General features: G+C 43.3%; 20 protein-coding genes and 1 long non-coding RNA gene across 25 annotated transcripts; 8 read left to right on the top strand and 13 right to left on the bottom strand.

The window, feature by feature from the left end:
* Positions 1-8,930: 8,930 nt before the first annotated feature.
* Positions 8,931-14,901, bottom strand: LOC118783139 (TRPM8 channel-associated factor homolog). Its single transcript, XM_036536849.1, has 7 exons — positions 14,288-14,901; positions 12,872-13,854; positions 12,338-12,432; positions 12,007-12,220; positions 11,402-11,641; positions 9,780-10,123; positions 8,931-9,193 (listed from the first exon to the last, which is right to left on the bottom strand). The coding sequence occupies exons 1-7, from the start codon at positions 14,896-14,898 to the stop codon at positions 8,945-8,947; spliced, it is 2,736 nt and encodes a 911-aa protein (XP_036392742.1). The 5' UTR covers positions 14,899-14,901; the 3' UTR covers positions 8,931-8,944.
* A 7,225-nt stretch (positions 14,902-22,126) lies between these two features.
* LOC118782972 (TRPM8 channel-associated factor homolog) lies at positions 22,127-27,942 on the bottom strand. Its single transcript, XM_036536611.1, has 7 exons — positions 27,329-27,942; positions 25,926-26,908; positions 25,403-25,497; positions 25,010-25,223; positions 24,372-24,611; positions 22,726-23,069; positions 22,127-22,375 (listed from the first exon to the last, which is right to left on the bottom strand). The coding sequence occupies exons 1-7, from the start codon at positions 27,937-27,939 to the stop codon at positions 22,127-22,129; spliced, it is 2,736 nt and encodes a 911-aa protein (XP_036392504.1). The 5' UTR covers positions 27,940-27,942.
* Positions 27,943-34,079: 6,137 nt separating this feature from the next.
* On the bottom strand, positions 34,080-39,649 carry LOC118783140 (TRPM8 channel-associated factor homolog). The gene is made up of 8 exons (XM_036536850.1): positions 38,996-39,649; positions 37,585-38,576; positions 37,178-37,272; positions 36,785-36,998; positions 36,380-36,619; positions 35,589-35,926; positions 35,091-35,323; positions 34,080-34,818 (listed from the first exon to the last, which is right to left on the bottom strand). Exons 1-8 carry the CDS (start codon positions 39,604-39,606, stop codon positions 34,809-34,811), a joined length of 2,733 nt encoding a protein of 910 aa, XP_036392743.1. The 5' UTR covers positions 39,607-39,649; the 3' UTR covers positions 34,080-34,808.
* Positions 39,650-42,709: 3,060 nt separating this feature from the next.
* Positions 42,710-44,741, bottom strand: LOC118782973 (zinc finger and SCAN domain-containing protein 9-like). Its single transcript, XM_036536612.1, has 2 exons — positions 44,020-44,741; positions 42,710-43,579 (listed from the first exon to the last, which is right to left on the bottom strand). The coding sequence occupies exons 1-2, from the start codon at positions 44,739-44,741 to the stop codon at positions 42,733-42,735; spliced, it is 1,569 nt and encodes a 522-aa protein (XP_036392505.1). The 3' UTR covers positions 42,710-42,732.
* Positions 44,742-48,495: 3,754 nt separating this feature from the next.
* LOC118783162 (polynucleotide kinase 3'-phosphatase) lies at positions 48,496-55,963 on the top strand. Of its 2 annotated transcripts, none has more exons than XM_036536878.1 (18): positions 48,496-48,911; positions 49,049-49,169; positions 49,289-49,335; positions 49,557-49,835; positions 50,095-50,367; positions 50,508-50,587; positions 50,726-50,783; positions 50,940-51,047; positions 51,580-51,651; positions 51,933-51,981; positions 52,446-52,516; positions 52,889-52,981; positions 53,071-53,167; positions 53,267-53,328; positions 53,620-53,729; positions 53,844-53,952; positions 54,054-54,121; positions 54,587-55,963. In XM_036536878.1, exons 1-18 carry the CDS (start codon positions 48,909-48,911, stop codon positions 54,705-54,707), a joined length of 1,821 nt encoding a protein of 606 aa, XP_036392771.1. In that variant the 5' UTR covers positions 48,496-48,908; the 3' UTR covers positions 54,708-55,963. The 2 variants fall into 2 exon arrangements, with proteins under 2 accessions (XP_036392771.1, XP_036392772.1); XM_036536879.1 differs by having other exon boundaries at positions 53,844-53,931; positions 54,587-55,961.
* Positions 55,964-57,516: 1,553 nt separating this feature from the next.
* Positions 57,517-62,299, bottom strand: LOC118782730 (green-sensitive opsin-2-like). The gene is made up of 6 exons (XM_036536246.1): positions 62,113-62,299; positions 60,600-60,896; positions 59,498-59,666; positions 59,017-59,182; positions 58,098-58,337; positions 57,517-57,621 (listed from the first exon to the last, which is right to left on the bottom strand). The coding sequence occupies exons 1-6, from the start codon at positions 62,204-62,206 to the stop codon at positions 57,517-57,519; spliced, it is 1,071 nt and encodes a 356-aa protein (XP_036392139.1). The 5' UTR covers positions 62,207-62,299.
* A 7,953-nt stretch (positions 62,300-70,252) lies between these two features.
* LOC118782974 (homeodomain-interacting protein kinase 4-like) lies at positions 70,253-73,310 on the bottom strand. Its single transcript, XM_036536614.1, has 3 exons — positions 72,766-73,310; positions 70,828-72,098; positions 70,253-70,296 (listed from the first exon to the last, which is right to left on the bottom strand). The coding sequence occupies exons 1-3, from the start codon at positions 73,308-73,310 to the stop codon at positions 70,253-70,255; spliced, it is 1,860 nt and encodes a 619-aa protein (XP_036392507.1).
* Positions 73,311-89,498: 16,188 nt separating this feature from the next.
* Positions 89,499-89,986, bottom strand: LOC118782691. Its single transcript, XR_005005176.1, has 3 exons — positions 89,976-89,986; positions 89,801-89,850; positions 89,499-89,576 (listed from the first exon to the last, which is right to left on the bottom strand). It is a non-coding gene; the product is annotated as an uncharacterized LOC118782691 (long non-coding RNA).
* A 15,537-nt stretch (positions 89,987-105,523) lies between these two features.
* Positions 105,524-115,041, bottom strand: si:ch1073-280e3.1 (complement factor B). Its single transcript, XM_036537318.1, has 18 exons — positions 114,953-115,041; positions 114,283-114,537; positions 113,392-113,577; positions 112,779-112,952; positions 112,353-112,451; positions 112,003-112,133; positions 111,535-111,673; positions 111,256-111,387; positions 110,864-110,965; positions 110,025-110,162; positions 109,684-109,778; positions 109,240-109,360; positions 108,775-108,925; positions 108,180-108,256; positions 107,612-107,703; positions 107,330-107,462; positions 107,155-107,204; positions 105,524-106,928 (listed from the first exon to the last, which is right to left on the bottom strand). The coding sequence occupies exons 1-18, from the start codon at positions 115,011-115,013 to the stop codon at positions 106,749-106,751; spliced, it is 2,316 nt and encodes a 771-aa protein (XP_036393211.1). The 5' UTR covers positions 115,014-115,041; the 3' UTR covers positions 105,524-106,748.
* Positions 115,042-116,184: 1,143 nt separating this feature from the next.
* LOC118783445 (membrane frizzled-related protein) lies at positions 116,185-123,205 on the top strand. The gene is made up of 13 exons (XM_036537319.1): positions 116,185-116,284; positions 116,502-116,604; positions 117,100-117,231; positions 117,546-117,704; positions 118,080-118,299; positions 118,572-118,702; positions 119,586-119,711; positions 119,859-119,935; positions 120,205-120,353; positions 121,016-121,146; positions 121,834-121,968; positions 122,340-122,467; positions 122,733-123,205. The coding sequence occupies exons 1-13, from the start codon at positions 116,231-116,233 to the stop codon at positions 122,955-122,957; spliced, it is 1,770 nt and encodes a 589-aa protein (XP_036393212.1). The 5' UTR covers positions 116,185-116,230; the 3' UTR covers positions 122,958-123,205.
* A 980-nt stretch (positions 123,206-124,185) lies between these two features.
* nudt8 (nudix (nucleoside diphosphate linked moiety X)-type motif 8) lies at positions 124,186-132,842 on the bottom strand. Its single transcript, XM_036537028.1, has 5 exons — positions 132,816-132,842; positions 127,286-128,320; positions 126,774-126,906; positions 126,104-126,181; positions 124,186-125,200 (listed from the first exon to the last, which is right to left on the bottom strand). The coding sequence occupies exons 2-5, from the start codon at positions 128,317-128,319 to the stop codon at positions 125,015-125,017; spliced, it is 1,431 nt and encodes a 476-aa protein (XP_036392921.1). The 5' UTR covers position 128,320; positions 132,816-132,842; the 3' UTR covers positions 124,186-125,014.
* An 862-nt stretch (positions 132,843-133,704) lies between these two features.
* On the top strand, positions 133,705-138,494 carry ftr86 (finTRIM family, member 86). Its single transcript, XM_036537380.1, has 7 exons — positions 133,705-134,313; positions 134,752-134,847; positions 135,262-135,495; positions 135,984-136,146; positions 136,605-136,718; positions 137,108-137,176; positions 137,689-138,494. Exons 1-7 carry the CDS (start codon positions 133,804-133,806, stop codon positions 138,225-138,227), a joined length of 1,725 nt encoding a protein of 574 aa, XP_036393273.1. The 5' UTR covers positions 133,705-133,803; the 3' UTR covers positions 138,228-138,494.
* A 5,518-nt stretch (positions 138,495-144,012) lies between these two features.
* Positions 144,013-145,658, top strand: cbln20 (cerebellin 20). Its single transcript, XM_036536615.1, has 3 exons — positions 144,013-144,019; positions 144,994-145,134; positions 145,231-145,658. The coding sequence occupies exons 1-3, from the start codon at positions 144,013-144,015 to the stop codon at positions 145,656-145,658; spliced, it is 576 nt and encodes a 191-aa protein (XP_036392508.1).
* Positions 145,659-150,726: 5,068 nt separating this feature from the next.
* cbln18 (cerebellin 18) lies at positions 150,727-152,004 on the top strand. Its single transcript, XM_036536616.1, has 4 exons — positions 150,727-150,829; positions 150,957-151,136; positions 151,374-151,502; positions 151,700-152,004. The coding sequence occupies exons 1-4, from the start codon at positions 150,727-150,729 to the stop codon at positions 152,002-152,004; spliced, it is 717 nt and encodes a 238-aa protein (XP_036392509.1).
* A 4,106-nt stretch (positions 152,005-156,110) lies between these two features.
* Positions 156,111-163,977, top strand: LOC118782977 (stimulated by retinoic acid gene 6 protein-like). The gene is made up of 11 exons (XM_036536617.1): positions 156,111-156,190; positions 157,456-157,513; positions 158,073-158,170; positions 158,477-158,613; positions 159,913-160,033; positions 160,133-160,178; positions 160,472-160,594; positions 160,726-160,790; positions 162,492-162,600; positions 163,171-163,276; positions 163,889-163,977. Exons 1-11 carry the CDS (start codon positions 156,114-156,116, stop codon positions 163,975-163,977), a joined length of 1,029 nt encoding a protein of 342 aa, XP_036392510.1. The 5' UTR covers positions 156,111-156,113.
* Positions 163,978-164,551: 574 nt separating this feature from the next.
* Positions 164,552-168,306, top strand: LOC118783613 (stimulated by retinoic acid gene 6 protein-like). The gene is made up of 8 exons (XM_036537556.1): positions 164,552-164,624; positions 164,714-164,762; positions 165,040-165,139; positions 165,498-165,617; positions 165,869-166,029; positions 166,193-166,312; positions 166,693-166,921; positions 167,927-168,306. The coding sequence occupies exons 3-7, from the start codon at positions 165,042-165,044 to the stop codon at positions 166,881-166,883; spliced, it is 690 nt and encodes a 229-aa protein (XP_036393449.1). The 5' UTR covers positions 164,552-164,624; positions 164,714-164,762; positions 165,040-165,041; the 3' UTR covers positions 166,884-166,921; positions 167,927-168,306.
* A 3,679-nt stretch (positions 168,307-171,985) lies between these two features.
* On the top strand, positions 171,986-181,592 carry tagln (transgelin). 2 transcript variants are annotated; one of them, XM_036536366.1, is made up of 5 exons: positions 171,986-172,230; positions 179,260-179,451; positions 179,764-179,935; positions 180,058-180,160; positions 180,672-181,592. In XM_036536366.1, exons 2-5 carry the CDS (start codon positions 179,272-179,274, stop codon positions 180,814-180,816), a joined length of 600 nt encoding a protein of 199 aa, XP_036392259.1. In that variant the 5' UTR covers positions 171,986-172,230; positions 179,260-179,271; the 3' UTR covers positions 180,817-181,592. The 2 variants fall into 2 exon arrangements, with proteins under 2 accessions (XP_036392259.1, XP_036392260.1); XM_036536367.1 differs by lacking the exon at positions 171,986-172,230 and having other exon boundaries at positions 179,254-179,451.
* Positions 181,593-184,539: 2,947 nt separating this feature from the next.
* On the bottom strand, positions 184,540-205,849 carry pcsk7 (proprotein convertase subtilisin/kexin type 7). 3 transcript variants are annotated; one of them, XM_036537222.1, is made up of 17 exons: positions 205,770-205,849; positions 205,071-205,112; positions 202,515-202,977; positions 202,090-202,224; positions 201,009-201,174; positions 200,145-200,235; positions 199,177-199,231; positions 195,209-195,347; positions 194,551-194,651; positions 192,073-192,240; positions 191,046-191,153; positions 190,606-190,708; positions 186,904-187,060; positions 186,680-186,774; positions 185,981-186,074; positions 185,543-185,660; positions 184,540-185,103 (listed from the first exon to the last, which is right to left on the bottom strand). In XM_036537222.1, exons 3-17 carry the CDS (start codon positions 202,932-202,934, stop codon positions 184,897-184,899), a joined length of 2,157 nt encoding a protein of 718 aa, XP_036393115.1. In that variant the 5' UTR covers positions 202,935-202,977; positions 205,071-205,112; positions 205,770-205,849; the 3' UTR covers positions 184,540-184,896. The 3 variants fall into 3 exon arrangements, with proteins under 3 accessions (XP_036393115.1, XP_036393111.1, XP_036393114.1); XM_036537218.1 differs by having other exon boundaries at positions 205,706-205,849; XM_036537221.1 differs by lacking the exon at positions 205,071-205,112 and having other exon boundaries at positions 205,706-205,849.
* A 4,840-nt stretch (positions 205,850-210,689) lies between these two features.
* On the bottom strand, positions 210,690-222,618 carry bace1 (beta-secretase 1). The gene is made up of 9 exons (XM_036536791.1): positions 221,611-222,618; positions 217,417-217,505; positions 216,347-216,563; positions 215,384-215,521; positions 214,653-214,787; positions 213,963-214,064; positions 213,113-213,262; positions 212,383-212,554; positions 210,690-211,945 (listed from the first exon to the last, which is right to left on the bottom strand). Exons 1-9 carry the CDS (start codon positions 221,911-221,913, stop codon positions 211,701-211,703), a joined length of 1,551 nt encoding a protein of 516 aa, XP_036392684.1. The 5' UTR covers positions 221,914-222,618; the 3' UTR covers positions 210,690-211,700.
* A 758-nt stretch (positions 222,619-223,376) lies between these two features.
* Positions 223,377-230,024, bottom strand: LOC118782978 (T-box transcription factor TBX1). The gene is made up of 8 exons (XM_036536618.1): positions 229,937-230,024; positions 226,577-226,739; positions 226,271-226,372; positions 225,684-225,855; positions 225,336-225,491; positions 225,129-225,196; positions 224,266-224,381; positions 223,377-223,498 (listed from the first exon to the last, which is right to left on the bottom strand). Exons 1-8 carry the CDS (start codon positions 230,022-230,024, stop codon positions 223,377-223,379), a joined length of 987 nt encoding a protein of 328 aa, XP_036392511.1.
* Positions 230,025-231,194: 1,170 nt separating this feature from the next.
* LOC118783136 (apolipoprotein A-I-1-like) lies at positions 231,195-234,226 on the bottom strand. The gene is made up of 4 exons (XM_036536845.1): positions 234,180-234,226; positions 232,935-232,986; positions 232,437-232,581; positions 231,195-232,039 (listed from the first exon to the last, which is right to left on the bottom strand). The coding sequence occupies exons 2-4, from the start codon at positions 232,975-232,977 to the stop codon at positions 231,442-231,444; spliced, it is 786 nt and encodes a 261-aa protein (XP_036392738.1). The 5' UTR covers positions 232,978-232,986; positions 234,180-234,226; the 3' UTR covers positions 231,195-231,441.
* Between the last annotated feature and the right edge of the window lie 7,586 nt (positions 234,227-241,812).

Consider the following 241,812-nt stretch of genomic DNA (forward strand, 5'->3'; position numbering starts at 1 on the left):
CTACAGAAATCAATGTAGGCCTACAGTAGCTGCATCTGGTGACATTACTGTGGTGGGTGTCTCATGCTAGGGATCGTGTGGCAGGGAGGTACAAACTGCCTCAGGAGCCAGGGCAGGAGTTTGAGGAGGTCGAGTCAAACTGCCCTTTCATAACAGGGGGCGAATTTTCTGACACAGATGATCGCTTTCTTTTCCACTGCTAATGAGCCATGCTAACTTTTTTTGCAAGTAGATAGTTAGCAGCTAGCCACTGAACAACAACAACAAAGGTAGCCAGTGAGATGCCAGCAAGCGGGAGGTTACGAAGCAAAGTGGTCAACTGTTGCAACATACATACATTCTTTTAGCAGGCGCTCTTATCCAGAGCATCTTCCAGCAGAACAGAAGTGTATCCATTCAAGTTAAATGAGCAACAGTGTCAGACTAGGCTATCGACACTTCCAGACCAGTGAGTGTGAGCATAACACCATTCAAGCCTCACCACAAGTTAATTTGTGGTAATGCCAGACTAGACAGCATAAAAAAACTAAAGTAAGCGAAGTACATACACTACCATACATCACAGTCACTAGAATGATATGTTTTGCAGTCTAGGGAAAATTCTTTATATGACATAATTTAAAATACATAAATTTCACTTTTTATCGGGACACACAGCGTTAGATGAATTACTATTACAGTTTTGGTGCTGTACACACAGGAACACATTATAATAGAATTCATAAAAGTTAGCTTCAGCCCTTTGTTCCTATTGGTCAATATGCCTTTTAGCTGTAACAATATTCCCTGATATACCACAAGTAAATGGAATTTTTGTACATCGTTTTAATATCATTGCACATTAAAAATCATTGATGAATGAACACAAGGCTTATGTTAGATAGCTGTGTAGCTAGCTGGCTAGTTACATAAGGTAAGAGAAAAGATTTCAGATTTCATAAGTTTATTGCCTACATGACACGTTATTTGCGTATTGCATAGAACACCCATAGTTGTGCCAATATTCATGACATTCATAGACTTAACAACCAAAACAACCAGATAGCTAGCGACTGCCAGCTAGATTTGCGTGCCAGGGAAATAATGTAACGATACACTAAGTGGCCAAAAGGCAGAGTGCCTGCTGCAAAGTTACGGGTAGCTATCATTTGACAGCAGGAAACAGTAAAATAACATCTTGTCTGTTTGAAACTTGTTCTTGTAGTAAGCCAGCACTTTAAGCCCGCACTGAACATTAACATGTTCGCTTGCTCGTTCAGCAGCGCCATCAGTATATAATCGCTGGAACATCATTATAGCAACAGTACCATAACAAGTCTGGGAACTGCTTTCATTGGGAGAATAATGTTTCACGTTTTCAATAAAACAGATCCCTGTTTCTGTGCAGCTAACAGCTAACCTAATATGCAGCCCGTTTTATAAAAGCGTTATGGCACTCAAATCTTACACCTCGTGCCTAACAACACTCCCTAGTCCTGCCAGTTTTCCTAAAATACCACGGGGTTTGTTTCATAACACTTCAATCCACAACATGATGAAAAACTACATGTGATCCTAAATGCAGCAGGAACTGGCAATCAAAAGTAACCAGGCCATGGAATGGTACCTCCACTCAGGCAGGTCTTCCAGCCTCTTCTCGATGAGCCTGACCCAGGACTTGAAGAAGGGCAACAGATTTCTGTTAACTGTGTGGGAGAAAGTCATAGCATACAGATTCATTTTACCCCTGCTATGCTCTCCATGTGATGGTAGGTGGAACATAGACAGACCACAGGTTGCAGGTGCACTCTGTGGTGTGCAGTGGAAACTCCCAGACACTCCGCTACTGGTTGTGGCCCAGCTCATGGATGGCCCCCCATATGTTGTTGCAATTTCCAGCCACCAGTGTTGGAATCATCAGGTCTGGAGGTGAAGGTGATTGCATCATGATCAGGTACCCTGCGTGCATGAAACCTGTCAACAGGAGAAACCACCAAGATGAAGTTATTATCACAACAACCAGGAAGGTGGAAGGAAGTTTTGGTATGCGTCTATTGGTCTATTCTCTTTTTGTTTCTTGATATGATGCTACATTATCTATTATCTTATGAGACACCCATCTATGTGATTCCCATTCATATTGCCAGATTATGGTTCACTACTTTACTCAACACCCCCATAACAGTGTGCCCCTAGGGATTTGAACCAATAAGCACCTGGTATGGTGCCCAGCTCACAACACCACATAGCCCCCCTTATCAAATGTTGCATTGATGCTCCCCTACATGTTCAATCTTTCAAAATATTCTTTTTTTTAACCTAGTTGAACCAACCTAGTTGATTGTTGGAAGAAGCCTCAAGATCATCAGTAGACAAGCTCCCAGTCCAACTGGACTGTGTTAGATTATGATCTGACAAACCAGTGGTGAAGTTAAATGATTTGGTTATTCTTTCTGGCTTGTTTTGGAATATTAATTGGAAGAGATCAAATTGGGTTGTTACATCTTTAAGTTTTTTTCCTGCTAGATGTCTCCACCCAATTAATGTTGAGATCACCAAACAGAATTAATTGTTTGTGTAATTCTTTAAGCACTATTCTTATGTGCTCATAAAACATTATTTGACAATGGTGATCCCTATACACTCACAAGAGTTAAAGACATTGGAGGGGATAACAAGACCGAGACTGCGATACACTGCGATGTCCAAGGTACCATTTAAGTGGATTTCTTTGCACGTTATGTCATCTTTCACATTAATAAACAGCCCCCTTCCCCTACCCATTTTTATCAACCAAGATTCGGAAAGGCAAAGAAAATCGAGGTTCGAGTCCATGAACTCTCATGTGATTCATTGATTGAAACAGCTAGACGCTGCAGAAGTTGATGGACTGTAGACACCTGGTTATTTTTCGGATGACCATTACATCGATTACCAAGAGCATCAGATGGAGACAGTGAGCCTCCTTCACTCTAGGAGCTTGGTCCTGGGGTCCGCTGAATATCTTCTGCCAACAGAAAGGTGAGCATCAGGTAGCCGATAAGTGTCCGGTATATTCGAGAGGATTTGCATCTCTTCATGGAGTATAGGCACCCTGTCGGAGCTGTCTGCCTGCCATCGCTCAGGATCATGGAGGATGAGGTCAAGTGTCAAGTAATATTTGTTGGACCATTTGCACGATGGCAAGGTCTGGTAGCTAGCTCGGTAACTAGATAGCTAGTTAGGTAGTTTGCTAGTTGACTAGCTATATACTTGAGCAGTTAGTTGCTACATGATGTTGGCTAACCTCACTATTGGGTTAGGCATAGATACACAGGACATTACTAACAAACGTTAACTTTGAATTAATTCTGAAGTGTTAAATATGGAGTACGACAGTAACTTGTGAATCATAAATCTCTAGTTTAGACCGACATGAGTCAACAATACAGGACCCTGTTTACTGTAGCTGGAATATCAAATGTTGTGCATTCCGTAAACAAGGGCGCAAAATGGGTTTTTGCATGTAAACAATAGGTATTTTCTCCTCTGAGTATGGCTGTATACACCTGCAGTACCTGCCACAGGTGTGCACCGCCTTTTTGCTTGTAGCTGGAGCCTTTTTCCCGCCTGCTGCCCCCTGCGTCATCCTACAAGTCTGCCCCTTCTCTTCCTTCATAATGACAAAATTTTTACCATACAGTGCCGTAACCTGGGCACCCAACATTTTTAGGTTACTGGAAACAAGTAGTGAAATGAAATGTGAAAATGGCACACTTTAAATATTTTAATTAATTAACATTTTAATGTAATCGAGCTATTTATTATTTATCATTCACCGTCATATTCGGCTTTTGTCAATGTCATTCGTGAATGAGGCATATGTTGTTTGTATTAATTTACCGGTAGTTGTTAACGTGTGAGATTAGATGTTATTTAAGAACTCTGGTAATAGGCAATTTTGTAGGATTGCTAATTTCTCAATTTTATAGATTGCTTCTGAACCGCAAGGCGGAGTAAAAGAGCCACAGATTGCAGACCCCTGCGCTATACAGCGTGTATACACAATTGTCAATTGTGTATACACGCAGGAGAATAGAAAACTCGCCGCTGCTTTTACGGTAAACCATGTGGTATTTTAGTCTCCTCTATAGAGGCTAGCAAGTTATTTAACACATTACAATTGGTAATGTCGTTACAAAGACGAGTTAAATTTTACATTGTAATTAGAATTGAATTGAAATAATTGAAAAACGTGCTTAGATTGAAATGTGCTTACCCTTTTCGTAAAATGAACAGCTACACGAGAAGGGACTTCGCTTGGATTCACTCAGTTGAGGTTGTGTTCCGTAATCGAACCTGCATGTTCCAATTTAATTTTTATTTCATTTTAGGCTATCAACTGAAAATAGGTAAACGCCTGATCCCATTTTTAAGCAGGCTTATTAAATATATTTGTCTGTATGCAGTCAGTGTTGTTACGTCCAACAGCGCAGTCATCCGTATATAATAATAAGTAAGGAGTTAATTAATTAAAGTCATGCTAGTTATTATATTTCTGTTAAAATTTAGAATGTCATATTTTCTGCGCACATTGTACTGAGTGCATAGTGTGAATTAATATAAATTAGATGAGATGGAAAATGTAAATCGGTATAATTCACGACATCCCTCCTAAACCTCACAAAGCATTTATCATGTTTGACCATTCGTTCAAGTATAACAATGCCAGCAAATATTAGTATTTATCACTATACAAGTATTGCCTTTATTTTGTGTACGCGATACGGCGTGTATGCGTTCGTCAAGTGTTTATAGTATAGGCTATGCGTAAAGTAATATTTAAGTTGCATTAACACTAAATCAGTTTCGAATGCCCTGCATTGAGGATTAAAACCATGGACACAGGACAATGATTTTCAATTACAGATGGTAGCGAATAACAATATTTATGGATTGGAAGTTTGCCGGTTTTCCTGGGAAGGACATGCTAAGCCACAGATTTCAAACTGGACGTTGACAATTCCATCAGGCGTGGTTGACAATTCAAGAAGGAAATCCCAGCTCTTTAAGGTCTTAACAAGAGTATTTTAGAAATTAAAACGTACAGTGTTAACAGAACACCAAGTCTGCGTAAGACTATGAACACATCAAGTTATCAAAACATTTGAGAAACACGATTTCAGATAACATTCTTCGATACTTATAGTAGTATCACAATTTCATCTAGTCAGTATTATGAGTTATTTTTCCAATGCATGTTGTTGACATGAAATAGCCTTCCAAGTTCTGCACTGTGCACGCAGTCTTTTTTCTTGTATTTCTGATTTATCAAGCGATGCATTCAAACACATATTCTCTACAGATATAGCAGTCTGGTGAGGGGGTGAATTGACTGGCTGTTTATTCTTAACTTATCTAATTAAGTCTCCGAGAGCAGTACCTTACACTGATGATCTTCCTTTCAGTTTGCAAAATACTCACGGGAAGTAATAGCCTAGTAATGTGTTAGCCGAAGGTAGATACTGTTGCCATTACTAATCCCAACACACTGTAAATAGCAAATCCGTAATTTGCTAAGTAAAAAAGAAATATTGTAAGCCGTATACGAGCCTGCTAGTAGATCGCTTGTTTCCTCATGCCCGCACTAAGAACCAGAATTAAGCTTTCAGTCAATCCAGTCGTCGAATACTTAGGTGGTTTTAAGTGTCGCAACGGAAACATATACTGTCAAACTACACTCAGAAAAAAAGTTCCAATCATGTAAAACGATTTCAAGTGCTTGGACGCAATTTAGTATTTTCTTTATTGGCACAGATAATTCAATATAATTGGTTTCTATGACAAATACTTTTATATTAAACATTTCCTCACCACACCGTACAAATTCAGTCTAAGTTACAGATTTTTCTACCCTTACTGCTGCTTATCCAACAAAGTTCAGGTCAGTTCAAGTGAGGAAGTACACTGAAATCCAATGCATGAATTGACCTCCTCCTTTGGAAGGAGTGAGTGTATGTTTTTATGAAATACTTTCAATTCATGAAATGAATTTCAATTCATTCCTTGAACTGACTGAATTGTAATGGAACTGAAACCAGCTTTATTGTTGATGTACTTTATTTTACACACATCAATTGTTTGAAGATATGGCTGTCCAGTGCAGATACTGACGAAAATAACTAGGGTAGTAATGTTTCAAAAGGTAGCAAAGGTTATGATATCTCTAACAGAAAGCCTGCAATGTTTCAGAAGGCAGCAATGATTCAGAACATTGTGTGATATTTCATTTAAAAATGCAAAACTGTAATTGTTTTAAGGTGACACTGGTTTTATGTTACAAAATATTTTCAAGAAAAAACCTGAAAGATACTGTTTGTGTAAATATTCATAATAAAGCATATGTATTTTTCCTTATCATCATGCTGACTGGTCACTTCTATAACTAGCTCTGTAGAAATATCCATATTGTTCTTGTGAAACAACCATGTTTGGTAACTGAAAATCATTTCTGGACTTGGAGTAAGAGCTTGGTCTTTTGAATGAGTGGTGTGACTGTATTGAGCAATTTGTCTCTGTTCATTGGTTATTTTGCCTTCAATATAAACTAGTCTTGCTGCATTTTGTGTTTGATTTACGTTCTTTCACACTGCCGTGTGGTTCAGTCTCACACTCTTTCTTTCTGTCTTTCAACAATTGCTTTTTGCAGTGAGCGTCTCTCATGTAGGGTGATAACGTAACAATATAATTTAATTAATTGAATTTCTCAGTGATACAACAGCATATTAATGCATTGACTTCAAAGGCATTTTAATCTAAATTATAGTAGGCAAGGAAATTCTGGGATGACTGAAATTAACTTAAGGATATTGAAAAGAATAAGATACAGTATTGAATGAATGAAAAGCAGTTGTGCTGTGGCTTTGTCTTGTCTTGGGGTCCAGTCCTCCAGGAAGGCAAGCACACCAGTGCAGCTGTAGAACGGTGCTGAGAGCCCCATCCACCTTTGGGCCATCTGGAGCTCATCCTAGCTGTAGGGCCAGGACAGTGGAACCCTGGATCCACCTGGGAAGAATGTCAAAGCAAATAGAAGACCCCTGAATACTGGCCATAACAGACACCTGCAGGTACACTATAAAAACAAAAAATGTTGATAAAACTCAAATTATCAAGGCAACATGTGGCAAGAGATTTTTGACTTTTCTCAACTTTTGACTACTGTTGGGGGGGTTGCACTTATCTTACAGTCGCAGTAAGACCTTCAAACCGCTTTCATCCCTGAGTGTCCCCAACGTGTAAAACACAATGACAATGGCCATGCTTCTGTGCCATAAAGCACTTCTCCTTAACAGACAATTTCTCCCGGCCATATCTGCTTTGCCACAAACAGCAACTGATGTAGTGACTGATGTATCATAGTATACTTGGCTTCCGTAGCGTAGTCAGATAGCACAAGTTACCCTGTCAATGGTGTTATGCTCACACTCACTGGTCTGGGAGTGTTGTTAGCCTGGTCTGACACTGTTGCTCATTTAACTTGAATGGACACGCTTACATTCTGTTATGCTGGTAAGAGCATCTGCTAAATCCATGTAATGTAAAGTAATGTAAAGCTGCAGTACACTTGCAAAATTTAATCGAATAAGTCACCAGTAAGTCAGAATCGTCAGAAAAAATGTTTTATTTCACATAAACATTTTCATATTTTGTGAGAAACACTCTGACTACATTGGCACCAATATTTATCTAAATTAGTTGCTTACAATATGAGGCATAGCTTTCTGTCCCTACAACTGTGAATAATCCAAAACAGCGATGAGGGCAGAACTTAGTTCCAGGAAGTTCTTCTGCTCTTCTCTTTTGAGCTTTGGAAGTGCAAATGCCCCCTTAATCGCGGCTCCCCTACTTATAACCCTAAGCGTCAAAAGCATAATACTGTCCTACTTTATGATGCCATAAATCAATGTGAATGACATCTTTGGCAGTGACAGAGATGAGGGTAAAATGTTTAGCAAAAGAAAAAGGATACATATGCTGCTAACAACAGTTTAAAAAAAAAGACGAGGAAGCATAATACTGGTTAGAAATATTAAGAAGGGAATTACAGTCTTTGCTTTTTACGTCACAGACAGGAAAAATATGGAAAAATAACTCATCTACCCTTGCATGCAAACATGTGAAAGTTCACAGGTGTATTCTTTGTAGTTTGCTGTTCATTGTTCGGTCTACATGGCTTTGACAGCCTTGTAGACACATCCACTTCTATCCATGTTTGTCCAGAGCTGATAACTCATCCCTAGTCAGGGAGTACACTGAATTAGCACCTTTTGGACCATCTTTGACAATTTTCAGGCACTAGTTGCCATATAAGTATGAATGCACTGGAATTTAGCAAGGCGCTTATCCCATACTATGCAGTAACTGCATAACTGAATTAATGAAAAACACATCTACTTGTATTGAGAAAATAAAATTGCTGCCCTAAGGTGCATTTTACAATTTCTTGATAAACAACATATGTAGAAATATTACGTTTGCTTTGATAATCATAAGTTAGAACAATATAAGTAAGGACAATTTAAGAATATTCCATTGAATTCACTGAGTATGTAAACAGGTTGAGTTAAAGCGCATGCTCAGGTAGCCCAGAATAAGTACATAAGTATGACAATCATCTCAATCTGTAGGCATGAAAGCTTTTCTGCGGTGAGGAAGTAAGACATTATTATTCAGTAAAAGAGTGTTAAAGCATGAACCATTGCTATTAATTTGTTAACCTGCAAGCAAATCAGCTGAATTTGAAAATTAAAGCTAACTGTTCCTAGCTCTCATATGGTCTTATAACTATGAGGGACAGTAGCTATTAGCCCTCTTACTGCCACCTACTCCCCTTTGTCCTCCAACAGATGGTGTACTACCTTTCACCAGTTTGTACTGCAGTTTGCAACTAATCCTCTGTTGTTTTGCGGTGATGCAAAGTTTAGTACTACAGGTCCTTGTACTTGGCTATGGGATGATCACTCCACTCAGGCAGGTCTTCCAGCTTCCACTCCAGCTCAGGCTCAATGGGCCAGCCCCAGGACTTGAAGAAGGGCACCAGATTTCTGTTGACTGAGCGGGAGAAGGTCTCGGCATACAGATTCATCTTGCCCTCATTGTCACTGGGCACGTTCTGCATTTGATGGTAGGCAGCAAAGACCTTCTTGAAGGCCTCCCAGCCAAACTCTTCTTGGAGCTGAGTGAGAGAGAACAAACCAGAACCATGAGAATGAAAAAGTAAAAAAACATTTTTTTTCACAAAATTTTGAAGTAAAAAAAGCCATTTCATTTAGATTTTGTTATTTAGCAGATATAAATTGTACTCTAGAAAAATGTGATATTAAGAATGTGATAATAACTGACTTCATGTGTACTTTCCACATCTTCTTCCAAATCCCCTTAATCTCAGACCCTGAATCTTCATTCATTCACTCTGATTCTCCCATTAAACTTATAACCTCTACCATTAAATGTTACTCACTATAAGGCACCTTCTTTCCTGTTATGCCAGCCAGTTTGCTCTAAATGTTGTCATAGTACCCAACCCACAGTGCATTGTTCTGTGCTAGAAAGGAATGATTGTATTTCTGCTCTTTTTGTACAAAGCTGAACCCTAACTTTGGTATTGGGTCCTTAGTGTTTCCTCAGTTTATTCTCAATTAAAACTTCACATTTTCTTTATTGGGTAGTGATTGCATTAAGACCTCTGATAGCCATTTTTGCACATTTTTGCACTTACAGCCCTCTGGCCGTCTGGTTGTACACCCTGTAAGTTTTCTTGCCTGCATGTAAGTCTCCAGAGCTGTCCATACTTTCCAGTTGTCCAGCTCTCTCCCACTCTGCAGAAACTGCATAATCCTCTTCTGTCGTTTACTGGGCTTCAAATCCCCATGTGCATCGGCCCGCTCCACATCCAGCACAGTTTCGTGCACGTAGACAGACCACAGGTTGCAGGTGCACTCTGTGGTGTGCGGTGGGAACTCCCAGGCACTCTGCTGCTGGTTGTGACCCAGCTCATGGATGGCCCCCCATATGTTACCGCCATTGCCAGCCACCAGCTTTGGAATCATCAGGTCTGGAGCTGAACTTGAGTGCATCATGACTGGGTAGCCTGCATGCATGAAACCTGTCAACAGTGGAAACCACCAAGATGAAGTCATTACCACAACAACCAGGAAGGTGGAAGGAAGTTTTGGTATGCGCCTATTGGTCTATTCTCTTTTTGTTTCTTGATATGATGCTACATTATCTATTATCTTATCAGGCACCCATCCATGTGATTCCCATTCCTGTTGCTAAATTCTGATTCACTACTACCCTTAACAGTGCCCCCTTGGGGATTTGAACCTATAGGCACCTGGACTGGTACCCAGCTCACTACACCATATAGCTCTGCATACCACAAGTTGTGTTGATGCTGCCCGACACTCAATCTTTTCTTTTCTGTAACCAAGGAGCTGACCACTCCTGACTGACTAGGTACTTTGTGCCTTAGCAAAAGCCCATTTACACCTGGTAAAAATGTTTCCCTGATTGGATGTTGGGCAAGATTGGATGCTGATGGGCAGGTGTAAATGTTCAAAGGATCTAAATTTAATTTGCCAAACCAACTCCCGTGCTAGTTGAGGACATGTTGCGGCTGTGTTGAGGGGAAAGTGTGAATGCTGTGAACAGTTGAAACCGTTTTCGACAATTTGCATCACCCTACATGCTCGCCCCTTTGGGAGTCTCCTGCATTAATTAGCTCCACTTGTATCTACACTGCTGTATGTATATAGTTCATCTCCAAAGCTGGTAATGAGGAAAATTTGTATAGATTGTATCTATTGCATAGACTGGTGCAACATGAGCACCCAACATTGTTTCAAGAGCAGAACTAAACTTGTGCAGTCTAGACAACTGGAAACAAAGTGAGGAACTGTACAATTTAATTGTTTAAATTAAATAAAATTTTGATGTTGAGTTGAGTTGATGATTTATCATTAGGAAATAAATCGCCTATGTACTTGATAGTAATAAAAACATCTTTTATGAATTTACTTTAAATAGCATAACCTACTTCTTACACATTGCCAGATTAACAATGTCCACCGTTCCACCAGTCAGTCTATGATTTACATATTGCAAGATAAAATAGAGATAATAGAGAAAAAGAAAAATCTGATCATGTTACAGACAACAGGGAGCATTTGGGATGCATTTTAATACCAGGTCTAAATGCACCCTATGTGTCCCCATATAGCCTGAGAGACATGGTATCAGATGCTCACATATGTATACCATGTGATTAGTTTTAGCTGATGGACAGCATGATAGTGTAGTCATATTCAATACAGAGAAATCACACAATTACTGTTAGCAACAAAAACTGTTAGGTGAATCATTATGATGATGGCCAACTTGCCGTGGGAGATCTGCACATCAGCCACAAAGCGCTCCTTGCGGGGAAACTTAGCAGGGATAGCGGCCAGCTCCGCAATACTCCTCATGATGGTGTCCCAGACCTCTGCCACCTCGTCTGGTTGATCGATGTGGCGCACCACCTCTGAGGGTACCGTCATGATGATGTTCTCAAACTCCATCTCCGCCCAGGGAGCAGGGGCATCACGGATCCCCCCAACCCAGGCCGCCACACTGGTCTCCCCTGGAGGCAAAAGGGAAAGACTGGTTTTATTTCTCTAGATGGAAAGAGGAGGACTCACCGTAGCTGTCTGTCATAATAAATTCTACACTGAACTAAGCGCATGATTCATCTCAGTGTCCTTTGTTGTCCTTTAGTAACTAAGTCAAAAAAAAAATTAAACATAAAATATCAAGTAAAATATGAAATAATGTGAATTTCATCTTCAAACACATAATACAAAATGAAAATCTATATCTGACATTTGTACATATGTATAAGTGATTGGATCACATACTTATCTGACACTCAATATAGGGATGAACACTGCTGATCTTCTTCATTGAGAATAGTATACTAAATCTTTATAAGGCATCCCTCAGACTCACCAGATTTGTAGTATGGTGCACGGATGGCTTCCTCTACAGTGATCTCCAGCTCTCCCTCGTGGCAATTGGATGGAGCCACCAGGTAGATAAGGCCGCCCCACAAATTTGAGACCTGAACGGTGTCCGACTCTATTGGGAATCGCTCATGCACCACTGGTGCCCTGATCAGTTCATCCGCATTGCCGACATAGTCTGTCTGGCAGCCGATCTGCACCTGTGAGGTCATTGGGAACACTGTATCAACATTACCCTGCTGTCAGCTTGAACAGGGCCACACGATTTCAACATGTTGGACCTGCAAAACACAGAAAGCTTTAGAAGAGTGATTTACCTCCCAGCCTTTTCCGACGATTTGGGAGGGGATTGCCATGTGTGTCTTCATGCCAGGAGAGAGGTACAGGCCAGTGCTCTTCCACTCCTCACTGCCTGAAACACAATGGAATGGAGTCTTGCTGCATCAAGTGTTCTGTGGCTTCGAAATGAGGGATGAGCTTGAAAAGATTTTGCGTTGTGGACACATCAGTGGATAGATCATTGTCTCACTTTCTGTCCTGTACATGTGGACAGCAACAAGATTAATATTCTGATGTGATTTGTGGGGTGTCAGAATGGGTTCAGAATGGGTTCATATTTTTTCAACAAATTCCTCACATGCCACTAAATATAGTTTTTTTATAGCTAATACCTTGAAATTAAGTGTCACATTACATTGCGTTGTATTTTTGTTTTGTAACAGATCAGTCATTCAGAACTACCATTAAAAAGTAAAGATCACATTTTTACATACTTGAGTGGACAGCAGTTGTGATGATCTTTGGGTTGCAATGAATGTCAAGAATTTAAAAACAATGAGGAATGGTCCTACCTTCGGTGTTGCCGCTGATCCAGACCCTGGCATCTGGGACTGTGGGCAGGTAGGGCCTGTCCTTGATGATGTAGGGCAGGAGGTCGTCTGGATTGGGGGATGCCTTGTACACCTCAGTGCCCACGTGGAGAAGCAGGTGGTCCTTAGAGTTCTCCACAGGGCAGCTGGCACAGACTTGCGGTACACCGGCCTTCTTTACCATGTTGGTGAGCATGTTGAGGATGGAGTTATAGGAAGGGCAGTCATGGGCTCGCATATGCAGGTAGGTCACACAGTCTGTACCCAGCCGCTTCAGGCAGGCCTGCTCGTGCTCTGTCAGCGTCTGCCCGCAGGTCACATGAGCCATAAAATTCTGCAGCATTCTTCGGAAGTGATAGGCCTCGGAGCAGGACTGCAGGGCCTCATACAGGCCTGCATTCAAGGTGGCCTCCAGGATGCTGAAGCCCATCTTGTTAAGGATGTGGTTGCCAGGGTACTCGGTCACGGCATTGTGGCCACTGTGGGTTTGTGCCCAGTACCAGGCGTGGCCACCAATGAGGAGACCCCCACCCTCAGCCACAAACTCCTGGATGTCGGCGGCATGAGCATCACTGTACGAGGTGCAGACATAAACACTCAGCCCCTGTTTGAACCTTGTCTTCTCACAGGTGAGGCCAGACTGGCTCAGGAGGGCGTGGGCTCCACTGAGCTCAGGCAGGATGCCCACGGTCCCATTGCGGCCCTCATCCAGCCAGCGCACTGCATTGATCAGGAAAGGAGCCAGAGCCTGGTGCCCCAGGTAGCTTTCGTGGGTGGTAACGATGACACGACCTTGCCCATAGTAGGATCCAGCGATGAAGGCCCTGCCATCATTGGTGGTGGCGATGGGGAAAGCTAAGGGACCATGCACTAGGACTTCTGAAGGCAGTGCATCTCCCTGGATGTCAAAGGCAGACACTCCCTCCAACAGGAACTCAAGGTCGTCCTTGAAGTCTTCGTCTTTCCTGGCACAGGGTGGAATCGAGGCTTACCATCATATGCAAAAGGCATACACAGTGATGCATGATGTGAATAAACGTGTAAGTGAGGCCAGTATATAACTAACATTTTTTTACTGCTACCACAATCAATGTGATAACAGAAATGAGACACAGGTCTGGAGCCCCATGTTAACATTCCAAGTAATTTGACATTTAATACATCTTTCATACATCTTGTACGCAAGTGAACTAGACATCATACTGTACATTTCACCCTTATAACTACTTCATCCGTATAAATAGACAACATTGCAACCTTTGTAAGTTGCTTTGGATAAGAGTGTCTGCTAAATGACAATAATGTAAGGTAATGTACCTTCTGCTGTGATTACTGTTCCTGTTACATGTGCTGCTCTAGCCCCTCCCCGTCAGCCCCCTGAAGGACCCCAGCACTTACGACACTGCCAGCCAGCTGGAAGGGATCTGCCTGGGCACGGGGAACACGCCCAGCTGCCCTGGGTGTTCAGAGAAGTAGATCCCAGCCACACTGCACACCTTGTTCCCTGGGAAGCCCAGCAGAATATTCTCCTTAGGGTGATCCATGGCCCAGCTCCAAGCTTGACCAGCAACAAGCAGACCACCCCCTTCCTTCAGAAAGGCCACGAGCTCCTTTGCAGTGGGGCCCACACTGTAGGCATCAGTGACATAAACACCCAGCCCACTGTGGAAACCCCCTACCTCCGCCTGGATGCTGGTGTAGAACAGGTTATGGGCCACAGCACTGTAGGCTGAGTGGATTCCCACCTGGGCGTCAGTGGAGGGCTTCAGCCAGGTCAGGGCGTTCTCCACCACAGCGGGAAAGGTGGTGAGGAAGGCCTCATGACCCAGCACCACAATGCGACCCTGGCCATATCTGGAAGCTGCCATCAGGACCTTACCCCGAGGGTTCATGGCCAGGGGGAAGGCATGGTCACCGATCAGCACCAGGTCACCGGGCACAGCCGGTCCCTGGCAGTCCAGCTCCTCTACACCCTTCATCAGAGCGGAATAAGCATCTTTGTAGGCCATGCTGCTCTGGGTTGTGTCTTCGTAACTTTGTGTTTTATTGATGTTTCAAGTACTAAGCAAATACTGCTGGTTGAGGTGCTGTGGGAAAAAACCCGAAGATTTAGGAGCTCACATATCACCTAATGCTGCATGACCTGAAATCTTGCTGGCACATTATCAAGGTATCACCTCTCAAAAGAAAACATGGAGGGACAAAAATTGAAACAAACTCTACTTAGCACATTGCAGTTCACAGGATTTGCATGATATCAGCCCAGCAATAGCTTCTCCACAGGGAAAAAGGTAGTTTTAGTCTGGATATTGAAAATTGGACGTTCAAGCTCAGCTGACGGAAATGTAAGGGCCTGTAATTTTACAACAATAATGACAAAAAATAAATAAATAAAAATAAATAAATAAATAAATAAATAATAATAATAATAATAATAATAATAATAGGATCCAGTATGCTCACACTCACTGGTCTATGAGTGTTATTAGCCTTGTCTGACACTGTTGCTAGTTTAACTTGAATGGATACACTTATGTTCTCTCGCTCCGGATAAGTGTCTGCCAAATGCATGAAATTTAATGTGTTGTCAATGCAGTTGGCCATTTTAGGCCACATGTTTAGGACTGGACCACAGATCCTTCTAAAAGATGACATTCGTGTGTGTGTGTGAGAGAGAGAGAGAGAGAGAGACTGAGGCAACACTGAGCAAATGTCATATGTCTATGAAGTCGTCAGAGTCGTGTAGGATAAACTAACGTTTTCCTGCCTTTGATGATGGAGTTAAGAAACAGTTTTGAAAGCAGAAGCAGAAGACTGTATGGTGTTTGAACCGGATCAGATCGACATACACAATTATAGAGGTGCGCCATTTGTTGAAGACAATGACCCACAGAATAAAAAGATATGCTCGACTGATGCTGATACAGTATTTTAGTCCCCTCTAGAGGGCAGTGAGGAAAAAAAAAAAAATTTGGACTTCAATGGAAATTCATGAGACCAAAACAAGATGAATTTTGTGTGTAACTACGACACATCAAGCACGACCAATTAAAATAAAATAAACCAATTAAACAGTGGTTTAAGTCTACAACTTTAGACCAACAGACCCACTGAACTGTGTGAGGCTTGAAATGGCAGTTCCTAAATTTTTCGCTTCCGCTTTCAGAGTCGTAAGACAAACTATTAATAATATTCACATAAACACGACATCTGCATGTGCAATGCTCTCATTGATTATTGCGCACCCTGTTCTTTCGATGTATCTACGAATGAAGCAAACAAGGAGAACTAAACTCTGTTCTGAGTAGTCTGTAGTGATATACCGCCCTCTAATGGTCGGATGCCTTGACGTCTGTTAAGGTGTGGTGCATGGCTAGAGGGCAATTGGCGTTCCTGTACACTTTTCGTAGTTTTACTTTTCAAGACCACTGTACCTGAAAGCGTGAGTGCCTGCCGCTGGCAGACTGGTGTGTGGCGTGGCCCCCGTGAAGTGCCCCGTACCCAAGCATACCTGATTTCCTACACCTGACTATTTGAAACCCACCAACAGACATAAAACGGGAATGCCATCTAGTGTACTGATCCAGTGATATCCCAAAATAAAGTATATTTTCACAGCGCATAGAACCCAAACGAATGGCTCCTTCAGTGAAGTCAGTCTACCTACAACGCGTTTATCCTGGACACGCCACATAAGCATCGTGGTACTTTTTGTGTGACTTACCAATTACAATTAGCAGGGCATTACAACTTTACGAAATAATGCCGTAATTGACTACTTTCTAGAGCAGTGGTAGAAATACAGGTTGTTATGTGAAATATATGAAATGCTTGTTGACAGCATTAATGAGCATCATTAAAACCTGCTTAACTTACCTTTATATATATATATATATATATATATATATATATATATATATATATATATAATATCACTGACACATCGGACCAACGGTTACATGATAGGGGACCTCGCTTATAGATTCACTGTTCATTCGTGGCTATTGTGGTTGTGGCACGCCGACAAGTCTGGAAGTGTTAATTTTATTTATCATCTCAGTTTATGTTAAGAAGATAAGAGATAAGATTTTTTGGGAACGAATACTGATATATCAATAGACTTGTTTAATGTATTTGTCTATATCACTGCAGTCAATGTTATTACCTTCAACAGCGCAATCAGTAATACATACGTAATATTAAATCAGGAATTAAATACTAAGATCCATGGTAATTATTTCGTTAAAAGGCAGAATGTCGATTGTTTGCTTGTGAGCAGATAGAGTGATTTAATATACAATAGATTAGACCAGTTGCGTCGTTAGGTCCGATCATTCGGGGCTATAGCCTCGAATATTATAAGCCTAGCCCCGAATATTTTCGCCCTGAAAAAGGAGGTGTATATAGCAAAACAACAGACAGACTGTGTAACAGAGCGAACTTCACTTGCAGCGTCCGAAGGTGTGATAATATTTATTTATTATAAAGGTAGATATAATCTCCCCAACCTACCAATGCGGATGTCCCTTCAAAAAAAAATAAATAAAAAATAAATAAAAATAAAAATAAAAAGACAAGCCCCAGGCAAACTTGATTTAGCCCCTGATCTTTACAATAGCTAGAAACGCCCCTGGATTAGACGGAAATCGTAAATCCGTATAATTCACCATATTCTCAACAGGCCTCAACAATAGTAATGAATGGTGAATAATATACGTGTCGCAAGTAACACAGGCTACTCTAGAGTCGTTGAAAAATTTAAATGTAGAGGAGTAGGTGGGAGTTACCCTATTAGCATATAAATTTATCATACCCCATTTTTAAAGAAACGATCTTGGGTAATGTTTGTATATAAATATAACATTAACACAATTTAATCTTGTCACAATAGCCTACCTCGTGTGTCTGAAAAAGTTCAGGATGATGCACGTAGACTCTTGTATTTGAGTTTGGTCAGGCAGTGATATACATACGGGCGGACTACTTACGGCAATCGAGTGAGGGCAGTAATTTGACTACTGTTCCCTTGTCTCATTTTCTTCCACAGAGCAGTGTCGACATGTGTCCGTTCGCAAAGTTCTCAGAAATACCTTAATAAGGTGTCGCCCTAAGGTTACTGTTGCTATGGTCATTACTTTCCTACACATTATAAATAGCAAATCTTGATCTTGTGTGAGCAACTCCCAAAGAGGTGACGTTTTAAGCTTAGACTACTAAAAGCCTGTTTTGTATGTGGTTTTTATTCCCCATGTTCGCACTAGTAATCAGCGTTCAGTATTTCACTTGATCAATACGTAAATGTTTTTTTTTTTTTTTTGGCAAAGGAAGCATATTGGCTCAAAAACTCAAAAAACTTTAGCTGAAATAACCTAAAATGATTTCTTAATGTGACTGGACGCCGTTTTCGGTTTCCCTTATTGGCATTGACACGAAGTGTCTTTCAAGTGCGTTATTCTAATTTAAATAAATATACAATACTATATAAATATACAATTTACTTGTTGCCCATGTATTTTTTTACACACAACATTCTTTCTGAAGGTATGGTTGTCCAATACACAGTCTGGTTTAAAAAAATCAGCAGTGTTTCAAACGGGATCAAAGGTTTTAATATCGCTAACAGAAAAAGCAGAAATGTTGCAAATTGCAGCAATGATTCAAGCAAAACAGAAAGTCACATTGCGACACAGAAAACTTCCTGATTTTTTTTTTTTTTTTTTTTTTTTTTACCAAATAACAGTATTTGTTATTTGAAATGTTCTTCTTTGAGGAAATATAAACTGCCTTTTCTGTAACAAAAACATTCAACTCTGCTAGGGCTACTTCCATGCCATCTGTGCTAACCCTCTTTCATCGATCTGCTGCTTTAAGACCCTGGATCACCTGCATATGTCAGGCACTGCCCACAAGTGGTTTTCACCCTACCTTTCTACTTTTTCCTACAAGGTAACACAGTGTCACTCTGTCTCAGAGCCTCACAGCCTCATCACAGGAGTTTGTCAGGAATGTATCCTTTATCACCCTCCTCTTCTCCTTATATATAGAATCTTTGGGTTTTAATTCCTCCTCCCACAGCTTTTCCCATTATTGCCAGGTACAAGCATGCAACACCAAATTTTCTGCTTGGATGATCAGGAGACATTTTAAGATCGGTCTTGCCAAAACAAAAGGTGTTTACATCACCTCTAGCATCTGTAGCAGTAGTGGCAAGTTCCTGCTCCTGAAAACTGTAAACTGTGTGTGTGTATGTTTATATATATATATATATACACACACACACACATATATATATAGTGCGTATCAAAAGTGTGACACATGATAAACTGAAATTTAGTTCTGTGCGATATGTTATTTAAAAACACAAAACTCATTAATTATTTCAAGGTGACACTTTTATGTTACAAAACATGCTGTTTGTGTAAGTGTTCCAAAGATAACATGTACTTTTCCTGATCATGATGACTGGTCAGTTCTACAAGAATAACTGTAGAAATAGCCATATATGGGAACTGAAAATCGTTTGATTTCACACTGCCTTGTGAGGTAGTTTCACACTCCATCTTTCAACAATTGCTTTTAGCACTGAGCATCTGTCAAGCAGCGTGATAATGCTTTGAGGAACTTGAAGCCTTGTGGCCGTGTTGCTGTGGGGGTGGAGTGGGTTTAGTTCCCAGCTCCAGTGGTTAAGCCCCAGTGGTTATTTCTTCCCCTGGAAGCCCATTGTTCCTTAGACTGGTGTCAGAAGTGAGATGTGCCATGGATTAGGTGTGCAGGGACATGCTCCATTAAAGGTGAGAGCAGTACAGCTTTCACACCTGTCAGCCAGGGAGACATTGCGAGGGAAACCTTACAGCAGGACATTTCCACCCTGACAGGAGGTCCACTCTTAGGCATGTGGTGCTACTGCACTGTGGAGACAGAGACCAGTTTGTTGCCTCCTCTGGAAACCCCCTCCTTGCTACAATATAATTTCGTGAATTGAATTTTCAGTGTTACTAGAGCATACAAATGTATTTCAATTTAATTTAAATGTTATTTATAGTTGGTAAGGAAATTGTGGGATGACGGAAATTAACTTAAGGATATTGAAAAGAATAAGATACAGTATCGAATGAATGAAAAGCAGTTCTGCTGCGGTCTTTGTCTTGTTTTGGGGTCCAATCCTCCAGGGAGGCAAGCACATCAGTGCAGCCATAGAACAGTGCTGAAATCAGCCGGAACACCATACTGGTAATGCATCCTAACTGCTGAATCAAACCCATTATTCATCCAAAAAATACTGGGACATATTTATGAAGAAAAATATGCCTTTTTATGTTATTAGGTTGCATTCGATATGACTCAACAAAATCATATTTCAGCCTTAAAATTCAGCCTGCAGCAGGTGCTTGCCTTTAACAAAAAACATCTCTAAGAAAAACAGTATCTTTTCTGATTGACAAGATTATTTTGAGTTGCATGCCCGTTGACTGAGAGTATGCAAATGCAAACCAGTAAGAATTTAAAACCAGTTTCATCCTTGAGCATACCCTACATCTAAAACACAGCAACCATGGCCATGCCTTGTGCCATAAAGCTCTTCTCCTTAACAGTTTGTTCGGGACACTTCTGCTTAGCCACAAGCAGCAGTACTCTTGCAAAATCTACTTGAACCAGTCACCAGAAAGTCACATAGCCAGAAAAATGTTTTATTGCAGATAAACATTTTCATATTCTGTGAGAAACACTATGACTACAAAGACACCCACATTTATATAAATAAGTTGCTTACAATATGAGGCATAGCTTTCTGTCCCTACAACTGAGAATAATTCAAAACAGCAATGAGGGCAAAACTCTCAATGTTCCAGAAAGTTCTTCTGTTCTTGTCTTTTGAGCTCTGGAAGTGCAAATGCCCCCCTTAATTGCAGCTCCCCTACTTATAACCCTAAGTGTCAAAAGCATAATACTGTCCTACTTTATGATGCCATAAATCATTGTGATTGCCATTTTCAGCAGAACTAGAGATAAGGGTGAAAAACTTTTAGCATAAGGAAAAGGATGAACATGCTGCTAACAACATTTTTAATTAAGGTGATGAAGCATAATACTGATTAGAAATATTAGAAAGGGAATTACAGTCTTTGCTTTTTATGTCAGAGACAGGAAAAATTGTAGATATGGAAAAATAACTCATCTTCCCTAGCATGCAAAACATATGAAAACGTCCACAGTTAGGCAGCAGGAGTAGCTGTACATACAGTACTCGCCTAAATGTCTCCCTACAGTGAGCAGCTCCAAGGTCATGAATAGACCTCTAAGTTAGCACCTTTTGGACCATCTGAGACTACATTCAGGCACTAGTTGCCATATCAGTATGAATGCACTGGAATTTAGCAAGGTGTTGAGCCTACACTGTGCAGTAACTACATAACTGAATTACTATAACTGTTATATTGTTATAATATATACTGTTCTTGTATTGAGAAAATAAAATCGCTGCCCTGAGGCGCATTTTACAATCTTTTGATAAACAGCATATATAGAAATATTATTTCTGCTTTGATAATTGTAAGTTTGAAGGAACAATATAAGAACAATTTAAGGACATTGCATTGATAGGTAAACAGGTTGAGTTAAAGCGCATGCTCAGGTAGCCCAGAATGAGGGTCAGGCAGGCAGATGTGCTCCTGCATGCAGGGCAGTTGGTAAAAGAGAAAATATAACAATTGGAAGGCACTTCTACAGAGTCCAGAGATTGTCTAAGGCACCAGGTGCAATAATGTGTCAGCTTTTAGTCTGGGCTCCCCTGATGTTGCCATGTATTTAGATCTCTTGTACAAAGTGGAGAGCAAACTTCAGACACTGCGGCACTGCTGCAACGTTACAGTTTGGACATGTAACATTGTGTAGATGCTGATATAGGATTTTGTAGGCATGAAAGCTTTTCTGCGGTGAGGAAGTAAGACATTATTACTCAGTAAAAGAGTGTTCAAGCATGAACCATTGCTATTAATTAGTTAACCTGCAAGCAAATCAGCTGAATTTGAAAATTAAAGCTAACTGTTCCTAGCGCTCATATGGTCTTATAACTATGAGGGACAGTAGCTATTAGCCCTCTTACTGCCACCTACTCCCCTTTATCCTCCAACAGATGGTGTACTACCTTTCACCAGTTTGTACTGCAGTTTGCAACTAATCCTCTGTTGTTGCTGAGATGCAAACTCCCGACCCTCCACAAACATGCAAAGTTTAGTGCTACAGGTCCTTGTACTTGGCCATGGGATGGTCATTCCACTCAGGCAGGTCTTCCAGCTTCCTCTCCAGCTCAGGCTCGATGGGCCAGCCCCAGGACTTGAAGAAGGGCACCAGATTTCTGTTGACTGTGCTGGAGAAGGTCTCTGCATACAGATTCATTTTGTCATTTTTGTCCTTGGGCACTTTCTCCATGTGATGATAGGCAGCAAAGACCTTCTTGAAGGGCTCCCAGCCGAACTCTTCTTGGAGCTGAGTGAGAAAGAATCAGAACCAGGAGAATAAACAAATAAAAAAATAAAAAAATTTTCTTTCACATAATTCCGAAGTAAAGAAGACCATTTCATTTAGATTTTGTCATTCGCCAGATGTAAATTGTACTCTAGAAAAATGTGATACTAAGAAAGGTGATAATAACTGATTCCACGTGTACTTTCAACATCTTCTTCCAAATCCTCTTAATCTCAGATCTTGAATCTTCAATCACTCACTCTGGTTCTCCCATTAAACTCATGAAAACCATTTCTGCTGTTAAATGTTACTTACTGTGTAAGTAATGGCACTTACAGCCCTCTGGTTGTACACCCTGTAAGTTTTCTCACCTGCATGTAAGTCTCCAGAGCCGTCCACACTTTCCAGTTGTCCAGCTCTCTCCCACTCTGCAGAAACTGCATAATCCTCTTCTGTCGTTTTCTGGGCTTCAAATCCCCATGTGCATCGGCCCGCTCCACGCCCAGCACAGTTTCGTGCACGTAGACAGACCACAGGTTGCAGGTGCACTCTGTGGTGTGCGGTGGGAACTCCCAGGCACTCTGCTGCTGGTTGTGACCCAGCTCATGGATGGCCCCCCATATGTCACCGCCATTGCCAGCCACCAGCTTTGGAATCATCAGGTCTGGAGCTGAACTTGAGTGCATCATGACTGGGTAGCCTGCATGCATGAAACCTGTCAACAGTGGAAACCACCAAGATGAAGTCATTGCCACAACAACCAGGAAGGTGGAAGGAAGTTTTGGTATGCGTCTATTGGTCTATTCTCCTTTTGTTTCTTGATATGATGCTACATTATCTATTATCTTATCAGCCACCCATCCATGTGATTCCCATTCCTGTTGCTAGATTCTGATTCACTACTTTCCTCAAGTCAAGTTTCCCATAACAGTGTCCCCCCAAGGAATCTGAATCAATAACCACCTGGTCTAGTACCCAGCTCATTACATTATACAGCTCCCCATATCACATGTTGTGTTGATGCTGCCCGACACACTCAATTTTTCTCGCCCAGTGGAAATCAGACGTGTTTTCTCCAACCATGCCTAATTGACCAGGTACTTTAGCACAAGCCCATTTACACCTGGTAAAAACATGTCCCTGATTGGATTTAGGGCAAGATCGGATGCTGATGGGCAGTTGTAAACATTCAAAAGATACATCTAAACCTAATTTTCCAAACCAACGCCTGTGCTAGTTGAGGACATGTTGCGGCTATGTTGAGGGGAAAGTGTGAATGCTTTGAACAGTTGAAACCGTTTTCGACAATTTGCATCACCCTACATGCTCGCCCCTTTGGGAGTCTCCTGCATTAATTAGCTCCACTTGTATCTACACTGCTGTATGTATATAGTTCATCTCCAAAGCTGGGCTCTTCCTTGGTAATGAGGAAAATTTGTATAGATTGTATCTACTGCACAGACTAATGCAACATGAGCACCCAACATTGTTTCAAGAGCAGAACTAAACTTGTGCAGTCTAGACAACTGGAAACAAAGTGAGGAACTGTACAATTTAATTGCTTTAATTAAATAAAATTGAATTGATGATTTATCATTAGGAAATAAATCACCTATGTAATTGATAGTAATAAAAACATTTTTATGAATTTACTTTAAATAGCATAACCTACTTCTTAAACATTGTCATATTAACAATGTCCACCGTTCCACCAGTCAGTCTATGATTTACATATTGCAAGATAAAATAGAGATAATAGAGAAAAAGAAAAATCTGATCATGTTACAGACAACAGGGAGCATTTGGGATGCATTTTAATACCAGGTCTAAATGCACCCTATGTGTCCCCATATAGCCTTAGAGACATGGTATCAGATGCTCACATATGTATACAATGTGATTAGTTTTAGCTGATGGACAGCATGATAGTGTAGTCATATTCAATACAGAGAAATCACACAATTACTGTTAGCAACAAAAACTGTTAGGTGAATCATTATGATGATGGCCAACTTGCCGTGGGAGATCTGCACATCAGCCACAAAGCGCTCCTTGCGGGGAAACTTAGCGGGGATAGCGGCCAGCTCCGCAATACTCCTCATGATGGTGTCCCAGACCTCTGCCACCTCGTCTGGTCGATCGATGTGGCGCACCACCTCTGAGGGTACCGTCATGATGATGTTCTCAAACTCCATCTCCGCCCAGGGAGCAGGGGCATTACGAATCCCCCCAACCCAGTCTGCCACACTGGTCTCGCCTGGTAGGACAAGGGAAAGACTGGTCTTATTTCTCTAGATGGAAAGAGGACTCACCCTTTCGGTTTATCATAATAAAGTCAAGACTGAACTAAGTGTTGTAGAGAATGATTCATCTCAGTGTCATCTGTTGTAAGTGTCATGTTTCCTTTTGAAAATGATTGCGTGCAAAAGATAATTAAACATAAAATATCAAGTAAAATATGAAATTATGTGAATTTCATCTTCAAACACATAATACAAAATGAAAATCTATATCTGACATTTATACAAATGTATAAGTGATTGGATCACATACTTATCTGACATCCAATACAGGGATGAACACTGCTGATCTTCCCCTCACTGAGAACATTGAGGGTAGTATACTAAATCTTTATAAGACATCCCTCAGACTCACCAGATTTGTAGTATGGTGCACGGATGGCTTCTTCTACAGTGATCTCCAGCTCTCCCTCCTGGCAATTAGATGGAGCCACCAGGTAGATAAGGCCGCCCCACAAATTTGAGACCTGAATGGTGTCCGACTCTATGGGGAATCGCTCATGCACCACTGGTGCCCTGATCAGTTTATTCTTATCGCCGACATAGTCTGTCTGGCAGCCGATCTGCACCTGTGAAGTTGTTGGGAACATTGCATCAACGTTATACTCCGTCAACTCAAAGTAGGGCCACACCAGCACCATAAACCAAAACCAGCCACAAATTCATATAGTCTGGGTGTTTAAATTTGAACTGTGAGATTTTCTCTACATTGGACCTACAACGAAACAATTGTGCTAGAGCGCTTTACTTTCCAGCCTTTTCCGACGATTTGGGAGGGGATTGCCATGTGTGTCTTCATGCCAGGAGAGAGGTACAGGCCAGTGCTCTTCCACTCCTCACTGCCTGAAACACAATGGAATGGAGTGTTGCTGCATCAAGTGTTCTGTGGCTTCGAAATGAGGGATGAGCTTGAAAAGATTTTGCGTTGTGGACACATCAGTGGATAGATCATTGTCTCACTTTCTGTCCTGTACATGTGGACAGCAACAAGATTAATATTCTGATGTGATTTGTGGGGTGTCAGAATGGGTTCAGAATGGGTTCATATTTTTTCAACAAATTCCTCACATGCTACTAAATATAGTTTTTTATAGCTAATACCTTGAAATTAAGTGTCACATTACATTGCGTTGCATTTTTGTTTTGTAACAGATCAGTCATTCAGAACTACCATTTTTAAAGTAAAGATTTGCTTGAGAGGACAGTAGTTGTGATGATTTTTCGGTTGCCCTGAATGTTGAGAATGTAAGGAACATGAGGAATGGCCCTACCTGCAGTGTTGCTGTTGATCCGGACCCTGGCATTGGGGACTGTGGGCAGGTTGGGCTTGTCCTTGATGATGTAGGGCAGGAGGTCATCTGGATTGGGGGATGCCTTGTACACCTCAGTGCCCACGTGGAGAAGGAGGTGGTCCTTAGAGTTCTCCACAGGGCAGCTGGCACAGACTTGCGGTACACCGGCCTTCTTTACTATGTCTGTGAGCACTGAGAGGATGGAGTTATAGGAAGGGCAGTCATAGGCTCGCAAACGCAGGTATTTGGCACAGTCCCCACCCAGTTGCTTCAGGCAGGCCTGCTCGTGCTCTGTCAGCGTCTGCCCGCAGGTCACATGAGCCATAAAATTCTGCAGCATTCTTCGGAAGTGATAGGCCTCGGAGCAGGACTGCAGGGCCTCATACAGGCCTGCTTTCAAGGTGTCCTCCAGGATGCTAAAGCCCATCTTGTTAAGGATGTGGTTGCCGGGGTACTCGGTCATGGCATTTCGGCCACTCTGGGCTTGTGCCCAGTACCAGGCATGGCCACCAATGAGGAGACCCCCACCCTCAGCCACAAACTCCTGGATGTCGGTGGCATGAGCATCACTGTATGAGGTGCAGACATAAACACTCAGCCCCTGTTTGAACCTTGTCTTCTCGCAGGTGAGGCCAGACTGGCTCAGGAGGGCGTGGGCTCCATTGAGCTTAGGTAGGATGCCCACCGTCCCATTGCGGCCCTCATCCAACCAGCGCACTGCATTGATCAGGAAAGGAGCCAGAGCCTGGCGCCTCAGGTAGCTCTCGTGGGTGGTAACGATGACCCGACCTCTCCCGTAGTAGGATCCAGCAATGAAGGCCCTGCCATCATTGGTGGTGGCGATGGGGAAAGCTAAGGGACCATGCACTAGGACTTCTGAGGGCAGTGCATCTCCCTGGATGTCAAAGTCAGACACTCCCTCCAACAGGAACTCAAGGTCATCCTTGAAGTCTTCATCTTTCCTGGCACAGGGTGGAATCGAGGCTTACCATCATATGCAAAAGGCATACACAGTGATGCATGATGTGAATAAACGTGTAAGTGAGGCCAGTATATAACTAACATTTTTTTACTGCTACCACAATCAGTGTGATAACAGAAATGAGACACAGCTCTGGAGCCCCATGTTAACATTCCAAGTAATTTGACATTTAATACATCTTTCATACATCTTGTACGCAAGTGAACTAGACATCATTCTGTACATCTCACCCTTATAACTACTTCATCCGTATAAATAGACAACATTGCAACCTTTGTAAGTTGCTTTGGATAAGTGACAATAATGTAAGGTAATGTACCTTCTGCTGTGATTACTGTTCCTGTTACATGTGCTGCTCTAGCCCCTCCCCGTCAGCCCCCTGAAGGACCCCAGTACTTACGACACTGCCAGCCAGCTGGAAGGGATCTGCCTGGGCACAGGGAACACGCCCAGCTCCCCTGGGTGTTCAGAGAAGTAGATCCCAGCCACACTGCACACCTTGTTCCCTGGGAAGCCCAGCAGGGCGTTCTCCTTAGGGTGGTCCATGGCCCAGCTCCAAGCTTGACCAGCAACAAGCAGACCACCCCCTTCCTTCAGAAAGGCCACAAGCTCCTTTGCAGTGGGGCCCACACTGTAGGCATCAGTGACATAAACACCCAGCCCACTGTGGAAGCTCCCTTCCTCCGCCTGGATGCTGCTGTTGCATAGGTTATGGGCCACAGCACTGTAGGCTGAGTGGATTCCCACCTGGGCGTCAGTGGAGGGCTTCAGCCAGGTCAGGGCGTTCTCCACCACAGCGGGAAAGGTGGTGAGGAAGGCCTCATGACCCAGCACCACAATGCGACCCTGGCCATATCTGGAAGCTGCCATCAGGACCTTACCCCGAGGGTTCATGGCCAGGGGGAAGGCATGGTCACCGATCAGCACCAGGTCACCGGGCACAGCCGGTCCCTGGCAGTCCAGCTCCTCTACACCCTTCATCAGAGCGGAATAAGCATCTTTGTAGGCCATGCTGCTCTGGGTTGTGTCTTCGTAACTTTGTGTTTTATTGATGTTTCAAGTACTAAGCAAATACTGCTGGTTGAGGTGCTGTGGGAAAAAACCCGAAGATTTAGGAGCTCACATATCACCTAATGCTGCATGACCTGAAAACTTGCTGGCACATTATCAAGGTATCACCTCTCAAAAGAAAACATGGAGGGACAAAAATTGAAACAAACTCTACTTAGCACATTGCAGTTCACAGGATTTGCATGATATCAGCCCAGCAATAGCTTCTCCACATCAACTATGAGATTATCTCCTGATGATTCACTGAGCTTGGTTTTCTCAGCCTTTCAATCTTCTTTGAATCGTCTTTGAATTAAAACCATGCTAATGTACCCACTTCAGAGAGTGGGCTATGACCAGTGAAAAAGGTGGTTTTAGTTTGGATATTGAAAATTGGATGTTCAAGCGCAGCTGACAGAAATTTCAGGGACTGTCATATTACAAAACCTTCAGTAGCTTCCTACATTAATGACATACACATAAAAAAGCAAGGCAAAAAGATTATGGTGCACAGTTTGCGCTTAGCCACATAATAATAATAATAATAATAATAATAATAATAATGGAAACATTCATCATAAAAAAATACCAAGGTGTGTTGTATAAGTAGCCAACGGAATAAAAATTTTATACATGTCAAGTCCATTATATGCAATAATGCATAATGCATAATGAATATTGAACAGTACAACACATCTGATGGCAAGCAATCATCAGTGTGTGACTTATCAGAGTGTTCCATGTTGCATTTCATTTCAGATCCAGTATGCTCACACTCACTGGTCTGTGAGTGTTATTAGCCTTGACTGACACTGTTGCTCTTTTACGGATGGATACACTTCTGTTCTCTTGTGCTGTAAGTTGCTCTGGATAAGAGCATCTGCTAAAGAAATGTAATGTAATGTGTTCTCAATGGAGTTGGCCATATCAGGCTACATGTTAAGGACTGGACCACAGATCCTTCCACAATGTAAGGGGGAAGGGGGCAAATTGTGCTTGTACTTTATGTATTAGTCTCTGACAAGTAAGAACAAGGCTTTTCATGTTTTTCAGAACTGCATTAAAGACTTCAATAATATTCAATTCAAATTCAATACCAAAAATAAAGATAACATTGCACTGTGTGTGTGTGTGTGAGAGAGAGAGAGAGAGAGAGAAAACACTGAGTGAAGGTCATATTTCTATGAAGTCCTAAGAGTCATGTAGGAACTCTTAACGTTTTCATACCTCTGATGATGGAGTTAAGAGACAAATTTGAAAGCAGAAACAGAAGACTATGGTGTTTGAACCGGATCAGCTCGACATACACAATTATAGAGGTGCACCATTTGTTGGAGACAATGACCCACAGAATCGAAATATCTGCTCCTAATGTGTTTTTTAATACCTCCTCCTCCAATTTTAATGGAATTCGGAGGCCTCGTGGTTTAAACCCTGCTAAGGTCGCAGGTAATGGCCCTGAATGACTAATTTGGAACAGAACATGTCATACACCCCACAATCCGCAGGCAAAAGGGTCCATACCCCAAATGAAAAGTTTCGTTTTCAATTCCCTGGTGAAAAGTTATTCGCTTTTGCTTTCAGAGTCATAAGACAAACCATTAATAATATTCACATAAACACAATATTTACATGTGTAATGTTCTCACTGGTTATTGAGCACTGTGTTCTCTGGATGTAACCAATAAGGCGAACAAGGACGATAACTAAATTGTCTTTTGAGGAGTTTGTAGTGCTATACCGCCCTCTAATGGTCAGATGCCGTGACATCTGTTAAGGTGTGGTGCATGGCTAGAGGACAATTGGCCTTACGATACTCTTTCCTGTTTTACTTTTCAAGACCACTGTACCTGGAACAAAGACGAAATAAAATGCAGCTGCAAATCAACACGGATAACGTACATTTCCGCGAATGAGACATGCTGAATAACTTGTCTTTATGGGCGGGTTGATGTGAATGTTCGAATCAGCATCGACCCTTTCCCAAATCAGGATTACAAACCCTCGCTCTTTACATTATCCTGTATACATTTTTGCCTTATCTCACCAATAAGGATTTCCCAGTGTCACCTGGATAGCTGTCACCAGTTCTTGAAGGCCTCAACAATAGTATTTTAATGAATGGTGAGGCTACTGTAGATCCACTGAAAAATGTAGGTGTAGACTTACAATATCATTAGAGGAGTAGGTGTAAATTAGTCCTTTAGCATATACAGTTATCAAACCTTATAACTGAAAGAAATTATTTCAGGTAATATTTGTTGATACATACAATATCAACACAATTTTGTCTTGTCACTATCAGTATTTATTGTTTCCAGTGCATTCAGTTTACACAAAATAGTCTACATCACGTCTCTAAATAAGTTCAGGATTATGCACGTAGTCTCTTTCTCTTGTATTTGAGTTTTATGAGGCAATGCATATATATATGTACGGGCAGAATAGCTATGGCAGTCGAATAAGAGCAGTAATTTGACTGGCTGTTTATTCTTCCCTTTGTCTTATTCTCTCGTTCTCAGAGCAATGTCTTACAGTGACAACATGTCTTTCCGTTCGCAAAGTTCTTAGAAATAGCCTAATAATATCTTGCCCTAAGGTTGTTACTATTGCTATGGCTATTACTTCCCTACACATTGTAAATAGCAAATCTTGCTTTTGTGTCAGCAAAATCCTTCAACTATTAAAAGCCATCTTTGTATGTATTTTTCCCCGGCACTAGTACCCAGAGTTCAGCATTTCAGCTGATGAATACATAAATGGTTTTTCACAAAGGAAACATATTGGTTCAAAAAACTAAAAAAAACTTTGCTGAATTTACCTAAAAGGATTTCTTCATGTGATTGGACGCAGTTTTCTGTTTTCTTTACTGGTTTCTTTATAAGTGTCTTTCAAGTATGTTATTCTAATTCAAATAAATGTAGTTGACTAGTTGAACTAACACAGTTGCTAGAAATCACGATATTTAATCATATCAAAATCTGAAGTACTGTACAAATAACTCAATATAATTGGTCTCTGAAATATTTTTGAGTATTTCCTCACCACACTTACAAATTCGCTCTGAGTTACAGATTTTAGTAGCCTTAATGCTTGGTGTCCACCATAATTGGCATCAATTCCATTTCAAACAAGTCAAGAAGTACGCTGAAATCCAATTCATGATACCTTTTCTTTGAAGATTTTTCAGTTCCTGAACTGAATTTCAATTTATTCTCTGAACTAACTGAACTGAAATGGAATTGACCCCAACTATTGACCTCAATACACATTCTCTTAAACATTTCAAGGTCAGCAGTGTTTCAAAAGGATTTTGATATCTCTAACAGAAAAAAGCAGCAATGTTGCAAAGGGCAGCAATGATTCCGGACAAAGTCACATTGCAATAATACAGAAAACCTCAGATTTTGCCAAATAACAGTATTTGTACTTTCAATTGTTCTTCTTTGAGGAAATATAAACTGCTGTACTTTCTGTAACAAAAGGATTCAACTCTGCTAGAGCTACTTCCATGCCATCTGTGCTAATCCTCCTTCATTGATCTGCTGCTTTAAGACCCTGGATCACCTGCGTATGTCAGGCACTGCCCACAAGTGGTTTTCACCCTACCTTTCTGATTCTTCCTACAAGGTAACACAGTGTCACTCTGTCTCAGAGCCTCACAGCCTCATCACAGGAGTTCGTCAGGAATGTATCCTTTATTACCCTCCTCTTCTCCTTATATACAGAATCTTTGGGTTTTAATTCCTCCTCCCACAGCTTTTCCCATTATTGCCAGGCAGTGCTCCAAGCTCTTTCTGGCATTTACACCTCCCGACAAGAACATTGCCTTGAGTATGAAGACATGCTACAGCAAATTTTCTACATGGATGATCAGGAGACATCTCCAGCTCAGTCTTGCCAGAACTAAACCTTTTTACATACCAGCTAAATCATCACTTCTAGCACCTATAATAGTGGTGACATGTAGATTCTTGCTTTACAATATCTGGAAAAATCCACATACATACATACACACACACACACACACACACACATCCCTATTCCAGGCAGAATGAAGTCAGTTTGTTTTGCCACTGTGGGCTCCTGGTCATATTCAGCTGATGGTATGGCTGGGATTGAACCCAAACCATTATACTATACTATACCCAACATTATACTATTCAGAGAACAAGAGAATTTTAAAGAATTTTCTGAACAGGTCTGCAGTCATTCATAGGTGTGCATTTTGAAATTGTCGTCTTACTTGGATATGGCAAATGAGGGGCAATGAAGGCAAACTAATTCCAGATATTTGTGGACATTATGATGGATTATGCAGACATGCTGGTGCTGACACAGTTACACAATAAAACTCTGGCCAACTTTTTAATCTGAATCCAATGCATGTAAATAATTTCATGTGAAAATTCAAGTTCAATTCAAGACGATTTGCTTGGTTTTGATTCAACTTCAGACTTAAAGACAATCGAGAATGCTTAATATTCCCAAAATTTACGGTATGTGAAAGTTGGAAGTAAATTATGAACAACATAGCTGTTATGTTGGTTCTGCAAATGTGTCACCTATCTAAATCACAGGCATCACCATATGCAATGGTTGCCTACATACTGATAAAGAAGCTTGTATGTTTAGAGGCAAGCATGGTCTATTTCAGAGACAATAATTTTGGGCATCTCATGACTGACTTTCCCTTGGCAGGATCCCATAAAGAGGGCTTTTTCTTTTTCATCTCTACTGACATAGCAAGTGTGACAACCCCAAATTATGGGTTGGGTGGACATACCCTATACCTATAGCACACCTAGAGTTAGGCCTTTGTTTAGGTTTCTGACAGAAATAAATACAATGATCCTAAGGTCTGACTCTTTACAAAGATTTATTTCTTTAACCCCATTTAAACATGCAGTTTGTGGATACATTTTTGTATCTCATATGGCCACCAAATAAATACCCAACTCAGATATATGCTTACGACCATTTTTATTCATTATCTTCTGATGCTGTTTCTTAATTTTCCTGCCACTGTATATTATCATCGGAAAAGCATTTCTCAAAAACATTCCCTACTATTGCCTTGTATGCAAACCCATGACAGGTAGTAAGGTTAAAAACTGGACTTTAACATCGCTGATTGAGAATGTGCTGTTCTCTTTTAGCTGCAGCTTATCATCTTGGGTTAGGAATGCAATCTAGCCAGCCACCTAGTCTGCTTGTCACCTGTTTTTTAAGTGCTTATTTTCCAAACCCTGTTTGATGGGTTATTTGGGTCATGTTATACTATATATATGTATTTCTTGCTAATTATAGCATTCGTTATTAATGATACATAAAATCCTCTTACTATTGAGAATTCTTGTCATTAGATATGCTTAGTCTCTCCACTTCATACATGTTTGGAGGTTTGATCGTGCTCTGAAGTCGTACACTAGAGTGTAGTAACCTCACCTAACATGCAGTACACACCAGACTGAATTTACTATTATCAGACATCTCTCTCCACTCTCTCCCTTTCAGTTACATTTCTGGGGTAACAAAATGAAATGAGAGTGATGCTGGTCTCCTCAACAACTAATCACACTGTGTCTGTTCAAACATGTGATGTAACAGGCATACAAAATAGACAGGTCCCAGAATAACTTAGATTGTGGCACCAAATAATGACCCTGGATCAGTTCATGCCTTCTGTGCAAAATTGGCTGGAATGTGCAGTAGGGTTGGTTATCTGATCCTGAACCAGTGCTTGGGGGCACCATCCCATATGAAGTGAGAAACACTGGGAGGAGAGAAAGCAATTATACTGAGGACGAAGCTTGGTTTCTGTGGGTAACAGAGCAGCAGTATGACAATAGAGCTGTTCTGCCCCTGAAATATTTCACTTCAAACATATTTTAGTAAGTCATGTCTCATGATATGGGTTAGTATCCCAAACCACAAATTCAAGTGGTGCTGCAGATTTAGCAGCAATGATACAATTTAGGCAAAACACAAAATTCCACATATTTTAATAGTGCAAGTTTGATAACCATCCACCCTGAAAATAGACATACACACACACACACACACACACACACAGACTTTAAGCAAAGAATTCAGTGGCTTCATATCTTGTTTCTATCTTTCTATGTTGTAGAGGACAGACAGAATTAAAAGTGAATTCTTCATTTGTTGCCTTTTGTTTACAGTAATTAATGGCTAAGTTGTTTTTCCAGGAGAATTGTTGGCTGGCTTTACTCTACTTGTGTGGCTTGCTAAATTAGAACAGATGCACTGGGACTCTGGGAGGCACCCAGATTTTACAATCACTGCATCGGATCTCTAAGTGTAAAACAACAAGGCTTAAACTGAGAAGAACAACAATTGCCCTCATATGCATTATGAAGCAAAGGCACAGGTAACACGGGCCTAAAATGAATACACCTGGATAAATATCACATATAAAAATGTTGTACTGTGTTGATAATCATAAGTTAGATGTATGTAACAAATGATAATAATGTATGTTAGCATGATTTATGATCATAGTAACATAATTATTAATATTATTATTATTACATTATTAAGATCAATAATAGGTAAACAAGTATATTAAGAGACAGTTCAAAGTGCATACACAGGTAGCCCAGAAAAAGTCTATGTGTAAGGAAGTGCCACCAAAGAGGGAGGTTTTTAGGATGTGCAGCACAGTTTGTAACGGAGAAAAGAAAACAAGGGGAAGGTGAATTTAGAGTCCACTGATTGCTGAAGGCAACAGGTGCAATAATGGGTCAGCTTTCCAGGCCACTGCAACGATGGCAGGAGTCTTTGGTTGATGGCTTCTTCAGCAGTGCTCAGGAAAACCTAAAGGAAGAAAAGAACGAGTCTGATGCTTCCCAATTCATCACTCTCAAGTAGCTAGCAACAACAGTCTCTTGCTTTGACTGGAGTTTCTTGGGAAACTTAGTCTAGTCTGTTGGAATATATTTAGACATCTGCTTAAAAAGTGCATATGAGGTCTTGGACCCTGCTGGATGGACAGCTCGAACAGGTAACATTTTGTAAGCACTTGTAACAAACCACCACCACCTCAGCCCCAAACCTCCTGCATAGATAAGCTCTGAAATGCCCCATACTTAGCCATGGGGTGGTCATTCCACTCAGGCAGGTCTGCCAGCTTCTTCTCCAGCTCAGGCTCAATGGGCCAGCTCCAGGACTTGAAGAAGGGCACCAGATTTCTGTTGACTGTGCGGGAGAAGGTCTCAGCATACAGGTTCATCTTGCCCTTGTTGTCATTGGGCACGTTCTTCATGTGATGGTAGGCAGCAAAGACCTTCTTGAACGCCTCCCAGCCAAACTTCTCCTGGAGCTGAGAGACAGGGCATGGAGAAAAATTATACACTTATGATTTCACATCCATCCCTTGGTTAAAAAGAGGGATGTGGCATATGTGGCATGGCAGACAAAGTTCATGTCCTTCACCTGGGTTTTCACTACAGCACATTGGTACTTCCTCACATGCATACAGATCTGCATTGCAAAACATCCTCATCTGCATGTAGGTCCCTTGTACAGCATATCAATGCACCTGTCCTTACCTGCATGTATACTGCAACACATCCACCCTTATTCACCTGCATGTAGGTCTCCAGCGCTGTCCAGACGTTCCAACTGCCCAGCGTCCTCCCACCCTGCAGAAACTGTTCGATCCTCTTCTTCCGGCTGCAAGGGGTGATAGCCTCATGTGCCTGGGCCCGTCCCATGCCCAGCACGGTCTCGTGCACATAGATGGACCACAGGTTGCAGGTGCACTCTGTGGTGTGCGGTGGGAACTCCCAGGCACCCCGCTGCTGGTTGTGGCCCAGCTCGTGGATGGCCCCCCAGAGCCCACTCTTGCGAGCCAGCTTTGGGTCCACCAAGCTGGGGGCTGAGGACGAATGCATCATGACTGGGTATCCTGCATGCATGAAACCTGCAGGTATGGGAAGCCATTGAAATCAAGTTATCAATGCAAAAAGCACCAGTATTGGTATTGTTGTGCTCCTACCACTCTACCCTCCTTCCTGTTCCTTTTTCTCACCAAATCACTCTTCACGTGACTTCCATTCATACAGCAGGATTCTGGTTTGCAACCTTGCTCAAGAACCCAAGAGCAGTGCCCCGAAATTTATCCAAACCGATGATCAACTGACCTGAGGCTGAGTGCACTACACCACACAGCTTCCCTTCTCACACATTTGTGTTTTCACTTCATCACGTTCACGCTTTTCTACCTTGTAGAAGTCAGAGTTCACTTCCCTAACCAATGGAGCTGACTGACACGGACTGCCTTGGTCCTTTGAGTCATACTGGACAGTAATGGACAGTATATAAATATGTATATAAATAACACACTACTATGGGACTGATTATGATGGTCACTTGCCATGGGAGATCTGCACATCTGCAACATAGCGCTCCTTGCGTGGGAACTTAGCGGGGATGGCGGCCAGCTCCGCAATACTCCTCATGATGCTGTCCCAGAGCTTTGCCACCTCATCTGGCTGTTTGACTTTGCGCACCACCTCTGATGGTACTGTCATGATGATGTTTTCAAACTCCATCTCTGCCCAGGGAGCAGGAGCATGACGGATCCCCCCAACCCAGTCCGCCACACTGGTCTCCCCTAGAAGGCCAAGGGAAAGACTGGTCTTATTTCTCTAGATGGAAAGAGGAAGACTCAACCTAGTCGTCCATAAATTTAACACTGCATGGACAGCATATGAAGCAGGCTACAGCATACTCTATTCTATTTTTGATGGTGTGAAATCGTGTGGTCTCTCAGACTCACCAGACTTGTAGTATGGTGCACAGATGGCTCTTTCCACAACGACCTCCAGCTCTCCCACCTGGCAATTGGGCGGAGCCACCAGGTAGATCAGTCCACCCCACAAATTTGAGACCTGAATCATCTCTGACTCTATGGGGAATCGCTCATGTACCACTGGTGCCCTCTTCAGTTGAGCTGCGTTGCCAACATAGTCTGTCTGGCAGCCGATCTGCACCTGTGAAGTTGTTGGGAACATTGCATCAACGTTATACTCCGTCAACTCAAAGTAGGGCCACACCAGCACCATAAACCAAAACCAGCCACAAATTCATATAGTCTGGGTGTTTAAATTTGAACTGTGAGATTTTCTCTACATTGGACCTACAACGAAACAATTGTGCTAGAGTGCTTTACTTTCCAGCCTTTTCCGACGATTTGGGAGGGGATTGCCATGTGTGTCTTCATGCCAGGAGAGAGGTACAGGCCAGTGCTCTTCCACTCCTCACTGCCTGAAACACAATGGAATGGAGTGTTGCTGCATCAAGTGTTCTGTGGCTTTGAAATGAGGGGTCAGCCTGAATAACCGTGATCATCTAAAGATTTCTCAAAGACAAAGGAAAATGTGTGTGAAGGACTAATTATATCAACCGAATGATAGTGTTGTAATAGTGTTCAGTATTGCCCTTTACAGGTGTACATTTTTTCATTTTGTTTATAAGGGGCTTGACAGTTTTCACATTTTTGGGCTTCACTAAGTCTTGGGTTGTAAGGCTCAATGTGGCTCCAACAACAAACCTAAGGAACAGAAAGAGTGGGCCTACCTGCAGTGTTGCCGTGGATTTGGACCCTGGCATTGGGGACTGTGGGCAGGTTGGGCCTGTCCTTGATGATGTAGGGCAGGAGGTCGTCTGGATTGGGGGATGCCTTGTACACCTCAGTGCCCACGTGGAGAAGGAGGTGGTCCTTAGAGTTCTCCACAGGGCAGCTGGCACAGACTTGCGGTACACCGGCCTTCTTTACCATGTTGGTGAGTGTGTTGAGGATGGAGTTATAGGAAGGGCAGTCATGGGCTTGCATACGCAGGTAGGTTGCACAGTCCCCACCCAGCCGCTTCAGGCAGGCCTGCTCGTGCTCTGTCAGCTTCTGCCCACAGGTCACATGACCCGTAAAGTTCTGCAGCATTCTTCGGAAGTGATAGGCCTCAGAGCAGGCCTTCGCGGGCTGTGGGGCTGGATATAGGCCTGCATTTAAGGTGGCCCCCAGGATGCTAAAGCCCATCTTGTTAAGGATGTGGTTGCCAGGGTACTCAGTCATGGCATTGCGGCCACTCTGGGTTTGTGCCCAGTACCAGGCATGGCCTCCAATGAGAAGACCCCCACCCTCAGCCACAAACTCCTGGATGTCAGCGGCATGAGCATCACTGTATGAGGTGCAGACATAAACACTCAGCCCCTGTTTGAACCCTGTCTTCTCACAGGTGAGGCCAGACTGGCTCAGGAGGGCGTGGGCTCCATTGAGCTGAGGAAGGACACCTACCGTCCCATGCCGGCCCTCATCCAGCCAGTGCACTGCATTGATCAGGAAAGGAGCCAGAGCCTGGCGTCCCAGGTAGCCCTCGTGGGTGGTAACGATGACACGACCTTGCCCATAGTAGGATCCAGCGATGAAGGCCCTGCCATCATTGGTGGTGGCGATGGGGAAAGCTAAGGGACCATGCACTAGGACCTCCGAGGGTACTGCCCCACCCTGGATGTCAAACTCAGACACCCCCTGCAGCAGGAACTCCAGGTCGTCCTGGAAGTCCTTGTCAATCCTGGGGCAGGGTGGAATGAAGAGGTCACAGACAGTAAGAATGGTATACAGTGCATATCATCAAGAGAATAAATGTATATGTGGTGACAGTATATGAATATCCTTATCTTCTATCACAATCCATGTGATAGTAGAACTTAAACACAGCCCAGGAATCCTTTCATAAGTAACGTAACAGCTCATTTGCTTCTCACACAGCTCATACAAAGAGCACAGGGTTTCTTCTATAGTCATTACTTGACAAACTAATCAACATTCAGCTACAAAAATCCAAGCCATGGACTGGACAAGACAATCAAGCAAGGCACAATTTTGTTACTTCATTGCTAACAAACATCCCACTGCACTGAATGTTCCTGTTAACATCTGCTGCTGCTCTAGCCCCTCCCCGTCAGCCCCCTGAAGGACCCCAGCACTTACGACACTGCCAGCCAGCTGGAAGGGATCTGCCTGGGCACGGGGAACACGCCCAGCTCCCCTGGGTGTTCAGAGAAGTAGATCCCAGCCACACTGCACACCTTGTTCCCTGGGAAGCCCAGCAGGGCGTTCTCCTTAGGGTGATCCATGGCCCAGCTCCAAGCTTGACCAGCAACAAGCAGACCACCCCCTTCCTTCAGAAAGGCCACGAGCTCCTTTGCAGTGGGGCCCACACTGTAGGCATCAGTGACATAAACACCCAGCCCACTGTGGAAGCCCCCTACCTCTGCCCGGATGCTGGTGTAGCACAGGTTATGGGCCACAGCACTGTAGGCTGAGTGGATTCCCACCTGGGCGTCAGTGGAGGGCTTCAGCCAGGTCAGGGCGTTCTCCACCACGACGGGAAAGGTGGTGAGGAAGGCCTCATGACCCAGCACCACAATGCGACCCTGGCTATATCTGGAAGCTGCCATCAGGACCTGACCCCGAGGGTTCATGGCCAGGGGGAAGGCATGGTCACCGATCAGCACCAGGTCACCGGGCACAGCCGGTCCCCGGCAGTCCAGCTCCTCAACACCCTTCATCAGGGCGGAGTAGGCATCTTTGTGGGCCATACTGCTCTGGGTGGTATCTCCAGAAATTTGTGCTTTGTCAGTGTTTCAGGTATTGATTGGACGTTGTTATTAGAGTTTCTGTGGGGATAAAAAGGAAGACATTGTAGGAAATGTGCAACTGGCACAAACAACATAAGAATGACAATAGCAAAGAATCAACAGCAGAGCTTCCACCACAGATTTCAGCTCATGTTTCCTCCGATGTACAACACACAAACAACCACTGCTGCAACAGGGACTGAAAATCTTCTGGAGTGTTACCAGAGTAAGCTGCTATATAACTAAATACAGTGTGAGAATTTATATCCTGATTATGCCTTATCTCCACAAAATACACTCTCAGCATTCAATAACTACAAGAAACTACAAGTTACTAACATGTACAAGTACAAGTCAGTAGAACCACCTGCAAAAGTAGCTCTGCCCTTAAAAGCATTGATACTAAATTGCACTCAAAAATCTGGACCGCATAAACTAAACAAGCACTATTTCAAAGCAAACCTACACTATGTTTTCTGTGAGGCATTGTGACATCTGCCTGAGGACAATGGCCTTGCACAGGTACACTGTGTTATCTAAGAAATATATAGTATTAAATCTGCATTTGTTGAAGTTTTGACCAATTAGTAGTAACCTGAAGCAGAAACACAGTTAAAATCTCCTATTTTAAATGGTGAGTGTCAAATGCAGGGAGCTATGAAACAATCTTTGTAGAATTGAGGATTATCCCAGATAGACATGTGAAGATTAGATGGAACAGACATGTTACACCTCAGGTAGTGACACAGTCTCCATTTTTGTCAACTACCACCTTTGATGACACAAATTCAGCATCTCTGTGAATTAAAATAGCTGCCATGTGACCCAATGAATAAAATTTATAATGCAAAAATGATCTGACATACATAGGTGAGTTTCTATGTAACATTCTGTAATTGTCAGACAGCACAGAAGGAAATATTTGTGAAGAGTCAGACCTGAGGACCACTGGGATCATTTAGGTAGAAAACTCCAGACAGGGCCTAACTCTTGGTGTTGTGTGGGTATGGGCATGTACCTTTCCAGTCCGTGTCTTGCCGGATCATACATGCCATCCTAACACAAACGGCCTTTAAACAAAGAAACATTTAAAACAAAACGCACTTCCCAACAGATTAAAAGGATACACTTGTATAAATATGCGTAGCTTAACAAAATAGGTTGTCATAAAGAACCTGTCTCGTGAATCACCTTCGGTAAACAAATTGTACACACACTAACCCGGCAAGTCTCTGCTTGGCATTCTGACTACTGTAAACTGCAGAAAAAAGCCAGAGGCATTACGGAACAAGTACTGAAGATAGAGGGAAGAACCAGGGGCACTTCTTTTGTAAGTGAGGGCGGGACACACACAGAATGGAAAATTTTTTAAGAACACCTGTCAGGGAGTGGGTATGTTTAGTGGGAGAGGTTACACTTATTATGACAGTGATGAAAATGAACGCAGGCACACTGAATTTCCTGAGCCAAGAACATAGCTACTTTGCATGTGGGGCTTCTTTCCCCCCTAATTAAATTGTACAGACAGTCATTCCAGGAATGTGATCGTTGTGATCATATGCCCTACACTTCATGCACCCTATGCGTATTGATGCACCTCGCCCAAAGATTATAAATACAGTGTCCCACATGGAATTAGTCTCTAATGGCTCCACGCGTTGGAGAGGGGAAACAAATGCGCATCCCATACATTCATCAACAAAAAGGCAGGACATAGTTTCAAATCACTGCAGAAAACAGTGCTTCAAAAAAAAGCACAGCAAAACACAGCCATTAACTGTACATGGTACATATCACATGTCTATGTACAGATTGTAATATTCTGTAAAATATCAGTAGTCATCATCATTCACATGACTGATATGCGAACATCCTAGTAAAATGTGTACAGAGCTATAACAGGCTTCAAATAAAATAACTTATTGTACAACTGAAGGTAAATCTTCTGTATATTATGACTCAAAACTGACCACAAAGCTACATCAGAATCAATACCTAGGATAGGAATGAAAAGCCAATCCTTCACTTGAGGAATGCAGTACTAAGTCAAACAGTGCTTTCATGATATTGAAGCTTCCAGACTCCATATATTTTGCCTTAGAATAGTTTTGTAAGATGCAGCAGCAATCTGAGTATAGTTGGCCTTACCTTAAACTTAGGCGGTCTACCAGAGTCTTGAAATTAATGGTGGTTTTCTATAGTTTGTGTGGCTGTCTGGCGAGTGAACACCACACAGCTGTTTCCCTATTTAGGGATCCCTTTCTCTGACGAGACAAGCCTGTTGAACCGGTTTGGGAAATTTCTGTCATACGTACAACCCCAACGACAGATGACACTAGGCCAGCATAAGCACCACCGTAGCATTCTTCCGGAAAGAATGTATAATGCAGCCCTTCTCACTAGTGACTTGTTTTTACCACGGCTGTGCTTCTTTGATCCAACCCATACTATTCTGTTCCACAGCCCAGTCTGTCTGTATGTCAATACAGCTCCACCCATTTCAAAAGCCGTACACGCCAATGGAAACAATGGCAAGGTGAAACACGAGAGTGCAACTGGGAATACTGAACTGTCCGTAGCTTCCACATCCTCTGCTTAGAGCTAGAGCAAAAACACTGTACATACCACATCGTATCCTGTAATGTGTCATGCCACACACACTTTGAAACTCAAACTTTTTACCCCCGTGGAAAACCTCGCAGAATTGTTCTTTGTCTTCAAGGATCGCCAAAGTTTCCATTTATTGGGTTTAGGCTTACTTGAGCAGGTCAGCTTTCATGTCATCCCAAGATAACTGGGAACATTTTAAGTATGGCACCAAAGAGAAGGTATAGGACAAAGCAACTCCTGACTGTGTGGAAATGTCCACGCTCTCACTATGAAACATCGCATTCAGAAAGCTACGAACATGCACGCAAATACATGCAAAACAAATCAAAGCTCTAGAAATATATTTAAAAGAAATTGCATTCAAAATTTTCAACACATTTCAAGCATAATACAAACTTTATTTCACAAGTGTATCAAACATGCATTAACAAAACATATCAAGCAATATGTGCACTCCTGTCCATTCCAGAATCAATGTTAACAGCTGCAGCTGTGAGGATGGTTGTCACCGAGCGCTGAGGGCTTGTTTCCCGGATTGGCTGGTTTGTGCAGCCCGGCCGACCTCCTCTCACTGTCCTGGTGGATCTGCTCGTGCTTCTTGAGCACCTTCTTGAGCCGGAAGCTCTTCTGACACACGGGACAGCAGTGGGGTCTGAGGGCAGCATGCACCGTGCGGTGGTGGACCAAACGCTCGGCGTAGGTGAAGCTCTCGCTGCAGTCGGGGCACGGGAGGAGCCTGGTGGCGGCATGCGCCGCGCGGTGTTTCTTCAGGGCCGCGCTCGTGCGGCAGGAGTGGCCGCACTCCCCGCACAAGAAGGGCAGCTGATCGCTGTGGCTGCGCTGATGCCGGTGCAGCTGCTCGAAGAAGACGAAGCTCTTCCCGCACTTGCCGCAGACGTAGCCCCCCTCACCTCCGGGGCCCCGTTCCGGCCTCTGCTGCCCCCACTGTTCTAGTGTGGTATTGCAGCTAGAATCACTTTGGGACAGCTGGTACTCATCTCCGGTGTCCATGGTCTCCGACTCAAAACTGTGGCAGCTCTGTTTGTCCTGTGGCTCCTCTGCCACTGGAGTGGAAGAGGATAATGGAGAGTGCCGGTGGTGGGGTGTCACTGGGGTGGTGCCCACATCTTTTTCAACTGCTGAGGGAGACTGGACATCTAGTTGAATTGTGCCTTGGGTGTTCCATGCCTCTGTCTGCACCTCTGAGGTCTCCTTTGCTTTGAGTAACTGAACCTCTGGCTGTCTATTCAGTGCAGAAGACTCAGCATCACACTTCAGAGAGCATTCTTGGAGATTGGTGGGACTGACTACCTCACCGGTCATCCTGAGGGAGTTAAAACACTCACAAGATAAACTACTTGAAAAGGCACTGAAGGTCAGATATACATGAAAACTTTAAATCTGGCCAAACTGCAAATAAAAAAATACCAAAACCCACTGTGTATAACAGAATTGATGTTAAAATTCAATTTAGGATAAAGCTATGATTGGCACTATGTCAGTATCAGCTATTCAACATCCGCTTATGGGAAAACTGCATGTAAAGTAAGATCAATGAAATTTTCATTAATGGTAGTGGTGTTGTTTCTGATCATATGATAGCCTTCAATATCTTGTGTATTACAAATTCATCAGTTAAATCCTCTTCAGAACAATATACTTGGAAACAGGTCCATGGAGGAGTGTAGGGTCAGAAATATTTCCTTTACAATTTAAACCATGACGTCTAAATCAGTAGTGACACATTATGAGATGGCCACATACCGTTGTGGTAAAGAGGGGCAGTTTCCTTCAGGGGAAGCACGGGCTGTCTCAAAAGTAATGTGTGGCATCTCACTGCTGCCCTTCGCTTTGCAGGGATGTGCAGAGAGGGACAAGTGAGTCTCCGCCAGCTTCACGGCTTCCTCCAGGTTGCTGGGTCTTCTAGCCCGGATCCAGTTGGCAGTGACCTCAGGCAGCAAAGAGGTCAGCTGCTCCATCACCACGCACTGCATCACCTCCCACCCCGAGCGACTGTGGGGCTTCAGCCATCCAGTGGCCTCCTGCTGCAGCTCCCAGGCTGCGGCCCGGGGGCTCAGCCCAGGAACGCGGTGCTGCTGTGAGCGGAACCTGACCCGGCAGTTCTCCTCTGCCACACCGGCCCTGCCCAGCAGTGCCCCCTTCAGGGTCTGGAATGACAGTGGACCATCCGCACCCCCGCTCACATCGTCGTAGGCGAGTTTTGCATCCCCTGCCAGCAGGGAGGCCAGGGTGGATGCCCACTGCGACTTGGGCAGGTGGGCAGAGAGTGCGGCCCGCTCAAAAAGGCGGAGGAAGGCTTCTGGGTCATCCTCACCTGTCAGGCTGGGCAGGGCCAGCTGGGTGGTGGGCGTGGAGACTTCGTCCACTCTGTCAGACAGCCCTATCAGGTAGTTGGTATAGGCAGCAGCTTCCACTGGACCCTTTGCTTTGAGAGTCTTCAGCAGGTGTCTCTGTATTGTCAGCATTGCTGTAAAGAACTGACTGAGGTCTTTTGCTCCACGATCCTCCATATTATTTTTACCTTTTTTATCCCTTGCTCTTTTCAGCCAACTATTTACCTAACTTCTGCAACTAGCTAGCTACATCAGTAGCCAACTAAATTATTTTGATGATACACACTAAAGAATCTAACTTACTAGCTATATAGCTATCATATAAAAATAGGGATGCCTGGTAGGTTTTCTTTTTTAGCAACTAATAATGATGATTTGAATACCAACTGGTAGACAGTGCGAATGTGTCCGCAACCAACAAATGTCGTTAACTTACAACTTCAAATAAAAACATGGCATAATAGGCACCATTCTATTATTATTCTAGATGTATCTTTCTTGATGAAGTTACCTTTCCTGCAGTTAAAAGTTGTTTGCGGATCAGGTAAATAAGCTTGTCTGACTAAATGACAAGCCCTGCAAGGTTAAGTCAGCAGAGTGTCAGCTTCAATTGTCAAAAGCGGACCGATACCTAGTTGCTGCAAGGAAGATTTTTTTCAAACTCAGTCCTTCCAAATTCCATGACGAGTGCGCGCCTTAACTGCAGGCTCGATTAACATCACATTGCTAACGTTAACTAGCTAGCGACATCCGTCAGTTCACCACCTGACGATACGAAAAGTTCATTCACTTTTCACTGTCTTCTCCTTGCCGTCTGAAGAAGTTTAGCCGATGGCTAACATAACGGTTAAATAGGATATGCTAGCTTAGGTCAAGGAAATAACTCGGCTCTCGGATCATACGGGGCTATAGCTAACAATTCATTAACTTACCTTGGATGCTCGTTCTGGAGAAACTGTACACGGCACCGAGTGACACTGATGTCAATATTAGCCGGCTTTCGTTACCTAACTACAGTCTGGGAACCAAACAGCATTAACTAACATCTTTGCTAATACACGAATTAATTTTATAACAACAAATCCACGTCAAATCAGTAAAGTTTAATTTTCTGTTTCAGCGAACGTTTAACAGTCAACCGGCTAACCCTAGGTGACTTTTAACTGCTATCTTCAACTTGATAGCGAAAGCAGACACATTGACAGCGGACTTCCTGCCTGCACAGGACGGTCTCCCGTTAAACATTTCCCCGACAATTCTCTCACTGTTGAGGGGATTACCTTTTCTAACGTCAAGGTTATTATTATTAGCCTATTATTAATGTTCCAGCTGAATTCATTGTTGATTAGGTTCGATTATGCTGTTAAATGAGTATTGATCACTATTTGACTTCCCAGGACTTCCACGAGCTTAACAAAAGATGTTGCCCTGTTTTCATACTAATGCAAACACATCTGTAATAACATAATTTGCTCATAAAGAATTTATATAAGGTTAAACATCAGCAGGAACACCCCCCCCCCCCCCCCCCCCCCCCAGGACCAGGACCGGGAAACACTGTATCAGGCTATAGTGTTATTGATGCAAGGATAGAAGCCCAGGGCTACTGTCATAGCCTATGTATATTTTTATAATTTATTGAACAGTTAAATATTGTTTTAGTGTAAAATGTGGCAAAGTAACTAGCAATCTGCAGTAGCTTGTCTAGAAAGTTAACATGTGTCTCGCAATTAATGACATTGCTGAATAAGAAATCGTTAAAAAAATACTATTTTCTGTTATTAACATCACTAAGAGTGTATATGACACTGGATCCCATTTGTGGAGAGTCAGTAGATTTAGCCACAGTGGTTAGGAAGTTGGACTCATAACCAAAAGGCTGCTGATTCAATTCCTGCTGCTGCTGTACTCTTTTGGCAAGGTACCTCACTCAAATTACCTCAGTATATATCCAGCTGTATAAATGGACATGTTAGATCCAAGCTGTGTAAGTTGCCCTGGTCAAGAGCAACTGCTGAGTAAATCTAATGTGTAATTCAGAAATGTTCCTTGCTTTTCTGAATCATTGTGTTCAGCTATTTCAATATACCTGCTTTATATGGCAAGTGGTGAAAAATGGCTTAATTAGGTATACCCATGCCATAAGTTACATAGATGCAATCTTTACATGTTGTCATTGATTTTAAATATGGCGTAAAATTATACTGACATAACTTACAGTATAAAATTATATTGACTTGTATCTTACAATATGAAATAATGTTGACTTAGCCTTAACATAGCCTATAATAATTGTGAAATTTGCATACAGCTGGTCAAAATGCACTTACACTTACTTCTGCAGCAAACTGATTTTCAAGTTGGTCTCTCACCCAAATAATATCCAAGCCCAAGCCTGTTTAGGCTCAGCCATTTGGTAATACAAGGTACCAGCATGGTATACTTGGTGGGACACATCTGGTTTTAGCTGCCACTTGTGTCCTAGGTATTGCTAGGGCATCCAGGGTAACGAAATATAATGATATCTCAAGTAGTTGAGTTTGTGGCAAGCAGTTTCTTGATACAGGTATCACCTGATACAAGCCAGTACATTTAACTTGGAGAACGGCATCTATACACTGAATATACTATGTTGTATCTTGAGATGTTATTGTGACTTTAGAGAGCAGGAAAACCTGAAAAAAGGAAAACGATACACCATGACTGTGGCAAGTTCAGCAGCAGTTTGTACTCTCTGAATTCCATTATCAGTAACTAGTGCTTAAACATCTGCTACATACTAAGATCTCTGCTCAGCCCCTTCCACCAGTGATATCCACATGTCCACTCACTGCCAGCACAGCCAGATAAACACACGCCTTCCTCATTTTACTGGGCTCCTATTTATAATAGGGTAGCGTTTTGTATATTTTTGTTTTCATGGTGAACGTATTGTACGCTTTCAGGTTACTATTTTTTTTCCACAAAGAGACAATCAGAAGTAGATTTATTAGTCCAGCCAGTTGCCAGTACCTGGTCTTTTTATGGAATAATTATTTTAAATGGTAAAAATACCTTTGTTTGAGGTTTTTCAGAGGCTGAACCAAAGGTTTGCTTGAGTCACTTCTCTACAGCCTTGAACCCACAGAAAGTTGCAGTTCATCAGAATTGATTGTAGGTGAAAAGAAAAAGCTCCCAATAAGTTAAGTGCAATGGTAAGAACATTGACTATATCATAAATGTGAATATGAAGTCAGGATATTGTCACTTTGATTAACTTAAAGTAAATCTCAGGGAAGAAATCTATTACAGATGTGTATTACTGCTGTTATAGCAAGGATAAAAAAAAACTTTAATGTATCTTAGCCAGGCACCTTAACATGGTTCACACTTCCTCATGAATGAATAGAACCACAAAAGAGGTAGCTGCAACCTCTAGCAGTGGCTACAGTGGGGAATGCCCATCTAAAAAGGATAGTGAGTATCTGGGCACAACAATGATGACTAGGGTGAAGATGAGAGATGTCCAGATCTACCAAGAGAGGAAGGAGCAGTGAATGAGAAGCATGGCTAAAGAAGCAGGGCCACATATAAATTTTAAGAAATGAACGAAAGCTAAATTCTCTCTGTATCTCTCTCTATGTGTGTATATATGAATAAATGTAAATGTCTTTTCAGAATGTGTCATCATTCTGTCGAATACACACAGTATTCCTATCCAATAGAAATTATTTTTCATTATTCATTATTTTTATTAGTAGGCTATGCATATCTTCGACTTGACTCTACCTAAACGTAAATGTCCCAAACCCGCAAACGACATGTAGGAACCACAGTTCTGTTTTGGAATGTGAGAGGGAAGTATTTTCCTGGGGACCGAAGGTAAGGAGGTAGTAATATAGCAAACGAAGTTACAGAAAATGGGTACATCGGGAATTTGTTTATACATATCATACATCTCATTCAGAATTTTACTGTGGTGCTGTTAATTTGTCAACCTGGTGCTGACAGCTTTGCTGTTTTGTACGAGATTAACTAGTGGTACCCTTATGAGGTTGTGCACGCTATGTTTGCGAGCTAGCTTGTTAGAGTAGCGAGTTGTCCTGAGAGACAACACAAGGCGCTTGTATTGAGTCCACCGTATGAATAGTAGATAGGTATCGTAGGAAGGATACTGACTTTTTGATGAAAAAAAATAGCTGTACTATCGTTTTTCCCCATTTTATACGCTGTGTATTTGCACCGGTGTTGATGGCAAAGTTTCCAGTCTTTTGTTTGAACGTATAAATCTTATCAAGTAGACGTCTGAACAACAATATAATGGTAAATCTATTTTTAAGTAACTAACTACCTAAATGTAGAAGGCTAGTGTACAGTTTGAAAGGTTTTGTCAGCATTCTTAATGCTGCCTGAATGCAAGGGAAGAAATTTGTTAGGCTATCCCTCCCCTCTCTGTGCAGATGCAGTGTGTGTTGGTCAGTGCGTCAGGAGCCCGAGTGCCTCTTGCTGATGGCAGAGCGGTAATCTTAGGCCGGGGCCCAGAGTCGGGAGTGGCGGACAAGAAGTGCTCCAGACATCAGGGTGAGCCAGTGCCACCACTGTTTGCAAGCTTTGGTGTCTGTAGTCGGAAATGTGGTTTTATAGTTTGTGTGTGGTGTTGTGCATATAATGAATGTCCACTTTACTTTCTCCTGGTGTAGTTAAACTCGTGGCCTGTTACAAAGACCAGGCAGTGCTTGTGACACAGGTAGGACTTCATTTTTCCCATTCATTGTGCATAATGAAACTGTAAACTATATAATTATTTTTGTTGCTTTTTCTTCACATTGCAACTACCACAGACTAATTTTTGACATGCCAATCTACAGATGCATGTTGGGAAAGGTGATTTTTGAGGTATGGATCTGGTCTGGGATACAGTAGATAAAATAGACAATGGTCCACATGGGTCTTCTCTCCACCCCCCAGCTGGGCCCAAACCCTTCCTCAATAGGCACTCAGACTCTGGGCAGGGGCCAGTCCAAGCAGCTGACCCGGGAGGACACTCTGTACCTTGTGAACCAGAGTCACCCCTTCACTGTGCGATTCTCCGGTAGCTCCAATGGGACCTTCTTGCCCTCTCCTGCAAAAGTGAAGGAGACAGAGAGAGGAAGGGAGAAAGACAAGGAGCGGGAGCGGGAGAGGGACACCCAGAAACCTGGCCCCCGTCGCAGCATTCAGGATTTCTTCACTGCTTCTCCCAGAAAGGTGTGGGGAACAGCCTAAGGCCATCTTATTTAAGTGTCATTTATCACCCATTCCAGCTCATTTTCTGATTTTGAAATTGTGTACTGACACTATACAGGGTTTCATTTCCATTTGCTTCTCTACTTCTCTCTCTACTTTTTCAAGTTGCAGGTCTTTTTTTACATTTTACACTTTTACAGAGTATTATTTGACCAAACACTTGACTCCCTGTTCCATACGTTAATACCAGGATTATTTTCAACTTTTTCTTTTCTCTCAGGCAGTGAAGAGGCCGCACAGCAAAGAGGAGGACCCCTCTGTGAAACGTTTACGGAAAGAGAGGTCCTCAGGTGGGGATGATGATGATGATGATGATGCAGAGAGCCTCATAGAGGAGAAGCTAAAACAATTGCAGGATATTGCAGAAAAAGCAAGCATGCAGCAGGCAGTGCCGGGGCCATCCCCAGGGTCCTCCCCCTGTTCCAAAGACCACTGGGAGCAGGTGGGCAACCTGATGCTCTTCACCGCAGCAGGGGTTACTGCCAGCACAAAGGTGAGAATGAATGTCTGAATTATCTTGATGAGGATGTACTATAATTAAACTGGTACAGTGTTATCAATATATTACTGGCAGTCACTGTGTGGAGCTAAATATGAACAAGGACGCTCTTTACATCTCTGCCTTTTTTCCAGATCGCAGGGTTTGATATTGATGGTTGCATCATTACCACAAAGTCAGGCAAAGTGTTTCCAACAAGTCCTGATGACTGGAGGTCAGTCTGAAGATGTTTGTTTGCCCTCTTCTTTTACTTGAGAGCATCTGCAGATCCCCAGAAAGGGTGTCGTAAGTCTTGAACTGAAGTTGACATTGAAGTTAGCGGATACATTGTAGTTTCTTTTCCCTCCTGTAGGATTCTGTATCCAGAGATTCAGCCTAGACTGGGCCGCCTGTTGAAGGAAGGCTACAAGGTAGGGTTGTTCATTTGTTACATGAATTAAGAATCACATGGCACAGTAAAACAGATCACACTGTCTTGGAATCATGTGTTGGCAAGCACCCAGGACAGTATGACTGAGTGGTGTGAAAGGTGTTAATGCATAGTGTCTCATATTAAACACTCTCAGGTGGTGTTCTTCACCAATCAGATGGGCATTGCGCGGGGCAAGCTGAGGCCCGAGGTGTTCAAGTCCAAAGTGGAGGACGTTTTGACCACACTGAAACTTCCTGTGCAGGTCAGTGAGGCAGATTGCATAAGGCATCTCGGGCACTTAAATGACACACACCACAACTGACATCCCACGCGTGCTCAGGCAGTACAACATACACACAGACTGCACCTATATGCACACGCATGCACATGCACTGTACACATATACACACTCACTCAGAGATCTCAGTGTGCATGCACACACACAAAAAATACATAGACTGCCATAATCCAGTTTAGTTTATAGTTTCTAAAAGTGCCTCAAAGTTTTGTATAGGGAAAGGAAATAAAGGTAACTAGAATGGAGCACTGCAGTTTCTTACTTCCTGATTCTCCCTGAACCACCAGAAAACTACACATTCATTTTGATTGGTCCCCAGGCCATTGACATCTGTATCAGGTTTCGTCAACACACTCATTGAGCATGCTGATAAAGTGAAGATTTAATAACAGTGCAAATCGGATCAGTGACATCAGTGTCCCCTTGAGCAGGCCCAAAACATGCCCTCTTGGAACAGGTAGCTTTGCAACTGGATCTGATTTCCTCTGATTTCCAGGTATTTGTGGCGGCCGGGGAGGGGATCTACAGAAAGCCAGTGATGGGAATGTGGGAACACCTGTGTGAAAAGGTGAGGGAAGTTACTAGGTTACAATTACTAGGTTACGCTAAATGGTGGGACAGAGACCCATTGCTGTGAATCATCTCTGTCACATTGAGGTCTAGTTATAAGACCTAACAGAGTTATGGCTAGGCCATGCTTCTGCAGCTGTCAGCATCTGGATTCCCTGATGGTAATAACTCAAAATCCTGCTGAACTTGGTGTTGGGTATTCAGCTAAACCTTTGTGTTGTCTGCCTGTTTGTTTTTGTCTTTTTGTCTTTCATTTGACTTGCCTTCTACCTCTCCCAGGCCAATGATGACGTGACTGTGGACAAGACCCAGAGTTTCTATGTGGGAGGTAAGTTGGACGTGTTGGAGTCTTTGTGTGCCCCATTTTCACAGTCATTGTTTTCTTTTCTCCTTGAATATATTTTTCATGGTCCTGATACACCTCAACAACTGATATTCCTCTTTTTTGATCATTTGTCTTTGCTCAGTTCTGGTGAACTCCTACTGACCCCTGAGACTTTAGTGCAAGCAGTTTGTAGAGTGAGTTTATTGTCATTAAATATTTCTTGGGGGGCAGATTGACAAAGTGGATGGCAGCTTCTTCAAAACTTACCATTGAACCCCTGAGCATGGTATTTAATTGTTTCAGTAAATATATCTAAATGTGCAAATTGATAATACACAAAAATGGGATATTTAATTTGCCCCGGATAAGCCCATCTGCTAAGCATAGTATTAATGTATCTCTCATTTCTCTCGTATCTCTCATATTAGTCTATCTCTCATCTTTCGTCTCTCCCTCAACTTTCTCAGATGCAGCTGGCCGTCCTGCCAACTGGGCCCCAGGCAAGAAGAAGAAAGACTTCTCTTGTAGCGACAGACTGGTAAGATGATAACTCACCCCAGCCAGACTCACTGAATACATTTTAATTTGCAATATGGAGTTTGCAATTCGTTGGACCTCGTTTGGACAGTAGTAGATGGTATTTCCAATCACGGAAGGTATCTTTGAATAACAGTGACTTTCTGAACTGTGGAACAGTACAGATGTAACAAGAAGCATATTTTACCCGACAAGCTAGCTCCGTTTCTCTTCAGTCATCTCGTGCCCATAGTACACCTCAGCAGTGCCAGCATATTATATGCCTATTACGTGCATATAATATACTGATTTTTTCAGTATAGGACTGGTAGACAGTTCTCTCTGTCTCCCTGTTTCTCATTCTCTGACTGCCCCTCTCTGTCATCTCTTCCAGTTTGCCCTGAACATTGGGTTACCATTCCAAACTCCAGAGGAGTTCTTCCTGGGCTGGAAGAGCGCCCCCTTCAGCCTGCCAGAGTTTGACCCTGTGAGTGATACTGTTGAGTGGTTCCTTGCATTGCTGTGCTCTGTTACTGTCTGTGAGCTGATCTTACAGTACCTTTCTCTGCTGTTCAGAGGTCATGTGACCCAACTGCTCGTCTGTATGATCCCCCTGATGCCTCCCTCACCTCCTCTCGACCAGAAGTTGTAGTTGCCGTGGGATACCCTGCTTGTAAGTTTGAATGCACCTGCAGTGATGCTTTTCTGATGTCATCATCTATTTCCTGTCCATTCTTATTAACTCCAGTCTTCTTTTTTTATTCTTCCCCAGCGGGCAAATCTACTTTCTTCCAGATGCACGTGGTCCCAAAGGGCTATGTGTATGTGAACAGGGTGAGTGCTGAGGTCTTCTGGTACTTCTCTGTACTAAATTAGGACATGTAGACAGACAGATATTGTCCTGCCCGCAAACTGTACCTCCCTCCGTTCCCATAAACACACTGACCAGATGCCATTGTTGTTTCTCTCCCTGGCTGCTTAGTCACATCCCAAAATCACAGCCACAATCTTTTCAAGTGCATTCATTTGGCTTTACATTGGACCATATGAGGGTAACAGTTTTGCACATGACACAGTGTTGCTGTAGTAATGGTGTCAGTGTAATAATGACACACTCTCCTTCAGGACACGCTGGGCTCCTGGCAGCAGTGCGTCTCTGCCTGTGAGCGCGCCTTAAAGGAGGGCCGTAGTGTCGCTGTGGACAACACCAATCCCGACATGGAGTCGCGCAAACGGTAGTCCCTCATTCTGTCCTGTTGAACGTGTGTGTATGTGTGTGCGTGCGTGCGTGCGTGCGTGCGCGCCACATCTGCGTCCTCACTGATGGGATGCTGTCTCACCTCTTGCAGGTATTTGGATGTATGCCAGAGCGCAGGGGTACCCTGTCGCTGTTTCCTGTTCACAGCCTCCCTGGAGCAGGCCAAGCATAACAACAGGGTCAGTACCCCTCCTGAGCAGGTCTGGGATCAGTCAAATCCAGAACCCCACCCACCTCGCATGCACCACTCTTACTCTGCCTTGGCCCAGTGTATTTAATCTCTCTCTTTATTCTGTTTCAGTTTCGTGAGATGATGCCCTCTCAGGTCAAACACGCCCGTGTCAACGACATTGTCTTTCACAGCTACAAGTGAGTTATTTTATTTTAATTTTTATTTAAGTGAGTATTTTGTCATGTCATAAGTATTTTTGTTCAGTCACAACACTGAACATGTAACAGACCACAAATATTTAGACTTGTTGGTTAGACTTTAGGTGCTCTGAAAGGCTGTCATGTCAGAGACATTGGCCAATCTGATGTGTGTGAATGATACTGATGGCTGATGTCTCACTTAATTATAGCTAACCAGGTTGTTGTTCAAAGGACATATTGACAAATCATTTGACCAAATTAGAGAGCAGGCTACAGGGATTTATTGAGCTTTTGACTTAATAAATCAGTGATTGCTCTGTCTTTTAATCTGTCTGCCCATCTGTGTGGCCTTGTGAAAGTATTGCACTACAGTGTCCAGTTATTTAGAAACTGGTACTTCATAGCTCTCTCTAAGAGTCAGCACATCCACCACCTCTGAAACGAATGCATTTGTCTCTACAGGAATAAGTTTGTGACACCCAGTCTCTCTGAGGGCTTCTCGGAGATCCTACAGATCCACTTTGTCCCTAGCTTTCCTGACCGCCAATCAGAGGCGCTCTTCAGACAGTTCTCTGAAGGCTGATTGGTGGATCCCTTAACACCCACCCCATCCAGTCGATCATGTGGCCTGCTGTTAGAGCTGTCGGACGTGGCTTTGATGCGTGATTTGCTTTCATAATCCAGTTGTATGAAAGGATAACTTGCAAAAATTGTAAGATATCAAAATTGCTCTGGGTAAGCCCACGTCTTAAGGATATATTTAATATAGTTGTGATAATTAATTATGCTGCTTTTTTCTTGGCCTATAATAACTTTTCAATGGTTGGTCCAAACATTTCACATGGTGTGCCTAAACCATTCAGATGTGTGAGTGTGTGTGTGTGCACATAAACACGCTAGCAGCAAGATCATAATCGCTGGGACAGTGTTTTAATGACACTGTTAATCAGTGAAAGCTTTTATGGGTCTATGAGCGACATTTCATTGGGAAGGCATTTGGATTGGAATGGAATGATAGGACAGAATGGACAGAATTGTATTTTTAAAGGATTGATAGCAGCAAGCCCAGATAAATTCTGGTGTGAGATTAAAACATTTAAATGAAAAAAATATTGGCTAAAATGTTTGTTTTGTTTTAATGTTGCTTTCTTTTTACTCTAGTACCAACCATATTCACATATTTGTGGATCCAGGCAGAGAAGCAGACATAGGAAATGTAGGGAAGCTGGTCCATTTTGTAGCAAAGCCAGACTGAAAGGCAATTGTGTTAGAGTAAAATTTAGTTTAAGGCCTGTATTCCTCTTTGTCCTTATAATGTAAACATAAGTTTATAAATTTGTTGAAATAGTGTGTCATCATTTCTGTATGTTGTGACCCATCCCATGTGCTTCAGTAAGCCCTCTTTTTGAGAGTCTGGTTGTAATATGGTCAATAATATAAAACTAATTCAATGTTTGGCCTGGGTAAATAGTTAATACTTTTGTCATGTTTGCCTTTGGAACACGGAAGAAGATAGCAAATGCTCAAGATAACAATGCTCATTTTGGAGTTTGAATTATGTAAATTTAACCATAGTGTCCAATCAATATAATATGTTGAATCAACTGCTGTGTACTGTATAAGGATTCTGTTCCAGCTCTAGGGTATGACTGAGAGGCAGAATTTCCCAGTTTCAACAAATGCAGTTCCAAACCCACTGCAGACCACCCCCATACTTGTGTGTAGGATTCATCTCAAGCTAATACACAGGGCTTCAGCAGGAGTCTTCTGTTTGGGGGGCATGTTGTAAACTTCCCAACTTTTTCTAAATATAAATAAATTATCACTTGTCTTCATGGGTGATGTTTATTTCCACTTGTTACACAATGTGCAGATGTCTATGATGGGTCCAGATTTGTCAGTCAGAGGAGAGTGCTCATTATGTGACGTGAAAATTATAGCCATTTTTACTGTTGCCTCACCCCATCCCTCTTCACTGAGAGAGATGAGAGAGTCTGATTTGGGACTCACCTGGCCATGGCTGCAGATGGAATGTATTCAATGTGACCAAAGTATTCACTCTAGATGACTGGAAAATTCCCAAAACCTCGTAGCTGTTTCATAACTTTTTAAACAGTGTGTATGTTTTATGAACCATCTTTAAGATTCAAGTAAAAGAAACAAGCAGAGACCATTGTTTGTTTTTAGCTGTTGCTCTTTTTTTATTTTAGTAGAACATTTTTTTTTCTGTAGTAGAACATTTTCAAATTTTTTTGGTCTTTTACATGTGCGCCTGCTTACATTCCAAAAGTAATTACACTCAATTAACTACACTAAATCTGCAATAATATACATTGTCACCCAGTCTTTGTACATGGCAGGAGAAACCAGCTGGCCAGCATCAACATTAAGAAGGCTGTGTGAAAAACAAAGCCTATGAGAACTTGCTGACCGTTATGACAAAGCTTTGGACTGGATATGCTTCTAGTTTTGGCCTTTTGAGTTTACTTCATTACTGTCATTTAAGGAAAGCTGAGAGGAACCAAAACATTGTTTCCCACTGTTGTTGGAGGATCCCTCTGTAAACTGTTTTGTTCCAAGAGCATGATGGTGGTATTTGTACTGAAACGGATACTCCACTGCTAAACGCTGTACCTCAATTTTCATTTCTCCCCTAAATAAAACAGCCTGGATTTTGTTGGTTTGTTTTGGATTTGTTCAGCCCAGCTGGGCTTTGACTGAAACGGGAGCAGACTAGCAGATTAACTAGTCATGTGATGGAACACAAACATACACAATATCTGCATTCATGCATAGGAATACAGAATTCCAGCTGAGCTCTCGACTGAGACAATTTGACTGACCTGTTGAATACCGGTCTGGATTTGACACCTTTTCCCAGTTACCTGCTACTGGTGAAATGTGTTTGAGCAGGTGTGGTCTTGCTGGTAAAGAGCTAAAATCATGGTTTGTAACTTAGCTTTTATTAATATGTGACCTCGTTAAACATTTCTACAAAACCCTGTCACCCTGTCAAAACCCTATGATAACTTTACAGACATAAAATCCAGACCAATACTCAACTAGAAGATGAAAGAACCTACTTCAGAGCACCTGTGCACACCATGCATTGAAAAATACTGACCACAGAGTGGTCAATGATTACATCTCCCTGAGAATATCTATGGCTGCTGTGTGACGTCTGAAGCTGGTGAGTCGTGAGCTCAAAGGGAGCAAAAACCAGGATGCAAAGCGATCCTCCAGGATGCAGAGAGGGACATATATACAAAGGGATGCTGTTCTGGTTTCCCGCACTCCTCTCTCCTTCGTCGTCGTCACTGACCAGGCCGGAGTCTGAGTTCCGAGATGCGATGGCAGTCCGAAAAGGTCGAGGCAGAAAGAGGCAGAAGGGACTACGAGGAGGTGGAGGCCGAGGAGACCTCTGTGGCAGAGGAGGAGGACACCTCAGAGCCATCTTCCACCTTCTTACCCAGCAGCTGATAGATGCAGCTGCGGAACTGGGAGGAGCATGGGGAGCCAGAGCACATGCATGGTGTTACACACACTGTTCTTGGGTAAAGCACGGCACAGAGGCTAAGACACATGACATCGTCTTATTTAAGCATTTGCAATGAAGAACCATCAAAGAACAATTAGGACGTTATTATATATACATATACAAACGTCTTTATTTACTGTTTCTTTGATGGTTACTCCTTCCACATGAATAAACAAGACTATGTGCACAGGTTGTGCTTCCTTGTTTCTGTACAATTCTTTAGTTGCATGTTTAAAACAAATTCATAAGAACTTAACAAAAGCCTGAAAAACTAGGGTTAGCATGTGTTTGCCAATGAGTGAGCAGATGACTAAAATACAGCATGAAAAAAATGGCTCAAAATCTCTATTCCCCCATCCTTCAGCAGATGCACACTACCCTAACGAGTTGCAGGAGCCTGCTGAATGTTTCGCTTTTCTTGACAAAAGTGCTCACCTGCCGGTTCATGAAGACATAGATGATGGGGTTGTAGATGGTGGCGCTCTTGGCAAAGTAAGCAGGGATGGCTGCTGCCAGAGGGTGCCAGGCGTACCCAGGGTTGATGGCAGAGAAGGTGGCGAATGTGGCATAGGGACCCCAGCACAAAATGAAAGCCAGGATCATGACAACCACCATCCTGGACACCTCCTTCTCAGCCTTCTGTGTCGACTCAGAGTCCTTTTGCTGCTGTGCAACCTGTGGAAGACCAGAGGACCTACAGTTAGGGCTGCAGAGGCAAGCTGTGAGGGACTCTCAAAGGAGGCATGCAAGCACACTGTTTGCAATTAAAGCCAATGACGTTTCCATCTATGAGGAAAACATACAACAAAAATCCCAAATTGTCACCAGCTGTAGTTATATAGGAGTTATACATTACATTTACATTTATTCATTTAGCAGACGCTTTTATCCAAAGCAACTTACATAGGTTACAGTTCTTTACAATGTTATCAATTTATACAGCTGGATATTTACTGAGGCAACTGTGGGTTAAGTACCTTGCCCAAGGGTACAGCAGCAGTATCCTAGCGGGGATCGAACCGGCAACCTTTTGGTTACAAGTCCTGCTCCTTAACCACTATGCTACACTGCCGCCCCATAAATAATCCCCATTATAACCTTTAATAATGTATTATGTATTGCATTTGTTGTACTGCAATGTTTACTATCATCTTTATGTTTTTGTAGGTACAGACAATGAATGAAGTATGAAAAATCAGGCTGGTTTTGTTGTCTGTTTTTGTACACTGGCCAGTCTGATGTGACATAAAACTCACATCACATGAAGGGAAGACGACAAAATAAAGCAAAAAGTAAAAGTGAAGTGAAGTAAAGGGGAATCCAGTTGCTTTCTAGTGGACAGCAAATGACTTACAGAGTGGATGGCGCTCCATACGAAGAGGTAGCAGACGACAATGATGAAGAGTGGCAGGGCACAGCAGGTGAGCATGAGGGTGATCATGTAGGACTTGACTCCAGGGTCGTCACTTCCACTGAACACATCAGGGCCGCAGGAGGTCTTCAGGCCATGAGGCCAGTATCTAGGGGGAGGTAGGAAGGGGACAGAGGGTTAACTTTTCTTTCTTTGTCATAGGATTATTTATGCAACCAGTTGGGATGATGTCTGTCACTGGTGGCAGGCTCATAGCAGAATGTAGGTTACATGAAGATCATATATAAGTATGAGTAACTTTTTTATCAATGGAACTCCAAATTAAACATGGTGACAAAACATCTGAACATCAATGAAACTCCAAAAAGATTCCAGTGATCTCAGGCTAAAAGCCAAAACAGACTATCCACTGTACATCTGTCACCTGTGTGTACCCAGGCTATCCCTCGAGGGGCTTACATACCTGCTCCAGCCAAAGATGGGAGGTGCGCACCAGCAAATAGCCCAGATCCATGAGAACAGGATGCCAGCGGTGGCCCACTTGCCATCGAATTTAACATTTCCGAAGGGCTTGCACACCACCACCCATCTCTCCCAGGAGATGACAGTCAAGGACCACAGAGCTGCAATACCTGTTGAGAGGGCAGTTGGAAAGAGATTTCTATTTCACAGTCCACTGTACCAAGTTACAAGTCAAAAGCAATGGAGGCCTTTAGAAGAAGCTCTTACCACTTCAAGTGAAATGTGGCAAGCAAAAGGTATACACTCATGACCTCTGCTGGCAAAGTGAGTGGGTCTTTTAAAATATAAAATATAATGTTTAATAACTCATTGTTTTGTGACTGTTGTAGTGCTGATGCAGTGAAGAAAAAGAGCTTCTCCCCATTTTCATTTACATGCACTCTATGTATTGTCGTTATTAAAATTTCCTCAGGCTACTTGTAAACGGCCCAATTTAGTTTGTGACATTTATGCAACCTGAACAATTACGTTCTGAAGCAATTAAGGTTAAGTACATTATGTAAGGTTATCGCAGCAGTGCACCACGCTGCTTGTCCTTTGCTTTGTATTGAGTTGTATAGCAATGAAAGCAAAAACATTTGACACAATTATGCCAATTTTTATAGCTAGCTATTCGTGGGCTCAATATAGTTATTAATCAACGACTACGATCACGTGTAGTGTAGTAACCGCATATTGGACCTCACCGTGGTTAGGATCATATTCTGAGTAAATTGCTTACATGCACCGCGGCTAACAAATACAACCACTACTAACAAACTAACTAGCCAAAAAGACACGTTACCTTGGATACATGAAAACGCACATTGTAAAAGAGGGGTATATTCGTTTAGTAAGGGCACTTTGTATGCTATCTCTATCTATCCCTATTTTTAAAAAAGCACTCCAGACTAGTTTAGCACTTAACTCAATATCTTACTGACCTCTTGTAATGCTTCGCGATAACTGCTCTTAGCATTGTGATGCACTTATTTGGAAGTCGCTCTGGGTAAGAGCGTCTGCTAAATTATGTAATGTAATGTATGCTGGCAAGTGCTACTTACCACAGACGGAGACGGTGTAACCTTCAAATATGCACATTGGGTGACCCAGGATGAAGTAGCCGAAGATCTGGTTGATTACGCTGATGGTGCTGGCCAGGACGGTCTCTCCGAGGTCAGCTATAGCCAGATTGACCAAGATCCAGTTGAGTGGGTGGCGCAGTTTCTTGAACTTGGCAGTGGCTACAAGCACCAGGCCATTGGTGAAGACAGAGGCGATGACTACGAAGATCATCCACAAGGTGGAGATATTGTACACCCATCGGGGAGCGATGTGGTAGTTGGGGCCTTCGAAGGGACCTGAAAGAGATGCAAGCAAAGGCACAAAACGTCAATAAATTTGCAGTCATCCTGACTGCAAATTTTTATTTTCTTCTCACAATGATTATATTATTTTATTTATTACATTTCTATGTCTACTTGTACCACCATTCTCTATATATATCAACTAAGCCTGTTTAAAACTGGCCATAATGTTTTATGTATTATAATACTAAAACAAATTTTAGCAAATACTACATTTTTTGGTCCATGCCCATCATCAAATGTTTGGCACTGAAATGAACAAGAATATTATGTAAGAACAAAAAGGTGTGATACTTGCTTGGACTTGCTACTCTAAATTAAAGACGGGGTGACTTTGTGGTTAGATATCACTGTTAGATTAATTAAAACATTTAAAATTGCACCATAGTAAGCTTAACCATTTTTAGTTGTTTCGTAATGCTGACCTCTCCATACCAGTAAAACATGGATGGATAAAAGAGATAATTTACCCTTTTTATGAAAACTAAATCAATACATCCATAATATTCATATGTATGTGTACAACAAAATCTGTATCTGTGTATAGGACAAAATCCTAGATCGCAGATCAGTCTTTAAGATATTAGGCACACTAGAATACATTATATTCCATAGAGTTACCTGTGCTTAATACCTGACATATGACCTTGACAATGCGCATAACCTGGATTTAAACATTTAAACATCTGAATCTGTTATTATATTTATGAATATAAACAGCACAGCTTGGTGAGATTTTCTTTCCGGCTGAGGAATCATGGAATTGTGAAAGGTAATAACCTTGAAACAAATACCGTCTGCGCTTTAAAATAGAATTAAAATAAAGTAAAATAAAACTTTGCAAGCCCTGTTTAATAAGAAATATATTCAATTTGTTTTGTAAATACTGCCTCTTATGATACTGTAGATACTGACATATCCAATAATTTCTGTACGCTAACTTAAGTCACCAAATTTCATGATTGCATATGATCTTTTTAGCACATATTGTACTGGCAAGCTAGAGTGATAGAAAGAAAGTTCCAAAAACACACCTCACAGAAACAATGTTTAAATGAATCAATGCTGTTGTGTGTTTTGGCAGTAGTAATTCTTCAATACAGTATTTGTTTTTTTTCTAGTACATTTAAACATATTTGCACTCTTTGAAAGATAAAGGCAGATGATTCAATAATTTTCATTGTCATGTATCATTTTCCAGTAAACTCACCTCTGGTGTTGTTGCTGTTGGTGTAGGTGAAGACTGAGTCCCTCGTAGTGTCGTCATGGTACCGCCTGGCAGCGAAGACTGCGTTGTCTGCCATAATGATAAAGCTATAGACCTTCTTCTAACGTTGCCGGTTCTTGGCCTGGTCTCTCGTCTTTTCTGCCTCTCTCCTCCCCTCAGATCCTGCCACCAAAACCCCTTCTTTTATAGTGTGCGTTGCAGTGGCAGGATTAGGGCAGATGTCTGGGGAATTAGGTGGCTCCCATCAGTGGATAGCCCCCGGGATGGCTCCTGTGTGGGTCATGGGATGCTTTTTTTGGCTTATCCATTTAAAAACTTAAACATAAATTAGGGGAGTGCTCTTTGCACCCAATGAGATAATTAGAGAAGATTACCATTTGCACAAATGGCTAATCCTCCTAAACTGTTTGATTTCCGCCAGGGCGTTGGTCTCCCACACCTCATGTGCAACTTTTCGCGGGGCATTCTTGGAAAAAGCTGGAAGCTGGACCAGCTGTCACTGATTGGCTCCTGTAGAGCCAAGAGTTCAAGGTTGCTGACAGTTTGTCCTCTTTTTTGGGGGTCCCATCACCAATGGAGTGGCTGAAACTCAAAGGGATCCCTGAAGGCTTCTCAGTGGAGACACTCTCCCAGTACTCTTTCCACAGGTATATGAGACAGTATCCAATTTTTTTGCCTTTTGTGGCAATGAGCTATGTTCCCATTAACTCTAATAATATGAATAACATCATATATATATATATATATATATATATATATATATATATATATATATATATATATATATATTATTATTTTTTTTTTTCATTCATTTGGTGCTTTTTAAGGATCTCAGAGTGCATTATTGTGAAAGGAGGGTGACTGACCCCAACCACCAGCATTGTGCAGTGCCCATTTGGTTGTAAATTAGCATGATATTTGCATGGATGTGCTTGAGATGAAATCCAATATATCCTCTGGATCCAAACCACATTTTTCTTTTCTGTGTTACTACGGTTCTATTGCTACAATAAGGGACAGTTATGTTCTAACATCAGGTGCCAGGAGTTCTTGTGGATTATGTCCCCCTGATCCTACGCCTGGAGTATTATAGCCCTTGGCTTTTTTCCCAGCTTTCTTTAAATCCCCAATACCTGGAACTGGGCCTGGTAATTAGAGTGTGTTAATTAAGAGACTGTTAAATTAAATTATGTGAATCCATGGCAGGGATGAAAGACTGTGGTAATCTGCTGAGTTTCCGGGAGGAGTGGTAATTAACATGTGTGCTGTGACTTGTTCATTCTGGCCAATTGAGCATCATAATGAATCCAATCAAGTACTTCACGGATTAGAGAAAACAGCTGAAGACACCCACGGCCCTGAAGGGCTGCCTGACAACACTGCATTTCCTTGTTTTCTTTAAATAATAACAATATTAATAATTATGAATTTGTATTGTAAATACTAAAATACTCTACTCACACTACTCACTTGTGCAAGTTACAGTTTAAAATTTATCATTTTAGAATTGGGATCCTTCAACAAAGACACACATATTTGCATTCACACATAAATATTAACTTGCATCATAACTGCAATTTTTGATGTCTACACAATGACCCCCATATAAATGAAAAATACAAAAATTGCATTTTTTTCATATTTCTATCGTATGCCACGTATTGTTCTCTATTTTAAACAATATTATTCTTAACAAAACAATCTGTATATACAACTTTTGTTTTTGTATAGCCACAAATATATTCACTTTTATATCTATGCTTTGATATATACACCTTTCGAAAGTCAGCAAATTCTGTTCACCAAATACAAATCTTGTAACATCAGTTTTATGGCATCATAGGATGTAGCATAGCTTCATGGGAAAGTGTGTGGGTGTGTGACTCCTGGACTTTATCCTTCTTGTCACGTGGCTGTATGTCATTAAGAGCTGTAGACTGTGATTGCAAAAGGTAATAGGGAATCAGTGAGCACAGTCAAGATAAATGCTTCTCCCCAAGCAAACCTCCTTTGGGCTTCTGCTAGATAAGTGATGTCCTCATGACTTTATTCATACACTTTTGATATCTGCACACTTATCCTACGTTTTATAACAATAACACCCAGCTACATGTCCTACTAGTTAATTAAAAACAATAACTATATTCTCTGTTTGGACCATTTGTTAGACTGCTATTTATAGACATAAGTATCTACACTTTTAATCATGAGCAAATTGCATATTACCAGTGTTAAAATAATTTGTTTAAATTACTAGAATTGTTTTGTGGAATTTTTTGGGAATATTCAAGCATGGATGTATGATAAAGACTACAATAATGGAATATTCATACAATATGTGAGTTTCATATTTCATAGTGAGTTTTGTGGTTGACATTACTGAATCTCTACTGAATGTCCAATAAAAGTTGGTTTTTGCAGTCCACGCTGCCCAAAGTGTACCAGAAGTTCTGGCAGTCAGATGACCTGGTTTCCTGTCTATTTGTCAAATCCTCTCTGATTCCATTAGAGGGGTTGTACAAGTTGTGGACCACTCCCATTATGTTCATCAGCCCTGTATTAAGGCAAAGTCCAGCAATTACTGCACCTGGAAAAACTACTAACTACTACTACTACTACTAACACAACCAAGGGGCCCCTGTTCATACCTGTTCTTTTTCCAGGTTTAAAAAAAAAATCTCTGTGAGACAGCTAAGGATGTAAGGGCAGGTAAGGTTATGTATGTAAGAATAAGGTCAGAATAAGGTCATTTATTACTTCAGTATAACTGTCTGAAACATTTCAACACATTTCACACATCCCCTATGTTATAACTGATACCAAAAAAGTGTATAAAAAGACATTTCAAGGCTTACATACATTCACAGACATTGTAAACCTAGAATCAATTAAAACTTAAAATAAATTAAAATGTGATTTTATATATATACACTAGGCCCCCTCACACTCAGCCAAGTGCGGAAATGGCAAGGAAGGAAGAAACATATGGGGAAACTAGACTCTACTGGGTGACCTTTACTCTGATAGACAGCTGGAGAGACTGGGCTGGACGTATTAACTCAAGTGCATTATGTCCAGGAGAAACAGACTGAAGGAGCTATTATGAAGATCAGCCTTAGGGAATAAGAGACTGGGATGAACCCTAGAGAACACAGGTGGAAGTTCAAGCATTTTTACATTTACATTTTTATTCATTTGGCAGACGCTTTTATCCAAAGCGACTTACATAGGTTACAGTTCTTTACAATGTTATCCATTTATACAGCTGGATATTTACTGAGGCAACTGTGGGTTAAGTACCTTGCCCAAGGGTACAGCAGCAGTGTCCCAGCGGGGATTGAACCGGCAACCTTTCGGTTACGAGTCCTGCTCCTTAACCACTATGCTACACTGCCGCCCCAGGCCTTTGAGGTCTTTAATATGGAGGACTGATCTTCTTCATGGGGGAAAAGGCCAGGCAGCTCTCCAAGCATTTGGGGTGGGGGTGAGGCAGGCAGTTGAATTCTCCAGGTATCTGGGGTGCAGACAGGATAGGCCAGCTGATGCTCCAGGCTTTTGGGATAGGGGAGCAGGCTGGGTGCTGGGATCAGAGAATGAAGCTTTGTTCAGATGTCAGAGGGCAGGCATTCTTCTGTGGGGACATAGCACTACAAGGGAGACAGCAAAAATGAGATGCTACTGGTTGAACAATTTAGGTACCACATTCAAATCAACTAATGGCATGACATATCAGAACTTGATCTATTTAAGTATGTCAGATAAATAAATAAAACATAATAATAATAAATGAATAATTACAGACAACACTAAAATGAATAAATACAATATGATACAATACAGATGAAGACACAAACACAGGGGTCTATCCTTAACATAGTAACATAACCTCGATCACATGTACAGACAGCACAGCATATGTAAAGAAACGGCTGAGAGGCCTACTATCATCGGTTATACATTCTTTTGGTAAGTTTTTACTGATTTCAGAAATAATTCTGCGTCTCCTATGAACTGAAAAAGGAAGTTGAACTGGCACAGGGCCTATTTTGGTTCCAGCTTAGTGAATGTTTAGCTAACTGTGTAAGTAGTAGTTAATGCTAGTATCTGATCCAGTGATGAGCTCTTAGATCTTGGTTTTGCTCTGGCTTAGGTCTTTCCCTAATCCTGCATGTTAACTTGTAGAATCTGTTTGAGAGCCTATCCCTCTTCCAGCCAACCAGGTCCGTGTATTAGGTTGCCCCAGTTTCGCCCTTTTGCTTCTAATGTCATGGATACAGTTAACTCTCAAGCTTTCGAGACCTTTGGAAACCTTTCTGCTTTCTCTCAGAAAACCGCTGTATACCTGCGCCCCTCCAAATACTGCTGTGTTTTGTTTTGGGTTATTTTATTTTTAGAACTTCCACATACACTATATGGACAAAAGTATTTGGCCACACCTGTTTTTCAGGGTTTGGGCTAGGCCCCTTATCTCCAGTGAAAGGCAATCTTAATGCTTCAGCATACCAAGACATTTTGGACAATGCTATGCTTCCAACTTTGTGGCAACAGTTTGGGGAAGGCCCTTTTCTATTCCAACATGACTGTGCCCCAGTGCACAAAGCAAGGACTATAAAGACATGGTTTGATGAGTTCGGTGTGGAAGAACTTGACTGGCCCACACAGAGCCCTGACCCCAACCCCATCGAGCACCTTTGAGATGGACTGGAACGGAGATTGCGAGCCAGGCCTTCTGGTTCAACATCAGTGCCTGACCACATAAATGCTCTACAGAATGAATGAGCACAATTTCCCACAGAAACACTCCAAAATCTTGTGGAAAGCCTTCCAAGAAGAGTGGAAGCTGTTATAGTTGCAAAAGGGGGACCAACTCCATATTAAAGTATATGTATTTGAATACAATGTCATTACAATGTAATGGTCGGGCGTCCGAATACTTTTGTCCATATAGTGTAGTTTGTAATCAGAAGAGCCTAATGCAAGACTGCATGTTACAAGAAACTCTGTGAAAAAGGTCAAATTGCCACGAATAAAAGCACTTCTATGGTGAAAGGAATGAAGTCTCTCAGTGCTGCCATGTGCCTTCGATTTTGCCTGTTGGGGAAACCAGGAACACTTTCTGACAGGAACACTTGTTGAGACCTGAAAGAAATAAAAGTTTAGTGTTCATAAAAGATGACAACACTCACCCATTTCATGTATGCACACTATGTTGTGTACACTTCTGTGATGGGACTGTCCCAGTCACAGTTTTTTTCTGGAGCACGTGTCGTTATGCTGAGATCATCTGCTGTGAGAATCACTGGATAGCCTGAAATTTGGAGGGTGCTGAAATGAACAGACACAACATGTCATGAGTCTGATCAAACAATGAATTGCTACAGACCTAATACATATTTTTATACGTACAGTATATAATAAACCCCAATAGAACACCAGCTGACTGACAGGTGTAACCACTGTGATGTTGTTCCTGGAAATCAAACTATTGATATCACCAACCAGGAGAGAGAATGGGCTAGAGACAGAGTAGGGGAGACAGAATGTACAAAAAAAAATTACTGCGGCAGGACAGCACTCATAAGTGAAACTGCTTACAGAATAACGAAAGCAGTTTCTTACACTTTCACTTTATAAATGTAACAAAAAGGAGCTAGGAGCTTGATCTACTGAATGGTTCCCCTTTCACCCTGTTTTCAACAATCGGTGTGATCTGTCTTTACGCTTTAAAGGTCTGAGGGCACACGTTCACATCCTTTGAGAGGCCAAGCTGTCATTAGCTTCATCACAAAGATATAATTTCAACCTCTCTTGTGAAACATAGTTAACCAGCTAATTTGAGTCTGCTGATCTTAAACCAGATACTTTGAACTAATCCTGTTGAGCTAATCCTGCTTTGCGAAACATCACCCCGGATCACAGCAGAGTGAAAAACAAACAGTGGGCTTGAGACATGGGCTAGAGGGCTAGAAAATATTGATCAGTACATGAATCTGGAGACTGGTACGTGGGCTGGTCATTGGTGGGATATTGTAACATTTGGATGGGGTCACCCCATCCAACACTGACCGGTGGAGGGATATCAAAATCTTCCTATCCAACAGTGGCTGAGGCTTCCTGTCCAGTGATGCAGGGTGATCCTTTGTAGCCGAAGGCTGGGTGGTAGGTGCACATTTTGCTCAGATGAAAAGGGAGAGAGAGGAACGCGTGAGGAGAGGGCCCAACGGGAGGCAAAAGCAACGGAGTATGAATATGTATCTTTTTTGTGAAATTTGTGCATTCTACCCCCTTCCCTAATACAGCTGTCAGCACTGTAAAGGGGATGCAATTTGTAAAGCAGGGCTCTTCTAAGGCAAATTATGAGGTGAATTGTCATACTTGACTTACATTATTCAAGTTATAACCGAAGGATGTATATAATCTTAACGCTTGACTCTGCTGGTAAACGTAAAACCACACCTTTCTTGAAAAAATGTATCATGGTGAATTTAAGACAATAATTCAGATAGTTAAGATAATTGATGAAGAGTTCCGACTGCTATCACCACCCGTGCAGAACTTGAGCACTTTGGCCAAGTATTGACCTAATCTCGCCTGGGGCTGAATGATGGTGATCGTGTACAATGACTTCAGATGTTTACTTGACTGAGTGAGCTGAAGTGGGAGATGCCAAAACACAAGGCTGAATAAATGAAACTCTATTACATGTGAATTACATGTGAAAAAACTGAAGAGAAATCCCTCTATACTCTCTTCCCCAAAAGTATTTTGTTCTTTATATTTCTATTTATGGCCAAATGCCTAATTTTATAGATTCATACTAAGCACTGATTAAATTGGCTTTATCTCATTATCAAAGGCTAAGAATCTGTATTAAGAGTACAAAAAAGCAAAAAAGCACTACCTACAGCAAGTGGAAAATTATCAGGCATTACATTAATGTATATTTAGATTATATTATATAAATATAAAATGTTTGCAGTTTGGCCTGTAATGTAAGTTTGTCCAGTATTCACATCAAATGAGTATAATGAGGAATCTGCCATACGGATGCCTTGTTTTGCACTGAGCCAAAAAAATTATTTTTGATTTTAACAATTGAGCTTATTTATCTTATTAAAGACATTAAAACAATTATCAGTGTTTGGGGCTGTGATTTTGATCACTAAAAATGTGTCCCTGTAATTTAATTCAATGCTAATCAAACATGGAATGATTTTATTTTATATTTAATGTTTTTGGTTATTTACACCACCTAATTTTTTTTACTTAAATCACTGCTGACATATTTGCCATAGCTCATCACAGGTAGCCTGAGTAACTTCCTAACTGGCTGGTGAAACTGAAAAACAGAGACATATCATTAAAGGAAAGGGATTATGATGTGATAAAGGTCACAAGGAAACTCTTAAACATCACAGCACATTGTTACTGTCATGGCGTAGGGTTGATGTAATGGTTTATGAGCCAATATGTATATGAGCCAAAAATGAAGAAAAAAATACAAATGTGAAGTGCATGTAGCCATAGCATGGATCTCTTTTAGTTCACTTTATTTTAACCTGGTCTCACCTCTTTGTCTCATCCCTGATTGCCTGGCCAGCATCTTCCCCGCACTCTGCCACTCCTCCAGGTTTTCCCACCAGGTTGTCACGGGTGTTCTAAAGCCCTGGCATGGCCTTTACTCTCTCAGAGGCCAGACCCTTCAGCTGCACCTCCGCCCCAGGAAACCTTTCTTCTTCTGTGAGTACATGTTGAACTGGAGTTACGATGATAGCATTCACTGTTATTTAAAATGTGAATACATGGAGAAATTATTTTTTCCTTGAGAATAAGTTTGTCCCAGTATGTACCAGTGGGGACTTGTACAACTGAATTACAGACTAATAAAGACGGTCACTAAAAATACAGGGCCCTACATATCAGATACTGTGTGTTCATTCCTTCTATAGAAGTTGCAGCTATGATCTTTGACTTTTGTCGTACCTTTTTGCCTGTCTTGTCACTGACTGCCTTGTCAGTGTCTGCACTACTATTTGAAGGGACTTCAGGCTTTGTAGAACTACTGGAGTCCTTCAGGCTGTCATTGCCCTCCTGAGGCATACAATGTGGCCCCTCCATGGGGTCAGAGAGGGAGCAGGCAGGCGCTGGATTCTTCTTCCTCCAGAACTGGGTGAAGAAGGACCGCAGAGACCTTATCAGGGATCCCTTCTTCCTTTTGGGGGTGGGCTGAGTGGTGACTGGGGAGCTCTCCTGACAGCTGATTTCAGTTTGAAGAGAACACACCACAGCCTGCGTGGAGGAGCTACTGTGTGGATGCTGGAACGTCCACCTGGAATCATCCTGTAGCTGCATGAGAACACAGGAAAATAAATTATGACTATTATTATTATTATTATTATTATTATTATCGTCATCATTTATTTCTGACTCATTGTTCCTATTAACCACTATAAGCGCCACCGGTGACATTATTCAAAGGTCTGTACCTTTTAGCCTGGCTAGGGTTTTCATAAAGAAATTAGTCCCATTTACACTTATAAATAGTCACAATAATTTTTGTAAATAATTTGCATTAATAATAAGGTGGCACTTAAATAAAAGTGGACAACCAATGGATGTTATCACTTATTAGACAACCCTTTCCCATTACTTTTATAGGAATTCCAGACATTTTCTTTGCCTCAACCCTCACCTCACAGACTGCCTTGTTGGTGTCTCTGGTGTTGTTCTCTGAAGGGACTTCAGTGTTTGTCGAGCTGTTGGAGTCCTTCAATCCACCATTAGTTTCTTGTGGCCCCAGCATATCATGTGGCCCCTCCATGGGGTCCGAGTGGGAGCAGGAGGGTGTTGGTTTTTTCTTCTTCCCAATTTTGCCAAAGAATGACTTCATGGACCTTATCAGGGAGCCTTTCTTACTCCGGGGAGCATCGTGGGTGAGATCAAGGGAGCTCTCCTGCAAGCTGATATCGCTCGGTATGGAAGAAACCTCAGGTTTCATGGAGGAGCAGCTGTCTGCAACACTTTCCCCGCTGCTTGAGCTGGTCTCCAGGCCGATCTCACTGGCTACCTTCTGGCTGTCTTCTCCCTCAGCATTCCCCTGGGCTTCGTTGATAAGCGGGGAGGGCAGAGGGGGCTCTCTCACGGAGGCCACGTTTTGAGTGGAGCAATGTGGGCCCTCCATGGCCTCCGTGTTGAAGCAGGGGGGCTCTTCAGACTCGTCACCCTGTTTCACGCAGAAGCAGGTGAAGAACGACTTCTTCAGGGAACCTTTCTTGCTCTTGGGTAGGCGCTGCGTTGAATCAGCGGTCGCCTTTTTAAAGGTTCCCTTCCCAGAGGAGGCGCTACGTTCGGCAGCGTTGTCCTGCCTTTCCGGGCCGGACTGTGGGAGGATTACAGCCTGCCTGAGCGCCTGCACGGACACGGAGCGGTAGCGCTGGCAGGCACCGGAGTTCCGCAGGTGCTCCATGGTGATGAAGGGATGCCGGAGTGCCGAAACAGAGTCAATTCTGCGGCGTGGGTCCACAGTCAGCATCCTCCTGATCAAGTCCACCATGCTCCTGTGGTCAACGGCCACCGCCTCAGGTGGGCCACACTGGAAATCATACTCAGGGATCTTCAGCCTGTTCCAGTGGCTCACCATGAACTCCTTTTTGTCGAAAAGGACTTCCTGGTGGCTGTGGCTCTCGCTTTTGGTTGGCCTCCCCTTGACAGTCTTCAGATGCCATTTGGGGGGCTTCTTGCCTTTCCGAACCCGATCGAAGAAGCTTCTGGTCATCATGCCTGAGCGGAGGAGCTCAACACCGGGCATACCCCGGCTCAAAACTATCCACTCCATTAGCTCAGAGTCAGTCGTGGCAGGGTAGAGGGGATAGCCGAGGCACAGCTCAGCCATCACGCAGCCCAGAGACCAGATGTCCACCCTCGCACAAAATGGAAGGCCCAGAAGAATCTCTGGAGACCTGTAGTATCTGATGGAAAAAGAGATTCACATCATTAAATGAAGGCGTTTGTACAGAAACAGTCTTGCAACATCCATTCAGAGCATTTTGGCACTGGATTCAGGATCCCCTGAATACATCTTTTCAGCATTATCTATATACTGATTCATGACATGATTCAAATAATAAATACAAGCCATTATAGGCACACAAGAAGTGTTAAATACAACCACACACAAAGAGTCAAATATAACAAATAAGTCAAATAATAAATAAGTAAAGTAAATCTAACAAGTCAAATATACCAATAATTTAATTATGCTTCAAAGTTGCCAGCGAATATGAACGCGTATTTTTATTATTTTTTTCCGACCCATTGTTCCTTTCAACCGCTTTAAGCGCCAGCGGTGACATTACTCAATCATAACCGTAACACGCCACGGTCTTTATGATCGGAATTACTGACTCATAAATCAGACTTTACTCAGACAAATTTTTAAGTCTAGCCAGCTATTCTTGAAACGTCTTAAGCATCTCCCTGCGCTAGCGAGCTAATACGATTTGGTTGGCACAAAAGCGCCTTCCTGTGTTAACGTTCATGCTGTATTATTCTACTATTATCCGGCTTAGAACAACTTTGACTTTATGTATAGACGCTAATTCTACGATCAATACTTTATAAAAATGTACTACTTACCTGGTCTGGACACGTCGAGGTTTGTATGTAGCAGCATCCTTGGTGAAATAAGCAGAGCGAAAATTGCCAAGTTTGACCCGATACGGATGCTGTCGCTGATTAACGATCATGATGTTCTCCGGTTTCAGGTCCGCGTGGATGATGCCAAATCGTCTCAGTTTGGTCAGCGCTCTTAGCATCTGGTACGTGATCGTCCTTATTTCACAGATCTCAAACGGTGTGAAATCCATCGCTTCCTGTAGCTCATACAGGCTCATCTCCAACGTCTCAAAGACCAGGTAACGGTGCAGCTTGTCACCGAAAGCTTCGTAAAAGCGCTGGATGTAACTCCATGTATCTTCCTCATTCTTCTGCCAGAGGGCGGTAAGAATTTTGATTTCTTCTTTAACCTTTGGGTATTTGCGAGTGGTCACTTTCTTCACTGCTACCTCTTGTGAATCACTCTCCCTCTGGCACATAAAGAATTCTCCGAATGTCCCTTGGGCGACGAGTCTCACAACTCGATAGTCTTCAGTGTTAGACGAAATAACCGACATGTCTTCCATGTCTCACGGCTAACACCGAAAAAGTAGGCCCAATTCCAATTTGCACACCTTTCGAAAACAGCTTCAAGTCACGTCGTTAGACTGGGAGAGTTCTGTCCGTAATATATACACATACATGTTTGCAGTGGAATCATATGACGTCACAGCGGGTTCATAAAAAATCTATTTTGGATATCAAGTGTAAGGTTATAACCATGGAGATACTTGATGACGTCATAGGCTTAAGTTGCTGACACATATTTCTGAGCTAAATGCACACTGATTTGCACAGGATTTTAATGCTTTATTCAATTCTTCAGACTTTATCTTCAAGTTTTGAGCTATAAAGTGATCAGAATCAAAATGGATTAATTGATTATGGTATTGTGCTTTTTCGAACAATTGCATCTGATACTGTGTGGTCTAAATGCGACATGAACCTTGAGTAGATTTTGGGTGGTTATAAATAATACTGCACTGGCGAGTTCAACTAAAATGTTGTATACGGTTAATTGAAGTGGTTGATTTTAGATTTTACTTGAAAACTACCAGAGGAACAAATTCAGGTTATCTTATCGTAGTATACACCTTTCATACACCACTCCACAAATATGTAAGAGCTTTATTCAGAGTAATGACTTCAGCAGTAGAAGCTTATCATTAACATTCTAAATAGGCCTGTTTCCTCTCCATGTAGCTCGCCTTAAAAGAGGCTTCCTCCTTACAGCCCAGACATGAACGAAACATTCATCTGTGGTATTTTATTTTTTAACACTTTGTAATCTAAACATGCCAGTTACTGGATTTACAGTTGCCTCCTGAACCACTCGATTCTCAGACCGTGGTGGCAAGATATACCTCTTGTTGGCAGTGTTGCCGATGTACCAGTAGCCTCTTATTTCATAATAATGCACTGCGGTGGAAAGTGGTAGCTTCAGCTTTTTGTGAATATCTTTGTCGCCATCTTCCAACTTGTGGAGGTGTGTGACGATTAACCATTTACCCCTGAATGCTCTGTAACCTTTACTATGGTAATGCATGCTATTGAAGAATTTCTTCTGTGTGTTTTACTCCACAGGGAAACGGAACACCTTTGGATACCTCTATTGGTGGAAGAAGATTCCATTAAACTTCAAAAAAGAAGAATATCATTGTAGATTTGTTTTGTTGGATTGTTTTGAACAGATTTAAAAATGTGAATAAATGGTACCCTTGTGTGTATGTGTGTGTTGTGTATGCTCAATTTTAGACATCATCCTCTCCTATTTAATCAGGGGTATGATACATACAGTATGTATGTCATTGTGGGTGGAAATCATTTTATTTGTACACATTTTCAGGCATTACAGTAAAAATAAATAAAATGGCATGGTTTAGTGGTAGCGCAAAATGTGTGCATGCGATATGCAGGGTATATTTCAAAGTTCTGTTAGTCAAACCTGGTAAGGGTTTTTGCCAAATGAATAAATTAGTAATATGGAAACAATTTTTGGCATACACTGCATGTGTACAGAATTGATTTTCTGTCTGTGTTTGTAATCTACAGATGGCAACAAAGCATGTCAAAAGAATTATTTATTGCCAATAGAGTTGTATGAGATATATTTCACAATTTAAAAGGGGTGGAAATGTCACATCAAGTTTCATTCAGGTAAGAAGATATATAACATGTTTTTCAGAATATCTGTGTCATCGATTTGTTGTAGAGCAAACGCAAGAGTTCTGCCTACTGTGTTGGCAAGAGCCTGTATCAAATAGCTTTCATCTCTACAGAGATTAATTACATGGAACCAGCCCATTATTCCAGTCAAAAACCCCTATGTTAAAGTCAACTGAAATGCAATATCAACTTTCCATTTGTTGCAGAAATCAGAATCAAACTTTATACATGTGTGGCACATATGTAATTTTCTTCATAGTTTAGCACAATTTGAATTGAGAATCTATTCAAATATTTAATATTTAAAAGACAATATAACTTTGATTATGAATTAAATATGGGCCTTTTCTGGGTTGACATCAGTAAAGTACTGTTTAATTCTGATGTTCTTACACGTGTGACAACACTATGGAGCCGAGTATGCATGCAAGCCCTACTGGGGGTCTTGCTTCACTCCTAATACTGAATAAGAAATGGGATGGGTTTGGACAGGTGAGACAACTCTACCCATTCAACACTCCAACAGACAGTGTGCTACATACTAAACACAGAACTGGGCTCATGGAATAGCTTCTGATGTCTTAATGCCATTCACAGTTAGCACAGGTAGTACATACTACCAACATGCTACATATGGCTTCACTGCATTGCCCTAAGAAGAATACTTCTTCATATTCACTAGCAGGCCATTGTATGGAACATCACCCCCCCCCCCCCCTGGGTCAAATAGATAAGTTACCTAGCAGGACAATAAACTACTGCTTTGGGGTGCAGAATCTTTGTAAGCATGCAACTAGATAAATTGGCGAATGCTAATGCGTTATTTGAAGTTTCATTCAAAAATGTGATAAATGCCATTTTTCACATTTGTATTTTTTTAAAAAATCTGAACTGAAAGCTTCCAGGAAGCTTTCCATATACGAAAAAATTTTCATCGTCATGGAAGAATGAAAGGGGTATTTACCCGTCAAATAAAAATGAAAAGTACGATCATGCAACTATGAAATTGCTGAATTTAATTTACCCCTTAATTTGTAATGTTTATTCCCTCGTGAAATACTTTAATAAATTTTGAACAAAGAGGTAAAAGAAACCCCTTGATTTATCATTCTGTATCTGTCGTGCTTCATCTGCTGAGCTTCCTGTTAATATTCTGAAATTATAATTTTGATTTAAAGAATAGTTAAATGGATGCCATTTTTAATTGGGGCTTGGGGTTGTGGTTGACTGGCAGTATCCATCCCCCCAAATGTTGTAGAGAAAGCTGACCAGTGGAGCAGTGGGTTTCGCCAATAGGCTAGTTAGGCCATTCAAAGTCTACACAGATCTCTAATTTAGTTCGTCTCCCTCCAAAACGCTTATGTCAATGATACAGATGTCATCAATATTTTTCCGCATACATGTTGTCAGCTGTTATTTGTTAGTTCTAGCCCTTTATGCAGCTCCCTACGCTGTGGGGGGCAGTGAGGGTCCTGTGTACGGTGGGGGAGGCTGTGGGCTGATGGCCACTGTTCTGGGTCTGTTACAGTTTTTTTTTTTTTCACTTTCTCAGCTAAGAGTTTTAAGTCTGGAAATCTTATTCTTGTTCTTACATATACATAAACATATATTCTTATATATGTTTATGTTAAATTTTGGACAGTCAGTCTCATCTTCACTTTAAAGTTGCCTTCCTGTAGATATCCCTCTCATCTTCAGATGACTCGTAAGTGTGTGGAAAGCTGTGTGCCATGCACTGGGGTCCTCAGTGTAAAACAGCACGTTTGTTGTAGTTATTTTGTCTCCGATTTGTCTCTTGCCTTGGCATTGCTTGCATTGTCAGGGTATCAGATTACAGTGCCTGTCAGACCCCTCCCCTCTTGCTCTGTAGAATTTGTATTTTGCTCCATGGGGATCGAATTACAGTTGTCAATTCCCAACTGTCAATTTTCAAATTCCAACTGTTGGAATGTGGGCTGCCTAAAATGTCTTCTGTTTTTAGGTTGTTTCTTTTGCTTTCTTGTTTTTTCTTTTGAATTTCAGGGTTGACTTTTGCTCCTGTCCTTTTCTTTCCTTCCTTGTCTTTGCTTTTTAAATTTACACTTACATTTATTAATTTAGCAGATGCTTTTATCCAAAGCAACGTACAAAAGTGCATATAGTGGGCAAACAGGCACAAGGCCAAGATATTTATTAAGGTATCGTGTTTGCCACAGTTTGTCAGTTAATGTTAGCATGTAGGATAATTTTATTTAAAAGACAGTCAGAGCGAGGGGTCCCAAACAGAGATTGTTTTCATTCAGCCTGCCGATGAAGGGGAGCTGATAGTTTGGTGTATTTTATACATATTTTTTGTACAGTGTATTTTATATATACAGTGGAAACTGCTTATAGTGATCACGTCTGTCCGGGTGAAATTGATCACTATAAGCAGTTTCCACTGTAATTGAATGACTTTTGCTCAAGTATGGTACGATGCCCAAGAGCATGGTGTACCCAAATTACGAGCTTTAGAATTTATTTTTATTTTTTAAAAAAAGAAAGTGAAATTTACAGTGCTAACTGGTTGATGGATCATTTTTTTAAGGCATCAGAACTGTGATGTATTTACACATACCTGTATTTAATGTGAAGTTAATAATTTTCTATTTGTATTTATGGTTTTATCATTTTAAATCCACCAAATCTGCCGTCATTAAGAAAAAGAAACACTGTACAAAAAACTTAATACAGAAATGAAGTTCGCTCCAAAGACCAATAAAATCATACAAAAGTTATATTTTATTTTTATGTTATGTTGTACTCTCAAAAGTTTTGTAGAGAAAATTATTTTTTTCAGGAAATTCTTTAAATTAATTTGCCAAAGGGAAGCTTGTTATATTTTAAAGTAATAACAATGGCATGTGAATAGCACATATATTTATTGATCCATGGTGTTTTTGTATTAAAATCCACTTAACTGTACAGGGAAAATAATATTCAAAAAGCCAGTTACTTCAAATGTTTAAGTGTTTATGAGATCAAGCGGAACTGTTTGCTCTCTTTAAAGGGCGCTGCATGTAGTGTGACTAAATCGATAATGAGGCAGAGACCAGAGGATATTTCCTCCTCTAACTGTGCTGTTCGCAGGTGGAGTTGGACTCGGGACCCATTTTCACAGCTTCACTGAATGACTTTGTACCGGGCAGACAGATGGGCCCACGGGACACTGTGTTTATACCTTAGTGGAGGACTAACAAAGAGGAGACTATGGATGACGATAGCTTCCTTATTTAAAAATAAATACATAAATGGATAAATGTATGTATAAATAAACATTGACAATAAATGCATATACAAAAAAAATCATTTATTTCTGCATTTCTACTTTTATGTATTTCCACATTACATTTATTTCTATATTTATTTACTTCTCTATTTATGTGTCCAAACATGTTAATGAGGTGGGTCATCCTAACCTGATTCTTACAAAGCAACTAACATAGTGATCGACTCTGCTCTTTGCAGCTTCTATGGATGTTACAAATCCGCTGTCTCAGACGCTAGGGGATGTGGCAACCCACATTGATAAATTCTTTCTCAGTTCGGTATAATCACCAGAAGTACTTCTAACATCATGCAGCAGCTTTCATATATGCTGTATATGCTCAATGGTAGTTGTTTGTTTGACAGGCCAGGTTTTTTTTTTTTTTTTTCAGAACGTCACAGTAACAACATTCTGAGAGGTGTTATGTATTTTCACCCTTAAGAAACCCAGTAAAGGAAGTGAGATGTTAGTACTTTTGAAAGCAAAGTTGACTGTATGTTGATTTAAATTTTACATTAATTGATTATTGCCAAATTTTATACTTACGTGATGAGAAGGAGGATTATTTCAGAATACCCATTTTGAAAATTTCAACATCTCCGACCAGCTTCCCATTCCATTCACTGAAATCATGCAAAATCAGCAGGCTGTTAGGAAGTTGAACAAGAAGAAAAGTTGAATGCATGTTTACATCCAAAAGATGATAAGCTGACGCTACTGATGTTTGTGACTATGCAATTCCATTTACTAATTAGTGGTTAAATGGTTGTTGTAGTGTGGGAAAATATTTAAGTCAGCCAAAACTATTAGTTGTTTGATAGTACAGCTCGTTAACTAGTTACCTTGCTTGAAAGTTAGACCTATCATTTTGTAGATGCAAGCCCACTAACATCTCTTACGTTCTTACTGGTCATGAAGGATGTCTGTGCTACTTCTACATTAACGTCCAGACTCACCCACGTAACTCAAAGATACAAATTTTTGTAAACCATAACGGGTAATTACAGTAATAAGATGTTATCAGCAGACTTTAGCAATCTACATAAATTGACTTTAGCAAAATGTACTGGTTAATACTAAACCTGAATTTCACTTGTCTTATCCCGGACAGTCTGGCCAGCGTCTTCCCCGCACTCTGCCACTCCTCCAGGTTGTCACAGGTGTTCTAAAGCCCTGGCATGGCCTTTACTTTCTCAGAGGCCACAGACCCTTCAGCTGCACCTCCGTCCCAGGAAACCTTTCTTTTTCTGTGAGTACATGCTGAACTGGAGTTACGATGATAGCATTCACTGTCATTTAAAATGTGAATACATGGAGAAGTTATTTTTTCCTTGAGAGTAGATTTGTCCCAGTACGTACCAGTGGGGACTTGTACAACTGAATTACAGACTAGTAAGACGGTCACTGAAAATACAGGGCTCTACATATCACATATTCTACATGATCTTTGACTTTTGTCGTACCTTTTTGCCTGTCTTGTCACTGACTGCCTTGTCAGTGTCTGCACTACTATCTGAAGGGACTTCAGGCTTTGTAGAACTACTGGAGTCCTTCAGGCTGTCATTGCCCTCCTGAGGCATACAATGTGGCCCCTCCATGGGGTCAGAGAGGGAGCAGGCAGGCGCTGGATTCTTCTTCCTCCAGAACTGGGTAAAGAAGGACCGCAGAGACCTTATCAGGGATCCCTTCTTCCTGTTGGGGATGGGCTGAGTGGTGTCTGGGGAGCTCTCCTGACAGCTAATTTCATTTTAAATGGAAGACACCTCAGGCTGCGTGGAGGAGCTACTGTGTGGATGCTGGAACGTCCACCTGGCATCATCATGTAGCTGCATGAGAACACAGGAAATTAAATGATGACTACAGACCTTTTAGCCTGGCTAGGGTTGTCATTTTCCCTAAGTGTGTCTAGGACAACACGAAGCCTGGTACTGAACACACTCTGTGTTTGTGTTTCCACTGCAAATCCTGGTAAGCTATTCCATGCATTTATAACTCTTGAGTGAACTATGGACTTTGTGAATAAATTAGTCCCATTTACACTTATAAACATTTGCATTAATAATAAGGTGGCCCTTAAGTAAAAGTGAACAACCAATGGATGTTATCACTTATTAGACAACCCTTTCCCATTACTTTTATAGAAATTCCAGACATTTTCTTTGCCTCAACCCTCACCTCTTTGTCTGTCTTATCACAGACTGCTTTGTTGGTGTCTCTGGTGTTGTTCTCTGAAGGGACTTCAGATTTTATCGAGCTGTCGGAGTCCTTCAAGCTGCCATTGTTTTCCTGTGGCCCCAGCACATCATGTGGCCCCTCCATGGGGTCTGAGTGGGAGCAGGAGGGTGTTGGTTTTTTTCTTCTTCCTGACATTGCTGAAGTAGACACCTCAGGTTTCATGGAGGAGCAACTGTCTGCATCACTTTCCCTGCTACTTGAGCTGGTCTCCAGGCAGATCTCACTGGCTACGTTCTGGCTGTCTTCTCCCTCAGCATTCCCCTGGGCTTCATTGATGAGCGGGGAGGGCAGAGGGGGCTCTCTCATGGAGGCCATGTTTTGAGCAGGGCAGTTTGGGCCCTCCATGGGGTCCATGTTGAAGCAGGGGGGCTCTTCAGACTTCTTACCCTGTTTCACAGCAGAAGCAGGTGAAGAGCAACTGTACTGAGTTTTTCAGGGAACCTTTCTTGCTCTTGAGGAGGCGGTTCAGCAGTTTTAATGGCTCCCCTGCATACATCTTTTCAGCAATATCTATATGCTGATTCATGATAGAAGTAATTGATAAAGAGAAGCCATTCCAGTTACACAATAAGTGCTGCAACTACTACATCCACATACAAAATATATGTGTTTAGATTACCTTCACCACCACAGTGCTGTAATTGTATTAAAAGAAAGTGTGGGAGAACTGATACCAGCCTGAGCCAGATGGAGTGAGAGCTCCCTCCACACTATTCAGTCCTTCTCCAACAGAACAAGCATAATTCGCCGAGTCTGATGTAATTTCTTGTATATATTTCATACAATATACAGTAAACTGGGCTGGTCCACACGGAGTAACTCTCACACTCACTTTCCCACACCTTCTGCATGCACTTCTCTTTTATGCTTTCCCCTAGCACCTCCTGTTGCGGAGCTTAAACTCAGACTCCTCCTATATTTTCATCCCACATTCCCCACCATTATTTCCATTCTGACATACTTTCCCACCACAAAAGCCACAAAAGAAATGGGTACATCACATTAGTTACACTAGCTACCTTAATAGATTAATCTCCTGCAGGTTGTTATATGCAGTTTCAAGTATTCATTAGACCCTGTGTGCATTTTTTTTTAATTTGACAGTTGTAAAAATACAGAGTCAAATACAACAAATGAATCAAATAAGTAAGTAAAGTATAACTAACAAGTCAAATATATCAATATAAGAAGGCTGATTTAACGCTATGCTTCAAATTTTCATGCAAACATAAACATGGGCAGGGAAGTGCCCTCCACAATCTAATGGCCATGCTTGTTGCATTTTGCAGGGCAATATGTGGCTGTATGTGCCAACAGCCAAAATGGTTATTTCCAACTCATTTCTCCGATTAGCCAGTTTAAGTTCCATTGGTTACAATATTCAATTAATGTCAAAGGCCGCGGTCTTTCATTCTGGCCATTATATATACACAATTACTGACTCATAAATTAGACCTTAATCAGACCTTTAAATCTAGCCAGCTATTCTTGGAACATCTACAGCATATCTCTGTGATATGTTATACAATTTGGTCTGCACAACAGAGCCTTCCTGTCATTGATTAACGATCATGATGTTCTCTGATTTCAGGTCAGTGCCACATCGTCTCAGTTTAGCAGTGGAAACTTATCATTAACATCCTCAATAGGCCTATTTCCTCTTCATGTAGCTTGCCTTAAAAGCCTTTTATTTCATAATAATGCACTGCAGTGGAAAGTGGTAGCTTCAGCTTTTTGTGAATATCTTTGTAGCCATCTTCCAAATTTTAGAAGTCAGTGACCATTTACCATTCTCCTCAAAGTCCTCTCTAAAATGTATATTAAATATATTAGATATATGGTTAATTGAAGTTGTTGATTTTATATTTTACTTAGCATGACAATTGAGGTATTTCTCGTTCAGAGTTTATATGAGGTGAAAACTACCAGAAGAACAAATTCAGGTCATCTTATCATAGTGTACACCTTTCATACACCACTACATAAATATCCCTGTGAAGCCTGACAACATCAAATAATAGCCAGAAAATTTTTTGAAATTGAAATGTTTATTGGACCTTTTGACAAAATACAAAAAAACCTAATCATTTACATATATGATATATTATTCTTACCGTAACATTTTCAAAATTGGCAAAGATTTCGCTGCCAAAAACTTGCGAGTCACTTACATGAAGGCAACCGTTTTGGATATGGCAAATGCCCACTACTGCCTGCAGTGTACGGATAATCCACCAGAGGGTAGAAGACATGTGTCAGATTATATACAACAGGTTTTTCAGGAAAGTATTGGTCATGTTGATGACGTAGAGGTCTCAGAAACTCATGTAGCAAATATGGTACAAATGGCGTTAGAGGGATATGCAAGAGCTTTATTCAGAGTACTGACTTAAGCAGTAGAAACTTATCATTAACATTCTCAATAGGCCTGGACAGTCATGGACCATTTTGGTTTGGGCGCATAGTATATTAATATGAGAAAAGTCCTATATCCTGATACTTCTGCAATGGTCATACATACAGGGGGCATTTGCTCATCACAATTTCCAGTTTCCCGTGGGACTCGCCAGGATTGTTCTCTTTCCCCACTTATTTTCCCCCTCCCCCTCTGAGCCACTTGCTCAGAGAATTTGTCAGCACCCCTTAGTACAACCCATTAGCTTTTGTAATACCACACATCCATATCCCTTTATGCAGATGATATGCTATTATATATCAGTAATGCAGCTGATTCAATCCCATATTTGCCCTCTACATCTGATTTTTTAGTTCATTTTCTGGTTACAAGATCAATTGGACAAAATCAGTCTTGATGCATCAAAATCCAGCATCATCTCAAGCATCTCTGCCAGCATACATACCTATACTATCAAATTTTAGATATTTGGGAGTGGATATTTTTCCTTCTTTGCATACCATAGCACTAGCAAATTTTCAGGGCATATATAACCGTATAGATGCAGATTTGACTCGCTGGTCTGCTCTTCCAATATCCTTACAAGCCCGGATTTCAGTAATTAAGATGGATGTACTACCTCACGTTAATTTCTTCACCTCCATGATACCTCTGTTGCCCCCCATTGACTACTGTGACAAACTACAGGCTATGGTCTCCAAAATTATATGGAAAGGAAAGCATCCTCTCATCAAATTCTCAACCATGCAGTGTAGTAAGGAAGTCGGTGGCCTTTGATTGCCAAATTTTAGGCTTTATCATTGGGCATTTGTCTTGCATCCTCTTACAGTATGGTTTCATCCTAGTGCTGCTGTCTCCTGGCGACCAATTGAATAACATCTAGCCCTCCCACACAGACTACAAGATGTGGTGCACTCTTATATACCTTTAAAAAGAGCCAAACTACGCTTGGGCCCAGTCATTTTATGTCTGGTTTCTGTATGGTACTTGGTAAGAAAATATTCCCATGCCTACATAAATGGCATACTCACTCTCCAATATGCCAAAATTATTCACTTCTCACTGATAATAAACCGTTTCTAGCTATTACTTCTAGAATGGAGTAAGAGAGGTATTCACACATTGGCAGATATGTATGGGGACAGTGGCCTTCGAGCCTTCAGCAACTTACGTGCTGAATACAATTTACCAGGGTTGTCTTTCTTCTTTTATTTATGCCTAAGATCTGCCATGCATGCGCCCGGGGCTCAGCTATTACTTCCCACCCATTGCACATAATGTTAAATAAAGCAAGTCACACAGGGGGCATGGTGTCAGCTTTGTATTTATTCTTTTTGGAGGCTTCTTATAAGCCATTACCACTCTTAGATGTATGGTGTAGAGACTTATCCACTGCAGAAAATGAGGAATGTAATGTTTGCTGAGATACAGTATGGATCAATCTTAGGTACACTTCAAAAAACCCTGATTTCGTAGGACTGCTAACTGCTCACTTTGGAGACATACAGCTGCACACAGACGGGGAGCCGCGAATTGCAGACCACCGGCTTCGCCTATTCATTTTCTCTGCAGCAGCAGAGACTGGGAAGTTCCCCTTAACCGTCCCGAAGGATGATGTAGCCGAGAGTCCCGGTGAACGGTTGCTTCTTCAGCAACAGCACAGAACGTGTGATGCAAACACTAAGGGCTTGGAATAACTTATTCAGAACAAGCCATTGCTTGCCTTTTCTGATACCATTCTCCACACAAACTATGTGACACTTTTTCTGCAGTGGTTGCCCCATTCTCTGCCACATCTTCCGGGCTAGCCCTCTAGGTTGTCACAGGCATCCCTGGCATGGCCTTTACCCTCTTAGAGGGGATGGACTCTTCGGTTGCGCCTCAGCCACAGGAAGCCTTTCTTTTTCTGTGGGTACATGTTTAAGTGGGGTTACAATAATAGCGTTCATTGTCGTTTAAAAATGGAATTATATGGTGCAGTCCCAGCACACTCCAGTGGGACCCTGTATGACTGAATTATAGACTACTAAAGACAGCTATGATCTTTGGCTTTTGTCTTACCTTTTTGCCTCTCTGGTCACTGACTGCCTTGTCAGTGTCTTCATGACTCTGTGCAGGGATTCCAGGATTTTTAGAGCTACCAGAGTCCTTACAATGTGGCCCCTCCATGGGGTCAGAGTGGGAGGAGCCAGGTGCTGGCTTCTTCTTCTTCCACAAGTTGGAGAAGAAGGACCGTATGGACTTCATCAGGGAGCCTCCCTTACTCTTGGTGTGGGGCTGGGTGGAGTCAGGGGAGCTCTCCTGACAGCTGATGTCGCTCGGTATAGATGACACCACGGGCCGCATGGAGGCGCTACTGTTTGGACGTTTGAAGGTCCAGCTGGAATCATCTTCCAGGATGCTCACACTGGACCCCAGGCTCACCAAATCGTCATGGAAGTTTACCTGCATAAGAAAACAATAAGTTTAATGATGAGAACAGACTCTTCAGCCTGGCTAGGGTTATCATTCTCCCCGAGTGTGTCTAGGACTGTGTCAGGTGTGGTCTTGAACAGTTTTTACTTCGATTGCAAATCCTGATAAGATCTTCCATGCATTCATAACTTTTAAGTGACTAATGAATATTTGTTTTGTGAGTAAATTGGTCCCATTAACACTTATAACTACTTGCATTAATGGAAAGGTCGTACTGAATTATCAGTAAACAAGTAGCGCATATATTCAGACAATTTTTGCCTCAAGCCTTACCTTTTTGCCTGTCTTATCACAGACTGACTTCTCACGGTCCACACTTCTATCTGAAAGGACTTCAGGAGCTGTAGAGCTGGTGAAGGCTCTCACACTGTCACTAGTTCCCTGTGTGGCCTCCACAGAGTCAGAGTGGCAACAGGGGGGTGTCGAGTGCTTGCCCTCCCAGGAAGGGGTGTAGATCGACTGCACAGTACTGAACTGGCAGCCTTCCTCACTCTCAGGAGTGTGCTGGGTGGGATCAGGGGAAATCTCCTGAATGCTGATGTCGCTGTGCTCAGAAGACACCTCAGGCTGCATGGAGGAGCAGCTGTTTGAAGTCTCGACCGCACACTCAACATCGTCTTCCCCGATGCTCGAACTGGTCTCGGTATGGCTTTCGCTGTCCTCTTCCTCAGTGGTCTGCTGGGCTTTGTTGACGAATGGGGTGGGCGGGCGGACCTCTATTATGGAGGCACTGTTCTTAGCAAAGGAATGTGGCTCCGCCACCCCGGCCTCATTGTCCTGACCTGCGTAGAAGCAGGAGAAGAACGACTGTACAGCCCTTCTGACTGAGCCTTTCCTAGCCTTGGTGGGATGCTGGGCTGAATCAGGGGTGGCCTTCTTCAAGGTTTCCCTCTTAGAGGAGGCGCAGCATTCAGCAGAAAAGTGCTGCCTCTCCAGGTTGGGCTGCTGGAGGGGTACAGCCCACCTGAGCCAACGCTCGGACAAATCACGGTAGCGGCGGCAGCTGCTGGAGGCCCGCAGGTGCGTCATGGTGATGAACGGTTGGCTGAGTGCTGAACTGGCCTTAATCCTGCGGTCAGGGTCCAAGGTCAGCATCCTCTTAATCAGCTTCACCATGCTTTTATGGTCAGCAATCACCACCTCGTACGTGCCCTGGCGACCATACTGCGGGATCTGCAGCATTTTCCAAGGGTACGCCAGACGCCTTTTTCTGTGATAACGCACTGCCTGTTGGGTGTGGCTCTCAATGTTTGATGGGCTCCCCTGGTCAGTCTTCAGCTTCCACGTGGGCATCCCCCAGCCTCTCTCAACACGATCAAAGAAGTGGCTGGTCTTTTCTCCCGCGTTGAGGAGTTTGGCACTGGGCTGACCGTGGCTAGCAATGATGTACTCCACTAGCTCAAACCCAGTCTTGGCTGGGTAGAGGGGGTAGCCGAGGTACAGCTCAGCCATCACGCAGCCCAGAGACCAGATGTCAACCTTCTCGCAGAATGGAAGGCCCAGAAGAATCTCTGGAGCCCTGTAGAATCTGATGGAAAAAGACATCCGTATCAGTAAATGAAGGCACTTTCATGGAAACAGCGTTCTGCAAACATCCATTCAAAGCACTTTGGTATTGTGTTCAGGTTACCCTTAACAAATGTATTCAGGAATATGCATGTCATGATTGATTGAGTTTTTGTTCAAATCAAAGCCATCTTCTGTGTTCCAAGCGTAGTGCTTCACTTTAAATGACCATTTCTTTGTTGTACAGCAACATTAGTGACACGGCCCACCGCGAAAACAAAGTGCATGATTTAGCAGAGTCACTGGTAAAATCAAATGAACATGCTAACTATCTAGGCAAAACTTTGATGTTTATAGTTTTCAGTCACACATTTAAGCTAATTATTCAATGAAGAATCATTTTTGACGGTGTAGCTATGGGTAACCTGGCTGACAATTTTACTAGTTTGAGTGATTTAGTTGATTTAGTAATCTGGCTCTCATGATGTAGTATTAAGCCTAAAACAGTAACAGAAAAAATATATACATAATTAATCCCATTACTCACCTGGTCTGAACGTACGGCGCCTTGTATAACCCAAGGTCTTTGACCATAAAAGATGTGCCAAAATCGATCAGCTTGACTTGGTAGGGATTCTTCCGCTGATTGACGATCATGATGTTTTCCGGTTTGATGTCTGCATGGATGACACCAAGCTCCTTTAGTTTGGCCAGCGCCCGCAGCATCTGGTATGTGATCGTCCGGATATGACACAATTCCAGCGGCATGAAACTTCTCTCTTCCTGTAGCTGAAAGAAGCTCTTCTCCAGCATCTCGAAGACGAGGTAATGATGCAGCCGGTTCCCGAAAGCTTCGTAAAAACGGACGATATGACTTTCTTCCGCATTGTTCCGCGAGAGGGCAGAAAGAATTCTGACTTCATCTCTAACCATCCGTTTCCTGCGGGTATTCAGTTTCTTCATTGCCACTATTTTCGAGTCACTCTGCCTTAGGCACATCGAGATTTGTCCGAATGTCCCTTTGGCCGTGACCTTGACAACGCGATAGACTTCGGTTTTCGAAGAGATAACCAACATTTTTTCTGTTCGGTTAACACACGAAATTGTTTCAGGAATGAACAAATTACCAAAGAGTTGCAGATAGCGTTGTTAGTACGGGGAAACTTTGCGCAATATATAGAATATTAACAGCGGAACGGTTTGACGTAACAATAGATTCACAATCATGGGTTCGTATAAATAACGACTTCATGATGTCTACGAACAAAATGTCTCTTATCGCGTTTTAACGTTTCTCCGGTTCACGCGGGTTTTTAAACGTTGTTCCACGCAGAATTGCTCAGTGGTCTTTTAACCCGAGTTCAAAAATAAACTTTGCGTTGGATTGAGATGGTCAATTAAATGTTATAATGTAGACCATTTTTTGGCTTGAGCTATTAACAGAGGGAAAAACATTTTTTTTCCTAAATGTCCTGGTTCGTGTTGGGATTTACGACCCCCAATATTTATACCTTAAAGACTTGTAAAAAGAAAAAAAAAAAAAAAGAACACACACACACACTTCACACTACATTACAGTCATTTAGCATGTGCTCTTAATGCACTAATATTATAGGTTACAATTTTATCCATTTATGTGCCTGGGTATTTGCGATTTTGTGTTAAGTACATTGCCCAAGAGTATAACAGCAGTGTCCCAGCAGGGAATCAAACCAGCAACATTTTGGTTACAAGCCCTGCACCTTACTACCACACCACACTAGTGCCTTAGTAGCCAAACATAATGCTGACGCATGTATCAGGACAGCTCTATTTTCTATTTATCTGACTGTGAGACATGCTTCCAGGTGTCTTGGCACGTAGTCCCTGGGTGGCTGAGAGTGGCACAAAAACCCCCTGCCCACCTCATCCTCCTGTGGGCTCGTGCTCATTGTTGGCTAATGACATGTCTGGGATCGAGTCCAGCACGTAGCCCTCAAGGCGAACGCCTTAACCACTGAGCTACTTGGGAGCCCGGAATGGTTGTTTTTCTTGTTTGTTTGGAATACCTAATGCTTTTCTCCATTTCCAGTTTGAAAGCTGCTAGTTGTATCATGAAGCTTACCATTGCTGCAACCTGGGAAACCTTGCTCTGGGCTGCTGGCCCCACACAGTGTGTGAGCTGGGTAATTGAGCCTATGACTCCAGCTGCAGTTGCTGGAAGGTACACAAAGTCACCTGCTAAGGACAGCCTGACATGCCTGGCTTGTGCCCTCTCAGTAATGTTGTTGATGCCGCCTCTCCTAAGCTCACTATCTCCCCTATATTTAGAACCCTTTTTCTACATTTTACACAATTTACACATTTTACATGAACAATATTTCATTTTTCACAATCATTAACAACCAATTAAATTATACACAATAAAAAAACATTCTGAGACAAAGGTTATGGCATCAATCAGTTTTCATTTAAAATTTTCACACAACACAGAAAAATCTGTTTTCACCTCTGTATATATGTCTGTCTTAGAGACCATATGTGCTGCCTCAGTTGGTAATTGACAGAAACTTCATGTCTTGTCCCAGGTGCTCTTGCAGCCACGGCAACACAGAGAACAGGCTGACATGGAAGTCACAAGCATCGGGGGGGTGGTTTGTCCTGTGAGTATTCAGGTGTCTTTGATGGTTTGGAGCACACGTCCCTGTTGCCCCAGCTTACTACAGCCACCTGTGTGACAGGAGGTGTAACAGCATAATCATGGCACTTGTTATTCAGAGGAAGTCCCCATTCTATCAAACCCTATATATCACATTTTTCAGGCATTGCATGTTTCATGTAATTTGGCACATAATTTCTGGCCAAAGAGTGGGTAGTATTTTAATGCAGCCAGAGAGTGTTACATATTTGTCAGTGTTGATTTTTTTTCTTAAGAGCAAAATTAACAGGCTTACATGAAAATAGCGCTGTCTCTTGCGAAGGAACAGAGAGCCCCCTGAGTCACCTGCAAAAGAGACAGAAATGTTGGAGTAACTTGAAGCAACAAACTCCTACAACCTGTTGGTGAGCCATGCAATTCCTTGGCTCTCTGTAGGGTGGCACAGGCTGAGACAGGCTTCTTTCACCCACCTTTACAAGTGTAAAGTGCACTTTTGTAAGTCGCTTTGGATAAAAGCGTCTGCTAAATTAATAAATGTAAATGTAAAGGCCATGGCTGCAACAGCACCTGGGAAAGGACCTGGAGTTTCTGCCAATTACCAACTGAGGCAGCACATGTGAACTCTCAGATAGACATATATGCAGAAGGGAAAAACAAATATCTCGGTAATTGTGTGAAGATTAAAATAAGAAAATTTTAAATGAAAACTGATTGATGCCATAACCTTTGTCTCAGAATGTTTTTTTATTGTGTATAATTTAATTGGTTGTTAATGATTGTGAAAAATGAAATATTGTTCATGTAAAATGTATAAATTGTGTAAAATGTAGAAAAAGGGTTCTAAATATAGGGGAGATAGTGAGCTTAGGAGAGGCGGCATCAACAACATTACTGAGAGGGCACAAGCCAGGCATGTCAGGCTGTCCTTAGCAGGTGACTTTGTGTACCTTCCAGCAACTGCAGCTGGAGTCATAGGTTCAAATACCCAATGCACACACTGTGTGGGGCCAGCAGCCCAGAGCAAGGTTTCCAGGGTTGCAGCAATGGTAAGCTTCATGACACAACTAGCAGCTTTCAAACTGGAAATGGAGAAAAGCATTGGGTATTTCAAACGAACAAGAAAAAGAACCTTTCCAGGTTTTTAAGTAGCTCAGTGGTTAAGGCGTTCGCCTTGAGGGCTACGTGCTGGACTCGATCCCAGACATGTCATTAGCCAACAATGAGCACGAGCCCACAGGAGGATGAGGTGGGCAGGGGGTTTTTGTGCCACTCTCAGCCACCCAGGGACTACGTGCCAAGACACCTGGAAGCATGTCTCAGTCAGATAAATAGAAAATAGAGCTTTCCTGATACATGCGTCAGCATTGTTTGGCTACTAAGGCACTAGTGTGGTGTGGTAGTAAGGTGCAGGGCTTGTAACCAAAATGTTGCTGGTTTGATTCCCTGCTGGGACACTGCTGTTATACTCTTGGGCAATGTACTTAACACAAAATCGCAAATACCCAGGCACATAAATGGATAAAATTGTAACCTATAATATTAGTGCATTAAGAGCACATGCTAAATGACTGTAATGTAGTGTGAAGTGTGTGTGTGTGTTTTTTTTTTTTTTTTTTCTTTTTACAAGTCTTTAAGGTATAAATATTGGGGGTCGTAAATCCCAACACGAACCAGGACATTTAGGAAAAAAAATGTTTTTCCCTCTGTTAATAGCTCAAGCCAAAAAATGGTCTACATTATAACATTTAATTGACCATCTCAATCCAACGCAAAGTTTATTTTTGAACTCGGGTTAAAAGACCACTGAGCAATTCTGCGTGGAACAACGTTTAAAAACCCGCGTGAACCGGAGAAACGTTAAAACGCGATAAGAGACATTTTGTTCGTAGACATCATGAAGTCGTTATTTATACGAACCCATGATTGTGAATCTATTGTTACGTCAAACCGTTCCGCTGTTAATATTCTATATATTGCGCAAAGTTTCCCCGTACTAACAACGCTATCTGCAACTCTTTGGTAATTTGTTCATTCCTGAAACAATTTCGTGTGTTAACCGAACAGAAAAAATGTTGGTTATCTCTTCGAAAACCGAAGTCTATCGCGTTGTCAAGGTCACGGCCAAAGGGACATTCGGACAAATCTCGATGTGCCTAAGGCAGAGTGACTCGAAAATAGTGGCAATGAAGAAACTGAATACCCGCAGGAAACGGATGGTTAGAGATGAAGTCAGAATTCTTTCTGCCCTCTCGCGGAACAATGCGGAAGAAAGTCATATCGTCCGTTTTTACGAAGCTTTCGGGAACCGGCTGCATCATTACCTCGTCTTCGAGATGCTGGAGAAGAGCCTCTTTCAGCTACAGGAAGAGAGAAGTTTCATGCCGCTGGAATTGTGTCATATCCGGACGATCACATACCAGATGCTGCGGGCGCTGGCCAAACTAAAGGAGTTGGGTGTCATCCATGCAGACATCAAACCGGAAAACATCATGATCGTCAATCAGCGGAAGAATCCCTACCAAGTCAAGCTGATCGATTTTGGCACATCTTTTATGGTCAAAGACCTTGGGTTATACAAGGCGCCGTACGTTCAGACCAGGTGAGTAATGGGATTAATTATGTATATATTTTTTCTGTTACTGTTTTAGGCTTAATACTACATCATGAGAACCAGATTACTAAATCAACTAAATCACTCAAACTAGTAAAATTGTCAGCCAGGTTACCCATAGCTACACCGTCAAAAATGATTCTTCATTGAATAATTAGCTTAAATGTGTGACTGAAAACTATAAACATCAAAGTTTTGCCTAGATAGTTAGCATGTTCATTTGATTTTACCAGTGACTCTGCTAAATCATGCACTTTGTTTTCGCGGTGGGCCGTGTCACTAATGTTGCTGTACAACAAAGAAATGGTCATTTAAAGTGAAACACTACGCTTAGAAAACAGAAGATGGCTTCGATTTGAACAAAAACTCAATCAATCATGACATGCATATTCCTGAATACATTTGTTAAGGGTAACCTGAACACAATACCAAAGTGCTTTGAATGGATGTTTGCAAAATGCTGTTTCCATGAAAGTGCCTTCATTTACTGATACGGATGTCTTTTTCCATCAGATTCTACAGGGCTCCAGAGATTCTTCTGGGCCTTCCATTCTGCGAGAAGGTTGACATCTGGTCTCTGGGCTGCGTGATGGCTGAGCTGTACCTCGGCTACCCCCTCTACCCAGCCAAGACTGGGTTTGAGCTAGTGGAGTACATCATTGCTAGCCACGGTCAGCCCAGTGCCAAACTCCTCAACGCGGGAGAAAAGACCAGCCACTTCTTTGATCGTGTTGAGAGAGGCTGGGGGATGCCCACGTGGAAGCTGAAGACTGACCAGGGGAGCCCATCAAACATTGAGAGCCACACCCAACAGGCAGTGCGTTATCACAGAAAAAGGCGTCTGGCGTACCCTTGGAAAATGCTGCAGATCCCGCAGTATGGTCGCCAGGGCACGTACGAGGTGGTGACAGCTGACCATAAAAGCATGGTGAAGCTGGTTAAAAGGATGCTGACCTTGGACCCTGACCGCAGGATTAAGGCCAGTTCAGCACTCAGCCAACCGTTCATCACCATGGCGCACCTGCGGGCCTCCAGCAGCTGCCGCCGCTACCGTGATTTGTCCGAGCGTTGGCTCAGGTGGGCTGTACCCCTCCAGCAGCCCAACCTGGAGAGGCAGCACTTTTCTGCTGAATGCTGCGCCTCCTCTAAGAGGGGAACCTTGAAGAAGGCCACCCCTGATTCAGCCCAGCATCCCACCAAGGCTAGGAAAGGCTCAGTCAGAAGGGCTGTACAGTCACTCTTCTCCTGCTTCTACGCAGGTCAGGACAATGAGGCCGGGGTGGCGGAGCCACATTCCTTTGCTAAGAACAGTGCCTCCATAATAGAGGTCCGCCCGCCCACCCCATTTGTCAACAAAGTCCAGCAGACCACTGAGGAAGAGGACAGCGAAAGCCATACTGAGACCAGTTCGAGCATCGGGGAAGACGATGTTGAGTGTGCGGTCGAGACTTCAAACAGCTGCTCCTCCATGCAGCCTGAGGTGTCTTCTGAGCACAGCGACATCAGCATTCAGGAGATTTCCCCTGATCCCACCCAGCACACTCCTGAGAGTGAGGAAGGCTGCCAGTTCAGCACTGTGCAGTCGATCTACACCCCTTCCTGGGAGGGCAAGCACTCGACACCCCCCTGTTGCCACTCTGACTCTGTGGAGGCCACACAGGGAATCAGTGACAGTGTGAGAGCCTTCACCAGCTCTACAGCTCCTGAAGTCCTTTCAGAGAGAAGTGTGGACCGTCAGAAGGCAGTCTGTGATAAGACAGGCAAAGAGGTAAGGCTTGAGGCAAAAATTGTCTGAATATATGCGCTACTTGTTTACTGATAATTCAGTACGACCTTTCCATTAATGCAAGTAGTTATAAGTGTTAATGGGACCAATTTACTCACAAAACAAATATTCATTAGTCACTTAAAAGTTATGAATGCATGGAAGATCTTATCAGGATTTGCAATCAAAGTAAAAACTGTTCAAGACCACACCTGACACAGTCCTAGACACACTCAGGGAGAATGATAACCCTAGCCAGGCTGAAGAGTCTGTTCTCATGATTAAACTTATTGTTTTCTTATGCAGGTAAACTTCCATGACGATTTGGTGAGCCTGGGGTCCAGTGTGAGCATCCTGGAAGATGATTCCAGCTGGACCTTCAAACGTCCAAACAGTAGCGCCTCCATGCGGCCCGTGGTGTCATCTATACCGAGCGACATCAGCTGTCAGGAGAGCTCCCCTGACTCCACCCAGCCCCACACCAAGAGTAAGGGAGGCTCCCTGATGAAGTCCTTACGGTCCTTCTTCTCCAACTTGTGGAAGAAGAAGAAGCCAGCACCTGGCTCTTCCCACTCTGACCCCATGGAGGGACCACATTGTAAGGACTCTGGTAACTCTAAAAATCCTGGAATCCCTGCACAGAGTCATGAAGACACTGACAAGGCAGTCAGTGACCAGAGAGGCAAAAAGGTAAGACAAAAGCCAAAGATCATAGCTGTCTTTAGTAGTCTGTAATTCAGTCATACAGGGTCCCACTGGAGTGTGCTGGGACTGCACCATATAATTCCATTTTTAAACGACAATGAATGCTATCATTGTAACCCCACTTAAACATGTACCCACAGAAAAAGAAAGGCTTCCTGTGGCTGAGGCGCAACCGAAGAGTCCATCCCCTCTAAGAGGGTAAAGGTCATGCCAGGGATGCCTGTGACAACCTAGAGGGCTAGCCCGGAAGATGTGGCAGAGAATGGGGCAACCACTGACCAGACAGTCCGGGACAAGACAAGTCAAGTGCTGAGACTAGAGTAAGGTAAACTAAAAGAGATGAAGTTTGCCACAGCTACATTTGTACACGCTTGTCACGGATGTTCTTTATTTTGACAGGCATTCTAGTTAATTACTGCAGAAAAAGTATCACAGTTTGTGTGGAGAATGGTATCAGAAAGTGAGCAGACAGGGGTGGTAATTTAAGGTATTGCAAGTGCAATAAAGCTGATTCAGGGCTAATGTAAACATAAGGGGTGTGCAGAGAGGCTAATGCAAGTACTCATATTAATACTCAGAAAAGAGAGTCCAAACTAGCCGTATGCATTCACTTATCTGTGTTTAGCTAAAGTGTAAAAACAATGCTGTTAAGAGTGCAGAATCTCATAAATTACTTGTTCACAATCTGTACAAGAGCATGTTAACATGAAAAATGTGTTTTAAAACAAAATGCAAGTCACTATTAATGTACTAACAGAAGCACCCATATCTGTAAACACCATTTTAATGGTTTCTTGAGAGAAGAAGCCTTTACTTTAACCCTATGATATGACAGTGACATTGTGATGTTTTAGGGTTTCCTCATTACCTCTAACACGTCTTAATTACCTTTACTGATGTGTCTCTTTTTGCAGGAACAAGTGTCTCCCGTTGGGCCCTCTCCTCACGAGTTCCCCTCTCTCCCTTGTCATCTCAGCAAAATGTGCACCTACCACCCAGCCTTCGACGGCCACAGACCACCCTGCATTACTGGACAGGAAGCTCCAGCCACTATGTCCCTACACTAGTCAGTTCTGGATGAGGAGACTCTCCTCAGAAAACATTCACTGTGTAACTGACTTCCTACTTCTCTATGTACAAGTTCAATTAAAAAGCCTTCTATCTCAAAAAGTGTTCTACATGTTTTTCCATGAATAACGTGCCAACATTGGTTGTGTGTCTATGCAACAGTAATAGAGCTTGTTGCAAGTTTGTGATTCATGGTGGAAAAAATGTCTGTTACTTCATGTTAAATAGTTGCTTACCAGATGCTCCTATAGAGAGTAACTTAGCTTACATGCCATCCCTATATACAGCTTAATATTCTGTGAAACAATTCAGGTTAAGGACCTTGCTCAACGGTTGTGTCCTGCTTATGATCAACAAGATTCACAGAGAATCTGGTATTCCTTATCAATATGCTATGTATGCTGTCTCCTATGGAGGATGATAGCTGACTTATTTAAAAATAAATGTATTTCAATTATTTCTAAATTTCTATATTTATTCAGTTATGTAATTCTACATTTCCTTGTGTATTTCTACATTTATTTATTCACACCCGCTTTCGATATGATAATGAAGTAAGTGGGTCTTACACGCTCGATTACTTTTGGCTTGCTGTAGAGTGACAAAAACTCCCATTTCAGATATCTACAATCCAATTGTTACTAGTCATAATTTTAATTTCAGATATCCAAAATGAAAAACCATTTCAATATCCAAAAATACATTTTGACTAGTAAAAATGTCATTACGTACAACTGCAATTTTACTAGGAAACATACAATTGTGGATATCCATAACTAATTCTTCTTATCCAGAATGGAGTGTTAGATATCTGAAATTGTAATTGACGTAAAATGAACATAACTGTGACTTTTGACACAGTGTTTTGACGTGTAATAAACAAATTCTTGCCCGCTACTATCACAAGACGTTTTAGCGGGGAAAGGGAAAGGGACAGAACGTGGACTTTTTAATGCAGCTTCTCGTGCAAGACAGGAACTTGTACTATTGTACTTGTACTAATTGGATTGTAGATATCTGGAATGGGAGGTTTTCCTAGTAAGAATTCTACTGCAGATACCCAGAATGTCCATTCTGGGTAGGAAGAATGACGTTGTGGATGTCTGAAATTGAAAGCCGAATACACATGAATGACAGAAGTGACGGCATTTGTCCTCGGAAGAATGACATTGTGGATATGTGAAATGACAATTGTGGATAGGAACAATGTCACTGGATATCTGAAATGTTCATTTTGACTAGGAAGAATTGAATTGTGGATATCTGGAATACATATCCAGTCCAGCTATTAGATGTTAAAATGGCCACTTATACTTTTAAAGGATTTTTAGATATCTATAAATATATTTAGTTTTGGCTAGTACAATCAAAATTGTAGATATTTTGAAATACAATTTCTACTAGTAAGAATGTCATTGTGGATATCTTTAATTACCATTCTGACTAGTGAGAATACAATTTTGACTAGGAGAAATGCTATTATGGGTATCTAAAATGTAATTACAATGTTATTGGTATCTAAAATGACCAACTTACATTTGTCATTTTAATTTATACTTTCAATTTTCACTTCATAGTAAAAATGAAAATATAACTTTTGTATGGTTTTAATGGTCTTCCGAGCCACCTTGATTTCCGTAATAAGTTTTTGGTAAATGCTTCTATTCAGATTCAGATTTCTACATGTAATTTTCACCAGGTGAGCGGCGTTTTCTTTTTCTTCTCCTTCGTCTGAATGATGGCAAATTTGGTAGATTTAAAATGATGAAACACAAATAGAAAATTACAACTCAATTCTAAAAAGCTGTGGAAATGTTAAAACAACAACTATCCATTGACCACTTGAAACAGTGAAGTTCACTTTTTTAAACATTTCTACAGCTCATAATTTGATTACACTGTGCTTTTGAACATCTCTTTTGTATCCACACTACTCCAGGAAAAGTCAGTAAATGGCATGTAAAATACATTATAGAAAAAAATATATACATCTCTCCTTAGGTGGGCAGAATGAAAACAAACTTTTTTGCTTGGGAGCCCTCTCTCTGCCTTGATTTTAAATACATTTATGGCTACTAATTTTATGCCTAAAACAAAAACCCTGATACCGGAAAGAAAAAAAAAAACAAGAAAGAAAAAGAATCAAAAAGCAAAAAAATAGCAGACATTTTAGGCAGCCCGCATTCTGACAGTTGGAATTTGAAAATTGACAGTTGGGAATTGACAGCCGTAATTCGATCCCCATGGAGCAAAATACAAATTCTACAGAGCAAGAGCAAATTTGCCATCATTCAGAAGAAGGAGAAGAAAAAAAAAACACAGCTCACCTGGTGAAAATTACATGTTGTAGAAAGTTACAGCTGTAGAAATCTGAATCTGAATAGAAGCTTTTACAAAAAAACTTAATACAGAAATCAAGGTGGTTCGAAAGACCATTAAAACCATACAAAATTGTACTCTCTAAAGAAAGTATAAATTGTACTCTCTAAAGAAAGTATAAATTAAAATGACAAATGTAAGTTGGTCATTTTTTTAAAGATACCAATAACATGTGAAGAGCACATATATTTATTGAGCTGTGTTTTTCTATAAAAATCCACTTAATTGTACAGGGGAAATAACCTTAAAAGTTGATCTAAAGTCGACAATCTGTCGACAGGGGAAATAACCTTAAAAGTCGATCTAAAGTTGACAATCTGTCCTTTTCCCTTTCCCCGCTAAAACGTCTTGTGATAGTAGCCGGCGAGAATTTGTTTATTACACGTCAAAACACTGCGTCAGAAGTCACAGTTATGTTCATTCTACGTCAATTACAATTTCAGATATCTAACACTCCATTCTGGATAGGAAGAATTACAGTTATGGATATCCACAATTGTATGTTTCCTAGTAAAATTGCAGTTGTACGTAATGACATTTTTACTAGTCAAAATGTATTTTTGGATATTGAAATGGTTTTTCATTTTGGATATCTGAAATTAAAATTATGACTAGTAACAATTGGATTGTAGATATCTGAAATGGGAGTTTTTGTCACTCTACAGCAAGCCAAAAGTAATCGAGCGTGTAAGACCCACTTACTTCATTATCATATCGAAAGCGGGTGTGAATAAATAAATGTAGAAATACACAAGGAAATGTAGAATTACGTAACTGAATAAATATAGAAATTTAAAAATAATTAATTGAATAATAATTTAATAATAAATAATTGAAATACATTTATTTTTAAATAAGTCTGCTATCATCCTCCATAGGAGACAGCATACATAACATATTGATAAGGAATACCAGATTCTCTGTGAATCTTGTTGATCATAAGCAGGACACAACCGTTGAGCAAGGTCCTTAACCTGAATTGTTTCACAGAATATTAAGCTGTATATGGGGACGGCATGTAAGCTAAGTTACTCTGTATAGGAGCATCTGGTAAGCAACTATTTAACATGAAGTAACAGACATTTTTTCCACCATGAATCACAAACTTGCAACAAGCTCTATTACTGTTGCATAGACACACAACCAATGTTGGCACGTTATTCATGGAAAAACATGTAGAACACTTTGTATCTTTTTGAGATAGAAGGCTTTTTAATTGAACTCGTACATAGAGAAGTAGGAAGTCAGTTACACAGTGAATGTTTTCTGAGGAGAGTCTCCTCATCCAGAACTGACTAGTGTAGGGACATAGTGGCTGGAGCTTCCTGTCCAGTAATGCAGGGTGGTCTGTGGCCGTCGAAGGCTGGGTGGTAGGTGCACATTTTGCTGAGATGACAAGGGAGAGAGGGGAACTCGTGAGGAGAGGGCCCAACGGGAGACACTTGTTTCTGCAAAAAGAGACACATCAGTAAAGGTAATTAAGACGTGTTAGAGGTAATGAGGAAACCCTAAAACATCACAATGTCACTGTCATATCATAGGGTTAAAGTAAAGGCTTCTTCTCTCAAGAAACCATTAAAATGGTGTTTACAGATATGGGTGCTTCTGTTAGTACATTAATAGTGACTTGCATTTTGTTTTAAAACACATTTTTCATGTTAACATGCTCTTGTACAGATTGTGAACAAGTAATTTATGAGATTCTGCACTCTTAACAGCATTGTTTTTACACTTTAGCTAAACACAGATAAGTGAATGCATACGGCTAGTTTGGACTCTCTTTTCTGAGTATTAATATGAGTACTTGCATTAGCCTCTCTGTACACCCCTTATGTTTACATTAGCCGTGAATCATCAGCTTTATTGCACTTGCAATACCTTAAATTACCACCCCTGTCTGCTCACTTTCTGATACCATTCTCCACACAAACTGTGATACTTTTCTGCAGTAATTAACAAGAATGCCTGTAAAAATAAAGAACATCCGTGACAAGCGTGTACAAATGTAGCTATGGCAAAATTCATCTCTTTTAGTTTACCTTACTCTAGTCTCAGCACTTGACTTGTCTTGTCCCGGACTGTCTGGTCAGTGGTTGCCCCATTCTCTGCCACATCTTCCGGGCTAGCCCTCTAGGTTGTCACAGGCATCCCTGGCATGGCCTTTACCCTCTTAGAGGGGATGGACTCTTCGGTTGCGCCTCAGCCACAGGAAGCCTTTCTTTTTCTGTGGGTACATATTTAAGTTGGGTTACAATGATAGCATTCATTGTAGTTTAAAAATGGAATTATATGGTGCAGTCCCAGCACACTCCAGTGGGACCCTGTATGACTGAATTACAGACTACTAAAGACAGCTATGATCTTTGGCTTTTGTCTTACCTTTTTGCCTCTCTGGTCACTGACTGCCTTGTCAGTGTCTTCATGACTCTGTGCAGGGATTCCAGGATTTTTAGAGCTACCAGAGTCCTTACAATGTGGTCCCTCCGTGGGGTCAGAGTGGGAGGAGCCAGGTGCTGGCTTCTTCTTCTTCCACAAGTTGGAGAAGAAGGACCGTAAGGACTTCATCAGGGAGCCTCCCTTACTCTTGCTGTGGGGCTGGTTGGAGTCAGGGGAGCTCTCCTGACAGCTGATGTCGCTCGGTATAGATGACACCACGGGCCGCATGGAGATGCTACTGTTTGGACGTTTGAAGGTCCAGCTGGAATCATCTTCCAGGATGCTCACACTGGACCCCAGGCTCACCAAATCGTCATGGAAGTTTACCTGCATAAGAAAACAATAAGTTTAATGATGAGAACAGACTCTTCAGCCTGGCTAGGGTTATCATTCTCCCTGAGTGTGTCTAGGACTGTGTCAGGTGTGGTCTTGAACAGTTTTTACTTCGATTGCAAATCCTGATAAGATCTTCCATGCATTCATAACTTTTAAGTGACTAATGAATATTTGTTTTGTGAGTAAATTGGTCCCATTAACACTTATAACTACTTGCATTAATGGAAAGGTCGTACTGAATTATCAGTAAACAAGTAGCGCATATATTCAGACAATTTTTGGCCGAAGCCTTACCTCTTTGCCTGCCTTATCACAGACTGACTTCTGACGGTCCACACTTCTCTCTGAAAGGACTTCAGGAGCTGTAGAGCTGGTGAAGGCTCTCACACTGTCACTGATTCCCTGTGTGGCCTCCACAGAGTCAGAGTGGCAACAGGGGGGTGTCGAGTGCTTGCCCTCCCAGGAAGGGGTGTAGATCGACTGCACAGTACTGAACTGGCAGCCTTCCTCACTCTCAGGAGTGTGCTGGGTGGGATCAGGGGAAATCTCCTGAATGCTGATGTCGCTGTGCTCAGAAGACACCTCAGGCTGCATGGAGGAGCAGCTGTTTGAAGTCTCGACCGCACACTCAACATCGTCTTCCCCGATGCTCGAACTGGTCTCGGTATGGCTTTCGCTGTCCTCTTCCTCAGTGGTCTGCTGGGCTTTGTTGACGAATGGGGTGGGCGGGCGGACCTCTATTATGGAGGCACTGTTCTTAGCAAAGGAATGTGGCTCCGCCACCCCAGCCTCATTGTCCTGACCTGCGTAGAAGCAGGAGAAGAGCGACTGTACAGCCCTTCTGACTGAGCCTTTCCTAGCCTTGGTGGGATGCTGGGCTGAATCAGGGGTGGCCTTCTTCAAGGTTCCCCTCTTAGAGGAGGCGCAGCATTCAGCAGAAAAGTGCTGCCTCTCCAGGTTGGGCTGCTGGAGGGGTACAGCCCGCCTGAGCCAACGCTGGGACAAATCACGGTAGCGGCGGCAGCTGCTGGAGGCCCGCAGGTGCGCCATGGTGATGAACGGTTGGCTGAGTGCTGAACTGGCCTTAATCCTGCGGTCAGGGTCCAAGGTCAGCATCCTCTTAACCAGCTTCACCATGCTTTTATGGTCAGCAATCACCACCTCGTACGTGCCCTGGCAACCATACTGCGGGATCTGCAGCATTTTCCAAGGGTACGCCAGACGCCTTTTTCTGTAATAACGCACTGCCTGTTGGGTGTGGCTCTCAATGTTTGATGGGCTCCCCTGGTCAGTCTTCAGCTTCCACGTGGGCATCCCCCAGCCTCTCTCAACACGATCAAAGAAGTGGCTGGTCTTTTCTCCCGCGTTGAGGAGTTTGGCACTGGGCTGACCGTGGCTAGCAATGATGTACTCCACTAGCTCAAACCCAGTCTTGGCTGGGTAGAGGGGGTAGCCGAGGTACAGCTCAGCCATCACGCAGCCCAGAGACCAGATGTCAACCTTCTCACAGAATGGAATGCCCAGAAGAATCTCTGGAGCCCTGTAGAATCTGATGGGAAAATACATCTGTATCATTAAATGAAGGCATGTTTATGGAAACGGCATTTTACAAACGTCCATTCAAAGCAGTTTGGTGTTGTGTTAAGGTTCCCCTTAAGATATATATTCAGGAATATGCATGTCATGATTGATTCAGTTTTTGTTCAAATCAAAACCATCTTCTGTGTTCTAAGCGTAGTGTTTCACTTTAAATGACCGTTTCTTTGTTGTACAGCAACATTAGTGACGTGGCCCACCGCGAAAACAAAGCACATGCTTTAGCAGAGTCACTGATAAAATCAAATGAATGTGCTAGTTATTGTCGGCAAAACTTGTTTTGCTGTTTATAGATTGCGGTTCACATATTTAAGATAATTATCGAAATTCTATAGAGAATCATTTTTGACCGTGTAGCTATATGTACCCTGGCTAAAAACTTTACTGTTTTAGTGATTTAGTTAATTTAGTAATTTTGTTTTTATGATGTATATAATTAATCCCATTACTCACCTGGTCTGAACGTAGGGCGCCTTGTATAACCCAAGGTCTTTGACCATAAAAGATGTGCCAAAATCGATCAGCTTGACTTGGTAGGGATTCTTCCGCTGATTGACGATCATGATGTTTTCCGGTTTGATGTCTGCATGGATGACACCAAGCTCCTTTAGTTTGGCCAGCGCCCGCAGCATCTGGTATGTGATCGTCCGGATATGACACAATTCCAGCGGTCTGAAACTCCTCTCTTCCTGTAGCTGAAAGAGGCTCTTCTCCAGCATCTCGAAGACGAGGTAATGATGCAGCCGGTTCCCGAAAGCTTCGTAAAAACGGACGATATGACTTTCTTCCGCATTGTTCCGCGAGAGGGCAGAAAGAATTCTGACTTCATCTCTAACCATCCGTTTCCTGCGGGTATTCAGTTTCTTCATTGCCACTATTTTCGAGTCACTCTGCCTTAGGCACATCGAGATTTGTCCGAATGTCCCTTTGGCCGTGACCTTGACAACGCGATAGACTTCGGTTTTCGAAGAGATAACCAACATTTTTTCTGTTCGGCAAATTGGTTAACACGCGAAAGTATTTCAGTAATGTACAAATTACCAAAGGGTTGCAGATAGCGTTGTTAGTGTGGGGAAACTTTCCGCAATATATAGAATATTAACAGCGGAACGGTCTGACGTAACAATGGATTCACGAAGAAGGGTGTATAAATAACGAGTTCATGACGTCTACGATAAAAATGTGTCTTGTAGTCTGAAATTCCTTATCAGAAAGTGCTACCAACATAAACATACAGGTAGCGTATTTTGATAGTGTCATTAATAAGAAGACATAAAGCCTTGGTTTAAATTCAAATCAATTTTATTCATCAATTTAGCATACAACATTTTGTTATTAGAGAATAAATAATTACAAGGCAATAGCACATTAAAAAAAAAATTAATAAAGGCATGGCTTTCTATAATAGGCTTGAAGGAAGGCTGAATTAACATCAACAGCACACTAATGATGAAAAACAATACTAACCTTCTGAGAAGTAGCCTTCCGCAAAGTAGGATAAATCGATGGGTTTCCCGCTAAACCCGACGAACATGATGTAATTGTGATGTGCGCATGCGTAGTAACTATTGGTAGGACCGACAGAACACCGGTACCGGTTTATTTTTGAACTGGGTTTAAACAGAAAAATCAAAAAGTCTAGAGAACATCGAGAAAATCAGTGGGCAAAACGTAGCAACTTTTTGATTTTTCTGTTTAAACCGAATTCAAAAATAAAGATTGCATTGGATTGAGGTCAGGAGATTGATATGGTCAGTTGAGTACATTTATTGGGTGCACATTTAAGATTAGGGTGAATAGTCCAGATTACTGTCATGTTAGAATGTAGATTACTGATTTTTTTTTTTTGCTTGAACTATTGACCCGGGGAGCAAGATTTTTGTCCTCAATGTCCTAGTTTGTAATGGGGATCATGACCCCCAATATTTACACCTTAAAGACTTGGAAAAAAACACAAACACACAGCAGTACACATTTCACAGTACATTACAGTCATTTAAGTGCTCTGAATGCACAAACTTTATGGGTTACTATTTTAACCATTTATGTGACTGGTTACTTATTGAGGCGATTTTGGGTTGAGTACATTGCCCAAGGGTATAAGAGCAGTGCCCCAGTGGGGAATCAAACCAACAACCAGGTCCTTACCACCACACCACACTGTCTAGTCGCCAAACATAATACTGATGAGTGTATCAGGAAAGCTCAATTTTCATTTTATCTGACTGTGAGACATGCTTCCAGGCGTCTTAGCACTTAGTCACTGGGTGACTGAGAGTGGCACAAAAACCCCCTGCCCACCTCATCCTCCTGTGGGCTTGTGGTCATTGTTGGCTAATGACATGCCTGGCTAATGAACACACAGACTCACAGCCTGTGGACACACAGACTCACAGGACGTGAACACAGACTCACAGCCTGTGGACACACAGACTTACAGGACGTGAACACACAGACTCACAGCCTGTGGACACAGACTCACAGGATATGCATGCTCTTGTTCTCAGGGTTGCCGCTGTATCAGCAGCCTTAAATATCTTTCTGGAAAGATAATGGATACTGCATTGGGAGGTGGTAGATTCAGCTTTTTGTGAATTCCTTTATAGCTATTTTCTAACTTGTGGAGGACAGTGACCATTTACTTGCAGTCTTCAGAGACCTTAATTATAATGCAGGCTATTAATTGATTTCTTCTGTTTGTACCTCCTTTTACACCACAATAAAACAAGAAACCTTTGGATGCCTGGATATAGTTTTAGAAATGTAAACTGAAAATCAGAATGTTTTTGCTGGATATTACTTGAAGGCATGAATAAATGTGACCATTTATCAAAATAAATGTGATGTATCATTTGTGACCTATATACATTTTCTCTTTGCAATGTTTTTTAAGATTAAAGCATTTTTACTTTTTGTCCAATATCTAGCTCTTGTTCCATGAATAGAAATGGAGGGCACTGTATGCTGAAATCATTGTAATCATATTTTAATATGTTTATAACATAATAACATCCCCTTCTACTTTGCAAAAAAAAAAAAAAAATATATATATATATATATATATATATATATATATATATATATATATATATATATATATATATATATATATATGACTGCAGCATTTTAAACAGTATATTTCAGAATGATCAACATCAGCTTTTGGTCCAGTTGTGGACCCCATGAATACATTTTCTCCACTGGCAGCTACTTCTGCATATCAAAAAGTTTCTTTTTATTTTATACCCTCCAAAAGGGTTCCTCTTAGAGGGGTCATGTTTTACCTAGAATCATTTTCATCTGAAGAATACTTTTTTGAAGAGTAGATTCATCAAAGGCTATTTGCCAGACAAAGGCTTCCATCAGGAGCTGTTTTGAATCAACCCTTTTTGGAAGGAAGATATTTTTGAGGATTCTTTGGACTGTGAAAGAATTCTACATAGAGAGCAAACGCAATCTACACATAACTCTTTACATCCCAATAAACATGTTTTTAAAAAGTGTTTAAACTTCACCATCCAGCATTATTCAGTAATCTGAAAAAGATTTTGAAAAAATGGCTGGTTAGGATGAACTTCCCCCTCAAAGACTTAAATGTTTACCCATGTCTTAAACTGTGTGAATATTTGTACATGTACACAAGATTGATTGTGCGTTTGTACAATGAATTCATTTTATTTGTATCTTTGCCATCATTTCATTCCAAGCAATACAGCTAGTGTAGTCATATGTGTATGGAACAGGCAGTGACTGACTTCATTGGTTACCCCTCCTGCTGCTTGAGTAGGATTGTGTATAGGGCTATCAAGCAAGGGCTAGCAGGGCTATGGGTACCCTCTTCCGATACTGTTAAGCCAGCTGCTCCTTTTCACTGTAGGAGTTGCGACTGTTACCAAGCAACATCACATGCTTGGAGGAGAGTGCTTTTGCCCAAACTCAACTGCCTCATGAACAGTAGATGTCGTTACTGAGTGACAAAAAGGAGAGTAACCCAGTGGCATTACCCTCCCAGAGAATGCAGCTAATTGCATTGCTCTGGGCTGCTGGCCCCACACTGCCTTACATTCCTCGCTTGTTCCCTCTTAGGCATGTTGCCGATGCTGCTGCTCCTACGCTCACTATCTCCCCTATATTTAGAACCCTTTTTGGAAGAATTTACACATTTTACATGAGCAATATTTTTTTTCCACAGAATCATTAACAATCAATTAAATTATACACAGTAAAAGGCTATGGTATCAATATGTTTTCATTTAGAATTTTCATATTTTAATCTTCACACAATTACCAAGATATTTGTTTTCCCCTTCTGCATATATGTCTGTCTGAGAGGCCACATGTGCTGCCTCAGTTGGTAATTGGCAGAAACTCCAGGTCCTTTCCCAGGTGCTCTTGCAGCCATGGCAACACAGAGAACAGGCTGACATGGAAGTCACGAGCATCGGGGGGTGGTTTGTCCTGTGAGTATTCAGGTGTCTTTGATGGTTTGGAGCACACGTCCCTGTTGCCCCAGCTTACTACAGCCACCTGTGTGACAGGAGGTGTAACAGCATAATCATGGCACTTGTTATTCAGAGGAAGAAGCCCATTCTATTAAACCCTTTATCTCACATTTTTTCAGACATTACCTGTTTCATATAATTTGGCATATCATTTTTGGCCAAAGAGTGGGTAGTATTTTAATGCAGCCAGAGAGTGTTACATATTTGTCAGTGTTGATTTTTTTTCTTAAGAGCAAAATTAACAGGCTTACATGAAAATAGCGCTGTCTCTTGCGAAGGAACAGAGAGCCCCCTGAGTCACCTGCAAAAGAGACAGAAATGTTGGAGTAACTTGAAGCAACAAACTCCTACAACCTGCTGGTGAGCCATGCAATTCCTTGGCTCTCTGTAGGGTGGCAAAAGCTGAGACAGGCTTCTTTCACCCACCTTTACAAGTGACCGCATCCTTGTACAGCTGTGAACCTCCAGTGCAGAGGAACCTGTCTGTCACAACCTCTGTCAGGGATGCTGTTGTCTCTGGTGAAAAGGTGACAGCTGCATGTTTGATACATTCCAGCTTCTGTCATTAATAGACACATTGAGCAAAGTTAAGATTCAATCATACTTCACTGTTTATTACATTTGCCTCTGCAAACTGCCAGTCAAGGCTTGGCAAGTGTAAGGTGGCCATTGCTGGCACGTTATTTGTTAATGAAGGTTTAACTCCACCCTGGCTCCAGTCTGGATGTGTGTCTGCTTGCGTTCAGAGTGCTTGGTAAGGAAGTGGGCTGGGGTCTCCTCTAGATGGAACAGGGCTTCCTCTGCACACACAAAGCACACACATCACAGTGAATGACAGTTTATTGCCATGACATGTAGTACTGATGCGATCTACCAGTTTCCTTGTGTTTGAAGAAAGCAGCGCTCATTGAAGGGTTGCAACAGTGCTTGTCCACTTAGGCAACATAGCTCTTATCGTTGCAAAATTTCACTAGAACTTGTGTTACCCACAAATTAGACTAAGACAGACCAATGCCATGTCCTGTACTAACATTCTAAAGATGTAATACATATAGACAGGATTTGCAGAAATAATTCTAATGGGTTTAGTTTGACCTGGGACTGGATTATTCGCACACATGAATGTTTAAATATATTTTGCAAAACTGATTTAGGTTTCTGACATACTCATAAACATTTTTTAAAGGATGTTTGGATGAATTTCAAAGCTCAGGATTCCCAAGTAGTATGGTGTCAGTTGGAGTGATTTGTATGGCAGGATATTGCTTCTTCTTACTGTGCTGCTCGCAGGTGGAGTCTGGACCCATTTTCAAAGCACTATTGGCTGGCTTTGTACAGGGCAGACAGATGGGCCTGTTGGACAATGTGTTACATGTCAGTACAGGAATTTTTTTAATTGCAGAGGGGAAACAGCATAATGTACTGATGTAGAGCAGTAGGTCTCTGTGGCCTTGGTGGTTCAGTTCACAGGGGGAGCACTGCTGTTGTACCCTTGATCAGGGTCCTTAACCTGAATTGCTTCAGTAAATATTCAGCAGGTTATAGGGATGAGATGTAAACCATGTAAATTAGTCTGGATAAGAATATCTGCTAAGCAACAAATCAATTTAATGTAACATACTGTAGGTACCACGTGTCACACAGACATAGTTTTCCTGCCACACGTCACAAACTTGCGAACAGTGACCAGCCTAATTATAGTTGCATTTTATTTTATTTATTTAGTTGCACACACACACCTATTGAATACACACCCTAGGCAACAAGAGGACAGATGCAACACTAGTGATCTCCTTATTTAGGGATATAGTATTTTTAAAATAAAATGTAAGCAGGTTGTTTTATTGCTTGATAAGCACAGTGCAGCTCACCTGGATGCCCCTGAAATCTGGATGCTCTGGTTGAGCTTGATAAGTGCAATGTCATAGTCATAGAACTCCTTCACATTCTTGTGCCTTAGTCCCCTCACATTGTATTGTGGGTGCAGAATCACAGAGGCAGCAGTCTTTATTTCCCGGTTCCCTTTGAAATAAAGGAAGGAAACGTTGCATTTAATTCCTCGTTACAGTTTTCCAAAAAGTTATCTTTTTTTCTGTGACTTTTCACATAGCCAGACACATATCCTAAAAACAATTTTATCCAATTATTTGATTAAACTCAGATGGAAGAAAACTGGAGCCATATCCTAAATTTCCCTTTTGTTTGTACACCATGAGGATATGTATGACAATGGGATAATGTAGCTCCAGGAAGAACCATCCGGTCACATGCGGTTATGGACACTGAGGATTTGGCAGTAGAAAAGTTCAAGGTGGATATCCACATTGTGGTCTGACCATGCCTGACGGTCACAGTCTTTGGGTCGGTCACTGCTGTCTCGTTGAAGCAATGAGCCGCTGTCATGATCCAGTTCTGGGTCACTATGGAGCCCTTACAGTTCTCCATCTTCCCCATGATCTAGCAGTGGCAGGGGGAGATGGAAAACAGTGTTAATGCTTCATATCAGAGGCATTCTTGTATAGAAGTGACATAACTTGTGTAAATGGACATCCTCTCTCTAATATGCCACTCCCCCAAGCTGACAATGAAGTTATTTCATTCCGTAACATTCCTCCTGATTGTCATGTGGAGTATAATGGAACTACCACTACCATTGAATGCTAAAGCAATGAGACAATGACCTACTCAATGAATTTGTCTGCAGATTTAGTCATGGTTTCAGGTATGATTTTTTTCTTCTTCGTGTTGTGTCATAGTGAGGTTGTTAGTCATGTGCTTACCATTGTCGTGATCTCCACATTCCAGGGCCTGGTGTTTTCTTTACTCTTTTTAACCGACTCTTGAGCAATGCCACACATCGTCACAGCTGAGTCGCCTGGTCAGAGAGGAAAAAAGCTTCATTTTTTGATTGTATGGAAATTCATATCTGCTGAATTATATAAAATATTATTTTGGTATTGGTATAGGTGCATGAATAGTAAAATATCTCAGCTTATAACTATATTGTGACAAGGTCTGGAGCTTTAATACATGGTTCTGCTGTATCAACACTTCACACACACACAGATGTATGTATATTTCTATATGCATCCAAGGATTAAAGTTAAAACTGGCAACCCACTGATCATTTCGTCAAACACTTCCCCCAGGTCTTTAAACTTTTCCAGAATGAAGATATGTTTCTCCTTTTGCTTGTTGGAAGCGATTTCGTTGAGCTCTTTCTTTCGCACCTCGCTCCCCACTCCAAACACGTAGATATCTGCAAAGATGTGGATGCAAACTGTGACAGACGCTGTAGTGGGTAATCACATTCACACATATGGGTACAAACAAAAACGGGCATATGGAGATTCAATCATGCAAACAATGATGAATCAACTGTAAAGACAGATGTAGCACACTATGCTTCAGAGCATCATTGGATCCTTTAGCTTGTGGTATTTCATTGTGATGGGAAAAGTGAGGCTTCATGAGCCACATAATGGGTGCAGCTACTATGATCTGTCAATCACATGAGTCTGTGACTCACATTAATCAATCAAAACACACTCCATGTACTTGGTTGAAATCAGTGAGCTATTGATAAGAAATGTTAAGTCCTTTATCACGTCAGCCACTGCATAGATTTTATGGCAACAAGGTGACTGTCCTTCTTTGACTCTGTTTGAATGAGAATAGGGGTTCTGATGTAAAGACAGGAAGATGGTAGCTATGAGAGTATGTGTCATAGGTGCTATAGACAAACCTGTGCCAGCCTCATGTCAACTGCAGAGCAGACAAAACAATAAAACTGGAACCTATTTTATTTAAATCGCTCTGGATAAGAGCATCTGCTAAATGACAACAATGTAATGTAAGTGCATAACAGAGGATATGTTTCCTCCACAAACCTCTCTATGAATCTGAAAAAGCTTCTTGCTTTGGCCTCACTCTCCCAGTCCCAGCCCAAATATTACTTACCAAGTAGGTTTTCATGTGTGTGGTCCAAGGAGTCCTTGAGGTCCAACAAGGCACGGATCCTCATTAGTGCATTCTTGGGACTCTTCCCTGTGTTGGACTGGCCTGCACAAGTGGAGGAAAGGCAAAAGTGCAGGGAAGACAAAGAGTAATTCCCTCACAGATGTGGTAAGGGCAGTATATAGGCCTAGGGAATGAAAAAAATAATATCTCTGACCAGGATATTCAAACTGCATAAAATAAGCAGAGTTTAGTAGCTTTAGAAACGATAGTTAAAATCACTTTCTGATCTAATAAGGGCCACAGGTCAGCCATTTCACTGGATCACTGGCAGCATACTGAGGCACCTCTCAAATTAGCCGTCTCTCCCTGTGGCTATTCAGGCTGTGGTTTACCGTCAGTCACGATGAGAATGACGTTCTGGGTCTCGTTGAACTTGCTCTCCTTCGACTCCTTTAGGAAGGCCATGCTCGCATAAACCATGTGCAGAGCAGCGTAGAGATTGGTACCTCTCTTTGTTCCGTGATCTGCATGCAAGAGGAGCATCATGTTACCGTCCTGTCACGGGAGCTGGCCTGTAGCAGGAGGGCAGCGCCCTCATCAATGACAGCAAGACTGTGGCTCGCATACCACAATGAAGGAAGCACTCAGGTGGCATGTTTTCATCTATTTACCGGTGCGTTTAAATTCACGAAGCTCGTACAGGACGTAGTCGGCGTTGTGGCTCTCAGGGTCAATTATGGACACAATGTTTCGAGCCTGACTGGCGTAGGAGATGATCTCATATTTCAGGTTCACCTCATAGCTGTCCAGCTGAAACGCAAAGCCATGTTCAGACACTTTGGACAGAATACTGAGCAAATGGATAATGGTGGCATTATAATTGGAATAGCCATCAAGTAATCTATATATACACAGGGAGATAATCTTGTGGCCAACATTTTGCTTATTATTCATTTGTTCATTACTGACATTTGTTTTATTGTGCTTTATTTTCCACTCAAATCCATTTTTTGTTCTTTGTTGCTATGCTGTCTCTCTGGCTATATTTCTCTCTGTGTGACAGCTTTGTCTCTCTGTAGGTGCAGTATCAGCAACAGTAGAGGCAGTCTGGGACACCATGTGCTCAGCTCTACACAGACCTTCCTGATGAGACCCTCAACGGCTTTCCTGGCCTCCAGGAAGTGCTGCTCACTGATGCTGCCTGAATTGTCAAGCAGGATGAAAACGTTTAAACGGCCCTCGCCTGGCCGGATGCTCCTTCCAAAGCTGGCTGCTCACAGATGAGAAACAAAAGCAAAGATACAGGAATCACAAACTTGTACACTTAGGCAGACAAGCACATATACATTCACATATGCACGCACAGAACAACACACACACCCTAACACTAACACATACACACACAAAAACACGTGCACATTCAAACACACACTTCAGTGCAAGGATTTAGAATTCAAACTGTATTTTTTGGTTCCTGTGTTTAGGTCACCTTTCTTTTTGAACTCTGGTGAGGTAACGTCCATGACACCAGCTAACGAGCCCGCCATTGCCTGAGCCACCATGTTAGGGGAATCAAAGGCGAACTGGGCTGTGAAAAGAGAGAACAGGAGTATTTGTGTGAGAGAGGGAGACAATCTGAGAGACGGGCAGTAATATAGAGGCAAAACAAGGACTTATTTCATTTATGGTCCATGGTTATTTTTCCATTTGTTAGCATATGCTTCGGCAACATAAATGTATACTTTTTGACAGTTACATATTGTTTTGGGGATAAATCAACTGAGAAACTGGTTTAGGCTGTGCTTGGGGTCGAACGTAACAAAATTCTCCATTGTTAAACCTGAACCCTTCTGACAGGGCTTGTGTGAGGGGCTGTAGCAGAGCCTTTCTGTGTGAAATGGCCCCACAGACTTACCCAGACAGCGGGCATCTGAGCCGCTCCACTCCCGGGAGTCCAGACAGACACGCTCAGATGAACCCAGCAGGTCCAAGCCCATGTGGCAACGGTACTGGACCTTCTCTCCGACCCGGAAGCGATCTCCAGATCGTAGGGCACCTGGCGGGGTCCCTGGGTTCATGCAGTCATCCGCTTGTTGAGGGGGAGAGAGAAAGAAAGAGAGAGAGAAAGAGTGAAAGACTGAAAGACATTCAAATATTATAGCTGACCATTCGAAACCCATATCACGCAAACTCACAAAAGATCCCTGGATCCGTTACAGTAGTATGACACAGTATGCTATGGTAGTAGATCTTGTATTAATATTACTGCACCAGCATACCTTCAATTAGCTCTGTGTATTCTTCTAAGCTGCTAATTCCCTTTCAAGCTGCCTATACGCTTGTATGCACTTGGATACAGTACACCTCTGTGTATTCATTCCACTAAACCTCATCTCAGTAATACGTTCACTCACATAGACTGTATTGTGTGTCAGTGGCAGTATATCAAAGTGGGCAGTGTGTAGTGTGCAGGTTGAGATGGTTAGGTGTTGAAGCGCTGGAGCGGACAGCGGATAGTGTCCCCTCACCTTGGTCATCACAAACAGGGGTAGTGCCAGTCCATTCGCCCCAGGGGGTGCAGTTTCGTACTGCTGACCCATACAATGTGAACCCGTCCTGACAGGAGAACTCCTGTGTCTCCCCAGATCGGAACCACTGCTTCCTTGGCCAGAACTCTCCATTGTCCAGCTGGAGCTGGGCTGGACACAGCACCTCTGATACAGAGGAAATGAGAGAGTATAGAGAGAATGACAAAGGAAGAGATGGTAGATATGCGAAAGCATGCTGAATTACTGACTTACTTCTTAAGACACTGCAGTTTTAGTCCTGCTGTATAATTGGAATGACTAGCTGACTATTGTCATAAGACAGTGCTTTAATGAAAGCACCAAGCATAAGGTACAGTGGTCATTCTGTAACTCAGTGTAAAAGGGGGATGATACACACTTTGAAATGATCTATTGATTTATTTGTTGGATTTCTGTTTGGTCATATTATACACAACATGGAAAGCTGAGGACTTTTTTTAGCTTTTAATTGCATCTCATTCACACAGTACTCTTAACACAATGTTGTTGCAAACCCACGTGTGCTCTGGTTGTCAATTATCACATGCAGGCCTGGGCTCAATCTCAGACCCCTTGCTACTGACATGATGTCAGACATTTTTACTCTTATTACTGCATTCCACAATACATTAATAACATTAAGAAGCAAAGGAATATGACAGTGTGCAGTCTTACTGATTAGACCTGGCAACCTTACTGTGCCAAAGATTCTCAAGATAACTTACTTTACAAACTCAGGCCCTTTTCCATCTGTGGAACTCATCAACAGCTCAAAAGCTACTGGACCTCCTTAGCTGTCCCAGGAAGATGGCAGGGTCTGTAGTCTACCTGAATCGTAGTCTCTGTTCTTACCCTTGCATGTCGCCTGAGCCACCGTCCTCCCATTGGCCAGCCTCATGGTGGACCACTCCCCCTCTGTGCTGCAGACCCTTTGGCTGACTGGAAAGGGGTAATGTCCCTCCTCACAGTGATAGGTCAGCATGCTCCCTGCAGCGCCCCCCTCTGAGTAGGACACCCAGCCATCCGTGATGGACTCTGACACAGAGCAATTTTTGGGCAGGTACGGATATTCATAATAGTAGTCTTCAGATTCCTCTTGCATCTGCACTGCAACACAGTGGTCAGAATGAAATTAGTTATGATGAAGGCACCTCACTTCTACCCTTTCATGGGATCACATATTTTTGCTCCATCTCACACCTTTTGATTGGATTCAGAAATCAGGAGAACTGAATGGAAAAAAAAACTTGTTGCCTGATTGGTACATTGCTTTTGTACACTTAAGCCTGAATTCTGACTAGCTACATAAATTTTCAATGTGCACTTTTCAAGTCATCTTTGATAATGCTAAAAGTAGATGTAATGCAATCGTTTGTAAGGCAAGTTGAAGCCAAACCTCCGTTTTTGAATTAAATTTTGGTATGAGAAATAAACCTAGTGCAGAAAAGTTAAGCTTTCAGCATTGTCAGTTGTTAGCTTTGAGGGAATAGACTGAATAGGTTGAAGAAAATTAAATGCTTACCTTCCCCAAAAGAGATGACCAAATAGGCTGCACACAGCACAGCCACGACACACCCCTGCATGGTGATGAAGCTTCTCTCAGCCTGTGTTTGTGTCTGTTCCTGTGTTCAGCAGAACTGCTGCTATGTTTGCTAAAAGTTTATCCATTAACTCACAACTGCAAACAAGATGCATTGAGCAATGTGGAAGACCCCTGTGACTGTCAGGAAATTTTGCAGCCTATTTGTTATTATGTGTTGTGATGACGTGTGTGTGTGTGTGTGTGTGTGTGTGTGTGTGTGTGTGTGTGAGAGAGAGAGAGAGAGAGAGAGAGAGAGAGCGCGCGCACATGCATGTGTTGTTGCATGGGGACAAATGCACTTTACCTAAATAGGTACATGTGAAGATCTGAGGCAAAACTGCATGTGTCGTGACTTCTCTTAATGTGCTACCAAGCTGACGATTTCATTGAACTGTAAAATTCACTTAAAATCCCACCAACTGCAATTTTGATGAATGGCAAATAATAATATAAACGTACTGTAAATAAATAATAATACTGCAATAATGGGAAAGTAAAGTATATACAACTCAAACGAACTACGTTCAAGGAAAAGACACATCGGTGATTGAGGGGAAACGGTTTATTTGTTTATTCATAATACGATTGGGACAAGGATGAGATCGTAGTAAATGTCGCAACTTTACCATTGTATGTTTCTAAAACGGTTTTGGGGATTAGAAGTTCGTTACGGGTCTTACAGGGAATTTACTCCAAGCACGGTTTCCTTCGGCCTCTGCCAACCTCGTTCATACCTCTCAGCTGACTCGGCTTTTGGCAAAACCCGGGGGGGGGGGGGGGTCACCTTTTATTGCGAGCTACTCACCCCCAACAAAGCAAGAAACACGGAATATCCACCTCAGGGAGTGAAGTTTACCTCCAAGAATTGTTGTGATTTATTGTAAATCAAGGTCAATCAAGTCTTATTTTTGATTTGTACATTATTGTAAAATTATGCGATTTTGTCAGGCTGTATTAATTTGATCTACATGAGACGGATTTTGGCAGGGATTAATTGATTGTTGTTAACCAGGACGCAGAAGGAACGGAAAAACGACAGTGGAGTGGATTATTGTTGGAAAGGACATCATACCAAAGTAAACTTTTCTCATTTGCTCAAAGTTACTATAAATTTTCATGCGGATTTTATTTTTGCTGTTCCCCTTTCGGTGGAGAAGACATTAGTACGAATATGCTAAATGTCACAGTATAAAACCTGACCTCCTGTCACTGCCAAAGATGACGGACCTCACAGAAGTCACCGTTGAAGAGGCGCCGTCCGAAATGTATAAGGTAGGGTCATAGAGTGGTAGACATGAGATATGAATGTGAATAGATGAGCGTGGTCAGTTTCAGGGATTAATTTCTTGTGGAATTCTTAATAATGTGAAGAATGTGGGAAATGTGTCCCCTGTGTGCACATTTAAAAGCGTTATTCGGTTTTGTGGGCATTTGCGCGAAAAGCCAGCATTGTAGTACGCGTAACGCATAGTTCCTCGCTGCTTTCCAGACGGTATTCTGCAACCCTGCATTTGAGCCAGAGAATGAGCGTGAGGAGGTCAGGGAAGGGGTAAAAACCCTCAACACCACCGAGCCAAAACGGACACCAGCCAGTGAGTTCGTCGACCTCGTTCTTATCAATACCATCCTCTAGTGGTATGAAGTCTAGCTTCTCTGAGCTGAATGGTAACGGTTGACATCGTGGCAACATTGCTGACTTAATGTTGAATCCTGTTATTTTCTGTGGAATGACGGATATGGACACGTTTCAAATTGAGAAAGTGAACCTGATGGACCCTATAATCGTATCTGGAGAATGTCACAAAACTGTTTGAGGTACTACACAGCCAACTAGGTGAAATGGGGCACTTTTTTGGCCCATGCATATGATATGATGTGACAGCCTCACCAGGCCTCACATTGTCCTGCGGCCCAGATGTTGAATTTGGGAATGTCTCATTGGTGGTCCAGCTCTTTAGTAATGGAAATATTGAACAAGGTACTGATTTGAGATCAGTATTTCATTTTTCTTGCCTGAGCTAAGTTTCGTCGCAGTGCTTGGAATGCCCTTCCTCCCGCCTCCCTCTCTCTGTTTGTGCTGTTCCCAGGTCGCAGTGTGCAAAGTATGTGTGCGGTGTGGCTGGGGGGGCCCTGGTGTGGCTGGGGGGCCATAGTGGTGTCTGTGTCAGTGCTGCTGCTGGTAGCAGCACTGGGCTTGGCCCTGGTGCTCATCTTCACACGTGAGTACAGGGTGTGCAAGAGCCAGCAACTGTGTCTACAGCATGACTGATATTACACATAGTGGTCAAGCCATGTATTCAAAAGATTTAAAAATCACACACATTTGTAGAGGTTTTAAAGGTCTATATAAAAATAAAGGGTAATAGAGTTGTTCAAAATCTATTGAAAATACCAACAAAACAATCACAACACTTAAACACATGCACACACACACACACACACACACACACACACACATTCATCTTCAGTAACACCAGTTTATAGTCTTTGATAGTTTGAACTCCTCTTTCTTACTCTCTTTTTCATCTTATAGAATTAAAAGAAGAACAAACTCAGGAAAGGGGGATAGTGACCCCCTTAGATTCATGGAGTGGTGGTTTACCCCAGGGTTTACCTCCAAGCCCCTCAGACTCTAGTCCTTCCCACAGCACTGCTGCCTCACAACCAACAGGAGGTGCTACTGGTACAAGGAGTGAGTCCAGAACTGTTACATTTAATTGTTAATACAACAACCAGCCATGTATACTGTAGATCTAATACCTAGCTTAATATATGAATGAGACGAAATTGTTTTTATGATACAACCATGCACTAAGACAGTATTTTGACAGGAATGTCAAATCAACATTGTTCCTGGGTTTCAATTTCAAATTTTTATTTATTTTTACTAAGAACTCTTACTGAATTTATAACTCAAACCAGGTATGTTAAAAGAACAATTTGTAAGGCTCTGCTTTAACAAATTCTCAGGCTCTCTGAGTAGTGATCTTTCTTGTCCCTGGTGTGCTTGTTTCTTCCTGCTGACATTTGCTTCGCCTCCTCCCACTGTATCTGTCCTGTTCCCCAGAGTGTGGGGGTGTCCTGGACGAGTCCGATGGGACGTTCAGCTCCCCAAACCACCCCGCCCCCTACCCCCCAGACTCCCTGTGCGTGTGGGTGATCCAGGTGCACCCTCCTGCCCTAGTCCAGTTGCGTGTTTCCTCCCTGGCCATTGAGGGACCCTCCCCCTGCCTCTTCGATTGGTTGGAGCTCCGAGAGGAGCATGAGGAGACCACGACAGTCACCAGGTCCCCCCCGCTCTCCCAACACTCCATTCTCGCCATTAGCATTTTTGAGCTCTGACATTGGTCAACACTTTTGCTATCCTTTTGCTATCCATCTTTTGGTGTGCTAGTGGTGTTACCCTGGACACGGTGTCTTCACCTGCTGGCATTCCCCTTGAAGCCACTGCAGTTTATAATGGACTGTCACCACCTGAGACAGAGTGGCGCCATTTCAAAAACAGGCCACAAATTCTTTAATTGCTATCCTACCAATCAAAGTTCTCTGTTTGCTCCAGGTTCTGTGGCAACGTGGCACCCCCTACAGTCAATACCAACAGCAGCACGGTGTGGGTGACCTTCCGCTCGGACAGCAGCATCGGAGGAAACGGATTCTCTGCACAGTACCAGGCCGTCCTGCCCCTGCAGAGTGAGTCGCACCAGGGAGACTTGCTGGGGAAGACTGGGCTACAGTGGGAGTGGAGACTGCAGACTGAAGTCCTAGATTACAAATGGAGATTAGTGGTGGTCAGGGTGGGGATAACGGAGGAGATTAGGGAAGACTGGAAAAGACTAGAGTGAGTGGTGATAGTGGTGGAGATGATGGGAAGGTAGGAGACCAAGATGCATTGGGGATGGTAGGAGGGTAGTATTGAGATTTGGGTGAGCTGAGGTACTATGAGGAGGGAACTGGAGGAGACTTGGACAACTGAACCAGTAGGGAGGTGTTGGAGCTGGGCAGGGATATAGTTCCTATTACTCTCTAATATATTACATAAGTAGAATCTTTCATAAATAAAGACAAACAACACTCAGATTTTGTAAATGCTCATGAAAGTTTTTAGTGGGTATGTGAATGTATTTGAATATTCACACATGCTTCAAGGGTCTGTTTTAATTATCTGACGTGACTACTAATCACACGTAAACAGCCATTCTCCCTGTTTTACATGCTCATTTTCCTTTTTAAAAGGTAACAGTGTAAGACCACAGTTACATTCATAGGACAATTCAGAGATCATGGATATCTTTCTGGAAGCAGAAATTATTCACAAATAAAATATGTTTACCCCTTTAAGATGGTGTCCCAAGTGCACAAAGAGATTGTATTCTGAGGATGGAATAGGACCGATAGGATTGTTTGTTTGTTGGGCAAGTGGTGGGAAGCACATTGTTATGCCATAATTTAACTTATCACAATACATGTGTACACCTTGAGATACTACATAGTAATGCACCTACAGAAGCAGTTCATATTTAACAGTTGCTGTAGTGCTGTTCTAATTATGACTGTTATTGGTGTGTGTCCTCAGAGAGCTGCTCCCGAGATGAGTTTCTGTGTGATGGCGGGCGCTGTTTACTTCCTGTATCAGTGTGTGATGGCCGATCCAACTGCCAGGATCAAAGTGACGAGGCCAATTGCAGTCAGAAACACAAAGGTCAGACTTGTCTGTGCAAACATCGCAGTAACGGTCACAAAATATATACAACCGTCAGGTCCTAGATGCCTAATGTTCACTGTGTCTTTGTAGCCCAGGGGTAGCCTTTCTCTTTTTGTAGTTGTGTGCATCTCTTTGTTTAAGCAGAGTGTGGGGGACAAAAAACCGGACCAGAGGGCTCTCTCTCCAGTCCAAACCACCCCAAGCCTTACCCTCACCAACAGGTAAAATCACTACACACCTGAATAATCTTACTCTCACACAATAATGACACATCTGTCTCACTAGCCCTACCCTCACCAACAGACAAACCACAACACAGCAGTCCTGACTAACCTCAGGGAGGCAGGAATACACACCTTGTTCACTAACCTGACCCTTCCCACAAAGGTGTGAAACACTGTGTCCCTCCCTCAGTCTTTTGCTCACAGACAGGTAAATGAACAGATATTTCAGGTGGTGCCCCACCCTTTGCCTTCTCTCATTTGTACAGATGTGTACGTGGAGGATATCCGTGGCTGAGGGTCACGTGATCCAGCTTAGCTTCCGCAACTTCAGCCTGGAGACGCAGGAGGTGTGTGAGTTTGACTACGTGGAGGTGCACGACAGCACAGACATGGCGGACAGAAGTGTGCTGGGCAGGTCAGGCGAGCTCCTATTTCACTGTTCCCCAAAATGTGCCTAACAGCTGTCACGCTGTTATAAAGCAGTGTGAAGTTAAATGTTAAAAGCTGTTAAATTAATAACTGAAAAAATAATGACTGTCATAATGAAGTTAAATAATAACACTAAAAAAGACTAAAAATGAATAACTACCAAACTAAAAGTGAATACACGCGTAAGAAATATCACAATTGCTTGACAAGTGTGTGGCATCAAATAATGGATAAGTCAGTAGTATTGTTTTTTTATAGTAGAACCTTGACCTAAAGAGACTAACACACATACTCAGATACATATGGCAGTTGTGTAAACCTCCCTTCAACAGTGAAAACAGTTGAAATATTTGAGCATTGAGTAAATCCATGGTTATGTAGTCAGTTCAGTTATATGGCATAGATGCATAGGATTGTTAAAGTGTGGAAATAATTAATGTTCCCAGGAGTTAGATACAACTGTCAAACGTATCTGTGCACATGTATAAGTCTTCCAATCTCCAAAGGAAGTGAGTGCCTTTCTGACTGTCTTGCTGTTTCAGAATCTTTTCTATAATGCAGGTGTGGAGAGCTTACAGGTGTGTAATGCAGGTGTTGTGAATGTAGCACAGAGAGTCATGTGCCTGAAGAGCCTCTGTGCTTTCCCAGGTACTGCGGCACCAACCTGCCCCCTGAACTCACCTCCTCTGGGCCCGTCATGACTGTGCTGTTCGTGGCGGACGAGGGTGTGGCGGACAGCGGCTTCTATGCCACCTACCGAGCCATCGCCCTCTCTGAGAGTAAGTTTTTCAGTGAGGAAACACTGTCCACTGCACACTGGATTCCCTCCATGTTCCCTCAAAGACGTTGTGATCATTTATTTATTTATTCATTAGCCAGTGCAATAAAACCTCTTTTGCATATAATTACCTTGTTATATAACACCTTTCTGGTATTATCAATTCCTGCATTGAGTTGTTAAGAATTCAGTAAGGTTTTTTCAGTTGTGCAGTTAAGTGCAGGTAAGTGCAGTTGTGATGTAATTCAGAGAATGTAGCTTTTGGGGCTCCTGCATGGCAGGCTGAACCCTATATCTTAGGTCAAAGTTTGAGTGTTGTGTCAATCACTGACAATGACTTGGAATTTCTAGCAGCAGAAAATAATTGGCTTTCCTCTACCACAGTGAGATGGGGTTCCTTATCCAATGTTGCGCCGCTCTCATTCATCAAGAGTCTCTCAGATGACATCTGGGAATGTTGCTGGGTTTTGTAGTTTCAAAAATAGTTGTGTTTGGCAGGTGTGAGTATCAGAGGATTGTGAGTGCTGGGGAGACGAGCCTAATGTACAGTTGGTGCTTCCAAAGTTAGGAATGAAAAAGGGAGGAGAATACCTAAAAAGAGAGATGATAGCTTTGAGGGGGGGCTTGTTTGAGAGATGATAGTTGAGGTGTGAGATGGTCACTGATGGGTCTGCCCTGTGCGTGTCAGGAACCTGCAGCCCTGCGCAGTTCGCCTGCGGCAGTGGTGAGTGTCTGCACCAGGAGTGGCTTTGTGACGGATGGACGGACTGCGCAGACGGCACAGACGAGCAGGGCTGTGGAAACGCCACCTACCCGCCTTTCAGTGAGCAAGCACAAGTTTCTCACACATCCTCTAGCTCAAACGAAGTGAAAAAGAGCTTATGGTATTACCGCAAGATTAATTCGCCAAGCAGATGATGTTTTCTAGCGCAACTTACATAGCTTGCCATTGGTGCAGCTAGACTGAATTTGCTGAAGCAATTTCGGATAAGTGCTTTATTTAAGGGCGATACAACACAGTTCAGCTTGGGATTTAAAGTCACAGCCTCCTGGTTACAGTCCAGTCTCTTCACAGCTATGCAACTACGCTGCCCAGCTTTATTTGTTTCCCAAATTATGTTTTGACATTGCTGCTTTACACAAGGACGCGGCTGTGTCTTCCTCATTTCTGCCCCGCCCCCACCCCCACCTCAGCCTCCTCCTGCGAGCTGATCCAGGTGGAGATGTGCCAGGGCCTGAGCTACAACCTCACCTCCTTCCCAAACATCTGGCTGTCTATCTCTGACCAGAGGGAGGCTGCCGAGGTGCTCCGGCAGTATAGGGTGAGGTCTGCTGCACCCTGGACTCTCCATACGTACTACACTACATGGAGAAATCAAAAGCATTTACAGTCAAGTTGTCACTATTGTGAAGTCTGTTCCTGTAATGATTAATATTAATAGAACTGAAACAGTAATTTATAAATAGTTATTTGGTCATTGTCTGTTTCTGTACTGACCTATTTGCTTGTTGCTTGATAAACTGTAAAAAATGTGAAAAAGGCAACCAGTCAGTAATGCCCGCCCTGTCCCTCCCCCTGGTTGCCAGGTGCTGACAGAGCTGCCGTGCTTCCAGGCCCTGCGCAGGCTGGTGTGTGGGATGTTTGTGCCCCTGTGCAACCCACAGGGCGGGGTGCTGCAGCCGTGCCGGTCTGTGTGCGTTTCCGCGGAGCAGCAGTGCGGCCAGGCTCTCAACATGCTCAGCCTCAGCTGGCCCTTCAACTGCCACCTCTTACCTGACTCCCAGGACCCTGTGGAGTGTGCTCTTCCTTAGCCCCCTCCTGCCACCTCTTACCTGACTCCCAGGACCCTGTGGAGTGTGCTCTTCCTTAGCCCCCTCCTGCCACCTCTTACCTGACTCCCAGGACCCTGTGGAGTGTGCTCTTCCTTAGCCCCCTCCTGCCACCTCTTACCTGACTCCCAGGACCCTGTGGAGTGTGCTCTTCCTTAGCCCCACCTGCCGCTGGCTCCACCCACAGTGGCCACATCCCCTCCCCTCTGGCTCCACCCCTCCATCCCTTCCTCAGCATAAACCCATCATCCCTTCGTGTTAACCTGTCACTGAGCTTAAATGTGACTGGGGTTAACAGTGTATCGTCTTTGCCAGTCAGAGACATCACTCACCATACTAGAAGGATGTGCATCTCAAAAAAACCTCTGTGAGAGAGTTCATTATTTCATTGTTAAATAAACCCTTGTGCAATAGTTTTGTGGACATGCAAACATATATTCAGGGATAGGATCTGGTACTTTCAGAGAGCTAAAAGTTGGTTCCTATTGGCTCAGATTCCAATATGGACCAAGCCTGAATGGTAAAACCTCATTCTTATTGATAAGAGTTGTATACAAAATATTTAGACTTGTAACTATTTAACCATCATTTAAAAATATATTAACCAGACAAAGTTGTTTTTCTAGTATCTTGTAAATTTTTACTCCGCAACTGGAAGCTTTTTGTAGATGCAGTACCTGCACATACACCATTGTTTTATTCATATTTCTTGTATATTGTCAAATCAACTGAGAGCATTTGCATTATTTTATTATTTATTATTTTTATTTTCATTATTTACTTGTCGATCTATTATTACCATTCCACTGACTGACAGAAGTATGACATTGACGCTCATTTCATATTGGCATCTGAGCCAATGAAAATGCATTCTTTGTGCGATAGAAACATACAAAGTACATTACATTTCTATTTTGCTTCCACTCACTCCGTTTTGGCATCTTGGCCAAATTGTTGATACAGTGAGGTGAGTCTTGCCCTGACACACGCTTCTTCGCCCTGATGACACTCTGCTCCCTGTGTCACCCATGCTGGTTAACTGGACCTCACAATGGACACGTTGCTCTTACCTTTACACACAAGTTGCACGTGCTAATCCACGATTGGCTCAGATGTGAATTACTGACGCATCTGAGAGGAGATCGCTTTGTGTTCAGTGTGCTCATATCTTGTTTACATGTGCATTTAATGAAACAGCACAGACTGCTGCTCAGATATTGGTGCTTTATTTAACTTTTGTTAATGACATTATGTGTATACAAGACTGACACAAGCCTTATTAGTATTGGGGGGGACAATCAAAAGCAAGTGTACTTACTTCCACATTCCCCCAAATAAAATGCATGTAAATACATTAATAAATTATTCAACTTTGAATGACATGGAAGATTGAGTTTGGGATTTTGATTAAAACCAAGCAGCATTTCAAATGAAACACCTCTTCAACAACTGATGTTTGTTTACAGTGCCATTATTCGCAGCCCATATTTATATGCTTTCACATCTTTGTATTTATTCATTTCATTAAATAACGAAGTTCATTACTCTGTATCTCCTAGGTAATATGTCCAAAAGCAATCCATTTTTAAAAGCAGATTTTCACAGTATTTTATTGCATTTTCTGTTACCAAAAACGTCATATGACATATAATACTGTACGTTCAGACTGTAGAAAGTGGTTTGTTTTGAACTGAATACATATTTGACTTAAACAATGAGGTTATTGCAAGGTGTACAACACCAGTTTGGATAGCTTTCATGTTCCTCAGGTCCCTTTTGATACATAGTGCACCTTCAGGAGGGTACCAGTAGTATTTATTTATCTTAAACCCAGTTAAGGGTTAAATAATATGAAAGTCATACACATTATTTCATAATGTCCATATATGCACTTGTGCTTTGCAAACTGTATATACAGTACATAGGGATATACTGTACATGCAGTGGCTGGAAGAGATACTTTGGGTCAACTTAAGCACCGCAAAGTAATCTCAGCAGTCAACATCTGCAGGTGTGAGGCAGCAATGTGACCTGTGCTTCTAAGGGGGCACGATAATTTTGAGGGTGTGGTCCAGGGCCACGGCCGTCAGCCCCCAGACGCGGTGCTTCCCGTTGCGGAACACGGGCAGCGTGTAGCCGTAGCGATCGCCGGTGCGGAAGTGCGTGTAGCCGCGGTTCTCCGGGTTGCATACGTGAGCAAGGGAGATGGTGAAGATCTCCTCAACCTGCGGGTGACAGGCAAAAGGTGGGGACACAGGAAGCAATCTCAGAGCAGGCCTTTCCATACTTGATCCTATGGTCTCCCTGTGTATGCTAGTTTACCTTCCAGCTGTAACTGCAATGAGCTATTGATGGATTTTAAGTAGAAACTTATAATGATTTAAGACCATATTATATCAGAAATATGTATCTATGCTATAAAGAATTCTCCCATTCTCCCAAATGCACTAAAGACCTTGCTAATCAATCAGACCTTGGATGATCAAAGCTTGGAGCTTGGTGGCAAACAGTATCTACAGATAGAGGTTATATTTGCTTGCTTCACTGACAAGACAGGTGGAATCACAATGAAATTCTAAATGTTCAAAATGTGGTTGTCTGGGTGCTGAAAATGCTGCCCCTGGAACAGAGAATTTAGAGAAGAGTCAAACTTGTTTTCTATTATAATCAGTTTAAAGACTCATCGAAGAATTTAACTGCTATCTCTGCACTAATGAAGAGACAAGTCCTCTCTTTAAGGAACTTTTCTCTATCCAATTATTACTCCCTATTTCATTGCACTCAACAGCATAAAGAATAAATAAATTATGCAGTAGACTGGTGGACACCCAACTGGGTAATAAATGACATGATTCAGTTGTCCATAAAAATGCATAAATACACATGATCCAACTGAGTATCCTGGCCAAAAGTCTGGGCTTCTTCCTTACAATAGTCTGGTGTAGAAGCATAATGCCCTCCATTCCTTCCCATGAGAGTGTGTTATTTGCCTCTGTGCTTTTTGGCGTTGCAAGTGTATCAAGCTGAGTTTCCTGTCATTAGGGACAGGGAATCACAGTGGACTTAGTGCTGTGCTCCTTCACCGCTTCTGTCTGTGCTTATGTGAAGCAGTGTGAAGAGTGCCTTACCTCGCTGGGATTAGGGCGGAACGACAGCTCCTCCAGGGGGCCAATATTGGCTATGACTGGGGCGATCATCATTCCAGACTGGGAAAAAAAAAAAAACAATTAATCTTATCACATCCACTTCCACAGGAGCTTAAGTCTACAAGCATGCATTTTTTTCCAACAGGGGAATGCTGAGGAAATCCTGGGAAACTGGTGACTGCTCTAAAACTATTAAAAATCTACCTGGACAATTCAATAAGATGAGGAAGTGGGTGGGATATATGCGCAATGCGGGTAGCTGATCTACAACTGTATCTACAACAACACTTGTAATTCTACAGATGTGCGTGCTACTGGACACCAAAGTGTAGATCTTTTAGTGAAATTGTAATGCACACTTTTTGTGCTACAATTTATAACAGCATTTAATTATTGTTTTGAACCAGACTAGTGCGGTTTCAGCTACCCTTAACACAGCTGTACACGAAGGAACTGTACTTGGAGCAAAGGGTTTAGTTAGAACCTTATATACGCTGTATGTAGAAAGACAGAGATACACATACTAATCATGAGATGACAGAAACACCACTCTTTGAACTAAAGGGAAAATCAGAAGTTGCCAGTGGATGTGCATGACCAAGGGTGGAAAAAAGATGGTTGAATATGGGTGTGGCTTCAGAAATCCCCTCACCCAATCTCGCAGTGGCTTCAGCACACCCCACACACTACTTGTCGCCACAGTGACACCAAGCTCCTCACGGGCCTCCCTCAGCGCAGTGTCCACGACATCCCTGTCGGTGGGGTCCTGCTTCCCTCCTGCAAAACTGGATACGCACCTCATCTCAGTAGATGCTAAACCGCATGATGAAAGACAAGCCTAATTTGCACAACGGCTTGGCTCAAAAGCTCAGAATGAGCAGGGATGGCAGCCACACCTCTGGAGTCATCCCCAAAACTAAGAGGACTAGATACACAGGCATAACGCCTCCTACTCCCAGAGTAATATTAACTGAAAAATTAGACTAGGCAAAGAGAAATCTAGGTTAATGAATCCCATTTATTTCTTAATGGGATAAGCAGCCTTAATGATCACAAGATCATTGCACTAACTGAGCAATCAGAGTGACCTGTAAGGCTACAGGCTGTGATGCACTACATATAGGCACATCCCACACCCTCTTGTTGCCTCTTGGATGACTCTACCTGACATCGCCCTTGTGCCTGCCCTTCAGTGTGCTTGACCTGAGGGTGAAGAGGAAGGCTGGCTCCCCTTCCACCGAGCACAGGGAAACCAATATGGCCGCACAGCGCCGCTGGCCCTCCTTGGTCTTCGCCGCCGCGTTCTCCTTCTCATACAGGGCCATGTTGGGCTCCAGAACCCGACGGCAACGCGTCTCGTTGTCAGCAGACAGGCACTCTCTGAGGGCAGCCCCACTGGGAGGGGTCCTCATGGGGGCAGTGGCTCCCTGGTGAAGGCAGCGCCTCTGGACAGGTACGTGATTCTGACAGGGATCAACTGGCCAGGCCTTTGACGCAGAGAAAGCACTCCAGAAAGGATATGAGCCCTTATGAAACAATTCTCTGTGATCATGCTGACCACTTCTGATACTGTCCCTAATGCTGAATGCATAGTCATGGATTAATTTTGGGGTTGTACTGCAGCTGTCATACCTAAATGGTTTTCCTAGTAGACACTGGCTGAGATCAGCTTGCAATGGCTTCTTGGCATTTTTTTGCTCCAAGCGGTCCAATAAAGCGGATTTCTGATGGTCATGTGACCCTAATGGACAACACTTCTGTGTACAAATGCTCCGGTGTGGGATTGAGCTGGAGTCCTGAGACAGATGCTGGTCTGAAAGAGCATTACTTTCCATGGACACTTGAAATGTCCCATTTTGGAAAAGCCCCGAGTCGTCTGAGCAGCATTCAATGGAGAAGGCTGAGGAGGGGGTTGTCCCGAAGCATGGCGCGTTCACGGTATCCTGAGAGAGCACGGTCACACCTTTTCCTCCAGGATCTTGAGGTAAGTCTGTCAATGTCTCATACTTCTCTTTCCCAGTGAGCGGGTATGGTGGGGCCAAGACGGAAACCTGGCTTAAAGTCCTTGCTTTTCTTTGCCAGTCTGGCTTTCCCAACAGGTAACCAGACAGGACAGCTGGATATGGGTCTGTAAATACAAGTGATCTGTGGGACCTGACAGAACCTGACAGGGTCAACAACCGCTGACATCGAAACATCCTGCGAAGAAGAAAGGGAGGCATTCACTGTTGCGCACACTGTGAGCTCAAAAGTGTAGCAACATATGCAATATCACACATTGTCACTACGTAAACAGGGAAAATAAATTATATTCACACTTTCATTACAGAAGCAAAACTAACTCCACTCAACGCGTTAAACCAATTCAACTCTACGAGTTCACTTAAAGAAAACACACCCCCGCAAAAGGTACTAATGCCCTGGTTTCATACCAGACACTTTAAGATTAATTTAATTAGCTTAGATAATTGCCATCTAATTGGGAACCACGTACAGAAGTCTAATCTTATCAAGACCCGTATGTTTAACACACACTGACAGCCCCTGTCCTGCCCTGCAACAGATTTCTTCGCTTTAATCAATCGACCTTTTTGTGACGTGGCTGGGTGACTGATGTGCTAACCACAAACGATTTAACCTGGAATGCCCGGAAAATCTGAAGGATTGAGTCCCTCCAGTAATGTGCTTCGCTGGCCCTGCTCATCTGCTTGACCTTGCAGTGAGGTTTGTGCGTGTGGGATTTGAGCCTTAAATAATTTATCCAAATGAACACTCCTTAACCACCAACGGAACATTAACACACTCACAGGTGACAGTCTTACTTAAACTAACACATTTATCGAGGGTTGTCCTGAGAGTCTCAACACCCCAAGCAGGTCACGGACACATTACTGAGTATGCCGTAGCATGCACAGCACATTATAAGGGTAATTAAGCCAATTCTTTGGCAGCTGCTACCTCGCTAATCAAAGAAAATGCCAACGTTCAGAGTACGGGAACGACTTTGTTGTCTGCCCAAAAATCGCTAATAGATTGTCCTCTGTATGTAGCAGTCTTCCTGAGTCTCTTGCTACGTAGTTATATTATGAAGGGGGTGATTTAGCTGTTAATGTGAAATGACTGCTTGTATCCGCAAAAATGTCTAGCTAGCTTGCTACGCAGATTTGATGTGGACTGTGTTAACAGTTAACGTTATCAAAGTTTCGTTTCCTACTTTCTGGCTGGCTAACATTGCTAACTCCTTGTTTAAAAAGTACCGACACTCGTTAACTACGCTGTCTTAACTTCTTACTGGGCATCTAGCTTCCTAACGTCCATATACGACCTAGTCAAACGGGCAACAGCTGACTTGGTTTGGAAAACCTTGCATGTTAATGTTGGCCAGATCAGATAGCCAGACTAACTAACTAGCTAATAAGTAGAGCCACAGTGACAGCTCGGCAGAAGGAACGAGTGAAGTTACCTAAATCTAAACGATCAAGATATCTATCAGCCCTTGCACTTGGTAGTATAGCTGACAAAGAAAACGTTTTAAAACTGACTTGCCTCGAAAGTTGAGGTCGCAAGCTAGCAAATGTCCGCTAGCCATATAATGAATTTCCCATCTGATAACTGCCATTTTACATAGTCTAACAGTTAAGTCAACTTGGCTTTACGGCGCAAAAATGCCTTGGTTTCTCACTGTAGGGTTCGCCCTATTAAGGTCACTGAACCTTTGAATAGGGGTGCAGAAATCGCCATCTCAAATGAAACGCGTTATAGTTTGGGAGGACCAGAAAAATACATGTATTAATACCAAAACCCATTCCATTTAATGTTATTTAATTGGTTACAGTGTTGTTGTTCGATGGGTTTCCCGGCAGATGAAACCAATTATATGCGCATAGCGCCGCTTTCTGTACTGGAGTGTGAAGCATGTATATAGGGTAGAGGTCAGACCAAGCTCCCAAAGCCTGTTGCACACGGAAAACGCTAAACCAAAATAGAAACGTCCTAGCCCAATGTATGTACCAAATGTCCATCGACCATATTATTCACTCCCGTCAAACACTGCGACAAGACACTGGAAGTTCCCTTCCAGGCGCTGCAAAAAATGAAACGTGCTCAACAGTTCGGGGGATTGGGCAATCTTAACACAACTCTCTTGTATGCTCACCCACCTAAAACAAAATTATTTCGTCCTACATGCCAAGACACAATTGCGTCAGTTACGCCTAATCTAGCCCGAATTTTCCTCATCACTGATCTCTGAATCGTATAACAAATACTTAAAATTCCCATGGCTGTGTTTTCATCTGCACACTGATGTTTTGCACAACAACTGGCATCATGGACTATGCAGTGAAACACAAATTAAAGCATAGGGTAGACAGCATTTACAACATTTATTAAAATGACTTAAATCCCACTGGAGGGTATCGTTAATTCAAAGTTATGTTTTTATAGTGGACTGACGAAGGGTTAGGATTTGTCTTTTCAGTTTATGTTTGTGCTATTTTGGTTCCCTGTAGCTATAAATAAACCCAAACTCGAATTTGTATCTTCTGTGCTCCACCATCAGGTAGTGCACATCACAATACTTTTTTATTTATACTGTACTTAAATGAAAATTAATGTATTTTAATATAAATATTGTAATAACAGTAAGTTATGAACCCATTGCTTAATCAGATATTTATTTGGCCCTTTGTGTTTTTGAAAAATTCCAACTCTTGCCTGTTTTTAGGAATCAAACTCTTGCATACACAAGTTCAGGACGGGACAATTTGTTTTAAAAGAGGGGCCGCCCGTGCCATGCTAACCCTATTTCTCACTAGAACATTCAAAAAAACGTGGGAGTCCTACATTTATGGTCATGTTATATTATTCTTCCAGCGATGTAACCTTTTTTGTGACATACATAGTTAATTTACCTACTTGGTGTGCTCGTGACAATATTGATTAGGGAAACATGCACAAGCTGAAGAAGTGGGGCCCTCTAATAATGTAATTTTGCTGCCCCAACCTGCCTCGGTGTGCACCTGACCTTGCAGAAAGGTTTGTTCATGTAGGATTTTAGCCTTAAATCATTAACCTAATTGATCACTCGCTAAGCACCAGTGGAACATCCATAGTCAGTGACAAGCTTACTTAAACTAACAAAATTATCGACGGTGTCCTCAGGGTCTCAACACCTCCTCAGGTCACTGACACACTACGGAGTATGTATCTCCTACCTAACAAACTAACGTTTCTCAACAGTGGTACGACTTCGGGTAACGTGGCTAACTAGCACACAAACTATGACAAAACGATAATTCTTGCTGTGTGGTTAATTAAAAATGCACCATATTTAACTAACCATTTAGTTAACGAACTAAATTTGATATGTACAAATGCAGCCAGAGGTGAAGCTCCAGGGTCAAACGTGAACGTCTCACGTCATGCTTAGCTAGCTGGCTAAATGTGAGTAGGGTACTTAGATTACTAATATGAGTAGCAGTAATTATCATACAAATGGCAAAGTGTCTTTACAGCTAGCTAACTAATTGAGCTAGTTAAATAAGATATTATGACAGAAGACGACATTAGATCACTGTGACATAGCGGATTCTTTAACTACATAGCTAACCAAGAGGGATGCAGCCAGAACCCTGGCAGAAGGAGCGAGTTCGCTATAGTTAGCTAATGGAAAATGACCAAGTCAATCACGTAGTGTTTTAGGACATCGAGATACAAATATGCTCTTCACGGACCATGGTATTAATACTACTTATGTCTAATTATAAATTAAGAATATGCTTTAAAACCGACTTGCCTTGGAAGATGATAGCTATATGTAGCGTGAGTTTGCTAACCTCCGAGGCCTTCAAAGTCAGCGTGGTGAAGTTGGCTGAAAATCCCACATTACAGGGAGTTTGTGGGTTGACCAGCAATGGAATGTGGATTTTATTAATTCATTTAATCTGGTTATTTAAATGCCTTCTGGTACATATTTCTATAATGGGTTAGACAATGGTTGCATTAACGCTGAGATACAAAAACAGACCAAAATCACTAGCTTTGCTGGCACCATCTATCCTCCCACTGTCGGACAACTAAAAGGAAGATTGGACATTACATTACATTACAGATGGATGTCATGCCCCAAGCATCTACGTTTGTACTTGCAATTGCGCTAGCAAATTAATTACATCCAGCAATTGCGCAGTGTACACTAAATCGATACTGTCTGGATGCTAGGTAATTGTACCCATTAGCAAAGTCCTGAATGCTTTGAAGGGGTTTTAATTTGCTGATGCCTAGGCTAAATGTATACAGCAAGTAATTCACTAATCAGCCATAAGTGTTTAGTGGGAGATTAAACACAACAAATATGTTAGTGCAACTTCAGGTAGTTAGTTGTTACTCTTGGGCGGACACATAGGGAGACTGAGTGAAACCAGCTTTAAACGATGATATTGTTGTCGGAGATTGTTTTCTGAACGATAGTGTAACACTACACGGCAACCGTAGTTCCAGCTGCCGACACTTAGCATGATTCAAAATGGCACAATTTCAGTACCTTTTGCCTTTCAAAGGTGATAGTCACATTGTATTACACAAAGTAACCGACTACTTGAACGTAACTCCGATATGAATTTCATAATGCGCGGAAGGATCAGATGAATTATGACATTAACACCAGAAACTGTCATTTCAAGTTCTTACCTACAATGTTTTCAGTATGCCGTGTTGTTCTTCGATGGATTTCTCGGCGAGTGTCAGAAGTTATCTGTCCATACCGCCACCTACTGTACGGGGGTGGGAAACAGCTAAAGCCGAGAAGTCAGATCCTACTCCCAAACCCCGTTACATACAGAAAAACTAATACTAACGTTTTGGATGTACCCAAAACGCCACTAACAGAACACAAACCTTCCTGTTCCTATCCATTGCAATGCAAAAAAGCATGTTTCAGGCACAAGACTTGCATTGCACAGTTCATTTGAACGTTTGCACATCCAAGGAAAATTCACGGGTAAACACACTGGGCCGTGTTTCTGCTGCTATTGTTTGCATTAGATGAAAATATTGCGTATTTTAAAGTAAGTTATTGCTATTGTCATATAACCAGGAGTGAGTATATTAGTTCAATTACATCTGGAAGTGGCCATCATTTTACATTGACATTTCTTTGCTTTAGGAGACCAGTATATCGCAAATATCATAATGAATTACCATATTTAATGCAATGCATCAGATCCATGGCTGTAAAAGCACAATATTGCGCAATCTGTACTTTCCAACCTGACACAATATACAACAATTACCTGGTGTTCCTGCTGTTACTGTCTGTTATGTGTATTACAAAATGTTTCTGGTCTCTCAACGTGCCTTCACTGTATTCCCAGAATTCATATCATGCCTGTATGCCTCCAAACTACCAGAGACTATGGTGTGACTACTCCAAAGTCCTACTTGCTGTGACATAAGCCCAAAAGGAATCCAAGCAGTCAGGAAAATGCCTCTTGTTATACTGGTTTTTCTTGTCTCACTTTAAGGCTCCACCCCCTTCTTAATGACATCACCAGCTTGTGACTTTTTGTGGAGAGCGTCTTTCCGTGCTATGCCAGTGTCACGTCCGCATTTGGAATCTCACTAAGAAGGGTCACTCGTCACCGGTCCCTCTCTTCCAGCAGCCATCGTCCCCTCCTCTTGCCATGGCCTCCGCTGTGCTCTCGGCGGACGAGTTCAGCTGCCCCGTGTGCCTGGAGACCCTGCGGGACCCGGCCACCCTCCCCTGCGGACACACCTACTGCCTGCCCTGCATCCAGAAGCACTGGGACAAGGGGGAGGCCAAGCAGGTGTTCAGCTGCCCCCAGTGTCGGCAGACCTTCACCCCGCGACCTGTACTGGCCAGGAGCACCTTACTGGTAGAGGCCATGGAGAAGCTAAAGGTGAGGGGTGGGCACGAGGATACCCCCCACTCCATCTCCTCAGCACCACCATCTATGCCTGTCTGTCCCCCCAATGGTTCAGTGGATGCCCGCCTTTGTGAGGGTGGCATCTACCCACAGCTCCCTGTAAACCCCTGGGTCTGCCCTGAACACCAGCGCCCCCTGGAGCTTTTCTGCCGAGATGACCAGGAGTCTGTCTGCACCGCATGTAGAGACGTGGGCCACAAGGGCCACCAGGTGGTCGCCTCAGAGGCAGAGAGGACAGAGAGACAGGTACGGCCTGGTCACCATATCTCATCATTCTGTGTCTGTCATCAAGAGTAAAGGGATTTTAGACATGCCTATTGCTACCCAAGCAACATCTATTCCCATTAAAAATGTCAAAATCAGAAGGAAGGGCTTTTGAAGGATGTTTGTTGGACATTTGAAGGACCCTTGGAATCTTTATGGGAGGTGCTGGTAATGGACTACAGTTAGAGCAGGATCTTTGAATGCATGTGGTTGTGTGTGAGAGAAGGCTGCTTTAGAGAATGTGTAAGGGTGACTTTCGTACCATGAACTGACCCTGTGTGTGTGTGTGTGTGGGTGGGGGTTGTTTTGAGACTGAATTGATCCTGTTTTGTGTGCTTGTGTGTGAGGCTGCTTTAACACTGAGTTGACCCTATTTGTGCGTGCATCTTTATGTGTGCTTCTGACTGTATCTGTGTGCAGCGGCAGCTGGTTGAAATGCAGGCCGACACACAGAGGAGGATCCAGGAGAGGGAGCGGGAACTGCAGCTGCTACCAATAGCTGCCCGGGCCCACAAGGTGAGGAACCCACCATCCACACCATCTCGTGCCACATACGTACACACCCAGTGCTGCGGCTCACCAAAACAAGAGCTCTGTAACTCACAAACCAACTACTGTCATTGTGGAGCACCCAGCAAACAGGGTAGCATGGAGCGAATTTCACAAGCTTACATGTATCATACAACATAGTTTATCATACCCATATACAGGTCAGCTCACACTTTTATTTTTAAACCCACACATCCTAAATAGATGCTATTTAATGGAACAAGTAAGATGATGTACCTCTCAGTAATAATCTTTATCTGTGGTGTCCCTGTGATTCAAACCCACAAAGTGTGGAGTGCACTGCTCTAAGCATCACATACGTGTGCCTCGTCCATCTCTCTGGTCTCAGGCCCTGTGCCCCTTTCCCTTCCTGTCCGTCAGGTCTCGTTGCAGGCTCTGCAGCGTGACGCCGGGGAAGTCTTCGCCGAGCTGTCGCGAAGCGTGGAGCTGATGGGCGGTCAGGTGCAGGAGCTGCTCGGCGCTCACGGGGCCGCAGAGGGCAGCCGCGCAGAGGGGCAGATCCACAGGCTGGAGCAGGACCTGGCGCAGCTGCGCAGGGTGGATGAGGAGCTGCGCAGACTTACACAGATGCAGGACCCCGTCTGCTTCCTGAAGGTACGGGATCGGCTCAAAACATAAAGAGCTCCTCGAAGTCTTCCCCGTCTGCTCGCTCCTTAACTTCTGTGGCCCAAAGCAGTACCAGTTGAAACTGAGCCACAGAGCTTGAAGAAATGCATCTTAATACTATATTGACAATATCATGATTTGATTGGCTGAGTACATCCAGTGATATCTTCAAATAATTGCAATTTCTCAAAATGGTTCATTCATAATTAGGTAAAATAATACATGTTTAATCAATTAAATAATGTTTAATCTTTTAATTTTTTTAATGTCTAAAATGTTTGGAAAAAAAATTCAACCAAATTACTAGGTTATTTATGAAACTGTAAAATGTGAGCTTATTAAACAGCACATGATGAGAATGTGAAGTTGCTTGTATCAGTTTAACAGAAGTACACTTCCCTGTAAAAGGGGCTCCCCACAATTCTCTGGATTGTTCTCTATGTCACTGCGATTCCATGCTTCCTCTACCCCTTCAGAATTTCCTGGCCCTCGATGTACCACTCTTGGATGGAGCTGGACGGATGGTGGGGTCCAGCACTGAGGTTGCCATGTTTGGGGGAGTAAGGGCCGTGCTGGAGGAGCTGAAGGACCAGCACCAGGGGCTCTGCAAGGCTTACCTGGCCCGCATCTTCCGCATAGGTGTGTGCATGAGTGAGTGGAGGATCAGAACAGGGGATGGCTGAGGAGCAGCAGCGCACTGTCATTGGCGGGTTGTGTTAATTTTGGTTCATTTGGCATGGTGTTCACATGGTAGATTGCAGTTAATCTTATATTTAACTTTTAATCTGTGTGTCTTCAGGGTATTTGGGTAGTACCCTATATTTGTGAATTATGCTATTTTGAGCTCTGCTTGCTGATGTTAATATTTTGCATGCATCTTCTAATACAATGCAGGGTGTCTGTTAGGTGATTGTTATTCCTGTTAGGTGGTTGTTTTTCTCGTTATAATTCTACAAATTATCATCACCATCATCATCTATGATCCATAATGTTTGGATGCACATCAAACAAACTGCATGATGATGAAAAGGGTATGGTACACATATCCACATATCCCTTAGAGGCTGTGGTCATTGATCGATCTCTGTTTTGTGCAGTGAACGACTCATCGGCTCAGGCACAAATGCCAGTGACCTCAGACACGGAGGTGGAGCCACTTCAGGGAGGTGGAGGAGCTGAGCAGAGGGCAGAGCCAACCTCTCAACGCCCAGGTAAGCGCTGACTCATTAACACCTGAGAGCTGTGGCTGGAACAGGTTACTCTGGTTCTTCCACTGGAAACAGAACTGTTAACGGTCTTGGTAGGGGTTTGAAGGTTTAATTTTCAGTAGTTTCACTTAGCACTACTGATTTATCTGTTTGTTTCTCAATCAAATGAAATTGAATGATGCTTTAAGAAGTATAAACCAAAGTAATGTCAAAGCAGTCTTGTATAATATGAAATGTAACTCACAAATATAATACTTGTATAGTAACCAGTTAATATGAATACATAAATAACAATAATGCAAGGTGAAGTTAAAATAATCTAAAAGCATAATGATGACTAAAATGTCCCAAACCCTGATGTCATCTCTTTCTTTTTCTCGCTCTCTCTTTAGTAGTGAATGAAGCAGTAGTTAACCTCCTTCAGAACCCAGAGCCCAAAACCAGAGATGAACTTTTAAAATGTGAGTACATAACATGATCTATAGCTTTCCTTTAGCACTTGTGACAATGGGAATGTGGGATGAGCGTGGGAAAAACAGGTGTACAATTTTGTTACTTCAAATGGGATATCAGACCAATATGAATGTTTCTTCACCTGTCTTGATTGTAGTGGCATATGTTTACCATTTAAAATGCACTTGATTCCTTCATTAATTTATGTTCTGGCCAGATGGGAGTGGAAAAGCTGGTTTCTTAAAGCAGTATGCTTTGTATAGCTCAAAATTGGAATTCCTATGTGCCCGGCATCTTATGCGTCATATGTTTGAGATTCCAAATACTGGAAAACATATAAAACATATTGGCACATTAATCCCCATTGCATAAAAACAGGCTGTGGGCTCAGGGGAGACTTATATACTGGCTGATAGGCAAGACTGAACTTAATTTAAGCTCAAGTCAACTGTGCAAGAACTAAAGTTATCAGAGTGCCAGACTGAAAAGTTGAAACTATCTGCCGATGTCTCTGCCCCAGTCCGCTTTGAGCCGACACTGGACCCCAACACCGCATACCGCCACCTGCGCCTCTCCGAGGAGAACCGCAAGGCCACTCTCCGGGCCGAGACCCAGACGTACCCGGAGCACCCCGACCGCTTCCTGTTCTGGAGGCAGGTGTTGTGTCAGGAGCCCCTGGCAGGGAGCCCCTACTACTGGGAGGTGGAGTGGACCGGGCAAAAGGTCACTATCGGCGTGGCCTATGCAGGCATGGGCAGGAAGGGCTCAGATGACAGTTGCCGGCTGGGACACAACGACCAGTCCTGGGCTCTGTACTGGTCTGGGACGAGCTTCTCACTGTGGCATGCTGGGAAGGAGACAGCGGTGCCCGGGCCAAAGGCCCGCCGGGTTGGGGTATATCTGGACCAGCAGTCCGGGGTCTTGGCATTCTACAGAGTGTCTCACAACCAAGCCCAGCTCCTTCACAGGGTTCAGGCAGAGTTCTCTGGGCCGCTCTACCCTGGGTTCAGGTTCTGGACTGGAGTAGGTGCCACTGTGACTGTCTGCCAGCTAGATTAGTTGGTGCCAGTCTAATCTAGATGACAAATAATTGTGAGCTTCAAAAAAAAAAGCACCTGCTGAAAGTCTGTAATTCAAATAATGTTACTTATAAGAAGGTTCAGGTACAACCCGACTAGCAATTTGCTACTCTACATGTTGTTAGCCCATCACATTCCTGTATTTTTTCCTTTCTTGTTTTTTCCTTTTCTGAAATCTTTGCTCTCAGATGTTAAAATATCACTTTCATATGTACACCTTAAAATGACAACAAATAAAAATGAAATATTTTGCAGAGGTACCCTGTGTGCACGTATTGTGTTCTAGTAAATACAGCATGGAAATGTAACATGTAGGAACAATTGCGTGATAAATTTGACCAAACCAACCAGTATTTCTTGCTTTTACTTTAGTTATTCTGTATGCAATTAGTTAATAGGTGGGATTTGACTCCAAATACAGACTAGAATGACTTCATTAAGGATGAATTAATTATACAGTATACAGAACTGCTATGAGCGGAAGACAGCCTTTCCCCCAGGCAAATTTAGATTTGATCTGATGAGAGGACAATATAGGTGTATACCTCACTGGGATTGTGGAGATACAAGGAAAGGGCAAAGCTGCAGCTTTAAGAAAAGCAAAACACCTCGAAGACATTGCAGGCCCCAAAGTACGCAAGTAATTAATTGTAGGAGTAAATGAATTTTTATTTCACATATTGAATTGTGTTCACAATTAAGGTGCTAATCCATGAAAGTAGTGTCTTACACACAATCTTATTTTTATGTAGAACTATAGTTGCTGCAGTTAATTCTAATATCCTTAATTTATAGTCTAGTGAACTCATTTCGTTGATGTTTTTGGCAGGAAGGGCTAAGAACAACATCAGAAGCATGTAGTTGCAGCTTTTCAGAACACCTTCCAATTTTTTTTCCTCTAAACTCAAGACAAACCATTTATTACCCATTATATATGTTCTGCCCCTGCAAGAATTGATTTTAACCCTGACCATTACACAGAAATCCTCATTCAAAAAATCCAAAAAAAGTAGTTGTTTGGTTAGTATTTTACTATGATAAGATTTGACGCTGCAAAAAACTGAAATTCTGGAGTCCTTGTGAGTCCCATCTTGATATGCAGTGTGAAAAATTCCCAGTTTAACGTTAGACATTTCTCTTCCTCAGAGACCCAAGACCTTTAGCTCCACCTAAAGGTCAAGGAGGGAGTTACCATGGACTCTATAACCTCCAAAAGACAGAGACTGTGTTAGCTGCGCACATAGCACAGCCTGTATGCACAGGCACACACAGGTGAGCACAAAGACCCTGCAGATATACATAAGTCCTACTGAGAGGTACTGGATGTTGGTGGGCATTTTGGACTCAGCATAGTTCAACAGGAGTTCTACATGTCAGTCAGACCAGAAAAACAGACTTATCCACAGAGACAGATATCAGGTAGAGAGGGAAAATGAGACAAAATGAACAAAATTATTATGTAATTATTATATAAAATTATTATTTATACCCATTTTTACCAGCTGAGTTGACACAAACACCACCCTTATGGTCTAGTTTACTTGGTGATAAGTTTCATTTAGCAGACATGTCATACAAAAATCTCCATCTGCATTCTGAAAAATATAAGATTATAAATTATAGGATACATGCCCCCCGAAAACCATGCTAATCACATATTGTCACAGTGATATGATCCCACTAACAACCATTTGCACCAGATCCGTCAGATTTGCTCTTAAACAACACCACCTTGTGACACCATAAGGTCATCACAAAATGCTTTGATGCTCCCTTGAATGTTCCAAGCTTTGTTTCCATGTGATGACATGCCTAAAGTTGTCTTCTTATAAAGTCAGCTGAGGCAGGCCAGCCTATTTCCAATAAAACTAGGTATAATGTATTCATTTTGTAAGCACCTTAAACATTACTCTTTACCTTTGAACCTGTTTGAAAGCTTTGATCCATTATTGAGCCTGTGGAACACAATTTTTGCTATGGTATCGGTATTAAAAACTGAATGAACTTTCCACTCTTTCTCTCAGACTGGACTTTGATTTTCACGACCGTTATGCAGGCCAGAAAGTGGCAGATAATGGCGCTGCCATTGGTGAAGTCGGACTCAACAAGATGGGACTTGCATGTCGGAGGGCACAGATAACAACTCCTCATGACTCTGAATAATCACTTCCACTGCCACCAAGAGAGACGAGAGAGAGAACAGGGAAACGGAGATCTTCCTTACCAGTATACTATTAAGTGTCCTTTCATAGCAGAGTATCATGAACATTAACCATACAAATACAGCCAAAGTCATGCTCTGTTACAGAAAGCCCTTTAAAGCACTGTAGTAAAACTGTGATTCCAGAATGAGAGAGCAAGACAGTGATGTAGCATAGTGGTTAAGGAGCAGTACTTGTTACCAAAAGGGGGCCCCACGGGGGCACTGCTGCTGTTCCCTTGGGCAAGGTACTTAACCCACAATTGCCTCAGTAAATATCCAGCTGTATAAATGGATAATATTGTAAAAACCTGTAATTGATGTAGTCACTCTGGATAAGAGTGTCTGCTAAATGCTAGTAATGTAATGTAATGTATTCAGGCAAGTTTGAACAGGCTAATTGGAACATCTGCAAAAAAGCAAAAACAAAACATACAACCCAAAAAATACTTTTCTGCAATTCAGGAGTTCATTGAAAAAGTGGTGACCATGCCTGAAAAAGACCTGAGGCTGTGAGAACAGGATTTTTTTTCAGTTGCAGTATTTGTTCCTACTGCATGGAACAAGCTAGCACATGCCAATCGCAACAAAATAGGGGACATAGGGGACATTATCAGCTGTCAGGCTGCAGACTGCCTTGTCTGAGCACCCCCAGAAAGGCTTGGGCAGGTTGTTCAATGATGCAACACGCTGCAATATCTGGAAAATAACATGTATGGGAGACACCTATGCTGTACATTTGAAGAAAATGGAAGACAAATTCAAGAATAATTTACAAGCAAGGTCATTTTCTGCATTTAACTTTTACTGGAAGTGATGAAATTGTTTTTATTATTATTTCTATGGTCGTATGTAAAAATCTCCTAGCAATTTAGCATTGGCCCGGCTTTTAGACTGAAAGGCTAACAATTATAAGTAGCAACTGGTCTGCAGTGAGTAGCTAAACCTGGACACGCTATACTTTGTCCATGCTTGCTGTTTTTGAAACCATGCAGCTTGGGGTCAAGCAAGATTAATCCCCGGTTATGGGGATTGTAGGAGTTGTAAAGTGACTATTTCCAAACCCACAAGCACATTCCTACATTTAAAGGCTATGGACACAAGTTATTCATTGCAGTTTTAACTCTATGACAAAGAGGCTCCCCTTATACACCATGCGTATTATGATATAATCTTGACATTATGAGCACGTAGGATACAATGAATTATGATGACACATTGTATTGTGTCGTTGCGTAATTTTTCAAAATTCCAGCATCTCCTTTGCCCATCCTGTGGCGAAAACAAGAGCAGTCTATTCGACAGACTGATGTGACACCAAGCAAGATCACGAAAGAACCGATTTAATGAGATGATGGACTAGTGAAGAACACAGCCTGTGCTTATAGCTATGTGCTAGCTATCCTTGCTTAGAAGGCTAAATAACACAAGAAGCCAATGTGTAGAAATTCACTGCTTCAATCACAGGTTTTAAAACAGAGCGAGTGTGCGGTCAAATAAGGCTTCTATGCACCACATCATAATGTATACCAACAGGAGCCTGAGATTTTTCCCACACAATATCATCTCTTATCTAATTTAGATATCATACAGGGCCTCCGGTTTTCTATATGTATGGAATAACAACAAATGCTGTTCCTCTTTTTCGCTTTCAGGGAAGGCACATGTATGCTTACAATAGTGTGTGTTTTTATAGTGCAGCCATTGTGTTGCAGATTCTAGCTATATATCAAAGAGCCTTTTACTTATAATTGTTGTGCCTTCTTCTCATGTTTCTAGATCTTTATCATTAACTGATTTGATATGTCTGACCCATCTGCATGTAATAGTTTTGAAAATGTATCTGTTTCACACCTGACTCTGTTTCACACATATCACATTCCAGCTGATAACTGGTGAATTTTGCTTAAGAAGAAGCTGATGTCATATGAATATGTAAACACTTTGAAACATGTTTGCTCCATGGAAACACACCTGAAATGCTATTATGATGTTCTAAATATAGCTATATCTGGTAATGGCATATTTTTGAAATACATTTTGTCAGATATATTATGGGGTAATTTGATGTGTTCATTGAACTTTTTTAAAGGATTGTTTTTTGTTGTTGTTTTTCTTTTGTCTTGTATGTAATGTAAACCTCACAGACTCAGAACAGGATCTTCATACGTTATGAGTTTCTCACATTACCAGTCCTGCTCTCCGCAATGCTGAAATCCTCTTAAGTCTGTCTTTGTTGTGTGACGCTATCCATACGGTTTTATATTATATAATATATTACCTAACATGCCTCTATCGGGAAGAGGAAGACAGGGAATGAAAGGCAGACTACGGTACTGGAAAGTGAAGGATGGAGCAAAGGACAGATGCAGCAGGCAGTTTAGTCAGGGAAAGAAAGGAGTGGAGTAGATAGATATTGGTAGCTACAAAGGGAGAAGGAGAGAGACTGAGTGCTCCCTGGTACTTGTTTATATGTGCTAGGTCACCAGGACAAGGAGAGGGATGTTAGAAACAAACTCTCAGTCTAGTAAAACAGCTTGCTTGGCCTGTTCTTTCTGTGAATGTGGCATCATTCCATGTCATCATCATTGTCACTTTGATTTTACTTTCTCAATCAATCCTATTTTCTGTGTTTTTGTTCTGTTTTATAATGCTACCCCATTGTCTTTATCGTTTTCTATACAGTCTGTCTGAATTACACTGTCTTATTGTGTATGTAAGTTACAAACTAACTCTCGTTATAATTCAAAATGCTTTTTATGGGGGAGAAATAATTCAACAATGAGGAGTACAGGTTTCTTCTAAGGTTGAAAAAAGAGTATTTTACTTTTGTCGTAAACAATGTCCTTTGACAATATCTTGCTTTGACTTCCATATTTGCCAAAAAGGTAATCATTTATAATAACCCATGGATCATATTATCTTATCATAAGTTATCTTATGTTATATAAAATGTGGAAATGATCATCTGACAATACGTGAAAACACATAGGCTGTTATCTCCGAGATCTCTAGGTCATTGCTCTCACATTTCCAATGAAAGGAAAACCTTTACAAAAACATCTGAATGCTTTTTAGATAGAAGAAGTGATAAGAAAGGGGAAAAACTCATGTTTCAGACCCATGGGTTGAGGCAATAGTGATAAAACATTTTTTGTTGATGTAAAATATTTAGTGTTCCAAGGCAAATAGCACTGTATCATACCCAAACATTGTGAAGTGAATAACAGCCTGGCAACCTCACTCACACACGCGCAGGCACACATGCACAAATGTGCACGCTCACACACACGCACACTCCACACATCGCCACACACTGACGGTGATGAAGCGGGAACCACAGCCTGCAATGTGACTGGCACGGAGTGTCCTTGTGTTGGGTTATGGGAACTCCTTATTGTAATGGGGACACAATGCTTGTCCCACATAGACTTTCAACAAAGCCAGCATCTCTCCTCCCCAAACACACACACACAGTGGTAGGTGGGGTCCAGTCGGGCTTTATAGGAGCTCTTTCTCCAAGCCCAAACTATCCTGCTGTTAGAGACCATCTCCGCGTTGCAAAATGAGAGGTGAGGCAGGCAGCCCTGCTGGGATACTTTGTGTGGCTTTGTGTACCTGTGTCTAGTGCCAGTGTAGTTTTACCTGCACAGCCATCCTTATGGATAAGTGAGGTTGATTGAACGTGTGAAATGTGTAGCTTGTCCTCTGTGCGTTATCATCTTGTTGCAGACTTTTGTGGAATGAAATCCTATTTTTATAGTGTGTTTTTGACATCCATGCAAAAGAAAAAATCAAAAATAGTCATTTTTGGTTCTAAAGCTGGTGTGTAATGCAAAGTATTTTTGTGGTAATCAGAGGTAGTCAGTATGGTATAATCAAAACTAAAAGCGTGGTTAATTTCTTTACGTGTCTTTACTTTGATAAATGGATGCCTGTTTCTGGTTTCAACCCACTGTGTGTGTATCTGTGTGTGTATGTGTGATTGGCATGTCTGGTGTGCTGAGAATGTATCATTTATGAGTGTGTATGTGCTGTTGCTGTGTTACCTGTCGTGGTGTAGTGTGTGTTCTATAGTTAGTAATGTACATGTAATGTTGCTACATCACCTGTTATGTCACACTGCTGTGCTGCTGTGTGTCACTACTTGGTTATGTGTGTTTATTTTTTGTCACCTGTACCCAGTAATGAGTCTATCTTTGACGTGTGATTTCTACTCAGTTATGTGTGTGCATTATTGTCATGTCACCTGTAGTAATAGTGTGTATATCTTTGTGGTGTCACCTGAACGCAGTGATATGTGTGTAGCATTGACTTGTGATGCTTTCTCAGGGCTAGCATTGCTGTGTCTGCTGGGGGTTGTGGTGGTAGAAGGCGCCAACTACACTTGGAGTGGCCCGGGACAGACACCCTCGACCGACCCCAACACTGAAAACAGTGAGAGCGGGATCAGGGAGGGGTGATGGTGAGAGGGAGGGGAAATAACCAGTGAGCGTGAGCTCCTCCGTGTCCGTGGCCCTGACTGTGTGCGCGTGTCTGTCCGCAGTCTGCCTGACGGACACGGCGTCCTGTGGCTGCTGTGTGATGCAGAAGCAGATGTGGAGGATGGAGCAGTACTTCAACATGAGCCTAAACGAGCTGCAGCGGGGGCTGGAGAGAGCGCAGGCCGCGCTCAACAACGTCCGCGGTAAGAACTGCGCCACCGGCCTGGCCCGTACGCGGGTGTGTCTCTCTCTCTCTGAACTGTGTGAAAACTGAACCCCGTCCCCCTCCTCCCCTGCAGCCAGTCGTAGCGCCTTCTCCGTGGCCCTGACCGACACCCGCCGCTGCGTGGGCCCCGAGCGCGAGGAGACGACCGTGATCTACAAGGTCATCTTCATCAACCTGGGAGAGGGCTACAACGTGGCCACAGGTGTCTTCACCGCACCCCGCTCGGGCGTCTACAGCCTGGCCCTGTCCGTGTACAGCGACGCCGGCTCCCCCGGTGCCACGCTGGCTGCCTGCGTCAGCCTGCGCATCAACGGCCGTGAGGTGGCCGCCCCCAGCGAGAGGAACCAGCAGGACCAGGAGGACAACACCGCCACCGTAATGGCCGTCCAGCTGCGGGCCGGGGACACCGTGTCCGTGCGCCTGCCGCCCGGCTGCTTCCTTTGCGACGACAGCAGCCACTACAACACCTTCACCGGCTTCCTGCTGTACGCCACCGACTGAACAATCCAACTCCCCCCACTCCCCCCCCCCACCCCCATTACCCCCAGTGTATAACATGGGGCTCACTCAGCCCTGGTCCTGTAGGGCGCCCATATCTACAAGTTATTGTTTCAAATTCCAGCTAACCATCCTGACATATTTATGCCCAACAGTGGATTTAAGAGGAAAAGGACTGGTCCGGGTCCCCCCAGGACCACAACTGAGTGGCGCCCTGTCTCCCAGCTCTGGTCTGCCCCTCCCAAATGTCTAAATAGGTCACAGACCCAATGCTTAGAACTTGCGTGCTACATTAACTTAACACACACCAAAGTCTCCAAACTGGGTGACCCACCGACAGTAACCCCTTGTAATGTAACTCTGTGGTAATGAAAATATGATAAAAATAAAGATGAATTGATAATATAACTTTGTTTCTTGCTTTGTGTGTGCTTTGCAGACTTACACATGCTGTTGCCAATGTGCACAGACATACAGACTGTCACAAGCTTAGCCACACAAAGGACAATTTAAAGGGTTAGTACTTGAAATCAGATGAAATTAGTAGGAAACAAGGAATTTTACTGCAATTACCTATGGTGGCCATAAAAAAATCATGTCTTTGTCATGTCAGTTCTTGATAAATTATAGGAATTTAAATAACATAGAGGGGGTTATAGAGGATGAGGGGAGTTTGTGTAAAGAAAAGACTGTATTTTATTTTGAAATAAATGAAATCTTTTAGTGACAGGATAAAAGAAATAAGGGTGTTCCTCTTGTTTGTGCCACTGTAGCCATCACTTTCTGCTTTTGAATGAATAAATTTGCTTTTGGAAAGAGTGTCTGTGTGCCTCTCATTACTGATCATCTGTTTGTTTACACAAGAGTGTGTTTGACCATGCAGCGTGACATGTGTCCTTTATAGACACAGACGCAGCGTCTGCATGAAGATGGCAGTTCATCGCCTTGCTCAGCAGCCATGTGTCAGGCCTGCTTATCGCAACCAATGCGCACCTTATAATAAAGTATGTGCAACTTTTATTGCTGGCTATGAAGCTGTATCGTGATTGCATTGTGTAACAACTCGACTGTAATAAAGTTTCACAGAGTTGACAGCAATTCAACCTCATGCAGCTAGTTTCATGCTACATGCAGATACTATTCACGTTTCCTTCAAGAAGTGCTGATGTTCATAATATCATAATTAGTCTTTTGAATATGTAAACTAACTACATCTTTCATTCCAATCTAAATATTCAGAATTGATTCGTTTTTTTTTTTGACAGGCGGGGGGAAATGCACTTTGCAGACTCAGGAGAAGGAAATGATGTTGAGTTTTTACAATGGTTGTAGAAGTGATGTGGTAAATAACATGTCAAGTTCACGCTAAATTGTATTAGCTAGGTAGCCAGTTAAAAAATAAAGAAACTTTTGCTGTAAAAGTTTTGGTAAGTTAGCTACAGCATTTCAGACTTTGAAATGACTGCTAGTTTGCTAGCTAAATGACGTTCTTTTACTTCAGTTTTATTTGAGAAAATTGTAGTAGTCAAGCAATATAATCAGTGAAGAATCAATGATTTGATTTTAGAGTTTGGAACTGATGTATACATTATATAATGAAATTGCATAGGAGATATACATGTGATTGGACATTGAGTGCAATTTAAATTCTGAGTTGAATCTAAATGTCTGAAATGCATGTGAATTGCTTTGTGTAACAGTAAAGTTGTACGTAATGACATAATATGCAATTACTTTATGCAATTTTAGTTGCATGTAAGTTGCTCCATACAACTTCAGCCTCAAGCTGTTGATAACCAGGCACTTCACTAAGATAAGTGTGCCCACACTTCCTCTGCTTGTAAAGAGGATTGTTGCTTGTTAACCCCTTGTCCCTTATGTCTTGAGGTATACCACCTGCATGCTGATAATGTTGGTGAATTAACCTCTGCTTTTAATTGCACGGGGTTTGTGCACACATTGTCACAGCTGAGATTATGGTTGTCACTACAACCAAGGTTCCAAGGTTTACCATGACCAACTCAAGCATGCAGTGCACCAACAAAAAGTACTGCTTGCTCACTCTTGAAGGCACAAACCATCCCAAGTACTACATTGTCATAGAAATGAATACCACAGCAATAGTTTGCGGAAACGGCACCTTCCCATAACAAGCATGACAAGGGTAAGGTCAGAATCAGGCCAATGCATAAGGTTACTGACTTCAAAGACCAGCAGTTATTAGAAAGTTGTGTCAATATTGTTGGTGCCGTGGCCAACAGGGTGCAAAAGCATTCTTTTGGAAGGATGAAGCATTGCCAGGTTTGTAGGTGGAGCATCTTAATGAGTGTATTTTGGCTTCTCGTTGACAAGCTGATGTTCTGAGCTGTGTTTTCCCCCAAAGCCAATACATTACAATGCAAAAAGTCTTCATGTAGAGCTCTATTGGCTTTTGCTCCCTTTCAGTCTCAATAATCTCCATCTCCTCTGGTTTGATAACCAAACAGATGAGCTATTACTAAAGCTCAGAGCATGGGTATAAACGGCTAGTATGCAAACTGTTCCAATGGAAACATGCCTTTTGTTCCTTTTCTCTGTCCTGCCTTTACCCCACACCTCTAAAACACATAGGCAAAGTGGGAGATATCATCTACCAAACTGGATCTTTCCTCTGGGACACACATACAAACAGTGACACAGATTTCAACAATCGCCTCAGAAAGGGAACTTCAGAGGCTGGATTGTTCGTTGATTGCCATCGTCACACACGCCCTGCTCTGAGAAATCAGTGGAGACACCGGATACGGCCTCCAAACTAGGACTCCTTTTGATCCGATGATATCACCTGTCCCCGCACTCGCGCTGAAACGCGAGCTTACTAGGTCGGAAGATGAGCGCAAAAAAAAAAAAAAAATAAAAAATCCCAGCGCGAGAACAATCGTTCAGCCCTGGCAGACAAGAGAGGATGGATCGGAGCTCAGAATACGACACCAGTGGCCTACCCAAAACACAATGTGTGTTGGAGCAGACCAAAACAAGGGGCCATTGTCACACATGACATTAAGAATCCTCAGTTTGCGTCTTGCCCACATATCCAGCCCTGGGACCGTTTTGGATTTCCCTGTTCTGTGAATTGGGGTGGCAGGGAGAGTTGAATAGTTTTTGTTGACGCTGGTACACGTGCACCCATCTCCCGCCTTTAATTATGGCCACGAGATGGGGGTGGGGCAGGCTGTAAACCTCGATCTGCCTACACCCCAACATAAAACTGCACGGAATAAGAAATCGCCCCAGCGCCACACACACAGACACGCAGGTTAGCTGTGATCGCTGGGCTCTCTTCTCTAACTACGTCGCCCGAAGAATCTGTGAGTGGAGCAGGACGAGGCGGACAGCACTCGCTGACACCGTGAGTACATGGACACCCTCTGAGATACTGAAGCAATGTTATCACATAACTACATGATTACAGTAAAGACGCAGCAAAGTGCCACATATTAAAGACATATGTTGATTGAAAACACATGCTTCACAGATTATATTCTATTTATATTAATATATGATACATAACTATGAACATGTAAAACTAGTGGACTAAATGGAAAACTAAATGGAAAAATTAAGGTGAAATAGCTTAATGTAAAGAGATAGAAACTTAAAGTGTTCCAAAGTATCTCAGACTACACAGTAAGATTATACAGGGAATATATGTTTGCTCACATAAGCCTACATTTAATCAACAGGGAAATGCAAGCATTTTGTTTTAAATGCAACCACATTTTTTCAAATGAATATTGATGATCTCCAGATCAAACTGTATTTGTGAAGAAAAATAAAATAAAATTTACATTAAATTTGCCAAAGGTCCCAGGTTTGTGTGTGTTCACCACAGTCTGTAGTGAGATCACAGATCCTCCATGCTGTCTATTGCTGTGAAGAAAAAAAAACATTTCATTGTAATTCAAAGCTTATTGTTAACTGTTAATTGAATCTATTTCTTATATATATTTAAAATAGTTTTGTCCACATGAGTAGATGTATGCCATTATTTTCAGTAGTGATGAACTACTTCTAGATCTTACAACGTATGAAATATACGGTGCAATTCTTATGTCAGATGATTAAGGTTTAGAAATTAAGAAGACTTGAATTTATGTATAGTTGTGTAACTAGGAGATCTATTGTGTTATTACTTAGTACTCTTTGTCTCCAATGGGCCATGAGGCTGCATGAACTATTGCATTGCATAACTATATACTTCTGTGTGTGCCACATGACAGATGTTTCAAATGCATCTGTGTGTCTGTTTTGTAGGAAATGGCTAGAGATTTGTGCTTATGTCTACCAATGGTTTCTTATAGCTAATTATTTAGGTAAGCTATTATTTATGCAAATATTATTTATGTCATACAAATGCTCAATAATATTTAGCTCATATTTTAAACATTTAGTCAAATTTAGTCAAAAACATTTACAATCTACAGTCAACCTGACTCTTGAAAAACAAGCCTGGGGGCTCAGAATATATACACCAATGGCAATGAGGGCAGTGAAGCAGCAGGAGGCGCCCTCTTGGGGACAGAGCCCTGGTATTAATTAGTGTTTTAATTGTGCTACCAGAAATCACCAAAATGAAATTAGAACCCAACATGTACCAAAACCCCAGGTATCGGTACAGAGAGAGTTGCTTCATTAGTTGAATATAAAGCAATGTAAAAAGAAAAATGTCACTTAGTACATACCATACATAGTATAACATAACAAAAAAACTTTATCCATACAATGAATCTGAGTTTTGTACAACCTTTAAGGTCACTTTGGCCCACCTTAAACAGATTGCACATCTTGTGCAATTTTATATAATTTTTGTTCCTCAAAGGCAAAACAGACTCCAGTACTGGTTCTTGTGAGTTACTTTTATCTGGATCTGTCAATGAAGTCGAAATAAATGCAGAGGACACAGGGATTCCAGAGCAGTTCTCAGAGCAACACCTTCATTTCTTCTCAACAATAAAGAATAACATAAGCCTGTCACTTTGTCCCCAGATTCTTTCCAGCATAACTGCACTAGGCATCAAGGCTCTGGGGTACGATGATGAAAAAAGTTGCTGTGTCTGCTTTGTGCCTCTTGGGGGTCCTGTGCGTGTGTGCCACTGTGGAGGCTTCCACCTTTGACCTCATGCGGGATGCAGCAGGTAAAACCATCTGTGTGCCTGACTATTTGTCAGCCTTGTCTTTCTCTCTCTCTCTCCCTTAGTCAGAGTCAAAATGAGCTTTATGTGTCACATATATGATTCTGGTGATCTGTCTCTCCGGGGTTAGTAATTTGGCAAGGCTCACTGCCCTGCGGGAACTGGGACTGTGAGTGTGTGTTTACACGCCAGCGTGGCTGCTGCTGTGTGGCCAATCAGTTATGTGCCCTGGAGGAGACAACCTTTGGGCGCATGGTGGGAATCTGGCAAGGCCTGAACCAGCTGGACAGTGACATCGAGGAGCTCACAGGTAGAGCATGTGTGTGTTTTTTTTGTGTTTGTGTGTGTGTGTGTGTGTGTGTGTGTGTGCGCGCACAATATGATACGTTTGTATGCATACATGTGAGGTTGTGAGAGTGCTGAGGACAGTCAGTTTCATGGTTGCAAATAAGTTGCAAAGTTTGATTCTTTCTTCAGAAGAATAGCCTGAGTAGTTTTGTTACAACTTGTTCGACTCCCTCTCCAAACGTTTGTCTCCCTCTTCTAGGAGGAATGAAGGTGGCATTCACAACATCCTTGTCACATGCAGGCTGTTTTGGGCCCTTCACCACTAACGTGCCCATCCCTTACAATGTCATCTCCCTAAACCAAGGCAACGGCTACAACCCCGCCCTAGGTACAGCGCGGAAACCATCACGCCAGAGATGATATACCACAGACAATAGCTAACACAGAGACATTCTCCCAAACTTTCATTGAAACTAAAAACAAACAAGTGACCCCAAGATAAGGGTGAAAGCTGCATGAATCAAAGCCTAAATTCTTACAGGTTCTACATCACTGCTAATGGCTTCTCCCCCTGTCTTTTGCCAGGTGCCTTCACTGCCCCCCGCACTGGCCTCTACTCCTTCTCCTTCACGGCGTACTCTGACGTGATTGACGCCACGGCACGGCTGTACCACCAGGTGAGGCTGATGAAGAACGGCCAGGTGGTGGCCTCCGTGTGGGAGGACAACCGTGAGGACTCAGAGGACAGTGGCACCCAGACGGTGCTTCTATCCCTGAACCGCGGCTGCCAGGTGTACGTGGAGCTGCAGTCTGGGCGGCAGCTCTGCAATGATCTTGCCAACCACAACACCTTCTCCGGGTACCTGGTGTACGCCTTCCCGGATGCGTGAGGCCCACGAAGAGGCGCACGCTCTGACACCCTGAGAATCACACACTAAGACCCTCAGACATTGACACATGCACACTAACACTCTGTTAACTGCACACTAACCCCCTGAGACGTTGATACATGCACGCAGACACTCGGTGAATCACATGACGATCACGATTTACCCACGCAGTCATAGTGACATTTGCACACTAACAGTAGCATACTGGCACTCTTTGAAGATTGCAGAGATAATGCAGATACACAGACTAAGACACATACTAAGACCCTCAGGCACTGACTAAGACTCACAGACAGAGGCACACTGAGACTCTTCCAAATGCACACCAAGACTCAGATGCAGTCACACACTGACACTCGCGAGAATTGCAAACCCTTTGAAACACAGGCACAGTGAAACTTGTATGCAGACATGATGTTTCAGAGATCTGAAGACTGAGACTTGCTCACTGACCCCCTTTAAATACTGTGGTATGTACACCATCACTCAGGTTCTGCTATTCACCCAAAAGACATTCTTAGACACACACACACACACACACACTTATTCTCTGAGCCACTCAAGCTCAAATTATAAATCAAAATGAACTCAGTGAGGCTAAAACTGACACACCATGACCATTTAACAACTGTACTGCCATGTTTGAGCCAGCACATAGAGAATACAAGTGTAATATTCAAGCAATTACAGTGAGGTGGGGATTCAATCAAAAGCGCTGTTTCACCTGAAGGAAAAGTGCAGTTCACTCCAATAAAAGGAAACTGTCCAAGATGAGTCCAGGGACTTGTCTCCACAAAGAGACTCCTCTGAGGTGTTGAAAATGGCAGCAGTGATGGGGATTTTCACTATATTATTGCACCCCATTGTGCATGCAGTAGTAAATATTGCTGCGATTTTCTGGGAAAAGACCCCCCCCCCCCCCCCCCCCCCACTGTCTGAACACAGGGAACAGTGAGTAGGTGACTAGTTATTTGTCCAGTTGTTCTGTGCTAACTGACAGGTCCTTTTTAACAGCTGTCCATTTTTTAACTATATTATGAGTCCACACATTATGTTTTTAATAGGAAATAAACAAAATAACACATCTGAATACAGATTTGCCCCAGATTTCTAAAATATGGACAAAAAGTGTAAACTTAAAAAATGTGTAATGTGTGTTTGTGATACATTTTACTAGTGTTTTATCAGTGGGGATTGTAAAGTTGTAAACCCAACTTCAGTTTTGCGACCTAACTAATGTTACTTTCAGGCCGTACTTTTTCCTATTTTTTGGATTTTGAGGCCTTATAAATTTATGGCTGACCCCTATAAGAAAAAGGCTGGTTTCACTCAATACAGATAAAACGAAAATATCACTTTCCCTTCAGTTGGAGTGGCAGGTTTTGATTGAAACCAATTTGCGCTAATACACTTGTTACAGACATAGTAAAAATAAGAATATTAAATTACTGGAAGCCAATGGCATACATTCATATGCTTTTACACTGACTGATCTTCAGATATGCTGTTTAGTGGTACTTCTCTGCAATATGTGTAGGTGCGTGCTGGTTTTACTGACAAGACAAGGTGTACAGTAATAGCTGGTCTCTCTTTGTCAAATTGTATGTCTTTGAATTAATAAAGGAGATTGTATGATATATGTTGCAGAAATCTGCCATTCAGCCTGTTATTTTGAGTGTTGCTCCATTGATTACTCTGCTCTATGATTACCAATCCTTTTTTGGGGAATTCTTTAGATACTAAAAGGCAGGGGCGATTCTAGGATCAGACCTTTAGGGGGGCTCAGCCCCTAATGAGAATGTGACATGTATACAGTGCCTTGCAAAAGTGTTCAACTCCCCTGTTAAACCTTCAAAAGCAGCCTGGAGTTTCCCATTCCCCCACCTGTTACAAACTTAGGTGCCTGGCCAATTTGCCAGGGCCATCCTTACTGATACCAACTCTTTGTTTTTCTTACCTAAAGTAACCCTGTATATGTATTTTTATTAACTAAAATAACCCTGGCCAATGGCAGTGCTTATAATTAACAGAACGGAGCAAACAATGAGCTTAACATATAATAATATTAAAAATGCCTATGGTCTAAAAATGGTCTCCACCAAGTAACAAGCTTAATCGTACCACATCAGGCTTCGCTTTTCTCTGGTGGGGTGAAAGTGGCGATGCTTATAACCAATTTCCCACCACAACTCACTGCCTGAAATTTTTGATTGACAGCTGGACACCTTGCCTACCTTTCCCTTCTCACAGCTATAAAGACTGGACAGTCATTTTCAGGGACAGAAAGCCCTCACCTGGAAAACCTACCAGATAAGAACCTTGTAATATACTAGAGGTTATGAGTAGGTCATATGTACAGGGGGCTGTCGAAATTTTGGTAATATAAAACTCTATTAAAATTAAATAAAACATTTTTCCAAAAATTAATTTACCATACATTGACTTTCCTTTTGTGCACTTTCTAACAAACTTGAATCTGTATGAGTAGGCTTTATATATAGAACGTTATTGCGTTTTTTTGAAATATGTATATTTTCACAAAATCAACAAAAAAAAAAAAAAAAATCAATTAAAAAATCATTTGTTGTAGATTGATCCTCCTGGTGAACACTTTCTAGCACGCTCTGTTTTGTACAAATTGATCATTTATATGGGCAGCTATTGATATGTTTTTTGTAGTATAAAAAACGCATCACGTCCCAGAAATTGCCTTCGGCAGAGCTTGGTTGTACAATATTCAACATTCAAGTTGAAAGTGACCGTACCTCTGTACGTTAAGCCAGAGAACCGACTTAACGATAAGGGAGTGAAGCGGACCACTTAATTCGTGGTCTTATCAACTGAACAATAGGTTGCTATCGAACGGGTCGGAACCACAGAGCATAAAATGCTACCGCTTCGACACTGGTGGTTGTTGAAATGCCAAAGATAGGATACTCACCGACACTCGACCGCTGCAACTACCGCGTTAGATGCATGGCGATTTGTTGATACGAAAAAGGACATTATTTGAGATAATGTGTAGGTGTAGCACTATTTATTTATGTTCAGATATCATTCAATGATAATCGTGTCTATTCCATATTGAGGAAGAAGTAGGTGCTTAAGTAGATAATGATGTTGCGTTGCTATATACTACCAAAATGCTGTCGCCAGCATTGTATTGTACGTGCTTATGTAACTTACAGAAGCATTGTCCTAAATGCGGGCAACTAACAAAGTCAACCGAAGACCGGAGAAGGCTCTTTCCACAACTGCTGGGATTCCAGACTATCTCAAGGAAACAGCTGGGCGGAGCCGCTGCCCCCTGCCAGTTTCTTTCTTTCCATTTGTACTGGGTCGTTTCCTAATAAGCTACTCCACTACATGGCGCTAAAACAATACCGATGTGCTTTACGTCATGCCTTCCACACTAGAGGGAGATTATTGCAGGATTAAAAAAAAAAAAATCAGAACTTTCCACTGTCGCCAATTTCTTTGACTTGAATTAGTTTTGTTTATTTTGTTTTTTTGGTTATTGCCCATCTTAGTGTGTTTTCTGTAGTTTACCCAGTGCTATCCTTCTGAGTTCCAGAGATGCCAGAATTCATTCTGTAGCGTCTTCGCCTTCGTCTTCAATCCTTGGACCCACTCCCATGTACAGCTAAAATCCTGATGTGGTTTTAATAATCTGACAGCTAGGGTGAATTTGTGACTCCTGCCTGCCTGAAGCCAGTCGTTTAATTCTTTAATAATTACAGTGTGGAACCAAATTGTATGCCTTGGATTGGGGTGAGGTGATGGTAGATCGTTGCGTTGAATCTTGTCATTATTATGGTTGATAATTATTATTTATTATTAGGGATAAGTCCCCGGATGTATTGTTATTTAAATATTTTTTGAATGTTTGTTGTGTCCATGTTTAAAGCCCTTCAGTCATCTACTGAGCACACCTGAGCTTCTGAAATTTCACACAGTGTACTTGCCAGACGCAACTGAGAACTGTGAGCAATGATCCTTCTGGAAAGTCAGTTGCGTTGAATTTGGGTGGGAGGGACTATAGTTCACATAGGGTGAAATCATCGGCGTGTTCTTTCCTGTGTTCAGATTTTCGGGAAACGAGAGACGCCATGGCTACATCTTTTGAAAACTTCAGCAGCAACTTGAAGGAGAGGAGAGGGGGTGAAGAGAGCGCCTCTTCGTCGGGGTAAGTCATTCCCTTCACTCTTATTTTTGCAACTGTGCAGTGACCCCCACTACTCACCTCCTTTTTCCAGAGAAGAAGAGGGCTGTATACAGTTAGCATGTGTACATAGCTCTGGTTCTCAACTAAATGCAGCTGGTACTGTCCTTTAAAACGATTCTCACCATATTTCAGCAAGTTCAGGTGATCACCAAAATTAATTAAAAGAACTACAGGGGGTAAGCAAAATAATGGAAACACCAAATAAAATAAAGTCTAGAAGAAATTAGATTGCAGTTAAAAATGAGTCTCCACATAGGTTTTGTGTTAATGTCAATGCTAAATACCAGTGTCTTTTTTGGTATAAAATACGTTTAAAATTTCCAGGGCAGCATACATTTACATTCACATTTTGTCATTTAGCAGATGCTCTTAAACAGAGCAACAAAGTGCGAAGTAAAGGTGCATTTAACAAAAACAGTTTTTAACAAAACAATATTGTACAAAAAAAGACATGTACATCAGTCAACATGTGAGTGAAACACAATTCCTCCATTATTATGAGAACGAAAACCTACAAAACTACAAAAAAATATTAACAACAAAACTACAAAATATACAAAATTTACATAATTGGAGAATAACATCATACTAAGCTAGGGGAGATGAGGTACAGTTTGGGGATGCCTGTCTTCGGTCTGTACCAGAATGTGGCGAGCAACTCGGCTGTTCTGACCGCAACAGTAAGCCCATTTCACCACATAGAGAACAAGATGGAGAAAGGAAACTACCTATACACAACCCATAATTGTGGGACATGGGGACAGCCAAGCATTCCTGAAGAGGTTGAGTGCAGTGGCCTGGCTGGTGTATACTGTAGGTTGTAATGATGGATTGAAGATAAGAGGAGGCTGACTGCTGGGTAGGCTAGCATCAGTATATTGAAACGGAAATATGAGAGACATAACAGACTTTGAAAGAGGTCAAATATTCGGTGCCCAACTCGAATGCATCAGTTACAGAAGCTCCAAAGTTGTTTAATGAGTCAAGAGGAGCAGCGTGGAAGATCTTGATGGCACAGACCAAACAAGGGAAGCCTGCATCAGGAAAAAGGTGCAAAAGGTGGTTGAAAGTTGAAGCTCAGTGAAAGGGATAGATGGACATCGCAAGGACTGGGGAAGGCACACATACTCATACACTGTTTCTTTTATTGGGCACATGCTGCTGATGTCGTGCTGATGCTGATGCCAACCTGCAAGTTCACAGGTGTGTCCACCTTCTGTTCACAGGGAGCAGGATGAGTTTTGCAGGTATACTAATATCGTGCACTACTGGCTGATACCTGCGGTAAGTCTGACTTTAGTAAAGGAGAAAGTTACTGAAAGTACATAACTTTGTATTCACCATTTAGCCATGCCACATTGCATTGCATTAAAATACACAATATTCCTGCAGTTAGCCAGGAGGTGATTTTTGCTGCTTTTTTGCTGTGTGGGAGTATTCATCAGGACACTTGTCTAACAGAAGGTTGCAGGTTTTAGTTCTGGGGATGCTACTGTGGTGGCCCTGCACTGGTTTCTTAACCTGAATGGCAATTTTATCCAGCAGTTTAAATTGATAACATACATATTTGTAGGGTATACAAGGAAATAAACACTGTAATTTAATATTGCATGAGTTCAATACTGTCATACTAATGCACACATGACATTTCAGTCCTTTGTAATACTGTAATAGGCTATGTATAATTCACAGTAGTCTTATGAAATGTTAAACAACGGTGCTATGCACGCCACCAAAGATGCCATGAAGTAGGAGGGCTGGTGGCACTCCCATTTTTGAAACAATGTTACAGAAATACTCAAGTTAGCTGTTTTAGAAGTATATAACTAAACTGTGATGATAGGTGCTGTTCACAGTGATAGTGTCATTCTTGCAAAAACGGCGGACGAAGCGTGCCATCGACTTCAAATGTCCTCTCAATCAAAGATTTGGCCTGCCACTGTAAGTCAACATCGTTTAACTATTTTCATGAAAAAATGTCAAAAAACAGCTGTACATTATTTGTCTTGAAAAAACGTTGTGACTGACATAACTTTCATTGACAGTCAATATGCTCTTCATAATCATATGCACTGATATGAGATATATGATATGTATTTTTTTACATTACGTCATTTAGCAGACGCTCTTACCCAGAGCGACTTCCAAAAAAGTGCATCACTATGCTTTACTCGTAGAACAAAGTGCTTTATCTTGTTTTGTACCAGTTTCCACACCTGAGTCAGGCCCAGTTCTCTGCTTTCACAGGCCATTAAAGCTCCTCAGCCTGCACAGTAACCGCTGGGCCTTCGCCATGGCGTTTGGAGCCATCGCAAATGTGGTGGTGGACAGGATAGGACAAGAGACATCCGTATGCTTATTTAATGCACCCTCATGGGCTAAAGGTACGGTCCATCCATCCTTTTGTAGAGCATTGATGGAGTAATGGTACAATCTGCCATCTGCATGTTCCATTTTCACAGTGCATACATGAACTAGCCGTACCTCCCAACCCTCTTCAGCAGGGTCTTAATGGGCAATAAATAATTCATCTTTTTAGTTGTACAAATGAAAACGCTTACATGGTAATGGCTGTTATTCAAGTAATCATTATTAGTAGCACGTATTTTTAGCTATATTTACCTATATACTTATCTGTTTTGTAAACCCTATGTGGCATCATTTATTGGTTTGCACCTGGCCATATGCAAGTGTCTCTGAACAGTTGAGGTTAGCTACAGAAAGTGACAGTGAAGTCTTATAGCAAAGGACAAGAGCAGTCACCCCACCCAGCCTCGAACCCGGGTCTACAGGGCACCAACCATGCCACTTTGACCGCGACACCAAAGAGTCGGCTTTCACATTTCTTACGCTTACCGTTCTGTATTTGACACAATCAACACAAGCTCAAACAATATTTCACACTACAGAAAGGATTGTCTATTCCCAACACCTGTGAAAAAACTGCACATCCACTCAGTGTTTCACTTACATTTTGGCCATCGTAAGCCGCTTAAACAACACAGTTACCTAGGTTGCAAGATAAAATTGGCTTGTGACATTGCTAGCAAGCCAAGTTCAATGTTCATTATTATCAGTGGCTATCAGTTATCTTGCAAGCTTTGGTCAGATGTTTAAAAAATAAAAAACGAAGTATTAGCTGCAGAACGTGATCCATGAAAAACTTGTGTTGTCTGTGGTGTGTTTAAGTCCTCTCTTTAGTTTTGGTTTTCATGTCATTTTTGCTTACTGCCAAACTTTTGATGACTTTTCTGATATAATGCACTCTGTCCTCTGACTTTTTTTGGCACCCCTTCCCTATCAGCAATAAACTTCAGCAGATAGCTGTCTGTGCTTTGAATAATTACGCCACATTTGACTTTTTCTTATTCTTTCCACACCTATCGGTGATGTGTTTATTAATATATATCTAAATTTATACAGACACAAACAACGGGTTGGAAGACGCTATTTCCTTTCAGCTTCATGTTGACTTTTTGTAAGCAGTTTATTTTGAGGACACTGAGATTAGGGGAGGGGCTGACCATGAATGCACAGTAAAGCCACAAGTTGCAAAGGTGAAAAAATTCAGAAAGGTACTCAAATGGAGTAACTGAGTCTAGCAGAGAACAAAAATTGAGATGTTATAAACTGCGCTGCTGCCACAGAAAGTAACTCTGATGGCTTGTCCTTCTGTGTCCTAGTGTTTGTGATATTAGTCTCTGCTATGGAGGTGGCAGTGATTCACTACCCAATGTTTGTCTGCCTCACTGTGGAGAACAAGGTCCTCGGCAACCTTATGGGCTTCGTTTACACTCTGGCCTGGTGAGTGTGCCTCTCTCTGCCACACCCCTTTTTGCTTGAAGGAAGGTTTCTTGCTGTTTGAAAAATTAACAGCATTCTCAACTGGGCTCTCTCCTGCAGGTTTGCCTTTCAAGTTTACAAAACTGTTGACCAACAGAATCACAAGGTTTGTCACCCTGAATATATATTCACAGTCTCAGCAAACAAGGCTATGATTGTGTAGTGGAGTTCAATAGCACAAGTGTGGATGTTAGCATTGGGAAAAGAAAATGACACCAAGCAGCCCTGGTCTTTACACTTTAGCCTGTTTGTGTAGATGATCTGAAGCTACGATTTGAAACCTGCAACTAGTCTGACCTCATTACATATAGGTGTGCACAAAGACAATTCACAGAGTTCAGTACACACTGACTGTGGATTAACCTCTCTCCCCCATCACTCTTTCTTTTTCTGGAATAGGACATGTATGAAGAAGCTCTTGCTGTACCTGTTCCTGCTTTGTTGTGCTGCACATTCCTCGTCCTGAACTTCCTCCGTGGCTTCTTAAAGCAACTGTCCTCCGGCTGTTTTCGCGACAGCCAGGTATGGTGCTGCTCCTGAATTATCACCTCCACATTTCCACAACGCATATATGAAATATACCCTTGATGCTAAGTGGTCATATGCACTGTGGATCTGATTTTGATTGATCCCCATTCTTCCTGGTATTTTAGGACCTGACGGACCTACCTCATGTCACTGCATATGTGAAGCGTCTGCTGAAGCCCAGTGATGCAGTGTGAGTACTGCCGCCCGGGACCATTCCTATAGGCGAATACAGAGGTGTAGACGTTTGCATGTCTATGCTGACGACATGCAACTCTTCCTGTCGTTTCTGCCATCTGACACACAAGTTTCTGCAGGCAGCTCAGCTTGCCTGAAAGACATTTCACAGTGGATGGTGGACCACTGCCTGAAGCTGAACCTGGCTAAAACTGAGATGCTTTTCATCCCATCAAAGTCCTCCCCATTTCAAGAGCTCTCCTTCAGCCTAGATTCTACAAGACTTACAACCAATAGCACAGTCAAAAGCCTTTGTGGAATGCTTGATAGCCAACTGTCCTTCTCCTCTCAGATGGCAGCAGTGAGTCGGGCTTGCAGATTTTTCCTCTACAACATCCAAAGGATCAGCCCCTATCTCACTACATATTCAACACAGCTCCTAGTTCAGGCCCTGGTCCTCTCACGCCTGGACTACTGCAGCTCCCTCTTTGCTTACTTTCCTGCCTGTGTAATCAAACCTCTACAACTAATACAAAATATAGCGACATGATTTCTCTACAATCTCCCTAAACGCTGTCAATTTACTCCCCTCCACATTGTATTTCACTAGCTTCCTGTAATCCCTTATATCAAGTTCAAAACCTTGGTGCTGGTATACAGGACAGTGAATGGGACAGCTCTATCATACCTACGACCCCTCTTCAAACTCTATGTTCCCTCAAGGTCCCCTGCATCTACAGGGCAACAGACTTTCCTGACCTAAAAGGGTCGCTCTTCTTAGACACAATTCCTGTCTATATTGGTCCCTCAGTGGTGGAATGAACTTCCCACGTGGGCTGGGACAGCAGAATTTCTGGCCATCTTCCGACGCATACTGAAGGCTCACCTCTTCAGACTACATCTCGGTTCCACTTCTATCCCGACCCCCTAACACCTGCTACTTCTAGCATTTGATGTTAATTTTATGTGTAGTATTGTGATGTATTTTCATTTTGTGTTCTAGGGACTGTTGTATCATAGTATACTTGGCTTCTGTTAGAGTGCACAAATTAATTTGTGGTAGGGCTTGAATAGTGTTATGCTCACACTCATTGGTCTGGGAGTGTTGTTAACCTGGTCTGACACTGTTGCTTGTTTAAGTTGAATGGATACACTTGTTCTACTATGATGGAAGTCACTCTGGATAACAGTATCTGCTAAATGTATGCAATGTAATGTAATGTAGACCCCAAAGGCTGTAGACAATCCAGTACAATCCCAGGTGTCACTGCTTTATAGAGTGGAATGTCACAAGATTAGCCCTCCAAGTGACTTGCAATAGACAGAACTGGAACAAAATGAATTTTTAACAACTGAGATGTAGAAGTCAGAAGGAGAGCCTTAGCCAACTGAACCACTTGGGAGCCCCATTTCCGACAACTTCTGAAATGAATTGTGACATGCTTGTTGTGAATGTCTGTAGGTCTTGTGACAAACGTGTTGAAGTGGATCCCTTCAGCAGCGAGATTTGGGACACTTGCCATTTTACTTGCTTGGAGAATTTGGGGGATGGGGTAGATGTGACAGGCCACTGTGATGGTAGTTGATATATATTGTAATGCAATCCATTTCTTGGAGTTAAATGCTTGTCCAGTCAGACCTTTCAGTGGTCCTGTTGGGCTCTAGGTCATGTTTGTTATCCCATGAAACAGACTTCCATGGTGCCCCCTACCTGTAGAGTGAAGAAATCCTTGTTCCAGAGGCTGGTGTACGAGTGGGATCCCTGCTTCCACTTCCCTGCACGCATGATTATTGTATTGGTGATGGCATTGAATACTATCTATCAGGTGAGTGAAACATCAAAAATGCCGCCCTGTTCTAATACACATCATATTAAAGCATACCTTGGACTGCTGGGTGACCTTATGTACTTATTATGTAGTATGTGTATGTAAATGAAAGTCAAAATTAATTTTGTATGACATTAATATTTTAGAAAGAACAGCCACATGAGGGTTTAGTTTAATATGAAAAGCATGTACCAAGTAATGGTATTTGCAGGGTAGGTTGACAGATGCATGAACATGTCAAATCTGGACTTTATTTTCCCATAGAACATAGTGACTTTGAAAGCAAACCTGTGGTCATAATGGTCTATATGTAGCTCTTTTTAAATGGACATTAGCTTTATATCAAATGCATTTTGTTTGTGAAGACTGTTTTAGATGGCCATTATGCTAATATGTCTCCAAGCATGATGTACAACGCATTGTTTCATCTGTAGAATAATCTATGAGTAAAAATAAGTACATGTATGTGTTAAGCAGGAGGGCATGGGGCCATTTGAAAGCAAAATCTCATCATAAAGTCATACCTTGAAAGTGCTCTCATCACCTTTGATTTTTTCTTGTTTCTAGACTGCATTTGTACAACTGTCATTGGTCATCAACTTTCACGAATTCTACAGGAATTGTACCGCAGAGGGCAATCTGTTCTGTTTATTTTTCTCGGGAGCATTCCCAGGTTGTATTCCAGAGCAGCGCAGTTTCTCTGTGTCCTGGGCTGCGTGCATAAGTGGAGCTGCATGTCAATGAATGAGTGCCATGGACTGAGTGAAAGGGTGGTGTGGTCACTGTGATGGTGTAGTAGCTGTGATGGTGTAGTAGCTGTGATGGTGTAGTAACTGTGATGGTGTAGTAACTGTGATGGTGTGGGAACTGTGATGGTGTAGTAACTGTGATGGTGTAGTAACTGTGATGGTGTGGTCACTGTGATGGTGTAGTAACTGTGATGGTGTGGTCACTGTGATGGTGTGGGAACTGTGATGGTGTAGTAACTGTGATGGTGTGGTCACTGTGATGGTGTGGGAACTGTGATGGTGTAGTCACTGTGAGCAGATTGTGTGGTTGATCCTATTGTGAGATCAGTCTGATCATTGTGAGTGGATAGCTTGGTCACTGTGAGCGGATGGTGTAGAAACTATATGGATGGTGTAGTGACCAATGTCATTGAAAGTTAAAAATTAACGGTGACTCATAGTCAAATGATCAAGGCCTGCCTTTGCTTAATTACAGTATTTGTATTTTATTTACATTAAGGTATTTATACAATTAACTCCTGTTTCTGTCCATGTAGATTTTGACACAACATTGATTGTCACCTCGTTTCTGACGCTCTTCATAACGGTTTACCATACCTTCCAAATCATGGTACAGTACAGGTGAGGTTTGGTTTTTTATCTGGGGGGATGGTGGGAGGAATAAGGGAGGGTAAGAGAGTTGGTCCAGGGTCAGACTGACAGGTGAATGTGAGGGATGGCCTCGGGGTCACTTTGCAATTCATAAAACAAATAACTACAGACAGACATATGCACAACTACTGCTTTTACACACACAATCACTCTCTTGCAGTACACACAAATATACAACACAGTCATGCTTATCTACATCTACACACCTACATTTTGAAAAACTATTTGAAATAAAAGTTGGGAAGTCCACATACTTATAAGACTGTATTAAGACATTCATCCAGATGGATCTGCCTGTATCAAGGTGTATATCTGTAAAAATTTCTTGAATATATTATAAATAAGATGGATTAAGTGTAATTTATTTTACCCCAATGGAAAATATATTAAAGTCCTCTTAAGACATCTTAAAGAAACTTGAACAGGTGAATTAAAAGCATTTCATTTACACAGGCTGCTTAAGGAAACCAGGAATGTGTCTTAAGATTTTAGATTTTAGACATATATACTCTCAGGCCTTCATCTCCTTCCTCTTCCTCCCTCAGAACTCAGATCAGGAAGCTCTACAAAGGTGATTGGACAGGCTTGCCTCCTAAACTACCTCACTCAGATGTTGCCGTGGTGAGCAAACACAGTGAACATACAAACTATACATGTGTATAAAAAAATGCATTGTTAGAGTCTTATTTAGCTTGTTCCTTTTTTTCTAGGCACGAAGCATCACATACATTGGAATTCAGATTGCTTTTCTCATTTCAGGTAAGTAGAACACATAATTCGGTCTCATGGACTGTAGTATGAAAAAGCAATAAATATAAGCTCTTCGACAACCAGTTGATCGACTGATTCATTGTTTGTGTTAACGGTTGATTTGTTGGTTAATGGGTAGATTCATTTGCTGTGTGGCTGATTTGGATTGTATTATTTGGTTGGCTGGTTTGTTGATGGGTTGATTAATTGAATGATCAGTTAATTGACAGATTAACTAAGTGAAGTGTGATTAAGTGTGACATTGCAGAATGGATTTACTCCACAGGCATGGCGGTTATGAATGTGATGCTCTTCCTTGTTGTGTACTCTGTGATCGTCCTGCCCATCAAGCAAGGTCTCTTCCGCATAGCCATCAGAGACATCATGTAAATCCATCTGCTTTTCCCTTGTTATTGTGGTGCTTATATTACTTAAATATTTCACTGTTATAATACTGTTGATAGTTAATTGTACCAAAAGTACCAATCAATACAACTTGCTAAATATTTGCAACTTATCATGACGATTTTCAGTAGATACTCAACAGTGTATCTGAAAAGGTTCAAATGAATTTATGGAGGCTACATGGACAGTAGAATTCTTTCCTGTGTTCTTTGTGGGTTATGCTATGCGAGTGAGGGTAGCAGTAGTTTTACTATATGTAATGAATATAATGAATGTGTCTTGTTTCAGTGTTTGAGGAAACTTCTTTTAAAATCTACTTCATGCTCTTTATTTCCTCAGTATCAACGCTGCACCTGTTTTGTTGGTGTTATACTTACTTATGGTCATCACGCAATGGTTCTTTCTACAAGAGAAATTGTCGCCCACGGACAAAAAGAAGCCCCTTGCCTTAAACAACATGTAAATAGAACCTTCGTGAGCACATCAAAGACCACCTCTTGTTTGTTTTTTTCTTAATGTGAGTATTTTTATGCTGTTTTATGCTGTTATCTTTCTCCCCGTTCTCTCTTCTCCCATTTCTATATCATTCCTTTCCTCTTGTCTTTCTTCTCGTCCCTTGTGTCTCCTCTCTTTGACTTTACTCTCCCCCTCCCACCCTCCCCCTTTTCCTCTCTCCTCCCCTCTTTCTGTCTCCTCTCTTCCCTGTGCAGACGGGCTCTGGAGAACATCAGTTACTTCTGTTTGTTTTTCTACATCGTTGAGGGTGCGATGGCGTCCGCTATGCGGCTGCTGACCAGCTTCATCCTGGGCAGCCTTAGCATCGCCCGCATCGACCACCCCACCATGTCAGTGGTATCCCGTCTGGATGCAGGTAAGGTCCTTTTTTGCCCGCAACTCTGTTTCACAATCTGCCTTTTTACTGATGGATGCCGGGATGCACTATGAGGTGTCCCCCTCAAATCATGCCATCTGAGAAACAGTGTGTGGGTGAGGCCATCACTTGCAGTATTACTGACTCCTCTCTGTGTGGCCAGGGTACTGGGCATGGGTGTCTGTGCTGATGGTGGACTCCACTCACACCAACCCCACCGTTCTGGCCTTCAGTCGCATCTTGGCCAAGTCTGTCTCAACCTCCAGCCATGACGGGGTGCCAGGTTTGTAGCCTCTGACTCAGGTACCCCAGTCTCTCTTGTCAGTGGTCCCCAATGCCACCATACCCGGCTACTCCCTGAACATTGCATACCATCCAACAATACTTCACTTCATGCACTGGAGTCTTTCTGTCTTTAAAAACCTTAAATGGAGGGCCTCCCAATCAGGTTTCACTAGTATGAGTATGCTAGTTCAATGTTGACTGTGCTGTTTTGTTTTGTTAGGATATTTGCATTTTTTCATTTATTTTTGATTTCCTGTTCTGTGTTCTGTTTTTTTCTTCATGTTTCTTAATAAAGATGTTTTAAATGTCAAATGCCCCCCCCCCTCTCTGTTGCTCTTTCTCTTTTGCTCTCTCTCTTTCTCTCTCACTGTGTCTCAGAGGGCAGGACTGAACAGTGGAGACACAGGGCCAGGTGTAGGTGGTGGTTGGGCTACACCCTGCTGCGGAATCCGAGGCTGGTGCCCCTCCGCAGGCAGGGCTACGATGTGAATATCTTGGCCTCGGGAGAGCTCACTCCTGTGCCACAGTCACCAGTCACCTTTGACAGCTTCACCAACCCACTGCTGTGATTGCCCCAGGACTTTTTATCTGACCCACATCAACCATGGTAATGTTATTTCCTCTGTCCCATTTTGAACCATAAAGTGAAGGGAAATTACAACTGACAGGACATCATATATTTATTCTATGCTCTTACCTCAAATGGTTGGGAATTACCCCTATGTCTTTATTGGTTGTTCAGCAAAATCAGTCAATAATTAAAAAATGCAGCTAATGATTTAAACAATAAGCATGGCTGTTTTTGTAGTCAGTTGTGATTTTTAGTGTCCACCTCCCCATTTACAAAAGCAATAACTCCTTGTATTATTAAATTCAGATGTTTCATCTGTCAGACTTCTGAAAATCTTGTAAATGGCAAGAATTTCTGCAGCAGAGGGCATGTTTTTGAAATAAATATGCAGTATCAAAACTGTATATTTTGTACACATTTTTGAACGAGTCAGACCTCAGGGGTAATGTGGCAATTCCTCCAGGGAACTCCAGAAATGCTCCATGTCTTGGTGCTATATAGGTAGGCCTATAATGTATGCCCTGCCCACCTGTAACTTGGTAGATATCAAACTTACCATCCCAATAAAAACAGAGAACAGAAAAACAGAAACCTAAAAACTGTAGTAAACCACAACAGTGCTGGCATTTATGCTCTCCACTTGCATTGTCTTTCTACCCTTCTTCCTAAAAAATCCCTATTTTAGATGTCAGTACAATCCTCTGGTGGATAGTGTACACCAAAGGTACACATTAACTGCATTAATTGGAACCTAAGCTAGAGGGAGCCACAAACTAAAAAAACTGGTGGGGGCCATGTCCTTTATTACAGCAGATCCATTCACTGCCTGAGTCAGCAAATGAGGGCAGACTGAGCGATATCCAATGTCCTTAAGAATATGAAAGACAGTCTCATTGTACAGAAAACAAAAAAGGAAAAGTTAAGGTTAATTTTTTGAGAAACATTTACTCATAGGTTGCCAACAGTGCCAACAATCTTGTTATGTCTTTGTAAGGTAAGTGTCTTGTCTTATCTTTGATCTTGTTGTGGACGGTATAACAGGTGCTACTTCCAATGCCTATCCCAGACCCTCCCTGCTCACTGTAGAGAGACATCAAGCCAAGTATACACAGCTATCTTCACTGCCTGACTGCTGGATAGAGTTCCTGGTGGTGGTGATTACCACTGGATGCTACTCCACCCCCTCCTGTGCTCCCCAGCTGAGGACAAGTTATCAAGTCAGGACAATCACCAATATTGACAAACACTGATAAAAGTGGATGTGCCTATGAGGCCATCAGAGCCATGTAGGATGAACAATGAGCGTGGGACAAGGAACAAGACATCTGTGTTTTGAAGGACTCATAGGCCGTGTTCACACCTGGCATAACATATGTATATATATATATATTTCAGTATTATGCTTCCTTACCTTTTTTTAAAAAAAAAAAAAAAACTGTTGTTAGCAACATGTTTATCTTTTTTCTTTTGCTAAACATTTTTACCCTCATTTCTGTCACTGCCAAAGATTCCAAGTCATTCACATTGATTTATGGCACCATAAAGTAGGACAATATGCTTTTGACGCTTAGGGTTATAAGTAGGGGAGCCGCGATTAAGGGGGCATTTGCACTTCCAGAGCTCAAAAGACAAGAACAGAAGAACTTTCTGGAACTTTTGGACTTTTGCCCTCATCACTGTATTGGATAGTTCTTAAAAGTAGGGACAGAAAGCTACCTTAGCTAGTAATTGATTAGGGAAGTATCAGTGATGCAATCCTGGTGTTTTTCAGTGAAATGTGTAACCAGTACTCTGTAATAAAACATTTTTCTGGCTATTTTGGCTTTCCAGTGACTGGTTTGGGTAGATTTGGGAGGTGTATTGCTGTTTGTTGCTGGTAAAGTCCTAAACAACTTTTCTATTAAGGCAATGGCACAGAAGCATGATCTCTGTCACTGTATTTCACATGTTACTGTATGCTACACATACAGTAAGCACAAAGAGTAGACTCAGGGGGACATTAAGCAGACCACCGGGTCTGTATGCTAAGGCCAGACAAACCCCTGGGTCTAGCACACAGCATTAGCAAGTCCTGATGAGAAGCCCACTGATCAGGTATTGGAATATTATTTCCTCAGCAACACCTTGTCACTAGGATATATCCTTTGATATTCTGGAATATCGAAGGATATGAAATCATGTGATTGCAAGCTGTAGTTGTCATTGATTCGTTGAGAAACAAAAGTACGTAAATGAAAATGTAGCTTTCATAAGATTGCATTATATATAAATGTGTGCAAATGAGTGTTAATGAGGGCCAGTCTATCTTACCATACAGAACATAACGATACATAGGAGACCTAGAGTTTGTGACCAATCCTAATGGTGCACAGAGTCAAGCATTCATAAAAATGAGTAAGAAATTCATTCTTACCTTTTTCGGAAATGTTCAATGTGAGATTTAAAAGAGATTATTCAAAAGATCAAATAGCCTTAAATACTCAGGTTTTTAAGGGTATTTGATCTTTTGAACTGATATTAGTTCAGGCACAGCAGGAGAACATAAGAACCTTCAGTTTAATTTTTTTCTGAATTTATTAAGTATATCTGGGAAAGTTTCAACTCTTCTGTATTAAAAGGTACTTGAAATTTGCCCTGTGTCTCTTTCAGTAAATCTGTCAAACTGTAGATGATCTTATCTGCATACAGATTTATTTTCAGCTCTTTGATCCAAATTATTAACAAAAAGAGCAAACACTGTAGGAGCAGGGACTGGCAGATTTGTGTTGACCTGTAAAGTATCTGATAATGAACCATCAATAAGAACACATTGAGTTTTGTTATTGAGGGAGTTTTTAAACCTACTAACAGCATTGTCAAACAATCCAATATCAAATAATGATAGCACGATTAAGAGAATCAGGGCATCTGCAGCTGTAGTGGTAATGTACAGTTTGAAAGAATGATTTGAACTGATAAAAATTATCTTGTAAAATTTCTTACAAAAGTCATTGATTAGTTTACTGATAAGACTTTTAAGAACAGAAAGTTTAGCAACAGGCTAATATTTATTGAGATTTGTGGGTTCTCCTCCTTTAAACAAAGCTACTTTTTAATGTCCTTCTAACATTATTATTCTGTTTATCTCCAGTAATTTGTCTTTAACAATGGGAGTGTACTGACAAAGAGTTAAGGTCCAAATGCTGAACTTCAGCTTAATTCTCAAACACCAGCGCTGACAATGGACCACGTTGCACAGAATGGCAACAGACCACAGACTGACAGGCCTCCATCTTGGACTGAAATGAAAGGTAGTAGTGAATTACATAATATGGTTTAGGTAAATATATAACAAAGCTTTTTTTGCAACAATTTTTTTTCCCAGAAATATATTGCAAAAAACTCAATTGACATACAAATCCATGTTGCTTGTTAAGATAAAATACATACTGATTTAAAAACTGAAACAAGCATTTCTGACAAATCGGTTGACACAGCCAAGATGAGAAGAAACATACTTCAGAGACTCAACATGTCAACATGTCAATGTATTCGGTTGATGAAGTTCATGTTCTGGTGATTTTGTGCATATAATATTCATGTAATGCCAAAGGAAATGCTTTATAATATGGTATTTGTATAATATTTCACCCCACAAACAGTATGTAAGTATGTAAGGAATTACTGCGTAATTATGCATTTTATGCACATATAATCCTTGTTGTCCAGAAGGGGGTGCCACAATTGAAACAATTTGCATCTTCACCTCAGCATAACAAAGTTTTAGTTTAAAAAAGGAACTGTCAGACAGCTCTTCTCATTCAGTAAATAGTATGGCATAAGAAGGCTGTCAGTTTTCATTTTAATGACTGTATTATATAGGAACACACCTATGGATTGGCAAAGGCATATAAATAGTCCCAGGGGTGGTACAAACATTTGCATTTGACTAAAGTCTGATGAAAAATTGGTAGTCAGACTTTTCCTTTGCATGTCAGAATGTGACATAGTGTGCTGCCATTCCTTCTACATTGGAATGCATGGTTTGTCAAACAATGACATCACTTGGTACAGGGAATGGATGGGGGCTGCTGTTCAGCTTCCCTTCTTGGAAAGGTGCATGATTCAGGGGTTAGCCTGAAGGCGTGGTTTGATGCCAGATTCAAATGTAACTCTGGAACAGACACAGAATTGGACATACGAGAATACAGACAGTGATTAATATGGAGTGACATAGAACCAGCAACAATTTAGAATTGAAGAGGGGGGAGGGGGAGTAGAGAGAAAAATGAGTCAAGGATGGATGGGAGGTGACAAAAGTGAATCTTCACAAATATGGAATTGCACAGTTGAGTTGGTGGTAATATGAGGGGAATCTCTAACTCAGACACAGATGCAGTCTCTCTCTCTCTTGCTCTCTCTCTCATAGAGACGCACACACACATACACACACACACGCCTGTGAGTGAGACCTCTCAAACCATCCTGGACTTAAAAGGCCTGTCCTGCTCCTGGAGTGAATCCCTCATCCTTCTCTCATTCATCTCTTCTCCTCCTCCTCCTCCCCCACCTCCTCCTCCCCCAAGAATACTCTGTCCCTCTCTCTCATCATCTGAATAAGGACTTTGCCTACATGATAAGACTGTACCAGGCTTCGACACTTTCCCTTTACTCTAACCACAAATAAATAATAGACCACTGCACAAAGAAAGATGCAAGAAATGTACATGCCACAGAATGAGTTTGTCCTGCTTGGGCCTCATTTCTGATGTGTCTATAATATTCACCCCCCCTCCTCCTCTGTTCTTCCCTCATACCATCATCCTCTCCTTCTTGATCCCCCTTAACCATCCCTCCCTTTCTCCTGCAGACGAAGTGGTACACGGAGGTATTCAAAGAATTTATCGAGCTGACCAAACCGAGCCCTGTGGCTGCCTTCTCCCTCTCCCCCATCCCCTTTCCAAATAAGGAGGCGCTTTTAAACAGGGAGGAAAAAAAAGAAGAAAGGGAGAGAGAGAGAGGATGAATTGGTGGAGGGAGGGACAGGGAAAGAGAGAGAGAGCAGGAGAGAGAGGAAAAAGGCCATGCCCTTTTAAGGTTGTGGTTTCCTTTACCGCTCTCTCTCTCTGTCCCTCTCTCCCTCTCTCTCTCTTTCCCTCTTGCTCTTTCCAAGGAGGCTATGAGTGGTGAAGTCATTTCTGTTGGTCCGCTCTTTTTAAACCGGCAGTCCTAGAGAGAAGACTCCACACTCTGTCAGAACAAGAGTACACAAACACACATTCACACACATTCGCACACGCACACACATTCGCGCACCCAGAGGCAGCACCAGCTGAGAACACACTTCGCTCTCAACCTTTTACCAAGTAGGTATACCTCTCCTTTCCCTACAGTTTTGCAGGTTTTGCACGAACTGTCTTTGGACTTCACAGCGCTCAGTGAAAGTCTGGCTTGTTGAGGTTTACCGCTGAGATGTTCTACTTCAGTGCTGGTCTTCAGTGAAAGGTGGTGTCTTTATTCATCTGTTTTGTCAGGGAAATGGATGGACTGTTCAGAGTGGAATAAGGCTCTGAGGCGCTAAAGTGAATGACGGAAAACTTTGTGATGCCCTTCGTTCTGTCAGTGCCTCACACCATTTAACCTGGGAGCTCCTGTTGAGTGCGTAACTCAAACTGTCAGTGTTCAGCTGTCTGTCTGAGAGTTACATTGCATTGCCTTACATTACGTTACAGAGTTAGATGGTCCTTCCATTAGTAAGCTCTTCACTTCAGTGTTTCAGAGGGTGTGACAGAGTGGGAGAGATTTTGCCTGCCCCTTTGTTTTATCTTTTATCTGTGTGCTTGTCCCTCTAATTATTGTGTCTGTTTGTATGTGTTTGAGTATACAATTACATGGTTTCCAGTACTTAATTTATTTGTCTGCAAGTCTGTCTCAGGGAGTGTACATGTGATAGTAGTTTGCGACTTGTAATGTCCCTCTCAACATTATTATTATTCTCTAATAATTATATTTGTCTGTCTTTGAATGTCTGTGTGCATGTGCAAAATTGTATATCCCCTGTGCTTGATAACATATTTAAGGTGTGTGTGTGTGTGTGTTCATGTCTTGGCCCCTGTGTAAGCGTCAGGTCAGGCAGACATCCAGTCTGGGGACCAGCTCTGACGTAAGTGGTGCAAGGCAGCTGCTCCTACAAAACCTGCCCCCCTCCCACACATACTCCCATTGGCCTAGAGACAGAGGACTGTCACAGGTAGCCAGCTAATGTATAGCACTCTCTCTGACGCTGTAGCGACGTTTTTAGAACAATAGATTGGGATGGTACTTGCTGGATATTAACCTGAGAGTCTGACGGAAGCAATAACTGTGCCAGACACAGAAGCTCTCTTTGTGCTCTGATTGATGATGCATACTTAGGCTCACAGTTGCAAATTACTGCCATAAATGGTCTCTAAATTGGAATTCATCAGCTCACAGAGGTCCATTCTGAATGGCTGACACGCCCTCCCCACCAAACATAGAGGGAGACACTACACAGACAGTAGCAAGATACACACACCCAGAGAGACACACTCATACACATACATCCACAATCTTCTGACCTTCATGATTTAAAAAATCCAAAATATAATCATTTTATCCTTTAAAAACGTGTCAACTACTGTTACTCTCATGAGTGTATACATAGTTTGTGAATGCTACTATATTTTACAATATAGTATGTATTATGTTTGTAATACTTTTATGTTTAATATATAACATATTTTCATGAAAGTAATTTTCCTCAAACACACAATGCACACAAAAAAGAGAAACATACACAATTCTGAATTTAAAATTTACAGATCTTCTTATACAGTTTGCTTCATTTTTGCAATGTCTTAAAATGTGATGAGAACAGTTAGAGACTCCAGGGAGAGAGAGAGGGAGAGAGAGAGACAGGTAGGGTGGGGGGCTCAGGAGTGGCTCACTTGGCTAAGGCGAAGGGCCTAGAGGTAACACTCAGACCCAGGACATTAATCAACAGTGATTAGGAATTTGTAGCAGCAGAAAACAATTGGCTTTGTTGTGTTGGGGAAGGGTGAGTTCCATCAGCCAGGGTTCCCTTGTCACGTTGCTCTCAGCTCCATACAGCTCCCCAGGCACCTACATATCTCTCAGGTGGTTCAGCGTTTACCCTCCCGGTGCACTGTGGGACTTTTACTTTGAAAATACTCCTGGAGGATTGCTGCGGAGCCTAATTTACAATTACCCAATCCAAAAGAGTTAGGGGTGAAAAAGGAGGAAAATGCTTTACAAAAGAAAGAGAAAAAAAAGAAAAATGGGAAAAGGCAGAGAGATTAAACAAAGGACACACAGGGAGAGATACATCTGCACCTATCAGAGATACATTCAGTGAAGTGGAATGAATTTGAATTCTTGCAGATACTCTTGGATTTTATATCTGTATGTGTATATGTTTGCTTCTGTGTGAAACAAAGTCTTTACTTGAACATGGGTGAGTATGTAAGTTGTGATGTGTGAATGCATTCCAAGTAATTTGCAGACAGAACTTCCTCTGTGCTCTCTATGTCATCAACTAACCATGATCCCTCAATGTGTGATACATCAAAATGATGGCATCACAGGTATCTGTGCATTTATAAATATTACACAATAGAGCTGTCTTGGCGCAACTTCCATGGAAATATTTCTTAGTGAGTATGCAGATGTCACTCTGTGTGTGTGTGTGTGTGTGTGTGTGTGTGTGTGTGTGTGTGTGTGTGTGTGTGTGTGTATGTGCACGTTCAGTAATGTTAGGACAGATGTAGCCAGAGCAGTGGTATTGTAACCTTGCAGCCTGTGGCTTTGGACTGACCAGTAGCATGGATTTTAAAAAAATCCCAAGTTCCAATCCAGTGACATCACAGAGCGGAAAGAATTACGCCATTTGACACAGTTACAATTTATGGTCCGCTGTATAACATCACTATCAGGAATCCTGTCTTTCAGCACTCAAGTCTGTTGCTGTTTTATGGTGAGCCTGGCAGGAACTGAGTCATTGAGTTGCTGGAGGGAAATTTAGAAACATACAGTGGATAAGCATCCATGGAGAGGTGGGCGGCGAATTCATGGAAAGAAGAGACACATTACAGTTGGCTAAAAACATCAGTCACCAAATTGCCATACAGCCAACAAAGTAATGCTGGTCTTACAAAGTAATTCTAAGCAAGTTATTGTTTCTTTTTTGTGACATAGCCATTCATGAAACGAATGTGCAGTAAAATATATTAATTGTTGCAGTAAGTCTAGTCAAATACAGAGGACAGTGCTATAGTAAAATGAAGCTGCTGTAAAGATAACCTGTTTCTGTTAACTCCATCAAAACACTATCACACATTATCCAGAGAGCAGACAGCAGCATGGCCCGGCGGAGGCTTGAATAGGCTTACCACAGGGTCAGGGGTGAACAGATACAAAAGCAAACAGACAGAGCAAAACCCCTCCCTGCCACCATCACGCTCATGCTGTAGTTTACAGAAGGAGAGGGATCTCCTGACCTGTAACTGTGTCTGTAAGGAGATACCAAACTGGGCCTCTGCCAAACCCAACACAGGAACCTTCAAGACTTATAATTACCCATAATAGTCTCGGGGCTGATTGAGCCCCGCGGCAGCGCTGCGGCTGCTGTGTTATGCCTGCTTTACCCTCTGCAGCTGGTAGGGATGCAACGATAGCCCCGGTCATGAGATAGACATCCTGCTGCAGATTACCACAGGCAAACGCAGATCTGCCAAAGCAGCTGTCCGAGCTGCGTGAGCGGAGACCAACACGAAAGGGGCTGAAGCCGTCCTTATGAACGGTCCGTTTTGCTTTTGTTTCCTGTGATGGCGACCGTGCCCCTGAAATACTGGAAAGCCACATTCTGCATTAACGGCTAAGCTCCACAAACCCCTCCCAGCGTTTCTCCGCCATTGTAGCAACGTTGTGAGAATGTTGTGCGCTGGCAGGAAGCTCGTCTGTGACAGAGAGAATTGGATCGGCAGAGGCTCCTTGGCAGAGGCTCCCAGGGGTTGGCAGCTTTCCTCGGGGGGAGGGGGCATGTAAAACAGTCCCTGCCCTAATGGGAGGAGGGGGGGGGGGGGCACCGGAGGGACACTTTGGAGAGGGGGAGTTGTTGCAATGTGTTTCCAGTACTGCAACAGTTGAATGGTGACTGAGCTTGCCTGCATGCGTGGCGGTAGCAAGGCCAAGATGATCCATCTAACAGAGTGCCTGTATGTGTGTGTGTGTGTGTGTGAGAAAGAGAGAGACAGAAAGAGAGAGAGAGAGCGAGCGAGAGGGAGAGAAACACAATGGTGTGTATCAGGGCGGACATCGCTCTGCAGCAACAGCAGCCAATGTGGTGTAATCAAATCAACAACAGGAAGCCCGACTGCCTGATGATCAGAGCCTACTGAAAAAAGCCGTGCAGGCAAAACACAGTCACATGCACTGGAAACATCAGAAGCAATGGAGACAGGATGCATATGCGGTTATCTGCATGTGTCTTCATCCATTTGGAAAAGGTGCATATCCACTCTTTGTTCCTATGTCCCATGTGACCAGAGAAGGGATAGTCCTATCTGAGTGTGCACATGTGTTTCAGGGTACTGCTGGCACCACGGCATGAACTGGAACAAACCCTCAGCTTCATGGTGATACAGCCTACCCATTAATCGCGATGCACGACACAGATAACGTCCTTATCCTGAGAAATCTTAGTCCTCCCCTTGAGGGAGTGCTCCATAAAGTAAAGTTGCAGTGATCCGACGGGTTAATACCTCACTTTTCGCTGGATGGCAGCGCTGGTCTGGTTCGCGTTAGGACCGCGGAGCTCGAGCCAAGCCACGCTGCGGGAACACGCTGGCGGAGGTCCGCAGAAATTCTTCCCCCGCTGAAACAGAGACATTTCTGAAGGACGTCTGGCAGAGGCAGCAGCCCTGCTGCTAGGGGGCCGTGCTGCCACGGTTCTGTTTTCGCAAACGCGATCAGTACAGGTCAGTAGGGAGTACTTTGTGAACATATCCACCAAAAGCATCAACTACACAATCGCACGTACCTGCATGTTACTTCTGCTGTGTTCAGAAGCAAATGTGGCACCATCTGTTATCTCAAAAGAAAACAGGATGCTGACATGGGCTGTTTAGGGGTCGCTGTGGAGCCGCCCGTGGTCTGGGACAAAGCGGGCTTGCCGATACCGAGAGGCACCAGGTCAGCATGCTACAGACAGAGCCAGGAATACATTGCCAAAACACAGTTAGCCTTATTGAGTCAGATTTCTCTATGCAGACCTGACGTGCATTCAAACTGAAACCATACCCAATGTGCTTCCAGCCATAAAACTTAAAATGGATCAAAACTATTATGCTTGGCGCTTGCCTTCGTCCTCCATTCATTCTCATGCTCATAAACTCTTTGGCCCCGTCTGCGAGGGAGCGAGAGACTGGAAGTATGGCGTTTAAAGGAGAGAGAGAGAGAGAGAGGGAGGAAGGGAGGAGGAGAGGAGAAAAGCAGCTGTCGCTGAACAAATGGGACGGAGCAGACAAGTGGGCGAGTCAGGCTGGGGGCAGGGCTCAGAGCGCAGCTGCACTGGACTGCAACCTGCATCGGATGATGCTGCATGAGACCAGAGCCTACAAGTAGGGCAGGGCAGGAGAGGATCCTGAGGAGAGGGCGTAAATGCATATGATATGTATTGACTTCACTGAGTGATTACGCCAGGGTGGGATGTAACCTCTGACCTTTGACCCCCAGGCCCAGCAAGTCGTGGTGTCCTGACGTCAAGATGGCAGCACAGGTGATGGTGCCACCGAGTGTGTGTGTGTGCGCGCTTCGCAATGGCTGAGAGAGCGGGCGTTTCCTTCGCATTTTGTTGGTTGGCAAGGGTGGTGGTGTGTGTGTGTGTGTGCGCGCGTGAGCATAGAGCTCCCATTGCTCAGCGGTTTGGGCCAACTCCTCCTCGCAAACGCTCTCATTCTGTAAAAGAGTGGGAGGCTGGAAACTGCTGAGCATTTGGAGACTTCCAGCCGTCTTTGCAGGGGTTCTTTTGCAGATCCAGCGTTCAGGGGCTGGTGCACCCGGTTGCACAACCACACGCATTTTTATACGCATGTCGTCAGGGCTGCATATCTATGTCTGTGTGTCCAGTTTGTCCCCGTGGGCACATGCGCATGTGCGCGCATGCCTGTTCGCTTCAAACACACGAGCTGTTCCAAAAGGCTTGGATGGCAACAAAAAGGTCCCTCCGTGGAAATGTCAGGCAGGGATCTGCCTTGGGTAAACTGAGTGGAATGTTGACCATTCAAATGAGGGAAGTGTTTAATGGACATGATAGGGGGACTTGCATGCAAAAATGGATCCATATTGTTCCTTTCAGGTAAGTTGAAATGAAGCCATTGCAACACCACAAAGTAGATGAACAGTGCAGTTTACGGAACATTTATCAGAATTTTATACATTTTATTCAAATTAAGATAACACTTAAATGAGATAAGATGGATAAGTTGAGTTACTATATATATATATATATATATATATATATACACACACACACACACACACACACACATATAAAGGAGTACTTTACTTTCGAAGATGTGTATGGTCATGATCTTGCATACACAGAAACCAATGCTGTGAACAGCATCTTGCTGACACTTTACAGTAATCTGAAAGCCAATCATCCCAGGGCGATGGAAAAAGGGGGTGAACCTTTTTCTCCCCCTCAGAAGGGAGTTTGAATATCTCTCACTGCACTGATAAAGAGACAGAGGGAACAGTGTCTGACAATGCTGGTGCTGGTGACCACTGTCCCAGGCTCTCATGCGTGCATGCACACACACATCAGCAGACTCAGATTAAAGGCCTATAACCAGTCAGCCTGGCCTGTTCCGAAGTGTGTGTGGAGCCAGAGACAAAGCCAGTGCCCCTCCCTGTTTACCACGGTAACAAGAGCAACCACTTGCAAATCTTCAAAGTCAAACTTGGAGGCAGACTGTTGAGACAGACTGATTCTGTGCTGCTGACATAAATAATAATTTAGAGCTTAGCTTGCTTTCCTTTTCAATCCCTGAGGACTGAAGTCCAGTGGGTTGTATTGGTTACCATCACTTTCCACCTTCTTGAGTTTGGAAAATGGCTGAATGTAATCAAGCACGCAACAGAATGATTTATTTAGCTAATAAAGGGCTTATGAAGCTTGAAAATCTGAAACTCTCAAACATTCCTGGCATATATGCCTGCTGCTAGTTTTATACACAGGCAATCAATACAGGACAGAGGCTTTTCATCTTTCAAGTACAAATCAGCTTTCCCCTTTCTCTCCTCTTCCCTTCATTAATGATTTATATTTTTGCCAAACCCCCCTCCCACGGCAGGGAAATCCAGGTATGGCCAACAAGGGTCCCTCCTACGGCCTGAGCCGCGAGGTGCAGAGCAAGATCGACAAGAAGTACGACCCCGATCTGGAGGAGAGGCTAGTGGAATGGATCATGGCCCAGTGCGGCTCCGGGGTGGGCCGGCCTGAGGCGGGCAAGCTGGGCTTCCAGACCTGGCTCAAGGATGGCTGCGTGAGTGCGCCCTGACAGCTCACTCCAATACTCCCCTTTCCCACATGTCATCAGTGCTCACTCCGCTGTGCATACAATGGTCTCACAGTCTTGCCTTAGTGTCAGTATCGCTTTATCTCTCTTTGCGCCCCATCCAGTGACGATATGAGCTCTATAATTCCTGTAATCCCTGTTCCTGTTACCACCATGCAGGTGCAATAAATTTCCATTTCACTGTTGTCATGGTTCATCCCTCTGTGACCTACATCTCTCGCTTTCTCTCCCTCAATATGTAAGCATTCAGTGACTCTCCGTCCCTTCTGTCTTCCCCAGGTCCTGAGTGAGCTGATCAACAGCCTGTACAGCAGTGACAAACCCATTAAGAAGATCCAGACCTCGGGCATGGCCTTCAAGCAGATGGAGCAGGTGTCGCAGTTCCTGAACGCAGCAGAGCGCTACGGAGTCACCAAGACTGACATGTTCCAGACCGTGGACCTCTGGGAGGGTGGGTGTGCTTTGTCTGGGTCTTGGTGAATACCTGTTTGGATTATCTTGACCACCTATTAGTCACTGTGCATATCTTAATTGGCCCCATTTATAAATGCCTGACACTTGGTCTGGTGACAGGGAAGGACATGGCTGCAGTGCAGAGGACCCTCATGGCCCTGGGTAGTCTTGCAGTTACCAAGGAAGATGGAACTTACCGTGGCGATCCTAACTGGTTCTTTAAGTGAGTGTGTGGTGTTTCCACTGTTACATGGCCAATTCTTGGGGATTTAACAGAAACAGAATGGTTAAAATGGTTCTGCTCTTTACGAGTCAAACAGCAAAGAACTAGGGGCCCCACCATTGGAATATCAGACAGCTCTTTTCCTCTGTTGCAGTGAGATCAGCATAAAGTAATAAGCAATATGTTGTATTATGTATAACAAGCAGCTTATACTGGTAACATAAATATAACCACTAACCCTGGACATTTATTATAGTCTGTGATGCAATCATGTCATGTATTGTCTATTTATAATTATTTGTAAATGTAAGTATTATCTAGACTAAGTATAAACTATGAGTATACTTAAAATAAGATAAATTCAAAAACCCTGAAACTGAAGAATTATCACTTATCAGTTATACATCATACATCATATACTACAGGTCATATGCAAACTGATTAGTACAATAGCAGCTATGTAACAGTATCTTGCTTGTGGTATTGGTATTAACCCATGTGTATTCTTCAGGAAAGCACAGGAGAACCGGCGGGATTTCTCTGACGACCAGCTGAAGGAGGGGAAGAACGTCATTGGGCTCCAGATGGGATCCAACAGAGGGGCGTCCCAGGCTGGGATGACAGGGTACGGCCGACCCAGGCAGATCATCAACTGAGCCCCTGAATCCCGCTTCCCTCTTCTTCCCTTTCCTCCCGCCCTGCTCCTACCCCTCCCTCCTTTCCCTGGCCAATCACTGAAGTTTGGACTAGCTCCACATGTTCCGAACCTTAAACGAATGGGTCAGATTCATCCAGAACTTCACCAGGCCCCAGTCTGGATCAATACAGTGACCAAATACACATACACACATGCAACAGTCTAAAACCACTTTGAGATTGACCACACTGTAAAGCAACCAACTTTACACAATACACACTGTGTATGAATAAACTGACTGCAGACTATAAAATATTATGCATATAACAAAGCCTTAACCAAAGATCAATAGCTGCATGCACAATCACACAACTAAGAGGTACTTACTCCCCACTTAATTACGTCTTTATGCATATTACTGGGTTATTGACAGTTGTTGATCCCTTCAATTGAAATGTCAAAACTGCCACCTTGGTTAACCAAAAGTTTTATGAGGATGCCTATTTAAAAAGTAAAAGAGACATATTGTATTTGCACTTGTATTTGAGCAAAATGAAGTCCAGTGGAAATGCAATGCTAATAGCATAACTGAGATCTTTAGTGTCGGATTAAGTTGGATGAGATTTGAATTTGAGCTGAAAACATGGAGCTGAGGGTGTGACACAAGCATGAATGTTTTTTTTTCCCCTCATTGGGAAGAACAAAGTAAGAACGCTGTTCCTCATGCAAAACCTGAATCCTGACCAGTGCCTTGAGCCCTCCCTTCCACCGCCCAGTGTTTTTGTACATTGTCTTATTGAAATATGGTTTTGAAATAAAGTTCAGTCTAATTTTACATCTAAACGTGCTGAAGTATTTCTTATGGTTTTCTGTGTTACACGGAGACAGCCAGATGGCTGATCATGCAATGCAACGTCTTCCAAAGGGGTGAGAAGTAACACACTCAACACGTAATGCGCTAAAGCCTACTGCACATGTTACAAATCTTGAAAAGTCGTGATCGTACTACTGGCTGACAACCCATGAAAGCTTTGAAATCGAGGAATTTCACCTCTGGACTTGGCAACATTTTTGTGCCTTCTACTGGTCACTGATGAAGCCCTGCATACCAAGTCCAGGACACAAAAAGCCCTAAGTATTGGCCAGCTTGGCTATTTCTTTCCAGTCACAGTTCTTCCTCAGTTTATGGTCATAGGTACACCATCATGCTCCTCCCATAGCTTGATAAAGCTCATATCTTCCACTTCAGTCCAGAGTGTATTTCCAGAGTTTGCTGTTCTAATCTTTTGCAATTTTTCCTTCCATGGCTATTCTTTTTTTAAAGTATTATGGCTGTACAGGAAATGGCTGACAGAAAACTGCCATTTCTTGTTGGCAGATTATATTACTAAAAGGATATTTTTTCATTGGCTGTTGGCAGAACCTCACCGCCAACGAAACCAGACACTAAACAGGAATCTGCAAAAATTTAAAACTGGCTTGATAGCTACTCGCAGGTTGCACGGCACATCCAGAACAATTTTCATCATTTGTAAGCATATCTACAGTGTCTGGCAACAAATTAAACACATTCAATGGACACACGTGAAACTTCACCAAGACTCATGGCAAATGCAGTGTACACAAAACACTTTTAATGGTAAAATACCGAAGTCAGGGCTAGGCATAGGCATATCCCTATACCACTGCATCACAGCACCTCGGGAATGTGACCTGTTAGCACCAAGACTCATTGTGAAACATACTGCGAACTGTCAGTAAAAAGCAACAGGGCTCAAATGGCACCTTTGCCAATGAGTGAGCGACAATACATTGCTGCAAATGTTGGCAGAATGTTGCACGCAAGGTAGGAAGACGGACCCAGACGTTTTCAATTATCCAGTGAAGTGTGACTCTTGCTCCTGCTTACCACCAAACCCTGACCCCCTGCCCGAGATCAGGTGCCTAATCTAACACTGAGTGAGGCAGTTCGGCTTAAAGTGTCAGCACTCCAGCCTGAGCTGCTTGGTTTCCCCCTGTCTGTCTGTGTGGGTGTGTCTTTTGTTTTCTGGTCCTTGTGCTTCCCTGTCCCACCTGCCACCCCGCCCTCCTGTTACTCAGCCATGCCCATCACCTGTAGCCTGTTTTGCACACCTGTGTCTCACCCCCTCATCATCTCCCTGCCTATGTGCACCCTGCTGTTTCCTTTGTTCTTTGCCCAATCATCTCTGTTGTTCCTGTGTCGTTCTCGCCTCTTGTTAGTTACCTGTTGAGATCCGTTTGGTTTTTGATTCTGCCTGTCCCAGATTTACTCTTTTGGCTGACAATTTTTGATGCTACCGGTTTTTTCCTCTGGATTTTTTGGCTACCGATTTGGAGTATTCTTTTCACTACCATTTTTGCCTGTGTGTTTGGATCCGTCATTAAAGGATACCTTCTCGAACTGCCTGTATTGTCTGCGCCTGGGTCCTTTCCCTGCAAACCCTGACAGGAACCATCAGTTCAGCTCAACAGAACACTGCTCAATCAGTGTTGACCTCTTAGCAGACAGGAGCAACATGCCATATCACACTTTTCAGCTCAATTCCCATAGGCTGCTTTCATGGAAAAAAAGGACATGGTTCCTCTGGGGTAACAATCTTTATTCAAGTTCACTCAGACCAGCTGTAATTTGCACGCCAAATGAAGGGCTATACAACCCCAGTGAACACAGTATTATTTCACTGCAGTTAGAAAACATACTCTCAAAATGTTTTTTTTCTTGGAGAAATCATCAAATTATCTTATGTGGATATAAGTGCATGAACAGCGAACATTGTTGCATGTCTCTGTATGACAAATGGACTCACCCCACCCCCCCCACCCCGCTCATTCTTAAATACACTTCAAGCATTGATAAACTGATCGGGAATGACAGCTTGTTCTCCACTTTACACACATCAAAAAATCCCTGACCCAATAAAATCATAAAACCGTCCCCATTCAAAAATATACCTGGTAAACTTTACAAAATCAATTTTTAATTTAATAAAATAAACCACTCTTTAAAAGCTCAATCACATCATCATGCACTCTCTCTGTCACCCACACTCATAAAGAAACCCCACTGCATAATTCCTCCCACACACACTTGCGCACACACACACAAACACAGTTCTGGGATGAAGCCCAGCTCTCTGTGTTGGGGGAAAATCTCCTGCTGCTGCCTGCTTAAGAGCCCGGCCGCTTTGGCTCCACCCATCCCAACTCAAACAGGCATCTGGGTGACACTACTATGTGTCGGAAAGGCCTCCAGCTCTTTGTGGGCGGTCCCACAAACACTGACCTGTACAAGTGGAGACCCAGGTGGCGTGTGACATTTCTGCCGCTGTACTGCGATGCTGCAAATATGTCACACATCCACATGAGATCCTCCCATCCTGTAGGGGGCACCATGCAGGGAAAGGGAAAGGGGGCGGATGCAAGCAGCTGACACCAATCACCAGCCAGTGCCTGGCTGAAACACAGGCTCGAGCTCGGAGCAAGCTGGATGCCAGGTGCTATCCTTGTCACAGGCCACAGGCGGGAAAGAGACAGGAAGAAATGACTCCAAGTCCCATGAGTCACTGGCCCTGCCCATCTGCAATTGGAGAGCGATGCAGGAGGGTTCCTCCGTAATAAAGGCCAAATCCCTCCAAAGTGCAAAACAGTGAGTGTGAGTGTTCCAGTGTGTTATGATTAATAGATGTGAGTGTATGTGCGCGTGTATGTATGTGTGTGTGTGTGTGTGTATGTATGTGTGTGTGCATGTGCGCGTGTGTGTATGTGTGTGTGTGTGTGTGTGTGTTGCATGATACAGGCAGTGTGCCTAGCACCACTTTCTGACCACAACAGTCAGTTGTGCCCCACTCAACATCCTGGTCTGTCCGTTGACCTCTAACCACTGACCGCCGCCTCAGTCTGTTTCAGGCCTCCAGTAATCTCTCCATGGAGACTTCAGTACACAAGACCCCGGGAGCTCTGGAATGTCCCTAAAGCCCCAGAGGAGTGCCCTTCCTTGACACACAGACAAACCCTCCCCAGCAGAGGGCTTGCACAGTGGCTCCAGGCGGTTAAGAGGGCAGAGAGGTGCGGTAGGGAGCTACGTGAGGGTGTCTCCCGCCATGAGGGGCACTTTGTCCTCCTTGTCGAGTGTGGTCTGCATCTCCAGTTCTGTCCCCTCCTCCACACCCCCGCGCCCCCCTCGGCCGCGCCGGCAGCGTCCCCGCAGGTCCAGGTGAGCCAGGCTGACCTCCAGGGTGTAGTACAGCGACCAGAAGAGGGCGAAACAGCCCAGCAGCAGCAGCGACTGTTGGCAGGTGAACGGGGGGTCACAACGGAGAGAAAGAGAAGGGGGAGAAGGAAGGAGGTGGATAGCGGTTTTGGGGGAGAGAAGACAGAGGGAGGGAGGAGTGAGTTAGGCATGATCATGCAAACTCAAAATATGTTTACACAGAGATGTAGCACAGCATACTAAAGCAGAATCTTGTATATGTATACATATGTATGTATGTATAAAATCTAAACAAAGAACAGATTTGTGTTCTTTGAGCAGGCAGAAGTTGCCAGCAAGTGCTGATCTAGGGCCAGTTTTGCTGTTTAACTTAAGGTTAGTTTAAGTTTAGGTTAAGGTTAGAACTGCGGATGGGAAATCTGAGCCTACGTCAGAAATCATGGTGAACTTTTGTCTTGAGCGCGTGGACATGCATGTAAATATGAGAAAGAGAAAGAGAGAGGGGAACACTGACCTTCAAACTGTTGGAAGTAAGGGGGCTGACCACCTCGGGTGGAATGTCCAGGCCCGGGGGACAGGGGAGGGAGAAACTGCTGTCCAGGTACTGCCCGCCCATGGCGTTCTCCACCAGCCTGAAGGCCAGTCAAAGCACACACATGTCATTTAATCATCCCTTTTCCATGTTCAGCCAATCCCAGCACCATCACCGACACATACACCAATCAAACACCTCTATTTAGGGTGAGGGTCAGGATTGCATTACATATATTTTCAGAACAACTGCTGAAATGGGCCTAAAGCTGAGGTAATGACCATTAAAGGTTAAAGTAGTGACCATTCCCTTCATTGGCTCATAATGGCAGTGCTACAATAAAAAAAACTAATCCACAGTGCAAAGATGGTGTTGAGCGCTTTCAGTAACACTGATATGCAGGCAGACAGGCCTCCGTACCGCTGTCTGGCCTTCACTTCCTCAAAGGTCATAGAGGAGCCGTAGAGGGTCAGCTTCCAGCTGTTCAGAACGCCCAGAGACAGGGCCGCTTCTCCTGAGAGACAGAGAGCAACAGAGTCAGCCATGCTTACGCTACAGACACACCACACCCACTTCAGGAACTGAGAAAGAGAGGATGGGAAAAAAAGAGGGAGGAGTAAAGAGAAGAGACACAGACGAGCATCCAGCCTGAAACATTGTTCAAATGATGCTGCGCTGTGTTCTAAACAAGACAGTATACAATAATAATGTCATGTGTTGTGCTGGAGACATACTGCATGAGAGGGTGTCAAAATGGGTGTGATGAGAGGAAATATTATGGGTTGTTGTTTGTGTATATATATATATATATATATATATATATATATATATATATAATTACAGTAACGTGTACTAAAAGTGTCATTTAAAAAAACATAAATTATGAAAACATGAAAGACAGTGAAGTTATCCACAAGCAACCCCCACATGACCAAAAAATTAGATCGTGATCCTGTTAAGATGGGGGACAGGCAGACAGACTTTCTGACGGAGAGAAGGGGCAGGGAAAGAGACAGACAGACAGATGGAGGGACATATCGACAGGAGGGGACGGGTGGTGAGACAGGGGACAGGCAGACAGGTGATGGACAGGCGGACAGATGGGAGGGGCAGTCCTACTGTAGTCTGTGAGCTGCAGGCTGTACTGGCCCTCTGCTCTCTCCCCCCAGCAGCGCACGGTGGAGAAGGTCCAGTCCGTGTAGCCTGTCGGGTCTCTGCCCACACAGGACACGCACAGTTACTGACGCTCACACACACAGGAGTCACGCGGTTTCCTACTCTTCCAAGCGCTTCCTACTCTTCCAGCGCTAAAGCTGCTACCCGTACGTGACCATGTGACTCACGTGTCCAGGATGCGGCGGGCCCCGATGAGCGACGTCATCCCGCTGGGGCACATGAGCACGATCTCCACGTTGCCGCGGCGCGGGTGGGTCATCGTCACGGTGACAGACACGTGCTCCAGCGTCTGCATTCTGGACTGCTGCAGGTCGGCCTCCGTTACTGAGGGGGAGAGGAGGGTATGTGAGGCCTTACTGTCGCTCCACGGCGCGTTCCTGCGCTGAGTATTAGCACTACGCAGCACTACGCAGCATCTACTCGCACGGCCAACACATCAGGGTCCAACTGCTCAGTGCACTGACAGAGAGAGAAAGGGTCCCTTGTAAAGACGCACCAGCTTAAACTTCCAGTGCGGCTACTGTGGTCACCGTTTCTTTTCTGTTAATCATCTAAACGGAATTGCTTATAAAAAGAAAAAGGACTGTTTGTGTTGCTAAACTGATATTTAATAGCTGAGCTTAGCTGTACTGTAAAATTTAAATGTCTAAAATAATTTCCTCAGTTCAGATGCATGTGGAATCCAACATCCCATGTTTCTTATGAAAGAGGGAAACTTGTTAATAGTGTGACTTGAGTGCAAGCAGAGTGGCCGGAGCGGTTAATGCTGACTCAGCACCCCCAGCCCCCCCCCCACCCGAATTTCTGCCCTCGGGTAGCGTAATTCCCTGGCATTTCCTCGCCCCTGTTTGTTTTTTCAGCTTCACGCTACATTTCCTTATAGGGAAGAACGCTCCCCTAAGGGCTGCCGAGCGGCGGAGCGAGGGAGAGAGAGAGGGAGGGGTGGGGGGGGGGGGGGGGTTCAGGCGAGGGGACGGGAGGATAGAGGTGAGGGGGCTCTCCCTCTGCTCCAAACCTAACTGACACGTCTGTGCCATCCGCAGCGGGATGCTCCTGTCCCTGCCACCAGGGCCACTGGAACCGGCAAACAAAGGCATTCTTGGGAACACTTCATAACCCACACACTGCGGCTTCTTGGAAAGTAAAGGTTTTGTTTGGAAAAGGCTAACGTTAAGAGTGGGGGTCTTATAAAGGTCAGTAATGAAACGCATATACTCTGAAAACGATGGTCTCACTGTATACAAGTAATAAAACGTGGATTACTAGTTTTCTAGGGTACCCCCCTCAAATTTATGCTTTGTTATTACATCATATAATTGTTATCATTCCCCCTACCATAGCTTATATTAATGCCATTCTCGCACTTTGTCCAGGAATAATTCATAGTCACAGCACTATAATTATTGACAGATTGGGTCTTTAACACTGTCACCGCCATTGACGATGTCTGTGTACCACAGAGCGTGTTCAAAGTTGAGAACAGAGTTTGTGAAGAATTCCAGCTGGGAAGCGTTTCCCAACACCCCTGCGTCAGGGGGAGATGGACCACACAGGAGGAGAAGGGGCATTCAGTGCGCCTGCAATCCAAGGAATTCTCGCTACTCCATGCGCAACGCACAAACACACACGCACACACACAAACACAAACACGCACAAAAAACACTGACACACACACATCAGGTGCTATAAATAACCGCAGTCGTGAGTGAAATGAAAGTTCTAACACCCCAGACTGGCGTGGAGATGGTAAATTCTTTCCTAACATTTCAGTGCATTTCAGACATTTCAACCTTTTAACACGCTGACGGCTGTTTTTCTTTTGGATACCAATGAGTTTGTTATCTTCCGTATTTAGTAAGCTCTCCAATCCCCTGATAAAAGCCTGGGCTCACGCTAAATATGCAAGGGGGGTTAGGGTTAGCTCTGAGACACTGCTAACCGTGTACGTGGGTCTGTGTCTTTGCTGATCAATGAGCAAAAAGGGGGCCTACTATCGGCTATCCACAGAAATAATACAGGTAAAGCCCTTTGTCTCCTCATTGGATAGTCCAAACCACTTTTAATCTTTAACTTTCCCCAGTTTCTATGCCAAATGAAAAACCAACCAAGGCAAGAGTTAACCATTCAACAAGTAATTTAATACACACTACAACTGCTCAGAATAACCTAAGAAAACAATTATCAAAAAATAGTTTCAGTATGCAAAATAATGTCACAAAATATAACACCTGATTATTATAAGCCCAAAAAAGAAACACTGCAAGTAAGAAATGTGGCACAGGGCTACATTTCAGACAACTCTCCAGGTCCTCTTTAGGCAGGCTGTAGTAAATACAAACACATATATTTCAATAGCAAGTAGGCTATAGGATAAAATGATGTCATATGTGATAAAGATGGGGCTCAGGGCTCCCAAGTGACTGAGATGGTCTCAGTGCAGGCTGAGCTCCATAGCCTGGATTCAAACCCGACTGTGTCATCTTGCCTACAATGACCAGGAGCTCACAGGAGCAGAAAAAACTGGCCTCGTTCCACATGGGTAGGGGTTTGGACGCCATCCAAGCAGGCTCAAATATTTAGTGGCATTAGCAGCTTCTGAGTGCGTCAAACACTGGTACGAAATCAATCAACGGAAGCCGAAACGTTTGAGGCTGACACTGCATGATTTTCACATGCTCTAAAAGTTCTACCAAAAGCAACCGAGGGGCGTTCACAGCACAGTCTCTTCGCCAAATCTGAAGTAAGCCACTGGAGCGTGCGCTGGACTGCGTCTCTGTCATGCCCGGCTGTCCAGGATCAGGAGTTATGTACACAGCGAGTTTTCTCTCCCTCTTTATCTGGGCCGCGCGAGGCCCTGACATCATCAGAGAGGGAGCTGTTCACGCTAGCGAGCTGCTCACGGCGGTTTTATTCATCACAACGCAGTAAAACCTTATCGGTGGGTGGGAGGTGGTGTTACGGCACTAGATAAGGGAAGCATAAAAAGAGGGAGAAAAGGAAGGAGAGAGAAGAGAGGAAAGGCAGAGTGGGAGAGGAGGGGGTAACGGGCGCTGAGCTGGATTGCGTCATGCTGTGTGTTACGTCATAATGGCTCGGCCAGCTAAGTTTCTACCCAAACAGTGAGGCGACCTCAGCTTCGTTTTACTATCGGAGAAACAGGGGTGGGGGGGTGGGGGGTGGGGGGTCAGTCAAGGAGAGAGACGAGGGAGAGGGAGGACGAAGAGGAGAAAAAAGTTCCTATTTACGGTGAATGAAAAGTTAAGTTCACCATGAGCTGAGTGCCAGAACTTGCCAGAAAGGCAGCTGAACTTGAAGTTCAGTGTGAAGTTGAGAGGAAGGGGGGGGGGGGGCAGGGGAGGAGGGAGAGAGAGAGAGAGAGAGAGAGAGAGAGAAAAGGGGGAGGGAACGAGGGATGTCTCAGTCCACAGCCCTGCACAGTGACACGGAGCCTCTAGAATCAGAAACATTGCCTAAAAAGGAGAAATCGCTGAGGGAGGCTGGCCTCCTCTCTTCTCTCTCTCTCGTGCACGCACACATGCGCACTCACACACACTCACACACACACACACACACACACACAGAGTACTAGCAGAATAAACAGACTGAACTGTTGTATGTGGAGAACAGACGCGTGCCTAAATACAAAACAGACCACACCCAAAAACCCACAGACAGGAAAAGGGGATATGTGGAAGCCTGCAGGAACTGCCTGTGTTCACGAGCAGCAATTTGGGATTCAACTGATCCCGATGTCATCTGACTGAACTGATAACATGTACAGACCATGAGGTGGCCCATCCAGATGATATATTATCAGCACATAAACTAAAGTCATTAAATCATCATCATAAAACCCGTCTCTCGCTTACCATTCCAGATGAGGGTGAGCTTAGCTGGGAAGGCTGGGATTGTCTCCTCCTCCTTCAGCAAAGGGCTCTGATAGGACAATAGGAACGGCACCGACTCCCAAACCTGGCACAGAGATGTCATGTGTCATATAGCAACAGAACGCCAACAGTCTGTAGACCAAACCAAACCACTATGGGCCTCTGGGACCAGGGATAAATGGCCCTGTTCTGCCCAGTTGTGCCTCTGCCTTTCATCTACTGTTACTGTAGAATATGTAGAAATAATATTTTTAGACATAACATCCTTTCCTTAGGTTTGGTTCAGTTTTTATCTCCATGGTATACAGATGCTCTTGTGTGGTGGAGTCAGGGACATGAAGCAGATTTGCTCTACAGTTCTAGGAAAGCGGAGTGATGCTCATGGACGCCAGGGTGCAGCTGGGGCCGGCACGGTGCCATACCTTGGCAGCGTTGACAAGCCTCCAGGCGTTGAGCAGGCCGAAGCCGTGCTGGTGGCTGTGATGGAAACCAGCGCCGTTTGTTCTCCAGTCGGCTTTCCTGTCCTCATACTGCACAAACGCACACGCACACGGACACACAGAGGAGGCAGGTTAGCAACTCCCTCTGTGACAGTGACATCCACTACGGCTATGTGAAGGTACAGCCGCGGTCTGCCACACCCTGACTCCCTCTCTCTCTCTCTCTCTGCCGGAGCACGAAGGGACCGCAGCACCCTTATCTGTCAAACTGTAGCTAGCGTTACTGACCGGCCTGCCTCGGGTCTTTATCTGTGGCAACTTCAAATAAACACGACAAACCTGATAAGCCAACAGCCATGTCAAACATGAATGGTGTGAAGCGAGTTCCTTTCTTAGCCATTTACTACACTCTCTCCCTCTATCAATCTTTTCCTCCAGCACGCCCCACTTTTCCTCTGTGCCTTCCTGTAATTTGTCCCCCCACGAAACTCCACCACCCTCCCTCCCCAAAGCCCCATCGCTCCAGCCCTGCCCAGAACCCCCACCTCTTTTATTCTACTCTTCCCTCCCTTCTGCCACATTCGTCCATCCCTCACTCCCCTCCTCTCCCCCACCTGCGTGGAGGCGCAGGTGACATACTGCACATCCCCTTATACTTCCCTCTGCCATCCTTAGCTTCCGCTCCTTTCTACCCCTCACCCTGACCCTCCTTTCTCTCCCCCCTGATCCTCCCACATCTTCTGACTCTCTCTTCTACTCTTCGCGTGACTGGAAGAACTGACCTTTGCCATTTCTCACCCCAGTGTCCGCCCGCCAAACCCCCTCCCCCAGTCTCCGCCCGCCAGGCCCCTCCCTGAGACCCCCCTCCCCCAGTGTCCGCCTGCCAAACCCCCTCCCCCAGTCTCCGCCTGCCAGGCCCCTCCCTGAGACCCCCCTCCCCCAGTCTCCGCCCGCCAGGCCCCTCCGTGAGACCCCCCGCCCCTGGCCCCGCCCCCTGCCCCGCCCTCACCTTCGTGGCGGTGTAGGTGATGATGTGCTGCACATCTCTCCAGGTCAGGCAGGGCCGCACCTGCAGCATCAGCGCCACCATGCCCGCAGCCAGCGGGGCGGCCGCCGAGGTGCCCGTGTGCCCGTCCGTACAGCCCGTGCCCTGCTGCAGCGACCAGTCCGACGTCACCTGCGCGCGCACACACACACACACACACAGACCTCACACAGGGCTTTACAGGGCGTGGCCGCCATGTGTACGCTTAACCCGCTGCTCTTCTGCACGCACGAAACCCCGATAAACAGCCCTGTAAACTGAACATACAGTATTACGCAGGGGGAAAGTCACAAGCACAGAGGCCGGTGCTGTGTACTTCTGCCTCTTGACACTGTTTGGGAGTGTCGCAGAGAAACGGAATGAAATGTTTTATACGGCTGTTCACCCAGGGCCTGCTGTGTAAACACGCGGACATAAACTCCAGTTATTAATAGCCGAGAGTATCACGGTGACAAGGGAAAGGGGCACTAATTGGCAGGGTGGGGGTCATTTGTCAAAAGAAGGAAAAGGGGGAGAGCAGAGGAGAGACAGGCAGCGCTGAGGGGGAGGACGGGCTCCTGTGATGGACTCCTCTGCGGAGAGCTTGTGAGAGAGGAGGGGGTGGGAGAGGGCCTGAGAATAAAGCCGCTGTTCTCCCGTGCCTCCCGTTCTCCTCTCGACTGCAAATTCTAAACACTTAAAACGTATTGGATTAACAAAGGCGCTCCAGACTGCTGAGGCTTTTTTAAAACAACACGGAACGATGACTGAACGCCCCCCCCCCCCCCTCCCCCCCCACATCACCTCGAGACCTCTTGACTCCCTAAGGGGGCAGCGATGACATCACCGCCTCTTCACAACCAAGAGACAGCCTTCCTTAAATGAACGTCCACTCCACCCCCCTCTTCATAACTCAGACAGGCTTCCTTAAAAGAAGCACACTCTTACGCACTTCCTCAAGCCCCTGGCTTGGCACGATGGGATCTTATCACATTTCGCTAAATGATCACTCCAGTTAAAAATCTGATCAGACCCAGAACGTGATTGTATGTTCCCCGGCAAAAGACCATGTGCATTGTAAAGTCCATCCCGGGGAAAGTGTCTAATCTAACCTGCTAAGCGTACCTCTGTTACGAGGACAATCCGCACGCGTCAAACCTAACACTTTCCCTGTGATTTCATTTTGCAGAGAACCACTCCCGGGTGACGTTTCGGTGAGAACCCAGCCGTTCCCCTAAGCCAGCACCCCGGGGCAGGGCGAGGGCTGCCCCCGCAGAGCGAGGAAGAGGAGCAGCAGCTGCACTCCGCTAACAGGAGAGCTGCAGGGGGATGCCACATGCGCTGCGCATGGGGCTGGTGCAGACAGTAATGAGAGGCAGTCTGCAGGAGACCGCTTTGGGATACCATCCCTCACAAATTACAGTAACTGGCTGATAATGACTGCGTAGGAGGGAGATTCACTGGGAGTGGGTCATGGACTCCCTGTCCAGAGTTGATGACAGCTGCCCTTTTTTTTTGCCTTTACCCAACGGGGGGCGGGACGGCAGTAAAACCGACGGTGCAGTTTCCAGTGCATCAGACACGGGGGCCTCACCGTGGTGCTGGACGGCTGCGTTCCAGGAGACTTCTTGTCCAGCCAAGCATTTAACAGCTCGATTTTAGCGATTATCGCATTAACCGAAATGATCTAACTATTGTACACTAGGTTCTGAGGTTGTTAGTCACAGACAAACAAAGCTAGGAAGCATGCTTGACTTCAGGCTTCGAGAATGGAATGGTTCCACTTTAGTGTTCCCCAGCTCTCCTTTATTGTCTGTTTATTTCTATCCAGATCCATCAGCGTTCATCCAAGAACATATCTGACATCATCACGCAGGGCTGCAAACATGTGCTCCTTTCCTCATAACCGCTACAGTTTCTGTGACTTATTAGCTGTGATGGGTAACCAGATTTGAGAGCACTTCTCTCCCACCCCGTTCCAGTTCTTTAACTACTGTTATCTGTGAGTTACTCCCTGTAGGGAAGCTGGTCAATGCTTGTTACAAAAACACAGAAGGGGTAAACTTACAATTTAAAATATCAAATAACTTATTCTAAAAAACATAAAACAAAGAAACCAACCAGAGCAGAAGCACCATGGCAACAAACTGCTCCCAAAAGTGTGCCCCCTCCAGCCATGCACCTGTATTTAATATGCCTCCAATTAGGCAGGAGTGGCTCATTAACCATTTGCTGGTTCACACACAAGAAGACAAGTACAACTAGACTATTATCAGTTAAACAACTAATCAGTCTGGATGCAACTGATTGAAATAAGCTATTGAAAAAGTAGCGACCGGACAGACAAGGACCGTTACTAAAACACACACATTTTAAGTACTAACAATTAAACAAGCAAGCAATTAACAGTTTTAGGGGACAGGTGCCTGTCACTCTCTGTGGGTGGCCGCGTGACAGACTCACAATGCTGCGTAGCTGTTTGTCCCCACTGCTGAAGGTGACGGCCAACATGGAGGCACACTCCTCTGCGTAGAACGGCATCCTCCCGCTCTCGTCCACCGCGCCTGCGTGCACACCCACATACACGTACATACACACACGTTCTTAAGGACCAGGGCTAGGTTATAGTCGTGCCTTCTGCAAGAGTTCTGAACTCAACATGCCCCGTGTGTATGTGTGTGTCAAAATGAGATGAGATGAAGGAAATGTGGGTTGTTGTGTTTTCCCGCACGGTACCCCCATTACAAACAGCTTACCCTGAGAACAAAAGACAGACACCACATTACGGTATTAACACGCAAATGGAACCATCTGAGTGTACCATTTCAGTGGGGACAAATGTCACAGTTAATGGATACAGCACATGGTGAATCAGAATCACAATATCTCTAACCCCTACATCAAAGCACCAATGTTTAAGTTCACTGTGGCATCCCAAGTGCCAGTGATCCGCTAAGGCAGGCCTTCAGAGCAAATGGAGTTCTGAAGGCTTTTATGGGAGGAATCAGACGAAAGAGCAGATCCATCCCTGACTGAGCTGATTAAGTAACTTGAAACTAACTGGTCTGCTGTGCTGAAAACCTGGGTAACCTTGGGTTGACCGGTCGACTCTGCCTCTCACCTATAGTAACCGTGTAGATGGAGTTGGCATAGCCGTCATAGTTGCAGTTGTCTTTGAACTGCCCGCCGTTGCCGCTGGCGACAACAAAGATGCTGCCAAATCCTTTCCTCCCGGCAATCACCCCGTGCTGCAGCGCCGCCTACAGGAAGGGAGGACAGCTGCAGTTAGTCACTATATTACATCACTCCTTTACTTAGCAAACACCTTTATCCAGGGGAAGCTTATACAGGGTAGACAGTTCATATTGTAAAATGTGATATTATTACTATATTTACTCTAACACATGTACTACAGTACAACAGTAATGCACAGTACACATTTATACAGCTTCAGGTTTATGATTTGCAGTTCAAGTCAAGTTGCTCAGACATGACCGTAGAGCCACACCCTTGAATTAAACCAGCAACCTAACCATTATGAGCAGATCTCCTTGACCGCTACACCACACCATCACCCATTCACTTTCACATTAGCATAGTGGCTTCAGTTTGTATTCCACAACACCGATAGACTCGTTTCTAAAGAGCAGCCCCGGCCAAAGCACTTCGGAGCGCTTCCCCTCGAACCGGCTTCATTGTTTCTGCTGCAATCTGTGTGGCAGATGTTCCTTCCAGCCTGCCAACCCTCAGCGTAGGCTGCGGTGGACGGGCTGCTCCATGTCTGTGAGGTACGGGTCAGTCACTGTGGGGTTCAGCACCACTCAGCGGACTTTTATAGGATAAAATCGGCTTTGCGAGCACAATATCAATAAAGGTTGCTTCATTCGGAAAGAGGCCCCTGACAGCTGCTGAACTCTGAGGCCACCTGCAGTTTCAGTCTGTCATTCATGCAGGCCAGTGAGCCGGGGAGTGACAGCGGTGCCAGACTCGTTCTAATCAAGCTGTTAGACGTCGGTGGCAAGCAGGTCCAAAACTTGATTTGGGACCTATACAGTATTTTTCCTCTACACAGACACCAGTGAAAAGCATCTCTGTGAGCTAAGCTTGACATTCTGTCGTGCGCCTTTGTCTAACCTTTGTGGACTAGCACCCATTCTCATTGTTCCCCTTCTGCAAACTTGCTGCCATTTCCTTTATTGCATTTAGACATGGATTAAGCTGCCTGATGCATGACGCTCTCCCCACAATGCAGGGCACTGTGGAGACGTTTTTAAAAGGCTGTAAATTAGCTGGGTCTAGCAGCTGGGAGGGACAGGGTTTGCTAAACAGAAAGAACCAAAGGTCCGCATGTTGACTTCTCCCAAATGCAAACTGTTTTACCAGTGGACGCAAGACAACGAAGATCGAAGATCTCATTTAATCGGAGAAGGATCTCTGTCTGATACCGTTATACTTCTCTGTCTAGCACCTGAGAAAACAGAATGTGCATATGCTTCCTCTGTATTGCTAAGGTTTATTAAACCACAGAGGCCAAGAGCTTAAAGTATTTAACTGCCTTTTGATTGATATCTACTGCATCTGCCAGACATGTCTAAAAGAGAGGGGGTGAGAAGCTGCACAAACCCGCACACTGGGGGGGGGACTGGAGCTGGGAGCGTGGAGTTGGGCCAGTTGGGCTCGTTTTAGCCCACTCCGCGCAGCCAGTGGCCATCCTTCGGGTCCCAGAACCGGGAGGAGAGTAAGGGAGGCCTTGCCTCGGCCGCCATAAACTCGGAGGGGCGAGGGATGCAGGGAAAAAGCAGGGGCCTCCTCTACTTCACCCCTCCCCTCTCCTCTCCTTGCCCTTAGTCGGGGTTTTGGAGCCAATAAAAAGGTGCTCAATCTAGACGGTCAAAGTGTGAGAGGCAGCAAAGCGCGTGCTTCGTTTCTGAGCCCCATTTACGTGCGCCAGCAAGCCAACTTACATGCAAAACACACATGAACCATGACCTCACCTGTATGTAATCACTGAAATTACTCTAGAAGCTGTTTATACCTTTTTTCGCCCTGTGCATCTACGTTTATAATGAAGGGTGCAATCTGTTTATATATACTGATCTCTTCTTTGAATTTGCTGAGAAAATAAGCCTTGTTAACAGTTCATACTGACTGCAGGCACGCTGATTGCCAGCTCCCATCTAATTAACGTGTGCACCTGTTGTGATATTTTAGAGTCTGGCCCGGTATTTAAAGAATATCCACAGAAAAACAGGCTCACCAATGGCGGTGTGCTGAAACCTTGACACAGTTTAACGTCACCTTTATATAAAGCACACCACGTGTTAAGTTTATTTGTGCGTGCATGTTTTTAGTTTTAAGGGTTAGAGGAGGCGTGCATTTGACTTGCAGGAAAAAAAGACATGAAAGCGGGTTTTAGCAATCAGGCTCTTCACTGCACACAGCTATAAACTCTAATGAGGGACTGAAGGATAACAATGCAGGGTAACTCACAAGGTGCCTGTATGTAAGAACGTAAGTGTAATGAAGAGAGGAGGCCAGGCAGTGAGGCCTGGCGCTTTGTATGGGAGACTGAGTAAATCTGCACCTGCTGTGCTAACTGTCAAACCCACAGCAGTGGACACAGCCCAATGTCAACTCTACGATGTGTCCATCCATAAGCACACAAGCACACATTTACTTAAACTGCGTTTAGTGCTTCTCAAACTACTTTACCTCTACTTCTTTCAGCTGCTCAAACAACTCTACTCTATCAGCTCTCTCCGCTGTGAACAGTACGCTTGCACAAGCGTGCGCTCTTAGTCAAGCGTCCAAGCCTCAACAGAAGGAGACCTTCTGCTACAAGCATGGCTTTTGTTTTCCTTGTCATTAAAATGATACACACCCCTCTTTCTCACTTGTGCTTTTCTGCTACTTAAGCGGCACACATTAGAAGCTACAGGCAAGCCAGATTCATCAGCCGATTAACATACGCAGACCTGCTGTGTGTTGTCAATTAACGATTCGTTTGAAACAATTAAAATGCTTTGCTCTCACATGGTTTCTGATAAGTGAGTCACTAACAGCGTGCGGCAGCTGCGTCAATTATAAGGTTCTCAAAGCGGCACTCAACTGTTGCCTGGCTTTAGAGTGCCTCCGTCATTCGTTCTCCTGTGGCCGGGTGACTAGTAAACATCTCTAAAATAATTGCTTCCTGGCCTTTTGGCAAAGACCGAGCACAAACATCTCCAAAATAAAGTGCTTCCAGGCAGGAGAGTTCCAGTCAGCTGCAGGTGATGACGGCTCCTGCACTAAGGGTCGAACGGCATGAGCGCTCCACCGCAGCATGCTGGGAAATGCGAGAGCGGGCTTTTACACAGCAGAGCACATCGCCCGCTCTCTGCCTCCCTGCGGAACCATCTTGTCCCTCGGTCTAACATGTGATGGCCACTGAGTCATTGAGAGCACATTTATATTCAACCAACCTGAATTCCAGCGTGTATGTGATACATTATGACGCAGTACTAATGGAACCAAGCAGGCTACTAATAAATCTCGTTAAGGAATAAAGGGCTGTGACCGCAGTGTAAGTTCTAATTGCAGCTAATTTACTCAGCTTACTCTCTAGGGCACAGAAGATTTTGGGTGTAGATACTGCCCGCAAACGCTGATCCTGATCAGCCTCAGCTTCACCACATAATGGAAGGGGTTAAGATAAGGGCTGGATACACAGTTCCTGGGTTGTCTTTTGAGGGCAGAAAGTGCATGATTGGCATTCAGCACTTATTACACCAGAGGGAACCACTTAGGAAAAACATATGAAGAGCAACTTGGTGTTGATGGCTGCAATAGTGTTGCACCGCCCTCTAGTGGGGAAACCAGGCAAGTCACATCTGCCAACAGTACATGGATCATGTCCCAGGCTTAACTTTCAATTTACTGGAATAGCCATACTTTTCTCTGTAGTCATTTAAACCCCTGAATGTTGCTTTGAAGGCCTTTACAAAATGGCAGTTATATATAATAGGAACAATGCATTCCACTGGCAGGTGAATCTGCTTTGTGTGTATATGCATGTATGTGTGTGTGTGGGTTTTCACCCACGTTTCTGACCTTTCCCAATGGGTGTGGCCCATCGACTGTCCGTCCATCATCATCAGGACCCCAGCTGACAGAGAGAGAGAGAGAGAGAGAGAGAGAGAGAGAGAGAGAGAGAGAGAGAGAGAGAGAGAGAGAGAGCGTTTCAGTACCTACACCACTGAGGAGCAAAGATACCCCTCCATACATTTCGCATGGGTCTGTTTCTTTCCTTGCAGAGTTGCAGGGAGTCTAAAATGATCTAAGACAGCGTTTCCCAAACCTGCCCCTTGTCCTGCATGTTCTGCTCCAACGCAGCTGATTTAAACGATCAGTTTGTTATTAAGCAGCTTCAGGAGTTCGTAACGAGTTGATCATTTGAATCAACTGTGCTGGAGCAGGGAGAGATCTAACACATGCAGGACAAGGGTTACTCCGGGAGAGGGTTGGGAAACGCTGATCTAAGAATAGCAGCAACAGGAAGAGAAATACAGGCACAATGGGAGTAAGAGACTGTTTTAACCATTAAACAACGAGGCTCAGCCCCACGGTTTCCTCCGTCAGTCTCTGATTGGCCATGGGCAGCTTGGTCATGTTGAGGTAAGAGGGAAAAGGAAGCCCACCCAGCTTCAGGATTACCACAGAACTGATGGTCATCTCTGAGCCAAGGGTCACCAGGGACCTGGGGCTGTTTACTAAAAAATGTTATCTGAAACACACTTTACTGTTCATAACAAGCACACATCTGTCAGGAGACTGGGGCCGTTTACAAGATCTTTTGAAAAGGCATTATGTGAAAATCAAACCCAGGAAACGGGCTTGAATGTACCAAGCACAGACTAATGAAGCGTTTTTTCCAATGGCAGGTGACAAATGCTTGACACTTCCAGCTGAATATTTCCCCTGGATATAGTCATCTCAACGAGGAAAGCTCTTTGCATTTTAAAGTAAATGTTAGAGGAACCTCATTATGTAAAGATGGCTACAGGTTGAGTGCTAGGTACCTGCAGCTGTAGACGTCGTTGACCTGATAGTGCTTGTTAAACGCCACTGCCTCCATGCTGTCTGTGAGAGGCCCATCCAGCACTCTGATACCTGCGTAATACGAGTATACAAACACACACACACACACAAGCATATCAGAAACTCACACATTGCTCGCGCATGTTCTCATATTCAGCAAAGGGCTAGAAAGAAAGAAAGGTGGGGTGACTGTTTGCTGAGAGCAGGTCAGGTCAGCCTTACGGCATGCCCCAGGGTTGACCCAGTTCACACACAGTGCAATCCACCCACTCAGTAATGACATCCAGACCAGTGCAAACCAGCTGCTACCCTCTTAGTCTGTTAATACTGCTACTGATACCCACACACAATATATACAAACACACATATAGACACAAATGTATTATCTATTGGCATACATATATCATGTTTATTTATAATGTATCCTTCACTCACAGATGGAACACATTACCAGACACTCAACCATCCAGATGTTGAGTTTTGTATGGTGGCAGTGATTCAACAATCAAATGATGGCCCTTGTCCCTAAACCTCTAGTGGTAAAATATCAGCATCAATCAAAAAATGACCTTGGATTAAACACTATTCACCATGATAACGTGACATTTTTTACATTATAATAGATAATGTGACATTTTTTACATAAGTAAATATGTCTGCTTAACATTTGTTCCCTTTGCAGACAAAAAAAGCATGAGTGTGTCATCTGTGCAAGATATATGATGCAATTCATGTTAAACAGGTTGTGCTCTTCTGTCATTAACAACTTCTTCCTCTCCTAAATACCATCATCATCATCACCACCACCACCATTTCCACTGCTCGGGACCCCCCTATTTCCTGACCTGCCACTCGGCTGCCGTAGGCCACACCCACAGCGCAGAAGCTGTTGTTGGGCGCCGCGGCGATCTCCCCCGCGCAGCGTGTTCCGTGGTGGTTGTCGCTGCGGTCGTCCGGGTGGGGCATGGGGTCCGGGTCATTGGAGTTCAGGTCGTAACTTCCCTCCGGACTCTGTGGTTCGGGAGGGGGTTCATTCATTTTTGGGGAAATTAGAGAGAGAGCAGAGAACAGCATGCACTTCAAAAGAGTGGCCGTGCATGCATTTGTATAACCACACAAAGAACTGCGGAGAACTGCACCTGGGGAAAGCAGAAGTGACTTAAACACAAACTTCACGCATACACTCAAAGTGTTTCATTCACACACTGACGACTCCAGCACTCCAGCACCGCAAGCTCACACAGCCACAGCCACACATGAACACGCTCGCCTGCACGCGCACAGATGCATACACACCGAAAACAAGCACACACAGACATGACCAACAACACGCCCTTTTACACACAGATGTGCATATACACACCGAAAACAAGCATACACAGACATGACCAACAACACGCCCTTTTACACACAGATGTGCATATACACACCGAAAACAAGCATACACAGACATGACCAACAACACGCCCTTTTACACACAGATGTGCATATACACACAAAAACAAGCACACACAAACATGACCAACAACACGCCCTTTTACACACAGATGTGCATATAAACACAAAAACAAGCACACACAAACATGACCAACAACACACCCTTTTACACACATATTTCAAAAACTCCTCGTGCAAGACAAAATAAATCAAAAGACACTTCAAGCTCCCTGTATGTAGAAGCTGTATTAACATATGCTGCTACATCTATATTTAGAGTGAAATAAACTTCCTTTTTCAGAAGCACCATGAGGCATGGATGAACAGGCAGAAAGACCGAAGACACACCAAGAAGCACTACAAAACTCGAATGATGCAAAGACAGCTACACACACACACACACACACACACACACACACACACACACACTCACTCACTCACTCACTCACTCACTCACTCACTCACTCACTCACTCACTCACTCACTCACATAGTTGGGCTGGATGTCCTGTAGTGTGTGCTGGACCCCGTCGTCCACGACGACCACCGTGACCCCCGTCCCTGTGATGTTACGCTCCCACACTCCAGTAACGTTGATGTCCATCCCCACTCTCAGCTCGTTGTGCTGGACAGACGGGAGGAAGGGAGAACAAGCAGAGCGGACCGTTAGAAACAGAGACGGAAGGAGCCTGAGCTGCACCACTGACACATGGGAATTCACAGGCAGACATGACAGTCCAGCAAACTGCCTTTATGAGCCTCGATGGAATGGAAGAGTATTAATTCACAGTATACATATACTAAGATTTTCTACGATGTCTGGATCCTCAATATGATCGGCTTTTAACAAATGGATGAGTAATGTCTTGCATACTGTATGATGATGGCAAGTGGGACACAGATGCTGGTTCTCACCAGGTGCCACTGCTTGGGGTATTTTGGGTCATTAAAGGCGAGGCTCCTCTTGGCCCGACGCAGGAGCTGTTCCTGGGAGTGCCAGGCCACGTGGGGGTGGGCGGCCAGCACCTTGGCTGCTGCCCTGCCCCCCTCTGGCCGCCCTCCGGGCCCGAGGCAGAACAGGTAGTGCCCCTCCAGCTGTCCGATCTGACCCCGGCTCTCGAGCCCCGCCTCTTCGGCCACGCGGCGCGCCAGCTCGTCCAGCGAGCGCCCGTCCTCCGCCCCCGGGCCCAGCTGCACTGCCCAGGAGCGGCCCGGCCCGCAGGGGGAGTCGGTCTGCGCGGAGGACGGGCGGGGCAGGGGCACGGTCAGGAGCAGCAGGGGGGAAAGGTGCAGCAGGAGGCGGAGGCTGGGAAGGAAGGAGGGGGCCGACGCCATGGCAGAATGTGCTCGCCCCCTCTACTGCCGCTCCTCATTAGAACTGCAGGGAGAGAGAGAGATCAAAAAGAGCAAGAGGTGAGGAGAGAGCACAGAATGATGTGAAAGAGAGAGCAAGGGAGGGGGAGAGAAAAGAGTGGTCACTATCAGCAGGGGATGGGGGAGAGACAGACGGACAGAGAGAGGGAAGTGACCAATAAGAGAGGGGGAGAAACAAAAAGAGGGGTGTGCAGAAAAAAAAACAGTAGTGGAACATCAGAGTGTGAGACAGAGGGAGGGAGAATGACAAAAAGGAGGGAAAAAGGGCAAAGGACAACAAGAAACATAGGGAAGTACAGAGAGGTAGTGAAACAGGGATGAACCGATTTTGATGAAAGAATTAGTAAAAAGAGGAAGGAAGGAGAAAACAATTTGTCACAGAGAGAGAGAGAAAGAGACACAAGGGCAGGAGGGAGAAGAGTGACGAGTGAGTAGGAGAGAGCTCAGGACAGTGCGACATTCAGAGCACGGTGGCCAGAGAACATTTACACATTCAGAACATTTCACAACAAAGGCACAGCCTACCACTCCTCAGAGCTAATTAGCAGACACACCCCCACAACAAATGCACTGCTGTGCTGTTACTGTCACAACGCGTCCAAACCACAACACACAGTTACATCTGCCATCGCACTGTGAAAATAACCGAGGCTCGTTCGACTCTCTCGCTGCGCCAGCGTGACCTGGTCATTTGGAGAGGGCAGTAACACTACGTGGCAGCACTGCAACAGCAGTGAACTTCACTTTCCAAGGCCAGGTTCTGCTAGGAAAAGGATAGCCCCGTCATTTTAAATCAGGTACAGAGTGAGAAAAAAGGACATTAAATGTTACTGACACTGTCTCAGTGTCATATTAAGACTGAGGTAAGACAGTAATGTAAAGGGGCGGTCATGAGAGGTGAGCCCTGTCCCTTTCAGCCTATCAAATCTACAAGAACAGTCATCATTGGTCGGTGTGAGTTGCAGTCAGCTCCTGGTTCATGGTGACAGTTCTAGAATTTCAGATTGACAAAAAGAGACCATTTCCACTGAGAATAACATGAATTTCTTTTAAACAAAGAAAAAACTCCATCAGATGACAGTTAACACCCGAGTCATATATAAACACACTGACACTATGCAGCGGCTGGAAAAATGCCACTTCAGAGGCGCGACTCGCACTTGCAGCAGTGCGGTGTGACGCTCAGGAATCTCGCCTGGTAAAATCAGATTCCACTCACAGGTTCAAACTGAAAGCGGGGCATGGCTGTTGAATCGTTGCGCCAAGCGCTTATCCTGATTCGCTTCAGTGAATATGCAACTGAGCAAACAGGTACCACGTCCTGCAAGACGGCATGGAGAAAGCTGCCTGCTAAGCAAGTCAATCATGAACATTACGCAACAACGCTTGGCTTCACCGACAACAGGCAAACACAGCATGTGTCAAAACAGTACATCTGAGACTGTTATCATTTCCCACTGTAATTTGTACACAACAAGCTACAAGTTATGATAACAATACAGATAATACAGCCAATTTTTGGCTGCTGGGCTGTAGAAGTCCTTGGACTGTTGTGCAAAATAGTTTACGTCACAGATGTTGAGTTTTATAAAAAAAATTAATTAAAAAAAAAGTTTGAATTTTTCCCCTTGAGCCTCTCAGCAGAAATTAATAGGTCGCCTAACTGGTTGGGCAAGTTTTTTTTATGCAAGTACAACGTCAACGTCCACAACAATGCTCAACATAAAAAGTTCCATACAAAACCATGCAACGTGCAACGGTGTTTTAAAATCTGAAGTGCACAACACATGGGATAGAAACAGAAAGCGGTGCCTGTGAAGACCCTCCCACCTGCACTCTCACATTTTAACGAAGACTGCAGACATCCCTGTACAAAGCTAACAAAGTAGCGCCCACACCCAAACTCCTCGCTCGCCTCCCGTGCACCTGCCGCATGCGGACGCGCGCACACGCACGCCCTGTCGCGCTCCTGTCTTCGCACCTTTCCCACGGCAGACCCACGCTGCAGCCCACCGCGCTGTCGGAAATAACGCTGCAGTGCAGTGATTGCAGCGCATGGCCTGTGCAAATGCCACCAGGCAAACGCATGTCTCTTACCTGTCTGTCTCCACACTCGTGTCTCTCCTCTCCTGCACAACTCTGCGGAATCCAGATGAACGGAGAGAAGTTCTCCAGTTAGTATATCTCCGGAGATACACTAAACTAGTATTTTAGAATTGCTAAAGTTTGCTATGTAGTAGTTATGGATGGCTTTATTTAATGCGCACATTGTGTGACAAAAAAGAATGATTTTGGAGCAGTAGGTAGACAGGCCATTTAGACTAACCTGTTCCATATACTAAACATTCCTTTTTAACAACTAGCCAGCTCAAAGTTCACTATTCTGACAACTGGTCGCTCGCAGTCTGGCGTTAGACTAAATAGGTTCAACGTGTACGCCGCAACCTAAGATGCTAAACAGCGAACAGTTCCTAAACTCAGAAAAACAGGCTAACAATGAGTAGAAACCGTAACAATTTGAATGAGAGTCACAAGACTGTTACCGTAACCTATGCTAGCTACCTAGCAAGCTGACAACCTACTTTTGAAAGGTGTTCTGGAAGCTAACGGTAGCTACATTAGAGAGCTGACAAAATAACATGTTGGCTAGCAACTGACGTTAGCTACATAACGTTAGCTAGCCAGCTATTTAGTTAACAAGCTAGCTACACCTGTGTATACTACGGACTTACCTCACCCCTTCGTTGAAATTACCGTGAGGTGTGATCGTAGGCTATATATACATTTTTTTCTAACCTGATCTCAATATTTTGCTCGTCAAAGTATCTCGCGAAAAACGACTGCCACTCTCCTGATCATGTTCTGTTGACACTGCACTTCCGCATCTTTCAGACGATCTAATGTATTTCGTCAGTTCCGGGAACAGGGTGGTCGCGTGCAGGTTGAATCCGGCGTTGCATATTAACAGAGTAAGCATACTTCGGTGATATTATCACACGTGAATGGGTTTCTTCAAATAAAAGTAAAATTGTGGAATAAAAGCAAAATTACATACCTGAAGTTTTACAGGTTTATGGGGTTTACTATACTGAAATAAGAGAAAGGACACTTACATATAAGAATATAGCCTATGACAAATAAAAATAAATTAGCATGAAAACGAGAACGTTGCGTTCCCACCAGAGTGATCTCAACCTTTTGCGGTGCCATTTAAATTGTACCTGTGAAAAATTTACAGCCACAAGGCCACGCTAGAAGGATTCCTCTTTGAAACATAAATAAACTAGGTATGTTGGGATTACTAGGTTTTACGTTAAATCACGTTACGTTATTGTCATTTAGCAGACGCTCTCATCCAGAGTGATTTACAAAGTGCATCTAATGTTATGCTATGAATATGAAAAGTTCATGAGAGTGTCTGTCTCTGAACAGGCAGATGTAATAAATGTTGAAAGTTCACTTTCAAATTGGAGAGGTCCAGAATAAGATGACAGGGCTACGCTGAAAGATGAGGTAAGCTTTGCCTCTGCCTCTTCTCTCTGCCAGTCGATTTGGATGCAGAATGTGTGAATTCTCTCTGCAGTGGTCTTGCAGTTTGCAGTGAGGGTGTTCCAAATTGTTGCAGTGTTTATAGTTCTTGCTCCATACATTGCTACAGAAGATAATGTGTCTCGGGGTGCCATGGAAATCACCCATGTGTTTCCTGAAGGGCTCACCCAGAAGGAAGCATTGTAATTGGCGCACACAGACACACACACACACAAACAGGGCTGCTGAGAGTCATCCAGACCAATGAATGAAATTTTTAGGTCAATGAATGAGATCCGTCCAACGGTTATAATCGTCTGGCTCGCTTTCAGTGAAGCTCTTGATAGCCAACATGCGTGCCCACAGTCTCGCCACAAAGGAGCAAATACAAAAGCAGAAGAGTCAATCAGCTGTGCTGTGGTGCGTGTCAGAACCTGCAAACCTTCTTAATTACTGCCACCAGCAGAAAACACAGCTCCTGTCAATCATACATCTCCATGGTTACTAAGCAAATAATAAAATAAGAGTTGCTACCATTTGCCACACTCTCACTGTTTATGTGAACAGTGCTGACAATTTTCTATTTGCATGCAGAAAAAAGTAAGGTTTTGAAATTTGGGAGATTTACACAATAATATGGGTCGTGCATGTATCCCCAACACACGCATGCATGCACGCACGCACACACACACACACACACACACACACACACACATTTTCAAGTAATTTACAATGATTTCCATGAATCACAACTCTAATGTAAGTCTGTGTACAGATTTTAATATCACATGATTATGATAATAATTAACCACTGTCATTTGATTATCAGTCTGGAATTGCCCTGTTCTCACCATAATGATGACTTCAGTGTTTATACAGGTAATAAATTTGAATTATTCTGTCAGCCACAGTATGACTGTGTAAGTGCAGCCAACTAGCCAACACAAACATTTCAAGATGAATCAAATATTTTTATCACTTTAGTATTAGTATCACTCAGGTATCGAAATATAGATATATATTTATACAATATAAAATATTTATATGTAAATAAATTTGTCCACATCAGTATTAGTGCATTTAAAGTTCCCCCAAATGTTATGTATGATATGAGGACACATATGTTACAGTCCGTTACTTACTGTCACATTATTTTTAAAGAGGTATTCATGTCTGAATCAATATCAATGCGGTCAGAATTGTTCTGAGTGTGGTGTCAGTGTCTTCACCTCCTTGAGAAGAACACGAGAATGACTCATGTCTTAGTGGCTGTCCACCTCCAACTGGATGTGATATATCAGACATAACTTACGAATGTTGGAGACAACAGTGAGCACATGCCCCTCAGTTTGTGTGAATGTGCATATGTGTGAGTTTGTTTCAGCATTTAGCTGGAGTCCAGGAGCAGGGACTCCTGTCTCTTTGCCAATCCAAGTGACAGGTGTCTGAAGAATGAGGGAAAGGCGGTGAGAGAGAAAGAGAGGAATGGAGGGAAGGAGCGAAATGAAGGACAAAGAAAGATTGCTCTGTTCTCTCACCCGTGCATGTGAACAGTTATTGATAAAGTAAAAGGAAAATATGATGGGGAAAGAAAAAAGACAAAATTATCAGCTCTAACACTTGATAATCTGAGTTGGTACTTGTAACTCAGTTGTCTTCAAAATGTACTGCAAATGTTATTGACTTTCACAGCAAAATCTTCACATTTCTAATGTTTGGTCTTCCACTTTACTTCTGTGGGAACACAGTGCAGAACTGTTTCACAGACCTTGGAAACCACTTTCCATAAAAGCAAATGTTATTGCAAAAATAACACAGTGATAATATCTAGGAAGGATAATAACCCCAAACAAAGACTGTACAAATGAGCAAAGAACTCCCACAGCAAGTTAGCCTTCTCCGTTATATTTTTTTGTAGAACAACATTTAATGATGTTTTGGCCAGGGTGACCATTTGAAGATTCCTAAAGATAGCAGGGAGTCAGATGTGTTTGATATGGTAGTAGTTTGTTCACTGGCACAATTGTTGTTGACTTCTGATTATACCACATTCTAATAGTAGTTTATTTATCTGAACTGTTATGAACAGGTAATTATAGATTGCCAAATACAAAATAAAACAGTAACATTTGATCTTTTTCCTTGGGTTTAACTAGTATTGTCAATATTTATTGTATGCATGCTTAGAAACCACTGAATTAAAGCCTTTGTTGCAGATGAAGACAGAGATAAATTTATAATCATGTTAAATATGTCATTTTAAATGATCTGTTAAGCTGCATATTTAAATCAGTGTTTCTATTGCAACATATTTACCCACCTCTGAAATATACTCAAATATGTATTCCACAGCTGTAGTCAGAGTGGTGGAGTAAATGCTCCGTTGAAGGAAAAAAAAGTTCCAGGTACGTAGATTTAGATATAAATGAATAATATTTATTGAGATCTTGATTAAGCTTAATATTACTTTTGCTCGTGACAAAGTCCCCATTTTATACATTCTCCCGTTGGTTCAGACACAGCTTTTCTTCTGTGTTTGCAATACCACCCAGCACAGCATTTCAGTCTTCATCTCACTTCCCTGTAGTCTTTACCTGGACTCAGATCAGTTTTGTCACTACAGAGCTCTGCTTTAACAGCCACTGGTTCCATTACACGATGAAGTTCCGTCCCCTGTCAGCCTTGCGTTCCCTGCTGGGGTTTCCACCGCCTCCTGCCAAGCTGCTGGTGTGTCTGCATATGGCCGAGTCACAGCACATTTTCTCTGGAACCCAGCTAAGCCCTGAGGTGTACGGAAGACAAGAAGCCCTGTGGCCCTCTGAACGTGGGTCATCTTACAGGTCTTGTCAGCGGTGCTTGTCAAAGATAGGACAGAGAAAGGGTTGCATTTCTCTGCATAATTAAGCTTCCATGAAGGAGAGACTGGAGACTGTTATTTTGGCCAATGCATGTCTCATCTTCTGCTTTCTCTCATTGAATCAAATCCTTTATTGGCAGGGAAAAATGTAAATGAATGGTTTAACACATTTGTTAGCTTTACCCGCTAGTTCGTACCTTGCCTGGCTAGCCATTGAAACCTGGTCAGCAGTGCTTCTAATGTTGTTGACTCCGTATGGTTTTTGCTTGTGTTGTACTCTACCTCATTTGCAAGTCACTTTGGATAAAAGCATCTGCCAAATGATTAAATGTAAAATGTAATGTAATGACTCATTGTGGGCAAACCTCTCTCATCTGGAATGTGGGTGTGTCATACTGTGTTCCTGTAAAGCATCAGTACATGTTGTTTTCTGTAACAGCCCTATACTCCTTGCCTACTTAAAGACTGTATAAATTAGAATTTACACTTGAAAAAACTGGTGAAACTATGTGACTACAATGTAAAGAACTTGAATTTGAATAATTTGATTTTCTAAGCATCTCTTGCCTTTAAATTTTAGAAAAAGACAGGAAAAAATGCTAAGATTTACGTAAATCAGTTGTGTCCCAATTTCCATCTCTGAGTACAGGAAACTCTCATCTGAGCTTGTTAAATGGAATTATTTGATTATTTGATTATCTTGCTTGCAAATACACATGCAAGTTAATTCAGAGGACATGGTCGCTTCAGAGTGAGGCATGTCCAGACACAGCATCACACGATTTGGGCACAAACCCCAGCGCCGGAGAAATGACTGGGTGTGAATTGACTGCTTTTTAGTCCAGCTGGACTCAGCGAGGATATGACATCATGCATCACACAGACATATACTGCAAAGATCCCCACTAGTCTTGCTCATGCTACCATGGGCTCTTCCCATACTACTTTTTGTGTATTAGAAGGGGCGAATAGAGATTCCAGGCCTCTTACTAGGTGGGCAGTACAGATTCCATGTCTCTTATTGGACGGATTGCAAATTTCATGCTCTGTTTAATCCTTTTAAGCCTTTAATCCTTTTGCTTGTTCATGGTCATCAGTTTAGTTCAGGAGCTGCAAAGAGCTTTACGTTGCCGGGATGGGCTGAAAGTGGACACCGATAACCAGACTGATACACCTACATAAGATATAGATTAGTTGATCTATTCAGTACCTGCTCTAACCTGAAGCCTGTGAATCAGCAGGTTAATGACCATGCCCAGAGACAGAGGGCCTGAGTCATCGAGTGATATCATCAGTCTGAGACAGGTATACTAAGTACTTTATTTGTTGTCAGTACAGTCAGGTTCACTCTCAATACAGATCAGGTCTCAATTATTTACAGAAAGTCAACTAAGAAACTTGGACCTGCAGACTTCATTTATTTAGACTTTGTTTCTTTAACTCTTTTGTCTTGTGTACATTTATACAGGTAATGTGCTACAATCACAACACTATTAATATCCATTACTGATAGGGGGGGCTGGGGTGTGTGCGCTTGTTAATAAAGTTGAGGTGGTGGGCAAACACTGTGTACATTCCCAAAGTTCCCAGTCAGAGGAACCACTCAAAAGATCAGTATATGTTTGGTATTAATTATATTAAATGCATTATTTAATCTTTTTTTTGATATGTGTCAAATAAAAGAGTGTCTCTGTCCTACTCCCCTAGCCCAGCATCATTATCACCAACCTTGAATATATCTGATATTCACTTTTTAAATATATGTTCTGTATATGTGCAAACCTGTACGTAGATCATTAAATGTATAGAATTTGGCTGGTTAGCATTTTCATTCCCCTTATAGGCTACTGATCCCCAGGGTGGCACTGATAATGTTATAATCACATTAATTCAGCATATTTAATAAATATATCCATCCCCATCTGTACTTATTGGTTATACGCAAACCTCATGCCATACATAACCTCACACACACGCACACACACATATACACAGACACACACTTTTTTACCCTCATTCCATTCCCCCTCCCAAAACCAGATCCAGTTCAGACATGGCAACAAAAACCGTCCACTCTTGCAAATCTGGGTCCAGAGAAAGTTGAAACCTTTGCTCTTCAGATGAAACAAGGCAGGCGGGCACCAGCGCCTCAGTCTGTGAATCTGTTGACTTGAAGCGACATTAAGCTATACACACTGCGACAGTTCGTCCAACGCACGAGCTGCTACCTTCAGTTCTGTCTGCCCAAAACGTGGACGTGGTAGCCGGGGCGGCACAAGGCTCCATGACAACATGTATATCTGGCACAGCTGGCCTGACTCCTCCCAGTCTGCCTCCCCTTTTCATTTGAGGAGGGAGATGTCATCAGCGAAATCGCCGCCCCCTGGTGGCCGGAAGCAGCGGGTGAAGCGCCACTGGCAGACCATGAGGCACAGGGGCAGCATGAAGAGGGCACAGATGCCAGCCATGATGTAGGCGATGGTCATCAGGGTAGACTCGTCCGTCTGAGGGATGTTGTACCCACAGTCCTCCAGGTCTACGCCGTGGTATGGCCCCTCCACTGATGCCGTGCGGAACTCATCGTGCACTACAGGGGCCCCACACACACACACACACACACAGGTACAAAGGTGAGTTCGCAAACCCTTCTCACATTCTGTGCAGGCCTGTTTCCTATTTCCTTTTCGTCTCCCCCTTTCTCTTTGCTTGCAACCTCTGCTGTTTCCGACTCCCTTTTCACTGCTCTCTCCCATCCTCTGTCTCTGCCTAATCTTCCTCTCCTTTCACTTTCACTCTCAGTTTCCCATCTCCTTCCATCTTATACTCTAGTCATTCCCTTTCACCCTCTGTCTCATTCAAATTCAGAAGATGGATTATTGGGATTGAAGTACAAACCACAGTACCTTCAAAGAAGCCTCACAGAATAGCATATTAAGTGTAGTAACTGTAACAGTAGATGAAATAATAATAATGGCAATGGGTTCTTTCTCTCTCTTCCTCTTCCTCTCTCATCTTCTCTCTTACCGTGACACGTGCTGACGGCAAATCCGATGCGTTTCTTCTCGCGGTCGAAGACGACATAGAAGCCCTCCATGATGACAGCACCCATCACGGTGCCAGTGCTGGACTGAGACACAGCAAACTTGTAGCAGTCTTCCTGCGCCGATGCCACATCCTCCACAGGCCGCAGATATTGCTGCAGAGCAAATGTATGACCAAAAGAGGGCAGCAGAGAGCACAACAACTAAGCTGCAACTTGAATGGGACACAACTTACAAAAACAATTTTCAAAGCCCAATGCCCATGTACACTGCTATGTACAAATACTTACTCTTTGGTCAGTTGGTAAGACAGCAATGTGGCCTATGTTCTGTAATGTGCCTATGTGTTGTTGTTGCTGTTGTAATGGTGGAAATTACATTTCCCTGACAGTTAAATAAAGTATATTTTGTATGTAGCAGACATTTCTTGAATTTTGAACCATTTACTATCTAACCACAGAACCATCTGTCCTTTGAGCATATATTCCAGTTCCTAAATAATTACACAACAGTTTGAGTAAAGCAGTCACTGATAAATATGCAAAGGTAGGTTTATGTTAAAAAAACAGTAAAAACAGTAAAATTTCCTTTACAAAAAATTAAGGACACAATGCTCTGCTGTCTGAGAAAACCAAGGCTGCAGTCTCCAAAGCATCTGTGCTAGAGTACTGTGAACTCTGGAGAGTGTGACACACCCTTGCCAAACGCCGTACCTGGGGCAAGATGGAGATGCGGAAGGACTGATTGCGATTCTCACTCATCAGGTACAGGGAGATGACAGGGAAGATGTGCCAGGGTGTGGTGCCAGCCTGCCAACAAACCAGCTGCTCCCCCAGCCAGAAACCTGAGGGAAACTGTTCCGTCTGAGGTAGAGAGCGGAGCAGAGAGAGAGAGGGTGAGAGAGAGAGAGAAAGGTGAAGGAAGAGGAGAGCAAAGAAAGGTATGTACAGCAGGAGAGAAAATAGGAACAAGAAGAGGGACATGAGAGAAATCAGCTGTGTGAGGGGAGAAAAATGTAAAATAAAATTCTAATTATCTTATCTATTTGTCCATTTTGCACCTAAATTACACTGCTGAGGGAAACATTGTCCACATAGTGTGATTCCTTTTCAGGAATTTGTTAGCACAAACAGTACACTTAGCATACGTTTATAGTACTAACCAAAGTGAAATGACTATTCTGTTTACATTTATTCATTTACATTTATTCATTTAGCAGACGCTTTTATCCAAAGCGACTTACATAGGTTACAGTTCTTTACAATGTTATCCATTTATACATTTACATTTACATTTATTTATTTAGCAGATATAAATAACCTTCCAAACCTGCACTTAACCTTGGTCTACCCATGACCAACAATATCATGCATATACGTAATACCATAAAATACATTACACCTATGCCTATATTTATTGATCCCTGCTACATCATCAGTCAGACAGGTGGAGGGTTGTGTCTTTGACTAAAGCACATACACCCACTTTAGTCAGAAGAAAGGAAGAAAACGAAGAGTGAGACAGGAGGTGCGGAGAGGAAAAGGAGGAAAAGGGGCCACTCACCGAAGAGGCCGCCTCAATAGCCTTGACTGCAGCCTGGAAGACTTTATGAGGCAGTCTGAGGTTGGTGGTGCCACTGTCCACAATGCTCTTATCATAGTTATACTGAAGGAGACAGGGAACACAACTGAACTGAGCTGAACTGGATTCGAACTGAAATCAATGCAGTTAACTACTAAACGCATGGACATTACCTAAACTATACAAGACTCAACTGAAATTAAAAGAAATAAATTAAAGTGAATTCATTCACAGAATTGGATTGAATGGAGAGGAAGAGGGAGTGACTTTTTTCTGGTGTTGGTAATGAAGACAAGCTATGCACAGAAGTTAAAATCAACACTCTTCAGCCCACTATATATTGTCAATATCACAGTAAAATGACTTCTCTGTATTTCTTTATGTTATGCACCGGAAATGCAAGGGAGACAGAGATGGGCTGGTGGATAGAGAGGAAGAGAGATAAAACTGAATTTAACTTAATCTAATTAAGCAGGAAGATTGACAGACAGAGCCAGAGGGAAAAGAGGTCAAATGGCTGACAAGCATCCACCAGAACACCACAGGCACACATCTGTTCATTCTCAAGCACACAGCGTATACCTACAAAAGATCCTTTCATGCGTATGTGCGATTATATGGCATACATATGTTCATTCATACATAATTTCAACTCCTGGCTCACTCTCTCACCTCCTTGCAGTCCATGTTGAGATCCTGCCCGTTGACCTCAATGCGGACAATGATGACCTCGTAGTACCACTCTCGGCGAATAGGGGTGTACCACAGGTCTCCCACAAACAGGGAGGGGTCCACCCCGCCAATGATCTGAGGACATAGAGCAAAGAGTCCACAACATTAAATAAAAATTTAAAAAAACATTAAACTAAATGCAACAATACAATGAACATTACACACTTATAACAGATGTGCTAACAGCCAAATATGGAACCCAATGACAGTTTTGGGATGGGGCTCCCTGCTCCTCTAAAGAATCCAGGTAGACCTTAGACAGCTGACTTTCTTGACCTCCCAGAATCCCCACACCCCTATCCCCACCAAAAAATCTACTACCACCCACTCTCACAAAAACCCCAAGACTCTCCCTGATATCTCTCTCCTTTTCCTGCCTGTATCTCTTCCTCCCACCCCCTTGCACCATCTCTCCACTTCAGACAGATGTATACATCCTCCCATTCTTTCCCTCTGTTTCTTCTGAACCTCCATGCCCCAGTCTGCTCTCTTCCTCTGTTTCTCTCTTTCTTTCTCTCCCCCTCTTTCTCGCTCCTCTTCCTAGTTTCCTCCTCGCATGGCCACTCCCCTCCCCATCGCTCTTTCCCCACGCTCCTGTTCTCCCCTCACCTCTCCCTCCCAACCGCCAGCCTGCGCTCCTTTCTCCCTCACGCCCGCCCCGCCCCTCTCACCATGCTGCCCCCCACGGTGGCGCTGCCCAGGGTGTAGTTCTGGCTGTACCCCGCCCCACAGAGCTGCAGGGAGAACAGGTTGGGCACGGACGTCTGCCGCACCAGGGAGTCAAAGAAGGGCTCCAGAGTCTCGTCAGGCTACAGGCAAAAGAGAGAGACACAGACAGTGAGAGAGATGGAGAGAGAGAGGAGAGAGAGGCAGAGACGAGGGCTGGGGAGGGGAAAGAGATATGTGAAGAAGATAAACAGATGTTGATTTGATGTTGTACTGTTGTTTCCGTTCCAGTGTCCTGTTTCTTGTTGCTGATGTTCTCACTGAGTCACTAAGTGCTCAGTCCTCAAAATTTGAGTTGACACAAGTTGGACAGATGGTAGACAGCCTGAACCCGCAATTAAACGTTCACCTGTGCTCTTCCAAATGTCAATATGAAACAGTCTGACATGGTACTCAATGGAGCCACATTGTCTTCAGTGCTTTAGAAGGAAGCACAGTCTTTTACAGTATAGGATTTAGGACTGCAAGACATTAGACAGAGGGGCTACCCTTGGAGAATGATGATTCAAAGATTACGGTTCTTAATTTGTGCCTAATTGCAGTTCGATCATGATTTAATCATGCTCAATTATTCCAAATTACTCATTGGTTTTGTGCCTCATCACTTCATCCCGGACAGATGAAAATCACTGCTGAAAACAGTGTAGCGCTTGCGAGGGGGAGAGCTCAGCCAAAAACAAATAACTGCCGCTGTTCTCTCCTCTTCCCTCTGCCCCTATCTCACCTCCCCCATCCCTCCCCTTGGGTGTAACTCTTTAATATCTTGTCACATGAATATTACACAAGCTCACTCCAAATTTTGCGGTGGCAGCAAAATGTAATGGGGTCACAAAAAAAAAAGGACGCTGTTTTGTGGCCACTTTCAGCCCTTCCCTTTTTTTCCCATGAGCCCCCTCTGCCTCTCTCACCCGGGCGATCTCGGCGTAGGCCAGCCCCAGGATGCCCTCCCAGTTTGAGCCGTTGATGAAGAAGCGGTCGGACTGGGTGATGGCAGCGATGTTGGCGCGCAGTGAGGCGTTGGGGCCGTGCGGCACCGAGACCAGGTCCGTCCCCAGCTCGCCCTCCCAGCGGCCTTGCGTGTAGGGCACGTAGACGCTGCGGCCCAGGTCCCGGTACGAGCTGGAGCTGGGGGGAGAGGTGGAATCACGTTTACAGCACAGAAAACCTGGGGGTCATAGGGTTGGATCCCTGCTGGGACGCTGTGGTTGCTTCCCTGGGCACAGAATCCCATTGATCCAGATAGGATTGAGTTGTGTGAACAGGTCACAGAGGTAGCAAGATGTAAAACTGGTAGCAGCCATAGCTGCCTTGGAAAAAGGCATTTGCTACGCCGTAATGTTTCCCTGACCTTGGGACCCACTCTGTCTGTTGTTTGCCATCCTGAGGAGCTCATAAATTATCAAGTTTGACTAAGCTGTTAATTGGATACTGATTTAAATCCTCTGTGAAAGGAGCGTGTTGCTGGAGGTGCATTTCACTGTTGAAAACAGAGGTGTTTCTTCAACTTGTGTTTACTTTGTGCCCCTACACAATTAGAGTCTGAGCGGTCCCACTGTACTAACTGCAGGAGTGTAGGACAGCTGGAATGAAGGGGAAGAGTGAGAGGCAGCTGACCCTGGTCCTGCTGGAATAGCTCCATGTTCAGGTGCACCTGTGGGAATTCAACGGAAACGCAAACAGCTCCCCGGAGGGGTGACAAGCCGACATGACAAAGGGCTGGATACATTTGAACGTATCAGCCCTAAAATGAAGGACGAAACACTAATCTGCTAGTAACTCAAGTGCTGCACAGCGGTGCTTCATATTGCTTATTTACAACACTCTGCTCCCCCTCCTTTCCGAATCTCAACCCTTAAGCTTAGTACACAGTTCCCCAATCCTAGCTCCGGGGATACCATGTACCTAGCATGTAAAAAGATGGAGCAGAGACAGCAGAGAGTGAATGGAGGCACGAGCGGGTTGCTCCTCGGTTACTCACAGCGAGCGGTGGTAGTATCTGCGCAGGAAGGGGTGAGCCGCCGCTCCCACCGCAAAGTTACTGCTGCCCGTGTCTACCAGGATGTTCAGCTGCAGGCAGAAAACACACCACAAACTCACGATTAGGTCCTCCCTCCCATCATCTACAACAAACTGTTTACTCCTTGCTTCAGTGCTGAAAGCAAAATGCTGTAATTGTCAATTGCAGCTCCATGTGGATTGTCAGCCAGCCTTCTGCATTCAAGCAGAAGAACATCACTCAACATACCCGCTCATTCCCAAAATACTCAAAAGATGTTTATTCATTCATACTTCTAAAGTTTTTGCACAACAATTGTTAGGCCCAATACCAAATGTATTTCAGAAGTACTTCCATAGCAACAAAGATACTGAACAGCAAGTGGCAATCATACAGAGGCAACAACATGTACCCATTTAACACAGAGCATCAGTGAATGTCACTTCAGAGCAAATAGTAAACAAAACACACTCACATACACAGATGTAAAAGGGACATCTTCGATCCACACACAAAGCCCCATTCAATGCTTTTTTTAAAGCTTGTGCATTTGCAAACACTACTGTGTCCTGTGTCACCTTTGAAAAATAGCTCCTGGGTCATCTGGGTTGAATGAACGCTGTGTTTGGTTGAAATGGGGTGTAGGGCACTTAGAGATCTGGGGAGGAAGGGAAGAGGGGTCACGCAATGAGAAGGAAGAACAAGAGAGTGAAAACGAGTGGGGGAGAGCTGCTGGACACCTAGCTTTCATTGTAAGTGTTATTAACTGTAAGTGTATCCTCCGTGTAGCATTGATACAGCAAAACATGTGCATCCATAATTAATTTACAATCGTTTGAAATGACAGTGCTGTGAATAATGACATTAATTCAACCTCTTAAAATGCAGCACTTGTCATCAGCATAAATATTGCCCTACTGCATGAGGCAGAGTGTTTTAAATTGCTTACCAGACTACCATCTCAATACTTAATACTACAATTAATGTGCTACACTTCTATTAAATGCATGTGATTAAATGCTTGTGCCTAAACCCCCATGAAGCCATGAAGCTTTAACACAGAAAGGTTTGTTAGTTCTTTATGCTTACTAAAAGAAGTCGTAATGACTGAATCGGAGTGTGAACCTTATTATTCTGGGGGAAAATATAGGTAGCAGACCCAGACAGAAGTGTGAATAGCTGCACAAATTAATGAATGAGAGAAGGGAAAGTCTGTGTGTGTGTGTGTGTGTGTGTGTGTGCGGTGTGCGCGCTGGAGCCAACAGTAGTCCTTGAAGCTCCTGGAAGCTTGCTGGTGTATTTAAAGGACGAATGTATTATTGATCAACTTCCTGTTAGACACCAGAGACTGACTCCACTGACAGAGCACAATATGATATGGACTATAGAGAGAAACAGAGGGAGGGAGAGAGAGAGAGAGAGAGAGGCAAAAACAGACAGAGAGGAGGGAAAGGAGGGGAAGAGAGACCAGAGAAAGGGGGAGCAAAAGGGCAACCTGAGAACAGCCCAGGGGATGAGCAGAGAGAGGAACAGAAAGAGAAAGGACACACAGGGCGTACACGCTAAATGATGAAAGCATGCACACACAGAAGAGAGGAATGAGGTGAGATACACACTGAAACAGAGGATTCCATCTGTACACATACGCTCACCTATTTTCTAAGAACTCAGTATTATCTCTCACATTCCTGACATCTGGGACCTTGGTTAAATCCCTCTAGTGCTTTCATACCCCAGTGAACAGTTTTATTTCCAAACTGCTGTGAATTTCATTAAAATGTGAAATGATAATATAATTTCCCAAAAGCAGTGAACATCAAACCAAACATGAAATTCCTGTGAAACGTCATTAAACATGCAGCATTTTCCTTTGCACCCCCCCCCCCCCCCCCTCACCCTCCCACCGCTCCCCTGTCACTTGCTCCTGCCTTGGTGTCTCCTGGATATTTCTGTAGAACAAGCAAACTGCCAATCGATTCATCTCTCTGGCTTCCTTCCTGGCGTATTTAGGACATAAGGCTGTTTCCTGCCACCCGCAGACCTCTGTAGGAATGTGCAAATGCGAATTTTCCTTTCTACTGAAATCGTATTTGCCAACGTTACAGGGAAAAAGGTTGCATCTGCCTGCGTTGCAAATTCAGCCATTCGACAGGAAAACACGTGCACCATTAATCCGAACCACTGTCACGGTGTCAAATGATTTGGCTTAATATATTTACTTGTGACATCCTTCCAGTTTCCAACAGACCTTTCTGCCAAAGAAAATGAATGCAATATTTGTAAGTGAACTTCAAAGAATCCCGCTATCAGTACACGTTGCCTGATTGAATCTGAAATTACAAAGCACCCCTTTGACACACACATTCAGTTTTTTGTCTGTCTTTTGCTTAATGTTTTAGTCTTTCTTTCTGTTCCACATAGATGCTTTCCCCTCTAAAAGAAATGGTAACAATCTTTAAAACCATCCCAATCCAACAGAATGAGGAAAATGTATTCTGAAGGCTTCAAACATATGTTGCACAAAAGGAGAGGAAATTTTTTTACTTAAAAAGGGTTCTCTGTTTTGTGCTTTGAGTCCATTGTTTTATTTTATTTATATTTTGGTACAGACAGTGTCATTATTTTTTTCTGTTAGGACAATAGTTCATTAGTGTGAGACACAGAGAGTGGAGGTGAGGTAACGTCAACCATAGTGCATTGTGGGAGATTCCCAGGGTGACTCTGATCCCAGCCTTAGCTCTCTGTGCCAGTGTATTCCCTGTCCCACAGCTGGAGAAGAGGAGGGAGTCTCTGCACAATCAATGCCTTTATTCCATCACACACTCCCTCCACACAGACACAGACACAGACACACACACACACAAACACACACACACACACACACACACACACACACACACACACACACACAGAAACACTCACACTCTCTCCACACATATACAGACACACAAACACACACACACTCTCGCCACACACAAACAGGCACACAAACATACACACACTAACACACACACACACTCTCCACAAACACACACATGCACACTCCCTCTGCAGACACAGACACACTCTGCACACATATGCACATGCACACACATACACAAACACAATAATTCCACATAGCCAAGACACACACACATGCACACACACATGCACTCTCTCTCTCTCTCTCTCCACATGCACCCACACACACACTCTCTCTCTACACATATACACATGTACACTGATACACACAAACTCACTTTATATATACTCTCTCTCTCTCTCTCTCTATCTATCTATACATGCGCATGCACATACACAGAGCAGAAAAACAAACAACAAAAAAAAAAATGATTTGCCATCATTTGCCAGCCATACTAAATCTGTGCTAGACTGGACACGGTTAGAACTTGGATGAAAGACCTTTTCAGTAACCAAAGTTGCTGCTGGCAGTTGTGTTTCGGGTCATTGGGTATACTCTTACAGCTAGATAAAGTAGATGACTGTGCTGTAGAAGTCCGTTTGGGTGACGTGTCAAACAAAGATCCTCACACACTGTTGTGCCAAACAGAGCTCACAGGACTCATTACAAAGAATACAAGTGTTACCCTTATTTTCCCATCTGACACTTTCAGAACGACCATCCAACGATCGCTCAGTTTCTCAGGCTAAATAACTCATTGTCTCTATCACACTAATAACACCACGAGGCATCTGGTGCAAAATGACTACTGTACATAGAGGGTGCTATATATTTGCGAGAAACTTCAATGTCTTTGCTATATAAGTTCACGGCATTCTCATCAGTCACTATATTATGAAATCACTGTTTTCACGGTTGCTTGTATCATCAGGTGTGCGTCTTTTATCATTTACTGATGATAAGTGACACAAGACCGGTAGAATGCCCTCCGTATAAAAGTATCGGATTAACATGGAGATGTGCACTAGAAGCTCGTGCGCTTAGAGGGATTTCCACGGAGCAGCTTCATCTATGCAAACATGCCAAAGGAGGGTGCCCAGAGGTACCAATATAGCTGTGATAAATAGTCTGACAGCACGCTTGTGATCACACTATTTGTGCATGGGGTTGTATGTACAAAACTGCTACCCGTCCGGGGTTGTTTACAGGTGTGTCTGTATCTGTCAGAACAGGAGAATAGCATAAGCACAGAGGCGCACGTTTAGCTACGTTACCTTCTGCGGCGGGGTCCCCACAGCCATCTCCACGTAGTACCCCTGTCCGGATTTTCCACGCAGGTTATCGATCATATCCACGAAATTAATACCCGCGGCTGCTCTGCGCTCTCGGGCCTTACTGGGGGAGGATTGTCTTGCCACAAGCGGTGGATCAGAGGGGAGGCCCTGCCGCAGGGGGACGCGGATGGAGAGATGTCCGGAGCGGTCAGGCTCGTCGAAACTGGTGCCGGAGCTAACGTCCAGGAACAGGCGAGCAACTGTCCATAAGAACACCAACCAGCGAAGACACGGTGCCTCCATTTTAGAATATCTTCAAAGCAAACGTATTTGTATTAATTTTTGCGTTAAATTCAGACCTTATCACCTCCTTCTCTTCTTGGTTCGGGTGGCGTTGTAATAATTACTGCAGCATAGCCACAATGGCCAATATTGATAAAACTTGCAATTTGCGGCTTTCTGGTCGCATTTAGGTCAGCACTGTTATTCGCGTCCTTTTTGTCGCACCGTAGCCACCCAGACCAAAGAAGCGGATGTCATATTCTCCTTGACATCTTTATTTTCCGATGGTATTCTTCTTAATCGAAAATATGAATTTAGGAACAGGTAACAACACCCAACAGATACCTTTCCTGTCGCTCTTATTTGAAGGTTATATGTTCAATTTTAAATTAATACTAGGCTGTTTAAAAAATTAAAAGCGAACGAGAGAGAATAAATACATGAATAAAATATCGATGGTTGTGTAGATATAAGGTGGTGCAGATAAATATTGCATAACATTGTCGTCAAATCCGCGCGGATGAAACAAAATTCAACAGCAAGAGTAAAAACTAGGGTAAATAGCTGCAAGCCTTTCTTTAAATGTTCGTGTGAGTCAGAAAGCTCAAATCCGGACTCTCGGGGATCCTTAGTTCCGCTGGCCGTCCTGTCATCATCCTGTCACATTATCAATCCACGGCCCCACCATCCACCATAATCCGCATCTCTGCCTCTCTGCACACATCCTTCGTTACCTTCCCTCCTCCCCGCCTCCTCCACCCTCCTCGCATCCACTTCGGAGCTGTCAGCATCCCAGTTCAATCTGTGCAGGAAATGTTTGCGTCTAGGGCATTGTGGGTATCGTAGTTTTTCCTTGCTTTCCAGGCGTGTGCATGTTACTCTGCATTATACATAATATCTTAATGTCGTTGTAGTATAGTATAGCAACATATGATAGGATATTTTGGTGTCATTTTGTCAGCATTTTATTTAAATTTCAGCTGTCGTGCGACAGGTTATTAGTATAGTGAAATGCACACCAATAAATATTTCAAAATAAGTTTAAAGCTCAGGGGCTGAATTTAGACAGTGGCCACATTTTCAATAATGCATGTGTAAAGACAACAGAATACAGTTTGCGGGTGCAGCGGGTACAAAATTTGTTTTCATGTTATGGCATAGGTTTAAGAGCATGGTGAGATTTATTCCACAAAAAGAAAAAGCACACGCATGCCCTGTGAGTCTTGGGTTGCCTTTATTATATTCTATCAGAGGGAGCAAAGGAAAATCAGTCACAAAAATTAAGAAGAAGTGTCAAAAATGTCGAAGAGAACACATCCTCATTGAGGCCAAGACCCCCACACTTCGACACCATCTTCATTTGGTCTTCATGGACTCTCCCACAGGCTGGATGAGGGGGAGAAGAGCACAGGAAGAAATGTTGTTGCTGTCCCTCACCGTCTCTCCTCTCAATGGTGGTCATGCCACTGCATAGGTGGGCCAGCTCAGTATGTGCAGTCTGTGGGGGCGTAGCTGAAGCAGGTGGGTCCCGTTTCCCTGTATAGGTGGGGGAGTGGGAAAGACAGAGAGGCAGGAGCTGCGTCTGTGAGGGGCTGGAGGGACAGGGCTGCGGAGAGATTGAGGCGGAGAGAGAGTGAGAAAGAAAGAGAGAGGGAGTGTATTATTGCACTAATACTTATTTCAGTATGAAAATTAGAGTCACCATTATCGTTTTTACTGTGTCATATATTCCGCATTTGTAACCCTGCTTTGGCAGCGCTGTGTGTTGTAAAATCAAGCCAATAAAATGCAGTTTGAAACTGAGGTGTGGTGTGTGTGTGTGTGTGTGTGTGTGTGTGTGTGTGAGGGGGAGAGATAGACAGGGGGAACAGGAGAGGAAAAGCAAGAGGGAAAGAAGGCAGGGAGATAGAAGAGGTAGAGGGGGTGGATTGGTGAGGGTAATGGAGAAATTGGATCCTGAATTTTAAATTGTAGAACTACAATGAAATCTCTACTCCTTTAGGAGCTGAAATGCAGACTGTAAACCCAGCCAATTCTTTTCTGATGGGCTGAGAGGGAGAGAGGAATGCAAATGGTTACTGCTACTTGTTGTTAGTATTAAATTATATACCAGTATCTTATCATTATAATATACCAATATCATCATTGGTGGACTAATGTACCAATATTTATATTAGCATGTGCATTACTCTCATGTCAATATTGTTTTCATTAACACTTTATGGATTTCACTTTGCAGCCTTGGCAGGACAGTATTGACCACTGAGTAGTTTATGCTACTGAAATTGACAAAACGCAGATCCTGCTAAATTGAACAGCCGGTTGCACAGGCGCCCCTGTCCTTGCTGTCGGAATGTCGGAGGCGTCACTCACTGGCGAGCTGCCTTTGCTTTTGCTGCCGCTGCTCCTCCGAGCCGCTGAGATCGCGTTTCCCACCCCGCGGCCGACAGATGGGGACAGAGAGAGGGAGAGACCTGGCGCCGCACGCCCTGACCGCGCAACAGCGCGGCGTTGGGTTGCGTTAGGACAGCAAAAGACACGGTTGCATAACATTAGGCGACGGCACACCTGAAACCGCGGCGCGGAATTTCCGCACAGTATCGATGCCGTTTGGAGCGTAAGGCAAATCTGCTGAGTTACGTGTTCATGTCAACTTTCACTTCTATCTAATTGTCATGAATCTTGTTTTATGTTGTGTGTGTCAAAGGTTTTCTTGACCTCAGCGATAAAAACGCTTTGGTCATCTGAAAAGGATATTAGAACTTGTTGCGTTCAAAGTTATCTTGCTTTTTCTCTGCCAAGTAAAACGGAAAGTTTCTGTCGTGGCGTGATATTACATTACAAAGTACGAACATAAAACTGATTGCAGCTGAGCATGGCTAGTGTATTGATAAGAGACCCTGATAAGGCACATATTATTTCATAATCTGTCCTGATGGTTCATCTCAGACTTCCAGAACAGGCACTAAAGTACTCAATGACCCAATGACCTGACATGTTCATGGCAGCAAGTGATATTTGTATTTCACAGGATACATTTAAACATGCACTTAACATATATTCCTGATGTTTATATTTCAGGTCTGAAAAAAGCATTACTCCAGAGGGACCTATGCACTGGCCCTCCATGAAACATAAAAGCAGACCAAAACCGAAAGGCGTTTTCTGTGAAATGTATCACTGTCATAAATGGCAGCAGTTTGAAAGGATGGGAGAAAACACAAAACTTGTCCTACCAGTCATCTGGGCCAGGGGTCCGAAAGCCTTTGGCAAATGGGTTACTGGCTATCTTCAGCTGGGTGATCTGTTAAGGTGAAAGGGTAGTGAATCCAAGGAAAAGGAGCCAAAGACAGACAGAAACACATCAACTGCTCACGTTCAATTCTGACAGAGAAACACAATAAGACAGATGGAATCACATTGACCATAGGCTTGACGGCTACCCTGTGGTTCTGGTATGCCGTGACAGCTGTGAAACGGGTCTCGGGGAAGAAGAAGGTGGTGAAGTTGTGGTGGGCATAGCGTTGGCTGTCGCGGCGTGGGTCCACGAACACCACGTGGAAGCGGGGCTGGTACCGGTGCATGGAGTTCAGGATGATCTGAATACACACACACACGCAAACACACAGACTGGCTGAGTGTCAAACTCATAGGATTAGCAGAGGTAGCCATGTTCGTTTTACATCTGTTGTATCGATGAGCCAGTGATTTAAGTGCAGTATCAGTGCTTTGGTGTGAGATTGCGCGTGCGCATGTGTGTGTGTGTGCGTGTGTGCGCGTGTGGTACTGACATGACCGTTGTCGTCCAGCAGGTTGTTGGTCAGTTTGAGCCGGTCGAAGGAGACGGTCTGCTTCATCCACTGGGCGCCGCGGGCAGGGGAGTCGGGGTGGAAATGGACACGCCCAGGGGCTGCCGCGTCCGCCCGTCCCGCCACCAGCCAGGATGAGCTGTGGAAGGCGTACCTGTGCGAGAAACAACAGGACATCGGAGGCTTGAGGCGGTTAGTCAGTAGCAGTGCTTTACAATCTTGACCCTTTTTCTTTGTACGGATCAACTCCATGCTAACCTATCAGTATGAGCTCAGCTGTGGCGCTCTGATAGCACGTCCAATCAGAAACCACAGAAAGTGATGCTACATTGTCCTGTCACTGGAGCAAATCAAAGCTTCCTAGCTCTATGAACCTGTTATGTATTCAGCAACTCTGTGCCAGTTGTCTTAACACTTATTAATCACTGTGTTGCGTAGCACTCCAAAGTATGTTATAGCATATTACTGTATAATACATTAATATATAGTGTAATGTAGTATAATAGAGTAGAGCATAGAGTGTATAGAGTACCAGTGAGTCATTGCTGGTCAGTACCAGTGTGTCCCACCTGTATCTCTTGTCATCCACAGGGATGAAGTCCATCAGTAGGACATACTCTGCAGTGGGGTCCATTCCTGAAATCTGGACCTGGAACGTAGGGAACATCCTCCTGCCATTCAAAGGAAACAGTGGGGACACAGAAATAGGGAGGGAAAAGGGGCAAAATTCACTACAAAATATAGTTTCACTATGTGTGTGTGTGTGTGTTGTATGTAGGGGTTGTATGTATAAGGGTGCCTGTAATCGTGTGTGTGTGTGTGTGTGTGTGTGTGTGTGTGTGTGTGTGTGTGTGCGTGCGTGCTCCTTGCCCCACCTCCCAGCCTTGGTGACGATCATCTCGGTGCCCAGCTGGTCAAATTGCTGCCACAGAGCGCTCATCTCCAGCTGCACTCTGACTCCCGTGACCTGGGGCGCCTTCACACACCTGCCACCGCCCTCCCTGCAGCAAGACAGGGCCAGCGGGCCCCTCAAGGAGTCTGAGGGACAGGGTGAGATTAAGGGAGAAGAAGGGAGCGTGGTGAGAGAAAGAAAAAAGGATTATTCGTATATGTGTATTTGCTGTCTCTTAATTGTTATAAGAACACTGTGTAGATTACTGTAATATCAAAGCCCATTTCTGTTTGAATTTGAATGAAGGAAATGGGTCAATGTGGCAATAATCAATATCATTGTAATATGTGTCATATTTTGACTCACTTTTGTATACATTCGTAAGGCGACAGGGGTTTTGGTTTATATCTTAAGCACTGTACAGTATATCTATAGTATAATATACATGGATGTCTGCGTAGATTGATGGATTGATAAATAAATATGACCCCACAGACACAAAGCATATTGAATACCAAAAAGACATTAGATCCGACATCAGACGACACAGTTATAACAGAAAGTAAGCAAACAGCCAAGGACTCCTCTCTTCCCTTGTCATTAATTAGACCTTGGCAGGTACTTGTGCTGATGGCTAAGAGAAGACTCACTTACCATCCATCTGTGTTGGGGCCAGACCTGTCAGACCCTCCAGGGTGGCAGCTCTGGTGGGAATGCTCTGTCCATCTGTCCAGCTGTTGGTCTTTCTGTTCTCCAGTTCCAGAACCTTGGATTGTGTTTCTCTCTGCATCTGTCTGTCTGTCTGTCTGTTATTTTACCTGCCCTGTTTTCTTTTTGTCTCCTTTGTCTGTCTGTCAGTTTGTCTCCTGAAGGTGTTCTGCCCTGCTGCCTCCTGCAGTGGAGTTGCCTTTCCGCTGCTAATTCTTATTCACTAACAGGCTGCTTTTTCTCTGTCTCTCAGAGTATTCCTGTTTGTCTGTATTTCTGTCTGTATGTCTGTCTACAACTGACAGTCAAATCCACAACTTCATTCTTGGTGTGTTATTTTGTATGTTGGCATATCAATGTGCTTCTTACATCTCTAAGTATCTATGCCAAAACACCTGACAAAGTCTCTGATAGGTCTCTCGTGTGTCTCTCTCTCTGTCTCTCATCAAGAACAAACTGGTGATGTAGGACCTCTCCCTTTTTTATATCTCTCTCTCACGCACTCTCTCTGTTTTGGTCCCGTGAGTCTTACCTGTTTCCAAGATACACACGCGCATTTTCATAGCTATATGAATGCAGACGCTAATAGCGAGTTAAAGTATTGCTGTGCAAATTGGGTATGAAAAGTTTGCCCCTGCACGGGTGTGTCGAAAATGGTTCCCTTGCTTCTGATTTAGCCGTCTGAGCCCGAGGGGTTGCGTTAAACGGTCTGTGGTTGCGGTCTCGTGCAGCGTGACAAGGATCCGTTCGGGTCAGTCCACCGAATCCAGCAGTGCAGAGGGCAGGATGCTTTTATAGTGGCTGGGGCACCCATGGGACGCCCTCTCACCCCGCCCCGCCCCAAAGACCCACATGGCCACTGGCGGACAATCATCATCCGCACTCATAGCGCAGACACATGGATTATACCTACACCTGTGGGTTTCAGACACTTGCGGTCCATTCAAGAAGAAAAATCATAAAGAGCATATATTAAAACAACAAAAAAACAACCATCAACGCAGAAGCATCTTAGAGCTCTCTTTACAATTCTTCATCAACATCTGTACAGCTTAAGCAACTTATCATCATGCTGCAATCCATGATTCTCATTGTCATGGTTCAAAAACCCCCCTTACGCTTTGACAATCAATTCTCACTACATCACATGTAAGTCTCTACTAGGTCTATGTGAGACATTTACAGGCTGTGGGGCAACAGTGTTGTATGTTTACTGGGTGTGTGTAGATCATGACTTTGAGAAGGTGAATTGCGATGTTTCTGAACATATGATAATGGATTACTAGCTGAAATGTGGGCAAGTTTTCAGTCAGCACTGTCTGGAGGACAGGTGAAAAAATACTGAGATTTAATTTAATTTCATTTCATTTTCTGACCACTGTGAATGATTAGTCTGGTTCAGAAATAAGAATGAACTTGTAATTAAACGGAAGAAAGCTGCTGTGCCACTAGAGATGTTCACCTTTGAATGCTGAAGATTTATTTATAACTTGTTTTTAACACTAGCAAATGAGGCATAATAGCAGCTCTTACACTTCTGAGTGTGAGAAAATGAGAGAGGCTGGTGTAATGAATCACCCAGTGGCTAATTAATCACAGAGTTGTCTCATTTCAGCATCAACCATCACTCTGCTTATTAGATTTCAAACGCAAATGTCTGCACGGACGCGAGCAATTCGTGGTCATCTTTCTAAATACCTCAAGGACAACACAGTGGTGACAGAGATGACCTTTGACCTAAATGTGACCGGTCAGATGAGAGTCCTCCAGGGGGGTAGGAGAGCTTGTCTATGGAAACTGAGACTGCCTCAGCACCCCCCGCCCCAAAACAAGTGAGACAGCGTGTTAGCCTGTGAGGCCTCCAGTTATAATAGACAGCTAAGATGGATCCATTCATAACCATGTATGAAGGAGAGAATAGTGTGTGCGTGTGTGTGGGGAGGGGGGCAGCTCTCCTCCAAACATGAGGACAGATGGAGGAGTTGCAAAATAAAGTAATAAAAGTAATAGTAGGGTAAAGGCCGGCAGCATTGGGGACTGGGAGTTGCAGTGTGAGGTGCTGTATTTGTATGGTTGCATGTCATTCCTCGTTCTGGTCCTTGGTGCATGCTGGAAACTGTGGGCAGCAGCACCCCTAACACAAGACCACACAGACATGAACTGCACACCCTCACATGCTGCATGCTCTTGTGTGGTGCTTCTGGGGGATTTCTCATGGATCCATATTGCCATGTCTGAGCCTGGGCCACACCCGGACCAATATCTGGAAGTAGGACGTAGATGACATTTTTACTACTGAAACAGCCTGCAAGCCAGCCTCAGTCATCCTTAAGCGGCTTTAGAGCACTTTGAAATATCGGACTGCACGGGGCTTTATTTAACTTTAACCAAACAGCCAAGCAGAAGTGCAGATGCAACTACTTAGCAAGGATGTTTAAATCCATGGCTGCACTGTCCTCAGACGCTACTTTCATACACTCATACAGCCGTCATCACTGATCATTTGTGACAGTGCATAACATCGCGCAACATGTAATTTGCGTGACATTATCATAATTGCATTGTCCTTGTTGTGCAGTATAAGCGCGTTGCATGTGCTGTGCCGCGGTGACGTGTTCTTCAGGGAGGGGCATACCCTCCGCCCCTAGCAGCTCAAGGTATTGCTCCACAATGGAACGGTGTTGACGGGGCGCGGCCTGGGGGTGCATGGCGGCCCCATCCATCTCCCCGGTTTTATAATGAAAGCCTCCGTGCTGCTGCGGCCTGTCAATGGCCTGACAGACCCTCTGAACGCTCTCATTAATCACCTCCCTCAGTGCTGAGACCTCAGAGCCCGTGCCCTGTCTCTCCCCCCTGCCCCTCCCCTCTTCCTGTCAATATCGGTGGCTTCTACTGCAGCATATTGTCAGCCTTAGGCCTGCCATTTTGTAATAACTCAGAGGGCCAGATGTAGATCCTTAAATCTGTAACTGACGCCATGCTAAAGCTTTACTAAACTTTTTGATGAACATTTCTGTGAGGCCCAACTCTGGGTTACCTAAGTTGGGCAGGGGGTGCCTTCCTAGATGATTTAAATGTATGTGTGTATGTGCTGTATGTGTTCAGTAACTCTAAATGGATGGACTGTTTTTTGCCAGTTTGTACTATTGCAAGGCTGCCCAGGGGTGACATGCACTGTTTATTCAGGAAGATGACAGATAATGTACCCTCATGTTTTTTGGCTCCATAATTAGAAGATCAAAATACAGAGGACTGGTATTAAAGGAGATATCTTATGCATATTTTACCAGATCTCCTTAAAAAGATTTTAAAAGATGCATAACAGAATCTTGCTTCATTTTAATATATGTACTAAAGATACAGTATGTTTTGTTGAAGGCTTTACAAATGAGTGCATTCCAGCACAACATATATAGAATCTCTTCACCTTTTTTCACCCTTCTTTGTCTGGATTATACCCAATAGAGTTATGTATCAACATAGTTAAGCAAAAGACCACAGCTATATTAAGGTATATATTAAGTACAGGTAACTCTGGATTTAGACTCTAATTTTCATAAATTCGGTTTATATTCATACCAGGAACCACATGAATGTGAGTACAATAATCTGATTTGAAGACAGACAATTTGAATGCAGTTTAAAGACTATGATGTGAATAACATTCGAGGTAGAGAGATGGATAGGAAAAAATGGATTTTATTGGTCAGATGTTGTCGGGGGCGGGGGGGGGGGTGTATCGTTAAGGGGGTTATCGTTAAGGAGGGGTGTGGGGGTTACAAGAGTGAGATGATAAACAAGTTTCCTTCAAGAAGCAGTAGCACAAGGGTGCAGAGACACAATAGCAGGAGGGTACAAACACTCGTATACACATGGCATTGTGCTCTGGTCAGGCAGGCACATAGGAAGCTGGTTGCAGTGTGTATGCGTGTGTGTGTGTGTTTGTGTCTGTATGTGTCTGTGTGTATGTGCTTGCAAAAAAAGGAGGAAGAGTCTTATTGCTTTGGCACATTGGCATGAGCCCCGTTGGCATAGGGGCAAAGGCACATCCATTGACATGGTCATTGTGTATCTGTGTGTGCGTGTGTATGTGTCTGTGAGCTTATGTGCATGTGGGTAAATGTGGGAACAAGTGTGCGTCTAGGCCTGTGATCCCTTGCTGATGGCCTCCCAGAGGGCCATCAACTTGGCCTTCAGATCCTCAGCGTGGGCGCCTGCTTTGCCCTGGAGTTCTTCCAGCTTGGGAGTGGCGTTCTTCAATTCTTCCAAGGCCTTGATCAGATGCTCCTTGTACTCATCGACGTAGGGGGTGGCCATTGTCTTCAACTCCTCCAGGCGCTCGGTCAGCTTGCTACGGACCGCGTCCAGGATGGGTATCAGCTTGGATTTGGTCTCCTCCACGTTCGTCTGGAACTTGGTTTTGAGCTCTTCCAAAACGGGCTGCATCTTTTCCTTCAAGGCCGCGGCCTCCTGCTTGTGCTTGTCCAAGTACTCCTGCAGTGAGGGCTCCAGCTTCTCGCGGTACTCCTCCAGGTGTTTCTGTATCACCTGCTTCAGCTCCTCGGTTTTGGGAGCTAGCTGTTTCTTCAGCATGTCCACATCGCTCATCACATTCTCGCGCAGCTGCTTGGTCATCTCCATGAACTGGGCGCTGAAGGCATCGGTGTAGGGGGCCAGGGTCTGAGAGGTGGACTTGATGTACCCCTCGAGCCTGTCGAGGCTCTGGGAGAGGGTGCGTCTGGGGGGGAGCAAGAGGGAGAGGGATAAGATGGAGTGAAGAGGGTGACGAGAGGGTTGAGAAGGAGAGAGCGTTTGATGTGTGTGTGTGTGGGGGGGTGGATGGTGAAACAGTTATGGGGAATGGGGGTGAGATATGAGAAGTAGAGGGTAAGATGAAGTGGAGAGAGTAGTGGAGAAAGGGGAGTTGAAGTTGGCAATATGGTGGGTTAGAGAAGGAGGGGTGAGAGGGAGGAGGAAGAGAGGAGAAAGGGAAATAGTAGTATAATGGAAGAGGGAAGAGAAAAAAGAAAATGGGGGACAAGAAAGGAGTGAATCAAAGGGGGATGAGGGAGAGTGAAATGGGCAGGAATGAACAATGTTAAAGGAAAACAAAGATGGGTGGATGCGTCTCTTACTTGTACTGTTTGTACTCTGTGTCATCCAGATGCCCAAGGGCCTTCTCTGCTGTTTCTTTCACCTGTGCCAGGTACACCCCAACAGCAGCCCTCACATGGTCCAGCTGAGAGGGAGGAGCATCAGACAGGACCCGTGCCTGGGAACCTGGGGAAGAAATCAGGAAAGGCTCAGGCTTTGGGAGCATGGTAGGCCATGTTATAAGCCAAATGTTACAGACATTGTTGTCCCTGAAGAATTAACTCTCTCACAGGGACTGCCATTATTTAAGCTTGAAGGTCTTCTTTTGTGCAGTTTATAAGTTTGTACACAACATGTTCACATTGTCCAAGGGACATCGTATCAATGCTGGCATCATTTCAAGTGAGCTTGGGAGAGGCATGTAGACTGGTGTGAAGTCATAAGGTGTGCAGGGGCTGTTTGTTCAGGTTTGGTTTTTAGGTCACTGATATGCAGGCTGTGCCTTGGCAGGGGCCTAATTCAGCCACGGCAATACTGACCTGCCGCGAACAGGATGGTCAGTGCAAGAGCCACAAACTTCATGATGGAGCTCTGAGAGGGAGAGAGAAGGGGGGAGAGGGATGGTGAGTATATTTCTACACAAAAAGTTCACAGCACACAAACCACCCTGCCAGATTACATCAGTGGTGCATATTTTCTGAACACTGAAACTGAGGAAATGGAAATAAAATATTTACGAATATTTGATCTCCTTGAGCAAGTCGTGTGATTTACAAAGCACCAGTGCTAAAATTCAGATCATTTTAATGCTCCGGCAATAAACACACAATGAATAATACAAATCTAAAATGAAGATACGAGTGCTGAGGGGTGTGATTCACCCACACGAGTGCATGAACTGAGCCTGAATGAACTGAGCCTGAACTGAACTATGGCTTCTGCCAGCAGCCATCAGCCTATTAAAAGCGCCTGCAATCCCTCTCGGGATTAGGTATAGTCGCGCTGCGTTTCCGGCCATGCTCTTGCTGTGATGAGATTAACCCCCCAGCTTTTACGCGATCTTCAATCCTCAGATAATCTCTGACTCTGACTGGCTAAGGACGGACTTTGCCCGTGCCCCTGCTCCACCGGCTTCCAAAGCTTCCAAAGAGGTGCACCCGGGGTTGGGTTCACCTCCCTGGGTTCCTGGAATAACCTGGGCAAGTCTGATCAGCCAACGACAACACGATATCGCGGTTACTGCTCCCTACATCTGTTCCACTCTCTCTCAGCTTGATTAAACTACAGAGCAGGCGGGCTCAAAGCAGAGAAATACATTTATGAAGCACCTTAGTGGCCTTACAGATTGCATCCTACTCAACGCTGTTTGAATTGTCAGACTTAAACGAGTTTCATTCACTTCTATTAAAAATTGTACATCACAACTGTAAAATTGCACAACTTTGAAGCAATGAGAGCAAGTATATGGTTTCTAGGAATTACCTGCATCACATTTCTAACACAGATGCTGGTCTGTACATATCTAAGCTAAGTAATTATATGCTTCCCAGTAAAACCAAGGTAAACAAGCAAAAAAAACTGAGCTGGAAAGCATAACAACAGGAAAATAATGCAAACTTAGAAAGATCATCTTGATAGTGAAGACTTTGCTGAAAAGGCCCATGTTCACTTATTCATTCTGGAACTAGTTCTAGCTCCTTCCATCCCCAGCGCCTGACTGTGGCTTCCTGCCCCGTTGCGTCCCTGCACCCCCATAGCTCTGCCCCATGCTGTGGATCTCTTACCTGTGGGTAGTGGTGCTCTGTGAGAGACTGAAGTTTCTGAGACTGTCCCGGGCCTTTTATAGTCTGGCAGGACGCTGGGGGGGCGTGAGGGTGCCGGCGTGGAGGTGGACCTCAGCCCCTCTTTGTCTCACTGGAGGAGTCGGGTTCAAGGGCCACGTGGGGACTTGGGGCGGGGGGGCGGGGGGCTGGGGGGGGCGAGGCGACTAAGCCAAATTCCATGGGCAAACACAGACACAAGCAGTGACAAACAGTTTGTGCTGCCGTTAATGGCACAAAAGAAGCATCCACTTTTACCCGCTGTTTCCTCTTCTTTGGCCCAGTTATCGAACGGCGCAAGCTCCACTCAAATCGTGGCTGTCCGACATTCATTCTCTCCCTCTCTTTCTCTATCGCAAATAAATGTAAGCCAAATAACTTCATTCACGAACCACATCAAGTCGCATTCACTATTCCGTGGCCTATTCCGTGGCCCCCCCCCCCCCCCCCCCCGGAACTTCTCCAGTGTGATGGAGATGCCGTTCTCACACCACGCAGACTACAAAAGGACAAGAGCTGCCTTTCCCAGAGGAGATCAGCTGGCAGGGAGCTGATGGCCATTCTCACCCTGCCAAGGAGCTGTAACATTTTCAGCATTGTTACAGGACATAAAAGAGGAACACGGTGACAGCTTACTGTGGAGGCACAGCAGGGAAGGGGGACAGCAAGGCACCAGAGAGGCCATGCAGACCCCCCCCTGCGGCTACAGTGTCACATTACAGTAGCGGGACCTTCACGCTACCTTTTGTTTCTGATCTGTAGCCACTCACAGCTTATATTCTTTACTGAGTACTTTTAATAAAACACAAGGACAGCACTAAAAAGACGTGGATAACAGTAAGACATGAATAATAGTTTTCTGGTTTTGCTGACATTGGGGGCATGTTGAATCATGCTGTACTCTGCAGGATCCGTCACCATGCCTGCATGCACGCAGGACCCTAGCAGAGTCCACCGCAATCAGCCTGATTAGGGGTTTGATTGGATTTTACAACTTGATTGATTTAACAACCGAATTGAGGCCTCGGTCTCCCGTTGTCTGACATCCAAGTGACATTTATCTGCACTTAGATATGGAGCCCTTTGACAGGTCTTAGCCAAGATACCATTTATGTGACTTGATTAAAATCTCTGACAAAGCACTGAAGAGCGAGGGACAGATAGCAATAAATATGCTATATGATGAAACCAGGGCAGAACACTGTGTTATTATCACACATGGACGCTGTTGCCTTCTGTGTAATAAATAAAAGGCTAAAGGGCCATTGGGTTGCCTGTGGACCTTATTTATTTCCCTTATCACCACTTTAATTCCTTAATGTTTCTGCTGGGTGAGTTTATTCAACTATACTGAAACAGCTTTCCAGGTGGGTGCATGGATACCATTGACAGAACGATCTGTGATTTGTGCATGTTTCTTTGTTTAGGAGTGGACCTTATTGATCAAGAGAATGTCTGAAACTTTGTTTACTTTTGCCAAATGTGGCCAGGAGAGCACAGTCCGTATTAAAGCTGAATTACCTTTGAACTGTCTATACAACCACTGAATCCCCCTTCCCCCAACCCTCCATCCCACGCCCGGTCCGATCATCACTGATGGATCATTAACCCTTAAAATATTTCAGTATATTTTTCCCTAACAAAACTGGGAGCCATTGGGAACTGGGAGGTTTATAATTAACTATGATATATATCTATCACTGCTGACGTCACACCAAATGACTGCATGACTCACACCCCATGTTAAGGCAGGAAAAAAACATGCACTGCCTCTCTGATTTGTGTGCTATGGCTACAGTTCTGGCAGTGGATTGCTGTGGCATTCTCCCTTTTTTCCCTCTCATTCACTATTCATTCACAACATTATGAGAGTGCTTGGTCATTACTTGTTCGTTGCAGATCAGGGCGTAATAACATAGTTCAAATGTGCCGACATTCCTATGTTAAGTTGCATTTGTCCGAATGTTCCAGAATGTGTTTCTGTTATTACCCAGAAACAAAGGTCAAAGCAAAAAATGAAATGAAACAATATCAGAGCTTTAGACCTAAGTTTTTAAATTAATGACAGAATATTGCTTTAAAATTCGGTGTTATTCTGAAGTTGCAGCTTTCAGGTTAATAGGAATGGTCATTGGTCATTTATTCTCCAAAGGGCAATGTAGGATTTATAGAGAGGTCAATGAATTTACGTTCCTCTAATATGCCCTTTCCGTCCGTACAAAAATTCTCTGTTGAGTGCTGAAAACACTACTCATTGAATGTGATATTTTGTAGGGTATATCCCTTTTTCGTATTTATTTTTTCTTTCTTTCACCCTCTTGTCTCCTCCCTCCATCCCGTTCTTCCACACCTCTCATCTGCACCCCTGCTGTGTCCGTCAGAACCCTTCCTGTTGTTGATAGCAAGGCTGCTAGCTACTTCTGCCACTTGTGACAGCTAATAATGCACGTAGAAAGCAACAGAGCAGCTGCCCAGGTACTTAACTGGAAACCCAGCTTATATAATCTTTTTCACAAGAAACCTCATGCAATTTGGCAGTGATGTTTATGTATAGCATACAATAAAACAATGATATATTACAAGGGTAATAAAACATAATATTTGTCCATTTTTCTTCATTAGTCATTACATTAACTTTAGTCATTAGAATACAATGTTTCCATTACAATAGAACTCTTTTTTATTTAAAATCTATTGACAGTATAATCATGGATTTTCAATGTCTTTGTCATGTATAGCAGGACCATGGGATGCAGTAATTATGTGCTTTCTCCCTTTATTCAATTCAAACACTCGGAAGATAAAAGACTCGTCCAGGTTCAATTGAACCATTTGGCCCTTAAATTTAAATTCACTTTACACTTTTTAATACTTTTTTCACTTTGTACATCGCACGTTTCATTTATTTTAGCAACTGAAATCACAATGATGTGTAAGTAAAGAATGAATTTAAGGCTTTTAATTTAAAGTATCTTTAAAACTCACAAATCTTGTATTTTCCACCATTTCTTTCTGTACCAAGCATGGTATAAAAACCAACCTTAGCACCTCCACTCATCATTCTCTACACTGAAGCCAAATAAATGATGACCTCACAATGCTTCATGAGTAGGAGACAATTGCTTCTGTTATCACAGTACCTTTTATCTTTGCAACTGGTGGTGTTTACTTTGTAGGCATTTTGTCAGTGAAGATTTGCAAAATCAAAGGCAAAACAAGCTACAGATGTGCCTCAGCAAGATTCACAGGCTCAAAAGCCAGGCTTAAAGTAGGCCTACATCTCAAAGGCAATAGAAAGAAAAACAAATAAGGGAAATTAAGAATTAAGTATGTGCATATTGGAATGTGTTGAAACAATCAGAAAGAGGTTCTTAGATATTTTGTTGGGGCTTTCTACAATCTTTCTATATTAAGGAGTTGTTTTTTTTCACTCAAGAATAGTCCATTTCTATTGAAAATGTATGGTCCCTTTTGGGTTTGCTACTGGAGTTAGTAAATTGTTAATAACCTTAATGAAATTGATGATATTGTATGTACACTGTGATTACATTTCAGAGTTAGGCGTGCAAAGATTGCAGATAAAATAACACTATCACCCATCCTAAATGACACAGTGCACGCTCACAAGGTTGTGGGCCCTTGTGTCAGAAGAACAATGATGAAGTAGATACTAGAAATGTGAAAATTCTAAATGCCTTGTCATTGATGCTGAGGCATTCCAGTGCTATTACCTGGTCAGTCCATTGCACTACAGTGACCTGTTTTCTGAGGAATGTTGATAGCGTCTCTGAGATAATTACTAGGAGACGGAGAAGAGGGACCGTGGCAGCTGGTGCCAGGGGGGGTTTATCCGTGGATGGAGATGAGCTGTGTCACACAGTGTTCCAGCCAGAGCTCCACGTCTCAATTCAGCTGCCAGTATTTTTTTTCTTGGCCCTCTTTGATACGGGTTAGGCCCTCTTCTGTGACTAACCACCACTTGCAATCTTACCACCTTCTCTCTTTCCCTTTCACCTGTGCATCTTCATTTTGTCATCCCCCAGACAGCAGCAGGGTATAGTGGTTCAGGAAATGGATTTAAAATAGAGAGGTTGCAGGCTTGATTCCCAGGTGAGGCATTGTACATTCACCTTGGACTGCAATATTTCACTTAATAAAAAAAATCCAGGTATTTTAGCTTTACCCTGTAAAATGGTCATTGCCAAACAAATTGGAAAGAAGAGACTAACATGAACTCACACATTCCTCCTAAATCCATATTTCCCTGCTCTGATCTCCCTTTCCTCCTCAAGGAACACATTTACCCAACTGGGAGTGGGTAAATGTGTGGTTCAAACTGATGTGAAAATACCCCGGCCTGTGAAATACTTGACAAAATGACAACAAAGAGTTCTGTAATGCGGTGCCAGTGTTCAAACTGAGCGTGCTTTGGTGGGCTGCTGTGTGACATCATGTTGTGTACCCTGTGGGTGGCCAGCTGTGTACTGAGAAGGCTCAGGAGGAACACAAGGCCATTCACCTGCAGCCTTGGCCAACCTGTCCATCTGACACCCACACTTACACACACTCACAAAGAGACACGGCCAGTTTGTTCACAAAATGCACAACTAGGTTTGATTGATATTACATTATATTATATGTGATTTGCCACTTCAGCATCAAATGATGTTGCAGATTTCACTTATGAGATCGTGCAGACCTATGAGTCCTTATGAAGGAAACAGATGTTGTTATGAAGACAGGTCTCAGCTAAAGCAAGTGGACCGCACTATATTTATGAACTTGTTCAAACTATGTATATGCATTTGAATGCTTGTTTTGTAATCTCTAGTTTAAATGACCGTTAAACTCCTCTGACAAGAGGTCCTGGACACAAGTACACCCGGAAAAAATAAATATTTTGTAATTGAAGCAATAATGCTTTCACAAAAATAGCTGGAAGCTATTTGTCTTGTTATTCTGCAACACATCTTCCATTCTTCGACCAGCTGTGATATTACAGGTGCCATTTGTCCCATCGCTGCACATCAAACGGGGTACGTCCATGTTTATCAGGCTCCCCACAGTCCAAGGCCTCGGTTTCAGAATAATGAACATGAAAACACTCTCAAGAGAGAGATACACTGTAGACACATGAACACACACACACACACACACACACACACACGCATGTAAATAAAAATGATTCCAAGGCCTAGTGTGGGGTATCGATCAGAACAGGAAGGGTTAGGGGGTTCAGTTTGTTTTGGCAGGTCCACTATTCCAGCGTAAGCACTCCAGAGCTGTAGTGCAAACACACACTCGCATACACGCATGCTTGCACAAACAAACACCCACGCTGCTCAGGACCGGAGAGCTGACTGTATGAGACACGCTGTAATCGGGCCACAATGGCCCCACCATGCAGCCCGCTGCCCTCATTTTCAACATTCCTCAACATACACCCGTCCCAGAAATTTTCCACGACCCTTTCCTATGGTGCTTATTCATTTGTGGTGAAGATTTGTCTCTGAGGGCAAAGCAGAAGTGACCCACACTCTACTGTAACCCTGTTGCCTTCAGCTGACCACCGAGACACGACCACCACTCATCTCAGAGCTGTTCAAGGCTTTATGACAAGCTCAAACACGACCTCAGATGACCGGGAAGTTTGCCAGGGCTTACACAAGCACTCCAATGCCTTTGCTAGCCCTTTCTCACATGATCCAGCACAAGGCGACAGGGATAAATGCACAGCAGTCTAGCTGAGATTCTGCCGAGTTTCACACTGTTCTTAATCTCAAGGGAATGCAGAGACACTCTCGCTGCTCCTGAGGGTGATGTGCTTGTGTAAAATCACAGCAACCCAGAAAGCGACAGCGAAAATATTCTTTTCATCAGTTTTTGCGGTCGCTGTCTAGCTTTGATCTCAAAGCTGTGAGCAGAGCAGACAGTTGCTCTGAAATCCTAAATCCGACAAAATCCTAAAAAAAAAAAACCCCACAGCCTTTCGTAAGCGGTTAACACTACTTGCCAAATCAATGAAAAATGAACAGTTAAAGTTTAATTTTCGATCATTTCACAGCACGATTGGCAGATTGCCTTCTCTTTTTTTAATGAATGGGCCATGCACCACTCAACCATTTGCCACGAATCGAGCAAGGTATAACTTACAACAAAAGGACAGCTCAGTCAGGGGTTTATGGGAACATGCAGTGACGGTACTTTCATGCTTGACACTTAGTGCACTGCTACATGATAATAAAGTAATCCAACTGAGAGGCTGAGCCAGCCAGCAAAGGAAGCAATCATTTGTGGGTCCCATCATGCGTTTGGAGAGGACAACAGCAAACAGAACAGACGACAAACTCTTGCCACCCTGAAAGACGCCAGCAGTCTGGCAAGCTGCTGACTTCCACATTCCCACCTCAGCCGGCTCCTAACACATTGTTCCACTTTAAATTTGTGAGTGTGAACAAGGTAATTGACATGACTGAAACAATTCAGCTTGAAGAGACTTCAGACCACTGGCAGGTTCTAGCACTTAAAAGAAAGGAATATTCATATGCAAAGTGAAACTTTGTTGGGCCCTTAAACAATTGTCAGCAATTGTCTGAAAAACACCTTCTCTTTCAGTTTTCTGTGTGAAGAGCTTTGCAATAAGAACAGCGCCTCTGGCAACCACTGACTTGAAGCTTCTCTGAATGAGTAAATACAAAATAACATGCAGGAAGAGCTGGCAAAATGACAGTTAAGGTAGAATGCTAAAATGACAAGAAACATAATGGCGATATGTGATGATAAAATTACAACAAAATAACAAACACTGTAGCAAACTGTAAGTGCTCCTGTATCACCTTTACATTCTGGTGAAAAGAACCACAGAGACTCAAACAGAAATGTCAGTGAATTTGAGGACAGGGATGAGGCAACCGTGTGAGTGACTCTGATTATATCTCACAGCAGGGACATCCCTGACATCTGCAGATTCTACTGCACAACACCCACTCACTCTCCCACCACCAGTCCCAGCAGTAAGACTGCCAAGACTGAATTACTGAGACAGTGTCTGAATTGTGCAAAAAAATGATAACAGTTTGAGAGGAAATCTACACAGGTGGGGAAGCAACCCGATTTATAATATTTTTATTTTTGGGGGGGGGGGGGGGGGGGTCTTTGGTCCCGAACTCATGAAGACTCAATAGCAAAAATATCCTGTCAGAGTGTCAGAGTGAACACAAGCCACCATGAAATTGAAAGATTTTGTTCTGCCCTTTAGGACAGTGGACATCTCAGTGATATCCCAGGGATTTCTCATTGGTTTAAAGTTTACACTTTAACACTAACGTGTCATATGCTCCTCCAGTCAACATTACCCAGGTAAATGGGTAATTACCCAGGAAATGTCATCTAACTACCAAAAAAACTTGCAGGTTGCCCAGAATACCTCCTCAGGTACTGATTTTTCTTTACGAGCTGACATGCTTTTAAGAGAAGGTAGGTATTGTGCCCCTGAAATCACACATAGGTATCTTTTACAATGCATTTGTCTGCTGGGCTGGCAAATCTCATACCTTGGTTCCTCACTCCCAATAGACTTATTTTATGAGCCCTAAAT

This window comes from Megalops cyprinoides, chromosome 9 (genome assembly GCF_013368585.1).
Source record: "Megalops cyprinoides isolate fMegCyp1 chromosome 9, fMegCyp1.pri, whole genome shotgun sequence".
NCBI classification, from domain to species: domain Eukaryota; kingdom Metazoa; phylum Chordata; class Actinopteri; order Elopiformes; family Megalopidae; genus Megalops; species Megalops cyprinoides.

Bases quoted from the DNA above. Each gene is read 5' to 3' on its own strand.
- tagln (XM_036536366.1), top strand. From the start codon at position 179,272: ATGGCCAACAAGGGTCCCTCCTACGGCCTGAGCCGCGAGGTGCAGAGC. The intron at 179,452-179,763 runs GTGAGTGCGCCC...TGTCTTCCCCAG, and splicing joins CCTGGCTCAAGGATGGCTGC to GTCCTGAGTGAGCTGATCAA. The intron at 180,161-180,671 runs GTGAGTGTGTGG...TGTATTCTTCAG, and splicing joins GATCCTAACTGGTTCTTTAA to GAAAGCACAGGAGAACCGGC.
- LOC118782974 (XM_036536614.1), bottom strand. From the start codon at position 73,310: ATGGAAGACATGTCGGTTATTTCGTCTAACACTGAAGACTATCGAGTT. The intron at 72,099-72,765 runs GTAAGTAGTACA...TTTTTCCATCAG, and splicing joins CCTCGACGTGTCCAGACCAG to ATACTACAGGTCTCCAGAGA. The intron at 70,297-70,827 runs GTGAGGTGAGGG...TTCTTCACCCAG, and splicing joins AGACACCAACAAGGCAGTCT to TTCTGGAGGAAGAAGAATCC.
- LOC118783136 (XM_036536845.1), bottom strand. From the start codon at position 232,977: ATGAAGTTTGTGGCTCTTGCACTGACCATCCTGTTCGCGGCAG. The intron at 232,582-232,934 runs GTCAGTATTGCC...TTTCTTCCCCAG, and splicing joins GACCATCCTGTTCGCGGCAG to GTTCCCAGGCACGGGTCCTG. The intron at 232,040-232,436 runs GTAAGAGACGCA...GCTCCCCCCCAG, and splicing joins ACAGAGTACAAACAGTACAA to ACGCACCCTCTCCCAGAGCC.
- cbln20 (XM_036536615.1), top strand. The intron at 145,135-145,230 runs GTAAGAACTGCG...CCTCCCCTGCAG, and splicing joins CGCGCTCAACAACGTCCGCG to CCAGTCGTAGCGCCTTCTCC.
- LOC118782978 (XM_036536618.1), bottom strand. From the start codon at position 230,024: ATGGATGGGGCCGCCATGCACCCCCAGGCCGCGCCCCGTCAACACCGT. The intron at 226,373-226,576 runs GTGGGGCAAGGA...TTTGAATGGCAG, and splicing joins ATCGTCACCAAGGCTGGGAG to GAGGATGTTCCCTACGTTCC. The intron at 225,492-225,683 runs GTCAGTACCACA...GTGTGTATTCAG, and splicing joins TGCTGGACGACAACGGTCAT to ATCATCCTGAACTCCATGCA.
- si:ch1073-280e3.1 (XM_036537318.1), bottom strand. From the start codon at position 115,013: ATGCAGGGGTGTGTCGTGGCTGTGCTGTGTGCAGCCTATTTGGTCATC. The intron at 112,452-112,778 runs GTAAGTCTGTGG...CTCTTTTCACAG, and splicing joins CTCAGATGCCCGCTGTCTGG to CCCAGTTCGCCTTTGATTCC. The intron at 107,463-107,611 runs GTGGAGTTAAAC...TATTAATGACAG, and splicing joins ACATCCAGACTGGAGCCAGG to AAGCTGGAATGTATCAAACA.
- LOC118782973 (XM_036536612.1), bottom strand. From the start codon at position 44,741: ATGCTGACAATACAGAGACACCTGCTGAAGACTCTCAAAGCAAAGGGT. The intron at 43,580-44,019 runs GTATGTGGCCAT...TAACTCCCTCAG, and splicing joins TGCCCCTCTTTACCACAACG to GATGACCGGTGAGGTAGTCA.
- LOC118782730 (XM_036536246.1), bottom strand. From the start codon at position 62,206: ATGGCAGACAACGCAGTCTTCGCTGCCAGGCGGTACCATGACGACACT. The intron at 59,183-59,497 runs GTATGTAAGCCC...ACCTCCCCCTAG, and splicing joins CCCATCTTTGGCTGGAGCAG to ATACTGGCCTCATGGCCTGA. The intron at 58,338-59,016 runs GTAAGTCATTTG...GGTCTTCCACAG, and splicing joins TATGGAGCGCCATCCACTCT to GTTGCACAGCAGCAAAAGGA.
- LOC118782977 (XM_036536617.1), top strand. From the start codon at position 156,114: ATGGCTACATCTTTTGAAAACTTCAGCAGCAACTTGAAGGAGAGGAGA. The intron at 156,191-157,455 runs GTAAGTCATTCC...TTCTGTTCACAG, and splicing joins GAGAGCGCCTCTTCGTCGGG to GGAGCAGGATGAGTTTTGCA. The intron at 160,179-160,471 runs GTTTGTCACCCT...TTTCTGGAATAG, and splicing joins TTGACCAACAGAATCACAAG to GACATGTATGAAGAAGCTCT.
- nudt8 (XM_036537028.1), bottom strand. From the start codon at position 128,319: ATGTTTCGATGTCAGCGGTTGTTGACCCTGTCAGGTTCTGTCAGGTCC. The intron at 126,907-127,285 runs GTAGAGTCATCC...GTGCGTATCCAG, and splicing joins AGGCACAAGGGCGATGTCAG to TTTTGCAGGAGGGAAGCAGG. The intron at 126,182-126,773 runs GTGAGGGGATTT...TTTTTTTCCCAG, and splicing joins TGAAGCCACTGCGAGATTGG to TCTGGAATGATGATCGCCCC.
- cbln18 (XM_036536616.1), top strand. From the start codon at position 150,727: ATGATGAAAAAAGTTGCTGTGTCTGCTTTGTGCCTCTTGGGGGTCCTG. The intron at 150,830-150,956 runs GTAAAACCATCT...CTCCGGGGTTAG, and splicing joins CCTCATGCGGGATGCAGCAG to TAATTTGGCAAGGCTCACTG. The intron at 151,503-151,699 runs GTACAGCGCGGA...GTCTTTTGCCAG, and splicing joins CGGCTACAACCCCGCCCTAG to GTGCCTTCACTGCCCCCCGC.
- LOC118782972 (XM_036536611.1), bottom strand. From the start codon at position 27,939: ATGGCCTACAAAGATGCTTATTCCGCTCTGATGAAGGGTGTAGAGGAG. The intron at 24,612-25,009 runs GTGAGTCTGAGG...TTGTCCTACCAG, and splicing joins TGCACCATACTACAAATCTG to GCGAGACCAGTGTGGCAGAC. The intron at 23,070-24,371 runs GCAAGTTGGCCA...CACTGTTGACAG, and splicing joins TGATGTGCAGATCTCCCACG to GTTTCATGCATGCAGGCTAC.
- LOC118783445 (XM_036537319.1), top strand. From the start codon at position 116,231: ATGACGGACCTCACAGAAGTCACCGTTGAAGAGGCGCCGTCCGAAATG. The intron at 120,354-121,015 runs GTCAGGCGAGCT...GTGCTTTCCCAG, and splicing joins GACAGAAGTGTGCTGGGCAG to GTACTGCGGCACCAACCTGC. The intron at 122,468-122,732 runs GTGAGGTCTGCT...CCTGGTTGCCAG, and splicing joins AGGTGCTCCGGCAGTATAGG to GTGCTGACAGAGCTGCCGTG.
- bace1 (XM_036536791.1), bottom strand. From the start codon at position 221,913: ATGGAGGCACCGTGTCTTCGCTGGTTGGTGTTCTTATGGACAGTTGCT. The intron at 215,522-216,346 runs GTGAGAGAGGCA...TTTTGCCTGTAG, and splicing joins CCTACGCCGAGATCGCCCGG to CCTGACGAGACTCTGGAGCC. The intron at 212,555-213,112 runs GTACGGCGTTTG...TTTGCTCTGCAG, and splicing joins GCATCTCCATCTTGCCCCAG to CAATATCTGCGGCCTGTGGA.
- LOC118783139 (XM_036536849.1), bottom strand. From the start codon at position 14,898: ATGGCCTACAAAGATGCTTATTCCGCTCTGATGAAGGGTGTAGAGGAG. The intron at 13,855-14,287 runs GTAAGTGCTGGG...ACCCTGTGCCAG, and splicing joins TCCAGCTGGCTGGCAGTGTC to GAAAGACGAAGACTTCAAGG. The intron at 12,221-12,337 runs GTAAATCACTCT...ATGACCTCACAG, and splicing joins TCGTCGGAAAAGGCTGGGAG to GTGCAGATCGGCTGCCAGAC.
- LOC118783162 (XM_036536878.1), top strand. The intron at 53,168-53,266 runs GTAAGTTTGAAT...ATTCTTCCCCAG, and splicing joins TGCCGTGGGATACCCTGCTT to CGGGCAAATCTACTTTCTTC. The intron at 54,122-54,586 runs GTGAGTTATTTT...TTGTCTCTACAG, and splicing joins ATTGTCTTTCACAGCTACAA to GAATAAGTTTGTGACACCCA.
- pcsk7 (XM_036537222.1), bottom strand. From the start codon at position 202,934: ATGGCGTCGGCCCCCTCCTTCCTTCCCAGCCTCCGCCTCCTGCTGCAC. The intron at 194,652-195,208 runs GTGAGAGGCAGA...GTGTGCACGCAG, and splicing joins CATCTACACGGTTACTATAG to GCGCGGTGGACGAGAGCGGG. The intron at 185,661-185,980 runs GTACGGAGGCCT...ACTGGCCTTCAG, and splicing joins GAAGTGAAGGCCAGACAGCG to GCTGGTGGAGAACGCCATGG.
- LOC118783140 (XM_036536850.1), bottom strand. From the start codon at position 39,606: ATGGCCCACAAAGATGCCTACTCCGCCCTGATGAAGGGTGTTGAGGAG. The intron at 38,577-38,995 runs GTAAGTGCTGGG...ACCCTGCCCCAG, and splicing joins TCCAGCTGGCTGGCAGTGTC to GATTGACAAGGACTTCCAGG. The intron at 36,999-37,177 runs GTAAAGCACTCT...ACAACTTCACAG, and splicing joins TCGTCGGAAAAGGCTGGAAA to GTGCAGATCGGCTGCCAGAC.
- LOC118783613 (XM_036537556.1), top strand. From the start codon at position 165,042: ATGGCGGTTATGAATGTGATGCTCTTCCTTGTTGTGTACTCTGTGATC. The intron at 166,030-166,192 runs GTAAGGTCCTTT...CTGTGTGGCCAG, and splicing joins GGTATCCCGTCTGGATGCAG to GGTACTGGGCATGGGTGTCT. The intron at 166,313-166,692 runs GTTTGTAGCCTC...ACTGTGTCTCAG, and splicing joins CAGCCATGACGGGGTGCCAG to AGGGCAGGACTGAACAGTGG.
- ftr86 (XM_036537380.1), top strand. From the start codon at position 133,804: ATGGCCTCCGCTGTGCTCTCGGCGGACGAGTTCAGCTGCCCCGTGTGC. The intron at 134,848-135,261 runs GTGAGGAACCCA...CCTGTCCGTCAG, and splicing joins TAGCTGCCCGGGCCCACAAG to GTCTCGTTGCAGGCTCTGCA. The intron at 136,719-137,107 runs GTAAGCGCTGAC...CTCTCTCTTTAG, and splicing joins GCCAACCTCTCAACGCCCAG to TAGTGAATGAAGCAGTAGTT.